At 42.1% G+C, this 288,358-nt stretch overlaps 7 protein-coding genes across 55 annotated transcripts in view; 4 read left to right on the top strand and 3 right to left on the bottom strand.

The window, feature by feature from the left end:
* The window catches only part of kitb (KIT proto-oncogene, receptor tyrosine kinase b), a 20,133-nt gene extending 3,037 nt beyond the window's left edge, over positions 1-17,096 (top strand). The window contains exons 3-20 of one of the 2 annotated variants that reach the window (XM_030414118.1): positions 1-91; positions 2,586-2,725; positions 3,250-3,418; positions 4,839-5,028; positions 5,114-5,344; positions 7,104-7,294; positions 7,652-7,758; positions 8,509-8,635; positions 8,886-8,990; positions 10,551-10,661; positions 11,385-11,523; positions 11,619-11,683; positions 11,793-11,884; positions 12,476-12,598; positions 13,166-13,277; positions 13,558-13,657; positions 14,235-14,340; positions 15,043-17,096. The exon at positions 1-91 is cut by the window's left edge and continues 194 nt beyond it. In XM_030414118.1, coding sequence (XP_030269978.1) covers positions 1-91; positions 2,586-2,725; positions 3,250-3,418; positions 4,839-5,028; positions 5,114-5,344; positions 7,104-7,294; positions 7,652-7,758; positions 8,509-8,635; positions 8,886-8,990; positions 10,551-10,661; positions 11,385-11,523; positions 11,619-11,683; positions 11,793-11,884; positions 12,476-12,598; positions 13,166-13,277; positions 13,558-13,657; positions 14,235-14,340; positions 15,043-15,186 — 2,343 coding nt within the window. In that variant the 3' untranslated portion in view covers positions 15,187-17,096. Of the gene's footprint in view, positions 92-2,585; positions 2,726-3,249; positions 3,419-4,838; positions 5,029-5,113; positions 5,345-7,103; positions 7,295-7,651; positions 7,759-8,508; positions 8,636-8,885; positions 8,991-10,550; positions 10,662-11,384; positions 11,524-11,615; positions 11,684-11,792; positions 11,885-12,475; positions 12,599-13,165; positions 13,278-13,557; positions 13,658-14,234; positions 14,341-15,042 lie in introns of both variants that reach the window. The other variant, XM_030414109.1, reaches the window with a different exon arrangement.
* A 677-nt stretch (positions 17,097-17,773) lies between these two features.
* clockb (clock circadian regulator b) lies at positions 17,774-36,112 on the bottom strand. Of its 6 annotated transcripts, none has more exons than XM_030414131.1 (24): positions 35,896-36,047; positions 33,554-33,646; positions 32,212-32,368; positions 31,515-31,603; positions 30,896-30,955; positions 30,477-30,625; positions 29,722-29,813; positions 29,421-29,510; positions 29,025-29,145; positions 28,371-28,484; positions 27,920-28,038; positions 27,725-27,807; positions 27,138-27,244; positions 26,881-27,028; positions 26,588-26,663; positions 25,444-25,588; positions 25,175-25,278; positions 24,716-24,985; positions 24,334-24,492; positions 23,519-23,566; positions 22,415-22,620; positions 22,114-22,243; positions 21,384-21,518; positions 17,774-21,267 (listed from the first exon to the last, which is right to left on the bottom strand). In XM_030414131.1, exons 4-24 carry the CDS (start codon positions 31,529-31,531, stop codon positions 21,001-21,003), a joined length of 2,640 nt encoding a protein of 879 aa, XP_030269991.1. In that variant the 5' UTR covers positions 31,532-31,603; positions 32,212-32,368; positions 33,554-33,646; positions 35,896-36,047; the 3' UTR covers positions 17,774-21,000. The 6 variants fall into 6 exon arrangements, with proteins under 6 accessions (XP_030269991.1, XP_030270027.1, XP_030270000.1 ...); XM_030414167.1 differs by having other exon boundaries at positions 21,001-21,267; positions 21,384-21,515; positions 35,896-36,049; XM_030414140.1 differs by lacking the exon at positions 35,896-36,047 and adding an exon at positions 35,425-35,557 and having other exon boundaries at positions 21,001-21,267.
* Positions 35,469-44,799, top strand: exoc1l (exocyst complex component 1 like). 6 transcript variants are annotated; one of them, XM_030414189.1, is made up of 5 exons: positions 35,487-35,568; positions 41,692-41,792; positions 42,912-43,034; positions 43,333-43,511; positions 44,317-44,799. In XM_030414189.1, exons 2-5 carry the CDS (start codon positions 41,771-41,773, stop codon positions 44,584-44,586), a joined length of 594 nt encoding a protein of 197 aa, XP_030270049.1. In that variant the 5' UTR covers positions 35,487-35,568; positions 41,692-41,770; the 3' UTR covers positions 44,587-44,799. The 6 variants fall into 6 exon arrangements, with proteins under 6 accessions (XP_030270076.1, XP_030270049.1, XP_030270086.1 ...); XM_030414199.1 differs by lacking the exon at positions 35,487-35,568 and adding an exon at positions 36,502-36,589; XM_030414216.1 differs by lacking the exon at positions 41,692-41,792 and having other exon boundaries at positions 35,469-35,568.
* A 1,315-nt stretch (positions 44,800-46,114) lies between these two features.
* Positions 46,115-54,447, top strand: smc2 (structural maintenance of chromosomes 2). The gene is made up of 25 exons (XM_030432108.1): positions 46,115-46,452; positions 46,680-46,829; positions 46,932-47,054; positions 47,143-47,181; positions 47,271-47,381; positions 47,508-47,552; positions 47,678-47,911; positions 48,248-48,397; positions 48,489-48,722; positions 48,919-49,078; positions 49,183-49,300; positions 49,570-49,708; positions 49,845-49,964; positions 50,090-50,294; positions 50,427-50,562; positions 50,780-50,904; positions 51,025-51,218; positions 51,342-51,485; positions 51,578-51,652; positions 51,784-51,903; positions 52,047-52,247; positions 52,335-52,451; positions 53,277-53,437; positions 53,551-53,698; positions 53,851-54,447. Exons 1-25 carry the CDS (start codon positions 46,285-46,287, stop codon positions 54,034-54,036), a joined length of 3,603 nt encoding a protein of 1,200 aa, XP_030287968.1. The 5' UTR covers positions 46,115-46,284; the 3' UTR covers positions 54,037-54,447.
* Positions 54,448-55,413: 966 nt separating this feature from the next.
* On the bottom strand, positions 55,414-72,259 carry ecpas (Ecm29 proteasome adaptor and scaffold). Its single transcript, XM_030433945.1, has 49 exons — positions 72,238-72,259; positions 71,330-71,460; positions 70,876-70,992; positions 70,222-70,340; positions 69,915-70,064; positions 69,614-69,791; positions 69,177-69,316; positions 68,822-68,900; positions 68,442-68,561; positions 68,222-68,307; positions 68,049-68,124; positions 67,915-67,964; positions 67,751-67,817; positions 67,449-67,571; positions 67,229-67,332; positions 66,930-67,053; positions 66,729-66,809; positions 66,428-66,644; positions 66,061-66,152; positions 65,743-65,877; positions 65,481-65,652; positions 64,420-64,592; positions 64,159-64,260; positions 63,733-63,856; positions 63,193-63,338; positions 63,015-63,069; positions 62,732-62,846; positions 62,511-62,579; positions 62,286-62,403; positions 62,008-62,175; positions 61,836-61,915; positions 61,086-61,191; positions 60,848-60,895; positions 60,635-60,753; positions 60,059-60,209; positions 59,874-59,939; positions 59,631-59,720; positions 59,446-59,512; positions 59,265-59,356; positions 59,104-59,170; positions 58,823-59,020; positions 58,496-58,707; positions 58,363-58,406; positions 58,068-58,260; positions 57,807-57,957; positions 56,938-57,043; positions 56,719-56,807; positions 56,566-56,637; positions 55,414-56,405 (listed from the first exon to the last, which is right to left on the bottom strand). Exons 1-49 carry the CDS (start codon positions 72,257-72,259, stop codon positions 56,266-56,268), a joined length of 5,544 nt encoding a protein of 1,847 aa, XP_030289805.1. The 3' UTR covers positions 55,414-56,265.
* A 1,876-nt stretch (positions 72,260-74,135) lies between these two features.
* kdm4c (lysine (K)-specific demethylase 4C) lies at positions 74,136-105,877 on the top strand. 7 transcript variants are annotated; one of them, XM_030433975.1, is made up of 22 exons: positions 74,136-74,418; positions 77,502-77,668; positions 77,871-78,046; positions 78,445-78,559; positions 79,735-79,928; positions 83,205-83,254; positions 84,076-84,179; positions 85,232-85,369; positions 85,542-85,735; positions 86,104-86,333; positions 86,564-88,638; positions 88,752-88,863; positions 90,193-90,374; positions 91,460-91,703; positions 93,422-93,498; positions 94,096-94,151; positions 94,282-94,390; positions 99,936-100,130; positions 100,611-100,778; positions 102,868-102,987; positions 104,565-104,657; positions 104,798-105,877. In XM_030433975.1, the coding sequence occupies exons 2-22, from the start codon at positions 77,525-77,527 to the stop codon at positions 104,963-104,965; spliced, it is 4,944 nt and encodes a 1,647-aa protein (XP_030289835.1). In that variant the 5' UTR covers positions 74,136-74,418; positions 77,502-77,524; the 3' UTR covers positions 104,966-105,877. The 7 variants fall into 7 exon arrangements, with proteins under 7 accessions (XP_030289835.1, XP_030289844.1, XP_030289874.1 ...); XM_030433984.1 differs by having other exon boundaries at positions 100,608-100,778; positions 104,565-104,642; XM_030433967.1 differs by having other exon boundaries at positions 74,137-74,418; positions 86,107-86,333; positions 100,608-100,778.
* Positions 105,878-111,719: 5,842 nt separating this feature from the next.
* ptprdb (protein tyrosine phosphatase receptor type Db) lies at positions 111,720-284,170 on the bottom strand. Of its 32 annotated transcripts, none has more exons than XM_030437562.1 (46): positions 284,019-284,170; positions 283,592-283,706; positions 249,458-249,483; positions 233,600-233,675; positions 232,233-232,277; positions 184,661-184,810; positions 172,741-172,886; positions 169,405-169,546; positions 162,312-162,500; positions 161,034-161,042; positions 158,428-158,445; positions 156,616-156,726; positions 155,551-155,562; positions 154,812-155,081; positions 153,535-153,644; positions 152,893-153,090; positions 152,557-152,682; positions 152,274-152,421; positions 152,012-152,157; positions 151,230-151,374; positions 150,034-150,336; positions 148,688-148,881; positions 147,357-147,383; positions 146,586-146,703; positions 145,747-146,334; positions 145,239-145,333; positions 144,105-144,361; positions 143,464-143,557; positions 140,896-141,120; positions 140,642-140,802; positions 138,838-138,849; positions 138,078-138,190; positions 137,931-137,972; positions 137,310-137,407; positions 134,307-134,430; positions 131,887-132,062; positions 129,145-129,168; positions 126,389-126,508; positions 124,556-124,710; positions 122,643-122,928; positions 118,940-119,118; positions 118,646-118,772; positions 117,171-117,296; positions 116,918-117,072; positions 115,407-115,542; positions 111,720-115,306 (listed from the first exon to the last, which is right to left on the bottom strand). In XM_030437562.1, exons 6-46 carry the CDS (start codon positions 184,743-184,745, stop codon positions 115,238-115,240), a joined length of 5,859 nt encoding a protein of 1,952 aa, XP_030293422.1. In that variant the 5' UTR covers positions 184,746-184,810; positions 232,233-232,277; positions 233,600-233,675; positions 249,458-249,483; positions 283,592-283,706; positions 284,019-284,170; the 3' UTR covers positions 111,720-115,237. The 32 variants fall into 32 exon arrangements, with proteins under 32 accessions (XP_030293422.1, XP_030293702.1, XP_030293483.1 ...); XM_030437842.1 differs by having other exon boundaries at positions 151,230-151,371; XM_030437623.1 differs by having other exon boundaries at positions 283,992-284,165.
* Positions 284,171-288,358: the final 4,188 nt, after the last annotated feature.

Here is a 288,358-nt window from a genome sequence, read left to right as displayed (position 1 = left end):
AGGAAAGAATATGAGGGCTGCTACGTTTGTGTGGGGCAGCTCGGCGGAGTCAAAGTGACATCGAGCCAATACACCGTGGATGTTCGACTAGGTAAGCGAGAGACATGATGGGCAAGAGCGATTAGTTGTATTTCCTGTGTCTGAAAATGGCAAAAGGGTTTCATAGCAGAGTTTAATGTCTCTGCATGTCGCATAGCTTTACTAGATTTGTCATCTTGGTGCTAATTAAGCAAAAAAGGTAAGAAGAGGGATGGAGTGAATGATTCATGTGCAGCTGTTAACAGGAAGGCAGTGAAGGAGAGGCACCTGTCAGCTTCACAGAAAGCGTTTGAAGACCAGATCCATCCTGACGCACCAGATGGGTTGTTACACCGAACCATCTGGAAAGTCGTCCCTGGAAACTGTTTGAAAAGAGGGGCAGGCACTTTGAGTAAAAAAAAAATGCTTGGCAAGTGACTGGACGAACCATCTGTCATTCATATGGGCTAACTTCAATCAATCAGATCAACAGTAGGAGAGCACTACCAGCGGAGCCCGTTGTTAAAGCAAACTTCTTGCTGAGTTCAGTCGGGAGGAGAGCGAAAACATGTTTCGGTCGAGGAATGCCTTCAGTGCTGTCCTTTGCTCTTCTTCCAGTGAAGAAGTACACATGAGTTTGATGTAGCTGATTCTGCAACAGCTAACCTAACCCCTTGAGAAGCTGCCACTGTTGTTTTCAAGCCGACAGTCGCTTCTCTCACTGATCGTGACGCCCGAAGAATGGCTGTAGTAGGACGCTGCCACGTTAGACAACCACGCACCACAGTGTTACGAAGCAATCATTAGCAAATATAATCATAATCGTAAATGAATGTAATCAAATTTTGTACCTAGCCGTCCAAGGTGGCGGATGTGCTCGAACATTCGCCTCTCTGATCCGCCGTCACACCTAAACCACACAGTAGCTGCGAGTAGTTCCTCAGAGGACACTGACCGGTCCGAACCACTGTGGTCCAACTACAAGAACATAGCCTGAAGCCTGGCGAGATGCATTCTCAACAAAGTTGATTAAAGTACACCAGCTAGTAAAATAGCTTAACTGTCCCCCTTGTAGCATACTTTTTCAGCTCAAAAGTGCAAGTAATTAGTCAGTGGAAGTGTCAAAGTGGTTCCCTGCCAGTGAATTAAACTCTCGACCTCACAGCTGCTTGTTTAAAACAGTAAAAACTTGGCCAGGGAAGTGTGACCAGAAAGTAGTTTGGCCTACATATAATGATTAGTAGAATGTCCTCCTTTGATATCAGAAGAAGATAAGTCTTCATATGTGTTAAGAAAACATAGAAGTCGACTTAATTATGCTAATCGCCAGGTAGAGCGACAAAATAAATGAATAATAAAATATTTACAATATAAAAATATGTGAGAAGTGAGAAGTAGCTCCTTGGCTAACGTCGCCATGCTAACATGCTCACTGTGACAATGCTCACTTGCTGTTGCACTTACAAAGGTACAGTGTTTATCATGTTCACCATAATAGTCTAGTGTGTTAGCATGCTAATGCTTGCTAATTAGCTGTAAACATAAACTAGAGCTGAGGCTGATGGAAGTGTTGCTGGTTTTTGGTAACAAACCAAAGTGTCTGACATAACTCTGTGGCAATCCATTGAATAATTGTTTATATACTTCAGTCAAAGTCGTGGACGGACCAACCTTCCCATTTCTAGAGCATCTAGCTATAAATCTACATAAAACATAATGGCACAATAATGCATCATAATGCATCCTGGCAGAGATCAGTGCTAATCGCAGCAATGGAAGACGTCTTATCTACTATCCACTATGCAGATGTGTTTTGGCAAGAAAAGGTTTAGCACATAGTTTTTCCTATATGTTAAATTTATAGGAAATGTGCCGTGAAAGCATTTTGACTGTGCCTTATTTGTGCCTGCTTTGCATGAGCATTTTGTCTGGTCTGCAGTGGAAAGAGGTCCAAACACAGACGAGCTGCTGGGAGGAGCCGGGACGTAGTGTCCTTTTGACTGATGGAGAGAGGGAGTGAGAAAAGAGAGGCGTGAGGAAGGGAGGAGCAGAGGGATTAGAGTCCCATACTGAACAAAGCTTTGTAACAGTGCATGAAGGCCGTGTTTGGGGTAAATAGAATTACTGCAGTCTGTCGGTCACAACCGCTGAAGTGACGTCAGCAGGCATTAGATGTCGGGAAATAATAATCTGGTTTATTTGTGTTCGAATGTCTTCCAATGCAAATACTGTACTTGTGTGCACTGGCACTGGTATGTGTTTGTCCTCTAAAGAATTCCCTGTCACACGTCATTAAGTATACTTTGTGATAGGACACAGATAGTTCTCTTTTAAGCAGCTTTCTCAGGGGAACCCTGTTTCTAGATCATGATCAGCTATGATGAGTGATTTACAACACTGTATGTGATAGAATCGTTTCAGCAGCCAAAATGTCATGACCTAAATGACCAAAGGGTCCTTGTGACTCTTATAGCTATGGGCATGGACATAGAAGAAACAACAACATGCAGTGTGCATGTATCAGTTCTATCAATCATGAGGATGTTGATTTTGATCTCTTGATCCAGTACCAGAGACGCCTCCCATGGTCACGCTGTCCCAGAGAGACCCTGTTATCCTGAGAAAAGGAGAGCAGTTTGAGATTACCTGCAGCTCCACCAACGTCAACCCGGACATCAGTCTTAAGTGGGATTTCCCTTCGACAGCGGTGAGATTGATGTAGAGAGTCTCCTGCAGGACGGGCTGCCTCCCCTCTGTCTCTTTGCGAGGGTGATTGACCGTCAGGGTGTGAAAATGTTTGTGTTTCTAACTGGCTTTTCTTTTCAAAGGAAACGATCCATACTAATGCGAGAAACAGCCAAATATAGAGGCTTGAGCTACTGAAGTCATATTTCTGGGAATTGAATGGTTTTAATGCCATGAAGAGGCATTTACAATTACATACATATTATGCAGTTTTGGTTTTGTAGACTGACTGAGGTATTTCTTACTTTAAATATTTAAAAATTTGACTGTTTTAGCAAAAAAACATTAAGCCTCACAGCGCAGGGAATGTTTTGTAACAATATTTGAGGAGATACGATTGAATGTAATTGATGAATTAAATGGAAAGATAATATGGGAAATATTATAATGTGTTTGAATACTGATTAGGTGAACAAGTATTTTTTTAAATCCTGGCTAAAGCAGGTGTCGAAGATTAAAACACACCTTTGCTCGATTGTCCTGCAGCATCCTGATGAGTCTCACAACTCGCACATCCTGCCCGGTTCCCGTGGTTATCAACGTGCCACTTCCCTCTTGATCAGAGCCGTCAACCAGTCAGACTCAGGCTCTTACCGCTGCTTCGCCCTCAACGAGAGGGGCACCAGTGCTACGGCGCTCCAGCTAGATGTCCGCGGTGAGTAATAACAAGATAGTGTTTTTTGTGAACGCGTGTGTGCAACATAGGCAGTCAGCACACATGGGAGCAAGTCATTATTTTGCAAGCCATGCCTAACTCCCAACTCAAGTCCCAAACCTACACTTAGAGTTTTGAGTTCTCAACAAGTCATAATGTGCAAGTGTTATGCCATTTTAACAGAAGAGCCATGACTTACAGCTCTTTGCGCCTCTTCAAATGTCAAACAAAGTTGAAAGTTGTCTGTAATTTCAGGCCTGAATGTTTCGCAGACTTTAATGAATCTTTTTTTTGATCACAGCATAGTTTTTTGTCATGTATAAAATTATCTTTGGGCTTATTTTTTCCAACTGGAGTTCTTCATGGTCCTCTCCTGCAGTCTGATTCAATACCATTGGAGTGGTTCAAGCTGGGTTTGGGGAATTAGGTATCGTCTTGCTGGGAATAAACAGTGTTAATGTTAGTTGTGTCAGAAAATGAAGGGAAATACATCGGTTCTGGGCAAATAACCAAACTGATATTTGGGCTCTGGGGAAGATATCAAGTATTTTCCAGTTAAAAGGCACAAGTCAGGAGTCATTTTGGATTAGAAGTTGAGGTCCACCCCTCCAGCTCCTTCTATAAATTATTCACAGGAATGTTAATTGTTGACACGAGTATCACTGGTTAAACATTTTCTAGGATTTAGAATCTCTTATTTGCACAATATGCAAATTACCATGTACACACCTCAGGGAAACAGCTACCATCAGTCAAAGTGTGTTACTACTGTACATCCCAGTTAGAATATCTTAAACCAAGGTTAGTCTTGACAGTCTTGAGTTAGGGCAGCAAAAAAAAAAGACTGTTAGAGTATAGATTTGTCGTATTCCCCCCGTCCTGCATTTGTTTTTAATGTATGTCTCCTTCCCCGGAATGTTATACAAATGTCAAATAACTATTTTGTTGTACTTACCTGTGTAAATACAGAAAGATACAGGCACAGATGATGGTGTACTCACTCATCTCTGATTAATTCATATATGTTTGTTTTACGAATGTCTTCCAATGCAAATACTGTACTTGTGTGCATTGGCACTGGTATCTGTTTGTCCTCTAAAGAATTCCCTGTCACATGTCCTTAAGTATACTTTATGATAGGACAAAGATAGTTTTCTTTTTAGCAGCTTTCTCAGGGGAACACTGTTTATAGATCATGATCGGTGATGATGAGTGATTTACAACACTGTATATATGATAGAATCGTTTCAGCGGCCAATGCAGACTTTGAATATTTACTGATTAGACTATTCCACATACTATAGCTTCTACACTTTAGCCTTTGTATGTAAAACAATTGCGCTTACGTTAGATGGACTACAGCGTAAAATAAACAAGTGGAGTTTTTCCTTCAACTCTGTGTATCTCTGTTGTCCTCCAGACCAGGGGTTCATTACCATGTTAGGAGACCCCAGTCCAGTCCAGGCTGATGTTAAAGAGGGGGAGAGCCTGAGCCTCAGGGCAGAATTTGATGCCTATCCTAAACCCGGCTCGCTGTCCTGGTCTTACAACGGCAAACAGCTCCTGAACACCACGGAGCACGTTATCACTATCCACCGTCGCAAGTACAGGTAACCTGAGTCTACAGCATATCAGCTGCAGGTAGACATGCATGTAAACACACACAGAATTTTAAATGTATGTTTGCTTTGTCAGATACGTCAGCGAGCTCAGACTGGTGAGAGTCCTCGGCTCTGAGGGAGGGATCTACAAGTTCTCAGCCAGTCACGAGGATGCTTCTGTCGAGCATTCGTTCCACGTGTACGTCAACAGTAAGCCGGTCATCATTGCACAGGAGGGGCCGGTTGATGGACAGGTGCGCTGCATCGCTGCAGGTTACCCGGTCCCTAAAATCAGCTGGTACTTCTGCAAGCTGCCCCACACAAGGTATGCCTGAAATATATTATGCTCATGTTCCTGTATTTACTTTATTGTGTTGCTTTCCTTAGAACAGGGCTGGATAGATTAATGACACACAGCTGCTGAATTATCACGAGCTGGATGTGATCTTTTGACATGTTTGTATTTAATCAAAACTAAGATATTAGCAGTCTATCTGGTTAAAGTAGAAAGAGGAGAGATCGTAAGAGTTGTAGTGAAGTCACTGTATTGCATCATGAATTAATGATTACATATTAATGACATTACCCGATGTCAAAATACCAGTTCTGCAACATGAAAAATAAGATATAGAAAATAAAAAATTATATTTTTTGCATTTGAGTTTACCCTTTAATATACAATGAGAAAGTTTGGACTTTGGTTTTCTGCTGCTCGTAACACAAACTGTAACTGAACAGCAGTGTGTGACTTCAGATCATTTTACTCGCGAAACATGACTCATCTCTTCTGGTGTTGAGTCTGGCAGTTCCTCTGAGAGCAGGAGATGCTCGTGGGAGCTGAAAAAGTTGGTTAACAGGTTTATGTCTCATCTCATAGTCTCATTAGCATTCAGACAAATAAGCCATCTGGATCCTGACTGCTGGTCAGCACAGCGCAAGTGTTTTAAGGCATTTCGAGCCCTTGTAAAGCAGGCTTCTGATATGTTTTTCTGATCTTATAGACTTAACAGTTCATCCATTTATTGGTCAATAAATTGTTCAGTACAGAAAGCGAGAATGGTTGGATGATAAATATCTCTTTAAGATTTATTTTTTTTCCAAGAAATGCAACTCTGTTATGTTGAGACATTAATTTACAAATGAGATAACGGATAAAATAAGATCAGTGTGACCACACAATTCTTGGCTTTCGTCTTTCATAATGTATTCTGATTTCAATCATCTATGACACCCAACAGCTCAAGTGGAGACTGAGACTGAACAATAGGATTGCAGAGATAGTTTTTCTCTTTTTACTTAATTTTATTGTTTTTTTCAGTAACAGAACAATATATACACTTTTTCAGCTGTATACAAGATTTGTACACATCACAATCAAGTATTAAGCAAATAAAACAGAAAACTCAACAGAAATATCTACTTCAAAGTATATGTAACATGTAAACAAATCCATGAAAAATAATGAGATAAAAAAATACATGTAAAAATGCAGGCACAATATTTACCCCGAGAAAAGATGGCACTATGTATGGTACTGTATAAAAGTATAAAAGTATGAAAATAGACCTTCCTGTGCAGTGATGGTTTGACAACTGCATCTGAGGACTCAAGGAATTTGGGTAGAAATCGTCAAAATGGTGATGCCAGAAAAAATTGAGATTTTAGTAGACAACAGATGTGACAGAGGAAGGGAATAAAATGGCAGAATTTCACCAGTAAAAGGAGTGAAGGCGACATGTGAGAGAAAACACTGATGCAGCATTCAAAGTACCTTGTAACTAAAGTGTTCAAAATGTTTTGCAGAGTTAAAGATACAATATCAAAGTAGTGGAGTGGAAGTATAAAGCAGCAGTAAACAGAAATACTGAAGTAAGGTCAAGTACCTCCAATTGTACTTGAGCACAGTAGTTGAGTAAATGTACTTAGTTACACTGCATCACAGCTGCTCCAAGAGGGAAGGGATGTGAACATGTTGTACTGGAATCCATCTACTGTTGTCATCTCTCCGCTGAAGTATAAATGCTAAAACTTGATTTGATGTTTAACAGGTAAACACCCTAAGCAAATGTATAACCCCTCAACAGGTGCTCACACCTGCCCAATGCCACCCAATGGGAGACCCCGGAGGTCTCCATGGTGACAGAGTCTGCCTTCGGCAGGAGCGAGGTGGAGAGCCGGCTGAACGTGAGCAACAAGGAGCACGCCCACTATCACACCCTGGAGTGTGTGGCAAGCACTGAGGGAGAGGAGGCCTACACGCTGTTCTCCATCAGCGGTACTACCACAGAGATGCTGTATTAGCACACGCACATAGTGACCTGAGATACACAAACACACAAACCCCTTGACCCCTGTGTCTGCCGAGGCCAGGTGTGTTGTTACTGGGTGCAGATTGAATAAGATTAGTGAATGCTGACTATGCAGGCTGGGATTATATGGTATAGACTCGCTAATCCTTCACACAAACAAACACCACTGCTGCAGCTGTCCGTCTTACCGCCAGAGGAAGACTCAGTGTGTGTGTGTGTGTGTGTGTGTGTGTGTGTGTGTGTGCCTCACTGCAATCCATGTAATATCTGATTACGCTGGTGTGTGTGTGTGTGTGTGTGTGTGTGTGTGTGTTTCTTCTCAGAACGCGTCGTCCCCCATAAACTCTTCACTCCTCTTCTGACGGGCATGGTGGCCACAGGCATCTTCCTCAGCCTCGTTCTGGTGGTGCTGCTCTATAAATACATGCAGGTAAGATGTGATGTAAATCATGCATTGCAGTGCCATTAGTGCAATGAAGAAATATTTAATCTGAGCAAGAGTAGGGTCATAAATCTCATAAATCCATGGCCATCAATCGCCTGGATTAGTATCAGAATGTGTTTAAATATTCTCCAACATCAATGTTAAATCAAGTGCATCGAGCGCCATTGATATGCAGTTTACAGCACAGAAAAATAAGTGGATTAAATAGCTTCTGGAAAAAGGCCCACTCATTTACTAATGACTCATGCCCCCATCATGATTGTGGTTAAAGTTAGAAGCATCTTTCTGAGATCAGACTGGGTTTTTTTTTTCTTTTTTGCTGTATTTGGTAGCAATATTCAGCGGATAAGAGTGGAAGTATTCCCTTTTAATCAATATGAATGTCTCCTAATGAAACTGAAATGAATCAATCAGCCATTCAGAGCGCAGACCTGCTGTAGTTAAAGGCTTTTTTGACACCCAGATCATGCCTCAGGGCCATTAACTGGCCCCCACAGGGTGCTGCTCTCATTGCATTCGGATGAGTCAGACTCCTTGAGAACTAGTTTATGAATTCGCAGTGGGATCGTCACGAGGATCGTCTAGACACGGGCTGACATCTAAAGTGCACCGAGTAATCCAAGAATTGAATGGAAGAGTGATGAGAGAACATGTGGGCTGTACAATCGTGCAGTCACACACAAACAATATCAGGAAGCATCACTTTCTCTCCATGTTGTCTCCAAACTGCAACAGAAACCAAAGTTCCAAATCCAGTGGAAGGTGATCGAGAGTATCCGTGGCAACAACTACATATATATTGACCCTACCCAGCTGCCGTATGACTCAAAATGGGAGTTTCCTCGACAGAAATTACGCTTTGGTATGTGTTAATTTACTATATGTTTATCTGCAGGCATGCTAGTGTGGTTACTGCTGATTCATATTTAAAGTAAAACGTGTTTTTCTTATTGTTGCTTCACAATGCCCCCAGCATTAATGCTTCTTGAACAAAACTTTGTGGAAAAGTATATGAGATAGATATTCAAATGATATGGCTGGCAGGCATTTTAAATAAATTGCAAAGTGTTAAAGGTGTGTGTTTGTGTGTGTGTGTGTGTGTGTTTCCACAGGTAAAACCCTGGGCTCTGGGGCATTTGGAAAGGTAGTGAGGGCCACAGCGTATGGACTCTGCTCTGCTGATACTGTTACAACCGTCGCTGTTAAGATGCTCAAACGTAAGTGTGTGTGTGTGTGCGTGTGTTGGTCTGTTTTTCTCTGCGGCCGTGTCCGAAACCACTCCTCAATCTCTCATTCCCCGTTCCCTCTATCGCTGTGCCATGTCACAGTTATATCAGACATGATCCATTGCATATTTTGCGATTGTTAGCAGGGACTAGCGTACTGCCATGCACAGCGCTTTTTTTTGTTCCATTGCAGGAAACATAGATTGCATAAATGTCACACTCAATTTGGACACTAATAAGATGGCTGACAGTGAACATAGCAAACATGGAGTGATTACAGACACAAATGACATCTGTATGTTGTAGCAGCATGTGAGACACTGTAAGAGTTTATGGGTATTGATTTTTTGATTGATTTTCTTTAAGGATTATCAGACACAAAGACACATGTAAAGGATTAAAAAAAAAAAAAAAGTGATGGAAGTGAAAACGCTTGTTTTCATCATGGGACAAAGAAAAACACGAAGCAGCACAAGACATTCAACATAAAAACTAAATTCACTAACAAAGACCACGCCAAAAGCTGTATGGAATGAAAACAGGAATTTATTACACGTAATGACACATGTTAGATGCTGGGAAGGAAAGGGTCGAGGGATGGAAGGATGAAGGGATGATGGGGTAGGGGTCAAGGGATGGGGGAAGGGGTCGAGGGTCGAGGGATGAGGGGGTTTAGGAAGGACGGGTGAGGGTTGACAGGAAGGGAAAGAAGCTGGTGGGATGAGAGGATGGAGGGGGAGGTTTGGCGAGAGGAACAGGAGGAACGGAGTGGGTGTGGAGACGCTGAGTGGGGGAGCCGCCTCCGATCTCTTCGTTAGCCCCCTGGTTCCTGTATGTGGATGAGAGAGAGAAAACACAAGGAAAGAAGGGGATTGGGAGGGAGGGATGTAGAGAATCAGTCAAAGAGGGAGTGAACGGATGGGGTGTGCTTAAATATATTTCGGGCGGAAATGAGATGAGTTCGAGGCGTGGTCTTTGTTCCCGAACCTAGTTATAAAACTTCATTAACACAATCCTGAAATACAAAAAACACATCACAACAGTATCAATTACAAATCAAGTAACGAGGACAACTAAAGAAACAATGTCATTGTTACCCTATTGTTCCATAAAACGTCCAACGTGTAGTGGAAGGCTGTGTCACAACATGGCACCAATGTAAAAAAAAAAAAAAAGGAACTTCAGGCTTCATTATTCACTTAAGGCACTTTACAGGACTGCACACTGGCCCTGGAATTATTGTTATGGGGAGTATGGACCATTGTTATCTGAGAACAAAGGTACTGAGGAACATACTGTACCTAGTACACTACAGTATTACACATATAATGCAGCTTTCTGTTGTTCTTCCCTGAGCTGTACTGGCAGCCATCCTGTCCGTCTGAATTCATCTCAAACAAAATGTGTTCGGGGAAATGCATTTGATAAATACAGGATAGTATTATTTTGCATCACAAGCAGATTTTTCGGAGTTTTTGTCTATGCTGTCAAGCCACTGCACCAAGCAAAATCACAATGTCATCTATAAATGCCCTGATGATGTCATCGCAGCCAATGCTCATTCGACGGAGAAGGAGGCGCTGATGTCAGAGCTGAAGGTTCTCACTTACCTCGGAAACCACGTGAACATCGTGAACCTCCTGGGCGCCTGCACTGTCGGAGGTAAGAGGCCTTTCCATTGCTCAACAGACTTAGTTCATCCTTAAGGACATTTTTACTGCAGCTAACTGTGGTCTGGACACTTAAACCTTGTTGCATTTGCACATGTTCATTACATTTTCATTGACTGATTTTGTTTTATGGTAATAGGTATTGTTTGGAGAGGTTGTGCTGACTTGCTGCTGCGCCCAGCAAATATCGGCCTCTTATTAAAAATCAGATATTGGGCAGTCAGTACCGGCCAGCTTCGACATGGAAGCGTGATGCAGTTTGACTGGTCACAAATTTACTGTGCAGTTGATCAATAATGTGTACCTGTCTGACCCTCAGCATTGATTATAAGACAGCGTTTAGATTAGATTCCACACAAGTAGGCACGACTCACGAGTGAGTTGTTAGGAAAAGAAACACAGATTTCCATCTTGGGGTTGGGTGTGGAAAATACAAATTTTGTCTATTGACACCAATTTGTTCAATGTGTCTCACCGCAAACGTATTGATATCAGCTTTAAACACACATATCGTTCAAACCTGTCTGCATGCACTTCACATGTCCTGCCTTGTTTCCGTCAAATGAAACAAATTCCTCTCAGCCCGAGAGATGCAGCATCTTCTTGTGGTCCATTATTGCAGCTTTGGCTCTCTGCTTCTGCTCCATTGTTATTCGCTGTCATATGCTTCAAGAACCAGTGAGTGAGGTTTTCTTTTATCTCTGCATATCTCCAGGCCCAATTCTGGTGATCACGGAGTACTGTTGCTATGGCGACCTCCTCAACTTCCTGCGCCGAAAAAGAGAGTCTTTCCTAAACTCCCAAGTTGGTGATGGTTACTATCGCAACGTCTCGAACCGAACGGAGCCCATAAGGTGTGTACGTGTGTGTATTTGAGATTCTGCAAAATGGTTGTCAACAGTTGATGCTTACATTTGTGAGTTTGTGTGTGTGTGTGACTGTGCAGCAGAGATGAGGCTGGTACAGGATATATGCCCATGCGTCCCTCTGAGAAAGAGAGGTCCTCTCAGTCAGGTAGGAAGTCTCTCGCTCTTCTTATCAGATGTTTCACGACACACTGAGCGCCTCACTCTCTGTAGTAGGGTCTGTGTTAATCCACTAAAGCAATGTTATCAATATGTAGAAGACATAGATGAGATGTCCCTGGATGCCGAAGATCTCCTCAGCTTTTCCTACCAGGTGGCCAAAGGAATGGAGTACATAACTTCCAAGAACGTAAGTGTTTTACAGACTGTGGCCTCGTTTGTAGCGTCGTTACAGAAAGAGATGTAAAACTGCTGCTGCTAGTTTATAAATCACATCATGGCTCAGAGCCAACATGCTTTGCATCAGTCAGACGTCAACATGGTGAAGCTGCGTTTACATTAGATCCTAAACCCCACACAGTTTACTGATAAGCTTAAATAAGCTCCAACTATTGTTTCTTTCTTGATGCAGTTTTTTTTCTTACTGCACTTTTGTTGCTTTTATTAGATTAAGCTTTATTTATCCATTTAAGTCTAGACTCCAACGCATTATTCCACTGCATATTTTTAGTTGAACAGGTTTAATTGTATTTTCTTTGCCAAACGTATCCTTTTAGTGCATTTAGGTCTCCTGTAAAGTGCTGTCAATTAGCTTGTGTTGGTGAGGTTTGCAGCATAACCTCGCTGCGCCACATTTGTTTGTGTGTGCCCTGTGTCAGTCATTCACAGCAGAAACCGGTTACAGTGTTAGTACTCATTTCCGTGTTTGTGTTTACTGTGCGCTTGTCTCTGTGTGTGTGTGTGTGTGTGTGTGTGTGTGTGTGTGTGTGTGTGTATGCAGTGCATCCACAGAGACCTTGCAGCCAGAAACATTCTGCTGACTCACGGCAGGGTAGCAAAGATCTGTGACTTCGGGTTGGCACGAGACATCACAACAGATGCCAGCTATGTGCTCCGAGGCAATGTGAGTCTCTCTGAGCCGTCTTTCCTTCTTTCTTTCTTTCTTTCTTTCTCTCTTCTTCCTTCCTTCCTTCCTTACTTACTTCCCTTTCTTTCCTTCCTTCCTGCCTTCCTTCCCTTTTTCTTTCTCTCTTTTTTTTTTTCCTTCCTTCCTTCCTTCCTACCTACCGTCCTTCCTTCCATCACAACTGATGCCAGCTATGTGCTCAGAGGCAATGTGAGTATCTCTGAGCCTTCCTTCCTTCCTTCCTTTTTCCTTCCTTTATTCCTTCCTTCCTTCCTTACTTTTTCCTTTCTTTCTCAGTAGGTCTGAAACTAATGATTATCTCAAATAGTATTTTTTGTTTGTGTACTGTACACTGTTTTGTTCCAGATCTTGACACCCTTGTAAATGAGGCTACGTCCTCGATGATCTTTGAAATTAGAATAAAAGTTAGTGACTGTGAGGAACTTTTTTCACCTATAGAAACACTTTACTTTTCAACACCCTGTTTTGAAAGATGAGGGAAAAAATAAAAACAAGTGAACATGGTCCAAACTGCTCTTGTAACTGTGGCTCTCCCTTCTGCAGGCTCGCCTTCCGGTCAAGTGGATGTCTCCTGAGAGTATCTTCGACTGTGTCTACACCTTCGAGAGTGACGTGTGGTCCTACGGCATCCTGCTTTGGGAAATCTTCTCTCTGGGTAACGTTTCCAGTTAGAGCTGTGCTGTTGCTTCTGTTTCGTAATGTCTGAGTCGTCATTATCCTCCATTTGAGCTGACTGGGGCGTTATTAGAGGCTCTGATGATGCTCCCGAGCAGCAGCATCACTTAGTTGGGTGAATCATACAGAAACATATTGATTAGTTATAGTGATGCATAATGTAGCTACAGAACCCAGCATTACGATATAAATCTGTGATTTTTGACAGGAATAACATTAAATTATTGAAAGCGTGTGCATACTGTATGTGTGTGTTGCAGGTAACAGCCCATACCCAGGGATGCAGGTGGGCTCAGCTTTTTATAGGATGATTCAGGAGGGCCACAGGATGAGCAGGCCGGAGTTCGCTCCCATCGAGATGTAAGTTTATATCTGTGTGAGGGAGTAATATTATAAGTGCTGCACCATTAATTCTTTTTTATTTTTGATTCATCTGCAGATCATTTTTTTTATTGTTTTTTTTTTACCACATTTTGATTGGTTTACATTTTTAACCAGTAACATTAATTATGGAAGAGACATTGCACATGAAAATCAATTGAACTGAAATATTATGTTGACATTGCATAACACGTTCACCAAAGTAAGCAATTCACACAGTCACATGAAATCCAAACCTGAATGAATGAATAATACATAAACACAATGTTAATCCAGGAGATGTCAAGATGAGCACATTGCTGTGCTCTGCGCAAGATCAAATACAAATTAACTGCTATTTATAATTTTTTATAAACCTGCCAATAATTTTTGTTTTTTAATGTATATATATATATATATATAGATATTTATATATATAAATTTCAGCGACTCCCCAGACTGGAGAAAATGAACCAAGCAAACGTGGCATTTTTGCTCAAAAAGTGACCTTAATTAATAATTATAACATGATTATGATGCCCTCACGTTGAAACTAATCCCAGTCTCACCTCTGTAGGTACGACATGATGTTGTCCTGTTGGAGCCACGATCCTTTAAAAAGGCCTTCCTTCAGGAAACTGGTGGAGAGGACGGAGCTGCTGCTGTCAGAAAATACCAAGAATGTAGGTTGATGGAACCGTGACATAACAAACATGTTATTTCTTGTGTTATTTTTTTTTTAATTTAAGAGTAGATACAGGTGGAGAACAAAGGGAACTAGAAATAAGTAATATGTGCTAAAAAACATCCATTTACGCTGATGTTTTTTGGTACACTTTTTAGGTCAATACGACGCCCTCTACTGATTTTAAACATCAAGTTCAGTTTATGTGTAACACCTTTCTGAGGCTGTGGAGGAGCTTTTGTCACGTTCTGGAAAATATAACCCCTTATAATGTCATCAGGGTTATCTTAATTTGAGTTTGGGGATTACAAATGTACCAAATAAAAGCTTGTATTACAAACCAGCAGCATGAATTTGGAGAGGCATTTATCAGGTTCAAGCAAAAGTCGCTGTCAGGTTAAATGATGGGAAATGTCGGATGCAGTGTTCTTTGAGCTTGATCCAAAATATAAACTAAAGTGGTTCTGAACCACTGCCATTGACTAAAAGCTAAGATTATGCCCACTCTCCTCTATTGATTTTTACCAAATCTTTCCCAAATTACAAGTCTCCTCAAACAGGCATTCTACTCACAACTACAGTAACAGCCTAACAAAACTAAACAAAATATGTCAGTACACTTTCATACTTTTCAGATATTTTGTTTGTGAAAAACAGTGTAATCAAACTTAATAACCGGCAGATGTGTGTTGTCCCTCAGGTGTACCTGAGACTCAGCAACAATCCAGGTCATCCAGAGCAGCAGAGGGCGCCATCGCGGAGGCTGAGTTCAGTCTGCAGCACAACGGCCCCCACTCAGCCCCTACTGCAAAGCACTGCTGATGTCTTCCTGGACTATGTCTGACACATACACACATATACACACACACACACACACATACACACGTATGCACATACACACTGCTGTAAAACATAAATCCCCCCCACCTACGTGATCATTCTCTCCATGGAACGCACAAATTACAGGAGTGAAACGCACTCTGTAAACTACTAACAAAAGATCCACTCAAACTAACTCAAACTCTGGCCTTCCTGCATCACACACATATCACACGCAAACACACACGCATATAGATACTGTATATATACGACCCTGCACTGGGCTCTCAGTATTGGCCTCTGTCTCCCCTCCCCATCGGTGTATTGATCTCTGTGGTAGGTATATCAGGTGCACGTCTATATAAAGCAGACTGCGGCACTAACCGCCCATCAGACACAACATCACCCATCAGCAGCAGGAGGAGTTTTGGCTCCGGCTTGATTGCATCTTAAAATTCTTTAGGAGAAAACGCAGACTGCAAGTACAAGTAAACACCTTGGACTGAAGAATAGATGAGCAGAGTTTTTCTTGTGATGACAAACAAAAAATACTATTTGAGATAATCATTAGTTTCAGACCTACTGAGAAAGAAAGGAAAAAGTAAGGAAGGAAGGAAGGAATAAAGGAAGGAAAAAGGAAGGAAGGAAGGAAGGCTCAGAGATACTCACATTGCCTCTGAGCACATAGCTGGCATCAGTCAGATTTGCCTCCCGTTTAATGGGAATTACAAGACATTTTGAAAAATATACTTGCCGAGAGATAGATGAGAAGGTTGATACCACTTAAACATCTGCACATTAAGTTTGGAGGTAAAGCCAACAGCTGTTTAGCTGAGCTTAGCATAAAGGCAGGAAACTGTGACAAAATCTACTTGCCTTAACATATAATGTCTTGTTAGTTTAATCTTTAGAAAAATGTATTACAATTTGTGATTTATAATGGGGAGTTATGTGTGGAACTATTTCTTGGCTGGAAGCAGTGACTGATGCTGATACACATCTTGTGTTGATGTTTTAGATGAAAGTTTGGTTGGGTTTTTTTTACCCCTGTGATTTACAAAAAATTAGAAAAAGTATATTGTTTGTGCCCTTTTTGCTGGTGTGCTATTGTCTTACATAAATAACCTGATATCTTTCATCAGGGCAATAACTGACTGGCTCCCCCAAATAAAGACAACAATTCCTCAATTGAATTTTTTCTCTGGGAGCTGGTGGTCAGATTATGACAGACCTAAATAAGCTAACTGAGTGCAGGCTTTGTCTTCATATTCACTGTACAGATATGACAGTGGTATCACTTGTCTCATCATAATCTCGGCATGAAGCGTACTTCCCAAAATGTCAAACTGCGACCTTAAAAATTTATTAATTTACTGCAAGTGTCACTTGGTTAACAGACACTGTCAGGTTGTCACCAAGCCTACCTTGAAACTGGTTTTAACTGGCCTTGAGAAAAAAATAACCTTATGGTACCTTATTTTATGAAATGAGCCATGGCGAGGTGGCATGCAAGTGATAATCTCAAATAAAAAATAAAGCCATAAGTGACAGAAACACTGACTCCCACCTGTGCGTTAAAGCTTTGAATACTGTGACTTGACTGACTGGTGTATCGCTGTATGTATTTTAGGGTTAGCTTTAGTTTAGTCTCATTAGCAAAGCCACTGTGGCCAGGTGTTTAGGACTGATTGTGTGCTCTTTTTACATGATTTCTTGTCTGTCCAACATGTATGCAATGTAAATACAATAGAGATGTGCCTTTAGTTTTTTTTTTTAAATACTGAATGCATTTGGTTGTGATACAGTTATTGTGGTGAGGGGATGACAAAAGAAGGGGTCTTCTGTATTCTAATTTTGAGGATCTTGTGGTTTTGATACAGTGGGTTGACTTGTAATAATAAAGAAAGTACCTGTGATGGTAGAACCAACTGGAAAGTGTCCATTCCCATTGTCGCTTTCCCATTTCTGTGACACACGAGGGAGAGTTCACATGCCAGCAGCTCTGTGGAACTGTAAAACTGCCAAGATGCTGACAGTGACAATGCTAAGATGCTGATGTTTAACAGTACTGAATATCTGCCATGTGCATCATCTTGGTAGGACCATGAATATATCTGCAAATCTATATGCCAATCCATCTAGAAGATGACTTTGACCTGCTGGTGGTGCTGGATGTAAGTCAGTGGATCACCAAAATCATTGTGATTCTTCCTTTCTGCACCACGAATTTCCTTATCCCAAAAAACAGAAATGTCATTGACATGGCGGCAATAGAGGAAGATCAGTGGATCCCTGAAATCAGCGTGATTCATCATCTGGAGACCACTAAAGGTCAGGAGAAAATTGTCTCCCAATTCACCAAGTAGATGCTGAGATATGTCACTGGGTCACTCGAAACTTTGACCTGCTGTTGGTGTTACATAGAAGTCAGAGGATCAACAAGGTCACAGGGATTCTTCCTCTAGGGACCATGAATACCTCTCCAAAAGCAATGACAAGTCCATCCAATAGTTGTGGGGGCATTATACTAATAAAAGAATGTCATCCCCATGGTAGCTCGAGAGGAAAAAGTCAAAGGGGTCACCTAAGTCAGTGGGAGACAACCTTTGGGGATCCATCCAACAAATGTTTATTTCAGTCTGGAACAGAACAAAGTGGTTTGACTGACATTGCCCCCCGCACACTGTCAATAACAGACCAAAAGACAGCAAATAAAATTGCAGCAGACATGTCAAGTAGAATATTTGAAACTGTTTTATTTTCAAATTGACCAAGAGGGGAGAGGGGGGGTTATAGTGATAGCAAACATTTTGCTTCAAAATATTGATTATTATTACATTTGACTTTGGGGTAGATAAAGGAGCACAGTTCAAGAGCAGAATAAGGGGATATACATACTGTACATACAGTACAGGTAAGCATAGCACTGTTTTACACTGAATACTGGTGTTCTTAGCTTTGTGTGTGTACAGTATTATACTAGAACTAGGACTCTTTAAAACCAAATTGTGTGGTAGAAAGGTGATGTGTGTATCTCTGTGGGGGGGGGGGGGGGGGGGCTCTCTGTCTTGTCTATGGTGTCCCATTTCATATATCCTACACCTAACTTTTCAACAGCTTCAAACTCTTCCAACCGGAAAATATTGTTGCCAAAAAAAAAACAGAAACAGAAATGGTGAAACATTCAGAGGTTCTTGTACAATGCGAAGCCTGTAAATTAGATTGTGTTTCAGATTCTCTATGTGGATCTGAGCAGTGGCAAACATGATTTCCATTCACACCCCTTGTTTTTCCTTCATTACAAAGCCTGTCAAAAGGTTCTCCAGAATCAACAGTTACAACATCCATTTGTCTCTTTATAACACCTTTACATTCTTTGGGCTGGGTATCAGTGACACAAACTATAAACATTTCAACATTACCCTTTACAGTGATGCTTTAAACACAAACTAGTGTATAGAGGATCTAAATTTTGCTATGTGATGGGTGGAAGACAGTAAGACCCTCCTGTAAATCCTCTCTTCTATTCTTTATTTGTGGATAAAGTCAAGAAGAGGATTTGTCACCGTTTAGTCACAAACACACACACACTGCCAACCTAAATCAAAAACATATCTCAGAGGGTTACCATTTAGGACTGGTCTGATGTAGAGTTGTTGTGATAAGTGTTTGATGAGCAGTTGGTCCACACATCCATTCTTTTTTCAGTCACACATCTGTTTCCATATGAAAATATAATGGGTTACAGTGACGGTGAACATGCATACAAACTCTCTCTTTAACACACAACATGTATTCAAGTTGAGCTGTCCCACACACGGGCTTTGCAGAATACTGAGCCCAACTGGAGAGGAAGTTTCTTGAATATTACAATTATCTTTTTTATACTGCAACGCAAGAACTGATTGGCTATCGCCAGGGGAAAGCAATACTGACCCCCGAGAGATACAAAAAGTAGGATCAAGAAGAGGAGACGCTATATTCACATATTCACACACACACGCACATACACACACACACACATATACACACACGCTCAGGCTTTACTACACTCGGAGACAAAACAACACATTCTAAAAGCTCCTTTGCCAACCATCACACTTCCCCCTATCCAAGGCTTTTCTGTTTGATATGGCTTACAACTGTAGTAGAGGGGCTGAGCACATTACCATCTGTATCTAGACTGGCCTTGTACACAGCCCTGGATTTAACTGCTGTTTGAGAACTGAGAGAGATTAACTACACTGCATGAGGGTTTCTGAGGCCTAGGTAGAGAAAGAAGGATGAAACACTGATGAGACAGAAGACCATGGTTCGCTGGTACAATGAGGTCAATCTATTCCAATCTGAATGGCTAAAAATTAGTTTTCTAGATTTTCATTCATCCCCTTCAGACAACCCCTCCCCCTTTATGGAAAAAAAAATGCATATTTGTATTCTCTTCGGAGGCCGAACCCTCCCTCCGTACTATTTTGATAAAGAAACAACAGTGACGTCTCTAAGAAATCTGGGTCAAATGTGATTCAATCACCACACCCTGTATGACACTTTGGTCTCTGCATCATCACTGTCTAATTCTTCCTGGTCTGATTCCAGACTGAGGCAGAAGCAAAAAACTTTCCACATTCCTGAGAATACAAGTACCGTCCAGCAACTCCAAACCCTTACTAAGTCAATTATTGTAAGACACAAGGGGCGACAAGCACACACACACACACAGCAGACACTCTCATGCACACAAAGGTTGTACTCCCAAAAACACACACTAGCTCACAGAATCACACCACGGATTACAAACAACTAGGTCTTGACAGTGATTTACTGTACACAACCACATCAAGTGCTAAAGTTTCATTGGGATTGAGGATATACTGTTTGTTACGTATAGGGCTCTCTGACTGTTAAAAAATAATCCCTACTATATACACACGCATTAACTTTATTATTAGGGGTAATATCTTGTTGGAAAATATATATACGCCTTTGAATAGTCTGCTCAAAATAAAAACAACATAATTGAGTATGTTATTGGCACTTGGAATCACTAAACCCGTTACACGTACAGTGATCATCCTGCGTAGAATTCAGTTAAGCTGCAATCTAGTTTCTTGCCAAACATAATGTGTACTTACAAAGTTAAAAAGAGCCATTTTCCTCTCAGAGACAGTGTTTAAAAACACAACTTCCACGAAAAAAAACAACCCCAAGCCCAACCATTTTTTTAAACAAACTGAGAGAACTTTAAAGCCTTACTCTGGACTTTCTTTTTTTTTTAGAGAGAGACAGAAATGGGAGGAGGGGAGGTTCTGAGAGAGCATGTCACTGCTCTGTCTTTGACCATAAAACACTTGAACAAAGTAAAAATTCATTTTTCAAAAGCGACTAATAAAAGCTTACACAGTTATTCTTTCCATGCAATCATATAAAATACTACATTTCTGTTTCCTGTTAGGCTATATTGGATATTTACAAGTTTTTCTTTATCATACAGTAAATCTGTACAAGGTCAGTCCTCTTTGACATGCCTTAAAAAAAAAAAAGTCTGTTGTTACCGTGTTCTGTGGATTATTGTCTTGTTTCTAAGAAGACTACAGCACCCTCACACTTCCTCCTCTGCTGAGGGAAAAGGGGATTTTAATCCATCCTGTTGCCATGCTGACAATGCTTGATGAGTTCCTTGGGGACTCACAGGCTTTCCTCTTTCCTATGATTTGTTTCTTTCGGATGGAGGAAGGGAGGGCAACGATTTTGGGAGAAAATTAAGTTTGTCGACAGCCACACAACCAAAACAAATGTATGCAGCGAGCCTGTAAGAGTTTCACACGTTTTCCTCCAGACTTTACTGGGGTTGGCTGCTGACACTGTCAGTCCTGTGTGATGTGGCTTTCTGCTGTTTCTGGGGCTGCGGTTTCAGCTGCTGCTGGTGCCTCTGATGATGAGATTGTTGCTGCTGCTGTTGTTGCTGCTGTTGTTGCCGTTGCTGCTGCTGCTGTTGTTGTGGTTGCTGTTGGTGCGTTGCCTGGGTGAAGGTGCCCTGTTGTTGGAGAGGGAAAGCCGCCTGGAGAATTAGCTGGGTAGACTGGTTACTGTGGAGAAGACGAGTGCCCTGAAAGGAAAACAGTGCAGGAATATTATTACTACATAAATAAAACATATGAATAACTAGATATTTTGTCAGGATGTCTAGTTGAATAAATGATGTTTGCTGTCCTCTACTGATACCTGTAGGAATTGCTGTTGTTGCTGCTGCCCCTGCTGGCCGCTTTGAGCCACTACAGCTGTCTGGTTCTGGCCATCAGGCTGACCTTGGGGTGGTTGGGCTGCTTGCAAAGTCAGGGTCTGGGTTTGCCCTCCCTGCTGAATTGACACAGAAGTTAACAGAGAACAACACAGAAGGGGCATACAAAAATTTAGATTTGATTTCTAAGAATTCTCTAAATAAAAAGGGAGCTATACACCAATGTTACAATACTGCAGTTGTTTTTCTGACAAAACATCTTCTAGTCTTCTGACCCGTTTCAGTCAACTTTAGGCTTCATGGACTTTTTTGCTAAATTTGAGTCAAATTTGTTTTTAATTTTAACCTTCCTGTGACTGCTTTCAGACCTTGACTTTAAAAATGTATTGCTGTTTTCTTTAAGAAGACTAAATCTCCATTGTCTTCTTTTCATAGCTAAATATCAGCACCAAATACATAAAATTGTTCTTTCAAGACCTAAAAACAGGGGTTTTGTTTAGTAAAAAAGCCAATTTCCCCCGACAATGCCATGCTCATTATTCCATTTTATTTAACACTTTCACACTATAAGCACACTCTGTCAGCAGTGAGCAGCTGGCTGGTTATGTGCCTCACACATGGTCGCTTGGATCGACTCAAGTGTGTTGGTTTTTATTTCTGATCTTAGATATAGTTTCATTAGTTGCTATACGACTCATATGGCTTTGTATTTACCTGCTGACCACCGAAGGGGTTGTACGCAGTGACCACCTGTCCCATGAACATGGAGGTGGGCACCATGACTGCTCCACATGCCATCGGAGCTGTCACAAGCTTAGTCACCAGCTGCTGTCCTGCTGGGAACCTGGAGAAAGTGAAAATGAGAAAGGGGAAAAGAAACAGAAGGAATAAATACTTTATATATCATATTAGATATCCACTATTCAGATGTTCCTAAACAGCTTGGTTTCATTCAGAAGTTCTGTTCAATAAGGAGCAGTATTTCTCCATTTATCAGTTTAGGTTGTCTGCCTACCGGATCTGTCGGTCCTGGGTGAATGTGGCCACGGCGGTGCCTTGCTGTGTGTTGTTCTGCGGCAGGGTGGTGCTGATCTGTAACACGTTTGGCTGCCCTGGCTGGGAAATCATCATGGTGTTGTATAGTGGAGCGGATACAGAACCCTGGTTCTGGGGCTGAGCCTGTGGCTGAGGTTGCTGGGGTTGCTGGGGTTGACGTTGGGGCTGGAGAGTGGCAAGGAGGGAGAGACATGACATCAATTTCTTTATAACAGACTTTTATGTGTATTTTGCTGAACTAGATTAATACAAGTTAAAACCAAAAATGACAAATAATCAAATTAATATTAATATTAAAACTTTATAAACACCTAGTTCTCAATATACTTAATGAACAATATTTTCACAATTATCAAAAACTATTTCAAAATATACACAAGTGCACCAACATCCTTTTGGCCCAAAATAGTTCAGAATGTTAAGTGTTATGTGTTTTGGTTTATGAATAGTAGCAGTAGGAACAGAGCGAGAGCTTTGATAACTCGTTTTTATCCTAATATTTCCGCTGCCAAAGTTCTCACTCCTTGTTATCTCCAATTTGAACAGAGTCCAATTATCATTTACCAGATCTCAGTCCCTCAAATATCCAGAAAAATCTCAAATAAATTCAAAGTTGAAGCTCCAGCACATAAGGTAGGCGGGGCCAGCAGATTGCAATGAGGGCTTGAAGTCTTGCTAAAGGTTATAGTATGTGTGCTTTTGATTCATGAAATTACACTCATGAAGTGATCTGTGTTGCCTCTGTTACCCTGGCTGTTTTTTCTCTGGACTGCTGATCTATCTAAATGTTGTCATGCAATAACGGAGCATGGAAGATGTCTATAACCATTCACCCTGAAAGCAGTACTCAATACTCCGCTGTTACCGATACTATTATGTGTGATCTCTCACATGTTTGAACACAAACAACACGCCCTGTGGCTCTTCCTGCCGACTCAATCGATGTAAGCATTACAACTTCAAACAACAACACTGTGTTTGTGAAATCTTTCACATATGTGTGGCCACATGTGACCGATGGTGTCAAAAGTTCACACAAGATTACATGATCACAAGACCCAACCTGCGGGAGCTGCACGTTCGTCGCTCCACCCTGCTGCTGCAGCAACATCTGTTGGTGTTAAAACAGTAAATGTCAGGCCTCAGTTGTTCACAAAGCATGCAGTTATTTTTGTATATTTCTTCATCTAGTTTAAATGTGTCATTAAATTAACAATAAAAAAGCATAATTTACTCAGGGTTATTATTTTTGTCATGGTACATATTCAGGCAGTTTAATTACTGTTTCCTCTGAATAGCATAAAAATAATACATAATGCATGAGTCAAGTCCTGATCTAGGTCAGGCAGAGCCAGGTAGAACACAGCAGACAAAGACAAGCACAGCACACCTACTGAGCTTTTCAAAAAAGAGGACAGGTTGCGTGCTAGTTTGTTCAAATAAGCGATATTCCGAATTTCGGAAAACATCAGGGGAGAAACCATGAATACTACTGCTAGGCTCTTCACTGTTTTCACACTAAAGGGACTCTTTTTAAAAAAAAAAGTTAAGTGTGCAGTTATTCCTAGTGAGTGAAAAGACACCTTTTCAGTGAGCGGATGTAGCTCTCTGGTTTAATGTTTTAATGATATTGTTTTCTTTTGCTGCATAAGGTCAGGTGCAGTGTATATACTTTTATATTTTTTTGTACATTTCTATCAATCAGCTCTTGAGGACAAAAGAAAGATAAAATGAAAGAAAAGATTTCAGGTGGTGAGGAGTTGGTGCACTGCATTATAAATATCCCATTTGAGACAATATTCTATAAACTAAATCTAATAAATATATAATGAGCCACCGCCCTACAAACATTTTACACAATAAAATCCTTGGTCTTACCTGTATGCCCTGTCCCTGGACTCTCTGCAGCTGCTCTTGGATGTGTCTCAGCTCATCCTGCTGCCGCTGGATGTTGGCCTGGATCATTCTGGTCCTCTGTTCCAGCTGATCCTTTAGATGCTGCATGGCATTCACCTGCGCTGAGAACTCCATCACTGGCTGTGGGTGGAGACAGAAACAGAATGGTTCACCTACTTTGGCAGTACTGACTAATGTTCATTAAGAAAAACCATGGCAAAATAACCGACATCTCCACAGTAAGGCTGCATCTAATGATTAGCTTTCTTTTTTTTCAGTCTGACTATCATTTTCTCTATGAATTGATTCATATGAAGTACTACAAACACAAGCAGTTTTTAACCTTTTCAACCGCCATTCTCACCTGTATGTTTGTCTGTAGCTGCTGTGGTTGTTGTTGTTGCGGTTGTTGTTGTTGTTGTTGTTGTTGCTGTTGCTGTTGTTGTTGTTGTTGTTGTTGTTGTTGTTGCTGTTGTTGTTGTTGTTGTTGTTGCTGTTGTTGCTGCTGCTGCTGCTGTTGTTGTTGTTGTTGCTGCTGCTGTTGTTGTTGTTGCTGCTGTTGCTGTTGTTGTTGTTGTTGCTGGGTGATCATACTGGGGGTCACACTCTGGTTTGTGGTCTGAGAGCTCATAGACTGTAAACATACACATAATCAAGGGAATCATGACAACTGGAGTGTACGGATTTGTTGTATTACATTTCCCTAACCACAATGTGTTATGAACCAGCATTAACTAAATAAATTGCAAAACTCGATTTGTGATACTCGTCGTCAAAAAAAAAAAGAAACAAATTTCAAAACAGAAAGTCAATCAAGTCTCACCTGGCTGCTGATGGATGAGCGACGCTGTGATGTCATCTCCATGGTAGAGGCCAGTGACTGCCGAGGAGGCGTGGCCGTGTCTATGTGTATCTTGGAGGCCGTTGCTGCAGATACAGAATAATAGATGAGCAGGAGGGACGATGATGGATCATCTTACCACAGAGCTTTGTGAACAAATGCGTCACCGACTCATCTTTAAAGTTTTATGCCAGACTATCAGTGATTAACATAATGACTGTGCATGCGAATGTGTTTGTGTGTGTCCTTACAAGTGCAAGTGTTGTCAGAGACATGTGATGAGGACTTGCGGGAACTCCGTGAGGAGGTTGAGGGTGTTCTGCTGCGGTCAAATCGCTCTAGAGCCTCCTTGAGGCTGGACGTGTTCAGCTGTGACTCGGAGCCCGAGTCCTGACTCTGAAAACAAATGAGCAGAGGAAAAATACACTTTACAGGCAATCCTTTAAAAAAGCTCAAAGGCAGGTGAAATTGAAAGGACTGAGCAATACAATAAATGATAAAGTTTACACCAACAGAAATTACTTGTGCTTTATTTACAATACAACCGATGCATAGCAATTCTAAGCTACAAGATGAATAACCCCCAAGACATATTTTTACATTTATAACTTAATCAATGTGAGATCAACAACCATACTGGTAGAGTTGTATGTGTTTGTGAATTCCATCCAAAGTTTGATATTGTTCTCATCTTGAAGTAATCACTGACTAAAGGGATTTAGATAAGATCAGAGAACAACAGTCAAATTATTAGAGATTTGTAGTGGGAGAAATGTAAGTAGACAGTAGCAACTCATTGACAGAAATGAGTGGACAATACATTTGGACAAAACAGGCTTTAGACTTCCTGATCAATGAGACATACTTTAATGTATTTGATACAATAGTTGCTCCTAATAAGGCCATTCATTTCATGAACTGAATGAATTGTTAAAATTTCAGTCAATCAATTAATCCAAGTATAGTTACATGCAATGGTTCTCAACCTTGGGTCAATGATGACCAGGAGAAAAGCATGAAGTGAAACTAAGCTGAATCAATATGAAAACAAACAAACAAGATTTTGCTGATGCCATCATGTTGACCTGAATATCAATACATACAACTTGGACCTGTTTTTTTATAAGCTGCTTCCCCTATCATTGTTGATAATTAATACAAATTGTGGGATATGGGGCATTAACTACTTTCTGCTTCTGAGGAACCATGGCACTTGATAGTTAAGTTTGTGTGTTAGCCGGGCTTCAACAACAATCTACAGATTCACGCAGGATATGTTTTTACAGTTTCTTTTCCATAATTGGCATATAGTGATTCCTCAGTGATTCTCATCATGGGGATTGTGCATTTATGAAAACAGAAGAGTATAGACCATTTCTACAAGTAATGACTTACCTTATCTGCAGTAACTTCTGGATTAGACTCTTCAATGCCAAGCTCTCTGCGCTGCTCTGCCCTCACCTCTGCATAGCTGCATTTAGACAAAACAAGGGATATTTTAGGAACAACTAGTGAAAAAGCAAGAAGATGGTGGCTTTGGGGACAATTTCTAAATGTTGTACCATCAGTAGCAATATCATGGGTGTACAAGAAGCCCTTTTTAAAATCACAGAGTTAATAATAGTCTGGAAATGTCTGATCAAGATACAAATAAAAAGCAAAGATGAGTGAGCATTTAGCATCAGTACCTGACTACCGTGTGTGTGCAAACAATAAACTCAGGCCGAGAGTTCCACTGGTGATAGGTGATGTAGTAGTGTGTCTGAAGCCAGATCCACTGTTGACCTTTAGTCAGGAAACGGTAGTAACAAGACTTCCCTTTACCGTACTGCATCACTAAACAGGAGAGAGACAGACACAGAGAAGAGATGTTAGAAATGAGTTTTTTAAAAAAAACGCTTTACAAAAATATCTTAATTTTAAGTGTATAAATCTGAGCCCTCACAGTGTTCATGACACTTTGCCAGTGTCTCCAGGTCATCCACATGGTAATAGTCGTACCCTGATGTTCCCAGCACCTCGAAAGGCAGGTAACCTATGATTGGTGGAGCTCTGGAAAACAGAAATGGCCTTCTTATAAATCACACTAACACACAAAAAAAGAAAGTAGGTCCTTGTGCTCAAACATTGAAGTGACAACAAAAAAAACTGGTGCAATTTCTTATATCTCAAAGGAATATTATATGAATGTAAAGTATTTAGATCTACTCTGAATGGCCAACAACAATGCAGATTATGTCTTGATGCAGAAAAGTCAACAATCAATTATTTGAAACCCAACTATCTAGATCATGATCGCCTGTAAGGCTGCTTTCTGGGTTTTGTTGAGGATGGCTGAGCAAAGATAATGGAAGTAAATTCATTGGTTTTTAATTGTTCTAATTTTAATTGTGGATTATTACAAATATAATTTCCCTATATTTTAAAAGCAGCGCGCAGTACTCACACAATTAAAAAAAAAATTGTGCAAAGATATCAAAAAATGTTATGCATCAAGATTTATTTTCAACCGTTTTATAATATCATGTTTACCTATGGTCTAAAAAGAGGAACTTCCATTCTAGACTGTGCCTAGAGGTGAATTCTTCATTGGGCTCCTCCACTGTACACATCTCCTATGAACATAAAAAGAAAAACAATGTATATTAGATCAAATGTTTGATTAATGACTGAGTGTGGTTTTACTTTCATGTTTAATTGTGAGTGTGCGTCTGTGTAGAACAATACCTTAATAAATTGAGGTTTGGCCAGCCGAACGGTGGCTACAAAGCACACCTGGTCATCAAACGCAGGTTGTAGTGAACGCTGTAACACCCCTGCTAGACCATTCCTCGTCGTGTTGGGAACTACACAACACAGAGCAGAGTTTGTCATTGCAAAGCTTGTTTACTCTGTGAGTTAAGGAGTTTATATTGTGGCTCTGTAGGTAGGGCGTGTCATCACTACTCTTAAGGAGTGTTTGTTTGACTGTTGACACAAAAAGCATGTACATTGTCCAGTTCATACTGGTGCACTTTCCCATGAATATGTAAGCTAGTTGTGTGAAATAGTAAAGAAATTAAAATGTTAACTTTCAAGTGACTGTTGCCTCTCTTTATCACTATTTAGCTACACATTCTCACAGGAAGTGTTCTTTAAATAACTGAAATAAATAAACATCGCTATTTTAGTGACATACCATTGTTGAGGGACTTGAAGTTGCCTATAAATTTAACATATTCATAGACAGGGGGTTCTTTGGGGTCAATGGCCCCTCGCAGCATATGGCAGCAAAACTCCATGTGGTTCTTAGCTGGAGACGAAGGGGAAAAACAAGTTAGGTCAAAAGTCAAAGTCAAGTCAACATGGGTCATGTTTCATGGAGGTGGAAGGAAGTCAAGACAAAACAGTGATAATGATACACAAGCAACATGCAATAAGCAAGCCAGTATTTTCAAACCTTTTCTGTTGCTGCATTACGCTGTACTAAAAAATTGTTTCGCTATTCCAGTCTAAATAAATAATAAGCTGATCGTCAGGACATAAACTAAACTATCAAAATTAGCCACAGAGCTATGAAACCTTAACACACATCTTAATCTATTTATTTTCATTGAAATTCATCAGAGGTAATGTTTTACTACAATAAATTTGATAAACGTGTTTATAATTCCCAAAAGAATCAAAATAAGTAATTTTCTTGGTAAATTAAGGCTCCAAAACACATTTATATAAATAGAAAAATCAGATAACAGCTGAAGGTACAGACATAAATGTTAAATTGAATGATATTCCCATTTAACCACAAGAACACAATATGATATTGATGTAATATGACTCTCGTGTTACTGACTCTTCAAGAAATCTGTGCTAAGGCTCTCTGGGTCAGTGGGGTGCGTAGACAGAGCCTTGTACACCTCGGAGTGTTCCCCAATTGGCAGGAAGTTCAACATATTCTGGTCCACCAAGTCTGTCTGTGGACACACACACACACACACACACACACACACACACACACACACACACACACACACACACACACACACACACACACACACACACACACACACACACACACACACACACACAAATCAGAAGAATGGCCAAACCCTTTTTTCTGCATACAAAGGTCATCACAACATGTTTGATCTGAACCACAGACGCACAAAAAACCCCTGCTAAAACGTGTTCTACAATACAGTAGATGACTAACACATACCAGGGGAAAGACCAAACCAATGTCACTCACCGGTAAGTGTTCTAGCAGAGAGGTGACACTCTCAGAGACGTAGAGAATGTTCCCATCGGTCATTATTGCTATAAAGAACCCATCCAGAGCCTGAAAAGCAAGAAAAAATCAAGTAAATATCTGTCACAATTATACACTTTTAAATTTTAGAAACAAAATTTCTACTCCAATTAGATTTGTTGAGGTGAATTTTGAATTAATCTTGACCCTGGTCATGAAAAATCTACCACAAGGGTAAAAAAACACACCTGCGTTGTCACCTTACAGAAAGATTTACAGTGTTAAATGTGACATGTCTGACCTCCAGCATGAGCTGGGTGAACTCCTCATTGCTAAGAAATGGAGGCTTCCAGTCCTGTCTGATCTCACTCGACTCTGACTGGGCTGCGATCTCTGATGGTGGAAAGAAGAAAGCAGATGGCATTTTTAAAGAAGAACCTCAATTCTTTACAGAAAAAGTCAAGTGAGAGAAACCTAGTGAGTCAACAAGACATGAACGATTCAACATGGAGTCACAGCAGGCAATAACACAGGACAACATGGTGCAAAAACAAATTAACAGCACAAGGCTCAGAATAAAAACAAGGTAGTTAAACAGAATACGAGATAACACAGTGCACCATGGAAGTGGCAGCTGACAGTTAATTATCCCAGACAACACTGATAAGAGCTTGGATTAAAAGGCAGAGTAACCCACGCGCAGTAATTAAATGTTTCAGCATAGGAGAATCCTATGATCCATTAAGAATATGAGGGGGAAGAAGGTAGAGAATGTAGGTGTAAAGTAGCTCAATCACAGAAGTATAAATCATCATAAATTTAATCAACATTTCAGTCAAAAGGTTAAAATTAATCAAAGTGTAACAGTCCCCATGTCTCATTAAAGGTGTTATAAAACAGGGTACCTGTTCCTTTTAGCAAACTAAAATAATGAGTGTAAACAAACACTGACAACAGTGTAAACAAGGGTGAATGATAAAACTAAATATAGACGTGTGTCCACCATTTGAGATGGTCAAAACAGGAAGTCAGGTGAGGATTGTAGAGAGCCCTTACCTTTGTGTTTACACAGGAAGTCGATGCTTTTCTGCAGGATGGTGGACTTGTCCATCTTCCTGGTGTTGCCAGGCAACATCGTGCCGAGTTCCTTGATGAGGACATTGAACTGGTCTCTCCGTTTCTTCTCAGACTTGTTACGGGACACACTACAATCAAAACCACAGTCTGAAATTAGATTCTAAATGATCCAACAAACGCAACATTCATTAAAGTCAGTTATGACACAGTACGTTCTCTCACAAGTATGCAAACCCATCTTTAAACTTAAATTGAATGTTTGTTAATTCAACATGCTCAGGCCTACTCAAGATACAATCCTTCAAATACCACATAATGCTTTATGAAAAGTGAATTAATACAAATTGTATACATATATTACAAGTGGTATCAATGTAGCATCTTTATATCCTGCTTACCGTTTTGCTTTGTCCTTTTCATCTTCTTCCATCAACCCATCGAAGATGCTACAATCATCCCTAAGGAGGAGAGAAAAACATTAACATTGTGTTATCCTGTGTGTGCATGTTTGTTGGCAGCTTGAAAGCAGATAGGTATTGTTTATAATAGTCAATGACGGATGTTGGTTAATTGGAGGATTCCTACATGCCAGGAGCAGGTTTATTTTTGGGTCACACAAAAAGAGAGACAGAGGAAGGAATGTGTTGCTCTTGCCAAGAAGGTTATGAGTGCATTTGTGTAACAGGGCTTGATCATGCATACGTTTCAGTAAATATGGGTCAATACAAATAGGCCTACTTTCATTAGTGTGGAATTGCGATTCGATAATGATGGTGATAATAAAGATAATAATAATAATAATAATAATAATAATAATAATAATAATAATCGTAGTAGTAAGAGGAAGAAGACATGACAATGCACACAATTACAGACACAATGTTTTTGCAAACCTATATCTCTGAACAGTTGTTGTACCTGCGTACTCATGTATAGTTTGTGTGTGTGTGTGTGTGTGTACACGTGTATGTGTGAGTGTGTGAGAGTATGAGTGTGTTTGTGTGCATTGTGGCATACCCTATGCTTGATGTCATGGTGGCTGCTGATCAGGGCTGTGGTTGCAGTGATTTGCTCTTTAGGCGTGAGGTAGGCATTTGGAAGACCACCTGAAGGGACAGAAAAATAATTGGCTATAACTGTATTGGCTTATCATTATTAAGAAGCACCAAAGATTGACATTAAAATTAAGATTCCCATTCCTAATTAGTTGCTTTCATTTTAACACAATTGTAACTGCATGCATGTGCATGCACAAAAACATCTTGACAAACAGGTTAACTGGTCAGGTTTGGAAACCAGCCAAGCTTTATCTAATTATGTGAACTTGACAGTTCTTGTTGATAGATGCAATAAAAAGTATGTCTGTGTTTGTAAATAGCCAGACATTTGTAATGTTTTTTATTGAAATTATCAGCGTTCCCACTGGGTTACACTGGCTTGTTATGGTGGCTTCTTCAATACACAACTGATGTCAATGTAACTGAATGTGAGATATAGAACACAGGTCTGAAAAAGACCATATTTGTGGTCAGTAGAACATCATAACATATGTTTCAACACGAGATAGGGGACATGCATATGTCTAAATAGAGTGTTATTAGATTAACTCAATTAGAAAGAACAATCTGCCGAGCAAAACTTAAAAACTATCATAAGCTAAATTAAGTGCATCACAATCGAGCTCTGTGTGTATGCGTGTGTGGTCGTTTCTCACCCCAATGCAGCTTAAGCACGCGGTCAATTGACGTCTTTTCTCAGGGGTCATAGAAGGGACTTGGGGTCAGAGAGGACTCTATGGTCAACTGACGTTGAGGTCATTAGGGTCACGAGGGGGCACCAGACCACAGGAAAGACATGGTGTTCAACCAATCCTATGGGAGAAACAAGAGCAGAAAACTTGGGTCATGTGGGGTCATCAAGACAATTTGGGGGCAGTTTTTAGCAATTTTCCATTTTTACAGCCATGGAGTCTTTTCATGAGCTACCAAGTCCAATTAGGCAAAAAAACATCTCGGCTGTCACCTCAATTACTGCAAGAAAAACTCAAACATTAATTTTCTTCATATTTTCTGAAAAATCTCTCAACCTACCAATTTTTACTGCTGTTACATATACCATCATATACTGTGTGTTAAAAATTGCTCACATACACAATCAAGTTTATATTTTCATATGTCAGTGTAGCAGGTCATGTTTACTTAGGCTTAAAAGCAGCTTCAGCAACAGACTAATTCAACCCCGCTGCCTTAAGGAACGGCACAGGAAATCATTCCTATCTGGTGCCATCAGACTATACAACACTCACAGAACAAAACACAAAAGACACACATAACTATTGCTCTTTGTATTATTTCTGTACATAAACCTGCATCTGTACATAAACCTCCTGCAACTTTTTCTCTTGCATCTTATGTTCCACTTACCTCAACATTTAACTTTATTTACCTCAATATTTCTATTTTATTTCATAACTACTTAAGCATTTTATTGTACATAGTATTCTATTGTTAGGAAAGTTATATGCTATTGTTTTTGTTGCATATTGTATATAGTATTTTATTGTTTCTTACTGCTTCTATATTTCCCCTTATATTTTTTATTGTATATGTACTGAATGTACCTGCTGCTATGATGACCTAACTTTAATACAGTTATCTATCTATCGATCGATCGATATCTATCTATCTATCTATCTATCTATCCAATCCATCCATCTGAGCCATCAACCAATGAAAATCTTTTAACCAATTTTAGTGAGTCGATTATCATATTCAATTGGACTGTGCTGTGAAAAAGTGTACAGTTGCGTTCAATTTGTTAATTGCAAACAACTTATTAATAATTCAAAATATGAATTAAGACAGCTGAATGGTCTGGGAAACCAAGGTATTACACTACAAAGTCTTTTCAGTCCAAATAAAATACATCAATGCAGCAAGGACAACCTGGACTAAAGCAATTATTGTGCATACATTATCAGTGCTACAGAAACTCTTTTGGAGCACAGTGACCCAGTTATGGAAAAAGTGGTGATTAAGTATTTTTTTTAAACTTACTTTCTGGAATGTGTCTTCGCAGGCAAAACTAGCCGTTTCAGAGCCGAGCCTTCCAGGCACTGAGAAAATGTGCACGTGAGAGCCACACCTCACCTGCAACACAAATAACCCACACTCATTTACAAATGCACCATGGGCTCTGTGTGCACTATTTAGCACGCATGCAAATTGGAGAGATCCAATAGGAATCTAATATGTTGGTTGGTGCAAGTTAAAAACAGGAAATAAGGGTTACAATTAATAATAGTTTGGTCAATAAATACTTAAATAAATCTTCAATTTGCTTGTTTTGCCTAAATCCACAATCCAAAACCTACAGACAATAAATACTACTGTCAGATTGGGCCTGCATCTGGAAATGATTTTCATCCCCAATTAATGTGGCATTTAGTTTTCCAATTTAATAATTGATCATCTGTTATAAATGCCAGAAAATTAAATGTCAGAAAATAGTGTAAAATAGCTGTCACAATTTCTTGAAGCTTAAGGTGATGTCAGAATAGGGTCCAAAAGATATTCAGTTTATTATTTCATAAATTAATCGAAATACAATTAAAATCACACTGTGGCTAATTGCAATATCCAATTATCTGCTTCTACATCTGCTTGATAAGGGTATCAGCACTGGCAACACAACATTATAAGGAAGTTCCATAGAGACAGCTTAACAATCTTGTGTAAAGTCCAGATGTAAGAAAAACATTTTTTGGCCCTATTGTGCAGCCCTTATTTTTTTTTCATAATCTATTCATCAACCAATTACTTTATTACTTACACATTTTCCCATCACGTAAGATGACAGTCGAAATACTTGTATTACTCTCACATGAGATAAAAAAAAAAAGCAGTAAATTCGCACAAATGACAAACTCAATATAGATAATTTTCGCTGATTTATCTGTTGATTATTTTCTTGATCAATAAATTAGTCTTAAAAAGTTGCTCAAACCCATTAATTGATTATCAAATTTCATCTAGAATTTCATAGATGACAACTAATCCATTTATCAGGGCAGCCCTAGACTGGAGGCATTTTTCTTTAAAAAAAAATAAAATGTGTTGATCAATCTGGTAACAATCATAGGTGAACAGTTTAACGATGAATTCAAACAACGCCAATCACACAATGGCCCACGTAGTACCCCAAAAAACCCAATGTAACATGATGTCCAGTAAAATATGACAGTATACAGGAAGGTCACTGGGTACAGGAAACCCTCTGGATAACATTATCACCAAGCTAGGATATCTTATTCTACTAACTTATGTGGAGAACATGGTGACATTTATGCATTTTGTTAAACCATCGTCAGGACCCCATAGTGATCCTGGGTCTATACTTGGGAAAGCACTGGCCTGATCTACAGTCTTCTATTCCTGATGGCTCGTAAGTGAAGCCTCGTTACAGAGCTTCTTCAATGGTCGATTCTGCCCACTGTAACATTAACTACACCATTGCTAATGAATCAACACCGATATGAGCAATATGGGCCGGCGGAGACCATGCAATACATTCGACCTAAATATTCATTAGCTATCAGATAGGCTCAGTAACATTTTAATATACCTTTTAGTGCCACAGGTGTTCGTTATACAACCGTAGGAGAGCAACCCATATAGCTAGCTAGCAGGCTAACTAAGCTTGCTACCGAAAACTGGCCGTTTAACCCAGATTTAATGCCGTTACTGTCCTCGTTTCCTCCCGCTACACTCGCCAACACCGAGTGACACACTTATGGCAGGTAGAGCATTTCGCGGTTTGTGAGCCAAACGGGAGGAATATCAGCCTCTATTACGGCGAGCTGGCGACGAGCCTCAAGCTGTCACGCAACAACTGACATTGAAGACAAAATAATCCCTAAAAATGTTACCGTTGGTGCTCAAACACCGCGAGAAAGCTGAGCCTTTAACATCCGCGCGGGGCTCGAGCCTGGCGAAATCCCACAGAAACACAAATGTCGGTCGCGGAGAAATGTCTTAAAACCAGCGACGGTGGAAACATTTTCGCGGCAGATGTATGTACACATACACACACACACACACACATACACACAGTGAGCGAGAGAGAGAGAGAGCCCCCTGGGCGCACACATACACACACACTGACAGGGATCCGCGTGCACGCTCGTCCACTCGTACACATAGACACAGGCTGCTCTGAATGTGGGTCACTGGGCCTTGCTCTCCCTCAAGCGTGCGGAAACAGTCCCGAAGCCTCCTCTGCAGTCCGACCGCTTCCGCACGCTAAAAAAAACAAAAACACCGTATAACGACCGAAAGAGCCGTGCTATTTCACTACCCACGACCCCGACGGCTTCGGATATGCATTAAATAATCCTTACCTTTCCGAATAATCGACAGTAGCCCCCGTGTTTTGCGTACTTGAACGTTGCATCGAGGTGGTGGGGGCCAGGAGGGCTGGGGAGAAAAACAGGAGGCCTACTTCATATTACGACGTACAGTCATGCGCAATGGAGCAGTGGGGCGCACTATTTTGCAAGTACAGTAGCAGCGAAAAAAAAATGAGGGGATCGCTGAGTGATTTTCAGAGGAGAGATGACTCCGCGGGTTTTTTGTGGCTTTTCCAGACGGACCGGTCCACTGACTGTCGGTGTCACGTAGTGTTTGATACGATCGAGAATTTTAAAAACAAATGACAAGGTAGCGCAGCCGCGTCCCGACTTGCAAAATAATGGATACTACACCGGATATCCATTTAAATCGTATTTTTCATTTAACTCTTGGCCTAATACTTCGGGTTGAAATGTTAAAAGGCAAACTGTCTAAATGTTGTCAGCATTATTTTCATTTGCATTGTTGACATCACCATATTCTTTTCAGGAGAACACAGTTTAGGTTGCGTTGAATGGACTGTGAATGTGACATTGGACGGCCGCCAGGACGGTGCAGAGCAGGGTAGGGATGGCCCTGCCTGATGGTAGGGGGTTTCCCCTTTTATCGACATCCAATCAGAAGCTTTACAGACCGTGACGTTGTACCTATACAACGTCGAGGTTCCCCTAAACTCACAATATGGTGAATTTTAACATTATAAACGCTTTTTTTTTGACATGATGTGGGATTAAATGGTTGATTAAGATTTTTGTTAACATACTTTTATTCGAGTGATATCAGTCTCTCAAATGAGATAAAGACAAGCAGCAAATCTTCACATGAAGTTCCATCTAGGTAATTTTCACTGATAATCTTTTTATTATTTTCTTTATCAATTGATTAGTTTTAAATAGTTGCTCAAACCAATTAATCGATCAAAACAGCTGGCGATGAATTTAATGATGACAGCTAATCATGGCAGCCCTTGAGTGAAGGCATTTCTCTTTAGAAAAGTGTTGATTAATCTGGTAACTTCTGAATGACATTATCACCAAGATAGGATATATTATTCTACTAACTTATGTCGAGAACATGGTGGCATTTATGCATCTTCAGGACCCCATAGTGATCGTGGGTGAGCACTGGCCTGATCTACAGTCTTGTATTCCTGATGGACACCAAATCTTTCCTACCTGGTGCCATCAGACTTTATAATGCTCACTCCAAAACACACATAATTTTAAATTATTATCACTGTAAATAGAACTGCATCTTATTCTCTTGCACATTATGTTCCACTTACCTTTACCCCACAATACCTCAGCATTTTATTTTATATTATTTATCTCAATATTTCATTTTATTTGATAACTACTTAAGCATTTTATTGTATATGGTACTTTATTGTTTCTTATTGTTTCTATATTTGCCCTTATATTTTGATTGTATTTGTGCTATGATGACCTAATTTCCCCTCAGTGATTAATAAAGCTATCTATCTATCTATCTATCTATCTATCTATCTATCTATCTATTGAATCAACTCTGATATGAGCAATATCGGCCAGCGGAGACCATATAATACATTAGACTTAAATAGCCATTAGCTATCAGGCTCAGTAACATTTTAACATAAAATCCTCCTGACATATACATCATATACTATACTAAAATTAATGTGTTATTGCTCCAAACAAAGTTTACAACCCTGTTCAAAGTAAATACGACATTCATAAGTAAGTTAACATTAGAGGAAAGACTACAGGCTGCAGTAATATTCACTCGTATCATATTGTTCATTTTCTGTGTGGACAAGAGAGCTTTATGTTATCAGGAATTGCATAAATCATATTTATATTTGAGGAGAAAATAAACAAGCTACTGTCTAAGTGTTGCCAGGTTACAGCCTTCCAGCAAAGCTGACAATGCAACCTTCATTTACAAGCACTTATACCTTTATTCAAATCATTCACGATTAAAAATATGCTGATCATAGATAATTATGTGTTGTGCCTTCTTAAATCCATAAAAATAAAAACACAACAATAACTTGATGGTCACCAAAGTCAAAAGTCAAAGTTTTATTACAGTCCAACATCACAAAGCAAGCCTCAAAGGGATTTAAATATATTAAAAGCAGCAAACAGACAATATCAGGCAAGACACACAAAAAATATGAGAAAGCATTGATATTATATTATATAATACTGGAATATCCATCCATCCATTTGAATCCGCTTATCCGGGGCCGGGTCGCGGGGGCAGCTGCCTGAGCAGGGACACCCAGACTTCCCTCTCCCCGGATACTGCCCCCAGCTCTTCCGGGAGGACCCCAAGGCGTTCCCAGGCCAGCTGGGCGACATAGTCACACCAGCGTGTCCTGGGTCTTCCTCGGGGTCTCCTCCCGGAGGGACATGCCAGGAACACCTCCCGAGGGAGGCGTCCCGGGGGCATCCGAAACAGATGCCCGAGCCACCTCAGCTGGCTCCTCTCGATGTGGAGGAGCAGCGGCTCTACTCTGAGCTCCTCCCGGGTGACAGAGCTCTTCACCCTATCTCTAAGGGAGCGCCCTGCCACCCTGCGGAGGAAACTCATTTCGGCCGCTTGTATCCGGGATCTTATTCTTTCGGTCATGACCCAAAGTTCATGGCCATAGGTGAGGGTCGGAACGTAGATTGACTGGTAAATCGAGAGCTTCGCCTTTCGGCTCAGCTCTCTCTTCACCACGACGGACCGATACAAAGACCGCATTACTGCGGCCGCTGCACCGATCCGTCTGTCAATCTCACGCTCCATCCTTCCCTCACTCGTGAACAAGACCCCAAGATACTTAAACTCCTCCACTTGAGGCAGGAACTCTCCTCCCACCTGGAGGGAGCAGGCCACCTTTTTCCGGTCGAGAACCATGGCCTCGGATTTGGAGGTGCTGATTCTCATCCCAGCCGCTTCGCACTCGGCTGCAAACCGCCCCAGGACATGCTGGAGGTCCCGGCTCGAAGGAGCCAACAAGACCACATCATCCGCGAAAAGCAGAGATGAGATCCATTGGCTCCCGAACCAGATCCCCTCCGGCCCGTGGCTGCGCCTAGAAATTCTGTCCATAAAAGTAATGAACAGAACCGGTGACAAAGGGCAGCCCTGCCAGAGTCCAACATGTACTGGGAACAGGTCTGACTTACTGCCGGCAATGCGAACCAAGCTCCTGCTCCGGCAGTACAGGGACCGTACGGCCCTTAACAGAGGGCCCCCGACCCCGTACTCCCGGAGCACCCCCCACAGTATGCCACGAGGGACACGGTCGAATGCCTTCTCCAAGTCCACAAAACACATGTGGACTGGTTGGGCAAACTCCCATGAACCCTCGAGCACCCTGCGGAGGGTATAGAGCTGGTCCAGTGTTCCACGGCCAGGACGAAAACCGCATTGTTCCTCCTGGATCCGAGGTTCGACTATCGGCCGAATTCTCCTCTCCAGTACCCTGGAATAGACTTTCCCGGGGAGGCTGAGGAGTGTGATCCCCCGATAGTTGGAACACACCCTCCGGTCCCCCTTTTTAAATAGGGGGACCACCACCCCGGTCTGCCAGTCCAGAGGCACTGTCCCCGACTGCCACGCGATGCTGCAGAGACGTGTCAGCCAAGACAGCCCCACAACATCCAGAGACTTGAGGTACTCAGGGCGGATCTCATCCACCCCCGGTGCTTTGCCACTGAGGAGCTTACGGAATATCTATATAAAATGAAAAGCATAAACTATAGCTCTGCCATCGTATATTAGTGCAGCACTTGAGATGGTCTGATGTTCTTTCTAATAGGGAGAGACAACTAAACGTATTGGGTTGAATGATATGCAAAAAATATCAGGGTGCTAATATTCTGACAGGTATTTTAATATGAGTCAATTTTTGCATCTTATTTTCCCTGAAACAAAACGTAGGAAGGATGATAATGTGATTTTGCTGGGGTCAACCATGTTCCCCAAAACATCTGGAAATTATCATTTATAGGCTCTGGAATCTCTGTAGCACCTCAATACCTTTTCATGGTCTGTTGTGACACATTTGAACTTCAACACACAAAACCGAAGCTCCTGTGATTTGGATGTTGCATCTGGCTATACTGCTATTTTTTATATTTATAATACTCTGATTGATTGTTCAGTTCTACAACATAATTGTATTATGTCCAGCAAAATGCATATGTAAGTCATAGTTAATTTATAATAAATAATACTAATATAAGAAGAGGGACATATTATGTTCTGCATGTTTCATAACTCTTGTTGTTTCAAGACAGGCCTAAAAGATTCTGGTATTTTGAAACATGATATTAGTGCCATATTTCTCATAAGGCTTTTTTTCTGTGTGAAACCCAGTCAACTCATTTCGTGTCATGTCTTACAAAAATGGCTGCTGGAATTTAACCATGACTCATTGCCAAACTACATGCAATAGTCCTACAAAGAGGGGGTTCAGGTCTATTCCCCATGATAAACTGTTGGCTGCATGAAACATGACTGTCTTCACCTCCGTTCTCTACAGTCATAGCAAGTACAAAGCTAAGCGATGCGAATCAAACAAATTGCATGATAAGATGCCACCAAAAATACATTTCTAGCAATACAAACATACTTACAATGGCATTGCAATGCAAGCAAGCAGTGCTGCGTTATGTGATACATCAGTTATGTTCGAAGCATCACAAAATCAGTGTAACTTTTGGCAAAGACCTCTACATAAACTGTTTAAAAGCACATCTTTTCAAATCCAAAGTAGCCATAACAAAAGCCAATTGTCAAATCCAGAATCTATATGTTTAAATGAAAACAGCCTTCCTGTTTTAACACTCCTTATTCCAGCCTTGGACTTTTTTTTTTTTTTTTTTAATCATGAGTTTCGTTCTAGTTAGCTGAATATATAGCAGTAGTAACCTCGTTAATTCTTGTTTGGACTCATTATACCTCTGCACCGTCTTAGAGTTTCTCTCTGCCTCTGATTTCTTCCTTCAGCCTCCTTCCTCTCTGTGAACTCCACACGCCCCCGCGTTTTTCCTCTATTTCTCCATCATCGTTTTCAGGTCTCTCCCGCTTTTTCTGGATTAACCGCTATCTGCTTCTAAAGGATTCTCCCCAGTTTTTCCTATCCATTATTTTCTCCGCCTTCTAATCTTTCCTCCGCTCAGCAGTCCTTCCTGCATAATCTGCGTTACTCATTCCTTAATTCATCTCCACACGCTGGTCCTTTTTCACTTGGCACCTTCTTTTCACATCTTCTGTTGGTTTGTTCCTGCCTTTTGCTTTTCTTCTCCCTTTGCTTCCTCTGCTTTTTTCCGTTCTTGATCATCTGCATCCTTTATGTCTTCCCTCCTCTCCTGTTTCTCGATAATGTTTCAATACTTCTATGAGACATTTCTTCTCACATCTTCATATTTGTCACCCCCAACTTCATCAGTTGTTCCAGAATTATATAGATATTCTCCTCATCCTCGCTGCAAGGTGGCCTGACTTTATTCCTGAACTCTGTACAACTCCTCTTAATCCTCTTTAATCATGCATCCCTCTCTTTTCAAACTCCTCCCATCTTGTCTTATAATAGTATTATAGTTGCTATGTGTGTGTGCATCGTACTGGCTTTCAGAGCTGCTCTCCTGTATGTTTCCACAGACTGCAAAGTCAGGCATAACAGTTATGCTCACATAAATCATTACAAGAATATTTTCTTACAAATACAGATGACATGAAATAGGAAGTCAATTACAGCCTCTTTTTTTTTTTTTTTTTACATCCCACCACATATTACAAAAAAGCTACTCTCGTGTGCCAATGTTGGGATTCCCCCACCTAACGTACAAAGAAGATACCTTTCAGCGCACATGATGGACAATTATGGGGTTAAAGTGTATGATAAGTAAGTACAACCAAACCTCATATGTTATTAATGAGATTCAACACTTGTATATTTCCTTCCCTCTCTACTTCCTGCCCACTTGCTCGTCTTTCCATCTCAGATGCAAAGAGCCTTTCAAGTGAACACCCACAGAAACCATCATCAACAACAACAACAACAACAACCATAAAGCACTTAGCTGTGGAACGACCCCTCTTTGTTTTCATAAATGTGACAAATCCAATGGAGCCACACTCTTTCCTGCAAACAAATCAGATCAGAGCAGTGGTCTGGTTCATTCTGGGCCGCTTTGCTTACAGAAAAAAGTCCTCCCGCGCTTCTGACCTTGCCTCAGAGATATAATATAATGTTCTTTATGCTTTCTCGGCACATCTATAGCAAATTGTCTTCTGGAGTCACGATCGCTAAAGAAGTGTAGCATCCATTTATGTGCTTGTAAAATCCCTCTATTTAAGTGCTTCACCCCGCTCGTACCTGTTCTCAGAGATTGAATTATAACAGGGTAATGGAAATCTTGCAGAGTGCTGTGGGACATCCTTTTCCCTCACAACAACCGTTTAATCACAGTCAGGGCACTGTGCCACATTATATATCAACATCTATATGTGAGTGAGTGGAGACAGTAAGACCGTGGAAAGAAAAAAAAAAGAGAGAGTCAATGTTAGGGGAACATATGACCATATACAGGACAACTGTATGTGTATATGCCATGAGTCAAACCCACTCCACTGAAGTAACTAGAAATTAATGAGTGAAATCCATATTTGCAGGAAACCTGGGCATCATAATGGATCTTAATTGAAGCAATAAAAAGCATAAAATGATGAAGACATTGGCCTTTAATTGCCCCTCTCCAACTAAATCCCTCCAGAGCAAGTTGGTATGACGGCAGTACTTTAATGAAGGATTAACAGTGATCATCAAACATTACTGCTGCAGAAGGGAGTGTGTGTTTGTGTGTGGTACAGTAAGGGCTCATTTCACGACAACCACATATTTTATGCGGTCTGACCAGTGGAAACACCCGCACGTCCCTCCCCACCTCTGCCAGGTCTCAGTGTTGTCCAGTGTCAGATCCCAATTATCTTTTTTTTCTCACCTCTTTGTCTCCTGGTCCAGGGATGTCGTCTCTTCTGAGGGAGGAGATGCAGAGAGTTTTATTCCGACCTGGAAAACAGAGACTGGTGGAGTTTATCGAGATCGAAGAGCCGACGCATGGAAGACATTTTCTCTGCGCCTCAGGTAAACAGCTGTTTTGTTGCAGTTATTTCATAACATTTTTGTATATTTAGTCAAATGTAGGCAGTTTTTTAGGGATTAACATCTATTTTGTATGTAACATTTCTAAGCTTTATGAAGCAATTTTTTTTTATCATTTTGGATGTACAGAATCTGAATATGTCCCTATACTGTTGTATGTAACAGGCCGTGTAAAATCTAAGAGGCTTGAAATAAGTAAAAACATTTTTACTGCAGATGAAATGCCTTTCGACCTTACTTTGGGGAAAAAAACACTTTTGTTACTTCCCTTTTTCTGCAGTTGCGAAAAACAAAGTGGTGCAGCTGAGTATAGTGCGATGTCAGATATCTCAGACAACCTTAAAGTCTGGATCCAAGAAGTCTCACACCAAACGCTCATGCATACAGGAGTGCTACAGGAGGGCGGAGGTCTGGTCCCTGCAGGACCTGACTCTTATTGACGGACGGGACCCTGATGTGGTAATTAACCAAATCTTGTTACAATTTCCATTGCTTATTATTGCATAATTCCCAAGTGTTTTCTATAGGAAACATGAACAATAGATAATCAGTAAATAGCATAAGATATTAAAATCTGATCCTTTCTTATGACTAAAATGGGCTCTTTGTCACACTTTTACTGTGTATAATTCTGAAAGCCTTGAATTAATTTACTTCAAAGTATAATTTCACATTGTAAATTCTGCATTAATTTTTTTTCATACATGTTACTCTCATGTTGTCTCGTGTGGACCGAAAAAAGGAATATCAACTGTCTTTCATCTGGTACCAATATAAAACCAAATAAATGAAATGTAGAAGGACAAAAATAGAGTTACAACTAAGCCTATACCTACAGCACAGTGCATATTTGTTGTCAATTACCTATTTTAATAATGTGACAATATGGGTTATGACCAAGAAAAAAGAATCATTAATTTAGGAGGGTCCGAACAACTTTATCTGAAGCGGTCAACCAAAATTCATCTCACTAACAATACAGTTTTCTCAGTGGCAGATCAACCATTAAGATGCAAGCCACTCTTAAAAGTTGTAGCAGATATTTTGTGTGCTGGAGAAATTAATTCACGTTTTTCATCAACAGTATTATTCCATATTTATGCTTTCATCTCCCGTGAACCCGTTGGCTTCCATACATCTTGATCTCTCCCTTTCCTGTCAGATTTAGAATTAATTCTAATAAATTGAGTGGACATTGTGTTGAATGTGATATATTTTTTTCCCTTCATTTAAGTAATGCTATCTCTGTTTCCTCTGGCTCCAGGACGACCCCTGTTTCCTGCTGCACTTTGACAAGGTGCGTACAGTGAAGGCCGTCAGCTGCTCAGCCAAATACGCCTTTGTGCGTGCCCTAGTTGCTCTCAGCGATCAGCACTGCCAGAGGTCACTGAACCTGCAGAACTTTGACTGGGCCTACATCAAGCCCACTTCTTTCTACTCCAACAGAGGAGACTGTGTAGTTCTGTCACAGATATGCTTCTATGCACTCAATTTAGTGTGTCTGTCCATGTGTCCCGTGCCCCTGGATGCATAATGGTATGACACAGCGACTGTGTGTACGTGTGTTTGTGTGCGTCAATTTAGGTGTGTGTATTTATAAAACTGTTGTGAGTCAGAGATGTGGAAGTGAATGTAAGCTTGTGGCTTCCTTTACACTAATAAGGCTTTGATGAGTCACACACCATGAAAATGTATTTTGCATCAATACTCCGCTGAATGTATCTCAAATAAAACAACTACAAATTTCTTGCCTTTCTCTGCTTTCAGTCTTCTCAAAAGTAGAATTATCATGTGGTGTCTCAAGTCTCAACTTTACTTTGTAAAATAATGTAGATTATTCCTATAGGAGCTTTTCTGTTGTCCTCTCGGCTTGTCAATGTTAGCATGAGCCTGAATGTGGACCCCAACTGTACTAGAGAGCAGGAGAGATTCAGGGTTTACATAATACAGTTATATTAACACACGGAGTAAATTTTATGGGCTGATTCAATATATGTTGAACTCAATATATTAAAGGAACACTGTGCAGTTTCAGGGAATACATTTTAATCAGAAGAGAAAGATGACTTTTTTTTGCCTAAACAAACTAAATAAACAAAGTCTCTTAATTGTCGTGACAGAATAAACTGAATGAACAAACTGACCTTAAAGGATAATACAATTTCATACCGTTTTACTTTGTTTATATGTGGAAGACCCTGCCACACCTTGGACAGTGCCGCTGTTCTCGGAGGACCTTATTTTCCTCCAAGAACAGCTTGTTTATTAAGTTATAGAAAAAATAAATATATTTGAGTTTGTATATATTGCCTCATTAACACTGGATATATAAAAATTCTTAGGTTTGAATTTCTTCTCTAAAACTTCATGGTGCCCCTTCAGTGATCTTTAATAGGCAACAAGATTTCTATTTCTTGCTCTAATGAGGAAGTTTGAAATCTGAAGGCCCATTAATGCATTCAGGCCTTCATACAGACAACATACAGCTAAAAATAGTAAGGTTATTTTTGCATCTGGTCAACTTTAAAGAGCACAGGAGGCATTAGAAACGTAATACATATTAATGCTTGGCTCTTAATGATGAGTACGGTTTCATATTAAGTTATCAATTATTCAACATTATAGAATCAACACCACTAAAAATAGGGCGATAAGTAGGATACGGTACATGCTACTGTCATTAAAACAGGCGCATTAGCGAACTGCAAATCTTACCCATCGCCAATAAGAAACAGTTTTTCTGAATCCTTCCTAAATCCACCCACAGTTGACATTTTTTCCTTCTACTTGTGGTTCAGCGTTTTTCCTGCAGGTGGCGCCAAAACATCGGTACAGACAAGCCAGGGTCCTTTAGTAGCCTTAAAATGTGCCTGAATCAAATACATACACATAAACCGGGCCGTTTCTCAAATGACGTTCTTTGCTTTTATGCTTGATATTTCGAATAATCATATGTTCTGGATTCATACATATACTGTGTAAAATACTAATAACTGTGCACCTCTCGTGTTAATATATTTAAAAAATTACATCCTCCGGTCCCCGGCACGGAGCGGACAGCTAAGCGGCTCCACACCTGCCGCCAAAATTCAAGTTAGAAGAGAGGAGAGCGAGTTTAGCGGTTTTCCGTTGTAAACACTGGGCTGCAGCGCTCCGCTTTCTCAGTCACCGATTCCGATTCAAACAGCAGAAATCTTGCCTCCGGAATCTGCCGAGAGAGGACAGCCCAAAGATGCACATCAAGTCGATCATTGTTGAAGGATTCAAATCCTACGCACAGAGGACGGAGATCAACGGCTTCGACCCGCTGTTCAACGCCATCACAGGACTGAACGGCAGCGGCAAGTCCAATATTTTGGACTCGATATGTTTCCTTTTGGGCATTTCCAACCTCAGCCATGTAAGTGTTGTAATCGCAATGAGGTGATTAATCTGTAAAATGAAAGTTACCCAATTGCTGGCCTCAAATTGATGAGTTTGTAAAGTTTAGAGTAGTAGGCCTATTTTTTTTTCCTATCGTTAACCTAGCTAACAACACAACTTTAGCTAGGAGCATCATAACACTTTATTAGCTCTCCTGACTAATTATCAACAAAACTATGTCTTCATTTCGTTTTCACTTGAAAGGTGCGAGCCTCCAACCTCCAGGATTTGGTTTACAAAAATGGCCAGGGTGGTATCACCAAAGCTACGGTGTCTATTACCTTTGACAACTCCAACAAAAGCCAGAGTCCACTGGGTTTTGAAACTCATGATGAGATCACCGTCACCAGACAGGTTGGCAGAGAAGTCATTATTTTATAAGGCTCTAATTGTTTTGTGTACGAGGTTATTTGTGCAATGTTAACACTAAAACTGTTGTTACCGTTTTTCTGTAAGGTGGTAATTGGTGGCAGGAACAAGTACCTCATCAATGGAGTCAATGCCAACAACACCAGGGTGCAGGACTTGTTCTGCTCTGTTGGCCTCAACGTCAACAACCCACACTTTCTCATCATGCAGGTCAGTCTTGTGTCTGCAGCAGTGTGTATGGTTGTGGTTTTATCCTTGTGACAGTATTTTGAATCATGTGATGTTTCTTATATTTTAGGGGAGGATCACCAAAGTTCTCAACATGAAGCCACCTGAGGTAAAACAAACAAACACACACTGTCGTACATCTCACCGTCATTTTTCAGCCTTTTAAGGTCTCTCGGTGACCACCTCTTTCCTCTCCAGATCCTTGCCATGATTGAGGAGGCAGCGGGAACCAGGATGTATGAGTGTAAAAAACTCAGCGCTCAGAAAACCATTGAGAAGAAGGAGGCCAAATTGAAGGAGATTCAGACAGTATGTTAGACATCCTAACTCATTTTTGACAAATGTATATGTCTATTCTACAATGGGGAAATGCCATGAATACCATTGCAGCTAATGCTGAAATGTTTAATTGTTTCTCTTTATTTTCTTTTTCAGATTTTGGATGAGGAAATTACTCCCACCATGCAAAAACTACAAGAGGTGCGGTCACTGCAAAATCAAAGCGTCCAACTTCCCTGCTGTGACTTAAACATGATGGCATGAATGATCCGGCTTCTATTTCATACATACTTTAATCTTTAATCGTTAACTGCCTTTCTTTGCAGGAACGATCATCATACTTGGAGTACCAAAAGCTGATGCGAGAGATCCAGCACTTATCACGGCTGTACGTGGCCTGGCTGTTTGTGTGCGCAGAGGAAACCAAGGCGAAGTCAGCAGAGAATCTGAAGGTGATGCAGGATAACATCACCAAGATGCAAGCCAGCATGGCTGAGAATGAGAGCAAAGTTCAGGAGCTCTCAGCCCAGATTCAGGAGCTTCAGAGGAAAAAAGACCAGGTATGCTGAAAGACGGAGGAGAGATAAGATTCTGGTGCTGTTCAAACTGTATTGGAGACCTTTTCTCTCAGATTTTGTGAGCTCTTATGTAATGGTTTGCATTTTAATTTACTAACCTTTTAATGCTTTTAAAAATATTCTCTGGAAACACTATTTGCTGCTATTCTTGAATGAATCTGATGATGTATTTGTAATCTTGTTTTCCCTTATTTATTTAAATTCAATGTGTTTTTTATTTTTATTTTTTCTTCTTATTATTATTTTTTTACTAAAAACGAAAAATAGGAATCTTGAGTCATATTGTGTTGTCCTTCACATTTATCTGTTTATCTGTAGGAGGTTAACGGAGTATTAAAATCCCTGGAGGAAACTCTTGCTGATGTGCAACGTGTGGATGCTAAAGCTCAGAGTGCGCTAGACCTGAAAAAACAGAATCTCAAGGATGAAAGCAAGAAGAGAATGGAGCTTGTCAAGAGTATGGAGGAGGTGACAGGACAATACATTTACTTAACATGCACGTATACAAACTGTAGTCATGTCAAAGCAGAAACACAGATTTGTTTTCCTGCATCCTTAGGACAAGAAAATGCTCGTGGTGAAAGAAAAAGAGGTTTCTAAGTTGACTGAGCAGCTTCAGGCTCTTCAAGAGGAAGGACAGAAAGAAAGCGTAGCCCTCGAGGCAGCCGAGCAACATTTTAAGGCTGTGTCAGCAGGCCTTTCCACCAATGAGGATGGAGAGGAGGCCACACTGGCTGGACAGATGATGACCTGCAAGAATGACATGAGCAAGGCAGATACTGAGGCCAAGCAGGTGAGGAAATGACATGAATATGTCTGCTGGTGATGCGATTCGTTTATATTCAGTAGTAAGTCCAGTCCAGATCTTTATTCTCAGTAGCATGAATATACCTTGTATGCCTGTTCCATGTTTAGAAAATTCTCTGCTTCTGTCTTGACAATATCAAAGATGGTTCATCTGTCTTGTCTCTGTCTTCTTGTCTGTCCAGGCCCAGATGACCCTGAAGCATGCCCAGGCCGAGCTCAAGACGAAACAGGCTGAGGTGAAAAAGATGGACGGTGGCTACAAAAAGGACCAGGACACCCTGCAGGCTGTCAAAAGCAGCAAAGAGAAACTGGAGGCTGAGCTGGCTAAACTCAACTATGAAGGTACGGCTGCAGCTAGTCGCCTGTACTCATACAGACAGCTATTCTGTATGTCATATTTATTTTTTAATAACGTTCGGATTCTGTGTGTGTCTGTCTGTCTGCAGATGGTAAAGAGGAGAGTCTGCTGGACAGAAGAAGGCAGCTGTCCAGAGAGGTCGCTAAGCTTAAAGAGACCTATGAGAGACTTGTGTCTCGTTTCCCCAACTTGCGCTTCGACTACAAGTAAGGATTTGCCAAATTGAGTTGTTCATCTCTTTTAACTGTACTAAATGTTTTTTTGTTTTTTTTAAATGGCCATGTTCCCCAGTGTTTAAAAACAAATGTGTCCACATGACCAGTAGCCCTGTACACACAAGAATGTAAAAAACGATTCTTGACCTCAAACAAGAATGCTGGATTAGTAGTTCCTATCCCATAATTTTTCCTTAGGCCCTGAGAAGAGTTTCAGCAACATTTACAAAGTGTTTTTGTGTTTTCTGCCGCCTTTACAGGGACCCAGAGAGAGGATGGGACCGTAGCAAAGTGAAGGGGCTGCTAGCTAACCTCATCACAGTCCAAGATGTCTCCTACGCAACAGGACTGGAGGTTGTTGCAGGAGGACGGCTCTATAACATTGTAGTTGACACAGAGGTAGGAGTGCTAGTGGGCACTGTCCAGTGTTATCTTAGTGCAATTCATGTTAAGGTGTTTTAATGTTCTTATTTTGTTAGCAGGCCAGTGGGACAGTGTTAATTGAGTAGCTAATGTGATTTTTATTTCTGGACAGGTAACTGGTAAAAAACTGTTGGAGAAGGGAGAGCTGCAGCGGAGGTACACCATCATTCCCCTGAACAAGATCTCTGCCAAGACACTCAACGATAGAGTGGTCAGCGCTGCCAAGAGCCTGGTGAGGGATCTCAATTCTAGCCCAGTTTGGAAAATTAAATTCTTGTTCTTTTGATTTGAAACACAAGGCACTCTCTTTGACTCTCCATATCTTGCTCACCTTGTTCGTTCTCCCTCTTCTGTCAGGTTGGAGAGGACAATGTCCATACGGCTCTGTCCCTGGTAGGCTATGAATCTGACTTGCGGAAGGCCATGGAGTACGTCTTTGGCTCCACACTGGTGTGTGATACCCTGGATAACGCCAAAAAAGTGGCTTTTGATAAGCAGGTGATGACTAAGACCGTCACTCTTGGAGGGGACATCTTTGACCCACAGGGAACTCTGAGTGGAGGTGAGAACATCTACAAGATTGTGTTTATTATGTATCAGCTTTTACTTGCATGAATAAATTGATCATTCTCACACACAAGCATTTAAAAACCTTTCAGTCATACGCTGCCAATTCCTGCTTCCTCTCTTCCAGGTGCTCGCTCCCAGTCAGCATCAGTTCTGACCAGCCTGCAGGAGGTGAAGGATGTACGGGACAACTTGAATGAAAAGGAGGCCCAGCTGCAGGATACTGAACGACAACTGGCCGGCCTTAAAGGAACCGCAGAAAAGTACACAGACAAAAACGCAAAACATACCTACAGATAAATGGCCCAGGCCGAATTATGAGCTATGAGTTGATGATAAATATACTGTATTTATATATCATGAATATGTTGGCTGTTGGCTTGCTCTCATATCTTCTCTGTATATTTTAGCTTTCACTTTTCTCATATTTGTTCAACCTATATATAACCTATAACAATATTTGAACATTCTGTCCCTCAGGTACCGTCAGCTGAAGCAACAGTACGAGCTGAAGGTAGAGGAAGAACAGATTCTGCAGGCCAAGCTGCAGCAGAGCTCCTTCCACCAGCAGCAAGAAGAGCTGGAGAGGCTGCGCAAGGCTATAGGTCAGAACTCAATTAAAAATAACCAAATCGCACAGTTTGAAGATTGCAGTGAAAACAACACGTCGATCTTGCTTTAATCATTTGCTAACTTAGCTGTGTGTGATGTGTTTGCTCAACCAGAGGAGAGTGAGGAGACCCTGCGTGTCACCAAGGATGTGCAAAAACGGGCTGAGGAAAAGTACAAAGTGCTGGAGAACAAGATGAAGAACGCTGAAGCAGAGAGGGAGAAGGAGCTGAAAGCTGCCCAGCAGAAACTCAATGCAGCCAAGGCCAAAGCTGATGCCTTCAATAAGAAGCTGAAACAGAAGCAGCAGGTACACCAACAGAGACATTAACATAATATTTTGTCTTTCTTTCTCAAGAGTAAGCCGTTATCTGTTGATACTTCTGGTGGAGTGATGAATTGCGTTTCCTCTCGTTTCTGCATGTGTGCGTAGGAGTCCGACGCCGTGGCCCTGGAGCTGGAGGAGCTTCAGAGGGAGCAGACTGGTTACGAGCAGCAGATTCAGGCTGTGGACGAAGCCATGACGGCCATCCAGGAGCAGATAGACAACATGGCTTGCACTGTGTCACAGAACAAGGTATGTTTTGTTGTTGCTGTTAAAGTTCGTACTTCTGAGGACAACTCTCCCTAAACTCTTCCACCGTAACTCATTCTCAACTTTCCTTACAGGAGGCCGTGCGTAAAGCTCAGGAGGAGCTTGCCAAACAGAAGGAAGTGATCATGGCTCAGGACAAAGAACTCAAGGTGGATACAATTTTGCCTTTTGATACTTTGTTTTTTGACTCCTATTTGAGAGATTAACCTCTGGACTAGCACTGACTAATTTAACAGCTCAAGCTATTTGTTGATCATTTGTATGCAATTGAATGTTAAAGGGGAAAAGCACAGAGGCCAATAAAATACGGGAGCAGAACAATGAGGTCCAGCTGAAGATCAAGGAACTGGAGCATAACATTAGTAAGCACCGCAAGGACAGCCAGGATGCTGCCGATAAGGTACACACACACTTCAGCGTGCATCAGTCAGTTCTGTACTATAATAATATATTTCCATTAGCTCTGAAAGTTGCATCTTATATGGTGTGAACATCTAAACATCCATCCACCTGTCTCCTCCTTGTCATACTGTCTTCCCCCAGGTGTCTCGGATGCTGGAGGAACACGACTGGATCCACTCGGAGCGTCAGTTCTTCGGCCAACCCAACACTTCTTACGACTTTAAGACAAACAACCCCCGTGAGGCTGGTCAGCGGCTGAAGAAGCTGGAGGAGACCACCACCAAGCTGGAGAGGAACGTCAACAAGAGGGCCATGAACATGCTTAATGAGGCAGAGGAGAGGGTGAGGACAGAGACACGGACAGGGTCTGGGAGAGTGTTTGATTACAGCGTCTACAGCTATCTCACACAATTGTCTTCTGTCCTGCAGTACAATGACCTGATGAAGAAGAAGAGGATCGTGGAGAACGACAAAGCTAAAATCTTGCAGACCATTGAGGAGCTGGACCAGAAGAAGAACGAGGCCCTCAACCTGGCGTGGCAAAAGGTCTCTATAATTGCGGCAATTCTTTTGGGGTTGTTTTTTTGGGGGGGGGGGTCTAAATTTTCATTTGTCGCTATTATACAACATTGAGCAACATAATTATGTATACTGAGAAACAGTATGTACACTCAGTTGCCAGTTTATTATGTACACCTACTTAAACCAATGAAGCCTAATACAACAGTCCTGCAATAACGGTGTAACTAGTGTTTTTATTTTTTAGTCCACCCCATTTATATCAATGAGGCAAGAGTAACAGGTGTTAGTCCAGCCATTTTTTCCACTGGATGCTTTCCTATATATTTGCAGTAAAAATGAAAGTCTTTGTGTCAAAATTTTGAACAACCAGTGACGGAATGTAATTAAGTACAGTTTTGAGGCATTTAATGTATTTGAATCACTACTTTAATACTACTGTGTACTTCTCCTCCGCTACATTTTGGAGGCAAGAATTGTACTGTTAACTCCATTACATTTCATTTTTTATACATGTAGTTACTAGTTACTTTGCAAATTCAGACTATTCAGTGTTTCTTGGCCATTACCCACGACATGTCATCAATCAGATGGTGTTGTGGGTGGCTGTGGCTGCAATCAAAATAACACATTTTAATTTGTTTAATCATCAGTTGGGCAACAAATGTGAAACAAATATAAATCACTGATTCAGATAATCAGAAAAATTTGTATAAGATCTGATAATTATCAGTGTATCGCTACTTAAAACGGTTTGAAGCTTATATTCTCTGTTAAAGGAACTGGATTTGGACTTCACTGTAGTATCTGTAGTTTCAACTTTTATTGAAGCTGTATTTGATTCTTCTACAGGTAAACAAGGACTTTGGCTCCATTTTCTCCACTCTGCTGCCAGGGGCCACTGCTAAGCTGGCTCCTCCACAGGGCGGTGGTGTCTTGGAGGGCCTTGAGTTCAAAGTGGCCTTGGGCAACACCTGGAAGGAGAACCTCAGTGAGCTGAGCGGTGGGCAGAGGTCAGGAAAAACACTTATGTATATACAACAAGTGTCAGCCGTGTAGTTATTTTGTATTCAAGCTGAAGTGTAAATGTTTTTTGATTGAGTTCCCTTTTTCTGTCTGTTTTCAGATCATTAGTGGCCTTGTCTCTCATTCTGGCCATGCTGCTGTTCAAACCTGCTCCCATCTACATCTTGGACGAGGTGGATGCCGCCCTAGATCTGTCGCACACACAGAACATTGGACAGATGCTGCGCACACATTTTAGACACTCGCAGGTATGTTGAAACACATGCACGTTTCTTAACCCTTAAATTGCAACACAGATGTTAAAGGTTTTGAAAATGTACAGGTTCACTACATTCCCAGTTATCAGAGACAAACTTATACCCTAACCCTCAATTAACTTCTTTAAATACTCTCTCTGCAGTTTGTGGTAGTGTCCCTGAAGGACGGCATGTTCACCAACGCAAACGTACTGTTCAAGACCAAGTTTGTTGACGGCATGTCCACAGTTTCACGGACCGCGCTCAGCCAGAGTGACACCAACATTCCCCAGAAAGGCCAAGACAAGGCTCGTCAGAAAGACAAGAGGAGCAAACCACTCATCAGCTAATCATTACGCTGAAATAACTGATTCTGTTGTGCCCTGGTATCGCTTCTGTAAAGACTATATCACTTAACAGTGACTTATCAGTTGTGTATACTCTTATTTCCTGTGTCGGTAAGCATTGCTCTTCATAATGGGAGGAGTTATGTTCACGTGAACGTTTTATTCTCAATGTGGCACCAAGCTGTTTATGTTGAATTTGTCTTGCTTGGCATGTGTCTTCTCTTTGTTCAACTGCGGAGCTTCTTCATATCTTTGTGTATTTTAAACCTTTTTAAAACTGTACATTTCCCCCCTCCATTATTCTGTCTCTTTTCTGGTCTGTGTTTATGCTATTCTTCTTTACATAAGTTTTATTCTCAGCTAACGTGTCCATATATTTTAGTAAATAAAGCAGGTCAAATATTAACATTTGAATCTTGAGTTTTTGCTTTTCGTTTCCCATTTCCAGTGTATTGAAGCTGCTTCTGAACCTGTAACCATTCAGATTGGTGCCCCCTAGTGGTTGGACCGAGGACAATGAAATCTGGAGTGTCCTGACAGATTTTGTAGCTGATGTAAAAATGCAGGGTTTTTTTCTACCTCAAATTTACGAAATCATTGCATATATGATACGATAATGGTGGACCAGAAAATTTTAAAATAAGTGATCTAATGGCAGATGTTTTGTAGTTTGAGCCTCTTTTTCCCCCCTCTGGAATTAAGATTTAAATGCCCCTTGAGACTAATGACTCGTACTGGATCGTCTGTTCTAATTCACCCTTACGATTTTCAATAATCTCAGCTCAGTTTCCGCAATAATCAAGTCATTTTATTGGCTGTTGATACAAAATGACAAGATTAATTTGACTGCAGCTCAGTTGTATGCATTGAAAAGAATAGAGTTAGAGCTCATCAAGGGTTAACCAAGTCTGGAAGTCCTGAGATACCAAACTGATTTGAGATAGCATAATTTACACCCTCACTGTGTGTTGGAGTTTGTTGCTCACTTCAAATCGAGTGTGCACCAAAGCTTTTAGTTTAGAAGCTAAAGTGAAGATTTGGGCCAAAAATGGTGTAAACAAAGTCTCTAAAATCAATTCAGGACATAAGGGCTTTCTGAGGCTTGGATTACATTGGGAGAGCTGTAAATGGAGCCATTTAAAAACGAAAAAAAATCTGTTTGGTTTTTACATTTTAAAACATCTCTACCTACTTCAGTTGTTTAGAACGCTGCAAAAATGTTATTTGACCCAACTTTACATTTGCATGTGAGCAATTAGACAATGACAAAATGTTTGGCTTCTCAAGCACCTCAGAGACTTGACATTATTTTGTCATTATTTTGATGTAAAACTGTAAATGTATAACTATCACTCCTTATTAAGACAAAAAGAAAGTCACTTTCCAAATTGTCAAGTTTTATTTCATCAGGGACAAATTCAAACAACAAGAGTATTACTTTGACACTTGAACAGCAGGGTTTGTTTTTTCATTTATTCTCAAGACGTCACAAAGTTGGCTGCTGTCTTGCTCATTTACCTTGCAAACAGGAGAAGACACCATTTACAGGACACACATGGATATTATCTCCAATTCCTCAGTCGATCACCACAGATCAGCGGCAGTGGTAAAACTGAGGCTGTGTCCACACCTTTGGAAAGAACCTGCTGCTGTTCTTATATTTAATAAGTAGGCAAACCCACAACAGTAGTAAAAGTCCCCATTTTGGGGCTATAGGTATACAGTGTCCACAAACCCAACACATTGGTTTATATAGTATTTATTATCATTATCTTACTGTCCATTTAAATGAACCAAATAAAACACATTACAATAATAGCCTTGCCCTTCACCACTTGTCACCGTGAGTTGAGTGAGACTCAGAGCAAGTTGTGTTATTGTATTCTCCTCAAGCTTCAGAGTCGAGCTTTGTCAGCCATACATGAAAGTGAATCAGTCAGTCAGCAAGAGTGGAACAGTCCTCTGCACAAAGCCAGTCTGAACAGCTCACAAGTAATATGGATTAGTAATGCAGTTATTTGAGAGATTTGTGATTATGTCAAAGAGAAGATAAAGAGGTCTGACAGAGGGGTGTGTGATGTTTTACTGATAAACAAGTTATAAGATGTTGCTCTATATTGTTGTACTGTGTTTGTGACTGTGTATGTCTGACTGACCGGGTGAGCTGTGTGTGTGTGTGTGTGTGTGTGTGTGTGTGTGTGTGTGTGTGTGTGTGTGTGCGTGCGTGCGTGCTCAGGGCTGGCTCTGGATGTGTCTGCGCAGCTCCTGGGCCTTATCCCTCAGGTCTGGTCTGCTGTCAGACTGAAGCGTTGACAGGGAGCGCTGCAGCTGCTCCCGGCTCTTCACCGACACACAGTCCCACTGTTCACTCTCTGTTAACATAACACAGGCAAAACAGTATTTCATCAGTGACACCTTAAACTATCTAAAAAAGACCCAAAAGAAAGCAGTTTTGCGTTGAAATTCAAAGTATTTGCAGAGTAGCATTGTCAAAACTCTGTGGTTAGATCTTTGCAAAAAATAAATACTTACCTCCAGTTCTCTTTACGATCAGATCCACAACTGACAAGGCCTCTGTCCTCACAGAGGAGTAGCTTTTGTTTTCTGGAATGGAAAAAACACAAATATGGTTGAAAATGCTGCAGGCATATTAAGACTATAACTGAATGAGACTGAGGTCCTTACCTAAAGGGTAAGTGAGAGCAGCACAGGTGTCTGTGAGGATCTGTGACAATGCATTGACGTCTTTGTTGCCTTTATCTAGCAGCAATAAGCTGCGGAAAGAAAACTTAAATTAGAAATTAAAACTAGGTACACTTTGATCATCTTGACTAATTCAGGATTCAACAATAATTTCAAAATACAAGAAAATGTTGGTAAAGCTCTTGCTCGTCTGTTCCTTACCCCTGGAAGTACGCCTTCATGGACTGTAGAACAGCAAGCTGGACTTTCCAGGTGCTCAGCTTGAGCTTCTCACACATCATACTGCACACCTCTATCTGGAAACGAGCTACACACAAACACGCAGACACACAGTGTTCAGAACATTACTTGGTAGAGGCCACATCTCAGCTTCCCAGCAGCCCACCCACCTGTTGTTGTAAAGGTGGTGGAGTGAGTGGGAGAAATGCCGCCATGGTATTCGAGTGATATGATGTAGCTTATAATTTTGACATGACATTTGGCAAATTTTGAATGGCTAACTTGTCAAATTTAGTGAACAACAGACAACAAGAAAATGGAGAAAGCATCTTTTTTTGTATGGAGAGAACATAAAATGTCAAAATCATAGTACAGGCGCTTACATGTCTGTGTGAGAAAAATTCTAAGTATTGCATTCTTAAAAAAAAAACACCTGCTTGCATATTTGCTTCAGGTAACATAAACTAAGAAAAATCAAACTGTTGCACTGCAAAATGTGATGTAATTATGATTTTGCACGCTACTACTGAACATGAGGACCATCACAAACTAGGGTCAAGGCTCAAAGGAGCAACTGTGGTCTGCAAAATGAGCAGCAACTGGCAGAGGGAGTCAAAAACTGTACCACTGTTTTCATCTTCAAAAAAAGAGGGTACGGAAGTGAAAATAAATCCTTGCTGTACTATATTATTGTGGGAATGTTACTCAGTGTCCAGGATTAATATTTGTCACCACACACACACAATGCAATATGTAAAACAGTGTAATAGTGTTTATAAGTTTCCCTGAACCAATGAACTTGTTCCATCCAAACAGTGGTCCAGTTGTGTCTGTTCTAAAGAAAAACTCACCCTGAGTCTGTGAGTTTCTCGGCCAAGCCTTTCCAAGAGTCTCAAAAGCACAGAGCAGAGCTTCTGTCTGCAGCTCTTTCTCCTTAACATCTCTATCATCATCATCATCGTCCAGTGACCTCGGTGATGCACCACCACTTTCTGGGCAGCTCTGTTGAGAATCAGAAGGATAGATTGAGCCAAGTTGTAATGCAGTTACATCTTCAAATATGGTGCCACAGTCACAAACGGGCGATATGAAACAATTATATGTGATTGAACCTTCTTGATCAGAGGGAAAAGGATCTCCGCCACGACGCTGAAACGGTCCTCCTGGCTGCTGTGAAGCACGTCTCCAGCACAGCGCACAGCAGCCATTTTGTACACCAGACTCTCCTTACGACATTCCTTCAACACAAGCTCCAGCACCTCAGAGATGGTGGGCTGGCCTGCACAAGGCTTCTGAAGCTCCGCACTAGAAGTGAGGAAGAATGGAAAAACAGAATAAAAACAACAAAGATCCTTAGTTATCCTTAAAAAAAAACCCAGAGAAAAAGAGTTCTGCAAGGAGCCTCACCTGCATTTGGAGACCACAGATCCAATGGCTTTTAACAGCTCCTCCTGAAAGAACAAAAAAACGAGACAAACAAAAATCATTTTCTATAAAAATATTTATATATTTTTTTTTACTGTTGTTGTTTAATCATTACCTTTCCAGCCCATGTGCGTCCAGATAGTCCCTGCATTAAAGCTGTTAATACCATGCCAAGGTGTGGTGCCACCAATGAGCCGGTCTGTTCCTTGGCAACGGTTGCCATGGCAGCAGCACCCTGAGCCTTCATCTTCCAGGACTGGGACTGCAGCGCCGTCTGCGTGAGAGCAATCAGCTCTGTCATGTAGAGTCTGATGCCTCCAAAGCTTCCTAGAGTCAAAGTAAAGTGTGAAGAGTAAAAGGTTACGTTATCACAATGACAAGAAAGCTACAGATGTAATGATTGGTGTTGAATCAGCTGGTGCTCTGTTTGAGTGTTTCTCACCTGGAACGTTCTCCTGCCACACCTCACCCCACAGCGTGGCGTCGTGGCTCTCCCCTTTCTCCTCGTCAGGGCCTGGCGCCTGATGCATTCCCAGGAATGCCAGCGGGAGAGCCACCCCGGCATGGCCCTTCAGCACATCAGGACTGTAGTGGCTGATGGCGTGCACAGTCAGTGCGCATGAGGACTTGTACACCGGCTCTGAGAGTAAGACAGTTTGTTTACCATTTAGTTAAATGCACAAAGATATCATCATATTTTGAGGAAAATGGTGAATTCTTTACCTTCTTTCTCCAAGTACCAGCTGTTGAGCTTCAGCAGGAGTTTCTCTACACTGCTGTCTTTTGCTGTCTGACGGAAAAAACAAGTAACAACCCATGCTTAGTCACTAAGAGCAACCTATGGTGTGATTAATGTTAGACTGCTTAACAGATGTGTTGCTCACTCTGACTAGATGTCCCAGAGCAAAGGCAAATTGTTTTTGTACGACGGTGCTTCTGTCATGGACACCACTCAGCAGGGCACTCATCAGTTTACCTGAAGACACCATAATATCTTTATTTTTAGTTCACTTGCTTTATACAGTAAACATATCAGAGAAATAGCTAAGCATATCTACAACTTACCTGAGTATGGGGTGAGGTCCTGAGGGCACTGCACTGTGAGTGAAACAATGACACTAGCACAGCCTCCCTAACACCAAGAAAAGAGATGAATATAAAAACATCAATAACATATCTTTAAGTACAAACAAGTGTAAAAAAATCAACCATTTACACACATTTTTTTTTTTTTTTTAGTATCTGTCTACCTTGGTGCCCAAGCCCACTCCACTCTTGAGCAGCTCACAGAGCCTGGGAACCAGTTCTCCCAGTACAGAAACATCGAGGTGCTGCAGACACTGAGCACAGGGAAAACACAAGACAGATCTTAACGAATTTTGTTGTTTTTATGTTTTATAAAGTAGGAACCTTACATTTTTTTCCTGTGACACCTAAAACAGGTTCCAATACCCTCAAGCGACTAATTAGTTGCTAAGCAGTCTTTTTCTTACCATGTTGACGGTCTCCATCATGGGAGAGGACTTGGCAGCACTCAGCCTGGCAGCATCCATGGCACTCTGTAGAGACAGAATGAACACAACATTCATATAAGCTCGAACCTGTGAAAAAAACTTTCACACTTTTAAGGCTTTGGTTTCCAGAATATGTAGAGAATGCAGCAGACAGCTGAGGTTACCTTTTCTTGCTCTGTGGCTCTGAGACTGAGGTAGTTGAGGACCTGAGGCTCCAGGGTGCTGAGAGCCTCCAGCAGAGCTGGGATCAACCGGGAAGCATGGGGCTTCAGTCTGGCACCGGCTGTCTTACTGATCTTCACCAAAGTTTGGATACTGGACAAAAGAACATAAAATAGATTGGCGGGGTGTAAATAAGGCAGACGGTGATGTGGCACAAAAAATTACAGCCTGTTAATGTGATGACTGGAAGAAGAACATAAGAGCCATGACATATTAGAAAACTGCATCTGTAAATTTCTCCTTGCTATGGCAGTTCTAATGAACCACAGTTCAATGCATTAAAAAAAGGCAAATCACTGCCAACACCAACTAAGACATTGCATGTTCACCACTTGATCTTTCCAGGATCATATTTAGGTAAACTGTATGTTGAGAAGAATCTTGTTTGATTTTACAGTTGTTTACTGTCATGCTCCAAAAAACATCGACAGCCTGTTTGCCATCTACTCCCACAACCAAAATGCAATTTTTGTAACTAACAGACATACAGCATAAGTGTCCTCAGTATGAGCTGTTACCTCAGTGAGCGGACCTCTGATACATTGCTAACGATGCCTTTCTCCAGCAGGGTTGGTAACATCACTGCCACAGTTCTCTGGGCTGCAGAGCCTGTAGACTCACACATACGAGTACACACCTGGACAGAGAGAGAAAGACATACTGACCCTCGGACGTGCTCGTTTCCAGAAAAGATTCAACGAAAAGGCCAATTCTGTGACAACCAACTTTACCTTACTGAGTGTCTTCAGTGTTAGGTCTGCCGCTTTCCTCACAGATTCCTGAAATCCAAAATGTCAACGTCAGAATCACATTACAAAATCATGAAAAATAAATCATCCCTATCCGTAACATGTCTATAGTAATGCGCTGTGTGTAAGTCATGTCTGCTCCACATGATATTTTTATTTCGATTGTGTCAGAAATATTTACAAATGCCATCTGTTGCTTTTGTGATAATTTCAGGCTTACCTTGATGTCATCAAGGACTCTAAAGAGTGTCTCCCATATTTCCGCTAGGTGATCGATGAGGTCATCAGCTTGGCGGCCGCGAATCAGGTCATTTAGGGCCAGGCAGCTGGAAGGAAAATCCATTAATCAAACACATTTCTTTCTGACATTTACATTGTAGGCTTCCAGCTGACAAACTTTTGCTGAACAGGTTGCAATTACTCTATGAGGAGAAAGAATTACTCTTGCTGGATAAAGATAACTACAAGGATCATATTGGCTAGTATGATAACAAAAGTTACAAGAATTACAATGTGCAGGGCCATTACAATGTTCCTGAGGCCAGAGAAGAAAAGGCATAAGAAACAAAAAAACCTTTTGGAGTGATTTGAAGCGAACTGCTGTTCTGTTACTTTACACCCGGAAAAAAATCCCAAATAAATTCATGGCACAGGACAATAATCTCTTTAAAATACTTTAGTCTGCTTGCAAAAATGTCATAACACTAAACTGTTGCAGGTAAAACCTCCAAACAAAGACAACTGGAATGCCATTGTCAGTAAAACCAACTGTGTGGAGAAACAAATTTTTACCTTGAGACGTAAAACAATGACTATTTGTATGTACATTTATATGTGCTTTTAAAATGTAACACTTAACAATAAATTATCACATTAAATAAGTCAAAGAGAGTAGAAAAGTGGATATCAATATTCTTAATAATCTTCATTTTTAGGAGTTTGAAGTTTAGTGTGTGTATTGTTATTGTACCTGGACTCGCGCACTCTCCAGGTGTTACTGGTCAAGTTGGAAATTACATCCTGCAGAATCTCCTTCAAATACTTGTCCACCTAAAACACATCAGAACAAACATGCATGCTCACATTACCTCTAATGACAGTAGATTATTACATATTGTGTCTTTTTGTGAGTGCACTCCTACCAGGGTTTTATCAGTGACCAGGGCATCCCAGATGCTGGTCATGGCCTGGCGAATGCTCAGGTTGGGGTCAAACTGGTAGCGGTAAAGACGGGGTATGAGCTGGGGCAGGAATGGAGCCAGCTGCTCTCCGGCCTTAGCAGCGATCATGTGGAAACCAAAAGCTGCTCCCTGAAAGGAGGTCAGGTCGGGTGGAAGGAAAGGTTTAACAGATGGAAGGAAAATTGGCATGTGTGTTGGCCAGAAAAGAGGTTTGTGAGTATGATGCATGAGCAGGGTACCTTGCGGGAGTTCCACATGGCATGATGATTGGCCAGGTTCATGAACTTGTAGACGAGATCTGGTTGGTTCAGGTCACTTGCCAAAGAACAGAGCTCCTTGTATGTGGTCAGTCCGTGACTGCCATGAGCCAGGCACACAGAACCCACAAAGATGTTTAGTTTAGAATTTTCAACTAGACAAACAAAAGAGCAAAAAACGTCTTCAAGCATTGACGTATGACTTACCCATCAGGTGTTTTCCCCAAACCTTCTCCTTGGAACACCTCTGTTTCGTCTGAAACAGCATGTTTCACTCTGTTTGCAAAGATGAAGAAGAATTTTACAATATCTTTATACACTGAAAATATTCTGGTCTTATTTATTCCTCGCCTACAGACAGGACGTTTCGGCTTCCTGTGACCCTCTCTCTTTTCATTCCTTTCTCCTTTACTCAACCATCCAGTCACCTTTTGCCAGTCATTAGTGTTTCCACCAGGGTGGACACCAGTTTCTGCTGGTCACCCTCTCCTCCCATCTCATAGACGAGGCCCAGGCCTTTAGACGCCACATCCTGACTCAACTCTAGGTGAAAGAAGAAGAAACGACGGATGAGGACTTAGGAAAGACGGAGAGCAAGCAGTGTTGCTGTTTGTTTTGTAATGTTCAATAGATACATTTGAATAGCACTGGCTGGTGTCAGTAATGAGCAGACCGATCTAACCATCTGGTTAGACAGAACTCTCTTCTTACCATCAGGGTCTGAGAGAACAGAGATGAACGCCACTTGAATCTCCTTCAAATGGGACTGTAGGAGCAAAGGGAGGAGAAGAGAATTATTCCCATTACAAACAAAAGTGACTCAACATATGTAGATACCAAGACTAAATTCTTCCTTCAAGCAGTCGTAATTAATTAACAATAGACCCACCGTGATTTCCTTGTGTTGGCTGAGTCTCTTGACCAGGGAGAGCAGCCATATGCAGGATGCCTGTCGGACGTGGGGGTTCTGACTGGGTATGTACTTGGACAGGATGGACTTAAGGACCCAAGGAACCACATCATTGTTTTTCACATCTAGCAGGGAAAGGAGGAGAATAGAAAGACAACAAATTACATGTCTAGTTTTGCTGAGGGAGCATCTGAGGTTTAGATAATAATTAACTATTGTATGGAAACGTACAATGAGGAAAAGTAATATCTGATAACTAGTAATGCAGAGCTGCAAGACAGAAAAGGTGTTTTTCATTGGCCAACATTTTAATGTGGCAATCACTGTCATCATGCAAGAATTAGTCTGACAAATCTGACCACTTGATGACTGCAATGCAGACAGTCAGCCTCAAAACATACTAAACAAAAATTAGATATTCATTATCATTTGAGTAATTCATTTTTGTACATGAACAAACATGTACATCAACTGTCTGAAGGGCATTTGGATTACTACAGGACAACCGAAAGTACGTACTTTGTGGTGGGCTGTACTGGTCCTCAGTGCAGGTCCATGGGTCTCTGGCAGCTCCTGAGCTGGTGCCCACTGCAGCACTGGTTATAGCCTCTCCAACTGTAAACTGCAGCTCAACCTGCTTGGCCTAAAGAGAGAAAATATGAGATTTTTCTACTACTGAGCCTCACAGAAAACTTCACAGAGACCAGATCAAAGATATGAAGAAATCTGCAAAGCAAGTCCACTTCTTCCCTAACAATAGTTCTTTAAAAGACTACTTGTGTTTCTTAATCACGGAACATACACGCATCATTTTACAGCTAATACTTTAAATTGGGTAGCTTGTTCCCACTAACTCTAACACTCCCGAATATTTTGTTAGTTCTGACTACTTCTGCTGTCTGTCGAAGCCCTACATTGCTACCATCAGTCAGTCATGTTTCATACCTCTACAGAATCCATGAGACCCTGCAGCAGCTTCTTCTGATGGGGGAAGTCTCCATCTCCCACAGGTAGGTAACCCAACGTTTGGATTGATCGCTCCTTCATCTGGAGGAGGCAGAAACAAACAACGTGATGCAAGTTGCAAATATTTTAGTTGAAGATCTGAGTTGTCGTTAATACATAGAGCAGGAATGCAGTATAGTAATGTGTTATCACAAAGGAAATATCACAGCAAGAGATCCCTTTTGTTGAGTCCCATGTTACCTTTGTGCTTTCCTTGCCAGAGGGGATGCGAGCCAGCAGGTTTTCTACAGCTGACAGTTTGGTGAAGCCGTCCCCCTCTGCAGGTATCAGCAGGGGGCCGTTCCGCCCAATTTCTCCTAGAGCTGTACACGCTGCCACAGCCAGCAGTGCACTACTGCTGTCTAGGAAGGAACCTAGATGGAAACACATACAGGTTGATAAACCAATAATGAGTAGATGGAATCATTTGTGTTAACATAAAAAGTTTAATGGCAAAAAAAGGGAAAAATGTTTTGTAATTGGAAGAAGATTAACAATTCCCTTTACGTCTACTTTTAAAGGGATAGTTCGTTTTTTTAAAAAGCGAACTTAACCACCTAAAACAAGACTCACCTAAATTTTTTTTACATCAGTTCAAGTGTACGTTGTATAGGTAAAATTCACACTGCTTTACATCGCCGTCAGACCGCACTTTCTTTTGGCACTACATTTTCTCAACCGCAGAACCCCCGTATCCCTACGCATGAGTGCTAATGCGGAAGGATACGGAGAGTTAAGTTTCGTTTTTATCGAAAGTAAACCTCTCGTCCACCAGCTGAGCCTCGCGCTGTATTCCGCTGCTCGCAGATCAGCTGTTGCCCAGTTACGCTAGTGCGTAGGGATACGGGGGTTCTGCGGTTGAGCAAATGTAGTGCCAAAAGAAAGCGCAGTCTGACGGCAATGTAAAGCGGTGTGAATTTTACCTATACAACGTACACTTGAACTGATGTAAAAAATTTTAGGTGAGTCTTGTTTTAGGTGGTTAAGTTCGCTTTTTTGCTGGACCCCGTTCACTGCAGTACAAAGCTGAGTGTCTGGGCTGGAGCAGCTCTCTACTTCTCCAAACTGAGGCTGCGCTGATCTTTGATTACGGTAGGAAACAGACCGACTATAGATATGTACTTTATATGACCCCACTTCAAAAAACCTGAACTATCCCTTTAAGTATCCAGGGAAATAAACAGAAACTTAACATCAATTTATTGTACTCTAAACTAGAGTCAATAAACGTAGCCAATGATGAAACCAAAATAATAACAAACCAATCGTCTTGGTGGCCATGGCAACAAGTTCATCATCTTCTTGGGAAGTGATGCTCATTGGCTGCTCCATGTTGTGCGTCGAGTCACTCGAGTTGAGAGCTTTTTTCCTGCTCATGTATCTTCCCACCATGTAGCCGAGAGCCAAGGTGGCGCCATGCTGAGTCTCAGGACTCTGTGGTTCAACAAAACCAGTAAATATTTACTCAAGGGAAAAAAGCACACTTTGAAAGTACAAAAAACTTCATAGAGACAAGTGGCTTACATGGTTGTCTTTGGTGATTTTGACCAGGTTGTGAACAGCCATCTGCAGCTCGTTGCCAGTCATGGTGGAAATCACCAAAGCGTACAGCTGGGCTGCGAGCTCCCTCATGTCCTCCTTATTTGTGTTCATCAGACTCTGGAGAAGAGAGAAACAGCTGTGATTTGTGAATTAGGCTCCAATATCATAGGATGCTAAATGATGGGGCTAATTGTTTAGTGGTGCTGATATTTATCTCACTAATTTGAGCACAATAAAAGTCAACAGAGAGTTGCCTCCATCCAACATCTAATTAAACACATAAATAGATAAAATACTCACTTTAATCCAGTCAATTTTATCAACATATCTGGGGGCCAGTTTCTCTGGGCAGACAGACACCACCTCTAGCAGACAGTACATAACTGGAATTCCTGTTGAGAACATACAAATTACCACAATTATGATCACAATAAACTCCACCATACTTTGTATATATTACTTTTAATTGGTTCAATAAACAGTTTCACCCTTGCTTTTTCTGTACCACTATATTGAACTTAACTGAAGACATAATCGTGACTCAGAGCGATAAACATAAGCTATATGTAATTATCACTAAGAAGCCCATACTAACAAAGTAGACCTGATTTAATTCTGTAGTATAATAGAATGGCTCTAAGGATAGGGCAAGTTTAACTTCTCTCACCCCCGACAGCAGACAGCAGCTGCTGCAGTAGATCCATGTACACATGAACAGGATTAGCCTCAGAACCCTTTGATACTGAAGACTGATGCTCAGAGGTCAGCAGTGTGTGGATATAGCGGCCGATGGCTGGTGCATCATCCTGCATGTCTGTCAGGCGTGCGGACATAGGTGTGGCTCCAGCGCTGTAGGCCAAACACATCCTCAGATAGAGTACAATCTGGAGACAATGGAACAGAAAAATTAGGTGCCAGCAGCGAAAAAAAAAAGTGAAAAATCATCCATGTCTCGGATTAATATTTACCTCCCCAAATGCAGATGGGTTGAAAGGAATAGTGGAGGTTCCAACAATGTACTTAGCTGGAGTCTTGATCCTCTGAGCTGCCTGATAACAACATCACCAATATGCAATGACAATCATTATTTCTTTCACCCAAAAAAATGGCCACCTTGTAATCTGGGTGTATCACCTCCAAGATGATGACAAATATGGACGGAGCCTCACCTTCTCTTGGACATAAGCCACCATGTCAGGAAATGATGGCATTGGCTTTGGTCCTTCCTTCTCCGAGCTCTTGGTAGAAAAAGCTCTCAGAGCTTTCTGGGCCTCCCCAGACACTTCCTCCCTCCTAAAACATAAGAAACAATCTAATTTTAGCTTCTGCATCACTCAGGAACATAAACCATTAACACCCTAATTTCAGTTTATTGAAATAATACGTGCTTTCAAGATTAAAAAAATGCTGATGGTATATTGATGCTGCAATCCGTTTACCATTAAACTATTTGTGTTTTGGGACTTACGGATCACCAGCTGCCAGGAGCAGCAGGTATCTTGATGGCACGTGATCAGGAGCAAACACTGTGCTGGCAAACTTCATGGCAACCTGACGAACTTGCACCTCCGGCTGCACGAAAAAAAAAGGAGTGTGTTTAATTTGCCTCATGCCTACTTATCAATTTAGTCAACATTAATGATTTTTAAATTCAAAATCCAACATACATTTTGCCTGTGTACACTCACCTTTCCTATGTATGCAGCCACCAGGGCCTCCATCAAGTTCAGCAGTGCCCCCTGTAGGTTGGCATAAGCTCCAACCATCATAGACAAAGCTTCTTGGATGGCAAGACGGACATCCGCTTCCTCCTGAAGAGGATGCAGAATTATGGAAATGTCAATATCAGATGCACCGCTGTGGTCTCTTATAGGCTTAGAAAAAGATTATACAATAAACTAGTACTGTTGGTTTACTTTTAATATAGTGTGGTTTGCTGCCGGGTTTCATGTGAATGTAATGTCCTTTTTTCTAGAGCTCGTTTACCTACCTTGCACATGGACTCAAAAAACTGCTGTACAAGGGCAATATCCTTTGTGAAGAGCTGTGGCATGCGGCTGGAGGAGAGGATATAAAGGTAGAATAGTATTCATTTCTAAAATTCCACACCAAGCTGGAAGTGTTTAAAGGGAAATGAGAGACATTTTATTTTACCTTGACAGCTTTCCAACAGCAGAGTAGGCAACACATAGCAACTTCGGATCCTGCAAGGACAAATGTTGAAAAGGTATCAGTCATATTAATGACTGGGTTGCAGTTTAAATGTGTGTTGCCATTAGTAGTTTTACCTCCTTGTATTCATTAATTAGCTTGGTAAGACCATTAAGCAGCATTAGTCCCAACGGTTTATTAGTGTCGGGACATCTGGAAAACATAAAGAGCCCAAATCAAATTAAAATAACAACAACACAGAAATTTAAAATGGCTAAATCCACAAAAGGAAAAAATGCACTTTGCTTACACCATGCAGATGTGATGGACAAACTGCAAGGTGAGAGACAGCAGTTTGTTGTTGGTATTGGCTCCAAACAGACCGTCATAGACAACCTGTGGAAGAGATAAATGATTGAACCATACACTGCCTAATGACACTTACTCCAACTTGTGTCTTCTAAATTTACGCCATGAAAATTGAGAATACACAATCAGCAACACCAACAAACATCACGCAAAAAGCCTACCTGGATATTAGCTGGAAAGCACTCTGCAGCTAGTCGTGACCGCAGAAGATGTGGCAGGATCTTCAGTTTGACTCTTGTGCTTACTGGCTCATGTTTCAGCTCTTGCTTCATATTGCCACCCTGGTGCACATGCAAAACAATGTTATATATATATATATATATATATATATATATATATATATATATATATATATATATATAGCATATATATATATATATAGCATATATATATATATATATGCTATATATATATATATATATATATATATATATATATATATAAAAATGTATATATTTAATATATATATACACACATTAAACACTTATAAAACATATAAAAACTCTTTGATTAAGTGTGAAAATCAAATGAGTTCACAAACCTTTGTTTTAAGAGGAACATCCCCCAGATAAACCTTGTACATCTTGTTGATAATTAGAGGATTGTTCCAATCGATGATGCTGAAAGGTAATAAAACAAGTAAATTAATATATACGTGAATTGAAGTTTATACTCTAAGCATTTCTTTCTTATTTAAACAGATACCAGCCACAGCCTGAAGTAAATGTTGGCAACAAATCAATCAGAGATGAATGATTTTAATAGGTTTAAAACAGGTGTAGTAATTTAGCAATTACTTGTTTGATTTACTAAGTTCAAGGAAAGATCACAGAGTAGACGACTTGATAATTCATCAGAACATATGAACCAGAGATGATTCCAGCTCCTTCACGTACCTCTGTTTGCTCCTTAACTCCAGATCAGCTGCAGTGGCCACACTGTGTCGGGTGTCGCTTGAAGCCACCACCAGATGCACCACTGTCTCCACCTCTGGGACTTGCTTTGCCTCAATGAACTTCACTATGCCCAGTTTACACTGTTGATATGGAATACACAAGAAAGGGAAGCTGATTAGCTGCTAAACAAACACAATAAAATGTGTACAACACCTACATATACCCTAAAAATCTGTAAACAATCCTTAAAATACAGGCCTCACAATTTAACTTGCCTTGTCCAAAAACTGTGTTACATTTTTGATACATCTTAAATTTAAAGAGAATAGCTTTTGGGATAGACTGAAACTTTATCCAGTAAGTATACACAAACCTGTAAACTGCCTGAACTGACAAAAACATGACCACTACTGAACCTCCAGCTTCAGTTATCGTACCTGCTCTAGCTGCTCAGCGCTCCACTGAGCCTCTCCAATCACCCTCTTGGCAGCATAGACACTCATCCCTGGGGGAGGCTGGGGGAGACCCTGGCCACCAGCAGCAACTGTCCCATCTGCAGAACCTCCCTGGGAGGAGGAGGGAGCAGGACGAGTCGGGGATTCATTTAGCACAAACCTAGGGGAGCCGAAGAAAAAAAAATCTAGTTTAAAAGCTAAAATGCTTTTGCACGAGCAGCTAATAAACTCATTTCACTGGAGCGAGGCCACACAATAACCTCAGCACACAGCAGGACCTCACCCGTAAGGCATCAGTAAAACATCTAACATGAACTCCTGCAACAGCTGCACGGTCTTTGGCCTCTCAGTTAGGTTAAATGGAGAAGCATTCTTGGAGGTGTCTGCAGGGTACTTCATGTGGTAAAGAGTCGGAATCAGCAGATGCATCAGGCTGAGAGAAGACAGAGAACGTGAAGTGAACTCCAGAGTCCAACAATGAATTGAAGGGGTTAACCTCATGCCCCAAACCATACTTGCAACTGGGTATTGCGATAATAGTAAATATCATTGAGCATCAGAAGGTGTGTGAATGTATGTGTACCCCTCACCTGTCCTGCTGTGGTTGTGGCTTGCCTTCCATGGCAGTGAGAAGGGTGGGGGCTAGCTCACACTGCTTCCCCACCTCTAGACGTGGGTAGCCCATTTTGATGTAGATGATTGTGAAATTCTACAAAAAACAGAAATTATTACCACACCTGACTCAAACAATAGACTAATACTTAAAACAAATAAAATTAAGATTCAATTAGTATTGCTGCACCTGTATATAATCGACATCAGTGACAATAAAACTGACCATTTTACAATTTTTATCTTATGGAATTAATACACCTAAGATGAAGACAAGTGATTAATTTTTAAGTTAGTTACCTTTTACACTATACTTTCAATAAGTAACCTCTCCATAAATAGAATCATAAATGGCGTGTATATAAATAGCGCTTCTCTGATCTTAGATTTACAAGACAAGTCAGAAGTCACCCATTCACAGACACATCCATACACTGGTGGCGGAGGCTACCATGCAAGGCACCACCGGCTCCTCAGGAGCGATAACCATTGATACACACTCACACACTGATGGAAGACATGGCCACAGCAGGGGCAAGGATTCGAACCTCCGACCGGTGGACAATCGCCTCCTGAGCCACTGCCACCCATTAGGGCTTGAATGAACCTTAACCATTTTGAAATTTTCTTACCGTCACAAAGGAGGCGGCTGCAGGGTCCTGGTACTGTACCAGCAAAGTTTCTACTGGCAACTGAATCTTGGGTCGGCTTTTTATCCTCTTGTTCAGGTGGACCAACAACTCCATTACCTAGGAGAGGAGGCACGGAAAGTAATTTGGTGGTTTGATTAAAACAAATGCATAACCAGCAAATCTATCACCGACACTCACTGGCAAAATAGAAAATATCCAAGCTCCATAAGGGCATATTTACATTAGCAAGAGGTGACTATGTATATATACATTTTAAGTTATATGGGTTTATGTTACACATTTGGTTAAAAATAAGCAAATATTTGAGGCCAAGGATCTGCTGACGGCATTAGGCTGTAATATATTCACATTTTTCTGAGGTGTAGCTATAGAGCACACACTCAAGTGTCAGAGTAATCTCTTCAGGCACAGAGATAGGCAACACCCCTCTTACTTTCTTCCGCACACCCTCCTGAACGCTGGAGAGTTTGAGGAGCACAGGGGGTAAGAACTTGGAGATAATGTCCTGTAGCTGCTCATCTGTTTCTGCATGGCCCAGGCGGAGGAACACACGCTCCAGTTGATCTGTCAAAAAAAACCAAAACACATTGAACATCTTAAAACCTCTTACATCTCATGTTCTAAGTGGTTTATGTACTGAAAGTTGACGCATCTACTAAAGCCAATACATTTGCTAGAATTAATTTGCCAATAGCTTTTCATTCAGACATGAAAGTACAACCATTTTCCAACTGGGTGTGTGCATCCAGAAGGGGGAAGCAGCCTATGCGACCTTCAAAACAAAACACTGTGAACTAAAAAACAGACAGTCCCTCATACATGTTGCTCTAGTTTTGGCTAATAACTCGCCCTGCCAGCTGCTGTGTTGGTGCAACCATCACCCAGCCCTGCCTTCTTTCTCTCGGCATGGCTCACCAACCAGCTAGCTACCACCACTGACAGACTACCAACGTATTTCTATACCACGCCACCGGCTTCTAACACCCAGTGACACCACGCGCAATTAATCACAGATGCCCTATATATTGAGGTTTTAAATCCACACCTTAAATGTGTGATTGATGAAGATATATTAACAGCCTGCGTGATAGTTTCATTTTGACCATGACTGGGCAAACGGCCTCCTCCTGCCTGACGTTAGCATTCTTGCTAGCAGTGTAGCAGAGCAGCTAGCTCCTGTTCGTGTCCCAGTTTTTTTTAAAACAAACGAGCTTCGTTGTGACTTTAAAAACATCGCAGTCGTTAGAATTAAGCAGGTCCGTTGTCCCGTATGTGTTTGGCGGACATCGGCGCGACATTTTTAAGAGATATTAAGCACAAATAGCGCAGAGAGAAACTTACTGAGTTCATCCTGGGCAGCCATGTTTGCAGAGAGTCATTTAGCGACCCTCCCAGTTAGCAGAGTGTCACTGCAGCCACCAGAGCCACTCCTCAGCAGCTGCCTCATCACTCACACACACGGCAAGAACATAACTAATAAATATGAAATAGGTTTGTAATAACACTTGTTTAAATACAATATGCTCCATTACAATAATACACCATGGTATCATTGTTATGCTCTATGTTGCTGTATTCTGATATGTCACACCTGCATATAAATATAAAATTAACTTAAGTTGTTTTTATTAGGCTGCTTTCCCCTTGTGCTTTATTGAATTATGCACTGAGGTTTGGCCAACTACAGTAACTGGCTTTATCTACATTTAGTCAGCGGTTCACTGCGTTATTACTGTGCTGTGTCACTGTATTGATCAAACTGCACATTAGATGTTCAGCTTTCCACCCACTTTAATCTTCAGTTGTTCCTTTTTCTTATTTATCTATCAGATTATTTGAAAAGGGCAATACATGTAGGCATTACATCTCACCATAATGTAGCCCATGCAAGTTTTACTCAAAATACAACACTCAATACAATGCTAACAATAAAACAGAAATAGACAGGTAGCCACTTAAGACTGATTATTTTACATCCACAGTTAATAACAGTGTTTTGTTGTAACAAATACAGTGGTAGTTACATACTGCATGTTATGCAGCTACTCTGTAATATAAATTACAACAACATTTGGGTACCACTTTCTTCTAAATAAAAGGGTATTTAAGTTGTAAGTTGATTTTCACAACTGTCAGTGAATCAGTTAGCCTACTATATTTAGTTAAAAGAAGTAGAATAAAACCTTTGTGACTCCAGAGGAGGCTGCATTAATCTGATAAACTGCTAGTGATGTCACTCAGCAGCTGAGTTGCATTGTGGGTAATGTAGGCACCAGATTTAGTTTCAATTTATAAAATGTACCTTTGCAAGTGGTACAACTACTTGTTAGTTATTTGCACTGATGTAATATTACTAATAACATTTACTTAAGTACGGTACTTGTGTATAATTTTGGGTATTTTGTGTTTCCACTTCTCTCTGTTTCAGCTTTACTTTTGGTGCATATTAACTTTTGCTGGGTACCAAAATAATACTGACACAATATCTTTTATTCAGGTATCGTTTCTAGGTACATTTGCAACACTGGTTAATTATGTAGAATCAATATAATTCTATGAATACTATAATTTATTAAATTCTATATATGTATGTTTACAGTTTCATATATATATATTTACAGCTTCATGAATATTGACTGACTAAATATATGTGTATATATATATGTGTGTGTACATATATATATATATATATATATATATATATATATATATATATATATATATATACACACATATCAGTCAATATTCATGAAGCTGTAAAGAAAAACTCCTCTGTGGAAAACAAAAACTTTTTTTAGACTTATTTTAATTTACTTCGTTTCTATCACTGTATTCTATATATATTTTGAAATTAACATTCTACAGTTGTTCTTAATATTCGTATAATTATAATATTTGATAAACTTTTTAAAATCAAATTGTATGTGCAACATTTTATCTTATTTCTATCATAATCTTTAGTGCTCGTTTGTATCTTTTCATTATATTTAATTTAGTTGCAATTGGTGTTTATTAGTCTCTAAACTCGTTTTTAAGCCACGTTCTTTAGTCAATTAACTTGAATTGCACTGTAATTTGTTTGAAATGTGCTTTATGAATAAAGTTTGATTGATTTGATTGAAAATCAACATGCAATAACTTCTCCTCCGGATCAGTGAATAAAACTGATGAGACAGAAACATAAAACAGTTACAGGATGTGTGTGAATTTAAACAGTAAGTGTACATGCTGGAGACGCAGGTGCACTTTGAACCAGCACTGGCTGCGTTCCAGTCCCTCGGCTCTGCTGCTGATCCGCAGATCTCACAGTGCCTGGATAAGGTCTGCCCCACAGCCCGCCTCTGTCCACGGCCGTGCCCGTTAGCACGTTGACACACAGGAGCTGGAGTGGAAGCGGTACAGGACGCGGCCCCGACTCACGATCGCGGCGGTAGTAGCAGCAGCCAGCAGCTGTCATGTGAATCAGCTGGACGAACAAGGAAGGGGATAAACAACAACACGAACCCGTCTTTCTCTATCAAGGTAAAGGCACTCACGCTGTACACTTTCACGGAAACCACATGCGGTATACCGTCTGAAATCGTGCACGGTAGCTTAGTATTGTGCCGGTTTCTCACACAGCAGTGTGAATTTCGTGACTCTTGTGCAGAATTAGCCAAAGCTATCAACAGCTAACCGTTAGCTCTGCCAGCCAAAGAAGTTGGCACGCGTTCGTGCCAGTGTGCATTTCGCACCCTATGCTTTGTCATTGTTCGTCTATCTACTGCTAAACTTGTGGGATATCGATACTTAACATATACACTAGATACAGAACACACAGTATCATCTGTACCACACAAAGTCACACAGCGAAGTAGCCACGGGCCTATTTGCAGCCACCTTGCGAGGGACATTTAAACCCCATTGACTCGTGCGTGAAAGAAGTTAGCTAATGTGGTAGCTAGCTAGGTTAGCTTAATTATTAGCAGTGTCTTCCTCGTCCTAACTGCTATCCTCAAAGTGTTTTGGAGACCGGCACACTGAACACATATCAGATTGGAGTTAAAGGGCGCCGACTGAGTCCACCATCTGAATATGTGTTAGCTTATCGGCTGAGCTAGCAAGCCGCGCTAACTGTGCAGCCATTACTTTGCATCAAAACAAAACGTAGGCTAGTTGGCTAGTTAGCTGGCTGGGCAGACAACAAAGATGTGCCAAGCTGCAGACACTCAGGTTGTGTTATAAGCGAAACTATAATTCAGCCGAGATTTATTTGAGTTTTTTAAAATTTTTTATTTAAACAGGTTTGTTTTTAATAAAATAATAGGCTGAGTTTGCCCCACTAAGGTTACCCACGTTTTGAAATGTTAATTTAAATATCCGAACAAAGAGTAAGGCTTCAAATACATCGTGTCTAATCACTGTGTCTGGTTTCTTTTTTTAAATAAACTTGTTCAGCCTGCAAATGCCTGTTACATAACCGGGTCGCACGCCATTGGTGAGCAGTTAAATCGCGGTGTGAATTAATACAAGGCTGGATATCAGAATAGGTTAACTCGGGGTAAATTATCCTTTGTCTGAATGCACCCAGTAAAGTCAGAGTTGGGAGTGGGATGGGTGGATGGGACAAAAAATCTGAAAAGGGTTGTTGGCATCAGCAAGGATCAAAGGATCAAATCGACATTTGTTGAATCTCTACCTCCATCTGGTGGTGAACCTGTCACCAGCACACAATGCTAATCCCTTTCAGGTTCACTTACACACCTTTGAATTCATTTTATTGGCACAGATTTGGTCATGTTTTTAAATAAAATGCATCACAAGAAATTAGAAAAATAGGCAAAAGAAATTTAATAAAGACACTTGTATAAAATATGTCACATTCGCACTAGTTTTAATTTGTATTGATTTATTGCAGTACTAAATGTATACACTGCAACAGGTGCAAAAATAAAGGTGAAATAACTGATTAAAAGTAGTGATCTTGTTATAAGCCTAGTTTGGATTTAATTCTGTCATAATACACTCAATAATCAAAAACAGCTGGGAGGCTAAGCTAATTAACAATCATCAAGAGTTCAAACAAACCAATATTTATTACTTTTCACACGTTTTCCTTTGGCCAGACTTTAAATCTATTACAGTATCTAAAACCTCTATTCACCATCTGAATAGGGGTATATTATACCTTTTTAAAACGGATTTAGCGGATTAGGTTTAAACTAGGGCTGTCAAACGATTAATTTTTTAAATCGCGATTAATCGCATTTTGTCCATAGTTAACTAATATTTTTTTGGGCACATTTCTTTCTGTTCTAAATGTACCTTAATGTATTTTTTTCATGTTCTTAATACTTTTAACAACATAAGAAAGGGCAAATATGCTTGCTTTATGAAAATTTTTATTCAACACTTCAAATCATGCAGGAAAATGAAAGGCTCAAAAAATATCCCCTCGCCCTAAATGGGATCAAAACATGGTGATGTCTGCTTTTGGTGAGGGGGGGGGGGGGGGCCTCTCTGCATCTGCCATGTGTTTGGCTTGCAAATGATATTTGAGACTCAACGTACTTCAGTGGTAACTCATTTCATGTCGACAGTACGTGCAGATAACTTTTGTCCTATCGACCGAACCATCTGGCAGTGTTTTGAAAGTGAATTTGCCGTTCATAAGTCCCTTCTCCATTTCCTTTCACTTTCGCTTTTCAGTCCACCGTGTTTTTTCCGAACGCCAACCCTGCTTCTTCTTCTTCTGATTCCCTTTCTTATTCTTCTGCCACCCTCTGGATCAAGACTACAGGTGCCACCGATGGCTGTAAATCAAACAATGCGCGTTTCTGTTTTTTATACCGAGTAATACCGAGTGTTAATCGCGCGTTAAAAAATTTAACGGCGTTAAGAGGAAGTTGCGTTATTAACGCGTTATTAAGATAACTTTGACAGCCCTAGTTTAAACCTTTCTGTCCACATTTAAATCATTCATCAAACTCTTGTTGATGCTTGTCTATGTTTTCAATGTTTTGGTTTCCTTTTATAATGTTGTTTTGCAAATTATCTTTGAGTATCATGAAACTATAGATCTATTCAAATGAAATGTATTATTAATGGTGATAAATGTTGTTATCAAATATTATCGGCTGATAATGGCCTTTCACAGGTATTTTGGTATTGACGCATACGTTGTCCAATTTTGGTAGGAAAAAAAGATGTTTGTGGTAAATTATGATTATTCAATTCCAAATGAGGTTTAATGTTTCAAATCCCTGATGTCATTTTGCTAAATAAAGTTTATTGTTGGATTGATAACATCCTGCTGTTTAACAACCACATTTGAGGGATCATTGCGAAGAGATGTGTGTTAATGTATATGTTATGTATATATACAGTAGATATTCTATATATTGAGAATATTAGCCGATATATTGATATCAGGATTTTGTGCTCCCTCATATCAGTATTGACATCTGTCCCAAAATTCGAGTATCATTCTGGCTCGAGTACACATTATTTATCTTCCTCCACATAGTAACAACATGATCAGTACAGTTTTATCAGACCTATTTTCTGTCACCTTTACAATTAAATACCAATTATGAAATATGTTGATGTTTTTGTTTTCCTCCCAGGTCACATCTGGTGAGGTGGCAGGATGGCGGGAGCAGAGGTGTTCACCCCTGCGAACCCCTCCTGCAAGATTATGACCTTCAGGCCCACCATGGAAGAGTTCAAGGACTTCAACCAGTATCTGGTTTACATGGAGTCTCAGGGTGCGCACCGTGCAGGGCTGGCTAAGGTAGGTAGCATTTCAGCTTTGACAGGATGTTCAGGAGCACAGTGATAGAATATAAATAAATAGATAATCAGCCAGTAGCCTTTTTGAACATGGCAGGTTCACTAATGCTTATTTCCAATAATGAAATGTTTTATTGTACAAAGTGACTCTGTTCCTGCTTTATATTCAACGGCAGTCATTTCCTTCTCCATTTGTCCCTCAGGTGATTCCTCCTAAAGGCTGGAAGCCCCGTCGTACCTATGATGACATTGATGATCTGATGATTGATGCTCCAATCCAGCAAATGGTGGCCGGTCAATCAGGGCTCTTCACTCAATATAACATCCAAAAGAAGCCTCTTAGTGTGCAGGAGTTCAGGCGATTAGCTAACAGTGACATGTGAGTACTATGGAGTCATTTAATTGTTTTCAGTGCCTGATTGATTCTTTTAGGGAGGAAGACGTTTTTACCCATAGACATACATCAGTGTTCTGGTGCTAGGGCAGGAATCTAGTTTTTCTAGTCCACAGGGTACTTGACTGATGTATTACACTATTTGACAATGTTAAATCAATATAATTTTAGCATACATGATAATATCTACAAGACCTTCATTAATGTGTGGTTTCCCAGAGCAAATATTTCCATGAGTTGAATGGGCATTTAAGAAGTACAAGAGCAATATTTGCTTAGGCTACAAAGTATAGCTGATAATCATTTTGTACTTAAAAGGTCTTCATTCTTTGATAACAAAGGGCTTTTCACACCACAAAATCTAATGGTTTTCTCTTCTAAAGGTACTGTACACCTCGCTACCTGAATTACGAAGACCTTGAGAGGAAATACTGGAAGAACCTCACTTTCGTTTCACCCATTTATGGTGCTGATGTCAGTGGCAGCCTTTATGATGAGGTAGATTACTTTTTCCTCTGCTTTTGTTGCTTTCTTTCTGCCTGCATTCCCTTATTTTTATAAATGTGTTTATTTTACCCACCTGTTATTCAGTGCCCATATGGTGTTTGTTTCGCTTTCATTCGTTTCTTTAGAGGCCCTATTTCTTTTTTTTTCTAATATTTGCTCTCCCATGAGGAGACATTATAGTGGAAATCACTTCGGTGGATTTTACATAAACTTAGTTCACCTTGTTAATTCGGCTGGCTAAATTTGGCTTTAGACTGGATTTATGCATTGACAATGAAAATTAAAATAAAACGTATTAATCTGTTTTTTTGCCCCCAATTCTACTCTGAGTGATTTTAAACCCCCCTTCAAATCCAGTGTAAGGACACACCAATGGACTGAAAGCAACAATTCCACCACACTAACAGTGGAATTTTCCCATGTAACTACAAAAGAAACGTACACCATCAGAACAAGTTAATTAATAAAGATTTTTCACAAAGCAACTTTAATTGTGTCACTGAGGTCCGATCTGTTATTCAGCAATTGTCTTTCATAACAGGTTCGGAGTGCACTCTTCCCAAAGTAGACCTAGGTTGCATAAAAATCAGAAAAGCTAGCTTTAGATAACTTGATGGTAAAATGTAGCCTTCATCGCAGCTTTTCATTGGTTTTTAGGTGTTCTATGTGTGTTGTGTAGTTGCTGTAAAAAGACGAGTGTTGGTGTGGAACAACCTTACATACCCTGCTCAAAGAAATTAAGGCAGTGAAGTTCAAGTCCAGTTTTCAAACCCAAGCAACCTTTCTAAGCCGCAACACTATAGAGGCTCAGCACACTTAACTTTGTCACTTAAATAGAAGCAGCGTGACTGTATTCACCCCAACGTGGCACTGCTTGCATTGCTCACTGCTCCCACTCTCTAAATATTATTTTTTCAAACTACATTTTTTTTTTTGCTTCACCTTTTACTTGTGTACAGTGCCCCTTGTTAGGTAATAGTCCTAGTTTTTAGCAGAGAGTGGGAGATTTGACAACTGGCCAACCAAGAGTACAGTCAGTTAAATTATGGTTTTATATAGCTGATACTGATTGGATTAAAAAAATCCATTCTGAACCAGATTACCAATCTGCAGGATTGATTTTGGACATCCCTAAACCCATCTCACTGCTGTTTCTAATGTTCTAGGATGTGGAAGAGTGGAACATTGGACACCTGAACTCTATCTTGGACGTTATCGAGGAGGACTGCGGTGTATCCATCCAGGGGGTTAACACTCCATATCTCTACTTTGGCATGTGGAAGACAACCTTTTCCTGGCACACTGAAGATATGGACCTATACAGCATCAACTACCTCCACTTTGGAGAGCCCAAGTCTTGGTTAGTGTGGGACAGGGGAAAAACACAGAATGACGCAAAAAATTGTGCGACATAATGTCATTTGTTACTGCACCACGAAAACAGCCATAAAAGTAATCACAGTGTTGAATGAACACCTCCATGTAACAGTGAAAATGTACTGTATTATCTTCATTACGGAGTCTCAATGTCTTCTCTGATTTTATGGTTCTTTAATGTGATTTATTTTCTGATTTATTTACTCCTCTATCACATATAACTGAAGATATTTAGCTTCTGGACAAAACAAGACATTTTAGGGTGTCATTCAACTTTTTCCACCATTTTCTGACATTTTGTGGATCAAACCACTAATTGATTAACCTGAAAAATAATCAACAGATTTACCAGCAATAAAAATAATTCTAAATTTCAATTCTACTTTCTTTAGGTATTTGTGGGGTAGTAGGACTAGATATAGACTTACTTTACTTATTTTTATGTTCAAATCCTATTGCTTTTCTGTGGGCTCCAATGATGCTTGTTGCCATAGATACCCTTAATTGCTCCAACACTGCAAGTTAAGTACAGTTAAACTGGAATTAATGGAGGTGTCACCCTGTGGAATTTTTTTCGTCTTCCCTTCCCACGGGACTAGAATGAAAGTAAGCCTTGTGGCTTTTTTCTCATTACCCTGACTATTTAACCTTTTTAAAATTTGTGCTGTTATAACAGAGATAGAATTTTTTAAATGGCAAGAGTCACGTCAAATCAAATTGAATAAAATCATTAGTTGTGTTGTTAAGTTGGTGTGCAGGCAGTGGGAGTGATGCAACAGTATTTAATCTATCATTCGCTAAATTAAGCTGCTTCAGTGTGTTTTTTATGTGGTGCACATTGACATAATAGCTTTCCCATTTAAGGATCTATTCATTTGAATTCTATTGCGGCACTTCTCGTTAGGACTGTGACTTATTTCTGATCCCGTCAGTTGTTCAGTGTGGCATCTTAAGGATATATCAGGCAGAATATATAGCACAGTAAATGTGGCAAACATCTACAGATGTCCTTTTCATTCCATATATTCCATATCTTTTGCACTCTCCATTTAGATCTTTCTCATGATTGAGTGGATGGTGAATCACATAGATCCTCATAGCTTTCATTTGATTAACCCAACCATTCTGTTGCATACAGCTTTGGGGTTTAGTTCCCTTTGCGCACGTTTTCACACTGATGAGGTGGTTACCTGCATTAAGTGACTGAGTGTACTTCGGCATGTCAAAATACTCTTGAGAATAGAAAATGTACAACATGTGGAGCAGAAAAGACTAGATTAGGCCTCCGTGGATGTGAAATTTCTACGGGGCTTTGTTATTCTCCAAGGGCTATAGCATATGGTTAGATTTCTTGGAAGCTGTCATGCATCAAGGTAAAATTGAAGTTTAACCAGTCAATCAAATACTGTATGTTATTTTTGATAAATTATAACAAAATATGATAAAATATAGCGCCCATTAGTACTGTTAACAACCAGCTTACTAGTTCTGTGCCAGTCAAATGGTCCTAATCTTGTAATTCTATGCTGTGTACATTGATGACACTTGAATTCTGTGTCTGTATCTTGCTGTAACATTAACTCACCCCACTAACAGTAAATTATGTTCCCTGTTGTTTGGTCCTGGTCTGGCTGGGCCCACTGACAGGTGGCTGAGCCCAGTTGTGTTGCCCCCCCCCTGCCCGGCTCTGATGCTTATTCCTCGAAACCTACTCCTTCTGGTGGTCCAAAGCTCCTGTGCCAGTTAGCGGCTACAGTTTGCAGCAGTTTGCGACATCTATATTGCAAGAGAAACAGTCCGTGTTGCAACCATCCCCTAGACTCTTTCGTCTCAGCCCTAATGACAAAGCGCAGCTCTGAAATATAGTTTGAAGGGGTTCTTTTTTCTGTGAGACCGAGACCTCTTCTCTACGATTATGTGATTACACGTTTTTAGCAACTCAGAAAATTGGATTTAGTGTTACGTTAACAAAGAAGTTATGTACGTTCAAGTCGGCAAACTGTCTTGTATGAATTTCATAAAAATTCATTATCAACTAGAGCACATGGTTACACGATCAAGTCAGTCGCAGAATGTGTCTTGACTGGTCTAATTAGTATTAGTCAAAGCACACACGCTCTTTAATAGGAAAGGAGCTGTTTTTTTAAGGAGGCTCTGGTTATAATGACATCGTGAAAGAAGAGGTGAAGAATGCAGGTAGATCAAAATGGAGTTTGCTTTTTATTTCTTTGTCAGCTTGGCTTGTTCCATTTCTCTTTCCCTCTTGCCCTGGAGGGAGTTCTGCTCATTAGAGCAGTGAGCCCTGCAACCCTACAGGGATCAGTGTCACAGCCAGACAGTGACACACATATACACAGACACACACACACAGTCACACACACACACACACACACAAGGAACAGCCTAATGCGGCAAGTACCCACACACATCCATACCCTTATCATCTGGCACACACCACACACACTCAGACACTGACATACACTCTTTCATCTTGCTGCTATTTTGACATCTTGTCCCTGGAGGGGGAGCGGCTTAAAGATTCAACTCTCTCTCTCTCCCCTCTCCTCAATCCCCTCCAACTCCCTGTGTCACCTCTACCTGAGGTTGCCTCTCCCTCTCACCCTGTCTGTCACTGCTCTGTTAAGCTGACAGGTGATATGATGATAGAAATGCCACAGACCTGAGGGCGGATGGTGCTAGTCAAATGGAATGCCTTGTCAAACCTTGGGGGAATTCTGTCACGCTCCTGAGGTTTCTCTACCGGGAACTTTGGGAACAGTTTAAATTAAGATTGCGTCAGCAGTGTGATGTAAGAAAATGCAGAAAAAGGTCAAAATAAGATTCTTTTAACGACAATCACTGATGGTTATCCTGTCCCTGTCAGAGACCGAACTAGGCTCCATATTTTAGATGCATTATTATTATTTCACAGACAAATTACAAGCTTCTTAATTATAAAGTACCAACATGTGCATTAAAAAAAGCTAGTGGCAAGTTATTCGAGGGTTTTAACAGTGAATTTGAATATGGATTTACCACAAGGGATTACTGTGTTTCTGTGTTGTAAGATTGATATGTTTATCAATAGTGCAGTGCTGGAAAGGGTCTATCAGCCTTCTTGCATTTATTCATTTATCCACCACTTGATGGCAGTCTGCAACCATCAGAGTATGATACATTCCAGGCATAATGCACAAAACATTTTTAGAATATTCGCATACACAGTCAAAAATAATATCTATCTGGTGTCTCGTAACAGGTATGCCATCCCCCCTGAGCACGGAAAGAGACTGGAGCGTCTGGCCACAGGTAAAAAGAATGGATCATTTATATTCTCTTTGTATTCTCTGTCTAAATGGAGGCGAGAGAAGTAATTAAATGATTATTAAATAACAATTGCAGCATACAGAAGCAGGTCTGCATTAAACAACAAAGTACAGCACATAAATTAAACTTGGCAACGAGAGGGCACGAGAGGTAATGGCGCAGCTTAAGATGCAGAATGCTAATGAGCTCTGAACACAAACAAGCAAAAAGTGCTACTAGTAGAGGCATAAAGTGGACAAAGATGCTTAATGTATCGACAAACCACTTTAGGAAAATCCATACTATAAGGCAATAGTGGGCTAAATGAACCATAGTGTATATGATTACGTTTACAACTAAATAAATGTTAAAGTGTTTCAAGTGAAGAATCTTAATTCATGCCTACATAGGTAGGACCTTAAACAGTTAATGTAAAATGAGGCTAATGGGTCTTAGCCTGCAATGCTGATTGAATAACCACCAATTCACAGCGAATATGCTCAGTTGTAACAGCCATCCAGTTAACAAAGTGATGAGCAGATGATCTACAATCAAGCTTGATTAATCAATTAGCCGGTTGACAGAAATTTAAGTTTTGACTGTTGTTAAATTGTTTTTTTGTTTTCAGTTTAAAATGCAAAAATGTTCAATGTCGAATTCTCAGCTGAATCTCACCGTCGTCAGGGTTCAAGATAGTATAACCACAAATCTTAACAACACCGCTTACTTGGCTTTTTTGTCAGGTGTGATTTTCATGTATGTCTTATATTTTTGTTGACTTGGACTTTATGTTTATGGTGTGTGTATGTGCATGTTTCTTTCAGGTTTCTTTCCCAACAGCTTCAAGGGATGTGAGGCTTTTCTTCGTCACAAGATGACTCTAATCTCTCCTTCTATACTGAAGAAGTATGGCATTCCCTTTGATAAGGTAGGCTCTCACCCCCTGTGGAAAATGACTCTCCTCCTTCTTGCCATTTATACTGCTTTTAACCCTCTGAATCCCAAGCCCGCCGGCGGCCTCGAAATACCACTTATTTTTAAATGACTGGCATTTACAAACCATTTGAAAAAACTGGCGTAATTGTCAGATTCTCAAGTTTCCAAGGGTACCTGAATGTATCACAAGCGACAAGCGCAACATGTCTGAACAGGCCGGAGAAGACGGGAGAATTTCATGAAATTTCATCAACCTCGCTTTGATTGCCATGTCTTCTTTGAAAATTTGCAGAAAATAAACCGTTTACTCTATCTAAATTCTGTAAAAAACAAATAATTCTACGCTTCTTACTGCTTTCGGGAAGCCCTGAATGACGGACATATGTCAAGTATATGCGCTTCAAGAATTCTTTGAATTTTACGTCCCATGGCATTGTCTTGCAGGCGTAACATTTCTGCTCAGAGCCGCTCAGCACAAACGAGCAGGCTCTATATGCCTGCTCTCAGTGCCTTACAAAACTTGTTTCACGTCAAATTTAACAACTTATTTTTTCTATGTTCCTTAGGCCTGCGGGTACCTGAAAATGTGGTTTATACACTAATTCCTTATTTTTTCAATTTTTAAGAAAGATAAAATGACAGAAATTCAATTTCCGTTTTTCTTTTTTCTAATGATTTATAGCTTTTAAATTTTGGTACACTGTATGAAGACATAATTGGGTTATATTAGCCTATAGCCATGGTTGTCCTGAATCTATAGAGGTGCAGCACTTCACTTTGCAGTGAAAAATGAGACCACAGTGAGTAAAAATGTGACGGAAGCAAAAAACGGCCAGAAACTGCTTGGGATTCTGAGGCTTAATTTACCAACTTTCTGAAAAAAGCTTTTCTTGCCACTGAAATTAGCAGTGCTCATTTTGACTGGTTTATTTTGGTTCTTTTGCTTTTTTAGAAGTCCAAAAGTTTCCACTTCAGTGTTTCATCATTTGTCTGCTGGATGCTTATGAAGTAATATCTCTTTCTGTGTCTTTTCTCCATCCGTAGATTACTCAGGAAGCTGGAGAGTTCATGATTACCTTCCCTTATGGCTATCATGCAGGCTTTAATCATGGCTTCAACTGTGCGGAGTCTACCAACTTTGCCACTCTGCGCTGGATAGACTATGGAAAAGTGGCCACACAGGTAACATTCAGTTCAATTTTCCCTTAAAGTTGTGCACCACAGTTTTACCATATAGTGTCAAACTGAACAGAATGGATTGTAATTTAGGCTTAATGGTGAACACTGCAAGGTGTCTTCATGTTTTAGCATAGCAGAGAGATTATTTTGTCCTGCTTCTCTTTCTTTCCTCTAGTGCACATGTAGCAGGGACATGGTGAAGATATCCATGGAACCCTTTGTTAAACGTTTCCAACCTGACCGCTACCCTAACTGGATGCTGGGAAAAGATTCTACACCTCTTGACCACACACATGCCACTCCCAGTTCAACACCCGAGCTGCAGACCTGGTTGCAGAGCAGGCGCAAGACCAAACCTGCTAATAAAGGGTACTGTACTGGAATAGGATCGCTACTAAAAGTACATTTATAACATATAAAATGATTAATATATAAATACTTTTTGAATGCTAATAAAGACAGGCTAATTTCATTTTGTAATGAGGAATGAAAATTTATTTAGAAACAGTTACAAATCCTAAGCATTAGATTGTGTTGATGATGTAGACTTGGTGGCTCAGATGGTGGCCACCATTGGCTAGTGGCCTAATGTATGTGGCCAGAAATATTTGGCAGCTACAAAAGCCAAATGCCCATGTCTCGTAAGTCACAAAATTCCATACTTGCTCTCATTGCTTATGAGTATTAATCAGGGTGTTTGAGTTTCAACCCTCTTTGATCTTTCTCCCTTCCAACAGCAGCAGCCACTCTCGTATGCGCTCCAAGCGCCTCCGAACCACAGAGGAGCCTGTTGGCCTGGATGGCAGCTCAGCATTGAGCAACAGCAAGAGGAAAGGTCTGGGTGGTCCGCCTGGGCCCAAGGTGCGAAGGTCTGTGGCAGGGACAACCAGCAGGGAGGATGAGAAGGAGAAGAAAAAGGAGCCTGACTCAAAGCACAACCAGAATCAGAACTCTGTCCAGCTTCCTGGTAAGTGACTGACACTGTCACTGGAAGCTCTTCGTGACTTAAGATGTCACTTTGATCTGAAGAGTGCTGAAAACTGGCCTGGTAGGAAGTGTACAGTATGTATGTGTGGGTGTGTGTATGAGTGAGACAATTTGTGTGTATGCCTTTTTTCCTATATTTATGAGATTTCTCTTCTTACAAAAATATTGTTGCAGCTTATGTTTACCTGATGATAGATTTTTCTTCAACAGGTCCTTGCAGACAGATGTGTGTGGTCAAGGTAAATCGTGTGGAGAGTAACAGTTTGGGATTTTCCAAGAAGGAGCCATCCCATAACTCTCCCTGCATCCCACTTTCCTCCCCTGCCTCACCGGTGAAGAATGACCTAAATGCAGAGACAGACACTCATATTGACCCTCATCACCTCTCAGGGTCAGGGGTCGCGAGCAGGACTCCTGAAGGACTCAGACAATGGCCTGAGGCCACACAGATGCATCCTGAAAATAATGAGTCAAGGTGTTGTACTCCTGAACCACAACACCTCCCAACTTCTCAGGACTGCTCTATCAGGGTCCCTCCCCTGGAGGACAACAAACATTCATCTTCTCACATAACAAGCACTTCTCTTGTGACCGAGACAAGCTTGTGTCCTCCTGACTCAAAAACTCAGACAGCTAGTTCCTCATGTAGAGAAGACACTTTAAGCCTAACACCAAACACTGACAGCAGCATGGACACAGGTGCCGAGAAATACACTAACAGCACTGCTAAAGCAGATAAAATGGACACAGTCTGTGATCCAAAACATATCAATCCACACTCCACTACAGAAGCACTTTATGATCTCAAAATTGAGCCAGTAGAGGGGGATAGTTACACATCATGTGGCTCCTTCTCCCCTGCAGGACACAATTGCAGTTTAGAAAAAAGCAGCACTGAGGAAAATCTTCCCCCTCCTCTGCTACAGAGGAATGCAGTGGATATGCCACAACTCACTCCAGAGCCAGAAGATAAGGCTGGAATCTGCCCTCTGCCACCCGTACTGACGCAAGAGATGCCCTCCCTCACCCTGGCAAATGATGGGATAACTGAGGTCCCAAAAACAACTTTGTGCTGTCACCAGGTTGCACCTGTCCTTCAACGGGAGACGCCAACTGGCTCGCCGTCCTCACAAGAAGCCAAACAGGAAGAGGGCGAAACTGACTTAATGTCAAAAGAACCCCTCACTGTAGAACATGCCAACAACTGGCATTTAGATTCTGCGTATAATTGTGAAGGGGCAGCGGTGTCTGGTTTAGAAGGAAACACGGCTCATTTAACTGCCAGTGCTCTGCACAAAATAACATCTGGTGGTGTCCATGAAATGCTAATAATGCCAGAAATTGCTGCAGAAAATGATCGCACAAAGCTGGAAAATGTTACTACTGGACAGAGCGATGCCTCTCCTTGCCAGCTAGTTCAGAACCCTGCACGGCAAACAGAGCAGCAATACGGCCTAGCAGAGTTAGCAAGTAAAGTTAACTCCGAGGACTCAGCTCAGAGAGACTGTGTGTTGAGTCTAAGCACTGCTGATTCTCTTTTAACTGGTACCTCAAACAATAATCCCCCAGCCCCTTCCCCTCCTTTATGCACTCACAGTGACAGTCACACAGCATTACAACTCCACCACAACACTACATACTCCCCCTCACATTGTACGTCCCAGAACCCATACATGGAGCCCAAACCTTTCTCCAGCAGCATCTGGAAAAACTTAAATTCCCAGAGTTCTGCAGTACTCATCCAGAGTCTGAACCCTGAACTCCCTTCTGACTTTACCCATGACCCCCTACCTTACACCATGTGGACTGAGCCTCAGTGCAAACAGGTCACAGACCTGGAGGACCCTGAACAAGACCTCCGCGAGTCAGTAAACCAGGAGGAGGATGGTGGGCCTCTCACCTGGGCCCAGCTCGAGCCCACCTCCCTAGTTTCAGTGGGTGCTGTCGAGCCCCTTGGGCTTTGTGGAGATTATGAGCTTCATAGAGGGGAAGCGGATACGTCTGAAGCCTTGTCCTTGTGCAGGGAGCTGGGGAGACAAAGGGAGGCAGAGGAGAGTCTCCACTCAGACACCGCTGTTTCACCTCTCGCAATGGGAGGAGGAGAACAGGACGGTGTGTCCGACATGGAAGAAGGGGGATCTGATGGCGAAGAGGCGGAGCAGCAAAGTAGTGCCAAGGGAGAGAGCAGCAGCGACTCGTCTGAAGAGGAGGAGGAAGAGGAGGAAAATGATACCAGTAACTACAAGTGTTTTGAATCAGGCCTGGAACCGGGAGAGGTTTGTGCTGTGAGTGCTCTTTTACACGCAATCATACACATTCAGTCTTTTGATAAAGTTTTATACAAATGCAGATTATTTGCACTCTAATGCCTCTCAATGATGCCTGTTCCTGTCGCCAGTACCCTGCGCTTTCAGTGAAGAGGACTACTAAGAGCTGGCGTCACCCACTCAGGAAACCTACTGCAAGGGCTGTACCCACTGCAGTGAAACAGCAGGCTGCCAGTGATGATGGTGGGCACGCACACACACACACACACACGATTGTCATGCATTACTTGTGAGGACCCTCATTTACATAGAGCAATATCTTAGCCCCTAACACTTACCATCAAAACTAAATGCCCAATCTTAACCTTAACCCTAAAACCGTGGCTTAACCCTCAAACAGCCAGGCCAAAATGTCCTTACAACACTGGTTTGAAGCAAAAAACTTTGTCCGGTCAAAGCATGCACTCACACATGCAGTTCACACAGTTTATTGAAAGGAATCGTGAAGATTTAGCCTTGAAAAGACTCCCACCATTCGGACACTGACACACAAACTTACTATAAGCCAAGAGCTATGCTCATTTCAATAAAAATCCAAAATCCAGGGACATTTCCTGTTGTGGTCAATGCTGTATTGTGGTTGGCACCAAGTCAGAAACCATGATGCTCTGACTTCTGCTGGTTGCATTGCAGTGAGGCAGAATCCCGTTGCTAATACTTTTTTGTTTTTTAAACCAAAACCCAATTTAAAGCTTTCTTAAAAAACATTTTCTTTGTTCCTAACAAGAAAATCAGCTCAGATGGAATAGAATTAATTATTTTAATGAGAAACTTTTAAATATTAAGTGATGTCAGGTAACATTTGTGTTATTCCCACTGAGTAGTTTAAAAAACCATTGAACCATTCCACTGTGCGGTCCCCACTTCCCCCCATCTCATTTTTCACATTTAATGTCCCCACCAAATGATTCCTCTGACATCAATGCACGCATAACCCAAACAGATTTAACTCTCAGGCTTACCACAGTAAAAATGCCTCGTGATAGATACTTTATTTGTTTTCATGGTTACAACAGTGTGGGTGGGAGGGCCCACAATTAACAACTACTAATGCACATATACACACACGGTCACATTCGTCATCTCCATGGTTGTGAAAAAGGATGAATAATTCAGCAGTCATTTTAGTTGTTTATCCCAGAGTAAGAAATGACCATAAAATGACCATGGCTGTGAGAGGCATATTTTATGATGATTAGGGCTGTTAATCATTTTGGGTTGTTTCATGAACAGGAATTGTTTGAGGAGATTGTCACCACTGCGGTTGGATTAGATCTGACTTAGCAGCAAGTCTATTAATACTGCTGAAGTCAATTGTGAGAATGATGCATGCTGCTGTTTTGATATTCAGGTCACACGACTGTCTCAGACTCAGAATAGGCTTAATTAACAAACTAGCAAAGACAGAGGTCTGCACTCTGTTTTGCATGAATCATCATTTGAGTGAAAGAGGTACCAGTTGAATAGATAAGTGATTGCAGTCTTGTGAGGCTTTGTTTTGTCTCCACTTAGAGCCCCCTGAAGCAAACCTGGCAGAGGAGGAGGAGCAGGAAATGGAAGCGTGGGCAAAGCCCCTCATCTACCTTTGGCAGAACAGGAAGAGCTGCTTCACAGCAGAGAGGGAGTACAATGCGCATGCAGCCACAATGCAGCCATACTGCGCGGTGTGCACACTCTTCATGCCCTATTATCAGGTAAAGGAGAGTTTAACTCAAATACATAAGCAGTATCTTTGGGTGGCTGCTTGTATCCAAAATGCATTACAGCTTTCATTGGCGCCTGTGTGTATTGCAGACATGAGCACACTGTATAGATAGGACTGCCACCAAGCTGAGGATGGAGAAATCAATATGAACAGATCACATAGAGCTGGACTTTTTACTTTCGCCCCTCAAGCCATAATCCTACAGGAATTATTTATGTTCGGTGATTTAACTTTTATCTGTGCTGGTCAGTGATTCTAATCTCACCTGGAATGCATGTCTTCTTCTTTTTCACCCTGTAATACTTAGAGCCACAATTAACTATTGTTTTTGTTGCCAAAATTGCAGGTTAATACAATTTCTCTATTATTGCCACTCTGCAGAGATGCGTTGTACATTCCAAATTGTATCTATACATTTAAATTAATAGAGGTGTGTTTACTGAGTATTAATAGCTCAGTGTGAAAACTAAAGATACACCAGGCCGACGGTCAGTCATCAGGCGTTTTTGGGGTGCTTATTGAGAATCCATGATGCTGCTTTTTGGCTGATTGAGCATGTAGAATCGGCGATGGCTCATCTTTGAGAGAAATCACTGCGATTGGCTGTTCAGGTAACTGGATCAGTGCACATAAAGGGAAAACGAAGGGGAAAAGCCCCTTGGGCCTGTCGCTGTAGTATCCACAATTTCACCCATTTAGCGAGGTTCCGTTTGTATTTCTGCGGAGAGGGTTTTCCTTTTTGTGTAAGTGCCGAATGCACAGGCTTGTTGGCTGTCTGCTGAAATCTTTGCGGTGTTAAGGTGCAGCTCTTTGGCAAAGACACAGGAGACATGAAGTGGCACATAACGGCCTTTGATACAGCTTGTTCCTTGATGTCGGTTAGTTGTGTCAGGGCCTTGAGAAAAGGAATTCGCTAACCTGATGATCCTCTCTGTAACTCATAGATCTGAATCAACGATTGCACCAGTAAAGACCCTCCAAACTTATCAAATGGGTTGTGGTGATGTCAAGTTAATTAGTTGTAGTTTTCCTGCAGATGAAATACAAATCACCCAAATTCTTTTTTTTTTCCAGGCGGAAGACAAAGCAGAGGACAACATGGCTCCTCTAACTACAGACACCTCCAAACCTCCCTCTCCAACAGAGGCCCCGACACGTCCCTGTAGAGGTCTGAGAAGAACCAAGCCCCTTGTCCCAGAGATCTGCTTTTCCTTCCGGGAGCAGAACTGCCCCCCAACTCCTACGAACCCTCTGCTGCAGGAAGATGGCACCTCTCCTCTGCTTTACTGTGAGGGCTGTTGCCTGCAAGTCCATGCAAGTACGTACACACAGGGAAAGAGCAGTGTGTTCATGTGAGGAGAGTGTTGTGCGTCTTAAGGTAGAAATGCTGGTGTTGTGAGTATAGTTTCTAAACCTCATAGCGTTTATTTACCACCTACCTCACCAAGCCACATTGTTTGTTTGACATGTTGTGCTTGTCCCTCTGATGTCATTCTAAGAGGGTCAGTGGGTTTAAGTCCTGACTCACTCTGTTACAATGTTCCACCCCCACTCTGTTTCCCTTTCTCCCCCCCTCTCTCTCTCTCTCTTTGTGGTTTGGTATATTTTATTTCCCTCGTCAGCCGAATGAGGATGAATCCTCTGTCTTTACCACACATACTTCCTGTCCAAAAAGCCTCAAGCGAGTGCAACAGGCCCTCACACAGACTCTTAAAAACCCCCCAGAGCCTTTCTGTTCCCCTGGACATACAGATACGATACACTATGCTTTATCTCAATCCCTCATTCAGAGACTTTAACAGCTCTAGATCTCCTTTCCAATCCGTACACATTTTCACCAATATCTTAAGCTTTCAGACAGTCCCCTGCAGGCGTGCACGCACAGACACACACACTTCCAGAAAGTCTTGCGCACCGTCCCGAATCCACAGCTTTAAAATGACATTGCTTTTCCTTAAGTCAGTTTCAATCCCTCACTCTCCTGCCACTATTGTTGATCCCACCTCATTTTCTACTCTGGAGGGTCTATGTGTTACGTATGTACAGAGTGTGCTTAACTACCGTACACACTATATGTACCACTACTGCTTAGTGTGCGTGTGTGGGAGCACCAGATGAAATGTACGTCATTTGACACTGATGAAAAATCCACAAGTTTGGTTTTTGGGACCCAACAAGTACAGTTGATGTTACTTTCCCTCTCTTCTGTTATTTGAACTTGAGAAAGGAAGGAGAGTTGAGCTTGGATTTTATGTTTGGTTTGGTGATGGATAGTGGGGGAAAAGAACAGAGACATGCACACATATACAGACTTTAAGTGTTTTTTACAAATAACCCCCCCCCCCCCCCCGTTGAAAAGGAACACATTTGTCTTGCTCTCAAATTCAAAATGTTTTTCTGTTCGAGGCCAACAGCATTTTCTCTTCCTAAAACATTTGGGCTGTTCTGCTTCACCAAGGACACAGACCAAAACTGGGCAAAATTACAATATTTACACTAAGTGACTGTTGTTTTTCATACTGCTGTTGGTTTTGCTGTGTCTGTATGCTGCACATTGTCTGGGTTACAAAGGTCCAGCAGCACAAGTGTCAGAGCCTACTGTCACTCTTCGATACATAGATGAACACACAGACACTAAGAGGCGTAAATGTTCCTCGTCCTCCTATGTTGTCGGCTTCACACACACACACACACACACACACACACACACACACACACACACACACACACACACACACACACACACACACACACACCATAGAGCTCTCCATTTCCACTTAGTCTGCAATATTGTACATGTCTGCACGGAACAATACCATCTTTCTGTTAAAAATCTGTGGAAACTATGCGGACGCGGTATTTCCTCCATTCCCTGTAACTGATGATAGACTTACCATTTGCTGTCAAGTCTGCTGTTTTCTGTGAATGGTTTCGTTGACACTGTGCCACCAGGTTAGCAGTTTAGCAGTACTTTTGACTGCTTTTATAGAATTGTATCTTTGCCTCTAATCTTCATCAAATCACTTCCTCCCTCAGGTTGCTATGGTGTCGCTGCAGATGATGTCAGCGAACAGTGGTCGTGTGATCGCTGTATGGAAGGAAGCTTTACAGCTGTAAGACAATTATTCTCCCTTTTTAGTGAAAGCTTTCTTTTTGCTTACTACATGTAGGTGCAGGACAACCCAGATCAATCGCTCCAAGCTAGAACTGTTACTGGTGCTGATGTTTCTTCAATTAGCTGTGCATTTCTCAAAATCTTCACTGTCCCATAGATCTTTTTGCAGCTACTTTGTGATATCGTCCCGCCTGAAGGAGTATTACGATCTGTACATTATACAACAGCCTTTGTCCTCAGACCCTAAATTCAGATCAGGAGGAACTAAAGAAAGCATCCCCCCCCAAAAAACCTTTTAAAAACAAGGAAATGGAAGAAACCTCAGGAAACAGACATGCAATAAATGTCATGTGTAGAGAATAAATAAGGAGGAAGTCAAGATATACAAATTGTGATGGGAATCAGACAGTGAATTGTAAAACATTTAAGATAAAGACGACTCTTTTTCAACACCAATGCAGCAGATTTCCTACAAATTTGTCCTAGTGCCACACACAATCAAGTTGTTTGTAAGTGTGTGTAAGGACTTTGCTGAAGGGAACAAAAATGCGCGTCTTTCTCTCTCACTCTGTTGTCTCTCTTTATGTTTTGTCAGGAATGCTGTCTCTGTAACCTCAGAGGTGGAGCGCTGAAAAAAACCCAAAATGACAAGTGAGACAGGCTTTTGTTGTGTGATTATATCTGCATACTCATCTCTGATCTCCAGAGCTCCAACAAATTCATTGTCTGTGCATCTTAATCATCGAAATGTATTAATTTGTGTGTGTGTGTGTGTGTGTAGATGGGCCCATGTGATGTGTGCAGTAGCGCTGCCAGAGGCGAGGTTCAGCGATGAAGCCAAGAGGAGTCCCATTGACACCAGTAGGATCCCCATGCAGCGATATAAACTGGTGAGCGCGCGTGCACACACACACAAAGATGCAGTGCTGGAATTCCCCAGGTCCTTGAGGACCGGCTCGGTCTAATTAATGAAGTGTTCACAGTTCTAATTAACAATGTGAGACGAACATGCCCGCAATCAAAGCTAGATAATTAACCACTAGTGGGTGGGAGTGGGGGTTTGTGTGCGTTGGGCTGTCTTTGTGCGGGTGTGTGTGTGTGTGTGTGTGTGTGTGTGTGTGTGTGTGTGTGTGTGTGTGTGTGTGTGTGTGTGTGTGTGTGTGTGTGTGTGTGTGTGTGTGTGTGTGTGTGTGTGTGTGTTTGCTTGCTTAATGAGAGAGCTGGAGTGCGTCTCAGCAGATCTGATATGTTGTCACTATAGTTAGCTCTCTGCTGCGGGCACCAGGATAGCTCAGCAGAAAGCAAAGTGTTGGAGAGGTACACCTTAACCCAAGATAGATCACAGAGATTAATTCTGCCTGTCCATTTGCTGCTTACATTGTGTTTGAGCAGTTATGTGCTGCATGTAAATGAAATGCATATGTGATTGATCAGGGCATGGGTTACAACTCCCTGAAACGATTTAAATGATTTATATTAGTATCAGTTTGACTTTCATGAAGTAAGTAGATATATGCTCAGTCTGTTTGGTTCAACTACTTAAAACAGCCGTGAAATAATACCAACCTTCATCAGTGTAATGATATTCTGGTTTTTTGAACAGTTTGAACTTTATGGTAATTGTGGAAACCGCAGTTTGTGGTGCTATCACAGTCCTTTTTAGGTAAGTTTTGCCATTTGGCAGCCATCTTGGCAATGGCCCCGTACAGTTATTTCAGGCCAATACTTAACGGAACAGGGAGAGAACCATAACTTCCTGTTCAATGGTCAGCGGGACGTAAAACCCTTCATGTGTAGAATCACCAGTCTGATCATCTGATAAAAAAACATGGCAAAAGTATGGTGACTTTACCCCAAAATAAGGGTTAAAATCTTTTTTCAAGGCAACTCGGTAGTACAGTTGGTAAAGCATTCGCCCCATGTACAGGGGTTGTGTCCTCGCTGCAGCAGTCCAGGGTTAGGAATCTGACCTGTGGCTCTGTATGTCATGCCTGTTCTCGCTGTCAAGTTCCTGTCTTTCTTTGCCTGTCCTATACATATAAAGCCATGAAAAAGGGCCCACCCCCAAACAATGTTAGAAACACCTCCCTGGATAAAGGAATACTATCAAACTGAATTGGGCTTGGTGTTCCTAATAAACTGGCAACTGAGTGTATAGAGGCTTCAGAGTTGTAACACCAATGTCTGACTCCATCATGAAGGAACCAACCAAACCTCCTACACGAGTGCCTTACCCGAAAATAGTTGGAGGGATACGACTGAACTGACGCTAACTTTGTGGACACAGTGACATTACTCACAGGGTATTTACAGGGATATGGTTCATATCTACTCACACCACATTGAAATTAAGCTCATTTGGATATGAAAAGCACAAACCACAAAGTCAGTCTCCATATCCACGGGCCAAAATCTGAACAAAATGAAATGTGTAGTCCAGACGGGAAAGGGTGGGGCACTCATAAAAAATGTCTCTGACATGATCCCAATAATGGCCAAAATGTTTTAGATCTTGCAGTCTTTTTTTGAGGTCAGGAATCAATACTTCCTTTCTTTTGGCTGTTAAATAATGTTAGGTTTGTCACAGTGCCAATTTGTGTTTGACACCACAGATTACAGATTTAAAGACACGCTTACATCTGGTGTAAGTATTGAAAGTTTCTCCCATTTGGAAGGTGTATCTGATCTGAGGATATATCTATTACCACAGTCATTTTACTCACACTACATGAAGACACACAATCTTAACTTTCTGCTGCCAATTTCTGACTAATTAGCATGCTGACACAAGCGCTTTTTTGGATGATACCGTGCTTCAGTTGATGATAAAACAGATGGGCCTCTTTAAACAACCTCTTTGAGTTCTAAATCAAGGTAAAATATGAAAAGCAGCACAGCATGCTTGAATAAATAATAAGCCCTTCACACATGCTGTAGCAGGGGGAGAAAAAATGTGTGTTATGATGACACAGATCTTATCGTCATTGACATTTGACATGAAACCTTGATCTTCTGTCCACTTTGTCGTTTGTGTGTTTGCTCCGCGAGCCACGTGTTTTAAAGCTTACATTGGACTCGTTGCCCCTGCAGCATCCAGTACATTCATAATTTACTATCACACAACACACACACACACGCACGAAAACACACACATTCATAATTTACTGTGGGAATGTTCTTAACGCATGGCTCAACACAGGCACCCAAATACACCCCAGAGAAGGCACAGACATGGGGAAAAGTGGGTTAGGCTCACTCACACAAACTCAGACATATATAGACAGATTCCTACTACACAAATATTTATTTTTCCACGAAAATGTGTAGTAATACTTGTTTAAACAAACACACACCACACACCTTTCCCTACACACATGAGGCATGTCAGTCAGAATCTTGTCATGCTGGCCTCATAGGTGGACGAGACAGGCCAGGCCAGTTCATCAGCACACCGCTGTCCATAATTGAGGAGGTATGGGAAAAGGCTTTATGAAATGTAGGCCAAGTTAGTCACCAAGAAAAGTGCTGAGTCAAAGTCCCTCAGTTTAGAAACAGGAGCTGTGAAGCAGCAGAGGCGTCGTTAATTTAAAAAAAAGGGGATGTACGTTGTGAAATTTCATCACCCTCTTTTTTTGAATTAAGCATTCACATAGCCTTTTGCGTCACCTCGCAAGAGGAAAAGAGGACTTCTCTGAGCGTCTCTCCATACACAATAGCTCCTGATCCTCAGCTGATATCTGAATTAAGCAGGCTAAGCTGATAATTGTAATGGTGAGGCCAGGCCTGCTGTAGAGGTTAAATTTAATTAAAGCTGTCTAGGTTTACTAATTAGATCAGCTATTGATTTTTCAAAGAAATGAACAAAGGGCATTTATATGAGAGGCTTAGCTTGTGAGGACTATAAAAGTTTTAATTAGCACAGCATCACCTTTTCAACCACCTGTCAGTGCTGCGTTATACTTCCGAGAGCAAAGAATATTCCTCATGATATGCGCCAGGGAAATAAAAGATCGTAAGATCAATTTTTGTGCTGTTCTGACACACCATGTTCTTCCATGGATATAATAAGATGGTATGACAGTTTACATGTCATCAGACCCTTTTATATAAGCTGGAATTCATTTCCCAACCAGCTAATTCCCAGTTGAGCTCACTTACCACTGATACATATTCTCTGAGGAGTTTGTCTATATATATAGGAATACTATCTGTCAACATGTATGGATATTCCAGTATGGATTCCCAGGAATTAGATTAATGAATAAATTACCTTCAGAGAGATGTGAGAAACACAAGGCTCACAAGAGAGGAAGAGGGGCAGGGAAGTGAAGCGAAAAGAGGAGAGCGTAGATGGGTGTTTTATTAGGAGAGTGGAGGAAATGGAGTGAGATGGGAGGCATGTGAAAGGGTTGAGAGAGGAACGGGGAGCGGGTAGGGTTATAATGGGAGGATGTTGTCATTCTTTCCCTTTAGTGGAAGAGCCGGGGATTTGTGGGAGGGGAGGAGAGGGGAGATGCCACAGTAAAAGGAAATGGACTTGATGGGCTGTTTGGTGCAGAAAACCGAGGAATAGTCTTATAAACTGTAGGTGTGAGTGTGCTTGTGCATGGATGCATGGCGATGTTTGTGCGGAGAGCGCGTATATGTATTACGTCCTCAGTTGTGCAGTTGTGTACTGATCGCAGACCTCAAACGGGGGGGAAAAAAATACCACAACACTGACATTGCAGCACTGGTTTGTTGTGGAAACCTTGAATGATGTCATCTGAACAATCTTATTTGAGGCTTTCCTGGTATTGTAGCGGTGAAATCGCATGTTTATTGTTGACTATTACAACTGGGATCTCTCTCCTTCTCCTCATTTATTCTCTCGGATCTGTGTTTTGTTTACGCCCCCGTTTCCAATAACAGTGCACTGAGGAGATCTCACAGATATGTTTATTTGGAGCGCATGATGGTTTTAAAATGATGTACGAGGTTCATAGCTCAACCGAGCGATGATTCACTTGATGTGCTTTTGTCTTTAATTCACTGCCGTTTTCCCATGTTCAGAGTCTCTCAAGCGGAAATACAGAGTTTTTTTTTACCCTGTACCAAAGGCTTCACTGAATACGGTCAGGGCTTCTTTAATGCAGTAAAGCTGCTCATTGACAGTTGCTTTGATATAGTTTGCAGTTGACAGGAAAGATGAGAATAGAAGGACAAGATGTGACAAGATGTGTTGATGTTTGCTGTTTACATACATAAAGGACAGGCTGAGAATGTAACATTTTGATTAACAGTGACCCCAGCTGTGGCCAAATTGTTAATCTCTTCTGTATGCCTGCAAACTGTACCTGCTTCCTTTAACATCTTACATCATTTCTCATTTGCAGCATTGCATCACAAATGACCCTTTTCATCACTGGAAGCAACATTCTGTTGTCTTCTTATTTACCTCATTGGCTATTTCTGTTATAATCCGTTCTTGTCTTTATCAAACCTATCAGAAATATTTATTGGAATCGACCAATGGGGCTGCTTGTCATCACGGTTTGTCAGACTATTTATAAACTTGAAATACACACCACTACCTGCTACTAGTCAATCAGCACATCAACATTTCGCTTCTCTCTCTTATGCAAATGTGTATTTAGTCATGAAAGATAAGGCTGGCGATATTTCCTTTATGTTTCTCATTCTCGTCAAATCTCATTCTGAAAAATGCTCACCCTGCTGCTATCTGAAAAAAGATAGAGAAAAGTACAGAAGTTGCGCCGCCAGACTACGGTGCAGCTTCTTTCCCTGAGCTGTGAGACTCCTCAATTAATCTTTTACTCCCTTTTCTAAAATAGATGTACTCAAACATAGTTCTGTTTTTTTAAACCCTTGAGTTTTAAAAAGATGAACAAATTTGAAGTGAAATGTTCCTTCATTATGTTGAACATAGGCACTGTTGATTTGATTTTATCCCCCCATATATACATAAAGCAAAATTGGGATGGGGAAACTAACAGTTGCATCCTAGAGGAAAATTTGGACATACATTTTTAGCTGGAAGACTCTCAGTTGATACTTTATCACCCTTGCTCAGAAATCTCACCACTCAGGCTCTCCTAGCCCCCCCCATCTGAAATCACAAATCACCCCATGGTTTATGTTTGTGTTCTATAATCACATTGTGACAATGAAGTTGTTCATATGTGAAGAGGACTGACTTTGCTGATATCGAGTTATTAAAAAAAAAAAAAAAAATAAGAGAAACTATGTAATCGTGGCCTGTTTTTAAAGATTGATGTCTTCAGTGCATCAGCCTGGACTTGGTGCTGAGTGCTGGCTTGACCTTTTTAAAAGAACTATGAGATAAAGCCAGCCTTGTCTTCAAAAGAAATTGGACCCGTCTGGCTCATGTTAGTGTTTCGTGTTGACGGTTTGTTCTGGTCTGTGTGTTTACAGAGGTGCATCTATTGTCGTAAGCGTTGCGCGGGGAAGCGGCAGGCAGGCGCTTGTATCCAGTGCTCATGCGGCCGCTGTCCCACCTCCTTTCATGTGACCTGTGCTCATGCTGCCGGTGTGACCATGGAGCCTGATGATTGGCCGTATGTGGTGTCAATCACCTGCCATAGACACCAGTCACGGAGTTCGTCAGCTGTAAGTTAAAGGACCAATCAATAGGGATAATTGTAGACACCTGATGATTGGTGCTACTTTCATACTCTGCATTCGAAGCGTGTCTATAAATGTTGGTCAAGTAATGTAAGTAGAGGAAAGGTGCTATGGGGACTGAGTGTAGGATTATAAATAGGCATTTTGATGGAATTTATTTTGAAAAGGTTTTCTCACTTACTCTTGGCGGCATCTATCCATGCAAATAGTGGGTTTTTCTTCAGTTGAAAGAAGTTGTGGCAGAAATAAAGAAGATACTCAATATCTGGACAGATCAAAACTATCTGCATGGCTGGATGCCACCCGATGTGAAAAAAAGTCTTTTAAAAAGCAGCTAAAATGAACTGTGCTTAATGATGCCTCGTCATGATGTTGTATCATAGACGTTTTAGTTTGAAATGATTCTCTATATATTGTCTTACAGCAGCATAATTGCTGCTCTGTGCTCTCTGTGTATACTAGAAGCAGCGAGCGTGCCAAGCGTCCATCTCATTGGGCCAGACGGTGATCTCCAAACACAAGAACCTGCGCTACTACAGCTCAAAGGTCACCGAGATCAGCTCCCAGATGTTCTACGAGGTCATGTTTGATGACGGCTCTTTCTCCAATGATACCTACCCCGAGGATATAGTGGTGAGAATATGTTGAATTACTGACGTGCTCAAGAGGTCACATCCCAGTTGTGTGAGGTCATCTTAGATATTAAATCCTCCTTGCTAGGAAAGTAGCTTCCACTTTTAAAGGGATATTATTGGTTCTCAAATGGTCATTGCATGAGGGATTACTTATACGCTTGTGTTAACTTGGTGTAAGGTGTGTATCTGTACACCAATGAGCTCAGGAGTAGTTTTGAATAATTTCCACTATTCTGTAGTTAAACTGTAACAGTGATTTCTGGAAAGGCTTGTCCAATTTAACGAGAAATGGGCAAGTTTTCTAGCTTTAACGTTTTTATTATGAAGTAAATGTTGATTACACAATGTAATGGCTAGAGAATAATGAAACCATCCGCTGTTTAGATTGGTGCCCCATAAACTTCGCTTTCACTTTGCTATTTTGTCTGCCCCCGGACATGAAATCTCCTGGGAAAATTAAGGCAGACTGTTGATCCAGTCTGGCAGGCAGCCTGGCACTTTCTCTATCTGCTTTCACGTCTCCATTATAGACTAAATGAATAAATAAACTCCTTTGCTGTTGGTAGTTTCTACTGTGAGGATAACAAAGACTATACAGTTGTCTCCACTTCAAAGCAGAATACGGTAAGGCAGCTGAGTTGTCATCGTAGAGGCAAAGAATCACTGGCATGACGGGTCCTGATAAGTCAAAATTCATTTTTGTTCACGTGATTATTATAATAGATGGAAGTCTCATTCAGTGTTCTCAATACTGATAAAGTGAAGTACAGAAGCTGTGAATGAACCCTACACACACAATTAATACACTCTGCCTTAATTAACCTTGTCTTATTTAGATAAAAAAGCAATTTGTACACCAGAGGTCGCACTAACCAAATAATTTCAGTGATTGGCTGAATTTTTTTAAATAAATCATGGAAAATCTGAAGGCTGTCTGTCCTTTTGACACATGAGAACACTGAGAGCAATCTACAATTTAGGGTTTAGTTCACACTCAACTGTAGTCACAGCTATGCTGCCAGTGCAGAAGAAGTGCATGCTGCAGGATTTCCTCCTTTTCACAGCTGAAGTGGCAATGTATAATGTGGAAGAAGTGTGCAGGTTCGGAACAAAATCAAAACAGCAGTGAGAAGTCGTCTGTCCAAGGCAATAGAAACCTAATAACCTAATTGCCTCTGATTCGTAAACGGTTCAATGTAATGTCTTCTAAATGGTTTGATCAAATTTTAATTGCAATTGCCTCATTCTGTATAACTTCAATGTTCATATTAACCTGTTCGTAGTGTTGATGCCCTCCTCTTTCATTGCTGGGAGAAAAAAAAAAAAAATCCACTTCATGTGGTGTTATTGTGATTAAGTTGTTTTTGCAGTTTCACTGCTGTAAAAAAGGGTTTGCTCATTGTCACTGGAAAAAATCAACAAGGCTGGTAAAAAGAGTAGATGGAATTTTTTACAAATCTCAAATGACATACAGCAAGAAAGTCTAACCCAACATCTGTTGTACACCCCTTCAGTTATTGTGAAAGAAAACAACTACCCTGACTTGTTTTTATCTGAAAAACTATTGTTACATTGTGCAGTGCACCAAAGTAATAATTAAGATGTATAAATAGATGGAAATTCATGTTTATATTAGAAATGATAAAATCTAAGTACATATTTTTCTTTCTTGGGCTGGAAAATACTCAAATTTGAAATGAAAACCTAATTTCATAAAGACTATGAGAGGCTGCTCATAAAAAATTAGGAATGTGCTTGTTTTTAATGTCTTACCACATACGTTACCAACACATAGTGTGAAAAATAAGCTGTTGAAATGATGGTGGGTCTGGAGCGTTCCCAGCAGAAGTACACACCTAGTTTGCTTACAGCTCAGTCAAGTCATTTGGAAGGCAATTTTGTGTTTTTGACAGCCGGATACAAGGCTAAGTCTGAATCGAGTCCAACCATGACATTAACCTCGTAAAACTAAAAAGGGCTCTATTCAACATCAAACCACTCACTTTGAATGACTTTTCTTTTTGAGAACATTTTGAAACACACTCATGCACTTACGCAGACCAACCATCATTCTCTTGTACTTTCAGAGCAGAGATTGTGTGAACTTGGGTCCTCCTGAAGTCGGGGAAGCTGTTCAAGTGAAATGGCCTGATGGGCTGTTCTACGGTGCCAAATACCTGGGATCTAATGTCTCCTACATGTACCAGGTACACACACACACACACACACACACACACACACACACACACACACACACTGTGCTATAGACATACACAATCATGAGAGACGTATGGTCCAGTTTTGCAGATTTAATCCCTTTCCTGTGAATGTTGAATTAACTCAGTTGTTGGTCAAAGTGGACCGCAGTAAACTTGCTGAACTCCCTGAACGTCAGAATCATCGTGACTTCTCTGACGTTGTCAGAATCCTCAGGTCTATGTATGGGGGGCGAGAAAAAGGAAGGACACTTGAGACAGAGATTGAGGGAGGTGCTGATGTCGTGGCGACTAAAGAGGAGGAGTGGAGATGAGATAGAAGATGATGGGAGGATGAAAAGATAGATACATAGGAAGCAAAAGCCATTCACACAGAGTGGAGGCAGATGGGTGGAGAGAAAGAGAGATGACGAGAGCGAGAAGAGGAGGATGAGAAGGAGGTGACAATCTGCATTATTCAAACTCACTAAAATATTCACTAGGCTTAGAGTCATGCGGTTTCCACTTAAAGCTTTATTTAGTTGAGCTGGGCGTCAACCATTAGTTATGCACAAATGCATCTGTGACGCACACACTCGGTTTAAGATGGGTCCATCTTTAGAATAAGGCTGAACAAGAACTTTTCATTGTCAAGGTGTGATATAAGTCACGGAATAGTTTAGGGCAGGGTTTTATTTCAAGATAAAAAAAAACCCAACAACAACTTGATCTTCTTGAGCAGAAAATATTTGATTTCAAGAGCAAAAACAACATGAAAATGTTATGTTTACATTTCATCATTTAAATTTAAAGTATAGAGACATTGATGATGAAACAACATGATGAAGAAATTGGCTGATGTGCTTTCTATGATGGGTAGGATGTAAAAAATCAAAATGCAGTGTGAACCTATAATAGTAATGCACTAAAAGCTGTTTAAAATCCTGTTTAGTTTCCCTAATAAAGACTAAGTCTCTACTTTATAATAAATAATGATGTATTAGTGTCTTTACCACAGATATCATAAACTTACCTTTGACTGATATTCAGTTGTAGTGTATTTTAAGCAGATAATGACATTTTGGATTGAAATTAAGATTTTGAAGAGTACCACCCGGAAAGAATACATGTTTTGTTTAAAACAAACAAAAAAAAAAATATCCCAAATTATCAATATAATGTGAAGAAACAACAGTTTGACGTGAGGTCACAGACATCTATGTATTGTGTTGTAATTAACTACTGAAGCTTGCATGCTAACCAGCTAGCCCTGGGCATGAAAACTTTCACCTAGCAGTCTAAAGCTCCTGTGTAAACACCAAGAATCTCCTGGTAGTATTACTAACTGAGCTAACAATCTAATGGGAGCTACAGTCATGGATGTATAACAAAGAACAGAGTTAGCGGGTACTGTGGTGATTTGCTGGCACTAGTATGAATTCAGTGTGGCCAAATCTTGTCTAATGCACCTTAAAGTTTGTGTACGCATGTGTACAATAAAAAAAGAAGTCATTTATTTAACAAATTGGATAATTGTGTAAATGCAGACAATTAATTTAACACTGTTGAATTTTTTCATGTAATCTCAGGTGGAGTTTGAAGATGGGTCTCAGGTGCTGGCCAAAAGAGAAGACGTCTATACATTAGATGAAGACCTGCCCAAAAAGGTGAAACGTAGACTTGTAAGTATTAGACTTACTGGGAAACGCATAAACTTGAAACCGAAAGTTTGATACGTTAAAGGCATGAAAGCAAAACATTCTTGTGCCACCTCGGACGTTTTCTTATTTACTCATTGCTGTTTTCTCACGTCTCCTTCTAGTCCACGGCCTCGAGCATGCGTTTCCAGGACGCCTTCTTCACCACGCAGGGGGAGAGGAAACGACAGAGGACACCCAACTCTCGCTTCCAGAAAGACTATGTGGCCCTGCCAGGCCTCCGTACAACTGCCAAAAGCACATGGGAGCAACGCAGCCACAAAGGGAAATGAAGTCATGGAGAAGGATCAATGACAAATGAATGCACTGAGTTAACAGTGGATGTAGAGGGGAGGTTGTCTGTGTGAGTGGATGTATGAGTATGCTTGTGTGTAAGTTATTGGATCTACTTCCATCTTAACCAGTCACCTTCCCCGTGATCGGATCAGAGGATGTAAGGGAACCGGTGATTTGGGCTTAGATGGATGTTAACTTGCGTGTGCTTGTACATAGATCAGCGATTGGTGATTGGATGTTGCGACAGGCTGGAGAAGAATTTTGAATGGACAGCTGGACTCTAATGAAAGGGTTAACCGAGGGCACCGTTGCCTCAGCTGCCTCGTGCTTTCACATCCGTCAGGGAAAATAAAAGTGACTGACATTTGTCACATCACCCTTTTTGAAATAAACAAACTTTTTTCTTTGTACATGAAAAATTCACAGGTGAGATTTTTCTAAATAGCCTGCGGTAGCTTTTTGGGCACCTGTTATTTCCAAATTTGATTTTGAATATTTATGCACTTTTGCTTGTAGTATTTTGTTCATGTCTTACTGTTTCTCCCCGCATGTTAAACATCGTCTCCTAACTGCTTCTGCTGGGCTGAGTCCAATTACACTACAGTGGCTTCCTCTCTACATTGTAATCGATACAGGGCAACAATAAGTTGTTTAATCACTTCTGAATAAAAAAAAAAGAACCGACCATGTTAAACACTTCTTTAGGTGACAGAGTCAGACGGGAAGTCACGTCTGTGTGTGTTGGACTCTGTGTCCCAATTAACGTGAAATGCTACTGTTGCTCTGTTGAATGAAACACATTGTTGAAATTATTTAAAATTTGTATTTATTTTTGGCTTGCTATAGTTAAACTATTGCTAACTGCTGTAAGGAAAACAATAAAAAATTACCTATGTTTTTTTATTAAATGGTCTTTATTTTTTATTAAAGGTTAATTGGTAGGAATTAAATGACATCATAAATGTGACTATGTTATATGTTGAATTTGAGTGATGAGCATTTAAAGTCCAAGTGTGATTCAGATAAATGGAGGCATTTACTGAATATGTATTTATAAAGTTTTCCTAAATATATAAACACAGAAACTGAGAACTGTGTTTCAGTTACCTTGGGATGAGCCTGTTATATTTAGAGAGGGAGAGCGAGGTGTTGGTTGTGGTATAATTTCTAGAGGCAGCTAAATCCTACACACTGGACATTTAATGCCAAAAATGAAAACTGGAACAAGAATTTGGCTAACATCATACATTTGATTGGTCTGTGAAGTGAAACATAAACTAGACTGTGATGTTCAGAGATGGCAAAAGTACAGATTTCGTACTTGAGTAAAAGAAAGTAAGTACAGGCTCTGAAATGTACTCCAGAGTATTACTTCTTGGAGCCAACGCCTTCAGACAGTTCACATGAATAAGGCAATGGATGGAGAACGTCTTGCTTCTCATAGCCTGCCCCGTGACAGTGTTGCCTGGTTCAGTGTCATCCATGTTCCTCCCCCTCCGTCTGTTTCCGTCATTGGCATAGATACAGAAACGTGTACACGTCTATGGTTTTTCACGTAGTTTCATCTTACAATTTCTCCAGGTTGAAATCAGTCTTGTGACGTCGGGTCGGTGGCGTGCAATGATGCAACATAAAAATTGGCCATTCCCACCGCAAATTCCTTAAAAACTAATGTAACGAGCCTGTTCTGACAATGTAAGGAGTAGAAAGTCAAGATATGTGTGTTTTAAATGTAGGGAGAAAAAGTACAAATTCAGTAACGAAGGAACAAAGTATTTGTATTGGTTACTTCAGGTCTGTTGTGGTTTTAAAGACAACATTATTTATAAAAGATATACAGTCCTGCTTACCATTATTGGCACCCCCTATTTTTTGCATAACCTCTACAATATCTTCAGAAATAAATGGAAATGTACCAAATTTATATCACCAGGATCTTTTAATTGGAGGTCCAAAGTAATTAACAAAGAACATTTTTTTATTCATCAGATTGAGATGGCCATTTGAAAACAGTCAATTTTTTCCTCTCTCAACCATTCCTGCGTGCTTTTGGATGCGTGCTTTGGGTCTTTGTCTTGCTGGAGGACCCATAATCTTTGACTCAAACCAAGTTTTCTTACACTGGGTAGGACATTTCACTCTAAAATCTCTTGATAATTCTCTGATTTCATGATTCCTGTGATATGGTCAAAGCCTCCAGTACCAGATGCAGCAAAGCAGCCCCACAGCATTATGGATCCTCCACCCTGCTTTACTTTTGGTAGGGTGTTCTTTTCTTCATTGCGCAGTCTGTAAACAAACTGTTGGTGTGCATTGCCAAAAAGCTCTATTTTTGTTTTATTTGTCCACAGAACAATTTCCCAGAAAGATTGTGGTTTGTCCAGGTACTCTTTGGCAAAGATTAGTCGTTCCTTTTTATGTCTTTTCCTCAGCGATGGTGTCTTCCTTGGCCTTCGCCCATGAAGCCCTGTTAGGTTTAGTGTGCGGCGTGTGGTACTTGTTGAAACCTTGACCCCAGACTGTTCCAGGTTGGCCTTCAGGTCTTTGGATGTATGACATGGTGTTTTTTTCCATCATTTGCACAAACCTTCGAAGACTTCACTCATCAATTTTTCTCTTCCCCCAACGTCCAGGGAGGTTCTTGACAGTTTCATGCTTGGCAAACTTCTTGGCAAACATTACGCACTGTTGAAACAGGGATACCAAGGTCTTTGGAGATGGCCTTATACCCTTTGGAGGTCTTGTGTTTGCTAGTTATCGCACTCCTAATATCCTTAAACAGCTCCGTTGTCTTCACCATTTTGACTAAGGAACAGGGGATAACACGTGGCTTTTTAAAACACGGAAGTCATTACTCATTGGCTAATTCACGTCACATGGGCACAGACAATTTATCATAGGTGATTCCCATTTGTGATTTACCACAGGCAAGTCACAAAGTGTTTCCATACTGGTTTACAGCAAAGGGTGCCCATACCAGTGACACAGCAAGCTTTAAGTTTTAATATTCTTTTCCTCCCATTGTTTATTGTTTTATATTGTGGTTTATAATTTGCTCTTTTGTTTCAAACACAAGCTCTCTATAGAGAAGAAATGTTTCACTTGATTCGTTTTTCAGAAGATATTCCACATTATGAACTTAAACTTCATGGTGAGCAGGACTGTATGGTTCATCACTGCGGTGTCAAAGTTTGAATGAATGACCATAGAATCAATAACTACTGAACTCTTAAAGAGACATTGCCAAGCTTAGAGCTCGTGCCTTACTGTACAGAAGGTGTTAACTTTTACTTTGAACTGCCTGACAAGCATTTCAGGTGAAAGTCTGAAGGATGCGGAGCACAGCGTTCCCAGCGGACTCAGCCCTTCTTCTCCAAGCAGGTCCTGAGGAGGAGCCTGGCAGAACAGGAAGGGAAAAACCAAGAGGTACCGTAAGTGGCCTTGGAGAGGCTTCAAAAAGCTTTGTACTCCGGTGGAAACCGCGCCACAGCATGCCTCAGACGTCTCTCTCTGTTACGATGAAGCCAAAGACAGAAGAAAAGTCATCCGTGATGAAAAATTGAGGCAACTCCCGCACTTTCATGTAGTATACGCGAGCATGGTCACACTGTGCAAGCATGCCACCCTGCAATATTTTCTGGTCTTTTGGTGGTTGATGCATGACAATTAATTTAAGCATGTCTTTCTGATACAGGGAAATTATCAAGGCTGTCCTCTGCAGGCCTATTCCAATAAACAGGTTGAAGACAACTTGGCTATGTAAAGCTATTTTTTTATTACCCCATTTTTGCTCCTGGCAACATTTTGCCTTTTGAATGTAACAGTTTGCTCCACTTCATCTCCTTTTGTTGTGCATCAACCAGCAACTGTTATATCAACTATCAGCAAAGAGGAACAGGTCCAACTAGATTAAGTCCCTATATGATGATAAGACTCAATGAATTGGTTAAAACTTGGTAAAACATTTACCCAAAAATGAGAATTCAGCCATCATCTACTCACCCCATGCTGATGGAAAGTCAGTTGAAATGTTGTAGTCCACAAAACATTTCTGGAGCTTCACAGCAAAACAGCGTTGCAGAATTCTACTAAACAACTAAAGTGGATTGTGGGGGACTTGTTTTATGCATTTATGTCAGTAAATGAAGAGTCTTTGGGTTTTGGACTGAATCAATTCAAAGATGTCACATACGGCTCTTCACATATTCATGGCGCTTTCAAGACAGCATGACAAATCGACTAATCATGAAAATAATCAGCAGATTAATCGCCAATGAAAACAGTCATTAGTTGCAGGCCTAAACACATTTTAATCTCAGTCTAACCGCAGGTAAACACCGCTTAAACAGCTTCTCCTGGACTGTTGTGACCCTTTAATAAATCAACAATAATGGTCAACAGACCAGCTATTTTTATATTCAAACTCAACACATTAAATATTTACATAACACCCCAAGTCCTCAGGTGAAATTTGGACCCCGACATTACCCTAACAATCAAATAATCCTTATTAAAAGAGTTTATTTCGCTCACTAAGAAAGCATGTGCACAGGAGTGATCACAGGAGCAGCAGTGAAGCAGGAGCACCTGTGCTCCATCAGCCTCTACACCCTTTGAGGTGCTCTCACCTTATCGTCCAAATCGTGCCTGGGTCCCAGTGCCCCCTCCTATGCCTTACAATTTATCGCCACGGGGAACATGATAAAAAGAACAGAAAGTCAAACTACAGAAGCTTACGACTTGAAAGAGACCAAGTGAGTCTTTGGAGCATCCCACCCAGTCTAACAGAGGAAATCCTCAAGTGTTGGGAACTGAGCTGATGACACAGCTCATGGCAAATGCAACAGAGCTTCAGAGGCTACGACGGGACCAAGACTGATCTCAACCGTTCTGCTCCGAGCCTGGGAGCAAGGCGGTCTCCCTTCAGCCCAGCAGAGGCGTTGGATCATCGCTGGCGCCTCACAATAACAAGTCAGACATGAATGAGCAAAGGGCCTCTCAGCTGCAGCACCACTCACTGCACACTGTAGCCTCGATCTGTTTCCCAATGTGGATTTTACAAGTCTAAAAGTTTATAGCAATGCAAGAATCCCTGTTAGGCTGGTGGTGCACTCATTACACAGCCAAAAAAACCGACTATTATATATCTGGAATGAAACTGAGAGACGCGTAGAAATAATGTTGCTATTTGTAAACACTCGGGGGAGGGAAAAATGCAAATTATGACCTGGGGTTGCCACTACAGAAAACGTTTATTGTGTCTTTTTCTACATTTGCCATTTTGGGTCATCTTAGACTCAGCTTGTCAGGCTCAGCTCTACATTGTTATGCTATTCTTGAAATGAGGATTAGTTTGAATTGTCTGAAAACAAAAAGGAAGCAAATGATAATCCTTTTATTTTTATTTTTAAATGTTGTTATTTAAAGGTCCAGTGTGCACAGTAGGATTTAGTGGTTGCACTGGCAGGAGTGCAATATGATGTTCATAATTACGTTTCAAGTATTGTGTTTGCGTTACCAAATGAACCCCTGCTAGATGCCACTAAATCCCACACATTGACTATTAAATCATTTTTATTTTCACACCATCAATTTAAACCAAATAATTTTCCCGCAGTCCAAACAAACTACTGATGAAAAGGCCATCAACATGAGGTTCACTTGCTTCACCGATCAGATGAGAGGTGACTCACAGAGCCGCCACCCACGCAGGAAGTAAGCCAGGTCAAGGTGCTGGAAGACGGGAGTGGGTTGACCACTCTTTATGATAGGCACTATCATTAGCATTCTTTCAATTAGTGTGATTGCCCATGATAAATAAAACATGTACGATACTTACTCTTGACATGAACTCACATGTTTGGATAAAAGTGTTTTGTTATTTTGACCTGTAATTCTCAGAGAACCGAGTCTTTGTTAAATGTAATGGCTCACTCCGGATGAATTATATCAACCGTGATTTAATCTCGTGTTCCCTCTGGTTAACGACATCATTAGGGCCAGGACTTTTGAGCGGATACAGACAAACAACGAAACAGAAGTTACTACATAGAGTAGTAAGTTGACTCCGTTGATGTCACTCAGTGGGTAAATTGCATTGTGGGTAATGTAGGCGCCAGGTTTTGAAAAGGGAGAAGAATGCGTGGTATAAGGTGGTGATATCTGTATCAATTAAAAAACAAAAAATATTCATAATGAGTCCATCAGTGTGTCAGGAGTGGGATGCTAAACCAGCAGACAGTTTTTAGAACCTGCTGCCTACATTGCCCACAATGCAACTTAGCCATAGAATGACATCACTGGAGGGAATTTATCAGATTACATGCAGCCTCCTCTGGAGCCACAGAAGGCTTTATACTACTTATGCACTACTATGCAATAGTACTCCCTGAGACCTGTAAACAAACTTGATGTATTAAATAAGTGGAGTTATCCTTAAACAAAGTGTTACCTTGTATACTAACATGGTTCTGGAAACAACCCAAATACAATCTCTGCCCTGATGCCATGACTGCAGGAGACTGTTCGGAGCTGGTTTATATAAAATTACAAAAAACAAAATCATGATAAACTTTAAAACAGATTTCCTAGGAAGCCAAAATAACACCTTTAAAAGTTGATACTGCAGAATATTTGTGTCTTTGTTGTTCAAAGACCCGTTTTTTTATTTTTAATCATCATTATTCCTAACATGACGATGCTGTTTAAAGTGAGGAAGAGCAGTGATAAAAAAACGACAGCAGCCCCAAATTATTTCACTTGAGTTTATTTGTAACAAATGAAACTTGTGTCGACAGAGAACAGAAATCCATACAGACCTGTTTTTCGGTTTTCACACGCTCCGAGGAACCAATGTAAGAAAATAAAAAGCACTTGTTGACCCGGAGCAGAAAAACAAAAAACAAAAAAAACAAACAAACAAAACAAAAAAAGAAAAAAAAGAAAAAGAAGTTTACATTTACAGACCAATTGGAGGTAACTGATCCAAGTAACACACCATATTTTTCATTTTTATACAATTTATAAACTCCAGTTTTATCCATCTACATGATACATTGGGGGGGTAAAATAGAAACACTTTTTTTTGTGAGACTTCTCTTTTTGTGGTTACGACAAATCCACAATGTGATGTATTGCACATACTGCTGTGCCATAAACTGTGATTTCAGGTGCATCCTTTTTATTATATCACTCTGTATATCTGATAGACTCTTATCCACTCTTCATCATTTACTTAGGTATTCATTTTATTTATCTATTTATGCATTTCAATTACTCTCTGTGTTTTGTGTTATTTACATATACACAACCATGTGAGCATTACAGGGTCCGTCTTTACTGAGTTCAAGTAAAACTCCTTTGGGGGTGGGCGGGGGTGAGGGCTTATCAGAGAGATAATAGGATACTAGTATTAGTGCATAGTACAAAGAGAGAAAGTGCAAGTCTTCCCATAACAGGTGCGACCAAAGGGGCATCTCAAAAGTGGTACCATGCATACGAAAAATGACAACAGGGTTACTGTAAGATGGTGGAGAACTGTTAACGATCCCTTATATGGTTAATGGAGATACAAAGTAATACAACGAATGATGCCGTAGGTTCTGTGTCGTTTGAGACGTAGCACCTGAACTTTGTCGCTAAGGGAAAATATGTAGAACTGTAGACATCAGAACGGAGAACACAGATGACCCAGTTTGACGGATTCCAGGTGGGATACAGCTGTGTCGGCGTATCCTCAAATTTTTTTATTTTTTTTTCTTGTTTTGTCCAAACTGACAAAGATTGCCACTGCTGTTCAGCTTTATATAGATTTCTACATAGCTGAGTAAGTATGACCTGTCTGAGCCAGCTCACAGTCGGCGCCAAAGTTGCTAGAGTGTGGCCAAAATTTCATGGCAGGCAAACTGAAGTCTGAATGAAAGAGTATATACACACAAAAGCTTGTGCAAGTGTCCCAGGAAGAAAAAGACGGAGAGCTTACGGCATACAAACTTCTTTTTCTCTTTTCTGTCAGACCGTCCTGTGAATAACCTACTTTGAAACCACATTTTTTGAGTCCTTGTGTAAGATTTTTGCTTGTTTTTTTTCCTTCTTCCAATTAAAAGAGATACGATGATGCTGTTGCTGGGCTGAAGAGTGATGGGTACAACCTTACACAGAGCCTTCCATACAAAAATTTCACAGCCAGAAAACAGAACCTACGAGATACTCCCACGCACTGTAACATAACAAAATTATATACACAGACATTCAGTACACACATGTACGAGCATACATACATAAAATACACAAAAAACCCTTTAAAGTAACTTTATCAAAATAGGCGTGTAATATAAGGCACTAGAAATCTAAAATCAAAATACTTATTAGATGCTGTTTTGAAGTATGAGATCGATCATTCGTCGGTTGCCATGACACACACACACACACACACACAGAGGGATGACATCGTCTTACTGAAGTCGTGACGTGATGAAAGATCTTAAAAAGGTCTTCCCTCCGCTTGGACACATTAAAACGGGTGGCGAGTAAAAACCGTATTGAGCGTTTATAACATCCTTGTGTCTGGAAAATGATGCACCATCATCAATATCATCATCATCGTAATGGCATATAACTGCAGTTAGTGACTCGACACAAAAATATATAATACATCTACTTATTGCACACTGAATCAGACAGAGAGAAAAGTCATAGGTGAGCATTCCAGTGAGAAAATTGTTCCTTCCCCCGACCCTCCCCACCTCCTCCTCCTCCTCCTCCTCCTCCTCCCGCCCGATTCCATCCCATCCCATTTTTTCTACATCTCTTCCTTGCTCCCTGCTTGAGAAAATCTTTGTGAAGCTTATTTGGACACATAAATAGTTACTTTATTATTTTTTTGTTATCTTGCTTTCTGTGCGTACTCTCTTCTGTAGTGTTTTATCTGGCGTTCTCTCTCGACCTGCACACAGAACAACTTGGCAAGATCATTCTTCCGGGTAGCAGCAGGCTGAACACTGTGCCTCTACGTGGGGCCCACCCTGGGAATTCAAAAATGGCCGCCCTCTTTCGACACCGCATGAGAGCCCTGTGCGCATGCGAAACGTGTGTGTGTGGGTGGAGAATACAGGAGAGTGACACTCAATGGTGGTGTTTTTCATAGAATTGTGAACATTTTTTTCCACACTAGATTTGATTGTACACTTTTTAAACAGTACCGTATTACTTTTAAAACAAGAAATCGCTACAGCTCATTGGATTACACAGAAAAGAAAAAAAAAGAAAAAGAAAAAAGAAATAAAATACAACTTTGCCTTCGTATGGTCAGTGGGGACAAAGTCGTAAATCTGTAAAAAACAACAAACAGAAACGTGCCACAAGAAATACCCAGTTTTTAAAAAACAAGATAGTCACATATCTATATTCTATTAAAAAACTAAATGAATGTTTTACTTTGTGGTATGCATTTTTAAACCTCTTTCAAATTTTCCCTTATCTTAAACCGTGAAGCATAAGGTTGAACTGGTGTTTTTTTTTTATTACTGTATGGTAGAAACGTCTTCTTTTTCATTCACAGGAAACGAGAGTCTGTTTCCGCAACAAAAAAACAGGAAAAAAAACAAAAAAAACACTTCTCGGTGCCTTTTTCTTTTTTTGGGATGTGTGTGTTCTTTGTCTTTTTAATACTGTGTGCTCTGTGTTTTCAGTCTCCCGTTGGCAATTCTCTGGTGCTCAAAAGTCCCAGTTCTTTCAGTCCAAGAGGCAAATCCACGAGATGGATTTGTAAACTCCTTCTAGACAGTCCTCTAGATAGAAAAAAAATCAAAATGTTTCCTGTGACAGCTAAATACTGTAGCCGGGTCCTGTATTTAGGTTGGTGATGCTACACTGGTGGTGGACGAGGTGAGAGTTCCACACCCAAACAATGTAAAGCAATCTGGGTGCTCACAAAAGCACTGAAACGAATAATAATAATAAAAAAAAATCAATATCTGATCAAGTATTCTGATTGGAACAGCGGCTGAAGTTGCTTCTTCAGACTGACCAATGGGGTTGTGTTTGGGCTGAGGGTGGAAGGAAACACCCTTGTCAAGCAGGTTGCTATGGCTCAGTTAGAGGTGCTGTTTCTGGGTACGGGATAAGCCGATGGTCCCCTCTTCACTCTGCATGTGGCGGCAAAAAAATCTTCAAAAGACACATCGCAGCCTGGTGCATTAATTCAGGCCACATGTGACCTGAGAAAAGTGCACTAGGTGGGATGTGGCATGAGAGACGGGCCACTGGGTTTATGTTGCATAGTGATCAAAGCTTCCCAGGTACTCCAGACTGGCTCGGTAGCAGAACTGGTACTGGTCCTGGAGGGAAGCAGAGGCACGTCAAGTCAGTGACAGGTAATAAAGATAAAGACAGCGTGAACTAGATGGAAGACAGATTAATGGCGGCGGGAGGGCTCACCTCTGTCTGAACCGTGGCGGGTCTCTGGGTGCGCAGCATCTTGACAGTCTGGAAGATGTCTACTACGCCCTCGTACCTCATCCTCTCCAGCACGATGCTGAGGGTGATGAACACGCCAGTCCTTCCTACTCCGGCACTGTTGGTGGACAGGCAGAAACATATTCAGATCTGTATGTATTCACAACTGTGGCACCTGTCGTCATGTGTAGCAGGCGTACATTTTCATACAGAGAAGTTCCTCCCACTGGCTTTGTTTGTAGCAGTGACCTCTTTCCGAATTGTTGACCGCACATGGGGAAGATCAGACACCGAACGTAGTAATAATGGAAGGTCAGTCAACATGTTTGGTGATTTTTAGATACAGGTGACTCATGCCTCACGCTAAAGGCAGTGACCTTCAGGCTAATGGCTAAATATCACTGCTCTGTCGGACTCTTCTTCGACAGACTCAGTCTGCAAACTTAAGGTGGCAACAGGCAACTTTCCCTCCGAGCGATTTCAAGTGGTGTTACAACAACTGGATTGTTTTTGGTTTTCTTCAGAGTCAAAAATAACAACCACACACAAAAAAAAGCAACTTTATTCATCTGTGGCTGTGGCTCAGGAGGTACAGGAGGTCGAACACTAATCTGAAGGTCAGCGGTTTGATCTAAGGATCCCCCCGTTACATGTTGAAGTATCCTTGAGTGAGATACTGAACCCCAAATTGCTCCTGATGAGCAGGGCAGGGCTTTGCCATTGGTGTATGGATATGTGTGTAAATGGTTCAATGTAACAAGTGTTGTAAAGTGTGTTGAGTGGTCAGTAGACTGGAAACTCATTATATAAATGCAAATACCTTTACCAAGTCTTTTTTTGGATACATGCGAACAGGCTGCAAATACAGTTTGGTTTAATGCAAAAACTTAGAACTGTGTACCAGAAGCTGAAACTTAAACATCCAGTAGATTAATATACTATAATCACCTGCTGCTCTTCAGCAACATACAATATCTCTTTTAACTACATATCAATAGACTATGAAACTCCTGTGTAACGTAAATAAAAACAGAATGCAATAATTTGCCACCAAGCTGTGTAAACGTTCTTTTGTAGTGTTCCTGAGCCAGAAGTTTTTGTAATTTGGGGCTGTATAATCATCTGTGCTTTGTCAGTTACATACAGTATCTCTAATCAGTGCGTATGCAAACTTTACAAGTAAACTGTCCACACTTGTTCAAAAGGGACTTTTAAGATCCTTCCACACTGATCATATACAAAGAGGAATGACACATTTACACTATACACCACCACAAGCCTCCAAGTCTCTCAGATCTACTGGAACAATCTTCAAAAAAATATTCCCTCATTTGGGGTTTTAGTCATCGTGGTGAGGACAAACATTTCCCATGGGTGTTCAGGATCTGTTTCTCCACTCATTTATTTAGGTGTTTTCTGAAACTTGTCATGATGAACACAGTGATCACGCAGTACAGAAATATAGAGGCGTTAGTGGAAAGAATAAGTCTTACCTGCAGTGCACAGTAATTGGCCCATCCTGGCCAAACTGTTCTTTAGTTTTGTGCACCTGGCCAATGAAATCAATGAATCCTTCCCCTGACTTTGGCACTCCTTGCTCCGGCCAATCGGTGAACTGGAACTGACGAACTGTCCGCGATTGGCCGTCCTGGAGAAAAATAATGTGTTTTTTAAATGTTTTATTTTATCTTTAATTACAGTAAGAAGGTTATTACGATAGAGATGCCACACAAACTAGTGACTCACCCTGGCATCTGTGACTTTGAACTCTCGGAGGATGTACTGGGGCATGTTGTACTCGGCCATGGGATCCACCACAAAGTACTGGTACCTGGCTGAGCGCTCTGCAGGCCAGTACTGGTGACACTTCTCCTGCAGGAGGAGAGCACAGAGGCTTCAGCTCAGAGCTTTTTTTTTCAGAGATTCAGTGTGGAATGAGAACAATTTCTGGCTACTTTGTCATGAAAATATCTGCCTGACTTCTGAAATTCATTATTCACTTGGAGACAGTCTTGTGCCAGATGAGATATGATGCTCATGGGATATAACTCACACCGCTATCATTCTCTCGCTCTCACTCTGTCACTGTGGTATTTGCATTTTCAATGCTTCATAGACTGTTTTTAATAGTTGAGAACTACCATTTTCTTTTTTTCACAGATATTCTCCAAAAATAGCTCCATATTTAACTCAGGTTCTTTGACTCGCAAGAAGAGTAACAGCTGTTTCCTGCTTTCAACAGTTCTCAGTACACAGGCGCCTCTCTCTTAGCGAGGCCCTAATTATGGCTCATTGTGTGATATTGTGTGTTACATTGCACGTTTGGGTAAAAATCACCGTCTATTCAAGAGCAAATCAGTATCTGATATTTTGGTTTTGCACTGAAACCCTCCTATATTTTCTTCAGCGCCTTTCCACCCTCAAAATGATATCTCTAATTTTTGGCACAAAGCAAGTGCTGATCTACAGTGGGGTGACAAAAGGTTGGCAGGGAAAAGTTAAAGGGTGGCAAAAATAAACTCAGTATATATCAAACCAATTACATACATATGTCAATTTTTGCTTGTGAGAGCACCCAAATGAAGATAATCTAACTTAAAAACATTACTTTATAACGACTCAGGAGTAAAGCTTGAAATAGAAAACCACTAACGGAAGATTTAATAACCTATTAATTGTTGAATGTTCAAATCTTCCTTTTTTTTCATTAAACATGAACCTAATTTAACATATGTCTATCACTTTGCTTAAAATAATTTAAAAAAAGTCATATTATATATGTTTACATGTTATTTTTGAAATTAGTCAAAGATGACATACAAATAATGGCCAAATACACAGACAATATGCACTTTAATTACTGTGATGAACTATAATATGATAACAAATGATCAATGATTAATGTGTTAAATTTGACAGCCTACTTTATTTTTGATCCTCTTTATTTTTTACAAGTGTCTCCTCCAAGAGTCAGACTGACTTAACTTTCTGCATGCCCCTAAATGTTTCCCAACATATTACTAAATTCTATATTAAAAGTTATCAGCTATCAGCTTTCTATACATTTGCCAGCTATCATCGCTAGATCACCAACCACCAGATCTAAAAGCCCTTATAATATCAGAATTAGATATTTGTGTCCCCGAAGAGCTGATCCACACAAATGATTTTATTATCATTATTCAAAATGAGTGTGTGTGTGTGTGTCTTTGTATCCGTACCCGCCCCATTTCTCTCAGTTTGGTTAGCATGACAACTATGGTGGAGTTGTGTTCCCACAGCATCCTCCAGTAGTCCTCTGTGGTCTCAGCCAGTGGGCCCTGTGTTGCTATGTAGGCCTTCTGCTGCCTACAAACAGAGACATATTGATTAAATAATGCATCCCTGCACCCACTTTGTTAATTTTACTTCAAATGAGTTGAAATTCACTGTTTAGAATCCACATACATTAAACCATAACGTAAATGCCAGCAAAGGACAGAGAAAATAAAAGTTCAGATCATATTTTTTCCGACCTGTATCCATCTATGAAGCTGGCGTTGATATAGTCGGAACCCTCCACCCCTCTGATTGGCTGCAGACACACACGTGTGGTCTCGTAGGGCATGATGTTCACCAGCCGGTTCTTGAACTTGTTGCATGGCAGGTTGGCACTCACGAACCGCGATGTGTGGGCCTTGGCACTGGCAAGACGCTGGAACAGAAAAAGAATTCCATATTTCACAACAAAGCCTTTACAGATCCTCAAATATGGGCCAAAGAAGCAGACCAAACTGAAGAAAATAGAGGGGGGTGAAGGAAGATGGAGAGTAATGGAAACAGGGAAGGAAGAAAAATAAAAAGTACGTTCAAACAAATTCACAGACCTCATTCAAATGTATTTAGCACAAGCTTTGGTTTTCCTCTGGCATGCCGGACAACTGAAATTAGAAAATCGGCTTGACTCGTCAGGCCTGAGGATATTTAGTCAGACATCTTCAATTGAATAAACAAAGGACGGGTGGTGATATAGAGAGACGAGGGCAGCGGTCGGGAATGGGAGAGAGGGAATATAATAAGATGAACGAGAGGAGGAAGGAGAAAGAAAAGAGTGGGGGGGGGGCAGGAAACCACAAGGCCCCACACTGTCTCAAATGCACACATGTGAACCACAGTTGATCCTGTATGAAAAAAAAACCCCAACAACCCTGGAACACACACATTCATATGGATACGTGCAGACGTGCAGACATGCAGACGTGAGCACATGGCGCACACTCTCTCTCACACACTCGACCATTGGATGACTTTTCTTAAAATGAAAGACAGAACAACAGAGAACAGGCGGAGTGAGACCGCAGACTCGGGGAGGGGAAACAATGGGGTCTCGTGAACTGAGCCTGGACCGATAGAGGCTACCGGAGCGCTGTGGGAGAAACAGCGAGTAACTTATTTCCTTGCAGACAGTCCCGGCTGGAAAGTCCCACACTAACCACCAAGTTCACCAGTTCATTTGGGTACTCAGTTTCCAGCGCCAACAATAGTAATTCTCTGTGCCATTTGGTTTGGATTTGACTCGGTCTTATCAACAAAGTCTGGCATGCACAAAACTTCTTCTTGCTTTGATACATGCCATTATTTGCGCCATCTGTTAAGCTTGGATCAAACCATGCCCTGTTGGCAACCTCTTCAAACTCAACCAGTGAAAGAAAACAAAAACAGTATGTCTTCATAGGGGTGTTGGATTACCAAAAGCTACCAGAACAGCTTTGTTCCTCTCTTTTCTAACACACACTCTTCAACTCTCTGCGATTTTTTTTTTTTTTGATGCGAGGGATGCGTCAACGCTCCTCCGTGAGAAATTCCATCCTTTTGTTGATGAAGGTGGAAAGTGCCGTTTCTGTCCCATAAGTGTTCGAGCGAAGATGAAAGCTGGTGACTGGGACAACCCTTTGCATATGTTTTACATCAATATAAGGCTAAGCAAACAATTCGGCGAGCGCCCGCTTCATTGTCATTCAGCGGAGGCCGTTGCCATTAGGACAGGAATGCTGGAGCACAGGATGAAGGAGATTGCTCGGAGTGGCTTTGTGTTTACTTTGCCCTCTGAGCGTCTGAGCAGACATAAACCATTCCAGGAGCAATTTAAGCCACCTGCTTTCAATACATACCTGTACGGCTAAAAGTGATTCTCTTCTCAACCCGGCCTGAACCTGACAAGGGTCTGCCGAGAACTCTGTCTGGCAAGAGGTAAATATCACAGTAAAACAAACTAAAAACAGCCAGAATGAAATGAAAATAAGACTTCTCAATAACACTCTGAATCCCTCATGCATTCTTCCGGCCTGCGAACTAATGCCTCTTGTTCGGGTGTGCTCACTATAAATTCTGATCAGCTCCCTAAATGTTTGATATGACCTTTCCCAAATCTTTTATTATAACCGGCAACTTTCTGGCTGGTGTTATATGGTTTTTCTCCGTATGCCCGTCAAACATCCACAGCTATGATGCTATCTAAAACCTTCGGTAGGGACTCTCTTACCCTGGATTCACAAGGTGCAATCCCATAATCTCCTTCAAATCCAGCCATCCATCCTGAGTATATGAAAATCTCAGAGGGGGAACCGCTAACAGCCCTGGGAAAGATGTTCAGTGACTATCCAGGTCAGCAACACAAGGTTCATACATACTGTATGTCCTTGTGGAGAAGGTGGTTCTCAAGCTGTGCTGGAGAGAAATGCCTTCCTGTGAACATCTTCAGCACCTACTAAAGAGATATGGAGGTGTAATTGTTTTTGCCAACTGCTGTTTCCAAGGTCAAGATTTTAAGAACCTCGACTTTAAAGTCAACATGGGTGAGAAGTGCTGGAGGTGCTCAGAAAAGTTCACATCTACTGTCAGCGAGGTTAATCTCCAAACTTGATCTGCTGATGTGGACAATGTGACACAGTGGGAAGCTCTAGAAAGCCTTTTCCATTCAGTTGAACTGATTTTTCTGTTTTTATTTTCATTATCCCATTTTACTGTAATGCAATCTGGATTGTATAACTTTGGGAAGTAAAACACCTGGATTGTCAAACAACCTCCTTTCTCTCTGTTCTTTTGTTCCTGAACTGCTAGACAAAAAATGTAACGGCAGACAATATCATTAAAATTCAACATTTTACTTATACTAATACTCTTATTCTCTTTCTTGCAAAGAGTTTAATATGAAGCCGGGGCCTGCAGCTGGTTAGCTTAGACTGGAAAACAAGCCTGGCTCTGTCAAACTGTAAGAAACCTAGTTTCCAGCACCTCTAAAGTTCACTTATTAAGATGTAGGCTACTTTAAAGCTGTGTCTCCAATTCAGGGGCTGCATCTTTTCAATGCTGCATATGAAGACCAAATGCATCACAGTGGGGCAACAAGGCCGTCCCATTTCAAAAGCTGATTCTAATGCGGCAGAGGAATGCAGCCTTCGTTTCTCGTGCTGTGAGGAATCCAACTGTTGCATCCTTCGCGGCCCACCATATCCCAAGATTTATTGTGCACTGGTGACGGTTGGATTTGTTTTCACAAAAGACAACTGTGGGGGACACACGGAGCAAAATAGCAGCTGAATAAACTTTTAAATGTAGGAATAGCTAACGATAAATCATTAACAAAACAAGGGACCTGATTACTGTCAGCGGGTGACATTAGGCGACAGGAGCAGCAGCTCTGTGATGCAAGGGTAATGTCAGGGGGAGCTGGTGACATATATATATGTATATATATATATATATATATATATATATATTTATATATATATATATATATATATGTATATATATATATATATATATATATATATATATATATATATATATATATATATATATATATACATATAATATATATATATATACATATATATATATATACAAATATATATATATATATATATCTATAATATTATATTATATATATATATAATATATATATATATCTATATATATATCTATATATATATATAGACAATATATATATATATATATAGACAACGCCTAGTTGGGCAAATACAGTGACCATATATTGTGTCTGGACCGCCTGTGCTTCTTTATGGGGCCCAGTAGGTAAAGGCACTTTGTTAAGTGTGAGGAGACACTGAAACTCTATGGCATCTAATTCAGGGATGCTACTGACTTGTATTGACCCTGATGTCTGGTCTTCTTGGACCTAATTTTACAAACTTCAATGACATGCTGATCAGTCCTCACCTTGAACTCCAGCTCCATGCCGGTGACATTCTCTCCTGGTTCAATCTGCGTCAGCCTCTGGATGTAGGAGTACAGGTTCCTCGCAGGGACCTCTGTGTTCCCGCAGGTCACGGCCTCCAGCAGTGCGTCGTGAATGAAGATGTACTGGTCCTCTGTCTGGACCATGTAGTTCCTCTGGGAGCGCATCAGTGTCACGTGGCCGTAGATGTCGAGGGTCTTCTCGTGCTTGATTCTCTCTGCCATGGCGTCGATCACAATGAAGCAGCCGGTGCGACCCACTCCAGCACTGAGGAAAGAGAACAGGTGGTGATGTGATGTCCTCGCGTAACCTGGGCGATAAACTTTCGAACAAATGATTTCCCTGAGTGTTTGCTGTGTCTTCAACCCTGGTACAAATCTGCAAAAGCTCCGACATACTGTCCCTAAATCAACTAAGTATCACAAAGATGGCCAGCCAGCAATATTTCCAACAAAGGGACGTAAAAAATTGACATCAGCGATGAGTCAGCATTGCCGTCTGACTGGCATTAGGAAGATATGCTCTCCCATCGACATACAATCCAGAAATATAATACATTTAGCTGCCCACCCAAACACTTCACATTTTTTGCTGTGCTGGTACCTAAATGGTGAAACAGCCTGACCAAGCAAGTTTCTGCAAGTGAATAAAAACCTCTTTATATGGTTAAATTAATATCGGTGTGCATGTGTGTGTGTGCCCTAGCGTGTGTGTGTTGCTCAGGTGGAATGAGATTCGGTCTATTGTTTGATACAGAGGCTGGTTGATATGTTAAGTCACATTATGATGGAGTCTTGCCGGGATAATTAAATTTGACTGATAATCCTGTTAGATACTCCATCTGACTGCTACGGAAGATTAGGAAGAGCTCCTCTCCTGCCAACCTTTTCGCCCTCCTCCCGCCCTCATCTCCCTCTGCCTCTTTATCTTCCCTCTAAGTACCCTTCCAACACTCTCACACCGGCCCCACCACTTTTTCACTCTCACATTTTTTTTTAGACTCCATTTTCTCTCTACCTTTCCTTTTCTTTAATTCATCATTTCCATTCACCGCGTCCTGGATTTGACCTCACCTTCTCTCTCATTCCGCACGTATCCCCTCCTCTAGCTCCCCGGCCCCCTCGCTAACGCTCCCTCTCAATCATCTCTCCATCCCCCTTTTTCCTTCCCTTCCTTCTCTTCCTCCACGTCTACACCTCACTAATTCTTCCTCCTGAGAGCTTTAGCTCCGTATTCCCTCTGCAACCCTCTATCTTCTTCTCTCCTTCGCTCCCTTGTAAGAGCAAATAGCAGCTTCATTCCAGCTCTGGCGCTCACCACTCTGCCAAGACTGTAATGACAAGTTTCCAGAATCTTCCTCCAACCAACGCACGAGCCTCCTGCTGCTCAGAAAAGCAGCTCATTTGAATATACACTTGTGAACTCATATCTACCACCAGCTTAAAACGGTAAATAGTCAACACCCAGGGCTACTTATGGAAAATAGGGTCAGCATGGCGACAGCTGTTATTGCTAAACCGTTGAGATGATGGAGGTCGTTAAGGGAGGAATGCGGCTGTCTCAGCCAGTGAGGATGGTTTGGGGTTTGCATAATGGCAGGTCAATCTCATTTCAGTTCAGGACCTATGAATGATTTTATACAAGTGCTCTTGGACTCGTGTTGATTTTCACAGACTCCCCGGCTTTTGAAAATTATACTGCCAAGTTAAACCCAAAATAACACATAAGTGTTTCATACGCACACAGTCAAGGACCAGATTTGTTTTCTTTTCGGTCAGAGACTTCTGGATTGTCCTCCTTGGTGATTTTAGGAATCAGTTTGGTACAGTAAATTATAGAACCAAAACCAGTGAAAACACATGCATGAAGCACTGACATAAACACACACACACACCTGCAATGGACGACCATGGGTCCCGCATCGGGAGGATTGCAGGCCTTGACCCTGCGTAGGAAAGCCAGGAAGGGGGTGGGGTGTTCGGGCACGCCGTGGTCCGGCCAGGCTGTGAACTGGAAGTGACGAACCTCACGCTTCTCATTGGAGCCGCTCTGGACATGCAGAAGGACAAGAGGGTTAAAAGTGTGGTGTACTTGAATGAAATGAATGTGTTAACCGCTGATGATGGTTAGGTCATCCGCTGGAAAACCCAGAAGGGTCACTGCAGTCTTTATGCACTCTTTGACAGTGGTTCCAGACCATTGCAAAGATTGTAAGACCTCGGGGAGTCTCGGTTTCTGAGATGGTTGATGCAAACTGGATTCAGTTGTTTAAAATAAATATCTGAGAAAAGCCTCTCTGTGACCTTGTATATTTAACCTATTGTTGTCAAACACAACCTATGCAGCCACTGTCAAGTAGAATTTGCTCCCTGGCTGCAGTGCTGTAATACTTACCTTCATTAAGGCAATAACGACTGACCTGATTGTTTCTTTATTCGTCAAATTAGAGACTGACTTGAAATCATCACTAAAAAATGCTGTCAATCTATATTATTATTTTAAAAAGACCACAACCCACACATGTGCTACAAACAAAGAATTTAGTCATACTTTTCAAAAAGGGCTCAGTAAAACATGAGTAAATAGTTCATTTTGGGGGGTTATTTTTTTAGCCATGGATTAGTACGCTTTTGGTGGTATTTACGGCAGCAGGACGGTGTACGTGGGTTTGACTCAAATTAAACTACAGTGCCCACGTCCATGTTAATAAAGGAACGTGTCATCTAGAACAAAAGTGTGGCTCATTCATGTGTTGTTTGGGGCAACAGTGGAGGCGTGTGGAAAGGAATAAACTGCAGTTTATCAGCCAACGTGCTTGGTAGAAGGATCGGTTCATTGTTGGTGTTGGCGTTTTTGTTGACAATAAGAAAAATATAGAATATCACAAGACTAATCCGTAAAAAAAAAAGTAAAACAATCGCGCACTTTTGTTGTGTACATGTTGACTTGTTGATTATTGTTTTGTATTTGTGCTTGTTTTGTCATGTTTATTTGTATTGTATGTTAGGAGCTCCTAGAAAATAACCTGGGGTTCCTCAAGGGTCCTTCCTGAGCCCTCCTTTATTTTCTATTTACATGCTTCCTCTTAGTCAGGTCATCCAGAACCATGGTGTTACCCATCACTGCTATACAGAGGATACTCAATGCTGGGTTTTGAAATTGATAGATTAGAGGTCATAGTTTGCAGTCAGATCCCCCAGACTGTGAACTCTCTGCTTATTGAAATCAGGCAGGCCACATCATTAGCAATCAATTCTTTTATCGGAAGGCATTTATGAATTTTGGGTTTTATCGACTCTAAATTGTTTTATAATTCTTCTGGTATTTTATTTTCATTTGTGTTATACATTCTATCATATCAAGGGGTTTAAACTTAACGATAAACCTGGTTTATTGAGCCCAACAGGAGATCCATTTTAGGTGAGACAATAACTGATCAAAATGGGCTTTTTCAAGTCATCCACTAAGAATTAAAAGAAGAAAATGGGCCACTTTGATGGCCTGTGACGTTTAATCACTTTAAATCTCGCTGGAAGGAAAAATGTATGAAAACGTTTTTTAAAAGATCTGTACTGATGTGGTTGCTTGTCACCCTGGGTCACAAATACAGGCTGTGACATGGCCTAAGAACCAAGCGTAAACACACAAACGCACACGTACGCATTAATATTTCAACAGATCAATAAACACACGGCCTCATTACACTCCACTGCACATGTCATGCTACCTTGTACAGAGCGAATGTCCTGACAGAGTAGGTAGCCAGCTCCACTGTGTCCAGCAGAGTGACCTGGATGAGGCCGTAGGTCTCCGTGCCCCGGGTTGGCCAGTACTGATCGCACTTCACCTACGAGGGAAAGAGGGAAGAGGCTGTGAGAGATGCAGAGCGATTTGTATACGTCTGTACACATATTTTTTTTTGTGCGCAAAGAGAGAAAAAGAGAGAGCTGGCTTCGGTGCATGTGCACGTGTACAGTGGCAAAAAAAAAAGGGAGGGGAGCGTTGAAGCAGATCAGTGAGAGAGTTTGCAGAGTTCAGACAGTAATGTTTGGAAAAAATGTGCATACAGCGACAACCCAGCGTGTGAAAGAGGTTTAGTAAGGGTGTGGGGTGAAGAGTGACAGAAAGAGAGACAGGGGAGGGGGGGAGAGAGTTCTGCTTTCTTGGGTGTGATCCTGCATAAGTTGATTGAAATGGTAGAAAAACTGTGTGGCTTTGAGATTACCATAGGTTGGTGGGCTCTCATGAAGATCCACCACAGAGCTGGAAAAGCCAAGTGATACCTAAAGTTCAGGCCTCACGTGTTGGACGCTGTGCATCGCTCTACATTCCGGCCTCACGAATCCTTGCAAAACTACACCTCTGCACACCAAATCCCAGCATCCCCAACCACCAAAACGTTATAGAATTGCACTGCATGCGGTGGTCATATTTGTAGTTCTTCAGCTCAGCCTCAGAGACCACAGACGAGAGAGGGGGAAAAAAAATCCCAGAGGAGGGAGAGGAGGAGAGGAGGGCCTTGGCAGAATCAGGCCAAACCAAACGTTATGTGCTGATCCCTCCAGTCCTCACATCAAAGACAGCAGGGAGCTCAGCTCAGCTCGCTCTGCATTCCACTGCTCCAGACTGGGGATTATGCGTTTTGGCCCCGGACGTTCAGGCTGTAATTACAGCATTTCGACTGTTGTTTTCCCACCAGACCTTGAGACACTGCGGGGACAGGAATGGTCGTCAACGTAGGGGGGCAAAACCAGTGCCAAAGGCTAAACAGGATCGCAGTAAACGCCTGGTGTGAAGACTATATTACCCATTGATATATGGACATAACTGCACCGTGCTCTTTGCTGGTTACATTGGTGCTAAAAGGAAGGATGCTGGCAAGATTTCCACAGTGGGGCCATCTGTGATCATCTGTGTTGTTAATGCGTAAACACATAATGGCTTAATGTTGAGAGGTGTTAAATGAGATTAAATCATTTTCTTCAACAAGCAACCCACTGCTCCTTCAAATGGTAGACATGGAGGTGGTGGGCTGAGAACAAACAGCTAAGTACACCCAAATTGATTGTTCTCACTGATGCATAATGTTGAATTTAGAAAATTTAAAGCCATACAGTTGTTTACAAACTACAGATTCCTCATGTTTACGAGACTGTAGCAGCGTACTTATAATACAGTGCTCTGAAGTCCTTCACTCTGTAGTGATTCTGTAGCAGATCGGAATTATTCATACAACTTTCATTCGACTGCCTTGCTTTAAAGCAAGGGTTGGCCATGTATTTTGGCAGCATTTTTGTTATATTTGCAGAAAATCTCTTGATAGCGAGCAATCATTAAATCAAATGCTCTGACAATTAAAATAAAATCAGGTATCTGTGGCTGTTGTTGGCCTCTAACAGAGCTCTGCAGGGATGACGTTTTTTTGTCGGCCAACCCCGGGAGTTAGCACCACTCTGGTTCCGTCAACCAAAAGCCTACGGAATGTTTTACATTGGTATTGGATTATTGCCGAAACAAATTTTATGATACTTAGACGTTTTGGTCAGACATTTTTTATCGTAACAGATGAACACCACTTTTATGATCGTTGAAGCGTGAATTAGCTCTGTAGTCTTGTTTAGCCGCTTGCCTTGTTTGAGACACTTGAAGGCTTTATAATTCAAACATGGGGTATCTATTGACATATTTTATTTCACATGATAAAACAACCTTGTTAGAGGCATTCGACCAACATTTTCAACATTCAAAAAACCCCTTGCCTTCGGGACAAGAGAACTGGAGGAGCAAAAACCCTAACTAATTTCTGGGTTTAAAGTCTCATTGCGACAGCACTATATTAACCTGACCAGACATTTCTTTCGGCCTCATTGACATGATTTGCCAGCATACACCAGCCTAGCTGTCTCAGAATGAGGTATGTTCGTGACAGCTATTCTGCTTGTGTTTACATCTTTGAGTTGTTTATTATTTTTTTAATTATTAGCCTGCTGCTCCTGTCCAGTGTCAGTGTAGTCAGGCAGTGTGCTACATGTTTTTTGAGGGAGTGGCTTTAAAGCAAAGTAAAGGAGAGGGAAGGAGTGATATTTCCTTTTCTTTTTAAAAAAAAATTTGTAGCTTGCTCTTGCTGGTTTCTCCACTGCTACCAACTCCAGCTTTAATGGCTCCATCCACTACTGCATAGCCACTACACAGGAACATTTAAAAAAAACAGTTGTGGGTGTGTTCATGCAAACTGTAGATGCTAATGTTTTCTGAACTGCAGTGGTTACTGCACAAGTGAAAGCCCATTTCAGACCAAGTCGAGTACGAGTGCCTTGTGGTGAGCTGAAAACAATTCTGCATTCCCGCTCAACAGAGAAGAATAAGGAGGGAAACAGCAGAAAAGAAGGCGCACCGAATAGAGGAAGGTGGTAAGGAGAAAACCATGTGAGGTGAGGTTGCATTTTAAAAGGGATTAGCAAAGGAGAGAAAGAGAGGTCTTGCCTTAGAGAAGAAATAAGAGGGCATCTGAGGGTCAAACAGACACAACAGAGACAGTTGGAAAAAGTCGAAAAGGAAGCAGAGTTTCAACACAAGACACAGGTTAATAGGAAAAGAAGCACAGACGAGAGGAAAGGATCATTTTCTGTACATGGCTCTGGACATAATTGGTTAGCACTTAATCATGATTCATACCTCGAGCCATTCTTGTTCATTTTATTCTAACATGACATTCTCATTACATTGAATTTTTACTCAAGCGCATATTCTGTTAACAACAGCAAAATGCCTTGAAGCTAAATGATTTTCTAATTCATTACCTCCTCTCAACTTAGCTGTACTTTTACGTCCCCAGGGTCTCGCTCGCCATTATATTCTGTTATTTTACTGTATTCTACTCTATCCTGATCAACTACATGTCCACTCTAACTTTCACTTAACCGTAGCACTTTTAGCTTGGTCACCATAATGATGCCGGCTGCTTTTTCGTTTTACTTCATCAGCTATTTTTGCACTATGTGACGTGTCCTGGCTCTTTCGCTTATGTCCTCTCCTTGTTCGTCCTGGTTTGTTGAATCCATCTGGACTCCACTGTCCTTCCACATCCTAGAACATGAACATCCTGCCCTGTCCTGCGCTGGTCTGTGTTTTACCTCCTCGCTGCCGTCAAACCAACCATATCCAATCATTTTCTGCTCTTATTCAACTCTAACCTGACTGCACTTTATTCCTCTTAATTTACTGTAATTTATTCTCCAAGAAATTAAATCTCCCACATCCTATCATGTTATTCTCTGCCTCATTATCTTACCCGGCTGTACCTACAGCTTCATTACGAAACATGAGTTATAGTGTAACTGTAGCATTCTACCAAACCTAAGTCCTGCTCTACATCGTACCCACTTTAGCCTTTTCTGTGGTGACAGGGTAACATTCAGATACACTTTAGAGTACATGTGACGCCTGTTCTACTGTGCAGTTTTGAAATCTAACCTAAGTACACCTACTCAAGTACAAATGGAAGTATTTCCATTTCATGCCACTTTCTACTTGTACTCCACTACATCTCAGAGAAAATGAACTACTTTTCTACTTGACTGCATTCATTTGACAGCTTTAGTTACTAGTTACCTTATAAATCAAGATTTGACACTGTGACTGCATTTTTCAGTATTTTCAGAATTTATAGAAGCAAAATGAGCATTTGATAATCAGAGAAAATAATCATCAGCTAAATAATGAAAACAATCAGTTGGAGTCCACCTCAACCAACTATGACGGTAAAAATCTGTGTCTGCTTCTACATTTGCAGTCCCAGGGGCCATTTTTCCGCAGTGAATACTTTTAATTACTTTAATTCCATTTTTCTGATTATACTAACATACATTTACCCGAGTTACATTTTTGATGCAGGACTTTTACTTATACTGGTGACTTGACTCAACTCAAACGGTCTAGGCAGATGGCCGTTCACCCATGAGGTTTAGCTCAGTGTCTGCCTGTTAAGAGACAGTTTTTTCTCACCACAGTTGTCAAGTGCTTGCTCACGGGGGAATGTTAGGTCTCCGTGAATAAATTAATTTAAGTCTATGGTCCTAGAGCTGCTCCAATTGGAAAATGTCATGAGATACATTTTGTTTTGAACTGGTGCTTTAGAAATAAAAACTGATAAAGCCTTGCCTTATGAAACATGCAGCTTACCTAAGTAACTCACTTGCTAACATTCCGTGGCACAGGTAAAAGAAAATAAAGGTGTGCCACACCTGCTTCATATAACAACGACAAAAAATTGTAGTAGGGTTTGTAGAAGTGTCATACTCCTGCTATTTTCCTGTTATATGTTAAAAGACTCCTCATGTGTCATCTTTTGTTTTACACTTCCTGTATTTGTCTTTATTTCCACCTGTTTTCTGTGTTCACCAGTGTTTCATTAGTTAATAAGTCCCTGTGTATTTAGTCGTCAATGTTTCCTTCTCTCTGTTGTCACCGTGTCACTGTCTGTTCCCTAGTCCTGCGTTAACTCCTGGTGTTTTATCAGTGTTCCTGCTTGTGTTCCCCTGTGCCTTTCCAGTTTGTTCTCTGTAAAGTTTTTATGTTTCTCTTTGCTTTTTGGATTTGCACCCAGCCTGCTTTTCTCTGTTTTTGTTGGCTGCCGGGATTTTTGTTCTTTGGAATTCGGCTTTATTGAATGAAAGCTCACTTTTTTTTTCAACCTGCTACGTGTCTTGCATTTGAGCTCTTTTCACTAAAATCTAAATGACGTTTTTGGTGTTTGTCTGTGAAAGTACTTTTGATTATTATTCTTCTTTAATTGCTTTACCGTATCTCTACAGGAATGATATATCTTACCCTATTCTACACTTACGCTACCTAATGCTGTTAGTCTGCTCTACTACATGATACCGCACGCCATTCATTCCACTAGTTCTGTGTTCTGAGCTACACAACAGTACTTCAGTAGTCTATTCTATCCTACAGATCCTGATGCTAACCTACTGCTGTATACTTTCCCCTTAATGTGCCATTCTAACCTACCATCCAATGTCCTCTCTCAGCTTTTGGTCTGAAAGTGCTACTTAATATTGTATAATGACATCCTTATATTTTCCAAGTGACCTATTCTACTCCTCCATTATCTGACTGATTCTTGTATTCCTTCCCTTCACCGCTCTTGGGTATTAAAATAGTGTTGGCTTAGCCCTGTGCTACACTATCCTCGCTCTTACCCCACTGTCTTTTTCTTACCCTTGACTTCTCTTCCAGCTTGGTCATCATGATAATGTTGGCTGTGTGCTGCTCCCAGACCATCCTCCAGAACTCCCCGAAAGTCTCAGGGAGGGATCCCTGAGTGGCGATGTAGGCGTTCTGACGGCGGTAGCCATCTACATAGTTAGCATTGATGTAGTCACTGCCTGGGACCCCTGCATGATAAAGAAGAAGTGGAAGTTAGGGAGGACGGTGGACGAAAATGGAAAGAGAAGTGTGCAAGACGAGGTGAGGAATGAATAGTGACGGGTCGAGGCGGGAGAGTAAGGGGAGAATAAACAGAGGGGAACAGGTGGGCAAAATAGATGCCACTGATGCTGAAATACTCCACGGAAAGATTCACTGTGCATGTAATTTTCTTTGCAGATGAATCTGATTCTTATTCTGATTCACGGTGAAATAATCCATATGGATTATTTAAAGTCTACTGAAAGCATGAAAGCAGGTTTATGTCCCAGTAATAAAGGATGCGGATCATCTGAGGTCATGGCGGGGAGATTAATGTTTTCACGGGGCCAAACGTCCTTTGGTGTTGGATTGTTCAGCCGTCTTGTTTTATAATACATGCTAAGACGATCATGGGCCTAATCTGAGTATACTCTGGATGTGTCGCTTTGAATGGCAATATGACTGTAAGGCCGTCTCTGTGTAAGACTCGGCTGACACTGCTTGTCCTGGAAGGGATTGTGTGTATACGTGTTAGTGTGCTTGCGTGTGTGTGTGTGTGTGATGTGAGAGACCGTCTGTGTGTGTTTGATTTAGGATCAGTCCTGCTCATCTGGGGCCTAATACCATAATCCCAAAAATCACTGAGTCATAGCTCAAACATGCACACACACACACACGCCGAAACACCACAGCACGCGCGCGGACGCACACACTGACGCGTGCATTCAGCCGTGACCCGATTCTGCCGAAGTGGGACACAAAACTCCTTTTGAGTCGTCTGATGGCAGTTTACATTTCAAAAAAGACAGAAGTCAACGAGCAAACAGCAGAATCCCGACAGGAAGAAACTCCTGCAGCTGATTCTCCCCTTGCAGCTTATAATACAAACACAGCATGGTCCCATACGCTCGTAAAAACCCAGAGCCACCATCACACACACGCCACCAACACACACGCACATATTTAAATGACAGTGGAGTACGGGGGTGTTTACACAAGTTACTTTAAATTGGATGGGGACAGACGGTAAGAAGAGCTTCCAACATATGTTTATCAACCACAGTCTTTAAAAGACAGCTTGGCTAAATGCTTTGATGTGCTACAACTTTATTGCAAGGGACTACAGCAGAAGCACAGTGCAGATAAAACACACACACACACACACATGCACACACGCACACACACACACACACACACACACACACACACACACACACACACACACGCACACACACACACACACACACACACACACACACACACACACACTTCCAGTCGCTTGGTGGCTGCACTGGCTTGGCAGAGAGCGAGAGAAAGCGTTCATGAGCATGGGCGGAGGAGAATGGGAGCGAAAGTGCATATCTGTGCATGTGCACATCCTGGGCATGTGTTTTCAAATCTATAGCGAAGTATGAGTGTGTTTGTTTGTGTGTGTGTGCGTGTGTGTTTGGACATGCTCAAGAGTATATGTGCTTCATAAGCTGAAAGAAAGACAGACAGCCAGGGCTCCGGGACTGGCGGGGGTGGAAGGGCTGCTCACACATGCTCTGCCCAGATAAGGCTCATCTGTTTGGGCTTGGCCTCCCACTGCCTCCCTCTCTCCACACTGGAGCTGCCAGTTTCTCCGCCTCAGGTCTTTCCCAGCTGAGGTGGGTGAGTGCGCTTCGAAACGCACACTGAGAACAGGACTGAGACTACTTTTTTTTTTTTTCTCCTTGTTTTAGAGTGTTTAAAATGGGCACACCGTGTAAAGTAATCACTGAAAAGGCTATTAATAAAACCGTGGGCCTAATTTATCTCAAGAAACATTAAAATGGTCAAGTGAGGGAGCGTATTAATGGAGCGATGTGGTGACACTACTTTGTGTGTTGTATGTATGGGAACTGGCAATGAAACACATCTTTGGACTCCATCCCCCCATCAATCATGCGGCTCTCTCACACACACAGTCATACAGTAAGAACACACACGCACTTACTTCTATACTAGTGACGACTCTCTTTGACATAATGACATAATATCCTCTATTCCCAACTTTAACCATTACAACTACATGCTCAATCTGTTCCTTAACCTGACCCTAACCTCAACCCTCAAAACCTCAGTGCTTTAAAGAAACGGCTAAAATGCCCTCACTTCCTAAAAATGTCCTCACTCCAAAGCAAGTCCTCACAAAGATAGAAGTACAAGAGCGCACAGACACACACAAACACACTGGCGACAAGTCTTACCCTCAATGCTGGAGAGTATGACCCTGGAGTGATCATAGGCAATGACGTTAGCGTAGCGGTTCTTTGGTTTGTTGACCTCCAGGTTGGAGTTCTCCCATGTGAACTGCTGACCGGGGTCGATGGACTACAAGAGGCAAAAGACAAGGACAGAACAAAGAGAAAACATCAGCGAAAAATAACTAATGAAGACAGAGCAGCAGGGTTATCTCTTTTTATACATTCAGCCTGTTTTGGACAGTGTTTGCATCCTTTGATAAGTTATTTAACAAATCTCTTGGTTTTAATGCTTTGGTTTGAAAACTGCAACACTTGCAGTGCACATATAAACCATTAACTTGCTGCTTTTTAGCATTCACATTTGTAGCATACTGTCTCTTTATTAGTCATTTAAAAGCACTTATTCACCAGTAGTTTGACACTTGTTAACCAACACAGGTTCTACTGCTTCCTTATTCAATAGCCAGACCTCACTATAAAATGTAGAACATACCCCAAATTACAAAGACTTAACTTCCTCATCCCCAACAACAACACGCCAGCAGGCTGGAAGGCACGTTTTCTTGTTCAAAAAAATTACACAAATTATCATCGCCAAAACAATAGAAGTTTTCATAGGATTTTCACATATCTGATATATTCTTTCTCATATTCTTGCACTGATCGTGTGTGACGAGCAACTTTGTAAGGAAAAATAAACAAAACAAAGCTTTAAATAGTGAAACATCATCATAACCAATCTATTCAAAACATCTAGTATAAAGTTCCACCAAAAATAAAGCGTTTGCGCCACAATAACCTCATCCTGGAAAAAAACATGTTTTGAAATACTGGTTACCATTTTGCTTAGTATTCTTTTCATAAGAATATATCATATATGCTATCAAGGGAGAATGTAATATAAGGTCCACTGAGATTGTGATTGAGATAACTCATGTACAACAACTTCCATATAATCAGTCGTGACAAGGCTATGGAGGGGAAACACGTAGTTAATGGCCTGGATACAGAATGAGAAATTCACAAGTGCTTTATAATGGATAAAAAGAGCTAATATACCACTAATATGTAGTGTAAAAAGCAACTAGTATGCATATGTGTACCACATTATGAAGTGTTCCAAAAATGTAAGCTTAATTACTGGCTTTTAAACAGTCACACCAGTATGTTGCATGTTAATAATATTATATTCTGACAAATGGTAATGGAAATACTGATCAAAATGTTAATATTGATCAATCAGTTGCCAAAAAAACCAAAACCCCTGAGTGTTCTAATCCTCGAATACATAACATCATTATATCATATTAGCACTTCGAAATAAACTTTGGCAAAGATACTGTTATTGCTTTATATCTGCCTCAAATGCAGAAAACTGTAACTCGTGACAACTCTGTGAATTTAAGCTCTGGAAAACAGTCCACTGTCACCGCAGAATAACCAAACCAAGTACAAATTGAAAATTAACAAGGTATTATTGAACTTGGATGGGAATGATGGCAAATACGATATCCTGTTTCGGGGAACAACAGTGATGTAGGGACTTTCCCTTTTCCACTCCCCAAAAAAAAAAAAGAGGGGGGGGGGGGGAGAGAAAACACTAGCTACCCAAGAAAGATGATAAAAGCGCAATAAATTCCTCTGGGAGAGAAAGGATGGTTGTGTTAGACCAACACATTAAGTTCCTGGAGGGTAATTACAGTGTAACCACTGCTGTTAGCTGGGAGAAGCAGACATGAGGTCATTACGGGGCTGTCAATGGAGAGGGACGAAGAGGAGAGAGCCAGAGCAATTTAGCAATTCTGAATATTTTACGACACATAATTATGGTTTGGTTTTGGGGGGGGAATGAACAGGAGTGGTACTGGAAGAGTGTATGTATGTTTAAATGTATGTGTGTGTGTGTGTGTGTGTGTGTGTGAGACTGCTGTCCAACATCATGTGTGTCTGATTATTACACCGCAATCATTTCTGGCCTCTCTCTCTCTCCCTCAATCCCTCCTCCATCCATCTCTCTCGCTCCCTCGTTAAGGGTTCAGCACCGAACAAAGCACACAGTCATGCAGAGAGAATGTGAGGCTCAACCGAGCGCTTCCAGCTCACACCACAATTACATACGGCTTCTCCCTCACTGTCTCTTCCACCCGCCTTTATCCTCTCTCCCGATGCTTTTCTCCCTAAAACATCATCGCTCTGGTCTTCCGCTCTTTGCATAATGTGTCCTTGTCTTCCCCCGTATACGCATCTCTGTCGCACTCAATTTGTCTCTCTTGTGGTGGCCAATTAGAGCCTTATGTCTCCTTCTTCACCCACGGGCTGTGGGTCTAAACTGGTTCTTTTTTTCAGGGAAAAGAAAACATTTTCGCCCCCTTAATAACTCTCTGTGGAGCTCATTGTAATGCTAGCGCCATTTGCTACACACGAGCATGTTGGGTAATACTTTCACTGATGTTTTTTTTTTTTTTTGTGCCACAGTTCAGCACACCAAGTTCAGCCACATTGTTATCTCCGAGTAGATGCCTCCCTTTTTTTTGTTCCCCATTAACTGCGCTGCAAGTTGGAAGAAACTAATCAAGAGGCTTCTTCTTTCTCCTGCTTCCTGTATCTCTTGGTGAGTCTGCTCTCCGATGCTGCCTCTTTATTTCTATCTCTGTTTCACCCCTTTCTCCACCAGAGCGTAGAAATGAGAGCTTGATAACCATCTGGCTGTAAGCAAACTCTCTTTGAGCTTGCAATTTCAATCTCTCTCTCTCTCTCCCCCCCCCCCCCCCCCCCCCCCCCCCCCAAATTTGTATAGATAACAACAAGGCAGTAGAGAGAGGAAAATGTGCTTTATCTTAAATCGATCTAAGAAGACGAATCAAAATGCAGAGATGATGTGAGGCTCAATCTAGAGATGGAGCAAAAAAATGACGAGTCAACGATAAGTACATGTGCGACTGCATCAAAAACCAGATGAATTTCCAAAGTTAAAGATTTTCAGGGACAGATAATCAGCATTCCTACCTCGTACTCTTGAGAGAACTTGAGATTGTCGTTTGCCTTGAGGCGCTCAATGTGATCTGCCAGCTCGGAGATGGGGACGGGCGGGTGACTTGCCATGCCTGCCGAGCACAGAAATAGAAAAAGAGGCCATTTGGATACACGTACCAACTAAACTCTTTTGGAGGAAAATGTTAAGATTAAGGATTCTCAGAGGAGGTGTTGTTTAGTGTTCTGTCCATAGTCAGTGGAGGAAGCAAATGGAAGTGTATTCTTTTTTTTTTCTTTTTTGTTAAGTGACCATTTTCTCTCCAGGCAGACAGAAAGAAGAACAATGTGCATGTTGTGAAAGTTACTGAGGCACAGTAACATGTCCTCAGAGTATATGCACGCTGCTGGTAAAGATAAAAAAAAGCGGATGACACAGGCGGTTAAAAATTTAGTATGAAATATATTTCTGGAAGGTTTGTTTTAAGGAGGTATTCCAGTGGCATTTTGATGAGATGTTGTCAGTCCAAGCAGCTTCATCCTATACGGGATGGAAGGTTAGTTAGCATGAAAATGGGAAAGAAAGAAAGAAAGAAAGAAAGAAAGAAAGAAAGGACATGAATGAGAATAAGAGGAGAAGCTCTGCGACCAACTAACTTGACAAACGGCGATAACCGCGGTACACTGATACACGATAGGCTGAAAAGGGAAACAACACCATAGTTTAATCTTACAATGACAACTCATACTTTGTACGCACACATTAAAGCTAAGCCTGTGTGTGTACAGGTGTGTCCAGTTTACCTGGAGTCTGGAAGTTGATTCTGCGTAACTCAACTGGATCGGTGGGATGATGGGACGACATGGCTTTGCTACAGGGGAAACTGCCCTTCCTGCCTTCAGCCTCGGCCCTTTTCCTGGAATAACAGACCAACACACATTGTTAAATGCATCCCCGACCCCATGAATTGGACCCTCTACCGCATGACGAAAAGAAGCTGATTCTGGCAAAATTTGGGGATTTGTAAACTCAATTTATGGGGATTTGTGTTTGAATAAATGGGCCAGAGTAAGCCTCATAAAAATTGCTGCTCGCATTTACAGGGATAGCTGTAATTTTCAGGGAATTTCTGTTTTTGAAATCTAGCAGAGCTTTTGGTCGACTGCTGGTTTTAGTGTTGCAGCTTTTTATATGTTAATGACTGGCTCATTGTCTGGGATGGAGGTGGGAAACTGCCAGGAGTTAAAAGTGACATCCACTCTCACATCTCCTTCGCTTTTTAGTCAAACCCATCGACAGGAACAAACTCATGCAGCGCAGTCGTCATTGTTCCACCTCTGAATGTGCACAATCAGAGTTTGTACCTCTGAACTTCATCAAATGCAGTTGATCAATGCTGCAATTTATCCAGTGCATTGAAGGTTACAACGCAGTCATCAAAGACACACCAGGTTAATTCCGACTCTACTGGGATCTATTATCTACAGCACTCTTTGCAAAAGGCTCTGCAAGGGAAATCTCCCTGTAGGAGAGTGGAAATGGTAATAGATGGTGTTTGTTTACCTGTCAGGTTTGCTGCATCCAAACAGGGAGAGGAGCAGATAAAAGAACAGACAAGGATGAATAACATTAGTGTCCACTCAACAAACATCAGGGAGTAAAGCAGTGCTGAACTTATCATTCTGCCCCTCTTATTAAAACTTAGCACAGGGTTTGATATGCTAAATAGCACCTCCTATAGACACAAAGATAATCAGCGGATGTAAATGATAAAAACTCTTGCCTGATTTCACTGCACACACATTACCGCCTCCCACACCCCCTAACTGTGACACTGACTCTATGATAACATACTGGAAATATAAGTGAAACCACAAGTGAGACAATAATGGCTGTGGATCAGCAGCAGCGTGTTCGGACTTTGCATTACTACCATCAAGGTTAATCATTTTGCAATGGCCACATTCACAGCAATTATTCATGTGCATTAAGAAAGCTGTAGCCAGAGGAACAGATGATTATCATGAATAATGCTAATGTGTGATAATGTTATCTTCCCCTGTTTGTTATGTGAGCTGACTCTGCTCCCTGTTTATAGTTCTCAAGAACAGATTATGGAAAGCACACAGTCACGTTTCTATGAAGGCGAGGAAGCTTAACCCAGGTGTGATTAGTACGACAGATGTTAGTCCTGCATGCTTCATAAATAACGGAAACACAGTATGAACAAACTGGGCTTTGCTGGAAGTCCAGTTCCAGACTATTTTCACCCAAAGAAGAGGCTTTCAAAGGGAGAAGAGGTGAAAAGCAATAAGGCTACTTGTGTGGCCTGCCCTCTTCCAGGTCACCACGATGGAGAGGAGGTTGTGTAGCTCGGGCCAACTTTTTTTTTGTTTCTGTTCTGTACACGCCACATCTTATCAATGAATGTTTGTCCGTCCTCAGAGAGCGACACCTCCTCTGTGGCTCTTCTGGAGGTTTCTTTTATTTTTTCCTGCGACAAAGTTTTTATTGTTCGAGCGACTGAGGACAGAGGATGTCTTTCACGGTAGAAATTCTACAGCTCACTGAGGCCATGAGGTTGTCATTTTGGGCTATACAATCAAAATCAACTTGACTACTTTGTCAGACATTGAGCTCCAATTGCTGGAATTTTTGCCAAAATTGCTGTTGTACTAAAAACCTCTCGGAGTGCTAAATGGACTATTAATCAGTGAATCATCACCGTTGTCCACAATTAGAAATCTTAGAAAAAAAAGAGGTCCTGTAAGCGCTGGAAACATCTATGGGGACAAAGCAAAATGAAACTGCTGAAATGTTTGGTAAACTTTTAATGGTGCCGCAATGTCAACATGTAATGAAAAACACCCAAAATACCGGAGTGGACTTGAGTCATTGTGACTTGGACTTGGAAAATACATGACATAAGACTGACTTTGTCTCGGAAGTTACAGAAGAAATTACTTGGGACTTGTTTGAGACTTGCCTATATTAACTTATTTTCATACTAAAGACAACTTAAAATCCCTGTCCTCTAGCAATAGTCCAGATATTTTATGTAAAGGATAATCAATTGTGCATATCTTTCATAGAGATAACTCACATTATTTCTTGTTTAACCTTGCTTGTTAAAGGTTATTTGAGAACTGCTGCTTAACTACAGGCAAGGAATAAATTAAAATATGTATAGAATATATTCTACTGTCTAAACAATGTTTTGCGTTGATCTTTTGCCCTTCCTTGCATATGTAAACTGCCTTTGCAGTTAATTTTTCTTATCTTGTATTCACAAAAACTGTCTCTGTCTGATTCCCTTCCTCCTTCTCCAACCAAACCGTTTTCACATGTTCCACCGTGAGCTTCTTACCTTTTAAAGAGGAGAATGGCGATGACGATGCACACGATGAAGATGACAGCCAGCACAGGCCCCACCACCCAGAGCAGACCCTCTTCTTCATCTACGATTGGCTGAGGATCCACGTCCGAAGACGTCACGGGATCAGAATAAGGGCTGGTGGCGTACATAGTCTGACGGGAGAAATGGTTTTATTGCATTTTCACATTTAAATTGGACGAAACTTAATTAAGATGGCTGAACTGTGTGACTGTGTATCTACTCACATTCTCGGAGAGGTCCAGCAGTGCCAGCACAAAGAAAACATACTCCTGTCCGTTCTGCAGTGGACGGTTGCGGAAGTCTCCGTAGTTTCTCCCGTCACCCAGCGTGAACTCCAGCGGGAGGAACTTAAAGTGAGCGGTGACATAGGCCCTTGGATCTGATTGGCCGGCTTGCCTGCGTATGCGGAGGGCACGACTCACACTGGTCCTGTTGATCTCTTTCAGGAGCTGGAAGGGAAGAAAAACAGAGGATGGATGAACAGAGATACATGGAGGAAAGGATTAAAACAGAAATGACAGAAAATCGAGAGTAACGGGCATCATTTGGTAATTATTTTGTTCTGAGTGCAACATCAAATCAAAGGCCGTCAGTGACACTACTTCTCAATTCCTCTGACAAAGTAAAGGCAGTGCAGTCTTTTCTCTGGAATTGTAATATTATTTTCCTGAAAAAAAATCTCTTGCGTAATATTTGGGAATTATTTTCCTGACTTTTTCTAGCAAACAACGCCTTGGAAGTGAAGGGCACTTTTGGCATTTTCACCTCACACAAAAACACTCATCAGTGAAGGAACAATGGGCTCTATTGAGCATTATCACCTAAGCACAAATGTCTTCATCATCAACTGGATTGCCACCGCATTTATCCATTGAGACAGTGGGCACCATAAAAACTCTATTCAAAGTAATCTCATACACATGAATGTGCTTTCAGAGCGCCGTAACGAGGTTATTAAGTCTTTAGAAAAAGGAATTAGATGGGAAATATTATGTGAAAGTATTGTTTGGATTGAACAAGCAAATGGATTGCCAGGTCATCTACCTTTGCATGATTAGATAGAAGTAGTCTGATATAACAGAGACAGAGGACTCGGCACAATAGTTTGTTTATGTGACTTCAATATTCTGTCCAGTTCAGAGTATCAATGCGTCTGTCAATGAGCAATTTGAGGGAAGCGAGTTAGAAAACAAAATTACACATCATCTAAAAATACAAGTCTGACAATGTAAGAAAAGAAGCTGAAATACACACAGATTTACGGCAGTGGACAGTCCATATTTTGCCAGCAATATCCAAACATCCAAGTGAGGGCTGCACTATGTACCGTTTCAGCAGCCACAATAGTCACGTTGCAGAACATGCACACTCAAATGAACTCAAAAACATCACGCTGCAAATTTTTATGTTGCTTGATACAAAAGGAAATGGCACTAATGTAGTAGAGGCGAGTACCATTGATAAGCATAGTTAATGCACACATATTATATGTTAACCATCAAATTTCATGCCACAGTAAACCATGAGACAGGTACACCACTGCAGCCCGACATACAGCTGATGTAAAATATATTCTCACAGGCACAAGCTTGAGCAGTTTACTTTCTGAGGACTTGTTCAGTATTACATTGTACTTGGGATCGTTGTGTTTTGCCAGTAATCTCAAAAACAGAGTTAAAAACACCAGTCGCTGCTTGTTCTTTTGGCATGGAAAGTAAATGAAAAGGTTAAAATACTCTCAGTAAAGCACTTAACATAGTCTGATCTACTCCAAAGGAGTTTAGCTCTCGTAGGCAGTAAAAATGCTGCTGAGCCTTTCTCACAATGACATCTGTATTTCTATTAAACCTCAACCTGTCTTCAAACAGTTCCCACGTATGTGTGGGTCTGAATGATTTCAGCACTAGAAAGTCTGCCAGTGATGGAAAGCTGCCCATTTGTTGTGGTGATGCTTCCATTGATTTAGTTTTTAGATGTGTGTCAGCATAAAAAAAGATTTGTCACACCTGACCACAGATTCTTGCATTACGCTTTTGATTACAGCTGCAACAATTAGTCGATTCATCGATTATTTGATTGAAACAATATTAATTGCTCCATTCAATAATTTTCCAAACAGAAATGTCAAATATTTGCCTGTTCCAGCTTCTTACATGTAAGGACTTGCCACTTTTCTTTGTTATCTATGATTGCAGTTGAGTTTTTGGTGTTTGAAGATGGCTAACTCCCTCTGGGAAATTCTGATGAGCTTTTTTTTGTATTTTTTTTTTTTTTTTACCTCAAAATTTTACAGACTAAACAATCCATCAATTAATTGTGAAAATAATCAGCGGATAAATCAACGATGGAAAAATGGAAAATGTTAGTTGTAGCTCTAGTTTTGATCTAAGAAAATACATGATAACGATTTAGTCAGCAAATCTTAACAAACACATAAAATATGATGATTTTTATTACCTAAAAGAATCATTTGTACACAAGATACAAGATAAGAAAAGGACCCGACGCTGCTTTGAACCAGTGGAATTACAAACTCATTCAGATTCTCAGCTATTTGCGACTGTCAGAGTTCTTTCAGTGAGAAAACTGATAATACATCTGATGTGTTGATGATCTAAATGAAACGAAGCTTCGTCACCTATATCTCATGTTCACATGCATATATAAACCTTCTCTGTATCATACATGACCGTCGCTCCAATCATCATCATCACCCTCGACATCAGCATAACCTTACAATAAGCTGTTTACAATGACCATTATTAGCTGTTGATTAGTGTAATATGTCTCACCTCATCCAGGTTCATCTGGTCGGGCTCCTCCCATGGATTTAAGAACTTCCCCCCTCTCTGCTTCTTCAGCGGCACCACCACCACATAGTAACCCCTGAAACACAGCACACGCTGGGTTCAGGCTTTTTTAAAGGAATGCTCCGGTTAGATGTTTTGGGATGTACAATTATTTCCATTTTGCTGAGAGTAAGATAAGAAGATTGATACCACTGTTATGACTGTACAATAAATACGAAGCTACAGTCTATAAGCTAAGGGGAAAAATGTCCCAAACTCAGGAAAATGTTTGTCAGCAGTGATGGTGTGATCCAGGTTGGTTCCATTTGGTATCTATTATTGTTCTTGGTTACGACAAGCAGATGAGATTATCAGCTTTGTGCTTTCATTTGGCCTGTTGTGGGTGTCCTCAGACTAGCTTTGCTGCCAACACTGTGAAATCCCTCCTAATAGACCAATAAATGAAAAAGCAGCAGCGGGAGGAAGCTGTACAATTTCCTCACAGGGTCTTAAAAACAATTTATTTAAAAACAACCTAATTGGAGCAAATTTGGCACAAATTATTATTAAAAATACTCACACTTAGCCATTTCATTACACCAAAGTCTTCAACCTCATTCTCTCAACTCATCCGTTGTCATTACCTGACTTTGGCCGTCGTCTGCACGGTTGGTAGCTGCACAGTCACCATGCCATCTGCGTTGGTCTTTCCAACCACCATGGGTTTGGTTTTCAGGATGTCTGGGGCGGTGGTGGCCGTGACACGGTGCTGCAGACCCCCAGCGCTGTTGGCCCGGTTGGTGAGCAGAAAGGAGTACTGGGTGTCTGGCTCTAAGCCAGTGATCAGCTTCTGAGTCTGCTTTCCATCCACCTCTACAGACTGGCCCTTTCCGTACAGGATCTGGACACGGGGTAAATCACATAGTTTGACAGTTAACTGCATACTTTGCAGTGCAAAAGACAAAATGCAGCACTTATTGTAAGTTCCTAAATATTCCACAATGTCTTTATTTGCCTTGACAGAAAGAAAAGGAGTTTATTTCGCAGAGGACATGAGCGTTTGTCTGAGACCGGCAGCTCTATAGTCGCTGGGTCGGTCAGTCCACCAAAATGTCACCCTTTTGTGGCCAAATTTGCCATTCAGGTCAAGTCTTTGTGATTTTGTGTGCATCTGAATGCATGACTGCGTGTGCGCCTGCATGTACCTTTCCGCTTGTTAAATTCCCCTTCAATTTTATTGGTATAATTTGATTAAACTTCAGTACAAAGCTTAATGTTTTGTCTTTGCTGTCGTTGCTGTTGGGCGAACTTCCTCTATCTAGGTTGAATTAAAAGCCTTCGAGCAGCTCAAGAGGCATTATATGACTGCAAGGCTTCATCAATTATCCAACAGGAAGTGTTGAAGTTAATGAACAGCGACCTAACACGGAGAAAAATGGGAAACTAATGGTTGGAAATAATATGATAAATTATGCTGAATTTTCTTTGCGAGTCATTGTAGAACAGGTAATTTCCCCATCTTTTATTATCAGCCTTCCTTTATTTGTTTTTACACCATCTGAGACCTGACTCATTTGAATTATGGTTTTGATTTAACTACATTTAAAGGTGCCCCATGATGCTTTTCTAGTGACAGTTGATCTATTGTTTACAATCTGAAATTTAAAACAATTTAAAACTCATGTTAAGTATTGCAAACTGTTATACCCTGTATAACTTTTTTTAGGTCTGAAAAAGAACAGAGTGCACGGTGCTCGTGCTCATGCAAATCTACTCACGGTAAAAGGCAGGGCAGGGTTCTTGTCTCGGATTTCCCAGGACAGCAGGACTGAGTTCTTCATGGCAGCCTTTACTCTGAAGTTGGTGGCAAAAACTGAGGCACAAAAATATAAAACAAATAAACGTGAATATGATTTAAGTCTCATTGAATCTCTCTTCTGAAGCAAAAGTAATGGCCTTACCTGTTTGTCATTCTTTTAGTACCAGTCTTAAGCTAGCTATCTGCTCTTATCAACACACAGTGAGTCCGACTGGACAGGGGACACTTGCCCAAGACCCAAGACTCTTACCTTGTTTTGGGAAAAGGACGTTGGGTCTAAGACTACAGTGACAAGACAATGAAAAAGGACACTTAGGATGTTGTCACCAGACGTTGAGTGTCTGAATGAGTGTGTGTGTGTGTGAATGTGGGACTTGTGCACCATATATGCACAAATGCGCTGTTAGGAAGGGTGTGTTGCATCCTGAGCGATGAAGATGGGTTGTTAGGAGGTGAGTGAGTCCTACCTTGGTCTAGCCGCTGCGTCCTAAACTGGACACTTGGGCTGTACGGCCCAGGGCCGACAGCTGTGAACGCGCACAACCTGACATCATACACAGTGTCTGCACTCAGACCCTCCAACAAAACACTTGATTCCGGAGTGGGCACCACAACTTCTGAGGCGTTCCCTCGACTGTTTATATCCTTGTACAGCACAGAGTACTTCATAATTTTCCCATTTTGCTCAATTAGAGGGACTGATTTCCACATCAGCCGGATGGAGTTGGCAGAAGCCTCCTCTGAGATAACATTCTCTGGGTATCCACTTGGGGCATCTTCTGGAGTGGTCACCTCCTTTACGGCCTCGTCTCCATAGCCCATTTTGTTACGGGCAGAGAGTCTGAACACATAGTTAGCTCCCTTGTGGATGTCCTGGGCTGTGTAGCGGTTTTCTTTGGTGGGGAACTCAACCACCGTAAAGGGGAGGACGTCGCTGCGGCCGAAGGTGAGGCGGTAGCCCAGGAGTGGGGTGGGTGGGTTGGGTGCAGGGACCCACTGAAGCAGAGCAGTACCTGAATCAGTGGCACTCACCATCAGTTTGGGCTTCTCAGGCACTGGAAAGAGGGAAAAATGGAGAGAAAGAATGGTAAAAAGACAATTAGAGGATAATTGCAAAGCACATATTTCATTGCCTCAAGCAAAATATGATTAATATGGCACCAAAAGATGGCTTCTTACTGGTATAGCAAGGTGTGACAGAGTGAGACATAAACCAATTCACTGATTTAATGGTCTCTAATGATCATTAGTGATGCTTTAGTCTCATGGATCATTACTAGCTATGTGTGTGTGCAGACACACTTACGTGGCAGGGCAGTGCAGACAGAAACTGGTTTGCTGCGAGCACCATCCCCCTTGGCAGTGTAAGCCCCCACTGATACAGAATAGGAAGTGTCTGCCTTCAGGTCTCCAAGAACCACCTCCTACAACAAACAACAAAAAGCACTGTCAGCTGCAGGAGGTAACTTACTTACGTGTGGCCTCAGGACAACGAGCAGGGATTCAATTTAATGAAAAAATCTGGGTCAAAATTGGTCAAAAAGGTTCAGCCCCAGTGACCAAAGTTACAAATAATTTTCTCCACAGTTTACAGGCACAGAAAGTTCCTCAGCTCTTTTCTACACCAACAGCCAGAAAATTCATTTTCTCAACAAAACTCAAAACAACTATATCAAATTATCTCAGCAGAGCTCAAAATGTGTTTTTTCCCGCAATACAAAAATGTCATTTCACTTTTCAGACACTCAAAACTCATTTAGATTTGCCTCCATCTAAGCACTAATCTGAATATTTTCTTCATTTCCTGGCTTGCAGAAAGCATAAATAATTAGGATATTTTGGCAATACCCGCAAATGACTCATATCAGTTATCTATTTAATGTTTTTTTTCAATTTTCTTTTATTAGAAATCCTGGAGAAAAAAACAGAATGCACAAATGAAAAAGGCACCTCCTGCCGGGTTTTAAGCCCTCGCTCTGGTCTCAGGAGATTTGAGAGCTACAATCTCATAAACATGACTCATCTACTCTCTGTGCTTTGTTGTTATTACTATTAAATAATAGAAGGGTTTACTCACGTATTCAGTTGAGTCATCGTATTCCCACTGAGCAATGGAACCGTGTGGAGAAGAGGGAGAGAAAAACACAATTCATAATATTTAGGATGTGATCTTGAAGACTTCAAGTCAAACACATCATCTTTTACTGCCATTAGTTTCAATCTATCAGCAGTAGGTGGCAGGTATCAACAGATTTAAGTTCATTATTTTTCCTTGACAGAAATTGAATAATGATTGAAATTTAAAACAATTAAGGCTGTTTAACCTGACCACATGAGTGGTTACATAAATGCCAGATTGTAATTGATTGAATTTGTCTGACATTTTGAGGAATGCTGTTATTTGCTTTCTTGCTATGAGTTAGATGATAACTTTGCTACAACTTGTTACTTGTATGTGTGTTAAAGAGGATATTTATGCTCAATTTTGTCATCCCGCCAGGAATAAATTGAGTAAATGTGAGGCATGGTGATGTAGGGTGATGTCACAAAGTCACAGAATTAAAGGCGGGACTACTGATGAGGCATTTAAGGAGCAGTGTTTTCTGTTGGAGAGTGGAGGTTCTGTTGGTGCAGACCTTTTTAACTTTAAAGATCTTCTACATGCACAAGAACCTATGTAAAACACCGAAGGAAAAGAAAAAAAAACAAAAAATCATAATAGGTCTCCTTTAAATACAAAGCCACAACCTGCAGGAGTCAGCTTAGCTTAGGACTGTAAAAACTATCAAAACATTCAACAAATAACATACAGTATAGTGTGTCATCATATGAGCTTTAGAGGTCCTGGAAGGAAGATTTTGTTACCTTAGACAGAACTGAGTTTCTCAGTTTTTTAATGACAACTAATGCTAACTAAGAAAACCATCTCTGGAGAAAGAGTGATCTTCACATCCAACTGGTGGCAAGAAGACAAATAAGCATATTTCTCAAAATGCCTGATGTTAACGAAGGTTTCTGCTCAATTTGTCAATTTATTTTAGGATCATTCATAAGAATGTTTAATAAAGTCAGATGTCATAGAGAAGGCTGATATAGAGGCTGTGACAGATGGCTGAATTGTGCAGTTGTACAAACAATGAATAGGAAAACAAAACATGTAAAAATTGGCATTTTATCTACAGTAACAGATGGCCATATTCTGTCTCTCTTTGTCAAATACATCCAGGTAAACCCGTGGGTTTTGAAAGCTAATAATTTCCTAATGCCTTTAGTGAAACTATGATTTCAATGTGAATATTTACAATAAGTAAAAATGTTAATAAAGAAAGTTTATCGGGCATTTCTTAATAAAAAGTTCCTGACTGTTAATTTGATCATAAGGTGTTAGAAAGAGTATGTAAAGGTCACCTGAGAGTCCTCTATGAGGATGTCCTTGATGAAGGGCTGACCCTGAGGTTCTCCGTAGTTCATCCTCACATAGTGCACTTGGTAGCCCCGGATCTGACCGTGCTGCCGCTCGGGCGCTGGTGCTCGCCATTTCACCCTAATGGCCGAGGCGTTCACAGTCTCTGCCTCCACCCCTCGCGGAGGACCGCTTGGAACTAAAAATGCATTTTGGGATAGAGGTCAAGGGTCACAGATGAGGGTACTCAAACCTCTCATGTATAGGTCTTCCCTTTTTTTCTAATAAAAAATTCTAGTTGTTTCAGGGGCAATAGAAAAAACACCCAAAAGCTACAAAAAATTTAAAAATACACCCCGCCAAAAAGTCTAAAACTGGTCTGATGTCTGGGGAAAAAAAAAGTAAAAATAGTAAAAAAAATGAGAGTGCTCGAGGAAAACATGGAGGAAAAAAGCAGTGGAGGATAAGAAGCAAATGTAGAGGAAGATAACAATGGCAGATAGAAAAGGATTTGTTGCCATGGGCTGATAAACAGTGGCAGGCAGTCAAAGAGAAAATACTGTTATCAAGAAAAACCTCTTTCGTGCTGCCAAAAACTACACTCCTCCCGACAAGAAAAAATATACATTGCAAGAAAATATATAAAAAAAAGAAACTCCAGCCACCTCTTGCTATCTGGCCTTTGCATAAATACTTGAAAGAAAGCCGAGGTGAGAAAAAATCTCTGAATGGATGCATTGGGAGTGTGTGAATATTTAGAATATTACTGAGAGTCAAAATAAAATACACTTATTGAGTTAAGCTTAAAGATATTCAAACAAGTGTCTAAGAGCTGGAGAGGAGATGGAAAGGCAGATTGTCGGTGAGAAAAGGTGTGGAAAAATCCGAGGAAGAGCAACAGCCAAAGGATTTGTTTTGGTATTGTTAGCGGAGAATAGAGGGGGAAATCCCAACCTTCACTTTCCCCCAAAAAACAGATTATATTAGATGAAAGTTGTGGGAAAAGACGCTGGCAAAAAAGAGGATAAAAACGACTTGTGGAGAAAAAAGGGTTGCTGTTGAGAAGAGAGAGCAGTGCAGAGGGAGCAGCAGGAGGGGATTTCCGGAGGTTTCTGGCGGTTATGAAGGAATAAAGGAGAGGTTTTGTGAACTGGAGGGTCTGACAGCGGTTCTTAAATGCATCATCAACTGCCTGGATTGCAGGGCAAGGAAAGACAAAATGCCTACACTGGCCAGTGGAAGAGTTAGTTTAGGATGCTATGAGCTCATTAGTGCTATGTTAGTTAAGAAGCCATTGTTAGTGGGGCGGACCATCCTAAAACAGGCAGGGGGGGTTCGTTTGGGAACATACCATCTTCCTCGGTGCGGAAAAGCAGCTGTAAACTTTCCGGTCCATCCCCAGCTTCCGTCTGCGCCCGTATCGTTATGCCATACTCAGTCCATTTCTCCAGGTTTTCCAGGAGATACGGGGAACTTTGCGGAGGAATTCCATCAATTCTTTTAGAGATCTTGTTGCCCTCGGTAGTGGAGTACTGGATGGAGTATCCTGTAATAACGCCGTTCTGAAACTCCAGAGGAGGTGGAGCCCAACTTACCAGGATGCTGGTAGAACTGGGACTGGTGCATGTGATGTCCTGGGGAGGTGCTGAAGGAACTGATCGACCAGTTTTTGAGGAAGCACAACAGGGGTTGTTTGGGTAAAATGTTATTTGGTGGTGTGTGCGAGTTGTTGTTGTTGTTGTTGGTGGGTGGAGAAGTGAGGAAGTGAGGTTTTTGCCATGAAGGAAATGGGGATGATATTGAGCAGACGAGAGACAGAGAACAAAAGACAAAGAAACATAAAATGAAAACAAAACACTGGAGAACAGAAGCTCGTTACGACAAAATGAGCCTGTGTCTAGAAAGCAAGATGGCTGAACAGAGATACTGGATGATGGGCGTCAACTTCTGTTTGGCAGAAATGTTTGATTAATGAAAACGAGTGAATGGCTTAAAAAGAGATGCAACACAAAAACACTGACTAGAGCTTCAACACACAAACATACCTGCCCATAACTTACTTGTCCTTACAGCCTACCCAAGCCTCTGTGATCCAACACGGAGTTTATCTCTATCTACGCGCCTCTGGCTTCTTACCTTGTCTTTACTGATTCTCTTATAGACCTCAGACTGGTAGCCAACAAATTAAGTTTCTTTGCTTTTCAATTACTCTTAAGTTGTTTGGTACTGTAATTGCTGAAATACCATTTTGAGTAGGAAAAGTTCTGGGAATCATAAAGGAGCTACTTAATGGTACATTTGTTGAAATATCAAATCTGAGGTCAGTTAAGGTCTGGAGTCATGGCGGCCTCCTTTTGACAATGCAAAAATAACTGTTTGTGAACGCACACATTTATAATGGTCTGATCTCACAGTCATGTACTAATGATTCAGCTTCCGTGGCAATTCTTTTTGCATTGTCAAAATAGAAACCTTTCACTCTCTCTCTCGATCACACACACACACACACACACACACACACACAGCACTATCTACAGTTCAACCTACGCGTCTGTGGCGTGTCGATGGACACTTCATTGGTATACGCCCCGATTCCGTGCTTGCTCTTGGCAGCCAGTTGAAAGGTGTAGGTAGAGAAAGGCTTCAAGTTTTTCAACAGGTAGGAGGTGGTGGGCTCGAAGCTCACTTTCTTCTGAAAGGACATTAAGACAACGGGATGGCAGAGGAGGTCAGGTCGTGAGCACAAACAAAAGAAAGAGGTTGTATTAACTACTCAAGGTGTTCAATAAAATCTACCTGTGGAAGGCATACTATGTTAAGTCAGGTTCTACTAGTGAGATCCTACTTATCTCCTGTTTGCCCACCCGTCCATCTATTCATTCATCTGTTCTAAATCTGTGTACACCCATCCAACCATCCATGAATGTATTGTATATTTCACCCGTGTCCGTTTGTTGGTTACACAATAACTACTATACGGATTTCAAAAAACTTGGATGGAGGATGGATCTTGGTGCAGAACAGACCTCATTAACTTTTGGTGTATTTTTTTTCTCACTTTCTTCAATATCGTAAGGAGTTATTAAACGTTTCTGTAAATTGTAATTAATACATTGATCTTGATTAAGTTGGTTGGTATCTATGAGTGAGTACAACTTGATGCAGTTCCTAATACAATTCTGGATCTAGACTATTTAAATATAGGCTTTATTGAATTAAAAAAGGGACTGTACAGCCTTAGTGGAGGTATGCACTCGACTTAATGCCAGTTAGTCTGGCAATACAGTCCTGTCAGCTACCAATCTGTCCGTCTGTCTGTCTTGTCTTACCTCCTCTGTGTCGTCAGCTCGTCGGTACACCAGTTCATATCCTGTGATCTGGTTGTCAGGACCACCCTGGGGTGGGGCCACCCAGGACAACAGGATACTGGTCTCAGACTTGGCCTCACCCTTAAATTCTGAAGGTTGGGATGGAACTACAGAGTAGAGGAATACCGTGATTAGTAAAACAAAGTTTACATATTTTCTTTCTCATATTTTTGCAAACACGTTCAGTTCAACATCTGTCTGATACATTCCCACCATCTCTTACCTCCAGTCTTGGCTATAATCTGCAGGTCCTGGGACAGGGGCCCGTCTCCTACAGAGGTGAAGGCCAGCACTCTGATGTAATAAGTCTTGTTAGGAGTCAAACCCTGGATGGTGATGAAGTTGGCGCTGCGCACCATCTGCTTCTCCCACTGCACAACACAAGCACACAACGTGATGCATGAATGCAAGCAGACACACAGATGCACACTCAAGTGTGAGACACATGCAGGCAAGTTATCTGTCATCTGTGATTCATAAGAGCAGCAACAAAATTAAGCGCACACCTGGTTGACTGGCAGCATGTTGTCTGATGTGTAGTACACTCTGTAGCCCACCACCTGTCCGTTTGGTTCCTCTGGTTCATCCCAGTGGATGATTGCTGTTGTGGTGCTCAGCATACGACCTCTGACCTGCAGGGCAAAGAGGAGGAACTAATTTAACAGCAAGTTTAGTTAAAGAAATGTGGCTTAGTTCTTTTGGGAACTAAAGACAACTTAAAAATAACACACTATAAGCCATATTTACTGTAAGGAGATGCAGAACCCACAACAATAATAACAGGTGGCTGCGATATCGCTGTAAAATGACACGTATTGAATTTTGCGTTCTCAAGCGCTGACCTGTCGAGGAGGCGATGAGGGGGCTTGCTCGGCTGTGCGAGCCTCCACCACATCGCTGGAGGGGCCCTGGCCGATGGTGTTTACGGCGGCCACGCAAAAGTCATAGTGGGAGTACGGGCTGAGGCCGCCTACGCTGTAGCGCGTTGTGGCGATACCATCGATCTCTTTATAGGGGTCATCGGATCCTTTGGCACGGTGCTGGAGGGAAGAGAGAAGAAGGGTATACTACTATATCTGTCTGTCTGTCTGTCTGTCTAAGTACACAGTCTATCATAGAAATTGTGTGAAACTAACAAACTGCAAACATCAGACTCTTATTATACAACCAAGATTTACCCACAGAATACTTTTTGTGAATTTGAGTATTCATTCATTCATCACCTTGCTGTTCTTAGCATTTAAATTCATTACTTCATGTGGGCAGACAGCACTCATAAGATTTCATTTCAGCAATTTGGCGTCTTTATGACAATCAGGAGAGACAAGAAACTCTTTTCTTTTGCAGCCTCACTTTCTGACTTTCAGGCTGTTAATAACTGTTTATGTTCAAACAGAAATCCAATGCAGCTTGAGCCATCTTTAGTCCTTTGTGTCCAAAAGCGTGTGTGCACATGCAGCAGCGTCTTGGTGTCTAATTCACACCTGTATAATGTAGTAGGAGACAGGCTCGGGGTTGCCAGAGTCCCAGGTGAGAGTAATGCTTGTTGCAGTTCTTTCCGTCACCACAGGGATACCAGGAGCCTTCGGCAGAGCTGAGGGAGAGAAAAGAGAGTTCTTACACACTTTTTTATTTAAAAAGGACATCTTGATGACACTTAACAGGAACTTTGGACCCTAATCAACTCACTCAAATGACTGCCTTATACTTAACGTCACTCGAACAGAGTCAGTTTAATAATCTAATGCTCCCAATTCATGGAACGATCTGGCAATTTAGAAGCAAGATCGCACATCTCCCTGCCTTATTATTGCACTATTTTTCTTAATCCTCATCTGTGTTTTCTCTTTATTTTTAAGTTGTCTGTAACTCAGTTCTCCAGGTTTCAATAAAAGTGATGGAAACATTTCATTAAACAGACCAGCTAAATATACTAGAATTATACAATGACCATAATATTGGCAACGCAAATACAAGAATTGGACCATAAATATAATCAATTGAAGTAAACACATTTAGTGAGATCAGCAATTTGCTTTGATAAATTATAATCCCTTCAAAGACTGTTTAAAGTGGCCGATTTTTAATCCTAATTAAACCCCCTGTATACTGACTAATCTGAATACGTTTACTATATTGTTGCTTCTTCACAAACTGTAATATTTCTTTCCCCTCTTATGATTCTGAATATTGATATCATTGTATTTATTTATGTCAAACATTGTTTTTATCCTTACTGGTCGTACTTTATATTCCTTTTGTGATATGGACGTTCTCACTCTCAGAGTGAAGAAGCCTTCGCTGTGGATGGGTCCTCTTATAAATACTATTTTTTATTCTTATCACACTTTGTTTTCAAGCCACAAGGTGTTTTTTGCCTAATTCTACTGTTATTGGATTGTTAATTAATTGGTGGCATGAGTGGCATGGGCGTGGTGTTTCATATCCTCTGCTCATGGATATGTAACATGAGAAATTATTATTTAATAGCTTGCTGTTTTTTGTTTGTGTACAAAGTGTGGCTGAATGTATGAGCTTAGAAGAGACTAACTCAATATTTATTTATTATTTATCTATGACAATTATTATCAATACTCTGCTGGAGATAAGGGTTATTCACCATTTTTTTGTAAAATGTAATTGTCAATTTAAATAAATGTTGAATTAAAAAATTTGTTAAGACAAATACTCTGAAGTGAAGTGAAACATCAGCACCTTCACCATAAGCACATACAGTATATAACATCACACAAAAACCTACCTTTCACAATGATCTGGGCCACCGCCTCAATCACTCCAAGTGTCGACATGGCGACACATGTGTAATTGTTGGACTGGCGCACGTCAGTCAGTTCCAGGACGTTGCGACCGATGGGCATGTCGTCCTCAGGCGTCAGGTCTTCTGCTCCCAGCATCCACTTCACGTACGGCATCGGGGAGCCCACTGCCACACAGGTGATGTTGACGTTCCCCCCTGGCATGATCTCGCTGTCAGCTGGGGGGATGGAGAAGCGAGGGGGGACGCGACGCACTGGAGTAGACAGCGAGAAGAGCAGTGATTCGAAATTGACACTGTATAGTTAGATGGTTTTCTGTTGTTCAATTTGCTCTGAGATGAAGTTTTATTGCATTCAAAGAAGACCTAGAGCATTCACACAGTGTGGTACAACACCGCTAGGGCACATGTGATATCAAAATGTTTTATTCATGGTGTTTTTAGGTGTGCACCGTTAAATATTTTATGAACTGAATCACAAAAGATACTCACAGAAAAAAAAAAAAAAAAAACTCACAGCAAACACACATGCACTCACAGGGAGTAAAAAGAAGAATGCAGGGTACACTACATCTCAAAGGAGTAACTGTACAGGCAGGTTTAAACCTTCCGCGCCTGACATAAAACAGCCGAGACACACAAACACAAACGGCAGTTTAATGGAAGAAAAGCAAATACTCAGGAGAGACTCAAAAGAGCCACACACAGACGTTACTGTACCAACCTTCTCGCAGCTCTGCAGAGGGAGAGAGGACAGAGCACGGCGGGAGAAGGAGGAGGAGGAGGAGAGAAAAGAGAGGAAAATACCAGAGAAGAGACAGAAGACACAGAGAGAAAATAAGTTAGACAAAGGAGCGTGGCAAGGTGGCAACAGGCAGAGGGAAAGCAAAAGAGAAAAAGGAAAGAGAGAAAGAAATGAGGAGAGCAAAGAGACAAAACAGAGGCCACGAGTGGCCTGTGTGTGTTGCTGAAAGCCGCCCTGTTTAAGGCAGCCTCCCCAGCCGGCTGTCTCCATAGACCGCCTGTCAAACACTCACTGAGCAGCACTGCAAGATTTTACTGGCCCCTGCAAGCACTGTTAGACGCACATCAGTGACTCGGCGCTACTCGTGTGTGTCCGCGTATGTGTGTGCACATATATACAGTTAAGCGTAGGACATAGATGTGTGTTCATGTGTGCATTCAATCGTTTGTGTGTGTGTGTGTGTTTTTTTTTCCTATCCCTCGGAGCAATGTTAGAGTCAGAAAGGCATGCCACGCTGTTTAAAGCCTTTATTTATTCATTTTTTTTTCTGGGCGGGCAGACAACAGAGCAAAAGGCCACGGGAGTAAAAATGTCTCCAAGATTCAAACATGTGCATGCGTGTGTGTATGTGTGTGTGTATGTGTGTGTGTGTGCTGAAGGAGACAGCGCCTGAGGAGGTGAGATGCCTGTCAGATTTGGGGTGAAACGCAAGTCTTAACCAGACGAAGATTTCATTTTTTTTCTCTGAGGTCTAAAGGCTAAGAAGGGAGGGCAGAGAGATTAATAGCCTGTGTGAAACACTTAGCCTCGCCTGGGCCGATGTAAAGGAGCCCTCGTTTTAAAAACGATCCTGTTTTATGGTTTCACAGCAAAGAATTATAAAACACAGTGGGTTTAATATCATCATTATCATAATAAACGGACATTTCTAGCAGAAGATGTCTTGTGTAAAAAAACATGTATTTTCTAGGAAAAGACACCTGCTCATTCATTATCGATGTGATCCTTCAATCTAAGCGCTCTCTAATTGGACCCAACTCTTACCTCTGACATAGAGGTTAGCTGGGGTGGAATAGCGTGTCCCATCGCTGTTGGTGGCAACACACTCATACTTCCCCTGGTCTGACTCCTCACTCATTTCTATCTGGAGGGCACCTGGATGGATGGAGGGATAGAGGATAGAGAGAGCAGAGAGAGAGAGAGAGAGAGTCACACAGAAAGATGGTGAAGAGGAAAGAGCAATTACACAAAAGTGGAAGACATCAGATTGTCCGTTATAGTCCAAAAAAAAGACACAACGTAGAAATGGTAAGAACTGCATAAAGGGTAAATGAATCTGAGGGAGTTTTCAGCAAAAAAAAACAAGCTGAACTCTGTATGAGGAATGCTTAAAAGGGAGCCAAATCTATTGGGAGAAATTAGCACGTTTCTACCACTGTCAGCAGGAATCAGCCCAAAACAAGGGTCAGCTTCCTGATTTAGACATTGGAAGACAACAAAAAAAAGAAAAAGAAAAAAGAAAGCACTGATACAAAGCCTACAAAAACGGAGAATGTAGTCTTCATGCAAGGCAGAAACAAATCAACCAAGCAACAAAATATGTGGAGAAATCCAGTCATAAATACAGCACTTGTGAAAACTCTCTGCTGAAAATTAAGATGCAGTTACATTAGGGAGCAAATCATGTTTTAGAGTTCAAGGATAAAACGTCACAAAGATATTGCCATGGCCATAAGATATCCCCCAACCCTTACGGATCCACCAGTGGGATCAGGAGTGTGATGTCATTTAAAAAAAAAAAACACACCCAATAAGGAGGTTAAGACATCAACCGACCTCCATCAAGGTCAACAGATACAAAAAACAAAAAGGAACGACATACGCAAAGCCTTGGAAAGGGACCGACGCTTTTCTCGCTCCCTGAAAGCAGAAAAACTGTCAAAAAAGTCAACCAGAGGTTTTTCGTTTAAAGATGGTGTGGTAAGGCAAAAAAGCGCCCATAAAAACTTTATCAAAAAAGTGGTTGTTTGGGGCTTTTTATCGGCAATGAGAGAGAAAAGAGAAGGTAATGGTAAAAAACCATGGAGAAATGTGTGTGCGTTTGTGCGCGTTTGTGTGTGTGAGCACACTAATGTCTGCAAGTGAGGTCTGAGTCTTCGCCATCTGGACTTTTCAGGTTGAGCGAATAACAGCTGGGAGGGAAAACAAAACTGGGACGTTTGATTGGGCAGATATAGACAAGGTAGGAGGAGAGGCTGGGTCAGGCTAAGGTCAAGCCCCCTCCTCCACTCAAAAAGAAAAGAAAAACAAAAAAGAAATAAAAATCCGGTCACAAAAAGAATTTAAAAAGCAAACAAACGGCAAAAATAAGTGTGTTTTTTCATCTCAAACTAAGCAACAAAATAAATACAAGTAAACACATCATGCTCGAGACTGAAAACAAAGTAGATGTAAGGAGCTATATGATGTTAAACTGATGGATACGAAAGAGAGATCACGATATGGAAGGAAGGAAGCGATGGATTCTCTGTGTTACAGAGTGAACGTCGAGGCTGGGATGTAAAAAAAAATAAAGGATGGCGAGAGGATGAAAGACGAGAAGAAGGAAGGTGATTAAAAGTCAGAGTATAATGAATTGTTTGCTCAATTCCAATTCCCTCCTCTTGCACCTACTGCAGATCTGAAGCAGCTGGATGGGTATTACCAATATGGCCAAGTCCTGAGTCTTTTGGACTAAACCCACATTGATTAATCCGCCCAGAGCTACTTTTTTGTCAGATCTGAGAGACAAGTAGGAACCGGGGATTGAAAAGGAATCAGGCCACTGTGTCATGTTGGTCCTCCCAGCAGTCTTACCTCGTATGGGCGTGCCACCTGAGTGGGCAATGAATGCACGAGATTAGAGAAGGAGAAGAAGAAGAAAATGTTAGTACCACAGGAGGGGAAGGGGGATAAGGAAGGGAGGGACTTGGGGGTTGGGGAGGTAACTTGGAAAGGAGAAGAATCAAATTAGAGAGAAAAGACTCAAAATATAGATCCTTAGAGAGGAGGAGCGAGAGGCATAGAAGAAAAAAAGACCGAATAAATAAAGACAGGATAAGCCTGAGTAGAGAAAGACAGATACTAGATAGACAGAGTGACAGACTGTGACAGAGCTATAAGGAGATGGGTTATTGATTTGACTTCATTGACTTGCAGCAGGGGTAGATGTGGCTGTAGGAGTAGGGTAGTGTCTCCACTGCACTTATCTGGGTCGCTAAGAGGTGGACTGGGACTCTAAGTAAACTTAACTGCCCTGAGTCTGAACCTGCACTTGTCCACCAGCACTTGGATCAAAACCAGGTGTCATCCTGTTCACAGTATAGTGTGTAACTACATTTTAAATCTGGCCCAAAGAGAAAAATCCACCCTCCAGTACTGGTATTGTATTGTTTCTTTTTTAGGCATTCTATTCTTATTCCAAATCTCCAAGATAACTGGTAAAATGTTGACAGCGTGACATTTAGTCAAAACCGTTCTAACACGACTACGAACTGGAGTATCAGCAGGGAAATTGTCAGCAATTTAGAGTATCAGCAGCAAATGTCAAGTCCACATCTCAGCCCCCTCAGAATCAAAGAGCGAACGTGTGACGACTCAGTATCTCATCATCAACAATCACACTGTGAGAAAAAGAGAAATCAATGGCCTCAAGCCAAGAGATGTTGAGTTTACAGTAAGAGGTGCCAGGCTGCAAATAACCACCGTTTTCATGAATGACTGATCTGAAAAGCATTTTCTTGATAAAAAATTTAATCATCTGGCCTGTAAAATGTCTCGAATTATGTGCCCCCCCCCCCCAAAAAAAGGTGACATCTTCAAATTAAATGTTTTTCTTTTACATTAAACCTTTATGTGCACTGAATAAAATCATTGAAGATAGACCCTCAGTAAAAATGACACCTTGTCAATTACAAAACAAAGAATAGTAAATCAAGATAGTAAAATATTATGCAAAATAAAACATGTTATATGCTCAAAAGGCAGGTTTATTCAACTACTTTTCACATTTACATTTTCTTTCCTTATGCCCGCGTAATGACACGTAATGCTCAAATTTAATAAAATGCACCTTTTTAAATATTATAAGTAGTTACTTTGATTCTCATAAATTCCATCTACTTTAAGAGCCTGGCTTAAAATATCTAATGTAAAAAGAAAAAAACAAGTATTTCTGTGCTTAGCAACAGACATAACTTATGAATGGGCTAATTAGCCTACTAACAAAATGAATAAAGGGCAAGCATGAGGTTGTTAAAGGGCCACTCTGGGCGTCAGGCTGCACTAATCAACCAACCAACAGGTCCAAGCCCTTGGATATTCACTTTACAATGATAAAACATGAGAACAATCAGCTTTAAGAAGGTGGAACCAGAGACTGTGAAATTAGAAATTGTTTAAACGTTAATTAATGAAGTAATCGACCAAAAAAAAAAGTGGTTACCAGTAATTAATTTTCTGCCATTTAACTAATCAAATCATTGACTAATCGTTTCAGCTGTAGGGAGGTCTGAATCGGTCTCATAGGGAAACCGCTGAGCTTTTTTTTTGATGCACACATCCGGGGCATGCTCTCTAGAAGTCGTCAAAAAGCATTCTGGGAAACGGAGGACATCGCTGACTCGAGTGAAGATAATCAAAAGACATGATTCTGATTTATACACCAATGAAAAAGTACTGAAGGGCAGGCTCTTCTTTATTCACTCAACATGTCTGACTCTATTATAGTAATGTTAAAAACCCTGCTTATAAACACTTCCTCTAAACAGTAGTAAACAGGTTTAGTCTACACAGACTACACTGTACAGTCAACGTCTGAGAGTCTGAAACCTGGTCGTCCATTGATTTCTTTCCAGTGGCTCCACCAGAAGCCTAGCTAACGGCAACCTAAGAGTTGATGGCTTATTGACTGGTAACTCTATACAGCAGAATGGAGAGAGTAAGTGGGTGAGTGGATGACAGAGTGAGTGAGTGAGTGAGTGAGTGAGTGAGGGAAAGAGTAATTGAATAAGTGAAGGAGTGGGAAAGTAAATAGGTGAGTGTGAGGATAAAGTTGTTGTAATTCTTTTGGGCGTGGAAGGGCTGCAGGTGCACAGGTGAGGGTGAGGCCAGCTACCTCTAGGGTGACAGAGATACATGTGTGTATGTGTGTATGCATGTCTGTGTGTGTGTGTGTGTGTGTGTGTGTGTTTGCTTTTAGATGTGTGGGTGCCTGCAGACCCGTGAGTGTGTGTATTTTTTTTGTGTGCTTATCATATCATCTCTGTGTGTGACTGTTAGTAAAATGCATGCCATGCATTTTAATAACACCTCAACATTGTAAAAGGTGAGCAGCAGCAGCAGCAGCAGTAGCAACATTAGTGAGAAACAGTATGTAGTAAATTGGACAGTGAGGGTGTGGGCCTCGGAACAGAAGCACTTACCAAATGACTCTGTGGTTAAAAAGATACAAAGAGAAAAGAAACAGCATAGACATTGCATTACAATTGGACCATTGGTTGCACAGAGGACTTGACTTAAGTAGAAACACCTTGAAAAAGCACTGGAACTCCAAGACAAAAAAAAAAAAAATACTTTAAAAGAATCGTATAAGACAACTATTTTGTAATCATCACATAAAAGTAGCTAAACATATCAAATATCTGACATTTTAAGTTGTAAAAAGAATTGTGTAAATGCTACGATTTTAAATTTTTTTGTAAAATAAAGGTAAAAAAAGGGTTAGTCCTAGCAGGGCGTTGAGGGGATGAGCCAGAGAATTTAAAAAAAACACGGGGACAAAAGCAAAGAGGTTGTTGTTCATAAAGAAGCCAGAGAGCTGGGGGTCCAGTGACAAGAAAAAGGATTTTGGGTCGAGCCTCCAGAAGCGGGACTGAGGAGGGGGGGGAGGTTTTTTTTCCTACGACAAGTCGGGATTTTACACACTACTGTGGCTATTGACAGGCTGATTGAGATGGATTAAGTGGCTTGTCCAAGAAATCTGTCTTTAATTTGAAAAATAGAGTTAATCACTTAACATGGACACCATGTGTGCGAGTCAATTTCACACCCACGCAAGACACACTTTCCATGAAATAAGGAAAAACAAAAAAGTTATTAGATTGTTTAGTCACAGCAGTGAGCCATCTTAGAGAGGCAGCTCCCTCAGTACATGCCACCATCACTGCGGTTTACCTCGCAAATTCACGTCAGCGGAGACATTTCTTGAGATATGACTTGAGACATGTGGCGCACTGATGCATGTCGCCATAAATATTTCATAATGTTTTTACTGAGAGAAAAAATTAAACCCTTTTGTGATGGTGATTCGCACGGGAAGACCTCAGAGAGTTTGGAGAAAAAGCGGAGAAAAGTGGGGAGTTGGGCTTTTTTTTGGAGGCCTTGAAGGGTTTAGAAAAGTCGGGAACACAGTCAACTCATACCACAGCAGCAGCAGAGAGAGAGAGAGAGAGAGGGGCAGCCGAGGAACACAGCCAGAAACCACGGCAGGAGGAGTGCAGAACGGCAATAAGAAAAGGGGTGAACGAGGGCGAGAATAACAGAGGCTTTGTAGGAGCAGAAAATCAAAAATGGGTTTGGGTGAGGGGATATTGAAAGAGGGATAAAAGCAAAGAGGGAGGGGAGAAAAACCTTCAGGTGGTAATAAAAGCCGGGGATTGAAGGGAAGGGGGAACGACTGCAGGGATAAAAGCATTGGTTACCTGAGCGGAGCTGCTTGATTCGTCCGTTGTTATTGGACGTGTTGACCGGCAGGAAATCCTTGAACCAGGTAATTTCTGGGTCAGGGTTGCCGCTAGCAGCACAGAGCATGGTGGCGGTCCGAGATCGCTCCACTACTTTCAGCTGGGGGCCCATGTCTATGGTGGGGAACCCTGAGGGCAGCTGGTCCTCTGGAAAAGATCAAATGGACAGGAGTCAAAGAGAGCGCGACGTTACCCACATCTTGAGCTTGGTAGCATTGTGTGATGCTGTTCCCCAGCTTCCTCCAAAGTCCTGTCAGAGGGGCTAACATACACCTTCATCCACATCCTCTGTCGTGTTTTAAATGTGCTAACCCCAGTGGTGCATTGGCATCATCATCCCAAACGCTAACCTGATCCAGCTCCCACTCCAGGGCTCGACTCTCCCTGGGCCTCACTTACTTGTCTTATTGTGTGTGTCATTGTTACGAGGAAGGATATGAGGATACAGGTGCAGCTGCTGGTCAATTCAGTCTAAGACAACAGTCCTGCCTTCAATAAAGGTTATAATGTTTACTTTTTTTGTTGAATCTGTTTTGGAGAGGAGATGATTCAACTCATTTCAGACGCTGCGTTTTGTGGTGCTGTTGAATTGTATTGGGCTGCGACGAGAGGTGTCTCTTCCTTCATTGATGAGAACAAAGCGGAAAACGATTTTTGAGAAAAGCTCTCAATATAATGCAGTGCAGCTCGACAACACCACACACCGCAGCCGACAAAATGACGATACAATCCAATCGGCACCTCTCTACGACAGATTCAACTAAACAAGAACATTCTAATCTTCCTTGAGGTCGTATTTATCGCAGGGCTGTTGTATGAAACTGCATTAGCTTTAGCCAGGTGTAGCTAATGAACTGAGTGTCTGTAGCTGTACTTGTGCTCGAGGGAATCACACTGGTGTCTCGCTTCTGTATAAGCCAATATCTATATGTAAAAGCAAAAGTAGGCTGTCTTTTACACAGGATAAAGTAGGATAGTGTCTTAATGGAAATATTAACATGTTCATCTTCACCTTCAGCGGGCATTTCGCACAAAGCCTTGCCCATGAATATGTTCTATCAGCCTTTACATCAAAACATTTATCTTGACCCTGTCGTGGTTTAAACCAGATCTCAATATGAATCAAATTTCTTTCACCTGCATTCCGTCTTCAAGCAACAGATTGTTCGTTTCATGAACGTTACCAGGTTTGCAGAGTTTTTGCTACTTTTTGGATGCTTTTTTTCCCCAAATTAAAACTTTTTGTCAGGCTGTATTCCAGTCTTTTCTGATTAGTAGAGACCTACCACTGTGAATGACAGGCCAGTAACTTCAACAGGCTCAATGTGTGAAACCAAATGAAATGTAACTTTATTTCAACTAGACTGGATGTTTTTTCTCGCCTTGCCTAATTAATAGTCTGCTCAGCTCAGTCAGCTCTGTGAGAAAAGCCCTGTAAAAGCTCCCGCTCATATTAGTGGGTGCCATTTATGTTCAACGCAACGTTATGTAACAGGCTTGATGGAGATAATTGTTTTATTGGCTCGTTATCTGATTACGACTTGTCATTCACACTGTCATCACTTCAGTTGGTTTAAAACAAACGAGTTAAGTGTGAGCTGGTGAGCTTTCGAGGTGCTGGAAGCTGGGCTGCCTTTCCAGCTGTTTTCTGTTATGTTATGCTAAGCTAAGCTAAGAAACTGCTGGCTGTAGCTTTAAATTGAGCAGATGGTAAGAATAATATTAAACACATTTCCCACAATGTCAAACTCATCCTTTAATTTCTTGCTGCTTGCACTTGATACAAACTTAAAGCAAATCGTGACGACGCATACTTGAATAGTCCTGAATTGAGACAAAGTAAGTTGTCCTGTGCGAAAAGGTTTTAGGGTGAACTGAGCTGGTCAAAACCAAAAGTCAGATCTCCAGTGAACTCAGAGTAAAGATATGTTCCACATCAGACTCGAGCCTCGGGGCTAGATTCAGCAAGAATCTAATAGTGAGGTCAGCTGGAATAAGTAACATTTCATTCCACCTGACAAACTTATCTCTCAAAAGCTTTAGGCAACCACTCTTTTTGAATAAGAATCAATGGGAAATCAAATATTCTCTTTCCTGCTGGGAATCAGTAGCAGTCGAGTCGCACTTTTTGTCCAGCTTAGACTTTTGCAAACAACCCCTCTTTCCCTTCAAACGGGCAAGTCCAATAAAGACACATCCACTGGGACTCGCACCCTTTTGGGATGGCAAATCAAATGCGAACTCATAGGCATCCGAGGCAATTAAATCAAACATGAAGAGTCGTTCCACTGTGATAAGGGAAATCAAAGGCACTGGGCCAACTTCATTCAACTGAAGTGGGAGATTTAAAGGAGAAGAGGGGACAATGTTTGGAGGAGGTGGGGGATCAAAGACGTCTGAACTCAGTCAAAGTGAAAAAAATACTGTATTCACCCTCGGAATCGAATAGGTTCAGAGCAAATCGTTTTTTAAAAAACAAATTCTTCACTTTGTTCAAGGCTGCACTTTGAAAACGCGAGGTAAAATGTCAGATTCATGAGTCATCCATAATAAAGTGGATAAAGATAGACATGGTGAAAAGAGTCGAACGAGCAGAGAGCGTGTGTTCCTGCATGCATCCGTGCTGTATTTGATCTAGAAGTCAGTCCATTTAAATTTTTACCCCCCTTTCTTTTCTTTACCCAGAATCCCTTGTGACTTTATCCCTCTCAACCACACAGAGCCTCATTAACAGGAAATCCTAGCGCTGAACCTCGCCAAGGAGATGCTAATTCTGGTACTAGCCCATCGAACCATAGCCGGCTGGTTGTGAGACACTAGCTTTCGCGAGAGCGTGTGTGGCCTTTTAACAGCTCCGGTTTCAATCAATCACAACGCCCGACAAATGGAAACATGGACATAATAAACCAAGGGAACAAGATGAGAAGGTGTTTGTGTGCATGAGTGTGCGTCTCACGTGTGGGCGGGCGGCAAAAGAGGGCAAAAGTGCATAAAAGAAGAAAACTGAATAGAACAAAATAAAGTAAGACGGAGAAAGAGTGACAGAAAGGAAAAAAGAAAGAAAAGGGAGAGAGAGAGAGAGAGAGAGAGAGAGAGAGAGAGAGAGAGAGAGAGAGAGAGAGAGAGAGAGAGGGAGAGCACAAGGGACCCGTACAGCATAACAATCCTGATTCTCTCCGCTTTCATTATGCAAACGCTCACTTCAAAGCCAAGCCCCTCGTAGGCAGGAATAATGCATTCTATTTCATCTACCTGGGGTGGGACAGCAAACATTGAGGATACACAGTTTGAATGCTGCTCCCTGAGACCGTGCATCTCTCCCTGCCCCGCTTCTACAGCCACTCTCATGTGAGCAAAAGACAGAGCTGCAGGTGCGTAGAGGCCAGCAAACGGTGGCTACCGAAAAGCACAGGTATGCACGGATACCAGATGAAAACACACAGATGCCTCCTCGTGCAGACGAAAAACAAAAACAAGCTTCTTTAATTTAAAGCTGACAAGGTGTGAAGTGATACAAGTAAAAGTGTTTTGAGGGCTGATTGAATGAGCTGATGCACAAACATACGCGCATTAACACATGCACATAACCAGCTCTCCACCATCCATCATGAGGACAGGTGTAAGTAACACCAAACTGTGTTTGCGACAGAGCTACTCCGGTGTGTGAGCTTGTGCGTGTGCGTGCGCTGCTGCTGAACAGTTAAGAACCCCCTGAGGTCAGCGCAGATGCGTAACCCTACACTCCCTTGTTGACAGAGCCTTCCACACATCCCCACTGTTTCATTTGGACCTGCTCCTGCTCCAGCGTTTCCACTGTGAGAGTTCCAGACAATTTCACAGCTCATAGAAAAACCTGGTCTCACAATGATGGGAACTGCTGTGCGAACACTGACTTCTTTATATAAGACCCAAAATGAAATCCACACACATCGCTCGCTGGGTTTGTCATCTGTGAATCTGGACGACTCGCAAATCACGTCTGCTCTTACAATCATGGGAACGAATGCAGGAGCTGGCTGCCGTGTAATATCTGCACCTGCAAACAAGCCTGTTTCTATCATTAATCACTGACTCGGGGGGGATAAACACCACAAGTGATGGATGTAATAAAATTATCACCTATGTTATATATGGCAGTCCAATACAACAGGCCTGTTCTGCTGCATTACTTTGTGGCTCTAACATGTGAGTTATTTTACATTTTTAGAGACGTGTTTATTCAACTCTGGTCTGGTTTGTGAGGTCACATGATGAACATTCAGATGATGACAGACAAGTTTTAAAGAAACTGTCAATTGCCCAACTTATTTCAAGAACTTATTTATTTGACACCAAGGGCGAAAATGATTTTGTTATCCAGACTGCCTGTTGTATATAGCCACTAAGTGGTTCAACCTACCACACTTTCACCACCAATATATAAATATTTCTACTGCACTCACTTTCAGTCTCACCTAGAAATAAAGTGGTCTAGACACTTAACTGCTGGTCTGATTGTCTGACCAATCATGCTTCATACCCCATCAGGCATCTTTGTTGCAATCTCAGCAAGTACTTTGATTGCAGACCCGAGTCATAGAAAAAACAAAATTGATTGAATAGAATTATTTATAATTTCAGCTTTCATTCCCAAGTACTTTGTCTAAGACTCATTCATACACATAAACTATATAAAACATAGACGTAGCCTTGGTGACATCACCCGCAGGTTTCTGAAGAACCATCGTAAAACCCAGTGTGCTGCCACTGGTCATCACCATCTTGGCAGTGTCTGACTCTGCCTAACTAGTGGCAAATAAAAAAATAGGCAAAGAGGTGGAGAACAGACTTCTTGCACAGTCTGTTATTTCAATTAAGCACACGGCAAGACCTCTTCTTTGTCTGATAGCTGCACGGAAGGTTCTCCAGAAGGTGCCAGCACCACAAGAGTGACTGAGAAAGTCAAGTTTGGTGACTTGAATAAGCTGAGGGGAAGGTGAAGCCCAGCAGACCCTCAATTATGCATAACTTAAAGCCTTAACATAATTCAAATAAGTGACTTACACAAATCATGATGTAGGTGTCATGAATGGGTAAATTTACCGTGGAAACAACAACTATTCCTTGTACCAGGCTGTAAACAAATGTAGCTATTAAGTTTGGGATTGGCTCAGTTTTGAAGCCCAGTGGCCATTCGAGGACCTGCAGCATTATTCATCCCTGTGGGGTGGCTGCTTGCTTTTCCCAAATCATGAATTATACAGTGTCTGTCTGTAAACTGGATCCTAAAGCATATAATTGCTATCAGGTTCATTATTATTTCAGCCATTGCCAATCACAGCCAGTTACTGGAAGCCAAGATTTCAATTAGCCTGGTTCTAATCCACAGTAATTAAGTCGGCTGACCTTAACACCGGATCCCTCCTGTCAGACAGTCAGTCAGTCAGTCAGTCACTGGAGCTGTGTCTTTACAGAGCCAGGAGAGACAAGGAGACATGACTGACAAGACCCTGCGTGTGTGCGTGCGCGCCCACACATGTGTGGGTGTGTGTGTGTAACTGACATTTGGACTGACAGCCTATCAGGGGCTATTAGCTACTCCCAGGTGGCCTCTTATTCATCCACAGCACAATGACTCCTCAGAGGAGAAGAAAGAGGCTAATCACTACATAAAGACTGACTGTCTCAGATTGAGGACAGGTTTGTACGTGTGTGTTTCGTGTACGTGTGTCTGTGTGTGTGCACGCATGAGTGGTTATGTTTTTTCAATAAAGCAAAAGATTAGACACGAGCAGATAGCTTCCATCAAGGGACACAAGAGAAATCAAAAATAGATGCAGAGACACACAACTGAGACACATGCCTGCATGTACACATGCGCGTGCACGCAGACACACACACACACACACACACACACACACACACACACACACACACACACACACACAAACACAGACAACCATGTGAGACAGGAAAAATTCTGGATGGATGAAGCGGAACAGCACAGAAGATGCAAAGAGTGGTCTGATGTGAATAATTTAGAGGTTGCTGTGTAGTGGACCTAAGAGTGTATGGAGAGATAGAGACAGAAAGATCGAGAGAGATAGAAAGACTGACAGAGGGAGAGAGAGGGAGGGGAAAAAGGTGGAAAGTGTATAAAAACACAGAGAAAGAAAGGGAGTGAAAGACGGAGAAAGTACCGGGGAATGAACTCGGGGAGACAAAACACACAGACAGACTAGACAGAGAGAGAAGAGAGTGGAGAGGAAGAACTGCAGACTATGTTATTACCTCAGAGAGACAAGGGAGAGGCAAAGAGAGAGAGAAATGAGATGGTAGGTAACAATAGGCTGAGCGTCCTTTCCCCACGAGCATGTACTGTAAAGGCAGGCGATGTGATTATCCACACTCGAGCAGCTTCACTCACTAAGACACTCTTGAGCTTCAAACTACCGGCACATAATGTTCTCCTAATGGACTCCACTTACACTAACATCACTATCTGCATTAATGGACTCCTGCGAACACTAACAAATACCATCTACTGCAGTGGACCCATGCTTACACTTGCATATATAACTACATCTAAAGACGTTTCCTTGAAAGGTTTCAATTTTTCTGCATAAACAGTTTTTAAGTTGACAGAAAATGACCAGTTATCAACAAAACCTGATTTCAACTGGATTGTACCGTGATGGACTCAATCCAGAGCTGCTACATCTACAGTTATTCTCTTTGACTACAGACATTCTACCCAATCATTACAATTTAGGAGGAGCCACAGGTTGATGTCAGATCAAAAAGGGAATGAAGGAAGGAAATACTTATGATTTTAGCCCAGAATCCCCAAACTCCCAACATCCTGACATCTGTCCATTACGTTTTAGTTCCTGATGCGCAAAGACTATCAGAACAATTTCTGACTATATATTCTCAGGCAATATTTCAATACTATTTGTAAGGGTTTATTTCCCAGAATTATAATTTGTAATTTTCATCTCAGCAATTCAATAAATGATGTTGAACAGCTGACTGGAAACACACAGTGGCTGTCGTGTTTGTTCACACTGACCTCGTAGTACACTTAATCTGGTGGAGGCAGTGAGCTCCCCTGCAGAGTTGGAGGCATGACATTCGTAAATAGCCTCATCTCTTGGGGTCCTCAGTGGCTGGATCCTCAGGACCGAGCCGGACCCATCGTCAAATTCTATAACCTGTTGAAAGGAAAAAAGACGTTTATCAGAAGAAATACGACAGAGAGTTATCACATCAACTCTACAGGTCTTCAAAGAGTCTCTTGGTTGCACTGTTTTCACGGCTCTTACTAACACCATTTGTGTCCAGAAAATCTTGTTTTGGTTTTGCTAAAAAGCTCTAAAAGCCCATGAAGAGACAGAGTTAGCAACTACGTGGTGACCTTGCAGCTAAAGAGCCCAATATTGCCCTCGGGAGATGGTGGAGACCAAAGACGGAGCTAAAAGAGAGTGAATACTGATCTTACATTTGTCAGGTTGCCAAAAACACAACTCCAAAAAAATTCTGCTCTGTAACTGCTGCATATTTACATCGAAAACTGCTTGCAAGTTCAACTTAAACGCTGATATGTGGGTGTTGTGTTAACAGCTTGTTTCCACTGCCACCAAATGGTGAAAAAAATCAGCTACTGTGGGTTTAAAAAGACACCCTCCTCATTCATCTAGCTTTAAAATATGCCACTCTGCCATGGATACAGAAGCGGCAGGCTTGATTAAATGTTAAGCTGACGCATTGGACTCTGACTGGTGTTACTGATTGATTTTGATTTTGCCTTCAACATCGTTTGTAACTTAATGATAAACAGTGAAGGCCTTTTCCTCGTTTTTAATTGATTGTGGAAAGCTGAGGGGACAGAGTCTGCGGAGTATGTGAGCACTAGTCAGGTTTAATCTTTAGCCACAGGCATACCCAGACCCACAGTCTAGGATCAATCACTACACATTAAAATCAATTTCAGGTTGCAACAGATGAGCAATCCACTGGAACTTTTGCCAGAACAGAACAAATGAAGAGAATGGATGGTGGAAATCAAAACTTTCGATGATTACCTCTCATATTCAGGATATGAATCAACGTTTTCAGAAATACTGGTTTGTCTCTTTTAAATGCTCTTGCATAAGTTTAATACATGCATGTATTGCATCTGGATTCAGAATTCTGAGAAGGTTTTGGCTGACTGAGATCCAATAAAAAGAAATCCCACAACAACTCTTGACCGACAGGACAGAAAGGAGAAATATATAGCAAGTAGTCTGAGTTTATATAGGGTGAATTAAAAATAAAATATCTCCCGGAGTGATTTAATCACAAATAGGAAGACAGCAAGATGAACTTAAACCTGGGAGGAAAGTCGGCTTATTAAAGTGGAAAAGCACTCTGAGCCCGGCTTGACACTGACTGTGGAGGAGAGCAGCTGGTTCAACATCTCCATCGAAGAGTGACTCGTGAGGTGGGAAAGTAAATCAAAGGGTAGAGCCTTCAGGAAACTAATAAGGTGATCATATGAGAATCTCATATACTGTAGCCCGAGGCATCATCTGACATATGGAGGAGCTGGGGCAGATCGCAATTTACACAGTTGGAGTATGAATTAAGAAAAGCAGGTAAACTGATACAATCTTGAGCGCTACAGTTTTGGCTTTATCTGCAAACTGGTAATACATGTTCATGTATTTATAAGCCTGCATATTTTATATATATTAATGAAGATTATTACAGTTCCAACAATATTCCATTTCTCTCACCTATCTCACATACAGGACAGGTGCAGGCAGCTAATAACATTAATGATGGCTCTGTTCCATTCAGACACTTCAGGTGAGTGAGCAGGAGCAACATCAGGGCTCTGAAACTGACTAACCTTAATGTAATGTAGCCTTTTAAAGCTCCAAATAAGAATTATTTTAATGATTCATTCATTTGCCAATTATAGACCTGATTCAGTTATTGTTTGGTCTATAAAATGTCAGAAAATGGGGAAGAATTACCCAGAACCCAATGTTACAGCAACAACCTGAAATCCAAAGATTATGAGTTAACTTTATATAGCACTGTTTTCTAACTGAAATGCAAAACTCTCACTGCGCCACAATGTTGGAGGTTTGCTGTCCTCATGGAACTTGTTAAATATGCATACTGTTTCGTCTTGTTAGACGAAAGTACCTGTCAGCCGTGAGCTGGAGATCAGATTGCAGATAAAGCACTTGCAAACGATGGGTATGTTTGCTATTTTCCTATGTTTGTACTTTTAAAACAGAAAACACAAATTTTATACGGTGAAATTTAGATGTTTCTCTTAAGTAAATGACATAATACAGCCAACCGCAAGTAGAGATCGCTAGAAACTGTCAGCTCCCCGTCTATCTCCCTCCAGCCAGCTGGCACCTTGTATAGCTTTTTGTAGTAAAAGGAGATGGCATAGTATAGATAACTCCTCATTTAAACTTCACTAATCCGCTGTTCCTCGTCGTGTCTCACTTTCAACGTGAGCAACAGGATAGAAAATAGAAACAGGACGTCGGGCTAAAAAAAGGATGCTGTGCCGCGTCGTGTCGCACAGCACGCAGTTGATTTTGTCGCTGACGCTCTCTCGTGTCACGGTTATGGTGTTAGATCTAAAAAAGCGCCTTACAAATGCGTGTGTTTGGCACGAACAAGAAATACTTAGGAATAGTTTGAAATGTAATATACAACACAAGAGTATGAGACGATTGTTAGCACTCACTGTATCTGTATGTGGCTGTATCTGTCCGTTAGCTCAATACAACACTAAAGCCAGGATACGCTTGACTTAGCTTGGGACAAAGTCTAGCAAAAGCAGTTAGCATAGTTCTGTCAAACAGTAGAAATAACCAGCACCTTTATAGTTAGTAACAAGTTACACCCTAGTTGTTAAACAGTACAAAAAGCAAAGTGTAAAATTACAAGTTGTGGTTGTTTAAGGGGCTTTTGTGTTTGCTAGCTGTTTTCACCTCCATGCTAGGCTAAGGCTAAAGACACCTAGCTCCACATTCAGATCCCGTAGATAGACACTAGAGAGGTACTCACCGCCTCATCTAACTGTCAGCAAGATTAACTGATTATTGGAAAAGCTGCCAATTAAAATTTTGTCTAATGTTATGCAATAAATCATCGATCCACCAACATTAGCTGTGTCAGCTCTGCAGCCATTGGTAAAGTTGTGTTGTGCGTTACACTTGTGTTTGGCAATCAAAAATGTCTGCAGATACCACTGGTTTGCAAAAACAATGAAAGTCTGTGGCTGCTCTGTTGTGGGACGCTCACTCAGTCCTATTTCCAGTATACAGCACGTCACCATGACTAGAAGTCAGTACTGTTATAAAAAAAGATCCTTCCTCCATTAGTATCATACCTCAAATCTCTGGTTGCTGACTTTTTTGCCTTTTTTGTTCCAGACAATCTTGGGCTGTGGATCCCCGGTGGCCTGGCACACGAAGGAGGCCACTCCCCCCTGGACTCCTGTTTGGTCTTCTGGGGTTCTCGTAAATCTTGGGGGTGCTGCATGGAAAGATGTTCACAAAAGTTAAGTTCAAACTGCAAACATGTTGCTGTTTGTGTACAGTACAAGTGTGTATGTGTGTGTGTGTGTGCGCGCATGTCAATACCCACTTGACTGATGGTTGTATAATGCTCTTAATATGACAACCATTCACATTTCCATAACCACTATAGAGCAAAACAGGTTCACACCTTCATGCACATATTCTCTAATGGATTATAGTGTTTTTTTCTGAATGCACTTAAGTACCAGACATCCACTTATTATACTACTGTAATTTATCATTCACACATCTGTAACACACAAAGAGTGTGTTAAACGCCGGGAATGCCAGATGTGTGTGTGTGTGTGTGTGTGTGTGAGGAAGTACAATGCTGCAGTCACCTGGATGGTTATCAAAAATCCAAGACAATCAGAATGAACACCGTGGCTGGTTTTGTGTGTGTGTGTGTGTGTCTGACAATTCTTGGATTACAAACACACCTATATCTGTCTTTCAGCGTAGTCGTGCATGTCGGTGAGTTTGTGTCTGTGCATTTTTTTTTTCTGTACACGTGTGTCCATGTTCCACCATGTTTTCCCCACTGTCCCTGTACCACCAAAGAAGCTTAATATTTCTGTGCCATAAAGGATTTATGAAGACTTACTCCTGACATGACCACTAAAGCCCCTCATTCCGGGGACGCCAACAATATCATAACCACAGCCTCCGCTGGATTGTGACATCACGACATCAAAAAGATTCGGCACGTCAGTCACGGCACGTCACCGCCAGCTCGCCTAATGGCATTCCAGCCAAACCAGAAAATCCCTACTTAAGGGCTTACCGCCAACCGCCCTGACAAAGGGAGAGAAATTGCTTTTTGCTGTTTAAAAAGGAGGGAGGGAGAGAGGGAGAAAAGCTAAGCTTTTCAGAGAAGGAGAGAAAGAAGAGAGAGAGTGCGTTGAAAGAGTGGGGATGGCTGAGCAGAAGAGCGAGAGAGATAAAGGGAGCGAGTGAGAGAGACAGATGGAGAGCAGAATGGGTAAGGAAGAGAAAGCATGAACAGCAGATGAGGAGGGAGAGAGGAAGATGAGCACAGGAGGTGGATACGAGGGAGAGAGCGCCAGAAAGGGGGGGGGGGTGAGATAAAGAGAGTGAGAGCAAGCGAGAACGAGCCAGATGTACTGGCAAACATGGTCAGAGAGCCCCAAGCTGCCCAATCACCTCTACACCTCAGTGGCTTACGGCCAAATCTACCTCAATGACTGAATAGAACAGTATGCATGTGACGGAGAGAGAGAGAGAGAGAAAGAGTGTGTGTGTGTGTGTGTGAGCATTTTTTGTGTCTGCTTACTTTCATCCTTGTGTCTGCCCGTTTGGTAACATCCACACAAACTTTGCACACACACACAGAACAACTGATTATCATCAGCAAAAGATTTAATAAATATAACAGTTGAAATTTTGTATTTGCAGATGTTCTCTGTTTTTACATTGTGAGTTAAATATTCTTTAAGGTTCAGATGATGGGTTGCAATCTGAAGATGTCATGACGGACTCTGGGACGTTGATTTTTTTTACCCTCCTTCCTGTCATTTTGCATACATCACCCATCAGTTAATCACAGGGCGGATCAATAAAATCATCTGCGAAATAAAAACAATGTTTGGTTGCCGCCGTGATATTCACCGCGCATCGCTGCGTGCGCCGCGTTCGCTACACGCATGCTGTCCTATACTGCGCGTGTGTGCGACGGGCGAGCAAATGTGCGTGTGCCCATCTGAGAGAGGAAAGAGTGAGAGAAAAAAGAGATAGAGATGGAAACAGAAAGAATGAGGAGCGGGAGAATCGCTCTCTTAATCCTCTTGCTAATCTCTCCCCCACAAAACAAATGAAAAGTGTAAAGCCAGCGGAGCCATACTAAAAGGCACGGTAGATCTTTCAATTGCTTTTTTATCTTTCCCAACATTCTCTTCATCTCTCCAGCCCCGATTCCCTCATTCATACATCTCCTCTTTAATTGTCTTAACTTCCTTCTTTCTCATATTTTGCCCCCTCTACCTCTCTACCAGTCTCCCTTTTTTTTTTGCATCACTTCTTTTTTCCCCCCCGACCTCCTTCACAGCTGCTCTCCTTGCTCCCCCTTTCATCCTCCTCCTTGTTACTCTTTCTCCATCTCCTCCCTCCATCTCTGGGGTGTTACATAAGTCTTCCTGTCACATTGACTGACTTAATGAGGAAGAGGGGAGGGGTGGGGAATGCAGCCGTATGCTCCACACTTCTCCCGTATTTCTCCCCTCCCCTCTCTTTATCGGCGCTCATCCTTTTCTCTTTTCCTTCCAAATTCATCCTCTCCGTTCACCCCCTTTTCAATCTCCACCCCCTCCTCCTCCATTATCTATGCACCTATCTAACCCTTTTGCCAAGATCATCAAGGTTTTTTTTAGGAGGATTAAGCATTGGCATTTGTGCCAAGACAAGAGGGGCTCAAGCTCAAAGGAGGACTCAATATTTGTAGTCATTTGTAAGTAGGGAAGGTTGATCAAGCAGGTTTATTAATTCACGGAGATAAAATTAAATCGAAAGAAAAAAGAAGACGAAGAAGAAGAAGAACTTGTTCTAGTGAGGCACTTCGCAGCAGTCACAGGCTTTAGGTGCTCGTGCATGTCTCCAGGCGTTCTCTCACAGCCTTCGTCTTTTCCCTCAATATGACCTAAGATGGAAGTGAGGGGGAAACTGCAGAGTGGGTCCACGGAGAGAGATTTAGATGGAATTAGACGGTGCCAATCTTTCCCCTCTTGGTGTGTGTGTGGTGGACGGAGGGTGGCCTACATAAAGGTCGCCATACAGTGGGATCTGATCTACACAACAGATGGCAGGGATTACAAAGTCAGCCACCCCCCTTCCCGGACCACTTTCGAGTCACGGCTGAAGACGTGTGATAAACTTGATTCCAGGATTTTGGGGTATTTAAAATCAAAGGGAGAGGACCGACTGCATCTGTGGCAGAGAACATGAAATAAAAAATGTACCACATCCCTATTTTGGACTTGTCCATACATACGTAAGCTGCTTTGCTTTTCCTCTTAATATTGGACATTTTAAAACTTTTCATTTGGTGATCGCGAAACTTAAATTAACCCTGCAAACCCTAACAGGCTGATGGAGGTTGACAAGAGTTGCAGGCAAGACAAATAGCAAGACTAAATGAAGCTAGTGACACTTTGTAGGAGACTAGAGGGACATACTGTAGCTGACAGATGCTGTCTTAACCTAGAGGGACACAGCAAGGGAGATCGAGTTTGTAAGAACAGATGCTGGCACAAACCTTCAGGGAGTATGATTTACGAATGTAGAGTATTAAGATTGGAGAAATAGTATAAATATAAGAGTTGAAAGGACATATTTGGGAGGATGAACAGACAGGACTAACCACGGATGATGCACAAAGATTTAAAAGTAGAGTTTTAAGAGTGATAAATAAGGGAAACATACATGTTCATGACACATAGAGAGTGAAATATGTGTTTTATTGTGCTTAATCTGAACTCTGAACAGTTCTTTGCAAAATTTAAAATATTGCAATTTACAAGCCCTCGGGCCTCATCTTGTGTGTCCTCAATCGCTAAGCTGATCTGATGAGAAAAAGCATAAAGCAGACAGGCCCGTCCAAACAAAGCAAATCAACAAAAAGCAATGGGCTCAGCAGCACGAAACTGACCCTGTCTCTCTGATACTCCAGGTACGAAGGTTACAAATTGGAAAAGAGGTGCTGTGAGACGCTGGATTACCGACAATAAGAATAAAATCACTGGTAAGTAAATGGAATGACAAAAGCTTTAGTGTAGTGTTAGCTGAAAGGAGCAGACGGGGAAGCCCAGATGCTAACAGTAGCTAATCCTGCGCGTGGCTATTTCTGCTCACAGGTAGAACAGTGGATCTTTCCTAGGTGGAGGAAGGGGACAAATTGTTATTGAACCTCCTGATCAGAATGATATTATCTCTGTCAGACATGTTCATATTATCCTGGGTGTTTTCTGAGTCTTTGTCGACGCATGTTCATGAGCATGAAGAGCCTTTGTGAGAAGTTTTGATCACATCTGAAAAGGCTCCTCTGGATGTTGGCACAACTTGTCAAGCATCTTAGCCCGCGCCTCACATTTTCCTCTGTATGTGTAAGTGTGTGTGTGTGTGTGTGTGTGTGTGTGTGCGCCCGCATGTCGATAGTTAGGCATGTAATGAGTAGTCACGGTCCTTGCCAGGGAAAGATCCAGCTGCATAGTGTTGTACGTGGTGGTGGGCGGTTAGCTGATGACTCCCCAAATGAGAACTGAGGCAGGCTTGTCAGACAAGTTGAGGAACGAGGCCAATAACGGGGCCTGAGCCAGGGCCGCGATAGTCAGCCTCGAGAGTGGGCGGGCAGCTGGCCAGAACCATAACTTAAAACACATTAACATCAAACCGACACATTAAGAGCAAATTATCAGCTGCTCACTTTCGTCCTGGAAATGAAATTGGATTGCCGGGGCCAATAAACATAGAGAGACAGCTATCTTCCTCCTGCAGTACACGTAAGTGTTAATTGGAAAACATTTGCTAAAACGGGCCAATTCAATATCGAGATTTAATTACACGCAATTAAGCACCATAACCGCTACATTAAAGATCACATTTTATTCAAGTTTCTCTCAGCCATATCTGGAGTATTGGATTATTAATTTCAAACACTCCTTTTTTCTCATATAAAACTTCTCTGTATGCATATAAACCTGCGGTCATTAGGGACGACGTCACCAAGCATCCCCTAATCTGATGCAATAGCAAAGGATAAAATGCACTTTTACTGCCAATAGTGATGTCCAATTAGCATGCCACTTACCCACCACGGCTGCCCTAGGGTCTGGCTAGTGCCGAGTTAATCAGGGTTAATTTGTTAGAAACACAAGGAGAGGAATTAATCAAATGGGGACTGCCTTTATACACAGGTCATTAGAAACACATGGGCTACCCACTGGGGTACACTCGACTCTACTAGGTCAGAGCTGGCTTCCCATAAGGACGAACAGAGGGTTCTCTCAGTAGTGGTCACAGCCTATTAGTCACAGGCCACTGCTTAGCAAAGTCAGAGCTAAGCTGATGCTATCCAGCCCTCTTCACAGACGGGTGAGCCCGCAAAGCTAATGCTAAGCTAACGCTGGTCGGATCCTGTTATTCGCAGTTGGGCGCACAGCTATGCTAGCTGCTAATAGCCTCAGTGCTGTGGAGCACACTGAGAGGCTTCAGCAGGAGGACTTTCCTTCTCTAAGCCTCATCCACCCTCACTCATGGACTGACTTTCATAGATAACGATAGAGAAGTTATTGAGGGAGTCCAGAGGGTCACTGTGCTACAAGCGAGTGTGACATTATTGGTTTAAAGGTCTATTTTGTGCCTTCTACCCAGATTATTAACAGTAAGCCCCTCCTAAAGCCAGTGCTGACAGTTAACGGTGAAAATAATTAGAACATAACTGAGATTGCCATTTTTTATTCTGCGTGTATAGGACGTCTGACAATGCTTGTGACGCAGCCCATCTCCGTCACCTTCTACGGAGAGATATTTAAGACTGGAGATGATGGAAACATTTTAAGTAGGGGTTTTATTTTGAAGGTTTCATGCCATATTCAGGATGAGGAGCATCACCGCCAGAGCTGCATTCTAATGCAATACTATGATTACAGAAAATATGCTATGAATTATTTAGATAATAGAAATGAGTTAGGTAGATAAGTGGCATGTTAATTTAAAAAAATAAGGAAATTAAAGGACGATTTCAGCACAATTGGAGTCATCTCTTGTATTCCTTACTCAACATCACTGTAGACTTTTTTTGCAGTGTCACAGCAAATGTCTTTGCTCTTAATCTCTTTTCGACAAAAACCTGTTTAATCATGTCAACACTCTCAATGTCTTAAGGGTAAAGAATGACCCCTTTATTAGTTTAACAGCAGAGAAAACATGCCCTGAATTCGCTGACATTTCCTGGTCGGACATCGAGCACCATCAGGGTACAAATATTGTCTTTGTCCCTGAAGCTCACACATTATAGATCATTTGTCTAATCGTTATCAGTAGTGAAGTGTAAAAACAACACGTTGTGACTAAAGAAAATATTACTTGCCGTTTACCCTTGTTTATTGTCTTTGTGCAAGAAACTGCAGTTCCTCAAACGCTACTTGAGGCAGACAAACATTCAATCCCCAGAGACCCCCATATTAAAAGACCCGACTTTAAAGCAGAAACGAAACATGTTTACAGCCTGGGCCGAAAAAAATATTTTGATCTGTAGCTAATTTCTCTGTTCATTACAACTGTACCGCATATCAATTTTTTTTTATATAGCTCACTTGATTAAATTATATTGAGGCCTGCGGTTGTGCATTATTAGGGCGTGGATGAGCTGACTGACCGTTAACCTTGAGCCGTCTTGCTACCTTACAGCAACCAGGCACTGCCAGAGTCGCCACACTGAGCTCATCATGAAGACTTCATCCATTTTTATAAAGTCTTACCGCTGAGGTATTCCTCTAGAGATATTTAAATTAAACTTTCTATTCTGGTCAATGCTAGGCAAAGTTCTGTAGTTGTGGTCTATGCATGTTAAAAGCTGTTGAAAAGTCTTTTGAGATTTGACCAGTATGTTGACCAGTGTAACGCTGGAGGCCTTTTGGTCATTTGATCATCATTTCCCAGCCCACAAGAGAAATCCTCCAGTCCCTCCATCATGGTCTAAACTGCCAGGAGCAGATGTTGACATTTTGACATTTTGCACTGCGGTTATGGGCAATAATGTCAGCCCGGATCTTGCCTTTTTATTTTTTTTTGCGCTTTCAGTGAGCCAGGCAATACCAATCAATCACAGAAAAGAAACACAATCCGTCTAAGAAACTAACTGATTCTGTTTCACACCTTTAACTTATCCCAGGGGCTGAAACCTTTAACCTTTGCGACCCTGCATCTTCATCTCATGCCAGCGGATCCCGACGCTACCTCATCCATCAGCGACAAGGAGGCACATAGCTCGCACGGAACCAGATACTTATCGCAATCTAATCTCTTGCCTACTCTAAGCACTACACATGCTTGCATACATATACATAGAAAACAGACAACTACAAACATAGTCACACTGACACACACACTAAGCTCAAACTCACTGATATGACCTGACTCACAAATCTTTGACACGCATGTCCCGTGTTACAGCTTCTCTGCCTTCTTATGTTCTTACCGCAGAGAGGTCCAAAAGTCAGGTCAGGTTTGTGTACATGTCCAAAAATCAATCTCACCAAATGTGCCTCAAGGGGCATCACAATCTCCGCAGCCTACAGCTCCATCCACGGTATCCTAAGACAGTGTGGTATCCTTTTAAAGTAAACGAAATGCATAAAATAAAATAAAAAGAAGCTATACTTTATGTTGTTTTAATGGGCTGTACATATACAAACAAATGATGGAAAACTGAAATCGAATCTTTAAACTGGACAGAAAAATGTGGAGGAATGTTGCTCTTTATAGCAACTCAGACCTTTGAACTTAGAACCCGAGGGTAGGCTGAATGAAATACTTCCAGGTAACCAAAGACGGCTCCTCTAGAGGCACTTGTGTGTTCAGTGACTCGTTCAGGTGCTCCTAAAGCAAGCAAAGTGGTGGTGCATTGTGGCAGATTGATCCGGCCATTTTTAAGATTCCAGTCAAACCTCGGGGCCATGCGAGCCCTGGCAATATGGCCATATGTTGACAGGTCAATCAGTCAGCGCATGAGCGAGTTCTGTTTTTTTTGCTGGACGCTTTGCTCAGAACTTATGTGTCAAAAATGTCATATATATGTTTTTTTTTTGTTTTTTTTTTTACATCAAGCTTTGTGGAAAAGAGAAAGAGCTTTTGCAACACAAATAAGGTGAAGAAAACTGAGACTAAAGAGTTTCACATCACCAAGAGCCTCCCTAGGCAGAATCCTAAACCACTCTTGCTTGCTTTCAAAAATGTACAGTCTGCTTACTAAAGTGTCAGGTTACAGCTCAGTATTGCTGAAATAAAAGAAGCTGTTTTGCTGTGTTCTGTTGCTCACACACACACACACTGACAAGGAGGTTTATTTTTCGTTGGAATTTTTATTGTTACATCCAGTCTGCAGACGGGGGGAAGAACGACAGCTTGTTGGTTTTGGGGTAAACGTGGGTCAGCAGAGAGAATCCTGTTGTTGCATTGTTTCCCGTTGTCCTGACTGACATGCGGAGGGATGGGGTTTCTCACATGGGGCATCTCACTGCGTACATGAAGCAGTGGCCTAGTTTGCGACAGGATCAGGGCATTACTCTTAATCCACTAGATAGATGTCATATGCACGCACGCGCACACAAATACACAGAGAAACCAAAAAAAAAAAAACCCCAAAAAAATGGTGGCGAGAGAGGCGGAGAGAACGAAGGAGTAAAAAAAAAAAGGGAAGGGAGATAGGAATTTGAAGAAACACGTGTTTACCCGTGCGAAAGCTCAGCGCACCGCTTCCATTGTTACACCAGCGCTCGTGCGCAGATTGCGCATATGGTGCAGTGTCATGCAAAGCTTTTCCAACTATGCACATGGGATGCTGTTCCGTCTGATTGCATCTTAATACCCTCAGTCCACTAGTGTGTAACTTGTGCAGCGAGCAAGTGTGTTGATGGTGTTTCTAAAGTTTGCTGAACAGCGATGCCACTGTCCAGACATAAAGGAGTTGCCTCTCTTTCTGTGAAACCCTGGGATGCTCAAAAGGCCTTCCATTCATTTGGTGAAGATAAGCATGACTGAAAGCAATATTTCGGAGCGTGTTTAACATTTCAAAACATGTAGACACGAGACGAGCACCAAAGATGTCAGCATCCCGGCAGCCTCCGTTTGAATTCTCAACATCCAAATCTCTGAGTCCCCACTGTTGATATTAAAAGAGGCACTGTACGTCATACACAATGAGATAAAAAGAGAAAAGAACAGCCTTTCCTCCCTTTTCCCCCCTCAAGCCCTCTGTCCCTGCTTTCTCACCAGATTATATGGATATGCCGAAAGAGGCAGAGAGCAAGCAGGAAAAGAGCAATGGGGAGAGTCACTCCGAATGAGTCGAGGGCAGTGGAACAAGAAAAATATAGACAGAGGAGACAAAGTATGAATCCTTTCCACCCTCGTAGCATCTGTGCTGCTCCCCTAACCGTCACAGAGCAGGCTGGGAGCATCATCGTTTTGATGGATGACTGGGCCTTTACTGGCCGACCCTGGGACTTCCACGGGGGACAAGAGGGCAGGAGGCTGAAAGGAAAACAAGGGCAGTTTGTGGATGTGTGCTTTTACTGGGCTCTGCGTTACAGTGTATGGCTGCCTCGAGCCTATACTTGTGTGCACATATGCTTGTTTGTAAGTGTATGTGTGACAGGGTGGCGATGATATATGTTCGGCGTGATATGACCACGAGCTCGGAGCTACACAGCATTTTTTTTCCCCCTCCAGAGTGTGCTGCATGTTTTATCTGCTTTACAATCATATCTACCAAAACATATTTACGTGGATGGAACAAGCATTATTATAAGGGCCGCTCAATACAAAATACAAACTACACAAAATAATCCACAGATTGTTGTTAGCGGATTCATGAAGGCACTATTTTCTCTAGATTGATAATTATTTACAGGTAATGGGAATAATATGTATGATTTTGGGGTGAGCTGTCACTTTAACATAAATATACAAATTAAAATTCTACTAGAATCCATTACTACTGGTGTCTCTGTCAGGGTAGCTCCCAGATGTTTAACAGTCTGCTTGGTGAGCTCGGATGACCTCTTCCTCTGTCTCCTCCATTATTCTCTTTCAGTCTGTTCCATCTTTAAGTCCGCCCACACTCCCTTTCTGTCTTCATACCTTTTATCCTCAGTCTTAGGCCAAATCAGACGGTTTCGTCACCACTGTTATGAGGTTCAAAGCCTCATTGCTAATCGTCTTCGTGACAAATTGATAGAGAAGTCAAACCTGCCCGAGACTTCTTTTTAGACAGGTGGACCATCATGATAGGTATGTTAACACGCGCAATACTAAGAAATCTGGATAATCTATCGTATCTATACGTTTTTAGAACATTGAATGTGGTAGCTGGGTAACTACAAAAATAAAGATGTAAACTAATTCAAGTGTCTGATCGTCTGCTGTCTGTTCAGTTGTGTCGGCGGTCCAGGTTTTTATAGGGTGCTGCAGTCTGTATTCGAAGAATTAAGATGTTCATGTGACTGGCTGGTATTTGTTGCCTTGACGCGTTGCCTTTGTGATAACCGGAGATGTTATAAGAGAAGAGGGAAGCAACAGACAGTCTGTGATCAAGGGATGGCGCTTGTAAGACACATATCCCACCCATTCCCCACAAAAGCCAATCATCTGCTTTATCACATCTGAACCAGGGAACATGTAAACATATCAGCCAGTTGAGTTGTTGTTCGATGGTGAGATCACGTCACAGCACTCTGGATTAAGCACATATTTTTGGACTTTGGGTTAGAATAAACTCTAAAACCCTAGGCCCAACTGTGCTTTGAACACAAGTCTCGATATCGACACCTGGGAAACGTTGAGGGACAAAGTTACAGGTGATCGAATGGGTCAAACACAGCACTTCCACACAGGAGGCTGTGGTATGAGTCTTGGCCAACAGCAAAAGTCAAAGCTGACTTATGATTTTCAGACTTGGCTGACCGATAATGTAATGTTTAGGTGACATAATTACTTGGATTACCTTACCCACGCCCATGTGTAAAAAATGGCTTGTAACTGTTTTCCATTAGGACGGCTGTTAGCATGGAACAGGCGATATATCAAAAAAGCCAGACACAAGGTGATTGAAGTCAGTCAAGAAAAACAATTAAGAATAATTTAATTTCATAACAGAAAGATAAATTACCACATGTCTTTATGTACAATGTCAACATCATACCCCAAATATGGTAAAAACTGGTTCTGAAATGGTCGCAGAATATATAACTACTCTGATGATAAGTTAAATGTTGTTAAATGGCAGAAATCCAACCTCCAGCATTGGGTTTTAAGTTGTCTTCACCTTGTATGATAACAAATTGAATGTCTTTTGGTTTGTAATGTTGTTTGGGAAGATGATCAACAGCTGAATCAATAATGACAATAATCAATAGTTGCAGCAGTAATTCTAACCAGGACATGACGTATAACCTGAATACTAATGTCCGTGTAAACTTACTGAGAAACACATCGGGCTAGCCACGATCAGGGATCACACACACACACACACACACACACACACACACACACACACACACACACACACACACACACACAGTGTATAAACACAATCACACAAGCAGCGGAGAAATTATCTGATTTGCCATATGTGGTCCGTCTATCCATGCCAAGTAATACTGGGATGGACAAAAACAGCTGGCCTCGAATCAAACCTTCTATCCAACACACACTTGTACACACACGCAGCCAGATAAACATGCACACAAACACACACGATCAGATACACATGCAGGAGGGATGTGACATCAGTGGCGGAGCGGTTTGTAAGAGAAAATCAGGTCATTTCAAATGTGTGCTCGTCTTTATAAACGTACAAACAGCATGTGCATTTATAACACATGTACTGTATTATTTCTCCTTGTGCATCAGTTAGCAGGTGTCTGTGTGTGTGTGTGTGTGTGTGTGTGTGTGTGTCTGAGAATATATGTAGATGGGTCTGAGTGTGAAGGGACTCACAGTCGGCATCGGCGAGGAAGAGGAAGCTGAGGAGGAGCAGGCCTGGATAGGCCGAGTGCATCATGGGATATGTCGACACATGCATGCTGTATCCACCGGGAGCTCACTGCCTCACTGTACGACAGGACGATAGAAACAGGCCCTCACAACCTGGAGAGGAGGGGAGAGAAAGAAAATCCAGTCATTAGATTTGTCCAAATTAAGAGACTTTCAGATGCATGCACACACAGACACACACGCACACACACACACACACACACACACACACACACACACACACACACACACACACACACACACACACACACACACACACACACACACACAGACTTGAAGTGTGTGAGTTCCCTCTAGGCCTCACACTCCAGTTATGCAGCTGCCTCTCCTCTTCTCGCTTCATTAGGACCATACACTCATTGCCCGGAGGTGTGTTTTGGCATGTGGGTGTCTGTGTGTGTGTGCGTGGGTGGGTGAGTTCACAAAGTAGCTGATGAATCTCAACTTATGGAAAACATTTGACATTAAATCCTCAGTCGCCACCGAAAGTTCATCTCCCGAGTAAGAAACCACCTTGATTTTTCCTACTTTAGAATTTTTTACACCTATCATACGACCGGATTTCGGTCCTCATGTGACATAGTTTGGGGGTTTTATTTTTTCTATGTTACCTGTTTATTTTAAAGGTTTCTTGTTTAGCCCTTCACATCCTGTCTTTGTCATGTATATACATTTTCTCATCAGCCTTTGTGTATTCAGTCCATGTGTTCCCTCACTTGTTTTTGCTCCTTGTGTTCCACATGGCAACCCCATTTTCACTTTAGTTTTTTGCTTTTGGATTCTCTCTTTTAGCTGCCTGCTTTTGTATTACCTGCAGTCTATGTTTTTTTGGATCCAGCTTTGTTACTGAAGCTTTTTGTTACTTCTGCCTGCTCGCTTGGAGTCTTCCATTTGGCCCCTTTCTGCTTAACATTACAGCGTGTCATGATTTCAGAATGATGAAAGGGAAACAAATGGCTTCAAGACAGAGGGGTGGGAGGACTAAGTGAGTGATTGATGGATGATGGGGAGATTAGCGGGAGTGGGAGGATGCTGGCTGGTGTTATCGGCTGGCTCTGTTGCAAACAGTGTTGGGTCAACATACAGCTCGATGTCACTATCATTTCATCCTTGGATCTCTTCATTTTCCTTCACACATCTGTGACTTTTTGTACTTTTCTGTCTCCTAAATACGCTAAATACTCTCTTTGACCCTTCCTCCTCATTCATCAAGTCTATCACTAATACTCTCCTCAGCATCTTTCTTTAGCCTTTCCATCAGTGAAATGTTTTGCCATTTCTGTTTGTCTGTCTGTCTGTCTGACTGTCTGTCTGTCTGCCTGCCTGTCTGTCTGTCTGTCTGTCTGTCTGTCTGTCATCTGCAGTGCATGGTGTGAGTGCCTGGCATCAGAAGAGACAGGCATCAGTCTGTGTCAGATATCTCACAGCTCAAATCACATGACACAATGAGACATGGCAGATCACTGCTGCTGTCCAGAAACTGACAGTATTGAGTGAGAGACACTGAGAGTGAGCGGGCACAAAAGAGAGAGAGAGAGAGAGAGTGAGATGCTCAGATGCGCAATGTGGGTTTTTTGAAGTAATGAATGCGTAGGCCTGCACTGCATGTGCATGCATATGGGCTAGCTAATGCATACACTGATGCATCTGTATGTGCATGCAAGTGTATATCACCACTGACAGCCTGTGCCTGTGCTGAATCGCTTGCATACTGTAAGTGCGTGTGTGCTCCTCTGTCGTGCCTACGTGCATGTGTTTGTGGGCTTTCCAAAACTGGACAGAGTCATCATCAGCTGCAGCAGCAGCAGTCTTAATCCCCTCCACTCCTGAACAAGCCATCTGATTAAAAAAATACAAGGGGGGTAGGGGCAGAAGAACGCTGGAACCCAGAGCTCCCTGCAGCCAAGGCAGCAAACAACTAAACCCACACTGGATTTTCCACTTGGTTTGGTCTGAAACAATTGCTTTGGGATAACCTAGATCTCCCCCTGCACAAATTAAGTCCTCTGCACTGTGATTTACACTATACAGCAGATATGAGAGCGTGTAAAGGCATAATGTTCAGCTACCTTGCGTATCCAGCCACAGCAAGGGGAAATTACAGCTTAGTTTTATAGTTTATTCTTATTTAGTTTTGGACATTGGGTCTCAGGTCTATTTAAGTTGTAGTTTTCAAGGAGCCATTACCATCTTTAATTATGGATTTTGAGTTTAGCTTGATTCAGTTTATGTTGTTTTTACTGAAAGTGTTAATTCTACTTTAGTTCAATTCCATTTCTGAAAGGAGACCTATCATGCTTTTTAATTGTTTTCCTTTCTTTCAGTGTTTTATTTATGTTGTTGTGCATGTAAAAGATCTTGAAAGTTAAAAACGTCGAAAGTCCACACAAACAGAAGCTCCTCTCTCCCACAGAAAACACTGCACCTGAAACGCCTCGTCAGCAGCCCCCTTCCTTTAATTCTGTGACTTTGTGACATCACACTACATCACCATGTTACACATTTGTATAATTGATACTTTGTGGCTAGTTTGGAACATGAGCATTGATTATTGGTTCTCAACCTTTTGCAAGCTAGGCCCCCCCAAAGCTGGTTCATTGCAGTTGAGACGCCGTCAGGGGCCCATGAAGGAAGAAGAAGAAAAAAAAGAAAAAAAAAGAGCTGTCCAGAACTGCCACAGGCCCTGTTTTGGTGAATGAAATAGCTGGGGGCGGGTCGGTAAGGTAACGCTGAGTAGCCATGATGCCTGTCAGTCATGATGAGTCATGTCTCGTCACCTCTCTGATGTGTCTTCAGCTGAGCACTGTGATGCATGTCTCTCTCCCCGTCCAGGAGAGTTATCATACCGTAAAATACCAAATAATGGCCGGGGCATTTATTTGTTTCAGTCACTTAAATGGATATTCCGGTGTAAGTTTAATCCATGGTCTAAATCAATCGTGAAACTGTGTTAGACTCCCTCTCGAGATATCAAGTTAGCAGACCGCTAATTTACGGAGTTTTATCAGCCTCAGAAACGACCGCATGACAACAATACACTGCAGTAAATGGATCCAACTATAAACCGCCACCAAAAAGCCACAAATAATGCTCAGAACAGCACCAAACTTCAGCAACAGTACAAATAGGGTCTCAGCACATAGTCTGAGGCATCTAACCTCCGCTAGCTTAGCTGGATTTCTATTGTGAAGCTACAAAACAGATTTCAACTCTCCTCCATCAGCTTCCGGGTCAGGGAAGTCCCGACGCGACGATTACCGAGTGCGATTAGAAATGCTCAATTCTGTTCTTTTTCCTGTCCGCTCTCGATAATAACTGTTATAAACTGGCAGGTAAGACACATATGAATTTTGATTGCTTTTCCATGGAGTCATAATCATACATTTTCATCCATGAGCCGCGGAACTCTACTGCACTCAGTAATCGAGTCGTCGGGACTTCCCGTCAACAGGAAGCTGCTGCAGAAGAGTGGTAAATTTTGTCAGCTTTTCAGTAGAAATCCAGCTAAGCTAGTGGAGTTTTATTGCCCCGGACTGTGTGCTGAGACCCTATTTGTACTGTTGCTGAAGTTTGGTGCTGTTCTGAGCATCATTTGTGGCTTTTTGGTGGCGGTTTATATTTGGATCCATTAACTGCAGTGTATTGTTGTCGTGCGGTCGTTTCTGAGGTTGATAAAACTCCGTGAATTAGCGGTCTGCTAACTTGATCTCTCGAGAGGGAGTCTAACACAGTTTCACGGTGTGAAATTGATTAAACTTACACCGGAATATCCCTTTAACAGACCAGGCAATTTGGGACAGGCGTTTAATTCCTTCCTCACAAAAATCCGGGATGAAAATGTCACAAACTTCGCCAGCTTCTCTGTGAATTCTCTGGCATCCTTCTGGAAGTAAAATTGTTGCGGCGGCGGAAATGATTTAGCCAACCAGCACTCGCTGCAAACTCCTCATCTCTGCTGTCACTCACGGTGGCATACATTTGTTTCGCCCTGATCATTTTGTGGGACACTCTCTAGTGGCGTGCCCGTTTGCTGATAACTCATTCCCGCATGTTTATCTCAAGCTCCTCGCTAGCCTTCTTCCTTCCTCCACCAGGCAGCCTGGCCCTGTTGCTGTCCTCCTCGGACAGACGCTGAAGCTCAGTTTGATTTTTTTGCCCATCTCTCACTCTCTTGGGGTCGACAGAGAAACGTCTAGCGGCTACTTCTCCCGAGTTTTCCTCTGCATATTTTACGACAGAAAGTTTGAATTTCAAGTCGTACTTTTTATTTTTTTGCTGCACCGGAGCCATGGCGATCATCAGTGTGATACTGACTGACAGAAAGCAAGCACAATTATGTGAAAAAGGCGAAGAAGAAAAACGTGCAGTGTCCGCGGTCACGTCTTCTTCCTTGATTTAAAAAAAATAAATTAATTAGGAACCGGCGATTATTTATCAAAATGTACACCTGCACCCGGCGTTTAAAGGGGACCCTGCGGTTAATTGAAACCCTGCTATTATTTGGTAATATACGGTACATTTACACCCCGCTCTGTACGCCAGGGCGGGAACGGCGGTGGCCATGCGCATCCGTGATTCATTTGCAGCCTGGACGCGGAGTGGTGTGTGTCTCCTCTCTGCTCTGACTGCAGGCCGGACTGCTGCGCGAGGCTACTGACAGACTGACCGCCTGTGAGTGCTTTTGGACGGGGGAGGGACTCACAGCAGCACCCGCTGCTCGTTGAGCACAGTAACGGCAGAGTGATACGTGCTTTCAAGTCAGAGTCTCCAAACACCACAAAAGTCTCCAATAACACCAGTAAAAGTCGCTAGATTTGTCGGTAGTCGCTTTTGACAAAAAAGTTACCAGAAGGATGATTTGTTTGTGTGTTATAATAGTCCAACCGCTTGCACTTCGACATGGGGGGATATTTTGTGACTTTTTTTTTTTTCTCCCATCCTGTAGCCTACTCGCGTCCCCCCAGGAGAGTGTCGGCCCCACCGGTTGAGAACTACTGGATTAAGCACAGCTGCTTTTTCTTTTGTTAGAGGTGCTGGGTCAGGCGTGTGTGAGCTGACCAATCAGAGCAGACTGGATACTGAGGAGGGAAGAGACTTTTAGGCATGACTGCAGTAGCACTGGATAGTATGAAAAAACGTATGTGTTTTTGAAGCTTTAAAGCATTTAAATCTATTCTAGTGATAACCCAAAATAAAATTATGAACCTGAAAATAAGCAGAATATGTCTTCTTAAATTTCACACACCCCTACTGTTGAATTCACATAAATCTAAAATGCAAACTTGTAAGACACTCTATTCTCAACAGATCATTTATGTGCATATTTGTCTTGTTAAGCCGCAATTTTGCTGCAAAAGGAATACAGACATTAAACGGTAGATCACTGATTAAAAAAAGGGCAAATCCATCTTGGTGTGTGCGTGTGTGTGTGTATGTGTGTGTGTGTGTGTGTGTGTGTGTGTGTGTGTGGCCACTAATCATTCTGGCTGATTCAATGTCACTGGAAAAGCCTGCATTATTTAGTATCTCACTTCACAGCATGTCACGTTAATTAAAGAGCTAAGATAACAGAGGGAGTGAGTGAGAGAGAGAGAGGGAGAGAGAGAGAGAGAGAGAGAGAGAGAGAGATGAAAAAGGAAAGAAATGAGGTGGAGATGGAGGTGTGCAGAGGGAAAGTGGAGTGGTAAACAGAGAAGAAAAGAGACACAGGATGGAAAGAAAGACAAAAAAAAGACAACCTGAGCCACACACACACACACACACACACAGCCAGGTAGTCGCCAGATCGTAATCTGGGTGGCGGTTGTCGCTAGTATTACCAAGGGCCTAACAAAAAGCCTCCCTTTGGTGCCTGAGCTTCTGCTGCTGCTATGGATCACAGTCGGCTCTGAGCCATTCACTTACATTAGTCCCTATCACTCAATTATACACTGGCTGTCTGGCCGGGCCTGCAGCCATCACTCACACTTATCTCTGGGATAACTTCTGACGGAACAAAGACTGACTCGGAGAGTGACAGACTGGCTTATGTTTTTTTTTTTTCACTGGACAGACAGAAGGACATACTGAGGAAAGGGAGGAGGATGCCGAGGAAGAGACATGAGCAGAGGAAGAAAGACAGACATACACATTTTGGTAACTGATAAGCTAACAGTTTACCCTTTAATCCCCCCTATTTATCATCTATGAGCAGGGTATAACATTTTAAAAGAAAAATCAAGCTAAAATCATGACATTTCAAAGTGTTTAATAATATGAAAACACAAGTAAAATCATGACTGTGTTGAATTGTCATTCATTATATTTGAAGCAGCATCCAACAAACTATAACAACACTAAAAAAAATATATAGAAGAAGAAGACAAAGAAAGAAAAGTGGTGGAACTAGAAGAAAAAGATGAGGACGAAGAAGAAGAGGTAAAAGAAGAAGAAGATCAAGAAGAAGAAGAAGAAGAAGAAGAAGAAGAAGAAGTAGAGTAACTAGAAATTGATGATGAGGGTGATGAAAAAGAAAAAGAACTAGAAGAAGAAGAAGAAGAAGACCTATACACATGCATTAACGTGTGGAGGAATGTCAGAGGGAGGAGGCCGCCACATGGTCAGGTGCCTTGTGCAATTAGGGGTTCATTAGCCTGCTCAAGGGCACCTCTGCTGTGCTCAGGAGGTGAACTGGCACCTCTCCAGCTACCAGTCCTCACTCCATACTGACTGGTCCATGCTGGACTTGAACCAGTTCCCAAGCCAAGTCCCCATGGGCTGAGCTACTGTTGCCAAAACTGATTAAAAATACCTTATGCTTACTTACAGCTACATTATACTGTGTCACATATACTGTTTAGGAAATGATCATAAGGACGGGGTGACAAAAATAATAACACTTATATTTTAATAAGAAACTGAGCTTCAGTCAAAACACCCATAATGATTTAAACTGTTGGTTACATCAGAATCAGGGGAGAAAAAAAGCAGTATTAATCACAAGTTGTTATTGCATTAACTGGCTGCTTATTGGATTAACAGCTTTTATTTTTATTTCTGTCCCATTTAGAGGGCCAAGTTATTTCATTATCTGGTGGCTATGACATCGTCACTTAGAGGAGAAAAAAAAAAAAAAACTTAGCAAGAGACAGAGCAGAAAACTTGCGAGACAAGGAAGCAGAAGTAAGAAAAAAAAGAATTTATGAAAAAAAGAAAAAAAGTGAGAAAGAAAATTAGAGAGAATGAGATCCAAATACAGAAGGAAAGAAAAAAGGAAATGTGGGAGGATGATGATGATGAGAGAGAGAGAGAGAGAGGAGGGTAGACTACAAAGCGAAGGCGTAGTACAGCTGGAAGGGACGTCGAGAAAGATACAGACAAAGACAAGAGACAGATCCTAAAAAGCATAGCTTAAGGCAAACCGTGTGCCATGGAAAAATAAACACTGAGTATCCTAATTTGATTTGGTATTCCCAAAGCTGAGCCACCAAATGCAATTAGACATACTAATCAACTTATTCTATTTGCCCTGTTGAAACAGTGGCAGACTGACAGAAATGTCAATGGAGAGACAATTTGTATTTGTTGCATCATAGCGCCGCACGAAAAAAACAAGTCAAGCCGAATAGAACAGACAAAGTTAAAAGTGTTTAAAAACACCTGTTTACTAAACAACAGCCAACAGGTCACTCGACACTGTAATGGTCTCAGGGAGCTGTCACACCAAACACGTATGGTGTGGTTGAAACGAGCTCCAGTGCATTTGCTTGGTTTGGTTCAGTGCGTATGGGCTGGTGTGACTGCTGTCAGTCAGCGCGTGGGACTGTGAAAACCAACCACAGGATTTTATGACATAACAGATATGTGATGCTAGTGCCCACTCAAGAGAAAACCTTCCTTTATACTCCTCTTCTGCCCTTAAAGGATGTGATCTTGTAAGTGATCTTGTAAGCTGTGTAAACAAGGTCATTTGGTAACCATGGTAACGTGGATTTTTCCCTGAACTGGGGAAAGTGAAAAGGACTTAATACAGAGATGATTGATCCTCGTGTACTTCTTACTCCTTCTTTCTTGAGAATATCATGATTGCGTCTTCTTTTGGCAATCATAATGGTCCGGTGAAAATCTGACGGCCTTTGTGTGAACCGGGGATGTATAACAGACCCAGATAGGGTGCTGCTGCTCTGCCTTGCTTTCCAATTTTGTCCAGTGACCATTCTCTGTATTGCAACGAAAAATTCCCCAGGGACCTAAAAAGCACTTTCTCCATATACCCCCATTATTCAATTATGACTATCTTCTACTTGCAAACTTTCCTCAAGTTGAGAAAAGAGTTTTAAAAATGTCTGAAGTTATCGTAATTTAAATTCTTCGGGCCAGCAGGAAAAACAATCCTGGGCCGTATATCCCAGAAGTGTACTCCGAAGCTAGTCACTTCGTTGCCGTATGCACTAGGCGTGCATCTTCGGGTCCGGTATCCAGATCTTAAAATACATCCATGGTGTGCACACAAACTGATCCAGACCTAAATGCAAAAATGTCTAATTTCCTTGTCTTTACTTGTCTTTAGTTGGGTGCATCCAGGTTTTTACAATCACATCCCATTTTCTTGACTGCTGGCTGCTGTCTGTGTCCTACGTATCTATCTTGTAAGACTGCACTAAAACCGATTGTTGTCTCACAAACACGGCTTACGTGTACCTTAAATTCCTCTGCCTGTTTTCTTGACTCAATTCGACAAGGAGCACTTTGATTAGCCATCTGAGCTACTGAAGAAGCTGCCGCCGCGTCACTCACGGCGGGCTCTGCAAACGCTCGTTGCCGATAGATAACAAGCAAGTATGGAAATAGAGTTGTGCAAAAATGCCAACAAAATATAACAGTCTCTCTCATGGCACAACAAACAAAACAAAGCTGGAAATGGCTCGAAGGGAGAGTGTTTGTTTGATGTATATGACTACTGAGCATGTGTGTACACATACACTCGTGCACACACTGATTACCAGCGATCTATCATCTCCCCCGCCGCACACACACAGAGACTCAAACAGACTCCAGGAGTAACCCCTGAACGTGTTTTCGAGAGAAACGTTGATCTTTAAAGGCAAGCAGCTCAGTGTCAGTGTCTTCGAGAACAGCAGCTGATGACATCAAGCTGTGACATTGATTTTAATTGCCTCTGCATATGGGTGACTCACCTACTTTTTATCAACCAAGAGCAGCCCCGGTATGTATGTACTGTAATCTACATGTGTGTGTGTGTGTAGGAGAACACAAGACGGGGGACACACAGTGAATGTGAGTCAGAGGCTCGTGCTGTGTGGGTAGAGAGATTTATATTATCAGCTGTAGGATGGATGGAGATTTCCCTGTCTGTAGACCTGTCAAGATAATTACACTGAGAGCTCATTGACATCGATATCCAACCAAAAGTAGTAAAAACTGTTATTGGCAGTATATTGCCGGCTAAGGAATGAATGACCACACCCTGGCGCCAAATGTTTAACACTTATTTAGGAGCACATTTTTGTCAGTTTTATTGTTTTATTTATTAGGGATTGTTTTTACATTCCAATTCCCAAGTCCGAATATCATTTGGGATTAAAAGTTAATTTCTCTTTGGATTTCATGGCGCTAATATATCATCATTTTATTGGTGTCATAAAATGGTCTTAAAATGACACCTGACATAAAAAAAAGTATCATTAGACACCAAGTATTGCATTTATTTCCGGGGTAATATATTGCCCGATAAAAGTAGCTAGTCGTGACAGGCACATCTTTTATTCCTGGCTTTGTTTTTCCAATGGCTTACAGGTTTAGTCCTGTTACTTTAGTCCTGGACTCAAGGAAACCCATAGGAGACCTATCATGCTTTTTAATTTCTTACTTTTGGTCATTGTTTTATTCAGCATGTAGTAGATCTTGAAAGTTAAAAAGGTCTAAGTCTGCGCCAACAGGAGCTCCTCTCTCCCACAGAAAACAGAGCATTTCAGACAGAGGGGAATACAGTGCTGATTTGTTTTTGAGCACTCAAGCATGTAAACTTACTAGTGGTAACCAAAAATAAAATCACAAACCTGAAATTTAGGATATAATGTGTCCTTTAAGTCAGTGGTTCCCAACCTTTTTTCCTTGAAGCCCCCCTTGCCTGTGTCCAAGACCAGCCAGGCCCCCCTAACCCACATACACTAAAAGAATAAAGTGGTTAATTACAAACTTTTATTTGCAAAAATAAATAACAGCTATATTCTCCTAGTTTTACAATGTATATAGATAAATTTCTTCCTTTTTGTGTCATCAGGTGTATCACACTCAAACACACACACACACACACGACCAGAATAGGCCTACCAGAGAGCAGAATAGGCCTACCTCATAGGGGTGTTGGTAATAAATAGCTTAATGAATTTAAATGTGGACCAAGAAATATGTTTCAATTTGGATTATAGAGAGTTTTGATTGGGTGTGTTACTGGGATTTTATGCAGTCCAGGGTATAATTGGCCATTTTGACTACTTTTTATTTTACCATTATATTTCACTTTCAAAACTATTTACCTTGCCTTGTTTGGTGTCATTATTTTCAGCACAACTTCACATGTGTGACTGTACAGTTTTTTTTTCTTTTTGACACACATCTCTCAACTCTCTCACCATCACTGTCAGTCCCTCCACAACTTCCTCCTGTCCCCCAGCAACCAAATCACGTGTCTTGCCATGTAATTTTGTGATTGGCTGGTGTGGTGCCTTTTTCCACCAATAGGAAAATGTTTTTTTCGCTCACAAACTTTTCCTGCTTGCCAACACTTTGGTGAGAGAAGTCCGTGTTGACCGTCTCTTCCTGCACCAAACGCACAGCAAACGTGACGGTTATGTTAACGAAAAAGCGTGCCGTACATTATTTATCATAAGTCTGGTTTTACTGGGCCTATCAACACAATTTAAAAACTGGTACACAGCTTGAAGGCTGCTCCAACACATAAGTCGGACCGAGACTCACTGAGCCTCCGTCTTGCTGCTACGTCATCTTAAATAGGTTTGACGTACCGGCGTGTCAATCGACCTCAGAGGGTTGCACAAATATAACTTCACAACCTCATAACAGACAAAGTTGTGCGCCCCCCCTGTGATCTCTGGCGCCCCCCTAGGGGGGGGGGGGCGCGCCCCCCAGGTTGGGAACCACTGCTTTAAGTTACAGCAATGAAGATTATTCTTAAAATGTAGATTGAGAGGTTTGCACCTGGTATAATCCTGGAACAATGATAATGCCAAACATTTGAATTTTTGATTAGTAGCCTATGTACTGAAAAGACTTGTTTCCACTCTAAATGTAGCAAAGTAAGCTAAATGTTCAAAGGCTGTTCTATTAAAATGTTAAAAATTCTGAGGTGTAACTGGTAAGCATCTGGACTTATGTGACTTGGACCTGCCCTAAAAGACTTAAAATAGACGTGATCAATGCTACACTGTGTCCTGATTCGGCACAGCTCAGAGTTTCTCCCAAAGCATCATGGATAAACGCAAAGTCGCAGTTTATATGAAAGAAACTCACAGGAGAATGGGCGGCTACTTCATCCTGGATAAGACTCCAGAGATCTCTTTACTTCCCTTATATAGCTGTGAGACAAATGATCAGATAGTTGTTTTCAACGGGAGATGGAGCCCCAAAAACTCTGAGTAGTCATTTGAGTCGGGCTTTCAGGACACTGGCAGAAACAAGAAATCAATAAGACAAACTGAGAGGAGAGGAAGGGAAAAATGTGATTGATTGAGATGAGGATTTAGGCTGTCTGGCTGTTCTCAACTTATCACTTCCTCTGGTTCCCCAAACACTCTGTCCTCCCTCTCTCCCTCCCTCCCTTTCTACCTTCATTTATTCCTATTTCGCTCACTTTCCACCTCGCTGTCTATCTCCAAAGGCCCAAACAAACTATTATTTCTCCTTTGTACTTTCTCCCTTTTTGGCTGCTTTCACGGATATCTCGTTTCTCTCTAAAATGAGGAGGACTGGGCCGTCAATCAAATATCCTATTTTTGGTCTTATTACACTGCCTTGTAACCAAAATAGGAATTCCAGATTAATTTTTGTTTCTTTACAATATAGCCAAGGTCTTCTCAGTCCAGCTTCCATTTCCATCGAGAATAAAAGTTTTATCATGATTACAAAGTTGACTTTGCAGGCACTGATGTTTGAAAAAAAAAAAAGCTGTTCAGTCCCTCTTCCCAAAAACACGCCTTGTCCTTTTACAGAGGCTCCTTGCATGAAGGCAGCCTGGTCCTAATGCATGAAAGATGAAAATCTATGTTGTTACGACATCGTTGAATAATGGGCAGACCTTGACAACGGTGAGATTTCTGCGCCTGCCTAGATGGATGAAGTCCAGAGGACATTTATATATCAGAGTAAACATTGTTATTGTTGATGTAACAGATGAGGACAACCCAAAGACAGCGCGTTTGCATCAATTTATTTCAGCGACAGTAAAGCTGATGAATACTCTGTTTCCTTTCTTGGCCTCAGCCTCAGACACAAGCCGAAATAATACATCCCACCAGCCTCGCAGACTGCCTGTGGACTGTTGCCTCGAGGCAGGCAATTTGATCGCATCAATAGCCGTCAGAGCCTGAGAGCCACAGCGCCTACGCTCTCTGATTGTCAGTCACAAAAAAAAAAAAAAAAAGTACAAATCCCTCCCACTGCTGCTTTCCACCTGTCACCGTTCATTTCACCTCTCTGAGCGTTCAAAACACCTGGACCTGTTTAACGTCTCTATTAGCGGGCAGGGATTCATCAACATTTTGCCAGTGGGTGGTTCCACTTTTACCATTCTGATGATAAAGCATCCTAAATAACGGAGCTGAAGTGCGGGCAGAAAACAGTAAAAAGTGTACACTAAGCAGAGTGCTGAATGTGGCCAATCGAAGGGTTAAGCCAGCTGTGACTAACAGGATCACGCTGGGCTTCTATTGGACCATCTCTGGCAGCCATCCATGATATTGAGAGAGTGAGACGGAGGGAGCTGGATAGACAGAGAGGAGCGGAGTGAAGTTGAGTGGATTAGCAAGAGGTGGGGGGATGACAACATGTAATTACCTATTTACCCGGCCTTTAGTGGAAACCTCATCGAAGGCTAATTGAGCGGTGCATTAGTGAGGGGGTCGTAAAGATAGCAGCAGGACTGCAGAGAGGGCGGGACGGAGGGAGGAAGCAAGATGGAGATGAGAGATGAGCACCAGCTGTGGGGCAAGAAGGTTAAGAGAGAGGGATATGGAGACCGAATGGTACAGTAGGAACGAAGGGGTGAGAGGAAGAAAGACAAAGTGAAGTCATGTGGTCAAAAGGCGGAGGTCTATGTGTAACCAGAGCTCTGATGTAAGCTATTTTAAGTCACAAAGAAGCAAAACTGTGTCACATTGATGAAATTCTGATGAAAAATTGAAGGCAGTAAAATGTTTTTATGAATCAAAAATAAGAATTTCATTGAAGTGAATAAGCATTCGAGATAAACCATTTTGAGAATCAATCAATCAATCAATCAATCAATCGTTTAGGTAAGTTTTCAAACAGAAACGTGGCAAATGTTGTGGTTTCAGCTTCTTAAAAGGGAAGGATTTACAACTTTATTCATGAGTTCAGTCATCTTTCGAGCGAAAAAGTCAAACATTTGCGGATTCCTGCTCCCTAAATAGGAAGTCTTTGGGTTTCGGTGTCTTTGTTGGACAAAAGAAGCTATTTAAAAACAATGAAACAATGAAAACAATCATTAGTTACATCCCTTATTGTAGAGCTGAAATGTTCAATCAATTGTTGAGTCATTTTTTAAGCAAGAATTAGCTTCTTGAAAGGAGAGAATTTACTGCTTCGCTTTGGACAATAATATTGCAAACCAAGGATGTCTCCTTTGGCTCCAGGAAATCATGATGGACATCTTTCACATTTCTTCTGATGATTTATGCAAAAAATGATCAATTTGAAATCAATCATTAATTGCAGCCTTAGTATTTTACGAGGTATTCCCTGTTTTGTAGTGCTGAGTTATTGACATTTTCAGGGGTATTTTAATGTTATAAGTGGTCCAGTTGACTGTACTTTATGTCTGACTGTTGGGCAATTTATATTGAAGTACATCATATTTCAAGAGCTTGTTTTATGCTCTGCAAGTAAAACCGGAATCTGCAAAGTAACGACAGGGATAAAGACTTCAATGTAGTAAAATACCAGCACATAAAAACTGCACTAAATCCACTTTTTTCACACTTCCAATGCCATCGTCCAAGTGTGAGCGCGTGGTCGAGTATTTGCGTATCTCACTGTGGCCATGATATGCCCCGCCTCCTGCAGCATACACTGTACAGTAGGGAGCCTTTAGTGCCGAGGGGGGGAAGTGGCACATCGGAGGCAGTCATCTCTGTAATGTGTTTTAGTACATGGATGGATGGAGGAAAGGATAGATCTGTGGATGAATGGGGCTGCAGTATGGTCACGGTGGGACGGCTGTGCCCCTGTGACATGCTACACGTACTGCTGTAGGCTAAGGCGGCTGGAGCGGACACGCATCAGGACGAACATGTGTGCTGACACTGGCACACGCACAAATATGCACATCTACCGAGCTAGCCGGCAGGGTGACCTCCACGTTGCAGGTGGAACGCAGCAGTAATAATTTACAGGCCTTGAGTGGCTCCAACGTCAAATAAAATATGGATTTCCTTCAGACCAGCAGCAGGCTAACACTTCAATAATGAGACCTTTTATCTACAGGGTGCTCCAGCTATAACCCATCTCCCACTTCCTCCTCTATAACACATTACCTACACTAAGTGTCCAATAGGTGGTTCTTTATTGTGTAATAGGATGTTCAGCCTTCTACCTCCCACTTCTATACCCAGTTAAAAGCATAGTTATCTGTGGGCTTATGTATTCATTCACAGAAATGACATTTTTTCCTGAGGCAGTGGAGAGGGAGGGGGCGTCACAGGAACTGCGCAGCAGTTCATGAACCCTGCTTCGTGCATTCACTAAATTCCACGGCGCACCACAAGTTAAGAGATGGCCTTCCCATTGTGATGGAAAAAAAAGATACTTTTCTCTCCAGCGAGCATTACAGTGACTTCTGCCAGTTAAAGAGAAGCTCGACGTGAATGGGAAAAGTCGCACTTCCTCCGTGGCCCCCCTCAAGGTGATTTCGTGCAGAATGGACGAAACAAAGCAAAAGCCTCATCGCTCCGTTTTTTTTTTCATCTATTCAGATAGAAAACCCAGAGGAAGATGAAATCTGTCAATAAATGTGAAAGTAAGAAGCGTTTGAAAAAAGAAATTTCACAAGTCATAAAGGATAACAATACCACAACCTTGAAGGTCAAAGGGGAGGCGATGAGAGTCCAAAAATACATTTCTTGATCAATCTTCTCCAATGTCATGTTACAACGGCTGAGAGAGAAGGATGGGGTTACAAAACCTTTTTCCTCAGATTGATTTTGGCCAGCAGAGCAGTGGGAGGACATGAGAATGACTCAAAATAACATGTGGGGAAATGCAAAGACTTCAACACTATATATGGATTTTGAAACACATGTGAGGTTTCATGTGGTGCATGGCGACATACTGCCAACTTAACTCTATAATCAAGCGTAACTGTTATAATTAGGAAGGCAACACATGTTGGAAACTAGATTATATCTTGCATAATGTTGCTGCCAATTTAAAGTTGGGAGGAAGAACAGCTACACTCAGTTTCCCAGAGTGTAAATTATTTTAGAACGTCACATAAATGTCAATTCCTCTGTTTTTTGTTTTGTTTTGAATATGTAGTTATGAAAACTCATAGTTACAAGGACACTGCCTTCACAAAATTGTAAAGGTCCAATTTGTAAGAAAAGATGATTTTTGATTTTCATCCCCCAACAAATTTTCAAGCATCCAAGAGACTTGCTGGTATAATGTCTTAAATTTTGGATGAAGTTATATCACAATATGGCTTAAGTGTTGAGTATGTTCCTAGGTTAAAGGCTGCATTACATTAAGAGTGATTGCCAATAGTCATCTCTACAACACTGTTTCACTATTGGGGTATTTGGTCAAAAAACATTGGGATATATGATTTTGTTTTCCAGTCCTAGTATTTATGAAATGCTTTTCAAGGAGGATTCAAAATATTAAGATCTATCTTCAAAATATGGCGTATTATTTGAAGGCCGATCTCAACAGAACATTATAGATTTAAGCTGAGTTTAACTCAAGACAGTTGCCTTAAAAGTATACGTTTTCTTTTTCATCATCATCTTCTTTTTTTTAGAGTGAATGAGTGAACATTATATTCCACGTGCTACTAAAAGTACAGTCTACACAAACAACTAAAATTTTCCATCGTTGCTCACTTTATATGGATATGAAATTGCAAAGCTCAGAAGGACAGAGGTCTGAATGCTGGAGGGGAGAGGAGAGAAAAATGAGACAGAAGGAGTGAAGATCCCACCCCTCCAAGTTAAAAGGAGAGACAAGAGAGAGAGAGAGAGAGTGAGCAAAACCCACATCCCCTCTGGCTTCGTAATTAAGACTGGGGACAATAAATATGTAATGGGGGCTTTTTCCACCAAGTGCGGCTGCCTCTCCTTCTTGGAGATGGGACCGCAGGGAGACAGGCCCAGGAAGAACGACTAAGTACACTGGCCATTAAAAATGGATGCAAGGAACACCGGCCCTGACTGGCCCCGTCGACCAACCACCCACAATGTTGTGATGGGAGTTGCCGTGGTTACAGGGCTCCCAAATGGTCCTTGGTTGTCAGGGTGAATCAAATCAGACATCTGACTTAAAGCACCAGGGCCAGCGCTTCCACCCTTCCTTGGCTCGATGCCGCTGGGGGCACGAAAACTCAATGATGTCATTGAGGAAGGAAGTTTGGACCTGCAATATGTGTGTGTGTGTGTGTGTGTGGTTTGAAGATGTAAGCGTGTAAAGAAAGAGAAAGAGAGGGAGAGAGAGAGAGAGAGAGAGAAAGAGAGAGGCAGAGGGGGTTGAGCATGACATGCAGAAGCAGAGGAGATGGTACGACTGACATGATTTCCCAAACAGCCCCCCAAAAAAGCTCTGGTTGCGACTACCAGTGGACCATCCGTCTCAACTGGCTCCAGCACTTTATATAACAACAGGTCAGCGCATTTGAGCACCATGAGTAAGACTACTGTAGCGTTTAAACAGATCTGAATCTCACTGCTTATTGACTTAAAAATTAGATAGACCTATCAGTAATGCATGCAGCTACTGCTGTTATGTGACTCCTCAGAGAATGGGAAGGAAGAGAGAGCAGTGGTGGAAAAAGTACTCAGAAGCTTTTCTTAAAGCAATAGGAAATTAGGTTATTCACATTCTGGTGTAGGGGTAGATGAGAAGATTGATACCACTCACATATCCGTCCATTAAATAAAAGGCTACAGCCAGCAGCCGGTTAGCTTCGGCTGCTGGAACCTGAAGTCAACTGTGAGTTCTTTTAACTTACTGACACAGTGAAGTTACGTCACGTATACAAAATAACGTATGTTGCTTGGGTAATGTTGGTACGTTTGTAACAGAAGCCAGAGAAGCAACATAGTGATTTTAAACCAAACCACAATGTTTGACTATACCTAGTAGCAGTAGTTTATGGGCCTAAACCCGACAAATTGGTTTTAGTAAACTAAACTGCACACGTTTGACAAAGATACGTTTGTTGCTATTACGTGGCAACAGTCACATCGTTTGTTAAGGTGATATATTTTGTTTTGTAATTCAAATGTGAAAATGTTAATTCCTTACGTGAAAAGTTTCATTTATGTGCGAAAACAAGCCAATCCTTTGTGAAAATGTCCAGTTCAAATGTGACTTTTTACATATTTTTAAAAAAGATTTTAGCTTGCATGTGACATCAGTCACATGTGAAAATGAGTGAAAATGTATAGTCACATGTGAATGACCTAAATTCACATGTGCAAATGAAAAATCACAGGTACAGATACACTGGTACTTTGCACCAAGATAACGTTGCACCAAGACAAAGGCAAGAGAACTCCGGCAGGAGCCACAGAGACAGTATAGTGTATAAGGTGTGATACCATGCATGCATGCAATATGGACCATATGTGTGTGTGTTTCCTTCTGTGTGTGTGTGTGTTTGATCTGTAGGTCTCAGAGGACAGAAGCCCTGTATGGTTCTGTATACGTTATAATGGCTTGTGACAGCGATGCAGAGCTTGTCTTACAGTAGCAGGGGCTGGGGGCCAAGGAGAGAATGCTAAGGAGGAGAGGGGAGCACCATTGGGAGCTTTCTCTCACACAAGCAACCACACATTCTCATTATGTGACATGCAGAGCATGCCAACATGCAGCAGACCCATGTTCTTACAGCTGGTAAGAAGGGAAATACCATCACTTCTTCTGTGATGATGACGACAGAAAGAAATGTCCCTCGCTGCTTCATGTCTGATAGACGCACCACACGCATGCAAGAGGAAGATGGATGTGGCGAGGCTGCTGTCCATCAAAGCATGTCCTCGTTTCTATGTGTCACTGATGCTCCTAATGACATCATCAATCATGACATTGAGCCATTCGAGGGGATTTAGGAGTCAGGGGTCAGGGAGAAAGCCTATAGGCTGAATGAGACCAGCACTAAAATGCTGCTCATGTACTGTAAATACTCTCTACTGTATAAACTATTTCCTCAGAAGGTCAAACAGCAGCTTCGTCGCTTCTGACTGCTTGAACCGCGCATCACTTGTGGAATTGATTTCAGGGTTAAGTTAAGCAAAAAGGGCTTATGTATGGGGATGCATCAAATAATGATGAAGCACTGAATCTGAGGATATAATACGATACGCTGACATCTGACGCACTATTTCGCTGTCAGTGCTTGTGTTCTTTTTCAGGGATAGAGGTGAGCAAAAACATATCACAGCCGCTGCGTTGGGAAATTTTTCAATGCTGCAGCTCAAGGCAGGAGAGTCAGCTGTTTGATGTGCTGCTCAGGGTCGTCACAGGGTCCAAAATACAAATGTGTGCAATTATGTTTCTGAAGCCACAGATATACAGGAGCTACACTTAAATGCAAACAATTCAAAGCCTCTTACAGCAGGACCATTATATCAATGTAATCTGTTACATGCACGAGATTAGTAAACCTTCAAAGAGAATTAGATATATATGTATATATATATATATATATATATATGGACTTTTGAATGAACCATTTAGCTTCAGAGGATTAGCAATACGTGTGACTCGGTTCACCATAGGTTCATTAAAGCAATATCATTCTGTAAGTATGATGTTGTGTGTCATGCACAGCCAAAAAAATTAATAAAAGGGAATCGCTTATACACATAAAGGAATGAAGGAAGATACACGTGTTCTACAGAGGTGGTGGTTCAAAGTACGGGGAGGAAAATATCACACACTCGCAGCACTGATGCGGCCTCAATCAACATTTAGGCCAATCTTGCCTTTTCCACAATCAAATAAAGTTAATTAACTGTGCCCACCGAATGAGTTCAGTATCGGTTAACCAAAACAGATTCAGCCAAAACACTGTTAACAAAACAGGAAATGGCAAAGTAGCTTATATATTCCTGGGCCCAAATTTGTTGCTTGGAGTGATTTTTATTTTTCCTGTGGATGCTGAAATTGGCCAAATGTAGATGTTCTGGCATCACACTGGCATAGCTGCAGGGCTGCAACTCCCAGTTGTTTTCATTATTAGCATAATTTTCATCACAGTTTCATCACAAAAGTGAAGACCCTTCTTTTTACTATCATAGATGGCAAGGTCAATCAATAAATCCTTACATTTAGCTGGAAGAAGCACATATTACTTCTTCCAGCTAAATGCATGCTTGAAAAAGATCCAAATACCTGGCAATTAGTTTTCTTTTGAACAAGAATTTGAACAAGATACCTGACAAAACCTTCCCAGTTATCACTTACATTAGGATTTTCTTTAACACTGTTTATCTGACACTTTATGTTTAAATATGCAAATGCAACTATCTACGCACAGAAGAGGAAAGAAGAAGCAAAGCTGCTGAAAATCAACAAAAAACCCCAAAACAACCCGGTCGTCAGAGGAGATATTGGCCAAGTACATTTCATGAATATCCTAAAAAAACTTTACATTTCCTTAAGTCACAACTTCACTTATTTTCACTTTTTTTTAATTTTTTTTTTACAAGTTCTATGCTGTGGTTAGGTTTACAACCAAAAACTGCTTGGTTAGGGTTTGGAGAAGATCATATTTTGGCTTAAAATACCTGTTTTGGTGGGAAATTATCCAGAGGTCTGCTAAAAAAATATCTAGTCAGACGTTCACACATGTTGATACGTCTTGAGCTGTGGCCACTGCAGCCTTCAAAAATATGTGGCGTTCAGGAGATATGGCACATCTTGTAGAAATGTTATTGTGGTTCTGGCCTGGCATGTATAAACCCCTGTAACGTCTTCCCTAACTCGACTCTTTGTGGGCGCTCTACACAGCTGTATGTAATTGTACATAATTGTAACTGTGTAATCGACTGGCCTCATTGAATCTGTTGCGTTCATCCATAAAAATCAACAATACACAGAAAATCTCGGTGTCGGTCCTTAAGAATCCAAGAGGAGTAACTTCCCTCTTCACTCACCGTTTTGCACCAGTTTTTGAATGGCGCATTTGAGGACAGCCAATTTGACAGCGACACACACCGATTTCTCCACTGACAGCAGTTGCTGGAGACAGTGTAAGAGCAAAGAGAGGCTATACATTGTATGGCATACAAAGATGTGTCCTTCAAAGGCTAGTTCTTCTTCTCTGAATGAAATGCCGCATCATGTGTTATAGTTTCCTCTTCGTCAAGCCCCAGCTGACCCCCTCTCTTTCTTTTCACAGCGCAAACTTGCATCGGACAAACGCTAATATAAATAAAGGGAAAAAAACAAAACAAGAGCCGTAATCATAAAGGGGCATAATGATCTAATCTGTCACTCCCTCATAGTCTGATGGGCCAATACATCTGCACATGAAAAGCCATCTATCATGGAATGGCAGCGAGTTATGGCAGTGCGCTGATGGATAGGAGCTGTGCGTAGAGAGGATGACTGAGTTGCCCTTGTTGGAGTTATGAAAAGGAGAGTTGGGGGGTGGGGGGCAAAGAGACCAAAATGTGTTCTGAACATACTTGTTTGTCACGCTTTGTCATCGAGGGACATCAAGGCAGTAAACAGCCTGTGTGTGTGTGTGTGTGTGTACAGTAGAGTGTGTGCCAGAGAGTCAGTGTGTGCTTCTCTGTATACGGCAGTGTGTAACGAGTGTGTGCGTGCTCTTAATTATCACCCTGACTGCTCACTGGGGGATAAATATTGCTTATAGGGGAAAAAAAAAACAACCTCACAATGTACAATGTGAATCTGTGTGTGTGTGTGTGTGTGTGTGTGTGTGTGTGTGCAGGAGCGCCCATTCAAGCACACTTATGTGTGGTGGAATCCAAAGCATTTGACCCCAATCTGTGTGTCTGCATTATTTATAGTCTGATGCCAGCTTCCCTTTGTTTGTTTTTCAAAGCTTGTCTGAGGAATCGAAGTGTGGGATAAAAGAGAAAAAGAAAAAAAGGACGGAGGGGAGATGACGGCAAAATATGGATGAGTTTTCAAGAAAGGAGCGTTTTTCTTGAACAAGCTGTTTCCTCCCCTTCCCCATCTATTCCCTCTCTATTGGGTAAACACAACAAATCACATCAAAAACATTACGGATAATTGATCGCTCTGGACGTTCCTCGAGTTTTCCCAATAGGGGTTTAAACAGTTCGGAATATATAGTCAGAGCGGGTGCGGGGATCTCGCAGAGAGAGTCCTCACGCACTGCACCACTGCGCACACCAATAAATGCACTTTACAGTCCCTTCTCTTTTTATATCTGGAGTGCACACACCACAGCAACCTCCGCCACCCACCCCCACCCCCACCCCCACCAAACTTCCCTGGGCCTGGCTGGCAGGGCAACAGTGTGTATCCTCCGAGACCCGCTGGGCCAAATCAATGGCAGCCAGCAGCCTTCCACAATGAGCGCACCATTTTACTGGCTGCCACCCAGCGCAGCAGAGAAGCAGCTAAATAGTCTATGAGGAGAGCCGAGCGTCACGGCTAGGCTGCTTACAATGAGCACACGCCACAACAGGAAAGAATATCAGCGTGTTGCAGAGTTTGTGTGTGTGTGTGTGTGTGTGTGTGTGCTGGGCAGCCAATTTGTTGAGCAAGCTTTATGTATGCTGCTTGTGTGGCTGTGTGTACTTGTGTGCATGCATGAGTCGGGCAGTCCATTTGGGGTAGGCAAGCTTATCGCAAACTGCCTCACTTGCGTGCGTGTGTGTGTGTGTGTGTGTGTTGCGTTTGTGAGTTGAAGCCAATGCGGAGGTTTGTTGAATTCCAATCACAGAGATGTAGCTTTGCAATTCTCATTCGGATGATTGTTCTCTTTCATGTGGTCTAGCAGGCGGCATACGTTAAGCTCGCCTGCAAACTAAATCGTCCCCCCCAATCCAGCGCACACACAAACACATTATCTGTCATTATGTCTCCCCATCTCACACAAACACGCTGCTGGCAGTGCAGACTGGTTTCTAATCGGTGAATCAGTATATCAGCCAAGAAATGTCAGATTACATTATAATCCTGCGTTTTAGTGCCTTTAACTCTGCACACATATATGTGTGTGTCACAGCTTTGACACGGGCCTATTGTGTTTGCCTCTCTTTGAGAAGAAAATAAAGGTAGACAACGCAGATGACTGCACAGACACACTTGTACTTTCACAAAACAACCACCAGCGTGCACATGAACACGCACATACTCGCTGGGGAGCGCAGACAGTTTCGGGGTCGGGAGGTGACGGAGCTGTGCAGAAGGACGGGGATCAATCTGTGCTGTGACTGAATCCTGAACCTGACTGATGTGTCACTGTGTCACGCATGGAGAGAAAAACCCACCAAACTGCAACAGCAACCGAGGGGCCAATTAAATTTCTATAATGAAATTATTTGAGTCTCCTAAAATGTTGCACAGAAAAGTGCACATTTGTTATAATACAAGAATTGAATGTTCTTGTGTTTGGAGGGGTTACGGAGGAATTTCTGCATTCTTAAACCCATATTCATTTGTTCAATCTCTTTTCGTTTCATTTGTATCCGTTTGCTGCTTCCTCGCTTTCTTAGGTCTCCGCGAGATCTTTTTCTTTCTTCAGCATTCTATAGAGGTTCTTACACATGCAAAAGATCTTGAAAAGTAAAGAAAACGCCGACAGAGGCTCATCTCTCCAACAGAAAACACGGCTCCTGAAACGCCCCTTTCAATAGCCCCACCTTTAATTTTGTGGCATCGCACGACTTCACAGAGTCACACATTTACATAATTTATGTCTGATGACTAGTTTGGCACCTAGAGTAAGAAATGATTTAGCACAGCTGCTGTCTTGTTGTTAGCCGTGCTGGCTCGGGCTTGGGTGAGCTGCCCATGATATGAGCCTAATATGTCTCCTTTAAAACATCACAGAGAAAACACCTTGGTGTAAAGCCATGCGCCGCATACCTCGGTGAGAGGCTTAAAGACGCCTCCATTGAAAAAATAACCCCTGGTTTATTGACGCTCGAGCTGAGACAGGAGCAAGAGCCCAGTCTGTAACTCTAGAAGACAACCTTGTTATTTTCAATAAACCTATTACAGGAGCTTCTTATGAAAGGCACGGGGGAGGCCGGCAGTTGGTTAGGTGTCTCTTTGCTTCGGCCGGGAGATTTCAGAGGATGCGCAGGGAAAACGATGCCAATCCCTACACCAAGGGATGTATTAAATGACGGGCCTAATTTAATATTGCAATATTGAGAGACCTGCTAAGGCACTTCCTGTGTCTAAAGGCCATCCAGGAATGGAGTAGTCGGGGGAATCGCTGAGTAAGGCGTTTGGGATACATTAGGGCGGAAAGGAAATGGTTTTGTGGTGCATGTTTACAAGGTGAAGAATGGGCACAGTGTGATTATTATGCAAAGACCGTCTACTTTTATATGAAGTCACGCGTCTAATGATAGCAGTGTTCCTATTATACGTATGCGTTGTATTCACTGACAATTACAAAGTTTCCCCACACGGAAGAGCGTGTGTCGAACATCCACACATATGCGATCGCCGCTGTACACCGACACACACGTTCATACCCACACAAATGGAACTGGTTAAAGTAAATCCAGGCAGGACATTTCAGGTCATGTTTGTACATTTGCATTCAAGCCCTTGGCATCCTGTCTTCAGAGGACAGGGCATGTCTAGTAATTTCGAATGTTTGGTGCTTGTAAAGAGATTATTCATCCCCTCGTGCAGGCACACAGATGCACACAGATGCACACACGCCCACATACACACACACACACGCACACACACACAAAGCCCGCACAGCACATGGCACACCGATCCTCTCTACAATGTTAAGCTTTACACCTCATCGGAAGTCAATCTTTACTGCGATCGTTGCACGCAGAAAGCCCTTACACAATCAAGAGAACCAGTAAAGGTTGAGGCAAAACCGCACACGCACACACAAACAGAAATCACACATCATTTAATCCCAGGTGCCTTAGGGAGTCTGAGAGAAATGGGGAGGCAGAACATAATTCCTGAACACGAACAACAAGAAATGGGATTTGTGTTGCCCCCCCCCCCCCCCCCCCCCGAGAGACGGACAGGGGAAATGAACAACAACAGGATGAAGGATAAAACGAAGGGACAAAAGAGAAAAAGCTCTGCTTGACAGTCTTATCCTGAGTCAATGGCAAAAAACAAGCAAACAAAAAAAAGACAATCAAAGTCATTAATTACAAATCTACAGACAAACAGTGGCGAGGGCTAATCCCGGACAGCTAGAAAATTGAGGAGCTAAGAGAGAGACTAATAGAATTAATGTGTGGCGGAGGTGATTGGTGGGAGCCATTTTGAGGCATCCAGTCGCCGCTTGGCCCCGTCGCCTATGAATGGCGCGGTAGTGAGACTGAGCCAAGACGGACGGAAGCCATGGCAGCGACGGCGGAGGTAGAGGCCCCCACAGAGGATACAGTGCAAACACTCGCCGCTCGTATAATGGACTGGAAAATTCCTCGCTTTGGCCTGAAGTACTAATGCGTGAAAAATGTTCATATAAATGTCTGCTTTGCTACTCGCTCGCTGATTGATATAACACAATAATGATTCATACTGGGTTCACATGAAAGGCTTTCACATTTATTGTCCTCAGCACCTGGAGGTGCTTAGCTGTTTCCAAGAAAATCGAAAAAATCCTCTGGCACACGTAGGGATACGTCCTCCTTCTCCAGGAGCAGCAGAAATGTTTGGAAGAGGTAGCGAGAGCAGTGATACATCCACTGGCGGACTCAGGATTTTTGAGGGGCGGGGGTGGAAAATATAAAAAGTGCACCTGCTGTATGCGGGGGGGGGGGGGGGAGGGGGGCACCCCGCAGACAGTCGGATACGTTTATAGTGAACAGAAAGGACACTTCACCACATTTTGTCCACCAGACGGGCACTTTATCATGTTTAATCTACCATAGGGGCATCCAAGAGGGCCCCTATGGTGCCCCCCCCAAATCAGTCAGTGGATACAACAGCTGAATAAAGAAGATGACTGCCACACGTAGCAAGTTCTGAGCTTCCCATAGTGTTTGACTGACATGTAACCTCTGGGAAAATACCAGAGCAGTGACCGCTTAGCGCCAATGATGTTGCCAAAAGCTAAAAAAAAAAAAAAAAATGAAAAGAAAAGGACGAAAACAAAATTTGGATGGCGGCCAGTTGAAGTGAGTAACAATAACATATTCTGTCGCTTGGAGAAACTGGAGCAAACACTGGCTGAGAGCCCCTGTCTTTGGATCTGAATTAAAAAAGCAAGCCATGACAGCGATTTCACAGACATCAACTGAGTTTTTTACGGCTGTGTCGATCGGGACGGTGATTAAAGAGGGGAATAATGAGACGTAATGCAAACACATGTCACACAGGCGCCACTGTATGGAGGGGGGGGGGGGGAGAGATAAGAGAGGATATTAGAGAGGAGAGAGAGGCCAAAAAAAAAAAAAGCCAAAAGGAAATGAAAATGAATAAATTATTAAACAAATAAGTGGCTTTAGAAAATGGAGAGAACAGAGGGCGTGGGACGGAGAGGGGCCATAGGAGAACGGCTGCGAACAGCCGCAAATCCTCTGGCAGAGAGAAAGAAGTGATGTGGAAGTCCTGCAGCCGTGCCGCTAAGCCCCCGCTGCAGATTAAACTGTATAGTAGTAAGGAGGGGTGGGGAGGCAGATAGAAGGAGAGAAAGAGAGGGGAAGAGAGAGAGAGAGAGAGAGAGAGAGAGAGAGAAAGAGGAGCTGCAGAGGGAAAATAAGGCTTTGTGGTCTGGCGCTGGTTCGCTATGTCAAACCATCATGCGTGCCACGGGGATAGAAGGGAGAGGGAGCAGAGTGTGGGGTGAGAAAAAGAGACAGGGAGGAGAACGAAGGGGAGGAGGGGAGGAAGGGAAGACGTTAAATGTGAGGGAGAAACTAAGATACAAGAGGAGAGAGGAGGGAGACGCTTCAGCCCTTGGCTCAGAATTTGTGTGTGTGTGTCTGTGTGTGTGTGTGTGTAAGCGTGGTTGGAAAAAATGGCATTGTTGTGGTTGTGCCTGGCTCCTTCAGTGTGTCTCCCTCTGATTGGAACATGAGGGTGGTAGCGGTGGGGGTTGGTGGGTGTTTGTGTGCAGGGATCGCCCCGACCACAAACTCCTGTCTCTGTCATTGTCTTTCATTCTCTCTGGATCTCTCCTTCCTCTATTTTCGTCTGTTCCTCATTACACATGCCCCGTATCTCCTGCCTGCTGTCTGAAGAATCCGACACACACACACACACACACACACACACACACACACACAGTACATGTAACGAATATGGAAATCTGATGCCAGTGTGTCTCTGTTAGAAAGCCGCCCGCTAAAAATGTCCGTGAGCACAAAAGATGTTTGCCTGCTATGTCTTTCTTTCCGCGACAATACTTTGATAAGAAATATAAAAGAAAAGGAAACAACCAAGCGGCAATTTTGTACTGAGAAAAAGAGGAGAGACGGAGCGAGAGCAAAGGGAGGGAGACGTGAGAGCTGCGGGAGAGGAGACAAAAAAACCCGCCTGAGTGGAGAACAGATGAAGTGAGGAAAGTCTTAAGTTAAATTTTTAATATCTCGCCATATGCTCCTCTCCACAGGTGAAGACATCTTTGCCTATTAATTACCGATTCACAGCCTGCATGTGGATACGATTGCGTGACGGACGGATGGGAACAGAAAGCAAGTGAGGGATGAGTGACGGGGGGAACAAACACACACAGAAAAAAGGCAAAGACAAAGGGATAAACGCGTAATGTGGACAGATAGATCAAGAGGAGGGATGACAGGAATACATGCTATCGATCAGGCTCAGATGTTGGAGAAGTATGGGGAAAGTGAGAGCGGGGGGGGGGGGCAATCTGGGAGTCAGACGGAGAAAAAAGACAGGAAGGCTGAGAGCGACGGACAGATGATAGGGAGAGCCGAGATAGATTGGAAACTGTCCCCTCCGACTGCCAGGTGAATCAATAGCATCGCTGCGCCTCCTCCACTGCTCTCAGCGGCTCGTCCACCTCCTCCACTCCTCCTGGCTCAACATCCCATCATTTTAAGCAAGCGGCAACGCAACTGGACGCCGGCTAACTGCAGCTGAAGCGAGAGCCTCCCGCCTGCCCACTCTGACTGTTACAGCCTGCTTTTCACTGAGAGGCTGTCTCTGGAAATAGCCTCTTTAACATACGTGATTTGATTCATGACAAGTAAGCCTTAAACACTGGAGCTCACTTTCTCAGCAATCCTTTCTATTCTGTATAATCATGTGTTTTTAAAAAAAAATGTTTATTCTTGGCAGAGATCTTTGTTTGCAGCAGTTTGACCCGAGCAGTGATCCGGCTCTGTTGACCCGCCCGTGTCAAACCGGTTTTAGACTGCGTTGGCCTGGTCTGTGGGAAACGAAGTCGCAGTCACTATAATTACCGACCAACCAAACTCACAACATCCCTGACCTTAACATCACCTCTCCCTAACCTGACCCAACCCTCGGGGCAATAACTTGGACATTTACGACATACGTGCGCACAGAAATGCGCTGACAAACATGTACGCTGGCATGCACACACACACACACACACACACACACTCACATGCACACACGCATGCACACAGCTGGCTCTGCAGACACTGGCATCCATCACATCTTGTGAAACTTAATCTCTCTGAGAGGAGGAACAGCTGCAGTGGCACGCATGTGCACACACACACACACACACGCAAACACAGTGGAAGATCAGCTGGGGTAAAGCACTTGTTCATCAACAAACTGGCATGTGACAAGGCACCTCTGACCTGAGAGTAACAGGCTACGGTCGTAAAAACTTGTTGTGGTCCACTTTCCTCATATGCCCGAACATATCTAGCAGGGTTAAAGCCGTTAATGACATTTAAAAAAATGTTTTTACATTAGAGGGTAATTTCCTAAAACCCTAATGCACTGCTTTTTTAGAAGATAATTACATCACTTCATCGTAGCGTTGTCAAAATATTGAAATATCGTTACATATTGATTCTGAGTGCTTGTTCAATACTGACTTTTCACAGTATTGATTAGAATAATGATAATCTTTATTTATATAGAAGCTTCCTGAACAAGGTTACAGGCGCTTGCACAAATAAAATGAAAAAACTGCACAGATAAGTTGGAAGACAAGATAAAAAAAAAACTGTTCTCAGAGGAAAATAAGGTCTCCAGGACTCTGTATGAAGTTATAAAGGTGGCAGGGTCCGCCACATATAAACAAAGTAAATCAGAGTATGAAATTGTGTTGTCCTTCAAGGTCAGTTTGTTTATTTAGTTTGTTTAAGGTTAAAACATTTGTCAAAGAAGATCTTTATCTTCTGATTAAAATGTCTTTAATTTCATAGTGCTCCTTTAAGTTAAAAAACAAAGACATCAGACAACATTATGCAAATGCACCACACCCAGTAATGCTAAAACAGTAAGGGTAAACAGCATTCACCTGAAAAAAAAAATGATTTCACATAAACCAAAACTCGATTTTAAGAATCTGAAAAAAACCTTTTCATAAAAATAAGTTCTTAAAAGAAGCTGTTACTGAGCAAGTCGACCTGAGCTCCTCGGGCAGGCTGCTCCAGCGTCTGGGAGCATTTACAGCAAAAGCCTGTTCACCCTCGGTCACCAACCTAGACTTTGGAACCACTAGTGGAGTCATTTCAGAAGACCTCAGGCTCAGCTTGGCACAGACGGGAGCAGGAGCTCAGTAGTGCAGCCAGGAGCCAGACTGGCATGGAGAGCTTTAAAAGTTAACAATAAAATCTTAAAAATCAATTCTACATTTAACTGGTGGCCAGTGGATGGCAGCTAAAAAGTATTCCTCGTACCTGCAACAAACTGGAATGCAACACTACTAGATGTGCTGTATCGCTCTCCTCTCCTAACACAGGATGACACAGGCGCCCATGCTGCACATAAAAGTTTATCCTCTAATAAAAATCTGAAAAGTTATTCCTTCAATGTTGTGTCAATTTTTTCCTTGTGGTATCGAACATGATATTAAATATCGATTCTGTTCTCAAGCTATTATGTCTGAGTTAGAGATTCCACTATCGTGACGACACTGCTTCACCATCAGCTTAACTCAAATACATACTGAGACAGCTGGCCGAGAAAAAGCAGCATAGGCTGTCAATCCACTGGGTCATTAAGGTAAAAAAATCATGAAGATGTTCCAAAACTGAAACATAGGGTTCCGTCTGTGCAGGTTTCTCATAACAACGCTTAACATGGATGCAGGGACACTTAGCAGAGAAACTGTGTAAGTAAACTGTATGCAAGATCAGATGAATGCATGAAGGCACCTCTCTCTCTCTCTCTCTCTCTCTTTGTGTCTCTCACATGTGTGTCTCTCCCATATGCTAACCTAATTGTTTTAAAAGTACTTGCCTGATTGATTTGTAATCTAGTGAGGTCTGTAATGCTGCCATAGACAGTGTTTGAGCAAGACTGCTGACTGCTGCTGAACACACACACACTCACACACACACACACACACACACACACACACACACACACACACACACACACACATGCATACACTCACTCACTCACACGCAGTCATCAGCACAGTACGGCACATTACAGTCACTGAGTTGTGTCAGAAGCATAAAGAGAAATATAGATGTCACGTAACAGAAATTGCAGCAGAGCTGTCAAAACACAAACAGTGTGCGATCACATCTCGGACGTGAAAGCAGATTGTGTAGGCTGCTGAACAGGGCATGCTGTGCTTTCACGGCAATCAACTGTCATCAAACATTTTCAGTTTCCAATAACCTCTTTTTAAAAATTGATCCAAATGGAGTCTGGTGGAACCCACAGGGACAGGAATTCGCCCATATAATCCACTGTGGCCTATTTGAGTCTAAAGTGTTCACGCAGTTTTGCATAAATTCACAGACAGCCCACTCAAAGAAAAAAAAACAAAAAAAAAAAACAGGTTCAACTCACTGACTGACTTGCCATTAACACAATCCATTTGCCTTGTGTATGCGAAATCAAAATAACGTCCATCCATCCAGTCGTGCACAGTGCTCGGTTCAGTCGTGAGAAAATACCTCTGGGCATGTTTAGAAGGTGGGGGGGCACCCAACCCTAGTGACAAGAGCAGGCGGGTTTAGAGCCTCCCTAATCCCTCGTCGACATAAAAAAACAAAAAAACAACCTCATTTTCAAGAGGCGCCACAGTGGGTGCAATGTGATGAACTGTATTTACTGTATGTTACCATCCCTGTGGCACCAGAGGAGAAGCAACCAGATCATGACTGGGTGACAGTCAGCTCGTACTGTAGCATCATGAAGGCATGGCAGACACTAATAATAATAACAACAATGATCATAATAAGAACAATAAAGCAGTGAGACCAATATGAACTCACGGCTGACTGACACCATAGCAGAGCATGAGGGAGACACCAGAGATCACCTGAGACACCAAATCCAAACAACTAAACTGCTCATGCTTCGCAAGGCGCAAAACAGGGTGCCAGTCATATGTGTGTGTGTGTGTGTGTGGTTGACACACACACACACACACACACGCAGATGCACGGGGCTATACCCGACTGCGTTATCGTAAAGAAGTTAACGCTCCGTGCGCAAAGGAAAAAAAACGCAAAACTACCACACACACGATGAGAGGGGAGGAGGAGGGGGGGAATACCGCGCTCACCATATCAGCATCCTGCCCGGCGCCGTCGTTGGGTAAAAAAGAAGAAGAAGAAGAAGAAAAAAAAAGAACTCGCAATCGTCTGGATGGATTCAAAAGCTCTCCGGTCCGTCTGTCCGTTCGTCGTCTCCTTCTCCGTGTTACATCCACCGTGGCTGCAGCCGCTCTGCTCTGCCCAAATAATCCAGCACCGTGCGTCTGTTTCCCTCCCTCCCTCTCTCTCTCTCTCTCTCTCTCTCTCTCTCTCTCTCGCTCCAATAATTCCCTCTACCCGGTGAGTATACGGCTGGGTAAGGTAGCTGTCAAGTCCTCACCCCCTCCTCCCTCCTGTGTGGTGGCTGTTCCTGCTGCTGCTGCTGCTGGAGTGAACTTGGGGTAGATTTTTGGTTTTCAAAGCCGCAGACGCCGCGCGTAATCCCCGCGACGTTGTTTCACAGTCCACAATGTGGCGTGGATGCGATGTGGAGTTTCCTTTTGTCATCGCTCCCTCGCCCGGCCAAGAGAGGAAAATCGTCCCGAGCAGCGATGAGGTGGAGGTGGAGGTGAAACGGATCAATGAGATGAGATCAATTTGGGCACGAAACAAACAAACAGTGGGTCCCAACATTATAGGGCCCAAACATTCTGGGCACAAATTGCAAGAAATAAGATAAGGAAAGTGAACTGTAATGACTCACTCCACTGGCAATGTTGTTCCCCTCAATTTCCTCAGTTAAACTCTAGATTAAATCTCTGTCAGAGTTTTTTTTTTTTTTCTTGTTCCCCCATCACACTAAAAAGGCTCTCTGGGATAATGTTTAGTTTCTTTTTTTTTGGGGGGGGGGGGGGGAGATTAAAAAAGGGGCCAATCACAGGCGCAATTTATCCGTGGAGACAAGTGGAGTCGATCTTATCTCCAGTGAGGAGCAGGTCTTTGATAAACCCCGGGTATCATCAGGACATTTCACGTTATTTAGGCCAAACACTTGCGAAAACTCGGGATGAGGAGGAGGCAAAGCCGTGGTGTGATCTATCTGAAGAATAATTTTTTTTTTTTTTTAATCTGGAAGTTTCTCTCTAATCGACGCGTCAACCAGAGTGCGGACATCTTTATGATAAGAACAGATCCAACAATCAGGATGGGGCCGCTCGGAGCGCAAAACCTCATTACGCCAGTGTGGATTTGATCGTCTGAGCTTTGTGTAAGTATGGTTAAAACATTTGCTGCAGCGCCGTACGTCGAAATCTTTATCAAAACATCCCAATAAAGCACAGGACCCTAAAGTGTCTAGTGGGGCTGGGTACTTTATCGATGGATAATCGATGGTGACCACACTGTTCCACTTGTTTCCGAATTGTAAACCTTTCCCCATCAACATCCACATGGCAGATTATTTATCAGAATTCTCACTATGTTGGTGTTCTGTGTGAGAACCATCAGTCATTACTGTCACAATATCATGTATTGCAATGTATATCTCACTATTATTTGAAAGCGACATCGTATCGAGATTGGCGTTTCCTGTCAGAGTGTAGTGTCTCTCAAAATATGAGCTTCTGACAGTGTGAACCTGAAAGTATTCTATAAAGGCGGGCCCCACAGAAACAGTTTTGGAACCTCTGCTCTAAACACAGAAGCCCTATGATAACATCAGTCCCATGCGAATCGGCATGACGGTAATTCAGCGTCGTGTTGCTTTTTAAAAATCTGTTTTTGTTGTTGTTAGACAACTGAAGAAGCAAGAAATCTGACTGCTGCTCACAATAAGTTGAATAGCAGTCAACAGCCTTGCTCAGAGATCGGATAAATTGACTCTTTGAAGTGATGACAGAAAAGCTCTTGAGCAACAAAGGTTGTCCTACTCAAGTACAGCTACAAAGCACCTGTTAGTCGATCTAATCTGCTGCAAATGTGCATTAGAAAATTAGGAAATTGACTCTAAACTGTATAAAGAATGCTGCTGAAGATCCAACATGTCACTGCTGAAAGTTGAAGCTTCACTTGGCTTTGACATCATATCCAGGAGATAAGTCAGTAAATACCAGTACAATACATACTTTGCTTATGCCGTGCAAGTGCACACGGGGTGGTAATTTGTAAATCACACGAGGTCCCCTTGGTCATACTGGTCCCGTGTGAATAGGTGTCAAGACTGTCTGTTTGTGTGCTGACATACAGACAGGAGGTCAGCCAAAGAGGGGGGGGAATGGGAGATTTTAACACCAACTTTTTTAGAATTTTAACACATGCTTACACCACAAACACACACATACAATCACCTGCACACAAACTTATCGGGGGTGTGCTGACCTAGAACACCACACACAATCAGTGGTGCAGTGGATTCCCATCAGCGCAATGTAAATGAGACGGAGGAGCGTAGAGCGTCTTTGGTTGCAGAAAACTCCTCAGCTCACTGGGTACAAGAAAACACAACCCCAGGCTTGGGAATCACACTCCTGGCGCACGCACACACGGACACACAGACAGACGCATTCCCTCACACGCGCCAGAGACAGATGCCACACATACACAATGTGCACACAGTCACAGTCACACACACATAGTCGCTCAAAAGATAATAGCTCACACATCAGAGATAAGGGTTTTGCTATCGAGATAGCTTTACAGACCAAAATGGAATCTGGAGCTGTATTTGATGGGCCTCATGACATCACAGTGCACACACACATAAGAACACTGCATACGCACTGATCTGCAAAGACAATTAAGAGGCCATATAGCTCCAATAAATACACCCTATGTTGCAAATTGAGTTATGATGTTTTTGCTTTGTTGCTTCACACCTGGGCGCCCATCTCACTGTCAACACACATCTTCACCACTCCCTAGCAGCTCTCCATTTAATATTCAAGTCGTCCACTGATAAATATGTATGGATATATGGGTTCAATATTCAACATGCGCGCGTGTGTGTATGCATGGATGCTCACTGTATGTGAAAACACATGACTGTCCGCACACATGCTCACTCGGGTTCACACACTCCCCGCAGGCATGCTGCGCACACTGTCAACCAACTAATTTATCAGTTTTCAATGTTTTTTAAGTCATGCATGAACTCTGCCTCTCCTCGGCTCTCTGTATCTACAATCGCTAACCCGGCTCAACACATCCCTGTTCCCTACGCTTGCACGAAGACACAAATTTGGACGAGTGACAAGTTGAAACGCTGTCTCTGCTTTATTGGAGATATCGTCTGCACCAGGGTTAGCATGCAGGCTTAACAAAATACTCCGGGCTGTTACGCTGCAGCATGAGAAATTTTTATCAATTTGGAGTGCATGCTTTTCATAGAAAATGTCCTGCTCACTTATGGTTTTAATCCTGTGATCCGGAGATAATAAGTCCTATGCTCTACATATCGCAACACCAGCAATATGTGGGCTTTGAATGTTCTAAAAATAGGATGAGTGTGACTGATAGAAAATATGAAATATATCTCGGATTAAAAATATTTCTCTGATTTTTCACCTACTAGCAGGCAGTTTTACATGGTTAATGGTGGAAACTGTAACTAAATAATTGTCCTTTAAACTGCCAAAGTGTGACTTCACCAGTGTGTACATGAAGCGTAGGATATCCAGCTGAGTAGCCACAATGAAAGAGCCTCAAAGATGCTCAGTTAGAGGTACAATATCCTAAAGATTGGTTGACATGATGCTCAATAATGAACGTTTATGAAAACATTGTGACCCATTGATATTATAATCTGACCTGTGATTTACACCATGGCCTGTTAGTGGCACAAAAAGGACTGTTGGACAAACTTTGCTGGACTAATGAGGCACTGGTGAAGTTGTACAGTATCTTAAGTATATCTCGGACTGACCACTGCTGAAACGAGCTGCCACACAGCAGAACATTCTGACCCATTACAACAAGGAAAAACACAACCAATGACATTAACGATGGCTCCATTCCATTTAGGTGTGCCAGATAGTCAGCTGCAACCCTGAAACTGGAACACCTACTGCTTATGAAACAAATAAAACCATCATTAATGTTAATAATTACAGCTGTGCTTGGAAAAGTCACAGATATCTGGCAGGAGTTGTTGGTGTATTTCTTTACAAACTAGCCAACTGACCTCCATAGTCATTACAGAAAGAAAGAAAGAAACTACTTTCTTAATCTAATGACAGTAAACTGGCTAAATGTTTATTCTTTCTGTGCAAAAATATTGATGTTGCTGCGCTAAACAGATTTCATTATCATTGAGAAAAGAGAACCCTCATTTTACCAAATCTCATTAAAAATGATAAGTAGTAGAATCATTTTGTGAAGAAACAATGAAAAACAAAAGGATATTGTGTCGGTTTAAGATAAATACAATTTATTATTTATGTTATTTATCCCTTGCAATATGTGCCACTGCAAATTGCCAGCGTTCTTGGGCAATTGTAACACAATGTGCTCCAAGTAGGTCAAAAGTAAAAGTTCACCCAAAAGTGAAAATTCAGTCATTAACAACTCGTGTTGTTTACAAGCCAAAATCTTCACTGTAGCAGCTAAGCTAAACATGTTAGCGTCTGAAGCGGGTGCATTAGCGTGACAAGGGTGTAAGTAACATCTTTTAAAATCCCTTTTGCCAAAAGTTGTTATAGCCCCAAATATGAATATCTGCTGTAATCATCATCTCTTGATTAACCATTAATGAAAATAGAACATCATTGTGTGAACCCACCCTTAACTGACCTCAGGCGGCTAAATTCTACTGTGTGAAATCGAAAGGACGGCTAGCAGGTGGAGAATAACATTATGATACGTTATAAAATAAGCTTTAAAAGCCCAGAAAGACTCAGGACACGGATCCTGGTTTCATCACCTTGAAAGTTCACCTCATGACTTATGAGAGGGGTGCGGAGCGGCGGCCCATTAAAGCCATGACATTTCAGTAATTGCCTCTAATCTCAGCATCATGGAGAGCCGCAGTGCCACCCACTCGCACCGTTTGCTCGCACATGCCCTAATCATGGTCTTTTCCCACACATATACTCGACCCCACGCACCCCGCCACTGACACTTCACCCCACGAGGAAACAAGCAGGAAAAAAATGTTCCTCCAGCTTTGAGGATTTGTGACTTTATGATAAGTCACACCGTTTCTCCTTGAATGTGTGTATGGAAATGCGACTCACAAATACATGCCCAGATGTATTATACACACACACACACACACACACACACCGCATCATTATACCTTCCTTCCTTTAGATGCTGACCTGCCGTTTTTTTTGCCAGTCCTCCTGTCATTTGTTTTCTATCCAGACCTGCGAGGCTGCAGTGGGCTGCTCACCATTAGTGGCTGGGCTGGTTTAAGTGGTGGTACCTTCCCTAGTTGCACCTCGACAATTACAACCATAATTTCATAGAGGGGGAGACTAATACAGCTAACAAGGAGAGCGCAGTCGGAGGGATGTGAGGGGACAGGCCGCCGGTCGGTTTATCACACATGATCTACAATCAAATATCGGGATTACATTACAGGGGTAAACCAGAATGACATGTTTTTTTTCCCTTCCTTTCATGATTTCTTTGCCACACACGTGTTAAAATTCACCAATTGAGTCTTTTGTAAACACGCTGCTCCAGCTCTGACAACAGGCGTTCTCCTCTGGCTTAGCTTTGGAGAGAAAAGCTAATACGGAGCTTTTGCGAGACACCGAAAAATTGATCAGTTCACCGGCAGCGGAGGCTGAGCTGAAGCGCTTCTCTATCTACATGTATAACAGCAAAATACTCTATTGCTCGAATTGATTTCTCACAAGCCCAACACAGATGAGCTTAGCCGGGCTGAATTATGTGTTATAGGCTCAGAATGTTAAGCAGCATCACAAAAGAAACACCCAGGGTCGTGCTGTGATATGCACTTTAATCATGCACAGGAGACAGATGCGCCGTGTTCCACGAAAGGTGGTGGTGTGTCAGAAAGAGTGACAATTAGGGGGTGACAGGAGGAAAAAAAACAAAAAACGGAAGAAGCAGAGAGCGAGCAGCCCAGCAGTCCTAAAGAAGCTTTTATTGAACACTAAGACGGGAGTATAGAATGATGAACATCCAGCCTGCTCTTTTCACATCGCGGAAATTGCATTTGGGAATATTGAGCTGGCTGTTATGATGAAGTACACAGCCTTTCCTCCACGCACACACGCACACACGCACGCACGCACACACGCACACACGCACACACGCACGCATGCCTGCACGCCTGATGCATACACGCAAACATGCACAGTTTTTCATGGTCGTGCATATTAGCAATACAGAAAAATATCATATTTACAGAGTCAGAGCTGCTGTGCACGTGTCACGCGCACGCACAGGATCTCATTTAGTCTGTGTGCTCGGGGTTGGATGAGCACTGCCTACTATTGAAAGAGCGGAAATGAGAATCGGTGCAAACAGGCGGAGAAAGAGAGAGAGAGAGAGAGAGAGAGGGAGATGGAGAGAGGCAGAATTGAGAAAAACATCGGGAGAAGAGGAAGTGGCAAGGAAAAGAGAGACAGGAGCGAGGAATAAATGAGTGAACGATAAAGGGAGGGAAGGGAGAGCGCGTGAACCCGAAGAGAGGCGTCCTCCACTTGCACTGTGGCGAGTTATTTTTTTTTTTAAAGGCTGTCGCTGATGCAGCCGCAATTCACACATCCAGGATTAGTTTCCACATTCTGATCAGTTTGGGAGGCAACAGGTTTCTGAACAAAAATGGCAGGCAGACAGACCATTAACCAGGGCTGCTGACTCCATCAGAATGAGTGACGAATGACAAGCTAAGCAGCCGCAGCATTAGTGGAGAACAGCAAGGGTGCATTGTGTGGGATCCTCGAGGCGGGTGCACGGACCGTGAGAATGTAAAACGGGAAAAGCATGAGCAAGAGTGGTCATTTGTGCAAAATAAAGACGCTTCGCTGAGGTTATACCTGAAAACAGGTCTAACAAACCAGACTACATCGATGTATGGACAGATTATGACTCGAAAAAATGTTAGACAAAGGAAGATCATCATATTACACATGCAAACGCACACTTGCATAGATCAATAGCCCTTGTTATTGTTTGCACAAACGCAACATATGACTGAAGGAATATGAACTGCAAAGGGGGCTGTCAGTTACATACTGTACGGTACACGCTTGACTGGCAATTTCTCCTATGGCAGGCAACAAAGGCAGGCGGTAAAGTAAAATACAATCAGTGCATCACACACATTCACGCACACCCCTGCTCGCACACACACTCGCTGGAGCACACACGGGTCATGGAGAAGTGGCTGTCATTGTGATTGGTTCCTGCTGCTGAGGGCGAACCCACAATAGCCAATTATCTGTCATTATACACCACAGCAGCTCTTGCGGCCTGGATGCCGCCGTGTGTGTGTCTGTGTGTGTGCGTGTGTGTCATAGTGGGAGAGATTGGCAAATTGCTAGTTATAGATTTCAGTGTACTGAAAAACGAGAAGAGAAAATGTAGAGGAAGAAAAAGATGAGGAGGAGGAGGGTGGTGTTGGTGGTGGTTGGGGCTGAGAGGGGGGAGAGTTTTGAGGAGGCCGTGCAGAAATGTGCAGAGTGAATATGAAAAGGAAACAAAGCAGAGGTCGATGATCATGTTTGACGGCTGGAGCGAAGATGGGATCACGGGGAGCCGCAGACCTCTGGTGAGCTGCGTGCTGATGACAGACGCATGGCGACCAAGCGACGCCTGATGCAGCAGGGCCGCAGCGTAGATGGACCAGATTGACGAGTGCCTCATCTTGTATGATCGGTGTGTGGCCAAGCCGTGACCAGCGTGTGGCCTAATTTTGAAACATTATATGACGGCGTCTGGCGTAACGGCACCACTTTGCATTTTTATCCCCGAGAACAGACAGCGGGGCCCACACATCCGCTCCGAGTCACAGCAGCTCGTCGCTTTCAACGACCGGGCAATTTGTTTAAATTAACAAGGCGGGTGGCGGAGAGGTGAACTGCTCCCTCTCATTTTCTCATTATATGGATGTGAGTGCGCGCGCGTTCACCGCATTCAGCTTTACAAAATGGGTTACGGATAGTTAGAAAGTCTCCCAGCCATTATGGATGCAAATCTGACCACGGTGATGGCAGAAAGATTCTGTGACAATTAGAGGGTGGAAATATAGCTCTTTTTCAGTCAAAGCTGTAGAAATCATTATTTTATTTTTTTTGAGCAGCGTTTGAATAGTGACTAATGAAGTGGGGGCAGTGATGGCCGTCGATTCGTCACATCAAACAATGCCTTGATTTGACAGTTCAGTTTAAACTTCAGCCTAGTCACAACCCCTGTAAATTTGGAATGTCACATGTTATGAGCTACTCAGCAAGCGTGCGACGCCAGGGAGATGATAGATCACATCTGTGTAACATCCATCAGTCAAGATCAACTTTTGCACGTCTGGTGATTGTGAAAGAATGGCTGTCTTGACGTCGGTTGATGTGCAAGTCAAGCTTAATATCTGGACATCAATTTGTGCAAAATCTGAACTAACCTGAGCTGTTTTGAAATGCAGGACGTTTTTTTGACAAATAGAAATGCGAAATACCTGTTAAATAAATAAAAAATAATTACATTTTTATAAGCACATCAATAATGAAATAACACAGCAAGTTGATATCATGAATTATTTCAATGTTGTTCAATTAGTTATAGTTACATGAGGTTGCAAAGGGGCAGATATTAGGATATTTTCCACAGAGTCATGTATTTAAGGCCGCTTCTGGCTAATGTCCTGAGATGAAATGGACAAATGGGACTAAGGCCGGCCAACCAACGGGAAATCAGAGACTGCCGTGCCCACATCTTTACAGAGAACCGTCTCGACCGCAGCTTCTCAGATAAAGCTGTTGCACTCGACGGGTGGAATCAAGTTCTTAGCCTCGAGAGCGCAAAGCGAGGAGAGGTGGACTGTGCGTTCACATCTTTGATGCTTGGCGCGGGCATAGTTCGCTGAGGCAAACTTGTAATGTGAAGATGCCAACAATATCATCATCATCATCTTGTTGTTGCTGTTTATGTTCACAGAGCGGCAAATGAGAGTGACAGAATGATTTCCCTGAGGTATTTGTGTTTTGTGTGTGCATGTTTATATGCTTCATAACTGTATTCATGTTCTCAGCCAACACTCAGCTTGAAAAATTTAACTTGATTGGAGTAATTAACGCTGGGTATAACTTCAATACAAATATGATGGCTCGGTGTTAAACTTTCATAATGATGATAATGATGAATTATCATCCATTCTGTGTCCAACCTGATACAATGTAGATGAATTGGATTTAGTCATTTCTAACTGAAAGAGTTAGAGAATGACTTTCGAGAAACTCAACAGCAATACATTATTGAAGAAACACTGTCGGAGCCACAGAGGATAAAGCCCAGACCTCCTGGTTTCATTTCAACCACTTTCTACCAAAGAAATGGTCCAAATGAAAGCTGTTAACGCTTATTGTGCATATCCAGAGTAACCAGGATGCAAGAATGACAAGTCGCTGTTGAATATTTGAAAGGCCATTTTTCATCTCTGCGAGCACCACCAAGGAAATTTCATTCACTTTCATTGTGTCGAGGTGACGACAGAAGTTTCAGAGGAGAGAAGTGCTCAAAAAAACCTCAAATGCTCAGCACGTAACACTGAAAATACGTGGATACCATAGATACCAGTGATAAAATACTTGCTCTGTTATATACTTTGCTCTACTTGGGTGAACTGTGGCTCTAATACTTAAAAGAGGTTGTAATGTATCTAACATCTAGATGTCTAGATGTGCTTAATACCTACTCAATCCTCCTCGTCTCCTGAGGGACATAAGGCCACAATAATCTTCCTTCACTGTCTGTATCCCTGACAACATGTTGAGGCTCACCTCAGATAAAGTTAATCTTCACTGCCTTGTCTGCCGAAGTCTGGAGTTTTGGTTTCAGTCCATCTTAGCGGAGCCTTGTTGATGTGATCTTTTGTGTTTCTTGGTAATTAACAAATGTTAGCATGCTTACACACTTTATGAAGATGGTGAGCATGGTAAACATTACGGGTGTCAACATTCTTTGATATGACTTTTTGACTTTAGGGTCAAGTGTCAGTTTAAACATCTTTTTTTTTCTTTCTGCCAGCCGTAACATCCAAGCACTCTCATAACTGGAGTTGTAGAGATCAACACATTAAGATTTAGGAACTACAGCATCTGCAAGGTTGCACTGCAATGTTTCTACACTGGCTGGCCCCCACCGTAGGTTCTCCTACAGGCATGATAGGGGAGGGATATTCAGTTGGTTGCAATCTGTGTGTTCCCTGCTAGCTGCCACTGAAGTCTGAAACCCTGGTGGTTTAAAAAAAAAAAGTTAATTTCCCAACAACAGCTTGACTTTATCCTGGTGTTTTTTTGGCCATGTCAGGGTTAGGCAAGTTGGGGAAAAAAAAAAAAAACTTCTGTTGACGTCCTTCTATGTCTTGCTGTCCTCGTACTGTAGATAATAAAAGCGAAGAGCTCCACAAAAAGTAGTGGCTCACCATTTCATAAAACTGGTGCCAGAGGTGTTTTATTAATGTACATCACCTGTGTTTTAGAGGCGGCGGTGTCAGGACCTGCGTGATGGCAAAATGCCAAGGTTGTCTTTTCTTGTATGTTATGGTAGATTAGATTCTGGAGGAAAAATAGCAGACGCTCATAATTTCCCATCTCATTGGACTGTATAGTTGACCCTGTAAGTCATGAGGTAACAAATAAAAATGTAATTCATGGATGTTTTAAAACACTTTATGACCTGGATGTGAAATCTCTGTAGCTTTCGGTTCCTGCCATCCCAGCTCGATAATTGATTTCTAAAGCTTCTTTGCATCCCCATTGAACTGTCTCTCTATTTAAGCTTGAATGGTCGTGACGCATGAACCGAACTCATCACACCATCCACCTTTGAATAAATCCATCTTACTGTACATTCTTAATACACATCCAGTGTGTTTATGAACGCTGATCTGTCTCTGCCAGTTTTAAAGCTATGCTCCCATAATCCCCATTCTAAACCACTGCCTGCATGTGTGTGTGTGTGTGTGTGTGTGTGTGTGTGTGTGTGTGTATGTGTATGTGTGTATGTGTGTGAGTTGTCCCTTTATGTCTGTGTATTTGAGGCATGGTATTTAAGCTTCGGGCTTTCAGAGGGCCTCTCTTTCCCACGCCTTTCACACTATATGTAATACCATAGATAGCTCTCCAGTCGTCCACTCCTCTCCATCGAACCACTCAACACAATGGCCCGCCTGGACAGAATCACTCTGCACTGCGCCGTCAATATCTCCATTACCGTTTCAGTCAACAGAATAAACACAGTGAAAATTGAATGGTTACGGGTAATATTACTTTTGAATGAGCTGATGAAATGGGTGCAGCGATGATAAGAGCGAGGGGCTGAGATGGGGAGGGGTGATTATGTCAGTACAGCCAAGGCATAAAAGAGCGTTGGCTGCGTTTCTCCCAGTCTTTCCTTTTCCTTCGTGATGACTGACTACATGTCAGTCCAGAAAGAACTGGTAAAACGGACACAATATGCGAAAAATGCATGCGTATTCCTTTGAACCAAAGCAAACTTTGTCTAAAATCGTCTTTTGTTTCAGTTGTCAAAATGTTCATCTCACACATGTAGCCTATAATTAGTTTTAATCTGGCTGCTCTTCTTTCAGAGTGCCGTGGCTCTAAAGATGAGGGGGTCACGAGATGATTAGGAGGACGCAGTAGGAAAGCAGAAGAGATAAAACTCGCCTCCTCCAAACTGTGTTCATTTATTTCAAACTTTCCTCTCGTCTTTTTTTCTCTCTTGAATTGCTTGATCATTTTAACAAAAAACAACCCCTCCAGTTGTGACAGTTGTGCTGGATATGAAGGGCCTATTTGCAAAAAAACAGTTATCTCTGTTTTGGTTCATTTTCCTGAAATGGTATTGTATTGGTTTCTTTATTGTAAAGGGCCAGTGTGTCCTTTAAGGAGCCCTGTTGTGCTTTTAAGATGTGTTCCTTTCCTTTAGTGTTCTTGTGCATGTAAATAATCTTGAAAGTTAAAACAGAAGCTCCATTCTCCCACGGAAAACACCCGCCCCTGAAACGCCTCATCAGTAATCTCACCCTTAATTACGTGACTCTGTGACACTATGTCACCGTGTCACACATTTGCATAATGTATGCCTAGCATCCAGTTTGGCACATAATAATTGATTTAGCATAGCTGCTCTGCTGTTGTTGCATGTGTGAGCTGGCCAATCAGAGGAGACTCGATATCTGGGAGGGGTGACCTTAAAGAGACACAAGTCAAAAGAGAGCGTTTGAGACAGAGGGAGTACAGCTGCAGCCCTCGACAGTATGAGAAAACCGATGTGTTTTTTGAGCGCTACAGCTTGTAAACATAATCTAGTAGTAACCCAACCTGAGAATGAGCATAAATTGTCTCTTTTAAATCCGCCAACCCCGTTTTTGCAGAATAACTCTTCATATGAATTTCATTACAAAGGGTTGCATGAAAACATTCCTTCATTTTCAGGGATCAAGTCAAGTTTAAGGGGCATTTTTGTGCCTTTACTTGAAAGCAAACAGTACAGAGTGACAGAAAATGAGGGGAAGAGACATGCAACATAGGTCCCCAGCTGAACTTGAGCTAGGGACATCAGAATGACATGGTCAGCAGCTTAAACCCCTCGGCCACCATGGTGCCCCTCAGATGTGGTCACGCCCATAGAGCATACTCACAGTTACACTGATGAAAGAGGAGAAAGACACCTTGGAAGGCATGTGAAAGAATGTGAAGAAAGAAAGAAAGAAAGAAAGAAAGAAAGAAAGAAAGAAAGAAAGGTGGAGGAAATGATGGGCTCTCCTGAGTGTTTAAGAATGGTGCCTGATGATGAATAGAAAGAGGACTAAGAAGTTGATGATGGGACCCTCAGCAATGATAATCCCATTAGCACTGTACTGCATTTTTAAGCTCTCCACTAATGACTGATGTGTGTGTGTGTGTGTGTGTGTGTGTGTGTGTGCACGTGTGTCACATGTGTAAGCACGAACAGTGTGTGCGCATGTGTGGCTGAGTCCTGCTCGGACCATCCTAATTATCAGATGTTACTCATGTGAGGGTAATTACAGCATCCCAGACAGTGGGAACAAGGCAACGAATGACCCAGAAATCTATGGGCTAATGAAGCGATAAGACACACACATACACACATACACTCGCACACACACACACACACACACACACACACACACACACACACACACACACACACACACACACACACACATGTTCTCATTCTCCGTGTCTTGCTCTCACCTCACACAGAGACAGGGGCAGAGCGCAAGAAAAGAAAGAAACAGTCAGAAAGAGTGAAAGGGGAACAATGTTTCCCTCAGACTGCATTAGAGCGAGTAGAGAGATTTGGGAGGAGCAGTCAAGGGACGCTCTGTCAGGCAGCTTCAAGCTCAGCCCTCTTCCTCGTATGAACTAATCTGGCTGCTCTCTGTTCTCTGTCATATCTGGCCACGGCTGCGATGCACTGTGGTCCGCTTCCACCGGCACGGATTAAGCTCGGCTACCCAAGACTAAATTCTTTATTGAAGAATCATCTAGGTGTAATCCCTGTGTGAAGCCAGCCCCGTACAGTACAGCCCATTATATCTCTCACCCATGACTACTACACAAAGCAAGGCGGCACACACGGTTGATGCAGGAGACAAGCGTTGGGGACAGTTTGCAGTGTGCATGGCAGCAGAGCCCCGGGGGTTATTTATTTAAATCGTTACGTAAAATGAGATCGGTTCACTTAAGGTGGCCCCCCCCAGGAACACGTCAACTCGTTCTCAGTCCTGGCGGGATGTTTTTCACCTCAGTGATTAAAATATTAAAATTTTAATACACCCTGTCACATATTTCTTTGATAATCCCGTCTCCTAGTCTTTCATATTTGCATTAACATTTAATATTTGCATTTTCTATTTGATTCTGGTTGAATTTTTTAGTTAAAAGAAAATATTGCCTTTTAATGACTTTAACAGGCAGAAAACACAATGTCCCAATAATGCTACAATGTGAGGATAGAACCAAAATGTTATACATGGATTGCTGTGAAACACTTTATCTAAACTTGATCAAAAACAATGCAAGAAAAAAAAGACGTCTAATCAGATTTCATAGAATGTAAACCGTCCAAAACACTTCCAAGAGTTAACATATTAACATATTATTCCTTCATTAATATTTTAGAGTTAAAAGTTTGGGCAGGTTTCAAAAGACTCTGACCTCCCAAAATAAAAGACTGATGCCATGTCATAGAAAATAAAACTTCTATCGACAAAAGCAGTAACCTGGTGTCTTATTGCTGTTGTAAATCTGGACTCAACTTAGCGAGTTTTGTGTATATATACATGTTTTTTCTGAATTCGATTCCAGCAACATGTGTCAAACGAGTTGGGTCAGGGGCAACAAAAGACCGGGGGAAGTTGTGGAATGCTCCAAAAACACCTGTTTGGAACATTCCACAGGTAAACAGGCTCAAGTGGTAACAGGTGATCGTATCATGATTAGGTGTGAAAGGGGTGATGTTCACTACTTTGAGAAACACATAGTTGTATAAAGGCTGTCAGTACATGGGCCAAATATGTGAGTCAGCGTCGGTTTGAGCCACTCTTGCAACCTGACTTGACAGAATGCCAATAATGTAATAGTTTGGTTGTAATAGTAATGTAAAACGTTTTTTTTAATATGATGTCTCTTTGGAAAGAGAGAGAAAGCGAACTCAGGGACACTTCCTAAAACTGTTGTTGGCACGTGTAAATACATGTTTTTATATACGTTGTACACAGCACTCCAAATCTTTTTGGAACTGTGGTTGTAGTTCTCAGAGACCGAGGGCATTGGATCAGCGCTGTGTTCTGGCACATATCCTGAACTGAGGTACTGGAAACGGTATCCAGAGAGAAAAAAAGATGAATTGGCGCATCCCTTCAGACAACCAGCGGACACAAAGACACAAACACCCTAAAGGGGTTCCCAAACTTGACTACATATGCTCTGGCTTGTGACCCCTTAAGACAAAGCTGCCAGTCATGCCTGGGTTCTGTCAGGTTAACCAAAGATACATTTTCTCTTCTCAGGATGCTTCGCTTGACATTTCTAGATGCCTGAGGTTGTAGAACTCTCTGATACTTCAAAAAAGCAAAAAACATGGAGACCTCTCAGGTTTATCTGAGAAGTTGCTGTGGGGGTCTTGACCCTCGGGCTGATGAGCACTTCCTCAGAACACGGACAGAAAAACTTATCAACAGGCTGAACTTGAGCCTTGTTCTCGAAGCGGCAGGGTGCCTCACACAGCACTGTTTCACAGTCTCTGTGCAGAGGGCATTTCTCTTGCTTGTACCAGTTTGCACAACAGCTCCATTGACGCGGCAATTTAAGTGATAAGTGATACTGAGTGCGACCTACTCATGGTGTTGGTCTGCGAGGCAGAGCAGGTTACCCTCGGCCCACACTGCCTCCATCACAGGGCCCCCTTCTCTGTTGCTCCTGCGCAGACTGAACATGTGTGTGTGTGTGTGTGTGCGTGCGTGTAGACATGACTGACTGTGCGTTCGAGTGAATTGTCTTGATCATATTCCCAATTACACAGATGAGTGTCTCTTCAATGCTGTACTCTTTGGCAATAGACGCAAATAAACAGACATGAATGTCGCGCAAACACACCCACTCGTGCACACAAAAACAGAAACACACACACACACACACACACAGGCCGGAGGCACCAGGCACTTCATTTCCTATTCCACCCCCTCTCCTCATCCTCGGCACCCTCGTATTCCACTCTGGCCTCCCCAACACTCAACTCACAGTCACTATAGCAACCTCACACAGAGCGACTGGCAGCCAGAGGGCTAATCATGTCGTTACAACATCTGTCAGAAAACAGAGACACACACCCTTTAAACATTCATACAGCTGCACATACCCCCAGCAGCACTTGGACTCAGGTGTCGATCTGTCCTCTCAGACATCTAGGAAAGAACATGCCGACACACGCTCACAGGCATGTCTTTACTAAAACACACACACACACACACACGCACACACACACACACGCACACACACACAGAGGCAAGTACACTATAACAGGGTCAAATTGAATTTTTTTTTTTTTTTTACCTTTGCTCATGGTTCATCCTGGAACATGAAGTTTAAAAGTGGGAGCTGGAAGAGAAAAAGACGAGATTTTTCATGTGAGTTGGAGGTGTCTGTCTGCGCACTTGATCTATGAACAAGAAGTCACTTTGATTGGTTTTTAGCGATAGTTTCTCGGCCAGGAGGAGTCATTTGCTTGAAAAACCTGTCTTGGAAGAGACAGAGAGATAAATGAAGAGGAGGCCTGCTCAGGGACTTGCTGGTAAAATGGGACAATCAAGTCTGCCACAGAAACATGCCTGCTGGGTATGTTGCTCTGCTGCCACCTGTGGACCAGACCCGGTACTCCACCTACACAAAAGTCTGAGGACGCTGACCTCAGAGCATCCTTCCTGATCCCGCTTATTAAACTGGGAAAATGGGAGCTAGGAAAGATGACTATTTGACTCGCGGAAACTAAGTTATTGCTGCAGCAGAGAGCTGTAGACCCGCAGTATTCCACATGCTGTATGATTCAAAAAAACAGCCCCCTCGATAACATCTCACTGCCTTCACTGTACGGTGCGTGCGACTCCCAGTGAAGCAGGCGCTCCGCTCGCCTCAGTATACTGCGCCGCGTCATCTGACGATACTTTCAAAGAGTTTGATGAAATCTATTTTTGTTTTTTTGAAGTTCGCAGAGGCTTCCTTCCAAAATGAGTCACACACACACACACACACACAGCTCAAATCAAACTCCAGCCAGCCTCAGAGACGGAAAGTGCCACTCAGAGAAACACACACACAGCCTACGTGCAGCCTTTGCATCTTTTAACAAACCGGAGTGGGGTGAGCGAATGCTTTATATTTAGAATGGTGACGCTATGCAAACTTGAGCGCTAACATGAGAGGAAAGCTCAGCGATGCGTTGGAGAGCTGCATATTCAATAATGTATCAGAGGCAGCGTTTTTAAAAACAGCTGGGGATCGCTGCTCTGTCTTGTCCTGTCTGCCCGTCTGTCTCTTTGCATGTCTTCCCCTCCAGTCCGTCCACTGCGACGGCAGCAGATTTGCCTCTCCGGCAGGGAGCTGATGTTTGGTTAAACTTTCATCCTGTCGACAGTCTCTTCACTCGCTCTCTCTGTCCCCGAGGATGAGTCCCCTCTCTGTGCTTCCTTCTTTCGTTCTCACTCCCCCTCTATCTCTCTCTCTCTCTCTCTCTCTCAGATCAAGATCCCACCCCTTTCTCTTTCTTTTTCTACTCCCCCTCTCTGTGTCTTCTTCTCAGTAGACATGGCGCGTCCTTTTTAGCAACATCAACCATGCACAAGTCAGGCCCAGGCCCGGGGAAAGAAAGCTTATATGCGTGTGCGCTTGTGCGTCTGAAGGTCACCGTGATATCCAGTACTTACGTGTTTCAGCACACAGGTCCACTGTGCTGCCTCATCCTTGAGGAATGAAAGAACAAGAAATCTCCCCAGAATTCTCCTGCAAGAGAGAAGAAGAGAGAGGGAGCAGATAGGGGAGGGTGGGGGGAGAGAGGGGGAAAAGGAAAAGTAGGAGAGGGATTAGGAACAGAGCCTTAGCCTTTCAGAACTGAACGCTCTCAAAGCCAACTGCGCTTTCAACTAGCTTCCCTGTGTCTGCATCTGCTCTGAACTCTGCCTCCGCGTTTGTGTGTGTTGTGATTATGAGATATCATTTTCGATTGAAGCTTCCAGGTTAAACATAATCTAAGGGGGGGCAATCATTTTTTTTTTTCCAAAAAGCAGGTCAGGTCAAATGGCCGGCCCTGGCTCAACTCCTACCAGGGGCTTTTAAAGCTTTCAAGGGCTTCCTTTGCCGGCTACTTACAAGCTGCTGCAAAGGGGAAGAGGGGCTATAAAAGCACAGAGTGGGAAAAAAGCACACAGCGCCTCTGTATGATAAGTAGACACTCTGCTGGATCAAAGAGGTGTGCGAAACATAAGCAAAGAGGGGCCGTATGCACAAACACCCCATGCACGTCCAGATGTCACTCGTCAGTGTTCTGCGACGGTATCCGAAATTTTTTTGCCATCTATGGAGTGTGGCACGTTGTAGCAGAATAGAAATCACTTCGTCCGGTGGAGTGAAATCAGGGATGGGTCTCATGGGCAGTTGCAGTGTTATTCCTTCAAAAGCCCTCATCTGTTGAACTCGGAGGCCTTGAACAAGAAACCTTCCGCAGTTTTGCTGTGAATCAGCCCCTGCAGTACATCAGTTTTGAACTTTTTTGATGTAAATATCCAGCCGGAGCACTTTTAACACATTCTTAATCTTGCTTTGAGCCTTCATTTATTGCTGCACACACTATGCAGCCGGCTCTGACAAGTTGCAGGCCTGATGTGTTCCAGAAAAAAAATGAGAGTCCATCATGTGTTCGGTCGACAATGTTAAGATTGATTCTGGAGCAAGGTGCCGTAACACAGAGCCACCACTAGTCTGTGCTGTTACACCACTCCTGTGTTTGTGCCGCTGACCGACTTACTAAATAGGGGCAGAGACGATGATGGCAGCATACATTAACTGCACGATCTGATGATGTAAAGATCGAGATTTATTTAATTACCAAATGAAAACTAGGACATCTGTCATTACTGTCGCATTCCTCGACCTCTAAAACGCCAGTTCACGAGGGCTGCGTCTCAAATGATGTAATCAAAGGCCATCTGAAGAATGTGCTACATATAGTGTGCGCACTGTGGCAAATGTATGTGCACCATGTGTGAAAACTAGTTCACACTTTATTTTCAGTTGATGACACATTCCTCCCCGGATTCCTTCTCCGCTCGCGCCATGTTTCTTCTGTAACGATCTGACGGCGGCTGGTGAAATCAGTTGGGCGGAGGATTATTATAAGCATTTGGTTACCCTCTATTGTGGGCGGCAGTTTTTCTCTCCATCATGTTGTTTTCCTGTTGGTGTTTCAGTGCTCCCTGGTTGGAAACCACCTTGTTAGTGAGAATGTGCTTCACCTGTGCTGGCCCAGCAGAAGTAATTAAAGCCTCGGCTGCAGCCTTGTGCGGGAGAGGAAGAGTTTGGGAAGTAGATCATTTGGAAAGCTCATGTTGGCGAAAGCAATTTCAGTTTACAGCTCTTGCACAATAAGCTGGGACAAGTTATGTTATCCTCTTTTTTGGTGGACACGGCATTACTGTAGATTTCTCCTGGATTTTTTTTTTTTCTCTGTGATAAAGTGGCACCCGCGGTGAAAGTCTGTCTGCAAACCCTTTTGGTTGCTTTGAATCTCTCTGAGGACTCCCATGGGAACCCTTCAGAGCAGCCTCTGAATCCCTTTAATGTTGATGGCTGAAGTGACTATTCAGCGAGAGTCAAAATGTTGATAGTAATTCGAAGGGGAATTCGACTCTTGCTCCATCTGGACATCACCTTAAAGATCTCTGCTGGTGGCGGAAATGATTCAAGCTGCAAATTATTTAGGTCACTAAAGTGCTTTCACATACCCTTTTCACTCCATGAACCAAACTATTTCTGCACTGACCTGCACAGCAATGGCCCAGATAATTTTTTGATGTCTAACCCGAACCAGGGCAGCTCAGTGGAACTCGGTTTACTTTGGTTTGGCTTCACTCAGCATGTGTGAAACACTCTTCTGAGGTTTCTGTCAACTGGATTCAACATCAAGTGGGTGAGCCGAGTGGGCATCAGATGGCCATCTCTTAAGCCCTGCTCTGACTGTAGTGCCACAGTAAGGCCATGCATAACACTGACATGGTTACCTACAACTTTATTTCTGGCCACGACCTCCTCAGGCTACATCATCTCTTATTGGAGACAGTTAAAGGTCCTGTATCATAGAAAGGGAGATTTCCATTGTTTTGTTTTTTTTTGGATTATGAAGCAGGTCTGGGCGCTGTCTAATTACTGTTCAAGTATTAACCAACATGGCTGCGGTCGTAAAAGCACCAACAGAGCTCATGTGGAAACTTAGTGGACGGTGGCTTCTCAGGCCTGTGAGAGCTGGCCAATCAGAGCTGACAGGGCTTTTCAGGTGTGGCACCTTAAAGAGACAAGCACTAAGACTGACCATTCACATATAGGATGAATAGAGGAGGTACAACAATGGAGAGTATGAAAAAAACATTATTATTTTTTTTTTAAAAAAGGTAAACATTAAGGGTTTACCACTTACCACATGCCAAATTACTAATCCAAACGTAAAGTGGGCAGCATATAGCCAAAGTAAGCATTAACTGCTGCTAGCTGATATACGCTATGTAGCTCATTTAGCCATGTAGCTAATGGTGTAGACTGGCAGCTCGGAGGATCTGGGGAGTGTTTACACCACTAGTTCAGTAGCTCTGGACTGTTACGGACCAAGGCTAGCTGGTTAGCATGCTATCTTCATCTGCTTTCTTTGGAACAATACATCATAAATGGTCAGAACATCAGAACAAATTTTTTTCTTTGCATTCTGTTGACATTTTTAGTCCATTTTTGATTGCTTTCAACAAAGAATTCTCACATATCACACCTTTAAAGCATTTAACATTCTCTAGTTGACAGACAAAGATAAAAGTATGAACCTGAAAATGAGCATGATGTAGGACCTTTAAGTATGCATGGTTTCAAGATGATATGCGTCAGCTGTATAATTTTTGAGAGAAAATATATTTCAGCCGCAAATAAAATTTTGTAAACATGTTTACTCTTTCGAGGTGTGTATGCAGCCCTGATCAAACTTTGCCCAGAATGTTAGGGAGGTTGTTGCAGGTCAAGCTGGCAACAGGGACTCTCAGAGCGGCATGACACAATTTTGCGTAAACAACTCGAACTTGTTTACAACTTGTTTACGTGCGTGTGTCTGACGTTTAGGGGTTTACACAAAGGAAAAGGCATCTAATCCGCCTCCGCAAGGATGATTAAGCATTTTGGGATGATACATGATGCACGACTGCCTGCGTAAATCAAGTGAGCCTTCAAAGGTGACCCGCTTCTCTCGCAACCCCCGAGACAGAAAAAAGGCCTACGGTGGAACGAGGATTATTGAACAGCAGTGATGGTCCCTGCGTAGTGCGTAACCATCCGACAACCTGTACATGAGACAGTGAGACAACATGGAGACAGGAAAGAGGCACACGCAAGATAGAAATTCGAGTCACACTTTAATCCTAAACTACATAAAAAATTAGCTCCTCTTAAAACCTAAAGCGGGATAAGTACAGCTAAATCTGGCATTTTGAGCTGAGTCAGATTACAATGCTCCTGTGTGGGTTCATTTCTTGATTTAACATACCAAATGGAACTAAATTTCCTGAGACTTATACGAAAGAGTTGGTTTTAAATCGCATGCCTCTATTGCCATTTTCGAGCAGACACCTATTCATAATACATGTCTAACACAAAAACAATGTGAGAAATGTTTATACATATCATTTGACTTGATGTTGAGGTTTTTATAGTGGGTTAAATTATGGTTTATCTGGGGTCAAGGGTTTACAATTAGACAGTTCCTTGTTAGCTAATTCTGTGAAAGGCTTTTAGTCTGTGAATTAAACAATGAAGCACATTTCACAACACTGAATTTAAAGCAGCACCAGATGACTTTCTTGTATCAACGATGTTAAAAAAATGTACTTGGTGTATTGTGAAGTGACTTGTAGTGACAGAAAATTATTGCCTAACTGCTGTTCGTCTCAGCTCTGCAAAGCATTATATTGTCTTTCTGCTCAGTGTTTTGGTTTCAACGCCTGCAACTTAACTGTTTTGGTTCATTCACCACTTTACATTTTTAGGAATTTTTTTTGGCCTTTATTTTGATAGGACAGAAAACGGGGGCGGGGAGTCGGACTCAACCCTGGGCCGCTGCAACGAGCAAGCGTCATCTGTATGTGGGGTGCACGCTTAACCAACTGAGCTACTGTGGTGGCCCAACTCAACCAATTTACACATTAAAATGTGCAACTGCATATGTGAAAAAGTTAGAATAAAAAGTATCTTATGTGGATCCAGGGGAGGCTGCATGTAATCTGATAAACTGCCTCCTATGATGTCAATAAGGGGCTGAGTTGCATTGTGGGTAATGTTAGCGGCAGGTTTCTAAAGGGAGGGAGAAAGCATAGAATAAAAAAAGGTGATATCTCTGGCTCTGCTTTATCGATTTTTGATCATTTGGTTTGAAACTGTCCAGCATGTGCCAACATTACCCTCAATGCAACTCAACCACTGACTGACATCACTGGAGGCAATTTATCAGATTACATGCAGCTTCCTCTGGAGCCACAGAAGGCTTTATTTATACTACATTTTTCACATATGCAGTAGTGCTCCCCCAAGACCTGTAATGTTTAAAATTGGTGGTGCTGCCCTTTAAGGTAGCTAGAAACACAACTACTGATAGTGCTCTGTGTCTACACTCGCATAGGGTTGTTCCGATATGACGCAAGTATCTGAAACTGCCTAAAATGCTGGAATCGGTATCAGCAGGTACACACGTCTGTGCACCTATCTGCAGGATAGACGGCAATCAGCTTGTGTAACTTTATCACATGCGTTAACATATCATCAGTACAGGGTTAGCAGTGTAGAGCTGTTAAAATATTAATAATGACATATGATGTGATATGTGCTAGCTTGTTAACGTTAGCGACCAGGTGAGTGTTTGGGTAACTTTCCAATTTGAGTGCGTCCTGTAGGTTGCTAGATTGGAGGTTGTTGTTTTTGTAGCAATGACAGCATGTACAGCAGGAACTGTAAAACACAGCCTGCCATTGGCTGCCTATTTCAGCTGTCTTATACCCAAATTCTACATCAAGTGAGTCAGACTATAGTATTTTGGCCTGATGTGTTATAGGCAATTCTTTTTTAAGACATTTTGACTTTTAGCCCCGACCCAAGTGCGGCACTAGACGCCCCACAATGCATTAAGGCACCACATTTTTTCTTAGATCCTCCTGACAGATGTCGACATCCTTCAAACTCTTCACCTCCAGTTCGTCACCCAGGCGTTACATTTCTCCCTGTCCTTGACAATATAAGCCCTGAAGATATTGACTGGGTTATTTTCTCAGATTTGACGAAGTTTCAAACCCAAGCAGAAGTAATTATCTGTTCCTCTCGACCTCTTGAGAAAACCACTTCAAACTGGTGGTGTTGCAGAGAAAGCTTTTCTCTTAATGCTTGTACTGGTGGGAGGTAAAAGCTACAGCAGAGGGTGGCTGCAAGCACTGTACAACAAAGCAAATTCCATGTAATGGCAGTGTAATGACGCGGCTTACACAAAGGGCGCAAACATCCCTGCTGAGAAACGGTGTCACGTCTTTGTGAAATAATCCTATATTTTAAAATTCCATTAACACCACAATGACGAGAAAATCGCGATGACTGTTCTCCAGAGCGGCAGATGGCTTTGTGTGCTTGGGGTGGCCCCGCAGTCATGGATATATGGTGACAATTGTGAATTATCATTTGGTAGGTGCAACAAATTACTCAGTGGTGTCCTACTTTTAAAGACATATTAGACGCTAGTGCGCTCGGGGCCAGGAGAACGGATGACTGAGAGAGCGAAACAGTGAAAGAAAAGTGTCTACAACACAGAGGGGAAACAAGAAAAATGAACCAGTGTTATAGAGTGAAAGAGAGAGAGAGGGGGATAAGGAGAATTATAGCAAATGAGAAAGGGCAAATGATATATAAGAGGGAAGAAGCGCTTCTAAAGTGGAGAAACTCTGACAGAGCTGTGCCCTGCTCCATCTGCTCAGCCATCATCCTTGAAAGGCAAAATTACACAGTACATCTAATTCCCTTGCACAGTTAACATCAAATTGTCTCAGCGCTAAAATACTAATTCTTTCACCGGCTAAGACAATGCGTGCAGCTTTTTTTTTTTTTCTCACTGCGAACCCGCAAAGTTTCTGAATAAGAAACACCTGACTTTTTTCTGCTACGAGGCGAAGGAAACGCAGCGTTAATTTAGTCAGAATGAATAGGAAAAGGTGGGAGAATGTCACAGAGGTGGCGGCAGGTGAGATCAGCATGACCTGACACCTGCTTATTTCCTGCTTTTGACGAGGTCACAAATGTTAGGCTGATATTGGAATCCCATGAGTGCAGAATGGGAATACTGGAGCAGAATTAGAATGGCCACAGAGTGACTGCAACGGGTTTCCTAATGAAGCCTCTCAGTCCCTCTGCCAAAGTGACCCATTTTCTCTTTCTGTCTCTTTTTCTTCCCCCCTCTTGCTGATACAGCTGCCCCAAATTCTTCACAGGGAAGAATATGCATAAATTTAATTAAAATGGCAAAATTATTGGAATAGAGTCTTATATCCCTCCAAACCATTAGTCGTCGGGTTCGAACGGACTCCAGGGGGTGAGGAGTCTGACGGGGTCAGCCTTCATTCTCAGGAGAAAATGTCACCGTGCAGATGGTAAATTACAATAACACGGATGAACTTTCACTTTAAAGGACAAGACTAGATTGAAAAGATGTTTTAACTGTGTACGTGTGTGTGCACTTATGTGTGTGGTATCAAGACAATTAGTTTTTTTTTATTTTTTTGTAAAGTACCAGTCATTTCTGAGTTTTTGACCAAAATGATTTCCTGCTGGCTTTTCCTGTGAAACTGAGGGACAATTAGTTCTCCTCTTTTTAACCATTTCAATTTAAATGCAGTTTGAATTCTTTCTAAATGCTCATCGGACTTGTTTGATTGGATTGTTCCGACACCATGGCACTGTTTTAGTTACAACTGAAAGGATTTGGGAGAGTTTATGGAATAAAAGTGCGGGGACTGGTCCAAATTGCAAACCCTTGCAAGATAGCAGGGGATTTTGTTAAATATCTTGCAATTACAAAATTCCCTGGAGCGGCTGATTATACAGCACTCAGACACCCACTGTAAGTGTACAAGGTTGTTAGCCGAACAGAAGATGATCTGGCTCCATGCTTGAACCATGCTGAGTTTTTCCAGAGGTGCCTCTGAATATAAGTGATCTTGGACTTGCTGAGTGAGGTGATACCAACTTCTGCTTGGCTTCATATCTGGTTCGTGCAGTTGTCACGTTTTTTCTTATCACTCTTATTTTACTTCTATTTCATTTAAATGTACTTTCTTTCCAGTAACACATTAGTTAATAACAAGTAACACTTTCTGTAAATCAGTATTTATAATCACAGTGTTACTATAACAGATGGCTGAGTAGTCAAAGTCTGTCAGCCATCAGCGATGGGCGGTGGCGACGTCTATCAGCCCAACCCTTCGCCCCACTTACCCCTCCAGCATTAGTTTTGTACATACAGGGCTCTGCTGTCAAGTTAGCAATAATAAATACGCAACATCTGGTTCGACAGTCAAAATGGTTTGGCTAGGTTCAGACACCAAAACTTCTTGAAGGTAGAAAAAGATAATGGTTCAAGTTAAAACGTTGGCCTCCTGGATGGAGGTTTGACCCAACCAACCAGCAGACCACCTCCTGACCTGGAGGCCTCCGGAAATCACACGGCGTTGGTAAAGTGCCCACCAGGCTGATTTAAAATGTGCCCAACCACATGCAGCTGGTGCCTTTCTTAATTTTGTGCCCCTGCCCCTCAGACTAAACACTGTCACACTGTCAAAACAGTTGCTTGTTGGAAGTTTGATGTCGGTTTGCTCTCTCTGCGTTCAGTTGACACACTGGCTAGCTTGGTGTTCTTATCTTACTTGCTAACGCTAGCCAGTGTTACGCCTACATATGAGAATCAGCTGGTTCTGTTCTGAGTTTGGGGCTACCACGAGCTAGCTGTCGATGATCAGTGAACAGCCTTCATACTGTACATATGTTACATCCAAGCACAAGTTAAATGGCAGAAATGTAGTCACAATCATGCTTTCATTAGTTTATAATCTCCTAAAAAACTATCAACAATGTTTTTGTTAACTTTGAATGAGCTTTTCATATCTATAGAGGGAGCAGGTCCACCATGTTGCACCCACTATGTTTATACAAAAGCTCAGAGCGGACAAACCAACACATCCAAACAGTCTGCCTTTTACATTTTCCAAGTCATTAGTGTTTTTAACAGCCATTATTTGGCGACTGGAGGGGTATTGAGTTGGTTGCAATGTATTGCCTCGCAGCTAGATGCCACCAAGTCCTAAATGCCGGACCTTTAAATGCACAGGATCTTATGTTTAGCTATGGAGGCTTTAGTTTAGAGGCGCGTTTAGGTTGATTAATGAAAGTAAATGTAGCCTAATTAATTAGTACTGCAGCTCAGTAATACGTATTGTGATTGCTTTTTTCAGTGAGTAATATTTACAGTCACGAAATCGAATCGAATACCCAACACTGTTCTTCAGTCAGACTCCCATGAAATGAATAATAGACAAAAGTACTTTACATTTGTCTTTGAGGTAATTCTGCAGTCTGACACCGGGTTGTGAACTGTTGGTTTTTCTGCACTGATGTTATTTTCTCTTCACATCAGGAAGGAGCAGATTTCTCCTGTCATCTCCAGCGTGCACGTATGTGTTTGTGTGTGTGTGTGTGTGTGTGTGTATGCACACACACATGTGTTTGTTTCTTCCCAAGCATCTGCTGTCATACTGTTGGTGAAAAACGAGGTGCATATAAGTCATCCGGTGAGAGGTAGTCACTAATAGGATAGAGGCTGCTCCACAAGAATGAGCTATGGCCTTATTACCCGCCTCACTTCCTAGCAGCCGGTGTCCTCCCGTAAAAAGCACAACAACGCTGTTCCTGTCCTCTCCCCTACACACACTCCATCCATCCATCCATCCATCCATCCATCCATCCATCCTTGTGCTCCTTCCTCTTTTCTCACTTCCATCCTACCTTTTTTCTTGGGACTTTTTCTCCTCCTCTTCTCCCCAGGCTCTTTACTCCCTCCCCCCTCTTCTCCACCCTTCTTTTCTCTGCACCTCATTCACTCCACACCTCCCGTCGCCTCCCCTTCCTTCTTTCTTTGCCACTTCCTTCTCTCCCCACCTCGAGCACCTGGTTTTTCTACCTTGCATTAAAATAGCCTCTTCCGTGCCTCTCGCCTCTGCATAGCACCTTCCTGATTTACTCAGATCTCAGCTCTTCCCATATATCCCCCCCTCCTTCCTCTCTGCACCAATCCTACCTTAACCTGACCCATCCCTCTCCTTTCCTTTCATTTCCTTTCCTTTCCTCTTCATACTCCTCTAAACTTTCATCATATGCCTCTCCGCTTGATCTATTAATCTCTCTCTGTTCGCGCTCAGTCTTCCTTATCCCCTTGGCTCCTTTCCTTCCATTGCTCCCTCCCTCCCTCCCTCCCTCCCTTCTTCTCACCCCATTTTTTTCACCTCTTCCCAGCCTCAGCACCTGCTGCTGGCGCTGTCTAGACTGGCAATGAAATGAGGATGGAGAGATGGAGAGAGGGAGGAGGTGGTTGGGAGACAACACAAGTAGGGACTGGATGTGTGTGAAAATAATATAGGAGGAAAAAGAAACAACACGTGTTGGGAGACAACACAAGTAGGGACTGGATGTGTGTGAAAATAATATAGGCGGAAAAAGAAACGCAGAATGGAGTGCGAGTGGAAGGAAGCAGACGGGTGTGTTTGAGGAGAGAGATGAAGTGGAAAGTAGAGTGGACCAGATGACATGAAAGAGTGTAGAGACATTGTAAAAGCGTTCATAACCTAAAGTGGAGTTGTCCACTTTAAGAAGAAAAGAAATTCCACTATTTCTTTGCGGTTTCTCTTTCAGTTGTCAGTTTAATTTTCTTCACCTCTAAATTGTTTGGCATCTTCCAGGGAACACAACAAGCAATCATTTCCCGCGGTTCACTGCTTCACACCCACTGAACACCTCTGTCCACTCATCCCTCATTTCACTTTTGAATCGTGCCCCGTTTTTCAGGGGATGTGATAAACCTTCCCAATTCACACATTGCATCAAAGTGAGGAAACATGATCCAAGGGGACTTCGTCCGTTTCTTCCTGATGAACGACTTCATGAATGAATTTCGTGGCATCGGTCCCGTCGTATTGTGATTACGAGTGGTGTGAGAGGAGGAGGAGGAGGAGGAGGAGGAGGAGGACAGACGCAGGAGGAAAAAGAAATCCGGGCCTCAATGGAGTGATGAGGGAAATGAGGACAAACAGATGCTCGATTACATCTTTATATGACAGATACACATGCACACTCAGTTTTGTTTGATGGTGGGCCTGTTTGTGTGCTTCACAGTGTGTGTGTGTGTGTGTGCGCGTGCTTGACAGGAGGAGGTGTCCTATCTGTCAGTAACAGGATGTGATAATTAACCTTTCTCCTGCTGAGCGGAGCTATTAAAGCTAAGGCTTTAAACGAGTTTTTATCACGATCACGACACATTACACAACTTCAGTCGTTTCGAGCTGTTGTACACATACAGTGACATTGTGCACCGGACCAGTTCATGCACCTGTTATCCTTTTCCTTTCCACGTCTATCTGTATTTCATCTGTGTATCTGGCCAGCACTGAATTATTGATCGAATTAGCCCCCCCATAACATCATTAGCTGAAATCCAATATTAATTGCTTCGATAATTTTTACCATTTCACCTCATTCTCAATGTAACTGACCTTCTTACTAAAGTCGACTGATGGCTACACAGTTTCTCAACATAAACACACACATGCATTTACATAGATTGAAAACATGTTGATACAGTGTTGGAGGAAGCGCTAAAGTATAGGTAGCAATGGAAAGTTTTAGCGGTGGCTGCCACACACAAATCATAGACTTAAAAACTGCGAACGTCAAAGTCTGATTTTGCGCGCAAGTGAAATGGCAACGCTTCCCTATTAAGTTCTGTGGAGAACATGTGTCCAAATACCACACACGAAAAAATGTCAGGTAAGGATGGATGTTGGGGTCGATGTATGGGTCAAACAACCAGCCTAGAGTCTCGTATTTGTGTCTTGTCTAAAATAAAGCGGGCCAGGACATGACTTATGTCGCCACCGTACCAGATGTAACATATACAATTTACATGACTTACATAACATCATGTTTTCCTAGAATTAACTGGTTTTGTTGATTTAACCTAACATTACATAGAACGATGGCGATGAAAGTATATTGACTATGGATCTGCAACACTCCATACCTGTTGAATATTGCTTACGGGCCTTAAACTTTCAGATGATGACACGGTACCTTCCCCTCTAGTGTCAGTTTTGCATGCGAAGGGGTTCCGCGCTCAAGTGAGCAATAATATGCAATATGCGACATCTGATTAGACTTTCAAACTAAAACTTGCTGGCAAGCAGTTCACATATTATGACTTTTAAAAATGTTATTAACGTCAAACGGTCATGATTTGGTTTGGCTTAGGCACAACAACTGCTTGGTTAGGTTTAGGAAAAGACCAACGGTTGAAATAACTACATTCAGTCTTGTCATGTAGGTGATGTCACTCATGTAATGTAGCACATGGCAAATCCCACTTAATGTAAGTAAAATAAATTACATCATTTACGTAGGTACAATAAAAAAAAACCTTGACTCCTTGTCACAAACAGATGCAAACTCCGGTCCCGAGAGTAAAAGGTCCTGAGAATGACCCACTTGGACATTTCTTGCTCTTTATTTTACTGGACTAGAGAGGCGCTGCTGTGTCGCTAGAGGGGAGCCTACAGCATCCAATTTTACGAGGGTAGGGCCAATTGCCAGGCCGCTGTAGTAAATGGGAACAAATAATGTATAATGTGCATTCAATTTGAAAGTGTAAACTTGTCTCACCTGTACACAGATTAATAAGACCGGGTTTCCTCTGCAGTTAAGGTACTTTAAATAAGAATAATTATATTTGTTTACACTAATGCATCATAATCATTACAATGCTTGAGAATATGTACTGGGTTACCTTTCACGGCTGCTTACAAAGATGCAAGTGCGAAGACGAAGAAGAAACATAACTGAGAGTCTCGAGTGAGGGCTAATGTGGCAGATGGGCCAGCAGTAGAGTAACATATGACTTTGTGCCCCCGAGTGAGTCTCTAGTAACAGCGGGCCGGCCAAACCTTAGCCACTAATGAGGCTCTACACACGGTCCCAACAGAGCCCACTCCAAACACGGGGAACCAGACGCACACAAGGAGGGAGACAAACACTAAGATGTACCCACATGCCCTCGTACACACGAACACAGAAATGTAAAAAATCTGACGCGCAACCTTGGGCACCAGCACAAACAAACACTAAAGGGCGCACTAACATGGCATCTGTCTTTGGTAAAAACCTTGTAGCCACAATTACGGAGCTTTTAATGTGTTAACTTCTTTGGAGGATTGGCATCCCTCTCTACTTGTCCTCAGTTCTAAGGAAGGTGTGGGTGCCTTGGACGGAATTCAGCAATAATTAAAGTATCAGAGCATTTTTTTTCTCAATATTGATATCTGGCAATGTTTCATATTCAAATGCAGAGTAAAATTTAACAACCTCTTTGAGCCAAAGTGTTTTTAATTGCTGTTCGATGACAATAAGTTTCAAGTGGTTATTTTTAAGTAGTTCTTATGGCAAAGGTTGTGTTGTGCTCACGGGCGCAGTCTATTGCTTTCAGCCGCTCACACTCAGCATCTTCAGCTCAGCATCACCAAAGTCAGAAGTGTTAGAATGTGACACGCACAGAAGCCGAGTAAAGGTGTTTGCATTTCTTACGCCCGATGCGGCCTCTGCTCAGGTTGAAGGTGGGCAGAGCTATGCTGGTGACTAAGCGAAGCCATTAAACTGCATTTAACTTGTCCCAACCTTGAGGCTGCAACATCCATAACAAGAGCGTGAAAGAACTGTCAATCAAGCACTGTGTGTTTACGCCCAGTCCCTCCATGAAAGAAGACTGTAGGCACATTAAAATATCATCTTCCAGGGAATCATCAGATGATAGATCAGAGAGAGAGGAAGGAAGTTGACCAACGTGACTTAAAGTGAAACTCTCGCCAAAAGGCAACTTTTTTTGTTAATGTATATGAGTCAAACCTTCATGTAACAGCATAATTACGAAAGAGGCACTTATAAGATTTACCGTGTTTTCGTTTTCGGGTCAAACTCATTTTCAATGCGAGTGCTTGGGGCACTTTAGCGATAGTATCAAAATCGCTATTTTTAAAACACTAAGACTCAACACAACATGAAACTTTGCTCGTAGTATCACCAGGGTCTCTACACGTGAACATGAGCATCGAGAACATTGTGTACACAGAGTTTGCTAAAAAGAGAGTTCTTCTTAGTGTTTTAAAAATAGCGATTTTGATGCTATCGCTAAAGTGCCCCTGCATTCCATTTAAAATGAGTCTGACCCGAAAACGAAAATACGGTAAATCTTAAAAGTGCCTCTTTCATCATAATTATGCTTTTATACGAAGGTTTGACTCATATACATTAACAAAAAAAAAGCCTAGGTTGCATTTTGGCGAGAGTTTCACTTTAACGTAACTTACATAAACGTTTAAAAAATTACCTCATCTACCTCATCATTTTTGCCTGATTCATGTTAGTTATATTCTGATGGGCAAAGGTGGCTGTTTAACAATAAAAACAAAAAAAATCCCATGATCCCGAGCTGCTTCACAACCTTGTCAATGTAAGTTTTTTTTGTTTTAAACCAGAAACTCCTATAAGCAGATATTACATACTGTGCATTTAAGTGAAAAAACTGATACATAATATTGTGAGATAAAGCAACATTATATAGAAATCCTGCATTTTGTGGGACTTGGCCAGAATCCCAGGTCTGAAAAGATTTGTCAGATGTTATGTAGGTGCTGACTTAAAGCAAAACTCATTACGTCGTCACAATGTTACATGTGGAAAACCTGTATGTTGAAGTTAACGTGCCTCTCCTGCCCTCTGACTGAAGTTACATGTGCAGAAACAACTGATAGCTGAGGCAGAGACACTATTCACCTTATCACAAGACACTGTACCATCACAATGATGTTGAAACTGTTATTTTAAGAATAAAAGGTTACATACTGTTCCTTTGATTAATCAAAAGAATATCAAGTCTTATACAGCTTAAAGCTTAAATCAGTTGGTGAAAAATTACAAAATCTTGAACCAAATTAGTTTTATTTTTTTTGACAACACGTAACTCTATTTCTTTTATTTTAAACTGCATTGTGAAAAATGATATTTAAGTAATTTTATTTCACTTTTATTTGTCAATGATACAACAATCTTGTTGTAATCCTGTTGCTTTTTGTTGATATTATCTTTCAAATGCAATTTCTATGCCTGTGGAAAGCGTTTGGCTCGCTTTGTGTCTGAACGTTGCTGCATAAATAAACTCGCCTTGCCTCCAATTACAGTTCAGCTTTATGTGAGCAACCACAGAGAAAATTATACAAATGAAGTGTCTGAAACTTCTTTTTTCACAGCGAGATGGATAAACTCAAATCAGAGAGCTCTAAAATGAAACCATTTCCGAACAAAAGGCATTTGAAGATAAAAACATTTCAGTGGTATAAAAAAAAAAAAATGCACCCCATGCTCGTGCCCACACTTTACACTGCAGTCAGATATCACACACACACGCATCCTGTATGCCCCAACGCAAGGTCAGGCAGGTTGTATGGTACTGTAGCACATTTAATTTTCTTTCAAGAGTATTGTGAGCCTGCTGATATTATTACACAGCATCCCAGCCTGAAAGTAATAAGTTTGAGATATACTAAAGCTGAAACCAGTAATCTATAAATAAACAATAACAGTGGCCTTGCCTTTTAAAAACTATACCGCAGTTGTTCCTTTTTTTTTTGCACACAGACCCGGTTATGAGTAACTGCTTGTGACAGGAAGATTCAGTTGCAAAACACCATGCGAGAGGATTTACTGTGTATTATTATTCTTGGTGTGTACTGCACAGAATTACTACACAGCACTTGTGATATATTTTTTTTGCTTAGAATTATTTATTGACTAATGGAGGGATGTAAACACGACTTACTTACGCTGTGTAATCCCTATATAAAGTGTCCTGTAGGCTGCTGATGCAGTTCTGTGCATTCCTGATTGTGGCTTTACCCGGGGAGTGCAGTGGGAGTGCTACCCAGAGTGTCTCTTTGTTATCTTAACACAATGTTATTGTGTTTCTGTGAGCAGGAATCCTGAGCCAAATAAATTTTGAGGACGCAGATTGTTTCGTGATACACACACTGTGCCAAGCGCTGATGGCTTGCTGTGTTTTATGGGTTGAAAATCAGAGGAAGAAAGTAGTAGAAAGGGAAGGAGAAAAAAAAACAAAAAAAAAACACCAAACGAGTGTCTCTTACCTTAAGAAGCACTTCAGCACGTCAAACTGCAAAGAGAAGGAGCAAAGAAAAGGGAGAGGAGAGACAGAAGAGAGAGGGGGGAACAAGAGGGAAAGAAAGAAGAAATTAGTCGACTGTAGGGCACAATTGCAGAACAACAACTTTCTAAGACACCTCACAGGCGAATGTGTGAACTAGAGAGATTTTAAAAGGCTCGAGTGTATTTACAGTGCAAAGTGAGGCAGCTTCTGCTGCACCGAAGACCATTTGACAGTTGCGTCATTTAAAAAAAGAGATCATAAAAGAGGCTGTCCTAAAATCTGCTTCTGAGGGGGCTGTTTCAGAGACAACTTTAAATAAACAGAGAGAAAAAAACTAAAAAAAATAGAAATAGCCCTCATGGATTTGCCGAATCCCTGGATCCTGTACAATATTTATTCATCTCGTCCCTTTTCCTCAGCAGCTCCACACTTTATCAGACCCCGGTAGAGCAGAGCAGGGAGTACGGAGATAGCACTGGTTTGCTGGGTGTTGTTCTTCCCTGTCTTCCATTGCCAAACGCTGACCTACTGTACTTCACACTGCTACGCTCTCCTGGCTGCAATGCATGCAGCCTTGGAAAGAGACGATGCAAACACCCTTAAGCTGCCAGTATGCTCCGTCAGAAGCGCTTAGCGGATGGGTGAATAGCTTTGGAAACTCCCTCCCTCAACATCTTTCCAACGACGGATTACAGAGGGTCTGTGTCCGACCGTTCCTCCAACTTTAGGAAACTGACAATCCGACATCCACGCTGGCTTCAACCCCGCTTTACTGAGGTGACACAGAGGCCAGGGTCCTCACTGACTGTCTGAAAGAGAGCGCCATGAACCCTTTATTCAAAAGATATAGCGTTTTTCTCCACCTGCATGACGGCCGGTTCGTCACCCTGCCTTCCACTGTGACCAGTAGGCGATTTGAGGGGGGATGAGGGGGGATGCCGTTCCCCTTGTTAGCAAAATTACTAAAAAGCATCCCCCTTGTTAACCTGCCATCACTCTCCATCCACTAGCAGCAGATAGTGTGTTAAAATTACAAGTGGCTGCAATCAGCTCCGGTGCACTGTGGAGTCAAGCTTGTCACGGCTGCTTTGCGATTCGGCTGCCCGATTTATTTTTGACGAAAGCCGCAACAATCTGCACAGAGCAGATCAAGCCAATAGGAAGTCAGAGACACAGGAACCACATAGAAAATCCGGGCAATTTTCAAAATAAAACACCCTGTACAGACTGTATAAAAATGAAAAATTACCAGATCAAGTCGGGCAGGCAAAACGCTTCTGAAACATTCCCGTTTTGAATCTTGTTCTTTTTATACATTCATGGTATGATGCTGTGCAGAGGGCGGAATAAAACCTGTAGCAGATGCACATGTTTATTTTCAGTAATGTTTAAGTTTAAGACAGTTTAATTTTAATAGTAAGTTTGCTATTTATGCTCTAAAACTAAATGTTAGTTTTTGTGAGTGTGTCTGTTCAGAACATGGTGGCTTATGTTATGTTGGAACTGTTACATTTCCTGACACCAGCTGTTTTATCCCCCGTTGAAACGCACCTTGCTGGAGTGACTTTCTCCATTCTGTATTTGTAGTTATTAAATATAAGGTCTTCAAATCTGACAATATATTTGTTGATACCAATATATCTGGATAGGTTAACATTGGCTGATAAAATCAGCCAACAAATGAGTTGGTCGGGCTCTACTATTTTGTACAATTTTCAATGTGTGTCCTTCAAGGAATTTAGATGGTAAAAAATTCCAAGGGGTCATGTAACCTAAAATAACCCTGCCTGAAGTGTATTGTGAGAAACATGAGAGAACCCTGCCTGAAAAAACTCAATCTACTGCATACAATTTAAAGGTGTTTACTCATTACTTTAATTCAGTTATAAAAAGACATGTGTAGTAGGTAGAGAAGGAAGATAACTGGATAAAATGGAATTGTAGAATTAGAAATGTCACAGTTATGGTTGAGTGTGTACACAGGTGTGTCGGGGCAGGGAGATGCTCGCGTTGGGCCATCCCCTCTGTTAATAATTAACAAATCACCCACTGACTGTGACCCTTGAGAACAACTATGAACACATTTGATTTCTAACGCCCTCACATCAAGTACTACCTGGCACATAAGAGCAGTATCTTAGTTTCCTTCTGTTGGGCCTCGTGCCCTCATGCACATGCCTCAAACAAAGAGACCAACAGAGGCCTGTAGTTGAAGCCAGAAGCCTAACTACTAGGGCCTCACACGAGGAACTACCGAACAAAGAACAGGGAAAAAGGCCGACCAGGTGTGAAAAACGTGAGCAGGTTGACCTGCCCCCAAGACGTCACCCCGTCCCTATTGGCTGTGAGCCCGGAAGCTCCGCCAGGATCACAATCATGTAACTCCCACGTTAAAAGGTAAGTGAGCACTCCTGCCGTTCGTATTCCTGGGAGCTTATGTTGTGAAGAGACTTCGCTTTCACGCAACCGCTGCCGTAAGGGTACAACTCTGAGAAATGTTTTTCATTTTTGCTTGAGCTAATTTCAGTTTCCTCCTCACTGGACGAGACAGAGACTGTTTTTGTTTTACTTTCATTTTTGTTCGGACGTTCGTCATAATTGTTTTGGATCCCGAGAGGAACGCTGTGCAACCCAGCCATTTCCTCACCGCCTGCAGAAGGAAGGAATAATCTTCAGAAGGAGACGAAAGTTTATTTGTTGTGCTTTTATTTTGTTGTGAAAGGACCGCCGAGTCCGATTTATGGTTACCTGTACTGTGTGCTAACTGTGTTTGCTACGCTCGCTAGGAGCTCACTCAAGCTAATCCAGCCTGTACAGTCTTGCCACCGTGTGTGACCACAATACGTCGTATTCCGGCTTGATCAGCGGACGATAAATGAACCTCGATTCGCTTGTCGACCACTGTTCGAGGGACAGACGACCGCTGTGCACCACATGGTCGTTGTGTTTGTTTCATTGTTGTCTGCTAAGCCCCGCTTAGCTTCTTCCCTCTTTTACACACACATACGCTCGCGCGCACGTGTAGTGATCACCGTTGGTCAATACAGTCACTGCCACCATTTTTGAATTCCAGGTATATGAATTGGTGAATCTGAATTCATCACCTCGGAATCCGCGTTCTCGCGTGACACAAAGTCACGTCCATTGTTTCCTGTAGTCTCTCCGACGAGACTTCCTAAGTCACGCCCACTAATTTGTAGTCCGGTGAACGTGACTTCCCAAGCCACGTTCGGCCATCTTTGTAGTCTTTATTGGGGACTTCCTGCCACACACACACACATACACACACGCCTCCACCCAGGTACCTGTTTGGCTTTTGCTTATGTTTTGATGTTGCTAGTTGTTGAAGGAAATTGTTGTTTGTTAAAGTAGGTGGCTTGTTCTGTGGAGAAAAGCTTTAATAAACACTGTTGATTTTAACTGAGCAGCATCTGTGATTATTTTGCACAATCCCATGTTGTAATAACTGCTGGTTGAGATGGTCAGTGCTCGGATACACGAATTATTGATATTTTCATAGTATTGACAATTTGATTAATTTTCAGACTTTGAGACTAAAGGTAAATCATATTGATTATTGATCCCTGATTTCAGGATGGTGCCCCATGTTCATTAATGACTCATAGCTACCTAGGTTTCATTAATCAACTATAATAATTTTGATTAATTGATAATAACATATTAATTAATAATCAATAATCAATAACGATTCCCAACACTTCCTAATTAAACAAAACGTAACAATCAGATACCTTAAATGCTTTCAGACATATTATAAAGGTTGAGCTATTTGATAAACAGTGTGTTATTGCGACACAAATTGTCTGTAGCTCTCTGTCTACTTGGTTTCTGAAAAGGTCACCAAAATAGAATCCAGATAATTGAATAAACAATAAGTTGTATAAGACTTATGCAACTGGGAGTACAAGCTCATAGGAGAGCTTCAGATTTGACAGATAAAGGAACATTTTTAGGGAATATTGCTTTGTGGCCTTGAGGTTTTTTTGTATCTTGTTGTTGCGATTTTCTGGTAACTTATGTCTGGAGAGGGCTGATAAAGAGAGGAACACGTGGTATTTTGTAGACTTTATGTTTTGCAGTTGACATGGGGACAAACCAAAATAACCTTACATCCCCTGAATATCCTCATTGTAATTGTCTAACACAGACTTCTCAGACAGGAAAAAAAAAATGGCGACAGAGTAGAAGAGTGGCAACAAATCTCAACTGGGGATACTGCAGTTACATCGCAACTATGAGGCCACCAGGAAGCACAAGACTGCAAACCTGCTGTGGAACTTTTGTCTCCAGTGAGATAAATCAATTAATCTTGCGCTGGGATCACACCAGCCGCAACGCTTGTCAACATTCCAACCCACAAGTACTCAATAGTCATTACCTCAATATCACGAGTAGATACAAGTCAGATACATTTTTTTTCTTTTTACTACTACAGAACTCTAAATGAGTACTCTGTGGTTGTAGTCATATTTATATGAGTAGACACTACACTAATAATTACTACATAATTACTACATAATTACATGAGTACTCAGCAATCTTTACTAGATAATTACATGAATACTCAGTAGTCTACAACATAATAACACAAATACTTAGTAGTCATTACTGCATAATTACACGTGTACTGAGTTGTCAATACTGAATACTGACATGAGTATTCAGTAGTAATTTATACATAATTACAAAAAAAAGTCACTAGGAGTTACTACATAATTAGTAATGAGTAGTAAATTGTCATTAACACATATTTACATGAGTACCTGTTGATATAAAACACACCACTACAGGTGCAACAGCGTGAGAAAATAGCTTCCAGATGTAAAAACTCCGGCTTTTTACCTGGTGGTTAAATCTTTAATGGATTCATTTGTTTGGCAAGAGCTCAAATGCAATGGACATTCATATCTAAATGTCCCTCCAGCACACTTTTTTAAAAACCTTCTGCAAGCACTGTGGATAAAGAAATGAAATCGTTTACGGCCTTGCACCTGATTGTTGGACTCTGACTAGCTGCACAGAGTTTAATTTTTGGTATTTGTATCTTTATCATGGGGCTAACAAAAAATTTTTTGCCACAAAAGAGAGGGACAAAGCTGCTAATAGCAGCAACTTTCCCATCTGTCAAAAACCATTTGCTGTGAAGTATAAAGATACTTTGGCAAAAACTAATTTGAAAAAAAAAAAGGTGCTGAAAAGAAAGAATGTGTTAGAATTAGAGAGTGTAGAAATTTTTATTTTTTTTAATGAAGTGGCAGCCAAATGCGACACACGACATCTATGTCACCACAGAAATCTTGCAGTCGTCACAGAATTCTTCAATACAAGGTGAAGATGTGCGTCCTACTTCAGGATTACTGACACGCTACTGTGTAATGAGATTTGTCGATGGAAATCTTTCTCTAAAATCTTCATATTTTCACATTTTAAATAGACAGTTATGTGACTTACACAAAACGATGCGGTTTGTAATTAACCAAAGAACTACCAGCACGACTCCATATCCACACACTGTAGAGACAATCTGAGACACACACACTGCAGCGATCAGACTGTTTCATTAGTGAGGAACAGATAGATTACCCTCCCGAAGGAGACATTGACCAAGAGGCCATTGATCTACTGAGCCAAGCCAATCTGCGTGTGTGTGTGCAAATGTGTGTGAATGCACGTCGAAAGTAGCCTACTGATGGAGTCTTTAAGTTGTTGGGGTAAGCACGGTAAATCTAATCCAGTGGTGTTTAATGGAGAGAGAAAAGAAACAGGCTGTTGACATATTCATTAGGTCCAATTACTCCGTCCAATCACTCCCATCACCAGAGAACGAGGGAGAGCGTCAGCAGCGTTTATGTCTTGGCAAAGCACCAGCAGGGAAAAAGACTGATAGCACTCGATTTGATGAATAAAAAAACAATGACATATTTATTCCACTTAGCGAATGACAACGTGGTGCATTTAGAAGGCATCTAATATCATTTGATCTCATTCAAGCCTAGTGGAGTAGTGAAGTGTAAATCAGTCTGGCTCAAACTGGAATTAGTCATTCACACAGTGTTATTGATGATTCAATAAAGATCGCTGGGTTTGTAATCATGACTTATGGTAATAAGACAATGACACTGCCCCATTACACATAATGAGCTCGCTGTAAACACTAACAATCACAGACAAATACAAGAAAATGCTATTTTATGTCGGTGCAGCATCTGCTCCGTGAGTGCGTGTGCTTGACTGATCCCCATCTACATGTATGGGACTAGTAATTAGCCTTCTAGCTTGCTCTCTTGCATTGGATGTGAAGGTAATTGGGGCTTTTGGACACTTGCTCTCAATCTCTGTCAACGTGAGTGTGTGTGTGTGTGTGTGTGTGTGTGAGTGTGTGTGTGTGCATGTGTTGTAGTGTATGTATTCTGGAGGATGGCCAAACCATTACTGTGTGCTCAGCCTGCTCTAAAGCAGCTTGTGATTCATTAGTAATGAGTCCATTTGCAAACTAAATGAGTGTTTGAGTGGCCAAACTGCGACGTGCGTGATGATTGTGTCCACTTACTCTATTTTGTAGCGAAGGATGTTAAACACTTTCTCTCTCTCTCACACACACACACACCCAGATTCATGTTGTTATGTTTTTCCAAATGTAAATAATGTTTGCACGCCTGTGTGTGTCTGTTCAGCCAGCACCAGAAGCTCATGTGGAGATAATGAAGTCAGTCGGTTGTGTCATTAATTACTGGTTTACACCTGCTTGTCTCAGCTAATTAGACATGCTGACATACACACAAGTTTATACACTCTCTCAGAATGCACACGCGTGCACACACACACACACAGACGCACGCACACTTGGAAAAAGAAAAAAAAAACAGAAAAAAAACCCCCAACAACACATATTCCATCTCACTCACCAACAGATGCGCAAACTTCCAGACAACTTTTTTTTTTTTTTCTTTTTAACACTGACGAGTCAAAAATACATCCTCATTTTCACTCTGAGGAAGGTGAGATGGCACCGCTAAACACAGCACGGTTCGGGGATCTCTCTCCTTCTCTCGGTCTCACATACAAACACATATTCGCACACCTCCTTCTCCCTTTTCTCACTCTGTCATTCTCTCGTCCTTCCCTCCTTTTTCCCGCGCGCATTCGGTTTCCCACTGTCTCGCGGCGCAACTGTACAGCCTATTCTGTTTCACTCACTCACACACACACACACACACTCTCTCTCTCTCTCTCTCTCTCTCTCTCTCTCTCTCTCTCTCTCTCTCTCTCTCTCTCTCTCTCACACACACACACACACACTATCTCTCGGTCTTTAAACTCTCTCAGTTTTGTGTTCGCGCGCTTGTGAGACAGTTTGTGTGTGTGTGTGTGTGTGTGTGCGCGCGCGTGTGTGTCTCTCCTCCCTGCCCATTTTCTCAACAAAGGCCACAGCTGCTGCCGGTTTGCGCTGAATAAAAGATGACAGAGCCGTAATATCAGGAGATTAGCAGCTAACGAAACAATGATTTTGTCCAATTTAAATAGCGACATCAGTTGCATCACAAGCACTCCGCGTGTCAACTGTGATATGATAATGTTTGCGACCGAATGAGAACTGTTTTCATCTGCACAGAGAGACTCCCTGACTTCGTCTCCCCCCTCCTCTCTTTCCCCCCCCCTATTCTCTCTCTCCCGCGCACATATTTGCTCTGGCCCTCCCTCCGTCTCTAATACGAATTCGCGCACACGCACGCACGCGGCAGGCACGTAGAAGCATATGGCTATTCCTCTCCTCTTTGAAGGGTTGCTTTGAAGCTATGGCACTCGTATCGATTGGCGCTCAGATGAGCTCGCTCCGCCAGAGCCCTGCGATTATCTGTCGCTTTATTTCAAACAGAGCGCGAGAGAGGGTGGTGGTTGGGGGGCTTACACACCCATCACTCACTCACACTCTCACACAGTCAAGTGTTTTTTTGGTTTTTTTTTTTAAACACTTATACGTGACGCGCGCACACGCACGCGCGCACAAACGGGGGGGATAATGAGACGAGCTTACACGCCGAATCCCCGATACTTAAGGCAAGCTGCGCTTCAGAGCTGACAAGTGTGAGTGGTGAATGTTAAAGAGAGTGAGGACACAGCGAGAGAAAAGAGACAATAAAGTCTGGAGAAGTGATGAAACTTGAGAGAAAAATTTCCCCCCACGGCTCCACTCTGATTTAAAAAAAAAAAAAAAAAAAAAAATCTGTTCCTCCATGGGCAATATGAAAATCACTTTGTCGAAATGAAATTTTAAGCTAGAATGCCAAGTTCACACGCGGAGAAAGGTTGAGCGACGGGGTCAAGGTCAATGGCTGTTTGTCGACTTTTTAAACTTTTTTTTATTCCCTCGGTCTGTCTCAATGAGCCACAGTCGCTGTGGTTTTGCTTTCGCAGACGGCAGCGGGGATTATTCAAAGTGTGCCTTTCTGCTTGATGCCCACAGGAGTAAGACAGAGAGCGAGCCAGAGTGACATGAAATGTTAATGGTCTGCCCTGAGCAGCAGGACCTCATATCAGACTTGATTTAGAAACTACAGTGGCTTTCATTGTCACATCACACACAGGAATGGAAACACACGCATATATATGGACAGACACACCAGTGGTGGCTCTAGGATTTTTCTGAGTAAGGGGCCATCAAGGGGCCACAAAATTCATAGAGAGGCCAAAATCCCTGGTTTTGGTGTATACATTTCACCAGTCACACCATGTTCAAACACTTGAATGTAATAACAGCTTACACAGTAAAACCTCCTTACCAATTTTACATGCATTTTTACTGTACATTGACAAAATACTCTCAAACACACACAGCATGTGAGAAAATCCAGCATTTTATTCATTTTTCAAAACCTTTTTACTTTTTCACAAATAGTGTCAGTACAAAACGTCTCTCTCACAAACATGCACAAAGTTCCATGTGGGTGACTACTGTACATTTTGCTCTTCTAAAACAGCATTATTCTTTGTTTTTTGTGACGGGAACTGAACCGTCTCACAAATTCATACGTGTCTAGCGCTTTTGCTCGTCGGGACTCAGCACCTCAAGATGACTCAAACGCTCATCTGTCACTGTTGTTTGTTGGAGATTTTTAATCAAACTTAGGGCTGAAAAGCTGCGCTCACATGATGCACTGCTCACTGGTATCCAGTGTTGGGGAGTAACGAATTACATGTAACGACGTTACGTAATTTAATTACAAAATGTACGTAATTGTAATCCGTTACATTACTGGGAGAAAATATGTAATTAAATTACAGTTGCTTTTGGAAATTTCAATGATTACAACTTACAAGTTACATTTGAAAAATCGCCGCAAAAGCTCGGATTTATCAAATAGTTTAATTAATTTCGCCCCCTGGATTCATGTTTGTTTTTAGTTATTTTCATATCAACATCCTCCTGCCAAAACTGACGCTTGTGATTGGCTCTCTCTGGTCATGTGCCATTCGACTCAACCGACAAACCATACGGCGGCAGTCAGACTCAGCAGCAACAGTGTCAGCGGCGCACAAGATGTTCCTGGGCTGGAAATACAAAAAACACTTCATACAGACAGAAGCCAGGCTTCCTTGTATTACAAAGGTGGCTCTCTTTTAACCCGGCTAGATCACCATGATAACTTATGCTTAGCTCATAACCTGGCCCCGACCAGGTTCTGTTCAGAGTTTAATCATAAAATCGGCTATAAAAGCGCCGCTGTTTCACTATTTAACTCATTTACAGCTGGAGTCACCTTTACTTTGAAAGTCCAGTGGAGCTGGATCAGAACGGAGCATTTGTACGGAGGGAGAGATCGCGCTGATCCGCTGCTGTTTACTTTCTCTCTGAGCGTCTCCGCCTACAGATGTTCAGCTGAGGGGATACACTGCTCAGCTGTTGATCCGACTCGCGTCAGGAGGTCATTTATTAGGCTATAGCCTATTTACTTTTATATACAGTCAGTCACCACTGAAAGAAGTTGTGCGCTCGCAGCAGGACAGATAATTTAACTTAATGTGGCCATGAATAAATTAATTGTTTCGCCTGTTATGTGTTGCCCAAACGCAAATCTTGAGTAGGTCTACTCTGTTTTCTCACATTTAAAAAGGTCTTTGTACAGAGACAACATGAGATTTGCTTGTAGCTACAGCACCTAAAAAACCCACTGTAACCTATTTTCATACGCTCACCCAGCCTCGCTTTCAATAAAACACACACTGGCATTTTATAATTGCGATCAGTGAAATATATGAAAACAATATAAAACACAGTATAACACAACAGTTGTTGTTGCTCTAAAGCTTCATATTTAAAAGCAGCTCAATGTAGAGCTGTCAGAAATTAAAATCAGCTTCCTCTTGTCATATTTGCAGCACCACTGTTGCTTCAGGCTGTGATCAGGCTTTTTTGTATCGCTCATACTCTCTCCATTAAAACAACCTGCTCCTCTTGGCTGAAATCAGCCAGTTGTCGCTCCATTTAGTGAGGAAGTGAGCCTCCTTCGCAGTACAGGCCTAAGGTCAGACTCATAATATATGGTTAAACCTTTGAACTGAAAGGTTTATCACACTATAGGTCTTAAAATGTCAAAATGGTTAGCAGTTGAGAGATTTCATTCAAAATAAAGAAAAGTAATCATAATGTAACCAAATGTAATTAGTTACATTACTTTGAGAAAGTAATTGAAATAGTTACACTACTATTACATTTTCAACAGGGTAACTTGTAATTGTAACCAACTACATTTCCAAAGTAATCTTCCCAACACTGCTGGTATCACAATGGCTATTTATCCAAGCCTTAACAGCTCATGAAACACCTCGTTGAATGGTTCTAGGAATACTACAAATTCTCGAAGTGTATTTAGCCTCTGCATCCCCCTTTTTTCTTTCCTATCCCAAACTCTCTTGATCTGATACGGCTCGTTGGCCAAGTCATCAACATTTGAATCAAAAATCTTGGCAAAGGAAATAAGAGCCTCTTTTTGTAAAAAGGTGATGCTTTTAGAGTGAAGTGCTTGGATTCCCTTCATGATTGTGCAGTTGGGCTTAGAGAAACGTCTTTGCAGTTCACCAGTCATTGAATCGAGCACTGGATAGAAAGCATGTCTTTTAAAGTTTCCCTTGTCATTTTCATCAACTCTACACTCACCAGTTGATGTAGTAAGTATGTAATCACATAGGTGCCTATTCATCTTAGGCTGCCTCCTCTCAGTCCTTTCTAAACTTGGATCACACTTTACAACCATTTCCTCCACCTCTTTCCACACAACCTCAAAAAAGGCCTCACTCCTGTATTGCTGCAATGTGTCAAGTAATGATTCCACAAGACTGACCGCTGCTGCGAGTTCCAGCCCAGTTTCTTGCAGTAAATGGTACACTGCTGGGAGTCTATCAAGCAGATTGCGACAGGCTGTGTGCCTGCAAGCCCACCTAGTGTCACTGAGCTTAGGAAGTTCGCGAGGCTGACCATCATACATTTTTTTCCTGGCTGTCGTGCCATTTTGTGTGCACATATGATCCAGACAAAAAACATTGTAGTTTTTGAAGAAGTGAGAGCAACCAGCCTCAGAGACTGACTTCACACTATCAACAATCACAAGGTTCAAACAATGAGCTGAATCCTTGTACACACACCTGGGTGCTTGCCACTCGTGACGGCAGCGCTGTCATAGCCCTGACCAACCAGGTTGGTGTGAATTCTAGCCCGTGTTTTTCCAGGCATTTTATGATCAAAGCAGTGAGCCCTGCTGCATCCTGCTGTCAGCTTTCATGAAGTCAAGAAAGCCCTCATGTATGACCCCTCTGTAATAATATCTGATGACCAGTGAAACATGTTCTTTTTTTCTGAAGGTCTTTGTTTTCATCAGCTATTATGCTGAACACCTCACTCTGTTTTACTTCCCTTATTATTTACTCTTGAACCATTTCTGCCAGTCACTCCAACATTTCATTTTGAATGGTTTTGCTGGTGTATTTACCATTACCATGAACTTTCATGCGCTTCTCTAGAAACGAATCATGCTTAGCTATCTCTTCTAAAATAGCCAAAAAGTTGCCACGGTTATCTGAGTCCTCACACTCTGTGTGACCCCTCTAGGAAATGTTCTGTGTGGCAGTTAAATTCACGACTTCTGCAATAGTTTTAATATATGCTTGGTTTTCCGTAATTTTCTTTTCTCTCTCTTTGTTAATAGAATCTATTATGCATGACTTTGTTTGAGTGGCCATTTCGTGCTTCTTCCACGCAAACATGGCATTTCGGTGGTGCTCTGATTTGGAGTGGCCTTTAAAGCCACCTTCTTTACACAAAGCTTTCTTCCAGTTGGAGAAGCCAGTTTCTGTTCTGAATACATATGGGGCATTTGGAAGGGAAACATGGCGGCAGGCATAACAAAATACAGAGTCTCTATGATGGAGTGCTCCAACCACATGTAGTCTCAGTACCACGACTCATTGAATGCCCTCTTGCGGTCTCCATGTTGCGTCTTGGGGAAATCCTTAAGGACAGGCTGCACAGGACCCCCTGCTCTTGACTGGGAAGTGTCTGGTGATAAGCAAATTAAATAAAAGTCAATTGTTTATATCCCTCAACTTTTAGCTTGCATGGCATTCAGACACAGTAAGTGAATGAGTGCATAATTCACTACAATTTAAAGACCATTTACAGAATGAAAAGCATACCATCAGGTCCTACTGGAGCAGAACAATCCTTTCACGTCTGCACAGGACTCTGTGCACCACACTGGAAGATGTCTGAAAGCATGACAAATTATTTAACATCAGCCTGCTGTCACATACAAGATAGCCGTTTACCATCAGATCCTGCAGGATCAGCACTGATAGGTGACTCTAGTGGCTCAGCAGAATGGGAGGTTAAGTCATCAAGAATTCAGTGAACTTATGTGCCATTTCACAAGATAATGATGACATTTCATACATTACAGCGTTAACTGTTGTTCCTCTCCCTAAATGATTTCTGGCCTGATGAAGAGGAACTGGAGGGGCCCTGCTCTTGGCCAGCCTCTGGTCTACCATCTTCTACTGCTCTCCCCCTGCTCATTTTCAGAGGCTGGCAGACTCACTCTTTTGCCCAAAAACTGCTGAATTCCCGCCTGAGACTGACCCTTTCTTTTCATATTCTCTATCACTGCCAAACATTATAGTTAATGTTAACACACCAATGCAAATTACAAAGAAGTACATGAATTAGCATTACATTTATCAGAGAAATGCTAACGTTCATGTCTAAACACAAGTAGTGCCTCAGTTAACATTACTGTTAACTCATGTTAGCTTTGCTTCTTAATTTAATGTTTGTCTGACGTAAGCTATGTGACAGCTGTGAGTAAACAGGGATTTATGACTTACCAACAAACTCCTCAAAATGTAGACTGCCATCGGATGTCGGTTGAAAAACTTTCTCTGCGGGATCGTTCAAATCTTCTTCTTCCTGCACCACTAGTGTTTGGGCATGGAATTGCATCAACCTATAATCTGATCATCGCTCTCGGACAAAGGGCAGATGAGTGACAGGACAGGAGCACTTCAGCGGGCCAATCAGATTTCAGCTGGGGCCAATGCCCCTGTGTCCCCATCCCTAGAACCGCCCCTGAGACACACACGCTTTGATTAAACCTGGGGCGATACTGCTGAAAGCTGACTTTGAGAATAAACATTGCTGAGTGTGTAATTTTTGCTGAAGACAGTCACTCCTGGAAACATGGTCAAACTAGAAATAAACCAACACAGTCGAATATTTTGTAAATCCAAACATTCACATGCTGCTCCAACCTTTACAATCGTTCCATCACATGGGTTACTCTGAAAACATATTGAGGGGTTTAAGAAGTATTTGTGATACTCAGGGCAGGGCAGCAACATACACACACACAGAGTTGACATTTAGTCTGTGTTTTAGAGGCCAGACACACATTTTAGGCCACCAAGGTACACAGACCCTCGTGGTTTATCATAGTACAAACACACAGAATAAACCGTGTGTGAACACATCATCGGGTTCCCTATTGATTTCAAAGCTGGGCACTGCCTTTCTAAAGGTTTTTTTATAATCACTAGCAAATCACTTAAGACTCGCTGAGCTCTTGGTTTCCCCAAGCGAGGGCAGTGATGATCACCTCAGACCCCAGAGACAGTCAGAGGATCAGTGGTTGAGTTTTAAAAAGACCCTGTGATAATGTCATAATATAATGATAATAATAATAATTATATTTATTTAGCACCAACAAATATTTAAAACAAGAAATAAATAAATCCACAAGAATGTAATAAAAGAACAGATTAAAAATGGGTGATGCATAAAAGTAGTTAGGAAGAGTTGGAAACGTGTTGATGAACTATAGGTGCCGGCCTGAATAAATCAGTCTGCAGCTTATTTTTGATATAATGCTTTGTTTTAAAAAGTTCAGCTGTCCGAATGAATGATTCTAGGAAGAGAAAAGATAAGGTTCTAGCTTATTTTACCATTCGAGCGCAACTTCTCTGTGCCACTTGCCTTTATGGGCAACTAAACGCATGATTTCTAAATATGAACATGGCATTCTTTTTCCAGATACATATCAAAGTCGGTGTAACGATAAAAGCAAATTGTGGCGTGATGTAATGGGAACAGACTGAAGCTACCTCTGAGTGGAGATATGAACAGTGGCTGCAGAAGAAAATCTCAGATTTGTGTAGATTGGTAAGAGAGCTGACAGTCATTTACTGTAATTACGTCACCTTGTCGCTGCTTCTCTCGACAAACCAACTCCAAATTATTGCACGGGGGTAGTGGCAGATAACGCGCTTGCATTTGCCTTTTCTTTCATCGACTTTGCTGGAAATTTGGTGACAATTTGTGCCATGTTTGGACGGAAAAACCTTGCCGCGAACTGCAAATGTCAACCCGCTGCCGACCCTGGAAGAAAATGTCAGGGGATGCCATGAGAAGACATCATCTGGGGACCATGACTTTCTGAACCAGACATCTCGCAGATGCTGAAATATTTTGCCGCGTCAGTGAAATCTTTGACCTGCTGGTGATGCTGCAGTCAGTGGAATTCAAGCTGAGTACACAATATAGTGCAGCACGGTGACGCCATCTTAGTTTATTTGATGAATTCACATTTTCACAGTTGGTGTCTTGGTCGTATTTTTCATATCTACTGTGCCTCTCGGATGAATATGTTCACTCCAAACGATTCACCCATTATCGGCTCAAGGTTAAATATCACTCTTATTGGAGTGGTTTTTTTTTTCCTATAGCTTCTAACCCAGTTTCTAACCAATCACAGTTTTCTGTCTTGTGTTGTGTACAGTTCGTGCTGTTATGAAAACGTCCATGTCATGATTTAGGTTGGTATGTGTGTGTCTGCCTGTGTCTACGGATCATTTGTAGCCCTGTCAAAAACAAGTAGGTGACAGGTTACTCCTCATAACACCTGACACCCGTCTAGTTATATAGCTTCCAGTAAGTGTGTGTGTGTTCGTGTGTGTGTGTGTATGTGTATGTGTGCAGGAACAAAGGAGGTCTAGAGAGGTGGAGAGAGGGATGACTGGGTGAGTAAGTTTATTAGCTGAGGTGGGAGGTTTATGTGCATAAGTGCACCTATGAGAGCCTGAAAGAAATGAAAATGTGCGTGTGTGCATGTGTGTGTGTGTGTGTGTGTGCGTGTGTGTGAGAGAGAGAGGGAAAGTGTGTTTGTATGCATGCGTAAGTAAGCGCGCGCGCGCGTGTGTGTATGTGTTTGTACACTCGTTAGGGTGGTATCCAACCACTGCAATCAGCGGTAATCCTGACTCAGCATCAATAATGACCCCATTAGTCACAAACCCCTACTGGTGCACACACACAAAAACTTAAACGCACACACACACATACAGACCGCCAGATGGACACTTCCTCTCATTAGTGGATGTGTGCGTGTGTGTGCATGCATGTGATACTTTTTTAAAGAAGAGCTACACAGCTACAACATGAGATGTAAGAACATCATATTTCCCATCATTAATGAAAGCTGCCAGGATAGATCAGTCATCTTCACATCACTGCCAATGCAGGTGTGAGGCGGCATCGATTAAAAAAAAAAAAAGAAAAAAAAGAAAAGTGTAATATGTGTAATCTCAAAACATCGCACATGAAATTTGGGACATTTTGTTCGCTGGCGAATTTTGGGACAGTCATTGTTTTGACGGTAAAAAACCTGTCCGAGATCAGGTTTTTAAACATCAGCTCTCATTCGCATTGAAATGTAAAGATTGTTTAAATAACAACGGCTATAAATACTTGTGTTTTTTAATTCATAGCAGCACATTATGCGGAAAGATTCTATCTCTCATTATACGCAAACATTTGCCCTTTGGTTTGATCCTTGTCTTTCAATAGATGTTGTGCATGCACAAAGGAAAGTTCTCACTTGACTTTCAGAATGTGACAAAGACACACACACACACACACACACACACAAAAAGTGTTCCTGCAAGGACATGAGGAATGGTATTCAAATATACAGCAATTTCAGATTAAATTCAGGCTATTATTACCTCTACCAAGGAGGTTGTTGTTAATTTGTTGGCTGGCTTACACATTTCCATGAAACTTGGGTGGAGGATGGGTCTCGGCCTAGAATAGACCTTATTAACCTTTAGTGCGAGATAGGATTTTTTCTTTTTGACGTTTTCGTGAATTTCTCAGGGGGGATGATGGATGGGTCTTAATGAAAAAATCAGGTAAACTCGAGTGGCTTGCATCTATGATTGACCAATTTGATGTGGATCCTAGATCTGGTGAGCTTTGATTATGGTTAGGCAGGTTTTTATAATTTTTGTTCATTTTTACAGGGACAGTGCACAAGTAACAGAAATTCCACCACAGTTTAGCTAGAAGCTAATTTCCATCTGTTGTCCCTGGACAGGTAAACATGAAAAAACAAAAACAAAAAAAAAACAGAACAGCAAGTACAATAGCTAAATCAACACAGTGCATACAAGTATCGTAGGTTTGAAATGTGCAGGGCTATCGAGTTTGATATTTGATTAGGCTTGATTGAATTAAAGGGTACTGTTCCATACTTAGCTCGCTTGTGCTGATGTGAGCTTTCTTCATGACAACTGAGAAAACTCTGACCACACTTGGGTGCAATTGACAACCCCAGACAAAACTAGAAGGTGGACTTTTAGTTGAAAAATGCATTAAAAATGCAGACGAATTCAATGACATTTTCTCCTCGTTTCACATGAACACACATATATTTTTCTGACAGTGATGTTGCTAATATTGTTATTTTTGCGCAGTGCTTCAGCCCGCAGTGTGTGAGTAACTGTGAGCGGTCAGGACACGCAGTAGAGGACATACTGTTATCATCCCTCAATCAAAGGACACTGATATGTGTCTGCGCATGTGTGTATTGAAACGCGTGTATGCACTCTTTGCTTTACGATAGTACTGTGTGTGTTGTGTGGAATGAGAGAAAGACAAAGGAAGAACCCGACTGATAAATAACAAACCGGCTGCAGCGTCACATAAAACAAAGACGATTGGATTTGAAAGATGGGCCTGCTGAAAAGATGTATTGCTGACAATGTAAAAGGTCATAGGTCAAATGTCAGAGGTTAAGGTCCAGTCAGCAAGAGTGGACCCCCACAGGAGACCTCACCTCTGCCAGACCCTGCTGCTAGTGTGTGTGTGTCCGTGTGTGTAAGTCGACACACATTTACGCATAAGGACAATTACACCACAATTTCTATCATGTAAGGATGTGTGTGTGCGTGCACGCGCGTGTGTTATGTGCGCGTGTGCGTGACCCCGTGCCCTACATCCTGACAGGAAGAGCCAGCAGGCTAAGAGAGGAGTGCCAGACCCCGAGGTGTCAATCACAGATTCAGATTGACAGACGAGTTAGCTAGCGCTGCTCTCACACTCACCCACACACTCTCCCTCTCAGGACTGCACTCTGTCACTCTCTCAGGCTGGCTGTCTTTCACTCCCTCTTCCTATCTCTGTTTCCTCTCTGTCTCCGTCGCTAACCCCCCTCTCTCTTTCTCTCTCTCTCTCTCTTTTTTGTCTGTCTCACAACCCTTGTCTGTACATCCACATGCTGTTTGCAGTTTGTCAGTCCTCCTCCCCCCCTTCCTTTCCCTCTCCCCTGTCTCTCCTCTCTCTCCCTCTCTGTCTTGCTGCCCGCCTCTCCTCTTTTTCTCTGACAGATGGGTGCCTCAAACCATTTCTGGTTCTGCTCTCACTCTCTCAACACACATCCCTTTTTTTGGGGGTTTCTAGGTTTTACCATGATGCGGTCACTCATGCATGTTCACTCGTTTACCGTTGTCTGTGTGTTAAACATCTCTCTGTGTAAATTTGTGCTTATTAGTGTTTTTGTTTGGTCGTCCTTGGGAGGGCACAATTTATTTTGGATTTACTTGTAAAAAACACTAGTTTTAAACTGAAATTAAACACGGGATGACATAACAGGGTAATGTCAAATGATAAAAAAAACATATTGAATACAATATTTAAGAGCAAGCATTTGGCCCAGCAATCACAAGTAGTTTATAGATATATGAATTAACTGCAAGAAAAGTAGTTTAAATTGCAAAGGTTTGATTTTATGAAGTTTTACGATCAAATATTATCAAAATAATTTGAATTGCAGCACGAAATTTGGAGGTCAAATATAAACTGATGAAAAGCGGAAGAGTTTTCTTTGCAAGTGAAAACCAGAAGCATGAAAACTAATCAAAAATAAGATTAAGACAGATTTATGGAACTAGCCGGGTGATTGTCTGACAGCAGTGTCACCTTAAAGGTGCACTGTGTAGTTCTAGCTAAGACATTCTAATCAGAAGAGGTTTTTTTTCTCTTAATGCCTAAACAAACTATTTAAACACACTCTTTGTTTTTTGTGACTGAAAAAACTGAATAAACAAACTGACCTTAAGGGCCAACACAATTTCATTTTGTTTTACTTTGTTTACATGTGGCGGACCCTGCCACCTTTCTAGCTTCAAACAGCATTCTGGGGACATCATTTTCCTCTGAGAACAGCTTGTTTCATTCAGTTGTGGACAAAATAAATGTTTCTGAGTTAGTATTATTCCTTGATTGATAAAGACACCGTCACAACTATCCGAGTGGCTCGGCCTAAGTTTTGGTGTCAACTCATAATGCATGAATTGTTATTTACCATTCTCATATTCTATCTATGAAAAATAGTGTTAATCATAAGCAGTCGCCTTCTGAAGATGAGCCATGTTTTGATGACATGAGGTGTCTAGATTGTGCCGACACTGCTGCCAGCATTTCTGTCCCTGCCAGACTAATATAGTGTGAACCTGACCACCAGTCATAGCATAGAGTGTACCAGCCTGACAATGAATGCTTCCTGCTGTGATCACATTTCAAAAACTAAAAAGTCCCTTTCACCACAGACACAGACACTCAGGTCAGCTGTACACTTCTTCCAGTTCGACTGATTCTGTTCTTGTAATAGTCTGTGAATCTATAGCCTTGTGCTACGTAGAAACGCGCCAATTCTACGCTTCTCTCAGAGGCATCGAGACAGAGAAGCAAATTATTGCTGACGGGATAAGAGTTGTAAAAAATCCTCCCTCAGAAGTGTAGAACTGCTGCACAGTGTCTTGTTGTTGTGATATGGCTTCAATCTGGACTTCCTGGTTTGTAGCTCATCTTCTCACCGGTACCTGTAGCAACACGCCCACACCAGTGCAGCCCCTGGTGTTATTTTGATGAAGGGCTATTTTTGGCCTTCCAGGATGGGCAGCAGTTGTGCTTTATGAGCAGTTTCTTTTTTACACAGCTGATATAGATATATGCACTCAAATTACGAAACATTTGAAAGCATAATTTCAGGACTTGTCATTGATATAATGTGGAGTTTAATCCAAAATAGATGAAATAGAACAGATGTTATTCAAGGGGCGGCAGCAAACGGAGGGATATTAGTGACATTCTGGACAAAGATGAGTCACATATATCAATGAAAGCTCTTGATGAGCTCTTTCTTCTGCCAAACAGGCACACGTGAGTTCTACACCAATCCAGAGTTGTTAATTAAAAACCAAAAGACCTAATACTGAATAGTCTGAACTATTTTGGACCAAAATGACGTAAATGCACTTATGGATATTACAAGTATCACAATGTTGCAACTCTTTCACCTTCAGAATCATTTTGAGGGTACACTGACTTGTAACAAGATGAATGGTGTCTCTGTCTCAGTTATCACTTGTTTCTGCTCTATGTAACTTCAGTGAGAGGGTGGGATCACAGCGTTACCTACATGTTTCCTTCAAGTTTTCAACTTTTAACATTGTTACGACATAATGGGTTTGGTTTGTGGTACGCACATTTGTATTTACTGTCCAAATTGTACAAAATACCAGTTTCTACATAATGTTGCTTAAGGTAAATTGCCATCAACCTGTTCATAAAAGGTTTAATTAAAGACTATTTTTTAGTATGTCTAGTGTGTCAAAGTCAAGTTTTGTAACTTTTGTTTTGGGTCTTCTGTAAAGACACTTGTGCTCCTCTGGTTCTCACTCCTCCAACTGATTCTAATACGTTGTTACCGCAATATCATTCTTTATCTGGAATTATCTGGGTTTAGTTGACCAAGAAAGCGTCCGGTATTTATTCACCTCCCACCATAAATCTAGTTATTACACAAAACGAGTTTTACTGCTACACTTGCAGCAAACGTTAAAGTAGTTAATGACGATTACTCAATTATTCGAAGAGCTGATGTTTGTATGTACTGTAGAATATAGCGGCACAGGCTTATACCGGCGCTGTGTGGAAAAGACTGTATATAAGTGTGGATGAAACAAGGGAAATAAAAATGGAAAACACTATTAGAATATTTCTAATTTACCAAATATTGGAATATTGGACAATCAGGAAACGTACCTACTAGTAAGGTTGTAATCTCAATATTGACCGGCTGCCATCTATTGAGGATTTAGCTTCTGTGGGCAACGGTTATCGTTTCTGGGTTTCCAGTGTGGCTAGCAGATAACTGGATAAAGGATATCCAGGTCAAGACTTCCCATTTATTGTTTCATCATGTCACAGAAATTCGACCAAAAGGAAACAAAAATACTTCTGACGCCTAAATCTTGTCCATTTCTTATAGATTCTGCATTCACACTCAGAAGTCTGTTGATAGAGATTAGTAAAGTTAGTGCTAGTTATTTGCTCCTACAATCACCTCACATACATTTGTGTATGCCATAGCGTAAATGAGTCACTAGAGAAGGTGAAGTACATGTGACATATGAATCGATTGAATGCACCAGGATAATGTAAGAATTAGGCAACAGTGCAGAGAAGAGCATATGTGTGCAAACGTGCTGTGCTGCTTCTCTGAGGCATTAAGCTTGGTCTTTGAAGACATATGTGTGTTCCCTCTCGGGGGCCATTAAAGTGTGTGAATGGGCTTTTAGGGGGTTAAACACACTTACAGTGACCCTTCGGCAGCAACTTTAACCCCTCACAAGGCCCACAACGCTTAACCGTTAAGGGAATGTGTTTTTTTAAATGTGAGATGAGTGTTCTTATTCACAGAGCAACTGGTTTCTGGTCAGTGTGAATGCAGCTTTCACCTGGAAGTGACAATTCGTTTGTTTGTGTCTGTAGCTGTGTGAGCTTGTGTTTTTCGGCGCATTTTCGGTGAGAAAGCGGAGAAAAAGAGGCAAAGTTAGAGACTTAGTTATATCCGAGCACAGAGCCATTCTGTCAAGCTATATTCAGAGACTGCTTTAAAAAACAGTGTAGCCTCTCCTCCTGTTCTATACTCTGTTCACATTTTTCTTATTCTATCTCATTCTATGCTCCCCTGCATAATCTTCTCCTTCTCATCCCTTTCTTTGCCCTCATCCTCTGATTCCATTTCCTTCCCCTCTCTCCCTTCGTCGTCTCCCTGTGTACCGCTCTATCTTCCATCTGCTCCCCCCCCAACCTCCACCACCTCCCCTTTCATCGCTTTCCTTTCGTCTCCACACCTGACAGAGACAGGATCCAGCAGTAAATCTCCTAAAGCACAGTCATCCACCATCGTTCGCATCACAGAGCTGGGGAGAGAGAGAGAGAGGGAGCATCAAGAAAGACAGGGGGGGAGACGGGAGATGGGGAGACGTCGAGTGTTAGTTTTTTGAGGAGGAGAACAAAGGATACACGATAACAAAAAGACAAACAGACACAAAATGGCCCGAAACTCAGGCGGCGGTGAGGGGTGAAACAGACACTGATGGAGGTGTTAAAAGAGTGATGGAAGGGAAGAGACAGTGAAGGAGGGAGATAAAGACACAAGCTTTCACATAACTCACACACTGTAGATGGAAGTCCATCTCTGCAGGCACGCACACACACACACACACACGCACACACACACACACACACACACACACACACACACACACACACACGCACACACACACACACACACACACAATGGTGGCAGGATGAGCAACATGATGAAGGCTCCCTCTGGGCCAGAAGACATCCTTCCTGCACCAGCAGAATGGTGGGCTAAGCTCCTTGGGCAAAAAGCCTCAACTTATGGAGGACCACCACTAAGCGCCCCACACTCTGAGCTACGTGCGTGTGCATACATGTGTCGGCGTGTGCATGCGTGGGAGCCAACGCAACGGCATCTATTTTTTCATATTCCCGTGTTCGCAGATCTCGTGCACGGGTCTACATTCATTTGTCCATACCTAAGCACGTGGGATTGTGTTTCCGTGCGTGGGTGTGTGTTTGTGTGTTTGTGTGTGAGTTTGTGTGTGTGCATGTGTGTGTGTGTGTGTGTGTGTGTGACAGCGGGGCTAGGCAGAGTGTCCATAGCCGGTGGTTTATGGCTGCTGAGGTCTGATTACATTGGTGCGACTGGAGGGGTGAGCAGACTGGTGGTTCTATCTGTCTTCTGTGTGGCTGACTGAACAGACACACAGCGAATGGAGATGGCTCAGCCGGAGACACTTGGCCAGCCTCCCAGAGATCTCGCAGGGATACAGCCATATTATGGATTCACACGAGAAAAATGCACCCGATTCTCACTTGATTTGCAGGTTCCATGTCTGCCGTTGAATCCTATTGTTATTTAAGTTGAAAGAGTAAAAAAAAACAAAAAAAACCTGTGGATCCACTTTTCACACGCGTACATCCATATATCACTGCATTCATAATACGCGCATCAAAGGCTTTTTTTTTTCACTTGTAAAATAATGAATGTGTCCAGCGATCCCCAAATATTAAGTTGGGATCAAGAGAGAAAAAATCTTTTCATATAATAATAATAATGCATCATCCTGCACTTACCTGACTGTGTGAGCTGGCTGCCAGCATCGCCAGGAGCTGATAACTCCTGATTTATGCTGCTGATCCCAAAGAAACATGACCTGAATGTATCTACTGGTGAATTGAATATTTCTCAAAACAAGTGTATGAACGGGCATGCAATATATATCCAACAAGCCTCCAAAAAACTCTATTCTATTCAATTCTATTCTATTCTATTCTACAGGGTTCGTACACTTTTTTCAAGGTCAAATTCAAGCACTTTTCAAGCACTTTTAAGGGTCATTTTTAAGATTTTCCAGCACCTTATTGCTGGGGTGAAATACGTATCTAAGGGAATATATATACTTGTGATTTTTTTCTTAACTTTTTATCACAGTTATGTACATTGTATCATGCTGTAAACATCTAAAATTATATTTTATAATAGCAAAAACTTCAGAAATTAATTATCCAGTCTGATCCCAATTTTGTGAAAGACACAGTTATAATGTCAAGCACTTTCAAGCACTTAAACTAAAATCCAAGCACTTTTCAGACCTTGAAAACACAACATTGAAATTCAAGCACTTTCAAGCACCCGTACGAACCCTGATTCTATTCTATTCTATTCTATTCTAATAAAATTCAGTCCAGTCCAATAATATTACGTTTACATTGAAGAGGACAAAGAAAAACCAGTAAAGCAGCATCGTCTCCATCCCTCAAATGTGAAAAAATATCTCCTTTTTGGGACTCTATATCTAAAACTCTGATATTTTGGGGCACATGGTAAAATCTGATCCTACGTTGGTTATATTCGGGGTAATGAGAGAGGAAAGTCCTCTTAAAGGACGCCTTTCAACTGCGGCAGGATTCATAACCCTTTTGGCTCGTGGATTTATTTCACTGAACTGAAAACAGGCACAGCCTCCCGCCTACACATAACTCTGTTGATAAAAGATGTTATGCAGCACCTAAAACTAGAGAAGCTCAGACTCACTTTACGAAGCTCTGTTGAGAAATTTCCTTTTATAAATATGTAGCGGCTAGTTAGTAAATATCCTCCCAACTCTCTTCTATTACAACTAGGTAATAAGTAAGTAAGTAATTAAGTAAGATGTCACTAATTGCATACATTTGTTAACAGTCACACTGTATATTGTTCCTGTTTCTATGTTGTTTGTGCTGTTTTGTGTCCATGCACGTAAACTTCATACTGTTTCTGTGAGATTTCGTATCATTTCTGATCATTTGGGGTTCAGTATCTTGCTCAAGAACACTTTGACATGCAGCTCAGCTCAGCCAGGGGGAGCTGGGATTCGAACCAGCAACCTTCCGATCCCGAGAAGATAATACCCCCTATTACGCGTATAAATGTTGCATTAGAGGGGCTCAAACCAGAACATTTTGGCATTTTTCCCCTTGTTTATTCAAAGATTCAGTATCATTTTTCACCATTTGATTCCACTGCAATTCCTCTTTAGCATTAGATATAACTCTTCACTGATTTGAAATTTGGAGGATTATATTTTCACTCTAGAATCCACTACTGCAGCTTATGATAACTGTTGCGCTCCCTGGGTAAACACAAGCCTCCACTGAAAGGAACTGAACTCTTTCATTTAGAAACAGCCTCAATGTGGAAGTTACCATTTATCACCAGAGAGGTTGCACTACTTCAAAACCTCTTTCATTCTACTCAGGAAAAAAACCCCAACAGATATCCGACTTTGCAATCGCCGAGCAGAAGCTGCGATGTATTTAAACGAAACGTTGGAAAGCGTATAAGGTTGTATAGGTGTGTGGAAAACTCTCACTTCTGCTGAAAATGTCTGAGTCTGATTATGCTTCAGGGTTACCGATGATAGAGTGCTTAGTTGGGCGCTTTTGTAGTCTGTTTTAAAATTGGGCTGTAATAATGATGCTTAATTGTATTTGCTTTGAGGCGAAAATCTTTTAATTCACCACAACTGTCTGCTGCTGTTAAATGCTTCTGCAGCGTCAACCCGCAAATCACCGGAGGCAAATGAGCTTTTAGCTGTAACTGCCACATTAAATGTATTCTGCGTCCTGCCTGTTATGTAAACAATATAAAAAAATATACCTGTCTATTCCCTTCTATTCCATTCCGTTCTATTCTATTCTAATTAAGTCACTTCTTCGCTCCAAAGAGAGTCTGATCTTTATATAGAATGAGCTAGTGTTTTAAGGTGTTCTTGCTTAATGATAACCACGGTAGCTTTATATAATACACAGAGGGATAAGGCAGAGGTAGCATGCTTTATCTTGTGACTGTAAGTGTGCACTAGAAGGAAGCCCGTTGGGGGGGGGGGGGGGGGGGGGGTTGACAGAGAGAGGAGGGGAGGGAGAGGAAGAGATGGCAATGGAGAGGGAGGGGGGGGGCGATGGCAGAGAACAGGAGGCTGGATGTTGTTACATTTATTGAGAAGTAACTAAGCCCTCGGCGTCGTGGGAATTTGAAGGGGGGAGAGGGGAGAAAGGACAAAGATGGGGGCTCCGCGCATGAGAGAGAGTGATGCCGCGAACGATGAGGAATGAGAGGCAAAAGAAGGAAAATAAATAGGCCCCGAACGATTGAGTGCGCAAGATGGAAAAGAGACAGCGGGAAGAAGTGGAGAGATGGACAGTGATGTATAAGTGTGCCGGGGCAGTCCGGCACAGTGAGTACAGCGATGGGGTTACTCCCAAGTGTGTGCCATGTATGGAATTAGAGAGAACAGTGTGGCATAAAGCGATGAGGGAGTCTCGCATGCCCAACGTTGTTTCTGTATCTGGGAGAATCACCTTCAGCCAGACGATATGAGTGTGAGTTTGCGTTTGAGAGTCAGACGGCTGGAGAGAGAGAGAGAGAATGAAGAGGGTACGACAGAAGTACGAAGCAAAAGAGTGAAATAAGAGGAAGATAATGAGGGGGGGGGGGGACGTGTGTGTGTTTGTGTGGGTGTGCGTGGCGCGTGTGCACGTGAATGTGTGTGTATATCAGATTTTGCACGTGAGCGTGTGAAGTGTATCTGATTTTATGTGAATCCTAAATGTGGATGAAAACCAAGGCTTTAGGTTTTAATCAGCCCCATCTGAGCGCTGTATGGGGACTCTGAGAAGCTTTCATGTAGAGTTTCTCTTTCTCACACACACACACACAGACACACAAAGCATCCCCTCATGCCTTCTGTTCTAAATTTACACCTAACATGAGAACAGGAGAGGGGGGAGGGGGGGTGGAGGAGGCAAAGAGGAGCGAGGCGAGGTAAGGGAGTTAAGAAGGAGAGTAGAGGAAGAGAGGTATGGGACAGGAGTGCGGAGACCGTAGGAGGACGGGGGGTGGAAGGAAAGTGCATGGGAGAGGTGAAGGAAGTGCAGGCAGAAATGAGGAAGACGCAAAACTAAAAGAGGAACAGAGGAGAGGAGAGGAGCCAAATTTGATTTATACAGCGGGCAAGAGAGATGGAGGGGGGGGGGGGGGGGGGGGAGAGAGAGTTAGATAGACAGGGAGAGAGGGAGGGAGGGAGAAGGACAGCGGTATATTAGTCAAGGTGTCCAGTCTACGTATTGCCTGCTGTGCAATACCACCCCTCTGATTTACTCTGCCGAGTGACTGATGAGAGGGAGGATGAGAAGGAGGGATGCAGAAGATGAAGGGATGAGAGAGGAGGGAGGTCTCGCAACAAGCGTTTAGGCCAAATTAACGGCACCTCATAAATTAGACTAACAGCCAAAGCGGAGGGGGCTGCGGGGTGGGGGTGGGGTGGGAGGGGGATCTGGTGGAAGTGCGCGTGTGTGTTTTGGGTGTACACAACTAAGTGTGTGTCGCGCATGTACGTGAATGATGAGACGTCAAGAGGGAACAATTTGAACCAATGCAAACAGATTACTCTCTGATAAAGTAGCGATATCCAGCCGCTCGCTCATACAAACACAATCTTCCCTTGATTACTGCACGTACCGAAGCGTTTTCTCCAGCATGATGCGCTCATAAACGGAAACAGCAGGGAGATTGTACACATCGAGGATGCTGAATGTGAAGTTGCCCACCTTTTTTTACCTCGCGAAAATATCACTTTTCCATCCTCGCATAAGGCACAATTATTTCAGATCTGACATGTTTTCCCAGTAGACCAGATTGGACATACCTGAACGCAGCCGCCATGTCTGACAAAAATGACAGATGCAAGTCATTTGTAGGAAAAGTAATTCTGCATAGATGTTTTTTTTTTATTAAGATAGCAAAGGAATGTTTCTTTTAAATGTAGTTTTCCAATGCAAAGTGGTTATGCTGAATGTATCTGCAGAACCTATTTACATTCATTCTCCCTATAAATCTGCTGCTGGCAGCTGAAGCACTAGTAACGTTTGTTTAGGCCACCCAGGCCACTCGGTTAAGGTTAAATGGAAAGGTAATGGTCTGGATTTAACGCTGAAAAAGTAAACGCTGATTTGTAGCTGACTTCTCTTTTAGCTTTGTTGTATTCCAGAAAGCCTTTTTGAGACCTTGGCCCGGGGGCTACAGGTGCAACAAATTTCTTGCACTTTCACTCATGCACCACCATGTGTTTTACTGGTTTACACTGTCACTTCTTGAACCAAACACAACAAAACACTATGTAACTTACTGCAGAAAGATATTTGATTGCTGAGTCTCTTTCCGACCATCCTTTCATCACCTGTAACCACTTATCGTCTGCAGGGTTGCGAGAGGGGGGCTGGAGTCAGCACAAGCTAATGATGAATAGTCAAATACCGATCGAAATCAAATACCAAATCCGCTCAGGGCGTCGGACCTCAACAATCAACCCAAGGCGTCGGTATTTGATGTTTTGTGGGTCTCAACAATCAACAATCTTTTCCCAAACGACTTTAAAAGCTACATGGTCTAAATAACTAAACTTAACAAGGACTTCAGATGTAATGCACTGATTTTTTGCCAATATTTAACCAAACCACAACCGAACATGAACCAACACCATTCCCACTCTATGGTGTCTCATATTGTACGCTCAGTGATCCACCCCGGCCTCCTGTCTCTCACTTACTATGAGGATGTCACGCTTCATGGGCTCGGCAACTTTGCCACTGAATCTGATCCCCCGTTTAGCCAACCAATTAAAAACGTTACGTGGAAAGATGTTTCGTGGGAAAGAGAGATTCACCAATCTTTCGGTTTACACCAGGTCTCATACTAAATTTTATCCCCTCACTTCCACCTCCTTTTCTTCATGTATGTTTTCTGTCGCCGCTCAAGCCGCAGGCAGCATAGATCCTCCCCTTGTAAAGGTTATTTATGTCCCTCCCTCTCCATTCTAAAGAAATGTTAACTCTGTCAGAAGTGCAGGCACTTGCCGATCGCTGTGTGATTACAGCAGTGCTTGACTGAGTGAGATACTAATACAAACAAACGCGCACGCACACACGCACACACACACTCACACACCCACGCACCAATCTTGGCAGTGTAGAGTTGATGCTCAGAGTGATTAAAGTGGCGTGCTTCTGAGTGTGTCACCTGGGTGCTGCTGTATCTTAAATCAGGACAGTGGGGCTCAGATTGGGTATTGACTGGCCTGCAGAAGTCTCCATCCATCACGCTGAGAAACGATAGCACAGAGGCCCGCCCTGATGTACCCATATACCACTGATGCTGCTCGCTGGCTGGCCGGGGTGACGTAAGGTTAGGGTTATGGCGTGAAGCGTTATTTATACTGCACGGTAAGCAGGCAGCGAGAGGCGCCTTCTCGCCGGCAGATGTGGACTGACAGGCGAGCGCGTCTTCTGTCAAGATATGGATAAACACGCGTTCAGAAGCCAACACAAAAGGCAGGCGCACCTGTGACAAACGCAGACTGACAGACACATATGCTCAGATGTGCGGCACTTATGGTGAGAGATAAGACTTCCTTCTTCTGTCCCTGTCCTGTTGTCTCTCACGCTCGGCAATGCACGTGCGCAGACGAGCACACACAGATGTACCACTCTGTTTTGAGGGTCTGAGCAGCATCTTTTGACTGTGTGCCTAATGATAATAAATGAGCCATCATGGGTGGGGAGGGAGGCACTAAGTCATCCCCTTCATCGACAAGAGGAAGACTGGGAGCCCCAAGGTCACCCCGCTGTCAGCATCACTCTCCCTAACGACTCCTCTCGCTCTCGCACATGCATGTGAGCATACGTCCGCACGCTCAAAGTCGAGCAAAGTGCACCAGGACGCATTCACACTCGCGCACGGACACACACACACACACACACACACAGACGCCAGAGACCGCCTGGGAAAACCTGCCTCAAGACCATCCCACCACATTTATCTACTGGATATGTCTTTTATTTGCTTAAGAAGCCGAGGTATCTGCCACAAGATGGGATAATTTCACATTTTCAATATGTCTACCTGCAGCCCGGCACCACAGGTTACATTCAGGGGAATACTCAGGGCAGCTCAACACGAGAATAATCATCTGAGATTGTTTCCTCTGAAAAGTTTCAGGTGCCTGAAAAGTTCAAACAATCCGGTGTGGCACACTAAAAAAAGCAGAAAGATTAGAGAGAGGTCTGAATGAGCGACGATTTCAGAAAGGGTTTTGTTTTGTTTTATCAGATTTATCATCCCAGCCCGCGGGTTATCTCGACCCTCAGGTTGGAAGCCACTTCCTGCAAATGTTGAGATCATTTTCTAAAAAAATACAAAAGAGGAGAAAACTCTTGATAGCAATGTTTCTCGACGGGCAATGTTTTGCTCGTGAATGTGATTTTAACACATGTTAAGAGAGGCAAACCGTACTCTCTCTGTCGGCTGTGCCCTGCACTTTTGACCAGAACACCACCGGCTTTTCTCTTCAGCAGAACAGAACCAGATCCGATCAGCTGAGCAAGACAAGCATTGCGTATCTAAAAGCATGTCCCAAAAGCGCCCCTGCCCCCCCCCCCCCCGATTCATGGCCCTTTCCCTAATGAGCTGCCATGCATTGTCATCTCTCAGACACACAGATCCAAACTCAAACCCGGAGTCCGGTGGGAGTCACAGCCAAGAGACACGAAAACAGAGGGAGTCCAAACAAGTGAACGTTGTTAATGCCGTACTAAAAATGTACGTTTGTGGGAGAGAGGAGGCATCACAAGACGCGTTGGAGAAACGAGGAGGAAGGTAGCGCTTTCAACTGTGGGAATTCTTTTCTCACACACACTCACTCTCACACACACACACACACACACACGTATAGATTTCACATGCACACATACATGCATGGGCGTACGAACACACACACACACACGCACACACACACACACACACACACACACACACACACACACACACACACAGGTTGCAAGTTTAGACTGGAGATGTAGAAAGCTAATTTGCACCACACTGAAATGCATCTCAATTAAAGAGAAACACATCGAGGTGCCAGGGGAGGAGAGAAGAGAGAGATGTGAGAGAACGGGAGGGAGGAACGGGGTGTGAAACAGATAGTGTGTGAGAGTATGAGAGTAATAGAAAGAGGGGGGGGGGGCTGAGCTCAACTGTATTTGGCAAGGGAAGAAGGGAGGGAGAGAGAAAGAGAAAGATGGGGATAGAGAGAGAGAGAGAGAGAGAGAGAGAGAGAGCGTGTTTTCATCTCCCTCTCTTGGAAAAACATCTCATTTTGGGATGAATCAGATTTAGAAAGGGTGTTAGGAGGTTGAGGCGCAGCTAAAATCCTAACTAACTTCAACCTCGTTATCACCAGCTCTCTGGTTCCGTGCCAACACAACAGGGCTGTCCCTGCTCAAACTGTGTACGTGTGTTTGTGCTCAGGATATTTTTAAGCCCAGGGCTACGTAATGCGTTTCAGAACTGGGCGGATACGTCTAAGACACAATAATGTTTTTTTTTTAAAACCTAAGTGTGTAGGCAAGTGCGACCGCGGCCCTGCAATCAATGTGTTTTGGGTATTTTTTTGGGGGGGGGAGAACGTGTCTCTGTTGGTCACACAGGTCCACGTTGATAATTCGATAAATGTGTCCGTAAGTGCGTTTCAGCGTGTTATGCGCCTGTTGTGCGTGATTTAGTGAGCGTGTGCGTCTGAGGGAACAAACAACATCCGGAGGAAGGAGAAAACACACACACACACACACACACACATACAATCTGTCACATGGACTGGCTTTGTGTGCCGTGACCATTTTGCGACGGACTGTCGTGTTCTTAAGACTGCGATGCTGCTGCCAACAGCACCAAACACAAGTAGATCCGTTCTTTCATGCTGTCAGAAGGTACTCAACTTGTCTACTTCTTGTGAGAAGGCTTTTTAACCTGGTGTTTGCCTCCACTACCGATGTAAGCCACACAAGCCCACTGAGAGGGAAGAGCATTCTGGGAAATCAAGTGCTTTTGATGTAAGATGTGGCGCCTGACTGCGGCGCGGTAGCACCATGATGTAATGCAGCTACCTGCCGGCTTCATCATCAGCATGAGATCAGCCTAACTGTCATTAACCAGAGAACTGTCATCCTCATCATCATCATCTTTATCTTGACTGCCATCGGCGACACCGTGTCAGCACAACACCTGAGAACGCACTGGTCTCATTTTCACCTGACAAGAGACTGACGGGAGGTCGCCGAGTTAAATATGATCGCACGAGTGACTGGCCGTGTCGGCGAGGTTTAAACATCTGAGCCGGAGCATGTGTGTAAATCCCAGACCGGAGGAGTACCGCAGGGTAACTGAGAAGGGATGTCACTCCCCCATTGAAATGTCACCTTTAGCTCAAAACACGACCCGAATTCTGATTATTAACTATCACCCACTGTGCCTCATGTCTTTCTGCACTCTCACCTGACACCATGGCTTTTCCTGACACTAAAACTCATCTGGAGAGGATGCTTGAAGGTAAATTGAGGAGGGCTGACATGGGTCACTCTCCCGTTCAAGTAAATGTGCTTTGACACGTTTTTTACTTTTACTTTTAACTCAAAACATGACAAATGCTGTGATTATCAAATATCACCCATTAGTAAATATCCCTCCTGCGCTCTCACTTTCGATTTTCTAACGGCTGCAAATGACTGTCTGAGGGAGACTTAGCATCCGACCCTTTACTGCTGTCCGGCAATTTTCCCTTCTCATGTTACCTGAGCTATAATCCGCCTTTATTTGCGCTTAAGTCGGGGGTCTTGTCCGGTCAATCCTCTTAGCCTCCCCTTGTTTGTCTTGCAGTCGCACAAGCTAGAGCTTGTGCTAAAACAAGCAGTGGCCCTCTTTCACATAAACCTCATGCTGGTGACAAGCATGTCAGAGCCCAAAGAAGTGAGTGTGTATCAGTGAAGGCCCTGACAGCTAAATATATAAATATATATACGCTAAAAAGAAAAACTGCTTGCATGGGTTTTCCTCTTCCTCCAATACTTTGAGTTAGCATAATCTCTCCCTCTCTCTCTGTGTCCCTCTTTTCTTTTTTGCTCACTTATTCTCTCCTTACATACACATGGCTGAGCAGAGATCTCACACACACACACACACACACACACACACACACACACACACACACACACACACACACACACAACCCTGGGTCCACGCTTCACAATGCGGGACCCCTGTACTGTACACGGACAATAAAACACATCAGCAAACTCCTCAAACAACCTCCACGGGCACTCTGTCATCTCCTCTGTGTCTTTTACGGCTTTTCAATCTGCCCTTGATGACACCGCTTATGAGCCTCTAAGCGGCCCCTGCGTTGGGCACAGGGGGGGTTGACGGATCGGGTTGTCATTACACTAAAGTAGGGGACTCTCTATTAGTGCAAATGGTGGCACATAACCAGATAATCTGCCGTGGACAGCAAGTGTGGCTATGTGGGAGGTGAGATGCTAACGGATGGTGTGTGGGAGAGTAATGTTTTATGTTGGAGGAAGTGTGATATCTCCATTATAGACAAGCTTAATTGATAAACAGGACAATAAAAGCAGCAAATGGCCCCATAGATTCTCTGCCTACAGCACAGCCAGCAGTACTGAAGGATGCCACTATTACTATATATATATATATATATATATATATATATATATATATATATATATATATATACGCACACACACACACACACACACACACACAAGGGGAAGTAATGGCACTGACAATAATAGCATATTAAGTAGAAGCTTTAGAACAATATCAGACAATGTCATCATTGTGGGGAAATAAAAAGACTAATAAAATCCCTCTCATAAAAAGGACGGGAGCGCCGCTTCCCTGAGGGATCCCTCAAATGTTTTCTCTCTCCTCACCTAATCTCTCTCCCTCACCCCGGCCGGCTGTGGTTTACTCTCTCACCCTCCGTGAGAGGAATACCGACTCCTAATTGTCACAAACGGCCGCGTTTATTATTGCCGCGCCACGATGAGCGAGAACTTCGCTGCCACGGGGTACAAAAAATAAAAAATAAAAAAAATAAAAGAAAGAAAGAAAAGACATGAAAATGGAAAGAGGGGAGCGAAGGAGCTGCGCTGCCACGCTGCCTCCTCCAGCTCTCCGGCACGGAGAGAGGAAGCGATCACCTCAACGCGTTTTTAAATGTTTCACACAGACAATTACAGAAGAAGACAAAAAGTACAGGACGCATTTTTCTTTCTTTCTTTCTTTCTCTCTTTTTTTAAAAGACCGTTTCCAAGTCAGCACAGCAAAAGCACAAGGAGCACTTTCACCCCCGCCCCCCCCGACAAAAAAAAAAAGGATGCACACGATTCAAATCAAGCACATTTTTTTTTCTCTGTCTTCTGTTGGCCAAAAAGTGTGCTCACCAGAATATCCGGATCAGAGCTCGGTGTACGGAGAATCCCGAGGAGTTTTCCCTGTCTTTCTTCACCCCAAGTTGAAGCCAGCGACGAGACGCGCGCTCCCACAGTCCCGACTCAACTGCGAACACACAGAGACAGAAAACAGGTGAAGACCACGTTGAGAGGAAGAAAAAAAAAGAAAAAAAAAAGAAAAAGCCACGCCAGCCTGTGGAGACTCTCTCTCTCGCTCTCTCTCTCTCTCTCTCTCTCTCTCTCTTTCTCACTCTCTCCATCTCTCTCTCTCTCATCCCGGGCGCCAATCGAGGTCAACCCCCCCACCACCACTCACTTCTTTCACCCATCCGTCCATCCACCCACCACCATCTCCCCCCCATCCCGAAAAAGTACATCAATAATTACACACGTTTAGCGCACTAATCCGGGTCTGTACCTCTGAAACGAGACGGGATGACCACCAGAGGAGGGGGAAAAGAGACGGGAGGGAGAAAAAGAAGGAAAGGACCGGGCAAGGCAGCGGCTGTCAGATTTGACTTCAAACTGATGCTGACGATGCGCACCGAGATAAGCTCCGCGAGGAGAGAGAGGCAGAGAGAGAGAGAGAGAGAGAGAGCGGGAGAGAGGGAGGAAGAGAGGGAGAGAGAGAGAGAGAGAGAGATCAGAGGTGCAGTGATGAGAGACAGATCCAGAGAATTGAATCAAACAAACCACCCAGCTTAAAAGTTATTCAAGTAGGTCGAAATGTGAGACAAAAAGCCCGCATGTGCCATCACAGAGGAATAAAAAAACATAACACGTGAACTCATCAGAGGCGTTGATGAATAATTCCCGATTCTACAGAAGGGTACTCATAGGCATCAGAGGTGCATGGTTAGGTGTTACATTGCCAGTCAGCATCGCACGCACTGCCCCTGAGGCTAACAGACACAGGGAGAGAGGCTGCGAGGTCCTGCTGCACGCACACACACACGCCAACACACACACACAGATACTCTAGGCTACTTATTTACATGACCAATGAAGATAGTTTTTATTTTTATTGCATTTTATTTTTATGGGAGAAAGAGAGAGAAAGAAATAGAGAGAGAGAGAGAGAGAGAGAGAGAGAGAGAGAGAGGGAGAGAACTTCAAACTGCAGTAGCCTCCTCGAAGATGTTTTCAAAGAGATGACCTGGGACTCTCTGGCTCGCAGCCAGTCTTACCTCAGGTGGTGGAGGCGTCTCATGAGACAGGCAGCACTCGCCGTGTTTATAACCCACACATTAATTTGGTGAAAAAAACCCAACACAAAATGCAAGATTCCTCCCTCATTTAATAAATGGTGCTGCGGCGGATCTGTCTCTCGTTTTTACAGATGAGCATACAGAAGCGCAATCCTGGGTCCTGAATTCTTACTGTGAAATGAACTGGCGAATTAAAAGCAGTCCTGGGCCACCTTATCTTGAACAGAAGAACATAATTTAAAGGGGGCTATATGGAACCTCTGCGCTGTGCCAGTCCTTTATGTTCGCAGACTCAATCTTTAAACTAACGTTACACTACTTGGGCTGTGTTAGCGGAGCGGGGAGAGGCACTGAGGCTGGAGTAGGCTACGTGCATAAAGTCACTTCCTTTTGGACTGACGCGCAACAGTCCTTCACATCCACATCCACAGTCCAGCAGCATTAGAAGGTGCACATGTAGCTTGGGAAAATCTATTCACACTCAACAAGAAAGTTTTTATTTACAATATTAATAAGATAATAATACAAACTCTGAAATATTTATTTGATATATTTCCATCACAAACAAACCGTCCTCAGAGGGAGCTGAGGTCTGTTTGAAACTAAGAAGATGGCTACTTATTGTGCTGCCCATCGAGGACAGTTTGTTTATTCCCTTATTCAGTCATCAAAATCAGTCATGACTGAAGTTTTTCCCCCCCTTTTCTCTTGTTCTCTTGTTTTAAAAAAATGTCCTCCCCAAAACTACATAATGCACCTTTAAACAACTCAAACAAACCGTCAACAGGCTTGTGTGAGCCACCAAGAGAGACGGGAACGTCTCATTTTTCATTTCATGTCTTACAAAAATTGATTCATATACGTAAATTGCTATAAATTGTTACATAGGGCCCCTTCAACATGAATGAAATTTAATGGAACAAAGCACTAAACTGGCAGTGTTTCACACAACGAAAAGCGGTATGTTTAACGCGCGGGGCTATTGTTTAGTCCACTGTCCTCTAACGAAGTTGATTATGAGACGAGATTCGTCGACATCTGGGAGGCTCAGCACCGTGGCTACGCAATTTCCATGGGGGGTAAACCCCGGCTTGTACTTTATAGAGACATGAGAAAACAAAAAGGAGAGCGAGCAAATAGACACAATACTACATCCATCTGTCAAACACAGTACCAGTATGAACTGTGCATTTAACAAATGGTACATGCAAAGCTTTAATACAGTGACGTGACACTGGTAGAGTGATACCGGAACGTGTTGTATCATAAAAAAGTTGAACTCAAACATGACAACGCAAAGAAGGGGGTATGAAACGACTTCTTTCTATCAGTCTCATCCAAGTCACACGAGCAGGTGACACCGTCTGTTGTCCACCACTTGAAGCGTCTTGTTCCCACAGTCGAGTGCAGGATGAAGACCTTGACTGAGCGTAAATGGACTGTGCTGCGCTCAGGTCAGATATTACGGCATGATTACAAGAATTCAAATAATGATAACAGAAGCTGAAATCTACAAAGATGTGGAGGTGTACTCTTTCATTTTTTTCCCAAACCAGTTTCTTTTTTGGCATGTGGCAACAGTGCCAGCCACTGATTATTCTTTTTTTTTTTTTTTTTTTTTTACTGGTATTATTGTTTACTTTACTTTCATATTATACTTTCATATCAGGCGGAGAGGTTTGTGTCCCATTTCCTGAATATCCTCTCTTTTATTAACTGCAATCCTGACTGCTCAGCGGCTGCTGCTGCTGCTGCTGCTGCTGCTGCTGCTGAGCTCAGAGTGAGAGACTTCTGGACACTCTCCTGCACGAGGAGACAAAGAGAAGGAACGAGAAGAGAGGAAGGAGAAAAAAGAGGAAGGACGGGAGTACAGAGAGGGAGAGAGAGTGAGAGAGCAGATGGATGGGGAGAGAAACACAAAAAGGGCAAAGTTCACAGTGAGATCCATGTCCGTCTCATGCCACCTCTTCTGTCCACGGAGAGACGAGGAGAGAGAAGAAACGAGTGGGAGGAGGAGAATAATTCCAAGTGCTGATTCTTTTCTTTTCATATCTCATTCCTGAGTCACCACTTCATCTGTCCACCTACCCCTCGCTCTCCTTTTCACCGTCTATCTCTGTCTCTCTCTCTGTCTCCGTCCTCTTTGTCTCTCTACCCCTTCTCTCTCTCTCTCTACCCCTTCTGTCTGTCTCTCTCGCTCTCTGTGTCTCTGTCCTCTTTGTCTCTCTATCACTTCTCTCTCTCTCTCTCTCTCTCGCTCTCTTCTATCCATCTCTTTCTAGGAGCATCTCATGTTTGTTCACGCACCCAAATGTCTGCAACATCCTGGTCTCTATTTACAGAGCATGTGGGATGAAGTGTGTGTGTGTGTGTGTTTGTGTATGTGTGTGTGCGTCAGCTTTGCACTTGTGTAACTCTGTGTATCCGTATGTACATGTATGTGGGTTCATTGGAGTTTTTTTTTTTTAATCTGATACGTCCAACATTGCATAAACGATGGGATATTGATCATATGGAATGCAACTCTTTGATTATTTCGTGTAACCGTCTGAAACTGTTTAGCAGCGTTAAGAAAGATACTTCCCCGATATGTAAATCAATGAGTCAGTCAGATAGTTGGTCAATCAATCTCATCGTTTTTCATTTCTCCTTCGCGAAGGGCAGGCGCACGAAGTCATAAAGAAGGGCAGTGAGTGCGCGTTATAAAGCCTTTTACTTTCTGGATTTAAAGTTTCACACTGTTCCTTGTGAGAAGCTGCGTTGGCTTCAGAGTGGTTTATTTAAGACACTCTGGGACTCAACACTTCAGTAGATTTAGGTCTAAACCTGGATTTCAAGGTGATGAGTCTTATTGCTATGCGCCTCCTGTTATATCTGTATCCATCTGTCCATCTGTATTCGCTTTCATGATTCACCCAAATAATACAAGGAAATTCTTTGCCCGTGTTTCTTATGCAGGCTCGCCCGGGAACGGTGGTTTTTACGTGCTTTGCTGTATGCATAAAGCAGCTGCAGTCCTTGGAGGTTGCAAAGATATGTCTTTTTTTTTTTTAAATGGACAAAGTAGAGTTTTCACTTCTAAGGGTATTTGATGCAGTTTTGTATATTCAGAACACCTTGTATAGCCCACTAACTTGAATAAATTGTTGTTTTTTTACTTTTCTCCATTCAAATATTTTCAACTTTGTACGTGTCACACGTACAATGTTGACCTTTCTACGATATATGTTTCACATGTCTGGAGGTGGAGGGGAGGGTTGGTAAAGCTGGATGGCAGCAAAAGCCAGGGACCACTGTTCGAGACTCGATATATTTAATGAAATGTTGGGACATTTTCATGCTGTGTTTGTAGCAACAAAGCTGAATATTTTACTTGTGGCGACAGATGCTGGTGAGGCAAAACATGACCTTTCCCTAATCCTTCCCAAGTTTTGCCATTGCCGAAGCTGACAGCCCTCGACTTCCGAGCCCTGACCGTCTTAACATTGTCATTTAAAAGGCACCCCGCAAGAAATCACAATAAAGTAGAGTGTCAACTCTAGGGGTGGGA

This window comes from Sparus aurata, chromosome 1, assembly GCF_900880675.1.
Source record: "Sparus aurata chromosome 1, fSpaAur1.1, whole genome shotgun sequence".
NCBI lineage: Eukaryota > Metazoa > Chordata > Actinopteri > Spariformes > Sparidae > Sparus > Sparus aurata.
The sequence above is the reverse complement of the archived record's forward strand: the minus strand, read 5'-3'. Positions and strand labels throughout refer to the sequence as shown.

Excerpts from the sequence above, each read along its gene's own strand:
- clockb (XM_030414131.1), bottom strand. Across the intron at positions 30,626-30,895 it reads GAAAAGGACAAAGCAAAACG|TGTGTCCCGTAACAAGTCTG; the intron begins GTAAGCAGGATA and ends TTTTGATTGTAG. Across the intron at positions 23,567-24,333 it reads TCCAGGGACAGGGCATACAG|ATGTTGCTGCAGCAGCAGGG; the intron begins GTAAGACCAAGG and ends TAACACCAACAG.
- exoc1l (XM_030414189.1), top strand. The coding sequence starts at position 41,771 with ATGGGGTTAAAGTGTATGATAA. Across the intron at positions 41,793-42,911 it reads GGGGTTAAAGTGTATGATAA|GGATGTCGTCTCTTCTGAGG; the intron begins GTAAGTACAACC and ends CTCCTGGTCCAG. Across the intron at positions 43,512-44,316 it reads ACGGACGGGACCCTGATGTG|GACGACCCCTGTTTCCTGCT; the intron begins GTAATTAACCAA and ends CTCTGGCTCCAG.
- smc2 (XM_030432108.1), top strand. The coding sequence starts at position 46,285 with ATGCACATCAAGTCGATCATTGTTGAAGGATTCAAATCCTACGCACAG. Across the intron at positions 48,398-48,488 it reads TTGTCAAGAGTATGGAGGAG|GACAAGAAAATGCTCGTGGT; the intron begins GTGACAGGACAA and ends CTGCATCCTTAG. Across the intron at positions 50,905-51,024 it reads GAGGCTGCGCAAGGCTATAG|AGGAGAGTGAGGAGACCCTG; the intron begins GTCAGAACTCAA and ends TTGCTCAACCAG.
- ecpas (XM_030433945.1), bottom strand. The coding sequence starts at position 72,259 with ATGGCTGCCCAGGATGAACTCA. Across the intron at positions 69,317-69,613 it reads GCGCTGAGCAGCTAGAGCAG|TGTAAACTGGGCATAGTGAA; the intron begins GTACGATAACTG and ends CCATATCAACAG. Across the intron at positions 59,940-60,058 it reads GAGCCACAGAGCAAGAAAAG|AGTGCCATGGATGCTGCCAG; the intron begins GTAACCTCAGCT and ends CTGTCTCTACAG.
- kdm4c (XM_030433959.1), top strand. The coding sequence starts at position 77,525 with ATGGCGGGAGCAGAGGTGTTCACCCCTGCGAACCCCTCCTGCAAGATT. Across the intron at positions 86,334-86,563 it reads GAACTCTGTCCAGCTTCCTG|GTCCTTGCAGACAGATGTGT; the intron begins GTAAGTGACTGA and ends TTTCTTCAACAG. Across the intron at positions 100,131-100,607 it reads AGTCACGGAGTTCGTCAGCT|AAGCAGCGAGCGTGCCAAGC; the intron begins GTAAGTTAAAGG and ends TGTGTATACTAG.
- ptprdb (XM_030437562.1), bottom strand. The coding sequence starts at position 184,745 with ATGCATGTGTCGACATATCCCATGATGCACTCGGCCTATCCAGGCCTG. Across the intron at positions 152,158-152,273 it reads GATTATAGCCAAGACTGGAG|TTCCATCCCAACCTTCAGAA; the intron begins GTAAGAGATGGT and ends TCTACTCTGTAG. Across the intron at positions 126,509-129,144 it reads CCTCTTATTTCTTCTCTAAG|GTGAAGTGCGATCAGTACTG; the intron begins GCAAGACCTCTC and ends TTTCCCTCGTAG.